Source organism: Drosophila miranda (assembly GCF_003369915.1).
Source record: "Drosophila miranda strain MSH22 chromosome Y unlocalized genomic scaffold, D.miranda_PacBio2.1 Contig_Y2_pilon, whole genome shotgun sequence".
Classification (NCBI taxonomy): domain Eukaryota; kingdom Metazoa; phylum Arthropoda; class Insecta; order Diptera; family Drosophilidae; genus Drosophila; species Drosophila miranda.
The window spans coordinates 10335845-10595459 of NW_022881614.1; the positions used below are offsets into that span (position 1 = coordinate 10335845).

General features: G+C 45.9%; 17 protein-coding genes, 5 long non-coding RNA genes, 1 other non-coding gene and 5 pseudogenes across 33 annotated transcripts; 17 read left to right on the top strand and 11 right to left on the bottom strand.

The window, feature by feature from the left end:
• The first annotated feature begins 23900 nt into the window (after positions 1-23900).
• LOC117192637 (protein singed wings 2-like) lies at positions 23901-24598 on the top strand. Its single transcript, XM_033397363.1, has 2 exons — positions 23901-24048; positions 24117-24598. The coding sequence occupies exons 1-2, from the start codon at positions 23923-23925 to the stop codon at positions 24225-24227; spliced, it is 237 nt and encodes a 78-aa protein (XP_033253254.1). The 5' UTR covers positions 23901-23922; the 3' UTR covers positions 24228-24598.
• LOC117193014 (protein singed wings 2-like) lies at positions 24317-43366 on the top strand. Its single transcript, XM_033397733.1, has 4 exons — positions 24317-24564; positions 42340-42555; positions 42626-42641; positions 42749-43366. The coding sequence occupies exons 1-4, from the start codon at positions 24317-24319 to the stop codon at positions 43277-43279; spliced, it is 1011 nt and encodes a 336-aa protein (XP_033253624.1). The 3' UTR covers positions 43280-43366.
• Positions 43367-45026: 1660 nt separating this feature from the next.
• LOC108159820 lies at positions 45027-58023 on the bottom strand. 2 transcript variants are annotated; one of them, XM_017293391.2, is made up of 7 exons: positions 57904-58023; positions 48071-48305; positions 47764-48006; positions 47614-47708; positions 45992-47543; positions 45675-45913; positions 45027-45609 (listed from the first exon to the last, which is right to left on the bottom strand). In XM_017293391.2, exons 1-7 carry the CDS (start codon positions 57912-57914, stop codon positions 45441-45443), a joined length of 2544 nt encoding a protein of 847 aa, XP_017148880.2. In that variant the 5' UTR covers positions 57915-58023; the 3' UTR covers positions 45027-45440. The 2 variants fall into 2 exon arrangements, with proteins under 2 accessions (XP_017148880.2, XP_017148879.2); XM_017293390.2 differs by lacking the exon at positions 57904-58023 and adding an exon at positions 48380-48454 and having other exon boundaries at positions 45441-45609.
• Positions 54283-56148, bottom strand: LOC108159825. 2 transcript variants are annotated; one of them, XM_033397982.1, is made up of 4 exons: positions 55976-56148; positions 55240-55918; positions 55059-55183; positions 54283-55001 (listed from the first exon to the last, which is right to left on the bottom strand). In XM_033397982.1, the coding sequence occupies exons 2-4, from the start codon at positions 55261-55263 to the stop codon at positions 54773-54775; spliced, it is 378 nt and encodes a 125-aa protein (XP_033253873.1). In that variant the 5' UTR covers positions 55264-55918; positions 55976-56148; the 3' UTR covers positions 54283-54772. The 2 variants fall into 2 exon arrangements, with proteins under 2 accessions (XP_033253873.1, XP_017148887.2); XM_017293398.2 differs by having other exon boundaries at positions 55980-56147.
• Positions 58024-59273: 1250 nt separating the features above from the next.
• Positions 59274-70599, top strand: LOC117192756 (semaphorin-1A-like). Of its 2 annotated transcripts, none has more exons than XM_033397499.1 (7): positions 59274-59371; positions 63699-64462; positions 64922-65015; positions 67030-67712; positions 67778-68788; positions 68853-69042; positions 69099-70599. In XM_033397499.1, the coding sequence occupies exons 2-7, from the start codon at positions 64321-64323 to the stop codon at positions 69295-69297; spliced, it is 2319 nt and encodes a 772-aa protein (XP_033253390.1). In that variant the 5' UTR covers positions 59274-59371; positions 63699-64320; the 3' UTR covers positions 69298-70599. The 2 variants fall into 2 exon arrangements, with proteins under 2 accessions (XP_033253390.1, XP_033253389.1); XM_033397498.1 differs by lacking the exon at positions 59274-59371 and adding an exon at positions 63126-63232 and having other exon boundaries at positions 69099-69297.
• A 5580-nt stretch (positions 70600-76179) lies between these two features.
• On the top strand, positions 76180-82236 carry LOC117193015 (annotated as a pseudogene).
• A 3492-nt stretch (positions 82237-85728) lies between these two features.
• Positions 85729-86554, top strand: LOC117192730 (methylosome subunit pICln-like). Its single transcript, XM_033397473.1, has 2 exons — positions 85729-85871; positions 85935-86554. The coding sequence occupies exons 1-2, from the start codon at positions 85753-85755 to the stop codon at positions 86473-86475; spliced, it is 660 nt and encodes a 219-aa protein (XP_033253364.1). The 5' UTR covers positions 85729-85752; the 3' UTR covers positions 86476-86554.
• LOC117192731 lies at positions 86484-104257 on the bottom strand. The gene is made up of 3 exons (XM_033397474.1): positions 104011-104257; positions 86748-87263; positions 86484-86692 (listed from the first exon to the last, which is right to left on the bottom strand). The coding sequence occupies exons 2-3, from the start codon at positions 86979-86981 to the stop codon at positions 86552-86554; spliced, it is 375 nt and encodes a 124-aa protein (XP_033253365.1). The 5' UTR covers positions 86982-87263; positions 104011-104257; the 3' UTR covers positions 86484-86551.
• On the top strand, positions 97411-98039 carry LOC117192732. The gene is made up of 3 exons (XR_004474429.1): positions 97411-97448; positions 97529-97705; positions 97772-98039. It is a non-coding gene; the product is annotated as an uncharacterized LOC117192732 (long non-coding RNA).
• On the top strand, positions 98439-98868 carry LOC117192733. The gene is made up of 2 exons (XR_004474430.1): positions 98439-98473; positions 98602-98868. It is a non-coding gene; the product is annotated as an uncharacterized LOC117192733 (long non-coding RNA).
• LOC117192729 (methylosome subunit pICln-like) lies at positions 102430-103315 on the top strand. The gene is made up of 2 exons (XM_033397472.1): positions 102430-102632; positions 102696-103315. The coding sequence occupies exons 1-2, from the start codon at positions 102514-102516 to the stop codon at positions 103234-103236; spliced, it is 660 nt and encodes a 219-aa protein (XP_033253363.1). The 5' UTR covers positions 102430-102513; the 3' UTR covers positions 103237-103315.
• On the bottom strand, positions 103245-103772 carry LOC117193016 (annotated as a pseudogene).
• Positions 104258-106326: 2069 nt separating the features above from the next.
• LOC117193809 (SH3 domain-binding protein 1-like) lies at positions 106327-107704 on the top strand. Its single transcript, XM_033398523.1, has 3 exons — positions 106327-106871; positions 106938-107158; positions 107221-107704. Exons 1-3 carry the CDS (start codon positions 106735-106737, stop codon positions 107535-107537), a joined length of 675 nt encoding a protein of 224 aa, XP_033254414.1. The 5' UTR covers positions 106327-106734; the 3' UTR covers positions 107538-107704.
• A 17667-nt stretch (positions 107705-125371) lies between these two features.
• Positions 125372-126697, top strand: LOC117193413 (cyclic AMP-dependent transcription factor ATF-2-like). 2 transcript variants are annotated; one of them, XM_033398163.1, is made up of 2 exons: positions 125372-126181; positions 126239-126697. In XM_033398163.1, the coding sequence occupies exons 1-2, from the start codon at positions 125440-125442 to the stop codon at positions 126346-126348; spliced, it is 852 nt and encodes a 283-aa protein (XP_033254054.1). In that variant the 5' UTR covers positions 125372-125439; the 3' UTR covers positions 126349-126697. The 2 variants fall into 2 exon arrangements, with proteins under 2 accessions (XP_033254054.1, XP_033254055.1); XM_033398164.1 differs by having other exon boundaries at positions 125372-126174.
• A 39-nt stretch (positions 126698-126736) lies between these two features.
• On the bottom strand, positions 126737-133428 carry LOC117193414 (rho GTPase-activating protein 19-like). Its single transcript, XM_033398165.1, has 4 exons — positions 132876-133428; positions 132589-132809; positions 132184-132526; positions 126737-126956 (listed from the first exon to the last, which is right to left on the bottom strand). The coding sequence occupies exons 2-3, from the start codon at positions 132629-132631 to the stop codon at positions 132210-132212; spliced, it is 360 nt and encodes a 119-aa protein (XP_033254056.1). The 5' UTR covers positions 132632-132809; positions 132876-133428; the 3' UTR covers positions 126737-126956; positions 132184-132209.
• Positions 133429-135414: 1986 nt separating this feature from the next.
• LOC117192258 lies at positions 135415-137048 on the top strand (annotated as a pseudogene).
• On the bottom strand, positions 136920-137687 carry LOC117192259 (annotated as a pseudogene).
• Positions 137688-137932: 245 nt separating this feature from the next.
• Positions 137933-147949, top strand: LOC108159624 (E3 ubiquitin-protein ligase Smurf1). Its single transcript, XM_017293080.2, has 8 exons — positions 137933-138623; positions 138793-139249; positions 139319-139357; positions 143568-143804; positions 143866-146173; positions 146241-146440; positions 146508-146671; positions 146737-147949. The coding sequence occupies exons 2-8, from the start codon at positions 139201-139203 to the stop codon at positions 147019-147021; spliced, it is 3282 nt and encodes a 1093-aa protein (XP_017148569.2). The 5' UTR covers positions 137933-138623; positions 138793-139200; the 3' UTR covers positions 147022-147949.
• On the top strand, positions 140523-142823 carry LOC108159625 (NADH dehydrogenase [ubiquinone] flavoprotein 1, mitochondrial). Its single transcript, XM_017293082.2, has one exon. The coding sequence runs from the start codon at positions 140812-140814 to the stop codon at positions 142738-142740; it is 1929 nt and encodes a 642-aa protein (XP_017148571.2). The 5' UTR covers positions 140523-140811; the 3' UTR covers positions 142741-142823.
• A 651-nt stretch (positions 147950-148600) lies between the features above and the next one.
• Positions 148601-148673, top strand: Trnaf-gaa. Its single transcript has one exon. It is a non-coding gene; the product is annotated as a tRNA-Phe (tRNA).
• Positions 148674-148882: 209 nt separating this feature from the next.
• LOC117192260 (mucin-5AC-like) lies at positions 148883-211713 on the bottom strand. Its single transcript, XM_033396920.1, has 9 exons — positions 209893-211713; positions 160152-160393; positions 155391-155663; positions 151486-153676; positions 150565-151445; positions 150182-150497; positions 149991-150121; positions 149770-149937; positions 148883-149708 (listed from the first exon to the last, which is right to left on the bottom strand). Exons 1-9 carry the CDS (start codon positions 210029-210031, stop codon positions 149379-149381), a joined length of 4671 nt encoding a protein of 1556 aa, XP_033252811.1. The 5' UTR covers positions 210032-211713; the 3' UTR covers positions 148883-149378.
• LOC117192256 lies at positions 189224-190835 on the top strand. The gene is made up of 2 exons (XM_033396918.1): positions 189224-189875; positions 189942-190835. The coding sequence occupies exons 1-2, from the start codon at positions 189248-189250 to the stop codon at positions 190415-190417; spliced, it is 1104 nt and encodes a 367-aa protein (XP_033252809.1). The 5' UTR covers positions 189224-189247; the 3' UTR covers positions 190418-190835.
• Positions 204803-206074, bottom strand: LOC117192257 (putative uncharacterized protein DDB_G0277255). Its single transcript, XM_033396919.1, has 2 exons — positions 205230-206074; positions 204803-205081 (listed from the first exon to the last, which is right to left on the bottom strand). The coding sequence occupies exons 1-2, from the start codon at positions 205908-205910 to the stop codon at positions 204818-204820; spliced, it is 945 nt and encodes a 314-aa protein (XP_033252810.1). The 5' UTR covers positions 205911-206074; the 3' UTR covers positions 204803-204817.
• On the top strand, positions 206513-208471 carry LOC117192261. Of its 4 annotated transcripts, XR_004474264.1 has the most exons (4): positions 206536-207243; positions 207966-208063; positions 208125-208244; positions 208332-208471. It is a non-coding gene; the product is annotated as an uncharacterized LOC117192261 (long non-coding RNA). The 4 variants fall into 4 exon arrangements; XR_004474265.1 differs by having other exon boundaries at positions 206513-206586; positions 208125-208363; XR_004474263.1 differs by having other exon boundaries at positions 208125-208363.
• A 14894-nt stretch (positions 211714-226607) lies between the features above and the next one.
• Positions 226608-228636, bottom strand: LOC117193075. Of its 4 annotated transcripts, XR_004474501.1 has the most exons (4): positions 228563-228636; positions 227090-227187; positions 226908-227027; positions 226608-226820 (listed from the first exon to the last, which is right to left on the bottom strand). It is a non-coding gene; the product is annotated as an uncharacterized LOC117193075 (long non-coding RNA). The 4 variants fall into 4 exon arrangements; XR_004474499.1 differs by having other exon boundaries at positions 226789-227027; XR_004474500.1 differs by having other exon boundaries at positions 226789-227027; positions 228120-228613.
• Positions 228637-229176: 540 nt separating this feature from the next.
• Positions 229177-234386, top strand: LOC117185977 (annotated as a pseudogene).
• LOC117193072 lies at positions 231642-233043 on the bottom strand. Its single transcript, XR_004474495.1, has 2 exons — positions 232369-233043; positions 231642-232295 (listed from the first exon to the last, which is right to left on the bottom strand). It is a non-coding gene; the product is annotated as an uncharacterized LOC117193072 (long non-coding RNA).
• A 13235-nt stretch (positions 234387-247621) lies between the features above and the next one.
• Positions 247622-250873, bottom strand: LOC117193017 (neuropeptide CCHamide-1 receptor-like; the record flags this gene model as incomplete). Its single annotated transcript, XM_033397734.1, has 8 exons — positions 247622-247814; positions 247897-248046; positions 248827-248964; positions 249273-249376; positions 249931-250143; positions 250210-250313; positions 250387-250613; positions 250815-250873. Coding segments are annotated over 8 exons (1188 nt in total), but the record flags the coding sequence as incomplete, so codon positions are not given.
• Between the last annotated feature and the right edge of the window lie 8742 nt (positions 250874-259615).

The following is a 259615-nucleotide window of genomic DNA, read 5'->3' on the forward strand; positions in this document are numbered from 1 at the left end:
CACACAACGAAGTCTTACCTTACCTTATTTCACGGAAGGGAAATGTGATATTTTTATACCCGATACTCAAAATGAGTATTGGGGTATATTAGATTTGTGGTAAAAGTGGATGTGTGTAACATCCAGAAGGAATCGTTTCCGACCCCATAAAGTATATATATTCTTGATCAGCATCAATAGCCGAGTCGATTGAGCCCTGTCTGTCTGTCCGTCTGTCCGTCCGTCCGTCCGTCCGTCCGTCTGTCCGTCTGTCCGTCTGTCCGTCCCTATTAGCGCCTAGTGCTCAAAGACTATAAGAGCTAGAGCAACGATGTTTTGGATCCAGACTTCTGTGATATGTCACTGCTACAAAAATATTTCAAAACTTCGCCCCGCCCATTTCCGCCCCACAAAGGACGAAAATCTGTGGCATCCACAATTTTAAAGATACGAGAAAACCAAAAACGCAGAATCGTAGAAAATGACCATATCTTTTAGACTGCAGAATTTGAATAAGATCGTATTATTATTATAGCCAGCATCAAGAAAACAATTTCATTTTTTTTCGCCCTGTCTCTCTCTAACACCCACGTAGCATAGCCGGCTTTGCTTAGAGTAAAACATTAGCGCTTAGTGAAATTTTAGAATGGTTTTTCTAAATAACGATACCGAAACAACTTGGGTGACTGCAATTTTGTATTTTGATACGACGAAAAAAAAGGAGTGCGTGCGTTCGATTTCATGGATTTTTCTCGACTTTTTTCATGTATTAAAACAATTTCTTCTGTGCCTACCTTACCTACGGTGGCAAAGCGGGGCGAATTCGCCAAGAGCGAGAGAGCGAGCTTTTATTGCGCTCCCGCTTTGCCCTAGCCTAACTTACACTAGACTTCATGAAATACTATCCTAATAACAATTATTATTAGCCAAATGGCGCTACACCGGCCCCGTTGAAGGCCTGGAAGGCTTCAAACCAGAGGCAGAAGCGCCAACTTGTGGATTGGCCTCCTGAACGTGGCTCCGCTGCTCGTCCTTAGGTCGACCACTCTGACCCTTCCGTCCTGCCCGGCGGTTGTTCCGACCACCCTTCCGAGGAGCCACTGTTGAGGGGGCAGGTTGTCCTCGGCGACGATTACGAGGTCGCCTTCCTTTATGTTTGGCTCCTCCTGGTGCCACTTGCATCTTATTTGCAATCCCAGCACATACTCCCGGGACCATCGCTGCCAGAACATTTGCCTGGATGACGAGACAAGCCGCCATCGCTTTAAGCAGCTCAGACCCTCCTGGTCCGGGGTCCTGGGTGCTGGGGGTGCGATGAGCGGCCCGCCTGTCAGCAGGTGCCCGGGAGTCAGCGCGTGTCCGTCGCTTGGGTCTGGGCTTAGGGGTCCTAGCGGACGCGAGTTGAGTACCGCCTCGATCCCGACCAGCACGGTCTCCAGCTCCTCTGCGGTGAGGAGAGCGCTTCCGACTGCCCGTAGGAGTAGGCCCTTGGCAGACTTCACACCGGCCTCCCAAAGTCCGCACATGTGCGGTGCTCGAGGCGGTATGAAGGCAAACTCGCACCCGCTTCTTGACGCAAATTCGCGTATCGCGTCCGCTTCCGCCTCTATCTTCCTCCGCAGTTCGCTGAAGTGTCGACTTGCTCCGACGAAATTTGTCGCGTTGTCGCAGTTCACGCGTTGCGGACATCCTCGACGACCGACGAACCTTTGGAATGCCAACAAGAAGGAATTAGTCGTCAAATCGGAGACAATTTCTAAATGAACCGCCTTGGACGCAAAACAGACAAATAACGCTATGTAGGACTAATAAGGGGGCCTTCCACGAATTTTCAGAGTCGTATAGACTGGGCCACAAAAATCAACGCCACATACTGAAAATGGGCGGAGAGCACGGAGCCGGTCTGCGGGTAAGTTGCCCATCATTTGGGTCTGGAGTAGCGGCTTGCATTTAAAGCAGCGAATACACGACCTAACTGTCGCCCTGCAGACCGCCTGAGCATTCACTATCCAAATGCGCTGTCTAAGGATACTCACGAGTGCTCGTGGGCCGGCATGAAAATTCGTTTGATGCAGATAGCGAACGTATGTCTGCACAAACTGCGAGCGTTTTGTCAATAACAAGGGAAACTTGGCATTATATGACATAGGAGCGTTAACTAGTCGCCCCCCAACTCGCAACAACGAAAAAGAGCACCATGTCCCAGCCTCTTCATGGATGAAGGGATTCAAGCGCTGAAGACTGGGGCATAACTTGGTGCCTTTACGAACCCTTTCAATATCTTCTTGAGACTGGGATGGGTGGGATCTGATCCAATGAAGAGTAACTTCTGAATCTGACCAGAATATCATTTTATCAATTGGAACCTTGAGCAGTGATTTGATTCGGTGACAAAGGTCTGCTAGAAGGTGAGCGGCACATAACTCAAGCCTTGGAAGCGTTGAGTGGCGCTACTTTCGACTTTGCAGTCAACAAGGAGACCTTGAAATCTTCTGCAGTCTTTCTACGGATATAGACGCAGGCTCCATAAGCTCTCATGGATGCGTCGGCAAAGGCATGTACTTGAATCGGTGACATGGGATCAGTATGCACAAATCGAGGTATGGTAATCTTCTCCAACTGACCCAAGGATTCTTTTAATAAGTTCCATGCTGTTTCCAAGTTCATTGGAATTGACTCATCCCAATCTAGCTTGTTGAGCCAAAGCTCCTGCAGTAGGATCTTTCCCTTAATTACTAAAGGACTTAACAAGCCAAGGGGGTCAAACAGCTTTGATGTCACCGATAATATGTTCCGTTTTGTCGCTCGGAGACCCATAACTGACGTGTCAATTTGGAACTTAAAGACGTCTTCGTGTGGCAGCCACGATATTCCTAACGCCTTAGTTGACTCTGAGTCCGAGATCGTTATCGGTTTAACTGTGCTCTCGGATGCGGAGACCTGAGGTGAGTTCGAAAACCATTTAGTCAATTCAAACCCAGCGGTTTGAAGAACCTGAGCCACATCAGACTTAATTGTCTTTAACTCCTCTACGCAACCAGCACCAGTCAACATGTCATCGACATAGAAGTCGGAGTCAATAACTTCAGCAGCTTTAGGGAATGAGAGTTTTTCAGACTCACTCAACCTCTTCAAACACCGAATAGCCAAAAATGGGGCTGGTCCAGTCCCATATGTTACGGTGTTGAGCTGGTATATTCTCAAGGACTCAGACGGGTCTCTTCTCCACACTATGAGCTGGAATTGTCTATCCGCATCAGCGACCCAGACTTGGCGATACATCTTCTTGACATCGGCTGTGAAGGCGTACCTGTGTAGTCTGAATCGGAGCAATGTCGAATACAGCTCATCCTGTATCGTAGGACCGACCATCAATATGTCGTTCAAGGCCACCTGAGAGGACGTTTTACAAGACGCATCGAAAACGACGCGGAGCTTGGTCGACGTGCTTTGGGGCCTCAACACACACTGATGTGGAATGAAATAATGTGGAGTTTTGGGGATTGTGTTGTCTGTGGTAGACATGTGACCCAAGGAGAGGTACTCTTCCATGAACTCCAAGTACATTTTCTGTAACTCGGGGTCACGAGACAATCTTTTTTCAAGCGATAAAAACCGCCGTTTAGCCACTTCAAAGGAGTTGCCTAAGATACTGGGATTTGATTTGAACGGCAGTCTTACTTCAAACCGACCTGAAGGCACGACCTGAGTAGTCCTATAATGCTTTTCACATAACTTGTGTTCAGGAGATAAAGACTTTTTAGAAGACAGTGACCAAAACTTTTGTAATGTATTGTCGATGTGGATCACTGACTCTTCTCAACAACTCAAACAATTCCTAGCTTCTTGGGTGGCAGTCACCTTTGGAGTGTATCTGCCCGACACAATCCAGCCGAGAAGCGTTTTCTGCAGAGTTGGATAGTCAGGACCATGTCGAATCTGACCAACAGATAAAAGTTCGAAAAATGTTTCTGCACCTATCAACATATCTATCTTCTGTGGCTTGAAGAAATATGGGTCTGCAAGTGGTAAGTTCTTCGGGATTTTCCAGTCACTCACGTTAAGTGTCTGATCAGGGTGATACCCCGAAATGGACCTTAGAATCCAGAAATCAACCGAAAACTCACTACCAGTAATTCGCGACTTCACCACCGTGTGTATCTTTTTCTTGACTTGTGAATTGGATCCACCAATACCAAGCAAGTTGATACACGACTCCTCCCTAAGGATCTGTAAGCGCTGTGCTAAGTCCTCAGTTATAAAATTGGTTTGAGACCCCGAGTCAAGCAGAGCTCGGGCCAAAACATGTTCACCATTATTTGTTCGGACGCTTACGATCGACGTAGCCAGAATAACTCTATCCATAGCTGTCGCATGGAGAGCATGCGCAGTGGAAGGTTGATTCTGATTGGGAGGAGGAGAAGAATTCTCTGGGGGTGATGGTAAAGCTAGACTTTTATTCGCCACTGTGTACCTATGCAATAAGGTATGGTGTGAGCAGCCACACACTCGACACTTCTTAGCTTTGCATCGTACTACAGAGTGGCCTGGCTGCAGACAATTGATGCAAAGGATGCAGTTTTTGCGAATTCGAACCTTGCATTACTGCCAGCCGACCAAATGGACTGCAATCTGTCAACAAATGGCCTTTCGCATTGCAGTAGATGCATTGTTGGTTTTTGGTATTCGCGGTGGAACACGCGAATGAAATCCGATTATGCGGCTTGCTTGGCACAGCTTTCTGCTCCTGCTTTGGTTTGTCCGAATTTTCGGCCGAAAGATGTTGATGTCTGCGATTAAGCAACTTTTCACAGTCCGTCCAAAGTGGCAGTTTGTCATAATCGATCTGTTCTTCCCATTTCTCTTTGGTCACCGGACCTGCTCAAGACGAGATGAATAATCATCGCATTCGAGATCTTTTTATCATCGCCTATCGATAAGGTTTCTTAAGGACGATGCTGATTGCTGGGTCATTTTGGGAAGACTAAATAGGGCATCAATGTGATTTTTAAAGATCATACAATCATTATCGTAGACCCGTTTTAAGCTAGCCATTGCTTTCTCGTAGTTGGTCTCGGTTACTTGAAACGCTTCACCGGAGAGACACGAAAGCAAATGGTTGAACTTTTCGATAATTGGAATGCTTTGGTCATTGTGAACTAGAGTCTCAAATAAACCTATGAAGTTTTTAAAGTCCGAAAAGTTGCCGCTGAACTGCGGCAGAGCTAACCTCGGAAGGCGAACACGAGTTGGGCCACCATAAGCTGTTACTGCCGGTATTGTCTCATCAGCTGTCTTTAATGCGCAAATGAGAGACATTAATTTTGCCTTTGTGACAATTGAGAGTTCTTCCCACTCGACTCCAAATTCATCGTCAATGTCTATATCTTCAATCTTCTCTTGAAGTTCGCGTGCCGTGTCAATGCTACGCATCAGCGTTTCGAGTCTGCACTCGAGATCCGTCAATACCAGCGGAATATCCCCCGCTTCTAAACGGTCCGCTAATAAACGAATGCCTTTGACACGGCAACTGCGCTTTTTCTTCAGCTCTTCAAGGGCAATAATGTTGGCTTTTGAGGTCATATTGATTCTCAATACAAGCAACTGAAGGCGAAAGATCGTTTCTAATAATCGTATTTAATAATCGTCGCTTGGCTGGCGCGTACACGAAAACCACACAAGAATAGCAACGAACTGCACTGGTGACAAGCGAAAACGAAAAATTTCACCGCTGCAGTTCTGAAGAATGGATGTTGTGTATACGTATGCACCGACAACGATCGACGCTAAATTGATTTGCGAGGCACGACTTTGTCTTAATTGATAGTTGGATCCTACTGACACCAAACGAATATACCCGACGAAAACAGGGTAGCGCGTCACTTGGTGTTTGGTTTGGATCAAGCGCGCCAAACAAAAGAACAACGATAAGCAACGGTGAAGAGCGAAAGCGAGACGAAAAAATTCACCGCTGCAGCTGCGTATTGGTATGCGTGCTTGGCCAACGACCCAACTATACATATGTACATATGTATATTTGACACAGACACAACGAAAACGAGAAAGGGGTGACAGCGATTGCAGTTAAAATGAGTTATATGTGTACATAGTTATTGCGTCCAAGAGGGTTAGATGTACATATGTATGTATGTATGTACATATATACATATGTATGTATTAATATATACATACATATGTATATGCTGAACTCTAACTACAGCATGCAATCTAGCTCTACTATGTCATACCAAAGACTATACAATACCAAGATGTCGCATGAGCGACCAAAAAGCTGTTCTATGGCGGGTCCTAACATTAGGAGCCAAAAGGCACGATGGAGCGCGCGGGGTTTCGCCTGTACTTCGTCTCTACCGCGACCCCGCTGCCCATCGGTTTCGAAGCGGTGGTCGCGGATCGCCGATGTCTTTGGAGCGGCACAGTGGGACCTTTGGCCGTCTCAGCTTGCTAAATTAGTTAGTTAGTCAATAAATATTTGCACACTGAAAAAATTTTAAGCTTTGAGTGCTTATATCTCCTAAACTAAAACTATCTTGAAAATTCGATTGGAAAATTCTCTATTAGATGCGTACATTAAATTTATCTAAAGCACTCATACAATTTTTTGACTATTTCGGCTGAGTCCCCACTGTGCCGCGCCAAAGACATCAGCGACCACGCTGCCCTACGGTTTCGGCACGCAGCACTGACATGCTTTCAGTGCGCTTGTGTGTGAAGCTAAAAGCCGTATATGCTGCGGGCGAAACCGGTTTATGGCCGTGCCGACCTAGGACATACACACATATACACAACTACAAGCATATTTCTGGGTTGGCTCGAGCTCGTGCTGACCGAGGCATTGACGAAGCCGAGTAGCACTTCGGAGGCGAAGGTAGCGTAAAAGAGAATTGAAGTACTAGCCGACATGAAGCGTCAAACGAAAATTGAAAAATCATTTGTTCCTCATGCGACATCTTGGTATTGTATAGTCTTTGGTCATACGTATGTGCCAAGAATTGAAAGCGAGGTGCAATTGTTTCAGCACAAGACAATAATTGCGAGTTTTTTAATCTTTTCGTCTTCACTCGAGCTTTCAATTTTTTGCACAAATACCTCTTGAGAAGATTGGAAATTCCAGGTGCTGTACTCTCCTCTTCTTATACTGGATGCTCCACTTGGATCTTCTTGGGTAGATGGTATACATATGTGTATCTCCTTTTGTATATAGCTGCAGACAGGGTATTGCACGACGCGGTGATTTTTATAACCGATACTCAAAATGAGTATTGGGGTATATTAGATTTGTGGTAAAAGTGGATGTGAGTAAAGTCCATAAGGAATCGTTTCCGACCCCATAAAGTATATATATTCTTGATCAGCATCAATAGCCGAGTCGATTGAGCCCTGTCTGTCTGTCCGTCTGTCCGTCCGTCCGTCCCCTTCAGCGCCTAGTGCTCAAAGACTATAAGAGCTAGAGCAACGATATTTTGGATCCAGACTTCGGTGATATGTCACTGCTACAAAAATATTTCAAAACTTCGCCCCGCCCACTTCCGCCCCCACAAAGGGCGAAAATCTGTGGCATCTACAATTTTAAAGATAGTATTAAACTAAAAACTCAGAATCGTAGAAGATGACTATATCTTCTAGAGTGCAAAATCTGAACCAGATCGTATAATTATTATAGCCAGAATCAAGAAAACAATTTCATTCTTTCTCGCTCTGTCTCTCTCTAACACACAGGTTTCATGGTCGGTTTTGCCAATTGCAAAATATGAGTTCAAGGATCTCAGAACCTATAAGAGCCAGAGCAACCAAATTTGGTATCCACACTCCTGTGATATCGGAGGAGTGCGGATACCAAATTTGGTTACTCTAGCCTTAATAGTCTCTGAGATTTGTGAATATCCCCAGATTTTCATCCTTTGCGGGGGCGGAAGGGGTTGTGGCGAAATTTTGAAACAAACTCGTCTCGGTCCGATATATAAGGAGTGTGGATACCAAATTTGGTTGCTCTAGCTTTTATAGTCTCTGAGATCTAGGTGTAGCGCCATTTGGCTAATAATAATTGTTATTAGGATAGTATTTCATGAAGTCTAGTGTAAGTTAGGCTAGGGCAAAGCGGGAGCGCAATAAAAGCTCGCTCTCTCGCTCTTGGCGAATTCGCCCCGCTTTGCCACCGTAGGTAAGGTAGGCACAGAAGAAATTGTTTTAATATATAAAAAAAGTCGAGAAAAATCCACGAAAACGAACGCACGCACTCCTTTTTATACCCGATACTCAAAATGAGTATTGGGGTATATTAGATTTGTGGTAAAAGTGGATGTGTGTAACGTCCAGAAGGAATCGTTTCCGACCCCATAAAGTATATATATTCTTGATCAGCATCAATAGCCGAGTCGATTGAGCCATGTCTGTCTGTCCGTCTGTCCGTCTGTCCGTCCGTCCGTCTGTCCGTCTGTCCGTCCGTCCGTCTGTCCGTCCCCTTCAGCGCCTAGTGCTCAAAGACTATAAGAGCTAGAGCAACGATGTTTTGGATCCAGGCTTCTGTGATATGTCACTGCTACAAAAATATCTCAAAACTTCGCCCCGCCCACTTCCGCCCCCACAAAGGACGAAAATCTGTGGCATCCACATTTTTAAAGATACGATAAAACCAAAAACGCAGAGTCGTAGAGGATGACTATATGTTCTAGAGTGTAAAATCTCAACCAGATCGTATAATTATTATAGCCAGAATCAAGAAAACAATTTCATTCTTTCTCCACTGTCTCTCTCTAACACACAGGTTTCATGGTCGGCTTTGCCAATTGCAAAATATGGGTTCAAGGATCTCAGAACCTATAAGAGCCAGAGCATACAAATTTGGTATCCACACTCCTGTGATATCGGACCTTGACCGTTTTCTGTCCAAATTTCGCCACACCCCCTTCCGCCCCCGCAAAGGACGAAAATCTGGGGCATCCACAAATCTCAGAGACTATTAAGGCTAGAGTAACCAAATTTGGTATCCGCACTTCTGTTAGATCTCACTATAAAACGTATGAATCAGAATTTCGCCCCACCCCCTTCCGCCCCCACAAAGGACGAAAATCTGTTGCATCCACAATATTGGAGATTCGAGAAAACTAAAAACGCAGAATCATAGATAATGACCATATCTATCAGACTGCTGAATCTGGATCAGATCGGATTATTTTTATACCCAAAAGGAACAAATCAATTTGCACTGGCTACGCAGCGCCCGACGTCACGCTCAGACTGATTTTCTGTCTCTCTCGCACGCACTCTTTGTCGTGTCGTTTAATATTAGCGGCTTCTGCCGGAGGAGAGCCATACTGACTAAGTATCGGGTATAACTGTTGAAATGGGCTCGTAGCTTTCTGTTTGAATACTGTGATGAGGTACTAGTATTTTATCATCGGTTCGCACAGTACAACCATGTTTTATTGTTAAAATTCCTTGTTGCGGAAGATCAATTAGTTCTTGATTTGAGTTACTACATTGAATTCTAGCATTAGTGTTTACTGGAACTTTGAAGATCCAACTACCCTGTCTTTCTAATTCGACCCAAAATGACCTTGTCTCTGCTATCTTCCTATAAACGCAATTTGAATTACCCTTTGGTTTGAAAGGAGCTATCTCACAAGCATTATCATTGGCATTGCTCCAAGGCCAATTACCTTCGCATACTCTTCTATTCGTTTGCCATTTTTGGCATTTGTTCAAGGTAGCTTCAGTCATCGAATGATAGGAATCAATTTCGAAATTATATACTACATACCTGGAGCTCAAATCTACCTTGACTAATTCTTGTTCATGCTCAACCGTCATTGGAATTATCCTAAACAAATGGGATGCGTGTCTACCAAACAGGGGAATCTTCACGTTCAGAACTAATTTGTTATCAACAAAAATTCCTTTCGCTGTTAATAGGCTGTAAATTTCATTCAATTCTGTTCCTGTTTTTTTTTCAGGAAGCACCAATGTTTTTAATAAGTTATCTTTTATTTTTGCTAATTCTCCCTTTAATTGTATAGGTTTTAAAATATTTGGATTTAGTCTACCATGATTAATATCTAACAGTAGATTAATAACTGCTGATTGAATTTTATCGCACTCTTCAATCAAGGAGCTTAGTTGCTTTGTTACCACAAAGAAATTTATAGATTCTTTGTACACATAGAAACTTTCCTTTAATGCTTCCGTTATGTTTTCTACTCTAGCGCTCATACTTCTAAAGTTCAAATTTATTTCCTCGGTAGTTCTTTTGAGAATATTTACCGTTGACTCCACCACCGATGTTTGTTTTTTAATTAAATCATCTAGGTTATTGTTTGAGATGCCAAGCTTTTTTGGCACCTATGTGTTTCAAAAATGAAAAGAGATTTCGGGTTAAACTTTATAATTCGTATTTAATCTTGGTGGCTTAGCGGAAGCCGATTGCTTGCTATTGCCAGATAAACCTTATGCGAGATCGATATGCAACCAATGCGCAGAGGGGTTAGCATAGAACTAAACTATAGACGACGGCGTTAGATCAAAGTGATTGCCGAAGTGGCGGCAGCAGATCAAAGTAGTTGCCGAAGTGGCGGCGGCAGAGAGCCCCTTTAGCGGGAGAGCGCAGCAGCTCTGCAGAACGTCAACGTTTTACAACATAGGCGGCTCTCTCTGCTCATACAATAATAATGTTAAAGTTACGGTTATTCTTCAGCGGCTGGCCCGAACATACTCCCCCCGTTGGGAGCTAGTCTCTCAACAGATTCCTTAAGGGGCAGCAAACATAGCCGAGTGACGGCCCTCCTGATGTTTCCTGAGGATGTCTTCAGGTCAGCGACGCGACACACTCCGTCCTTGCCCAAAACGACATCGACCACTCTAGCCAGTGGCCAACGCATTGGAGGAAGATTTTCGTCCTTCACCAAAACGAGGTCGTTCCTGCAGATGTTTTGCGCGGGGGTACGCCACTTCGCGCGCTCTTGCAAAAGAGTGAGATACTCTTCGCGCCAACGGCTCCAAAATATTTGCTGTAGTTGGGTGACCCGCTGCCAGCCATCAAGACGATTGTAGTTCAGCTTCGTTAGGTCAGGCTCGAGGATTTGCTCATGGGGGCCGACTCGATCGAGTCAGCCAAGCAGGGTTCGTGGACCTCCTTCATATGCGGTTCGCTCAGACAAAGCTTCTTTAGCTCCAGAAGCTCGTTCTTGGCCCCAACGAAGTTTGTCGCATTGTCCGACCAAATTTGACTTGGCCTTCCTCGAGTGGAAGTAAAACGCTTTAGTGCGCCTAGAAACGATGCGGTGGTCAAATCCTTTACGAGCTCCATGTGTATAGCCTTAGAAGTGAAACAGATGAATACGCTAATGTAGCACTTGATCGGAGGCCTCCACAGTAATCTACTCCAGTGACTTCAAAAGCTCGAGATCCTTCCAAACGTTCCTTAGGTAGGTCTCCCATGATGTGTTCGACCATGCGCGGCCTAGTTCTGAAGCATCTCACACATCTGCTGACGACCCTTGACACTGCCTTATCACCTCCAATGGGCCAATATTCCAGCCGAATATTGGATAGCAAGGCATGGAGGTTTCTTTCATGATAATATCTTATCAGCGCAAAGTTAATGGAATGTCCCTTTGGCAGAATGAGCGGGTGCTGAGCGTCAAATCCTAGCGATGAGTAGCCAAGACGACCTCCAACTCTAAGTAGTCCAGAATGATCGATGAACGGGTTGAGCGAACTAATAGAACTGGATTTCATGACTTGACCATTGCGCCGAATCTCTTTTATGTCCATCCACAAATTTGCCAGCTGAATGTGTCGAATTAGAAGATGCGTTCCTTGCCGAATATCAGAAACGGTGAGTCCTGGATGCCTAAGACGATGTATAAATTTATGCATGTAGGCGAATGTGCGCTGCATGCGAAAGAATGAATTCGCAAATTTGCATCCGGACGTGAGATCGGCATGTGGAGACGTGATTAGCAATCCTCTCTTGCGAAGCTCCAAAGTTGCTATGTTGTTAGATGGAGATACAGGCCACTTATCCTTGGAGCCTAGCAAAAAGGATGGGCCGTGAAACCATAGCTCTGACTGGATAAGATGGTTGGGAAGCGAGCCTCTCGAGAGAATATCAGCAGGATTTAACGATGTGGGAACATAGCGCCATTCCATGGCTGCCGTCAACTCCTGAATTGATGCCACTCGATTTGCCACGAAAACTTGAAATTTAGCTGGCTCGTCCCTAATCCAAGATAATGCTGTTGACGAATCCGACCAGCAATAGAACCGACCTGTAAAGATTCCCATGTCCTTTACATTCTGCATGATTTTCGCAAGCAAATGGGCTCCACTTAATTCCAGCTTAGGAATCGATATAGTCTTTAGCGGCGCCACTCGCGACTTTGAGCACAAAACGTGGCTCAAAGACTGGGCTTCCCTGGACACGACATACACGCAAGCGCCATATGCTTCTAAGCTGGCATCACAGAATCCGTGAACTTCTGTAGCCACACTAGAACGAAGAACCAAGCGAGGAAATGAGATCCGAGAAATGCTTGCCAAACTATTTCTCAAGTCCATCCAAGTTGAATGCAACGCTGAGGGTAGGCTTTCATCCCAATCCAAATTTTCTTTCCAAAGCTGCTGAAGGAAGATTTTGCACCTGACAATGACTGGATTTATCAATCCAAGAGGGTCGTAGAACCGCGCAATCGTAGATAAAACCGACCGCTTTGATGGCTTTGAGTTTGCGTCCAGTGCGGACAAGGCAAAAGCAGCTGATCCGAAGCAGGGTCCCACGCTAAGCCGAGAGTTTTGGCAATGTCGCTTCCATCATTAAACTTTAGGAACTTCTCTATGTCATCTTCAGGGGTTCCCTCAAGTACTTCCTGGTGACTGGAGCACCATTTCCTAAGTCTAAAAGCCGCAGAGCAGCTGAGCCAAGAGGGTAGGACTCACCCTCGTCGATGGCCAGCTGGTGCATTGCGCGGACCGCTAAAAATGATGCAGCCCTCGTCCCGTATGTGACGGTGTCTAATGTGTAGACTTGAACCTCGGACTCGATGGAATCTCGCCATAGGATGCACTGATACAAATTGTCGGGTGGAGACACTCGTACGCAGCGGTACATTTTACAAATGTCCCCAGTGAGAGCGACTCGATATGTTCGAAAGCGAATCAATATGTTAAACAATGCAGGCTGAATAACAGGGCCTGTCATCATCACATCATTTAGAGAATATCCAGTTGATGTAGCTGCGGATCCGTCGAAAACGACACGGAGTTTTGTCGTCGTACTGTCCTCCTTTAGGACACAGTGATGAGGCAAGAAATATTTGCAGAGACTACGGGAATCAGGGTTGACTTGGTGCATATGATGCAAATCAATGTACTCCCTCATAAAGGCGGAATACCGCTCCTTGAGTGTAGGATTACCCTCCAGTTTTCGCTCCAGACTGATGAACCGTCGATAAGCCTGAGCATAAGATTCTCCTAAACGATCAGTATTGTTATTTAGCGGCAGACGAACTGCATACTCCCCGGATGGCAACCGTGAAAGGTGGCTTACGAAATGTGCTTCACAATCGTCTTCTTCTTTGGTATTCAACCCAGCCTCCACACAATTCTCGACTTCCCAAAACATACGAAGAGTTTTATCCAACCTTGCTTCCATCTCAGCTATCGAATCTGGACAATTGTGCGTAGCCAAAAGCGCCGAGCTTGATACCTTCTGTCCACCGCCAGATACGATCCACCCAAGCCGGGTCTTCTGCAGAAGAGGCAGTCCATCGGTGAGTTTGATTTGCCCTACGCAGAGGAGATCATAAAAAACGCTCGCACCAATGAGAAGATCAACCCGTTGAGGATTGAAAAATGCAGGATCAGCGAGCTGAATGTTAGATGGAATACGCCAATCGGATACATTTACTGTCATACTTGGTTGAGAATCGGTAATCGTGGGGGCGATGAGAGCAGTAAGTGTAGTTGTGTAAGCAGAGGTGCGAGAATGCATACAAATGCTTATGGTGGATCCCTCAGTAGAAACGCTGGTATCGCCCAGCCCAGACAAAAGTGCAGACGATTGAGTTCTCCTAAGCTGAAGCTGCTGGGCGAACCTGGATGTGACGAGATGCAGCTGCGAACCTGAATCTAAGATGGCACGACAAGGAACTAAAACGCCAGACCGAGAACCACGGCTGTAGCCAGAAGCACGACATCAGAGCGAAGACCTTGGGCAGCAAGAGAGGTAGACGAAGGTAGAGACGAGCTGCTAGCAGAATTTTGAGCAACGGAAAGAGTGTCCGGTTGAACGGCCAGATCGGGAGGAGTAATACCTGGGCAGCCTTGTGTTGTGGGCTGTATACTATGATGCCTACCGCCGCATACTCGACATTTTCCACTATTGCATGCGCGGGTCCGGTGCCCCGGCTTTAGGCAATTGAAGCATAGGGAAAGCTTCTTCACTTCTTTGTGGCGCAGCAACGGTGAGAGATTTCCGAATATCTTGCACGAGTATATTCCATGGCCCGCTGAGTGGCAAAAGACGCATACAGACGGGTCGGCGGAAGAGTTGGAAGCTACAAACGTTTTCTTAACCTGCGTATAGGAATGGTTTTTTCCCACCTGATCGCTACTAGCGTGTGTCGCTGTAGCATATTCCAACCGCTCCATTTTCTGGCAGCGTTGCTGCAAGAATTCCTCTGCGGTAGGTATAGCATCCGACGATGTGTGCTCCTCCCATTTGGTTTGCGTCTTCGAATCCAACTTCTGCAGCAGCATGTTGATGACCATGAATCCTGAAATCTCCTCAGCAGTTCCCAATGTCTGCAACGCTCGCATGTGTAAATTGACTGCATCCGAAAACTCCCGAAGCCTTTTAGCAGAAGGCGAGTCTACCCTCTTTAGCCCAAGAATCTTCTTGATGTGTGCCTGGAAAACAAGTCTTTTGTTATTAAAGCGTTTATTAAGTATATCCAGAGCCGCACGATAATTGGCACTGGCGAGCTCTAACGATCGAACCGAATCCAAAGCCGCATCAGCGAGGCAAGAGCGAAGGTGCTGGAATTTCTCGATGTCACTGAGATCCGCATCCGCTTCAATCACCGATTTGAACATTGCCCTAAAATCCGAGAACTCGACGTATCCACCAGAAAATTTAGGCACCTTCAGCTCAGGAAGTCGCTGCTGGTGAGCCATGATGATGGTACTATGTCCGGAATGGCTTGGCAGAGTCGTAGAATGGGCAGCGGCGTGTGACTGGCTTACTTCAACAGCAGTCAGCAACTCAGCTTTCAACGATATGAAAAGAGTATCGAAGATTTCGCGCAGCTCACTCCCAATCTCGTTTTGATCGAGAGCCTCCAACTCATTATGGGCCTTATTAAATTCCTCTCGAATTTCTGCCAACATATCAAGGCGCACCTCGACTTCCGCGGCGGTCAGCTTATCGATTTTATTCCCCGCGAAGGATTCGCCAAGCCTGTGCAATCGATCATATAATGACTGACTTTTACGCTTATACAGACTCAGTCTGGAATCAGCCACCACAATATTTCCGCCCGCGCCTGTATTCGGATCGTTGTCCATGTTAACCGTTGTGCAATTCGACACAACAACGGAAAATGAAATACCGCTTAAGCGACGATGTATAGACGCGAGAGCGAGAATGCAAGACACGAAAAGTCAAGAGCCGCGGCTGCAGCTGCGTAGAGAATGAGAGATTCGACGCTTAAAGTACCGGAATTTGTCTATAAATATTCCAGCCGCACTCTCACTGAATTTGCACTTTAAACTGTTTTTCAACGTGCACCCAAATGTATTTGTTGGTAGTTAAACTACCCAACAACAAAATATTGTATAAATAATAAGTGTTTTAACGGAACGCGATTAAGCAATGGTTTTATATCACGTCGGGGTCACCAATGTTTGAGATGCCAAGCTTTTTTGGCACCTATGTGTTTCAAAAATGAAAAGAGATTTCGGGTTAAACTTTATAATTCGTATTTAATCTTGGTGGCTTAGCGGAAGCCGATTGCTTGCTATTGCCAGATAAACTTTATGCGAGATCGATATGCAACCAATGCGCAGAGGGGTTAGCATAGAACTAAACTATAGACGACGGCGTTAGATCAAAGTGATTGCCGAAGTGGCGGCAGCAGATCAAAGTAGTTGCCGAAGTGGCGGCGGCAGAGAGCCCCTTTAGCGGGAGAGCGCAGCAGCTCTGCAGAACGTCAACGTTTTACAACATAGGCGGCTCTCTCTGCTCATACAATAATAATGTTAAAGTTACGGTTATTCTTCAGCGGCTGGCCCGAACATTGTGGATGAAACAGATTTTCGTCCTTTGTGGGGGCGGAAGGGGGTGGGGCGAAATTTTGAGATATACGTTTTATAGTGCGGAATACCAAATTTGGTTACTCTAGCCTTTATAGTCTCTGAGATTTGTGGATGCCCCAGATTTTCGTCCTTTGCGGGGGCGGAAGGGGGTGTGGCGAAATTTGGACACGAAACGGTCAGGGTCCGATATCACAGGAGTGTGGATACCAGTGTGGATTTGGTTGCTCTGGCTCTTATAGGTTCTGAGATCCTTGAACTCATATTTTGCAATTGGCAAAGCCGACCATGAAACCTGTGTGTTAGAGAGAGACAGAGCGAGAAAGAATGAAATTGTTTTCTTGATTCTGGCTATAATAATTATACGATCTGGTTGAGATCTTACATTCTAAAACATATAGTCATCCTCTACGATTCTGCGTTTTTGGTTTTATCGTATCTTAAAAAATGTGGATGCCACAGATTTTCGTCCTTTGTGGGGCGGAAGTGGGCGGGGCGAAGTTTTGAAATATTTTTGTAGCAGTGACATATCACAGAAGTCTGGATACAAAACATCGTTGCTCTAGCTCTTATAGTCTTTGAGCACTAGGCGCTGAAGGGGACGGACAGACGGACAGACGGACGGACGGACAGACGGACAGACAGACTTGGCTCAATCGACTCGGCTATTGATGCTGATTAAGATTATATATACTTTATGGGGTCGGAAACGATTCCTTCTGGACGTTACACACATCCACTTTTACCACAAATCTAATATACCCCAATACTTATTTTGAGTATCGGGTATAACAAAATGAGTCTGGCACTCCCCAAATGCCAACAGGGAGCAATCCAAAACAGGGGAAGGCAGCGGCCCAAAGGCCTGGCCCGACCCGCAAATCAGCAGGGAAAACCTGCGCGGCGGAAGATGCTAGGGAGAGCCCAAAGCGGTCCCATCCCGGTGTCGGGGTGGGTGGTGAATTGGCTCCCAAAACTAATACCTTGGCAGAGTTTCTATGCAATCCTGCGGCTGCTCTGCCTGCTGGTAAAGTGGCGGGTGATGAGTCACCATCTACTAGTGTCCAAGCCAAATCTTTTACATATGCCCATAGAAAGAGTGCTGGCAATATACTCCGTCGGCAGAACGCAAGCCAGATGTCCAGCCCGACGGACAAATGGATAAAGAAGGTTGAGTGGGCCTCGAAGGTGCTGCCGAGCTTTGGCAAGGAAGCACCGAAGAAGGAAGCCCCTCAGCCAAAAAGGCAGCGCTCGTAAGAGACTACGGGGCCGACACCGAAGCGCTCCAGAGTGCTGCCTAACACATCATTCGCGCAGATTGCCAGAGAAAGGACGCTGATTGGCGGACAAAGGCAGCGCGGACTCCCGGATACCTAGAAACCAGTGGAAGTGGGTGGAAGCGGCACTGGCCGACCGCTGCTTCGAGCTGCTGGAAAAGCAGCCTGGACCCCCCCCCCCCCCCCGCCCCCCCGTCTGCAAAGACATGGGCTGGTACCAGGGCTGCATAAAAATCGTAGCCTGTGAAGACGAGCGCTCCGTACAGCTGTACAAAGCAGCGGTAGCGCAAGTCGGGGAAGTCTACCCAGGGGCGAAGCTCGTCGCTGTAGACTGGAGCGAAGTGCCCAGTAGACCAAGGGCGAGAGTCTGGGTGCCCGCCTCCATGAAGGAGCCGGAGCGCATCCTAAAAATGTTGCAAAGATGCAACCCCCACCTCCCACAGCGGATTGGAAGGTGGTCAAAGTTGAGACGACACAGGGCCCCACAAACCAGGCGGTGGTCGTCCTCAACAAAGAGTCGCTGGCCCCGATTGAGGCTGCCAAAGGCGAGCTCAATTTTGGGTTCAGCTCTGTGACCGTAAAGGTCTACAAGTCGGATGCGGCGGCCGAGGCACGTCCTGTCGAAAAGCCAGTCGAGCAGGACGCTGCCTCGGAGATCGAAGCACCCGACGATCACACAGAGATAGACCCAGAGGGCTACTCCACCGATGGCACGCTGAGATGCGACTTCGAGGCGATGTGTTGCCACGAGGAAGTCGAGGACGATCCGGATGCCGACATTACAGTGGTGGAGAACACTAAGGATGTCCTTGAGGCTCCTTCAGATCAATCTCCACCACTGTAAAGCAGCATCGGCTGCTCTTATACTCCGCCTCGAAGAGAGCGGAGCAGACGTAGCCCTGATCCAGGAACCTTGGATAGTGGGAGACAAGGTTTGTGGACTAGGGTCGAAGGAGTACAAGATAATTGTAGCTCAACATGAAGGTAAAACCCGCACCTGCATTCTCGCCAGAAAGCACCTTAATATCTTTCTGCTCCATAATTATAGCGATAGCGACAACACGGCGGCAAGCCTAGAGCTGAAAGGGACACATCTAAGGCTGATGTCGTCCTACATGGCCCATGAGGGAAACGATCCTCCCAACGACCTTGTTCGCAAACTAGCCAACGACAGCGAGAGGTCGGACATAGACCTATTAATAAATTGCGATGCCAACGCTCACCACACTCAATGGGGGAGCTCGAACACAAATGTAAGGGGTGAGTCACTTTTCAGCTTCATCCTTAACTCAAATCTATTTATTTGTAATCGGGGCAACGACCCCACTTTTATACTTTTATATTAAAAATCGACAGGAGGTTATTGACATCACCCTAGTGTCTTCCAACCTGTTAGACATAGTCAAGAGTTGGCAAGTCCTTGATGACCACTCTTTCTCTGACCACAGATACATCGAGACCACACTGTCCCTCGATTGTCCGAAACCTAAGGACTATATTAATCCCAGGAAAGCCAACTGGGAAAAATATAGCTCAGCCCTGGAGGACTTACTCCCCTCCAAAGCACCATCATGCCCTAACACAAAAGACGACCTAGATCGCCTAGTGAACAGGTTCACAGAGGCATGCAACAAAGCCTAACAAACCTAGGGGGAAAAAGAAACCCCCCTGGTGGTCAAAACAAATAGACATCCTACGTAAAAGCTGCAGGACCCTCTTAAACAGGGCCAAAAGCGCGAACGAGGAGAGCCACTGGGCAGACTACAAAATCAGTCTGTCACTATATAAAAAGGAAACAAGGAAAGCAAAAAGGGCCTCTTGGCAAAAATTTTGCTCGGAAATTGAGGAAACGTCAGAGGCCGCAAGGCTTCGCAAGATTCTCTCAAAAACTAACCCCTCGGTAGGGTATCTTAAAAGTAATGATGGCACGTGGAATAACTCCAGTGAGGAGTCCCTGCACATTCTACAAGACACACATTTTCCAGGGTGCACAACCATCGAGACGGCACATCTTCCAGGAGAGGGACCGGTAACCTCGATGGATCACATCCTCACAAAACGTAACATAAGCTGGGCAATAAACAGCTTCAACCCGTTCAAATCGCCAGGCCCAGACCAGGTAATCCCGGCCCCACTTCAGAAGGCCGGGGATACGGCCATCAACTGGCTACAAGGTATCTTCAGGAAGATACTGGCTGTGGGTACAATCCCGCGAACATGGCTTAAGGCAAAGATAGTCTTCATTCCCAAAGCTGGGAAAGCCTCGCACTCAGCTGCAAAAGACTTTAGACCAATCAGCCTATCGTCCTTCCTCCTCAAAACCTTTGAGAGACTCGTCGGGCTGCAACTGAGGACAACTATACACCCTCAGTTGCTGTCAGGCGCACAGCATGCCTACCGGAAAGGAAAATCCACGGAAACGGCTCTTCATGAAGTGATCTCAGCGGTAGAGAAATCTCTGCATCACAAAGAGTACTCACTCATAGCCTTTCTCGATATTGAGGGAGCTTTCAACAACGTTGTACCGGGCGCCATTACAGAAGCCCTGACTGACCTGGGGGTGGACCGTCACTTGGTGATGCTCATTGATCAATTGCTCACATGCAGGACGGTGACATCATCGATGGGATCGTCCGCCCAGTCAAGGTATGTCAACAGAGGCACCCCGCAAGGTGGTGTCCTGTCTCCTCTTCTGTGGAACTTAGCAGTCAACAAGATTCTATGTGACCTAGAAGGGGGGGGGGGGGGGGCTGCAAAGTCGTGGCCTATGCGGACGACGTTGCGATTATCTTCTCGGGGAAATACCCCAAACACTGTGCGACTTAATGTCCACAAAGCTAGCGCAACTGTCGGATTGGACAGAATCGCGCGGTCTGGGAGTAAATCCCTCAAAAACGGAACTCGTACTATTCACAAATAAATACAAGGTCCCGCCCCTCAACCCTCAAATACTACAAGGATGCAGGCTCTCCTTTAGCGACAGTGCCAGTAACTTAGGGTTGTTAACTGACAAGAAGCTTAGCTGGAACCTGAATGTCAAAGACAGAGTGAAGAAGGCAATGACTGCACTCTACACATGGCTAAGATGGGGTATGATCCCAAGCATAGTCCAATGGATATATTAAGCTATAGTTAGACCAATACTACTCTACGGAGTTACGGTGTGGTGGCCGGCCCTATCAAAAAGGGCGATCACCAAGCAACTGGGCAAAATCCAGCGGACTGCCGCCCTATGCATCAGCGGAGCTCTTCGCACCACCCCAAATGATGCGCTAAGTGCCATCCTATGCCTACAGAGCCTTGACCTCGCAGGAAAGGAACGGGCAGAAGCAGCAGCAATACGTCTAAGAGACTCAGATCAATGGGTGACACAGTGCATAGGTCACTCAGCCATATTAAATAATAGCAGTACCGTCCCCTCAAAAACAGACTACCAAGTTCCAAGAGAGTACACAGACACTCCCTTCGACACAATCATCCCTCACAGAGACGAATGGCTCGAGGGACTCCCAGGCCCAGATGGGGCCATAAACATCTTCACAGATGGATCAAAGCTGGACGACAGAGTCGGAGGGGGAATCTACTCTGAACAGCTAAACATAAGGCATTCCTTCAGACTCCCAGATCATTGCAGTGTCTTTCAAGCGGAAGTCATAGCAATCAGGGAGGCTCTAGACTGCCTACAAGCGGCTGCCGTCACGGCAACCAAGCTAAACATTTATAGCGACAGCCAGGCTGCGATCAAATCGCTAAGCGCGATTTCCTCGAACTCGGCCACCGTGGCAGACTGCCGCAAATCTCTGCACGAGATGGCTCAGCAATTTGCTATTAGCCTGATTTGGGCCCCGGGCCACCGGGACATCGAGGGCAACTGTATAGCGGACGAGCTGGCCAGATCTGGCACTACAATCCCCCTTCTCCAAGACAAGGAGGATATCTGTATGCCAATGGGCACCTGTAAGCTCATTATAAGGGAGCAATACAAGCGACTAAAAAATGATATGTGGCAAACAGTGCCACGATGTCGCACAACTCGGCAAACATGGCCGACCATGGTCATGAAGGGCACCTCCGAGCTCCTCAAGTTAAGCAGGAAAAGGTGCAGCGTAGTCACACGTACCCTCACGGGACACTGGCTAATAGGCACCCACGCTAACAGGCTGGGGGCCCCACATAACGATTTTTGTCGCAGCTGTAGAGACGAGGAAGAGGAGGAGACAGTGGAACATCTGTTCTGCTCCTGCCCAGCTCTCAGCAGAAGAAGACTACAGCACCTGGGCTCAGCCTTTCTACACGACATCTCAGAGATGTCCAAACTATGTCCCAGGAGGATAGCAACTTTGTGAGAGCATCTGGATGGGATAATTGCTGACAGGAAGTCTCACAACGCAGGAAGGAAATGATCTTATGCGGTATCACAACGGGCCGAAACCGGCCTAAGTGTGACGGGTTCCGAGCGAGCCCGGCAGCCGCCTCAACCTTACCTAACCTAACCTAGCTGTCAGTGAACTAGACACTTGTTCAGTCTCAAGGAAGCTGGTTTAACTCCGTGCTCTTACCACAGGGGTGAAACAACGGAGAGTCTCGAAGGACCAAAATGTTAAGACCTTAAAAGAAAAGTCTAGACATTTGCGAGTTGAGTTGTAAATTCAAACTAAATTTTTATTCTTAAAATCAAAGCCTTATATGTGATTTGACAATGAGGTAAGAGGTACAATTTGGTAGTCTATAATTATCGTTAGACCTACGCAGAGGATACACTTTACTGAGTGTGTCTATTTGAGTACATGCTTACATTAGTTTTATTTTAGGACCGCATTTGTTAAGTGTTTTCTCCACTTGTGTTTTGTTGTCGTATTAATGGGTTACGAATCTCTGTTTACACCCGTGCAGTCATAACTTGTCTACTTTATGTGATTTCTTTAGAGATCGGTGTTGTTACATGAGTGAATGTGTACAATAATCTATTTATGTTTAAACACTAATAGAACCGCCATATAGACAGAGTAAATAATTCTATACTACGCAGAAATACTCGTACTTGAGAGTAGTGCCACGGTCTAACGTCAACTCTAGATATAGATATATTTGCCTACATATTTACCAAAGTCAGTCGGTTTAGAGCAGTTTGAAGTACCTCAAACACGATCAGAAATTCTAGTTCGGGATACCCGAAACCTTAAGAAATTCTACTTTTAAAGTCATCTTCTGCCTGGTATTTAGATATATTTTCACCAGTACGATATACCCTATTACGACTAGTTTTGGGTCTAATTACATAGCCTCTATCTGAGGCTGTGCTTCCCCGAGGCAATCAAGACCTACCTGGCGTCTGCTTATCAAGCCCTAAACGAAGGCGCGCCGGATCCGCAGTGCGACGGAACTAGAGGGTTGACGGATCCAAAAATAGACCAAATATATATGTAGCTATCGGGCAGAGATGTGGAATGGGAGTTGATGTACCAAATTATTTATTTACCTACCAATTAACGGTTTTTCAGACTCGTCCACGTCACCGCTGCTGACAGCAATGAGACGGGAACGACGACAGCGATTGAGGCCACCCCGAGCACGACCATGCGGATGACCACTGGCTACAGTCAGAGCTGCTTCAACTGGACCTCAGTGCCAGAGGCAGCGGGGGCAACTGTTCCAGACTGACCCGGAGCGGACTCCTCAAATGCTACGGCGGCATGAACAACCTGGGGGCTTTGGCGTAAGTATAAGATGGTTAGCATCTCGATGTTCATGAAATGACTCTCCCATCGACTCATTTTTGACTAAAGGAAGCTGGGAAAGCCGGTGCCGGCCCAGCAAATGCTGCTGTGCGGCTGGCCCCAGGACACCTCCAGGTTCCTGGGCGAGTTGCAAAAGCTGCCCAGGCTGCGAGTCCTGACCATCGAGTACAGTGGGTTCACGGAGTTCGCCTTCGAATTTCCCGAAATGTCCTATCTGCAGAGCATCAACATCTCGTGGACGAATCTCTCCTACATTTCGACACTCACCTTCAAGCGAGTGCACACTCTGAAGGTCCTGGATCTGCGCTGGAACCAGCTTATCCAGCTGGACGGCCCCCTGCTGCTCCCCCGCTCCTTTTAGCAGCTCTACCTGGCCGGGAATCCCTGGAACTGCACGCGAAATTTCAAGTGGATGCTACTGCAGCCGGAGAAGGGGCGTCTCGTGGTGGACCGAGATGAGCTCCTCTGCACCGAGCATTAGCGCCTCTGGACAATTCTTCTTAAGATCTAAGCTAATTTCTACTGATTCCATTAATGACACATAGGAGCTGAAGAAGGAGTGCCAATCGCATCCGGACCTGAGGAACTGCACCTGCCTGATGCACCACATCCTGCCCAGGACCCATATTCCGCTCTACACGGTCAATTGCTCCCATATGCAATTCCACAGCCTGCCCGCCTATCAGCAGGAGAACACAACAACGCTGACCATCAACGATAATCTGGTAAGGGATAAATGGTTGCGTCTGAATGACCACAGTCTAATCTCCTCCCCTTTCTGCCCCTATTCCAGATCAGCGACATAAATCCGCTACGGGATAATCCCCATTACCGTCATGTGGTGGATGTGCATCTGGAGAACAACCGCATCTCCAATGTGGACGACCTGGAGAACACGTTTTGACTGCAGAACTTCCGCCTCTTCAACCTGCGGTGCAACAACCTGAGGAAGCTGACAGCAAGAATCCGTGGCACTGCACCTGCAAGTTTGGGATGCGGCTGCGCGAGCTACTGAACCAGTACCGGGAAATTGTGAGGGATGCCTGGAATGTGACGTGCACCTACATGCAGGACGACGAGCTGCGGCTGGCCAAGGTGCTGACCCTCACCCGCCAGGACATGTGCAACGTGCGTGCGGAGAGTGGTACGCAGATCCATCCCATCGACTGGCTGAACGGCGTGCTGGCCAGCCTCATCATCCTCATTCTGGGAAAGCTTGCCTACGACTATTATCACTACAAGTATTACAACCGTGTTCCTTGGATAGTCATGAAGTTTAATCTACAAATAATTGAATCTAAATTAATCTATACCCCCTTTATATTTACATTCGAAATACAATCTACATTCTACATTCTTTGGCTTCAGAACCAGTGCCATCGACACACTTTCCTCCCTTCAAACCAAATGCACAACTAAAAACTATTTAAATAATGGAAATAATCATATCGTTTGCGAGGCGCTTATAAATTAAACAACAGTGCTGGACATTGTAAGCAAAGCTTAAAATATTTCTTGTAACTTACATCTCAATTAAGTCAAAAGATGAAACAAATGCAAATGAATTCGCTGGCTGAAAGCTGCACTCCTCGCACGAGAGGAGTCTGTTTTTATACCCGATACTCAAAATGAGTATTGGGGTATATTAGATTTGTGGTAAAAGTGGATGTGTGTAACGTCCAGAAGGAATCGTTTCCGACCCCATAAAGTATATATATTCTGGATCAGCATCAATAGCCGAGTCGATTGAGCCCTGTCTGTCTGTCCGTCTGTCTGTCCGTCCGTCCGTCCGTCCGTTTGTCCGTCCCCTTCAGCGCCTAGTGCTCAAAGACTATAAGATCTAGAGCAACGATGTTTTGGATCCAGACTTCTGTGATATGTCACTGCTACAAAAATATTTAAAAAACTTCGCCCCTCCCACTTCCGCCCCCCCAAAGGACGAAAATCTGTGGCATCTACATTTTTAAAGAAACGATAAAACCAAAAACGCAGAATCATAGATAATGATCATATATATCAGATTGCTGAATCTGGATCAGATCAGATCATTTTTATAGCCAAAAGGAACAAATCAATTTGCACTGGCTACGCAGCCCCCGACGTCACGTTCAGACTGATTTTCTGTCTCTCTCGCACGCACTCTTTGTCGTGTCGTTTAATATTAGCGGCGTCTGCCGGAGGAGAGCCATACTGACTTAGTATCGGGTATAACTGTAGAGTTGCGGTCTCCGCAGCAACTCACAACGTTCCCCCTCGTTCGCTATTACCATTGTTGTGCCAACAACTAATTTTTCTTCAATTTCCTCTTTTGGCCAATGTTCCTTAGATTTCGCCAACCATTGAGGCCCTTTCCACCAAATCTTAAAATCTTTTAGCTTATCTGCACTAATGCCCCTTGATGCTACATCTGCTGGATTGTCTTTAGTTCTAACGTGTCCCCATTTAATTTCCTTAATCTTTCTTACTTTGTCAGTTCGACGCCTGATAAACTTGTCTTTATTGTCTCCATTCTTTATCCAGGCTAGAGTAATAGTAGAATCACTCCAGGCATAACACTCTACATTACTTCCAACCGCTACTTTCACCCGTTGAATTAATTTTGCCAGAAGATGTGGTGCACAAAGTTCTAATTATATCCGATACTCAAAATGAGTATTGGGGTATATTAGATTTGTGGTAAAAGTGGATGTGTGTAACGTCCAGAAGGAATCGTTTCCGACCCCATAAAGTATATTTATTCTGGATCAGCATCAATAGCCGAGTCGATTGAGCCATGTCTGTCAGTCCGTCTGTCCGTCCGTCCGTCTGTCTGTCTGTCCGTCCGTCCGTCTCTCCGTCTGTCCGTCCCCTTCAGCGCCTAGTGCTCAAAGACTATAAGAGCGAGAGCAACGATGTTTTGGATCCAGACTTCTGTGATATGTCACTGCAACAAAAATATTTCAAAACTTCGCCCCGCCCACTTCCGCCCCCACAAAGGACGAAAATCTGCGGCATCCACAATTTTAAACATATGAGAAAACCAAAAACGTAGAATTGTAGAAAATGACCATATCTTTAAGACTGCGGAATCTGAATTGGATCGTATTATTATTATAGCCAGCATCAAGAAAACAATTTCATTTTTTCTCGCCCTGTCTCTCTCTAACACACACGTAGCATAGGCGGCTTTGCTTAGAGTAAAACATTAGCGCCTAGATCTCAGAGACTACAAAAGCTAGAGCAACAAAATTTGGTATCCACACTCCTAATATATCGGACCGTGTTGTGAAATCCTCGATACGAGATTTCAATGTTGAGCAGAAATGCTCTGGGTAATCTTTGCGTTTAATAATGTACTACACGATATAGACAATTCGAGATTTATTCATTTGGACTTCAATCAACTTAAACTTTAATCTTAATCGCGTATAGAGTACAATGTAATGGGTAATACGGGTTTAAGCGCGGCCGGCTGCAACTGCTAATTGTCGTTGTGATTTCGTCGACATGCAAACGAAGACTCTTCATGGTGATCGGAGACGAGGTTACGCCGCCCTAGCATGAAACGACGCCGTTCTCCGAGTGGGCAATCGCAGTTAGAGCGCTCTCACTCTCTTTGTAGTTTAACCCTTAGAAAACCGTCCATGCCGCCCCCAATACTGGGACCAGTATTAGAAACCAAAGGATGTCACATGTGAATGCTCTGTGAATAAATAAAGTGTTCGTTATGGTACATGTATGGTCGAATGGACCTAGCAACGGTGGTAGGATTATTCTGAGGTCTGTGGCAACGGTAGCCGACATAGTTTAGAGACCGAACGTTTGTATACGCCTGATGCTGTTTTAACAGTTGCGACTCTGACTAAACTGTCAGCTCCAGGGTGAACTTCTATTATCCTTCCCAGTTTCCACTCGTTGGGTGGCAGTCGGTCATCCTTGACAATTACTAGATCGCTGACTTGTAGATTGTCGTTTTCATGTCGCCACTTTGGACGGGCTTGAAGATGTGATAGCCAATCCGAACTCCAACGCTTCCAAAATTGCCGGATCATTTTCTGTCCTTCCAGAAATTGGACTGTGAGTGGAACATCCCTTGTCGTTACATCCGGCGGAGCTAATAATGAATCTCCAATAAGAAAATGTGCCGGGGTGAGGACAGCTAGGTCCCCCGGCTCCGCGCTTAGTGGACATAATGGCCTGGAATTTAAACAGGCTTCAATTTGTGTTAGCACGGTAGCAAGTTGTTCGTAGGTCATTTTATATCCTGAAAAGGCTCGATAGAGATGTGTTTTGGCAGACTTTACATTTGCCTCCCAAATGCCTCCGAAATTAGGACTATGCGGTGGATTAAAATGCCATTGGACGTTTCGGGCCGCTAAAGCAGGTATTACAGTTGTGGGTAGCTCTCGTTTTAAATGTATTTGCCAGGTTTGAAGAGCCCGGTCGGCACCAATGAAGTTCGTGCCGCAGTCGCTATACATGTGTTGACAGTAGCCCCCACGCGCGATGAAACGTTGTAGGGCCATGAGAAAGTGTTCGGTGGTTAAGCCCGTGACCGCTTCAAGATGAATTGCCTTTGTAGCCAAACAGATGAAAACTGCGATATACGCCTTGTAGTTTGTGTGTCCACGGAATCTGGATGCTTGAATTTCGAACGCGCCTGTAAAGTCCACTCCGGTGGCAATGAATGCACGAGTTGGCGGATTGACTCTATGTAGGGGAAGATCGGCCATCAATTGTGCTGCTGGTTTCGGTCGGTGACGAAAACATCGGACGCATTGTCAAAGAATGCGTTTGACAGTTTGTTTTCCGTTGACTATCCAGAATCTGTGTCGAATAGTGGCCAGCGTTAATTCGGTGCCGCCGTGGAGTGCGAGACGGTGGGCATTACGCACGACGAGATCGGTAAAATGATGATGATTGGGAATGATCATTGGTTGTCGCTGGCTTATTGGAAGGTTAATTGCATTTCGCAGTCGACCTCTGACTCGTAGAATTTGTTGGTCATCTAGAAATGGGGATAATTGACACAGCTTGTGTGTGCCCGATAGTGCCTTGTTTCCCTTCAACCTCAATATTTCTGTCGCGTAGACCTCCTGTTGAATGCTGCGAACGAGATGAATTAAAGCGTTGTCGAGCTCCTGCACACTCAGTGGTCCAGACAGTTTGTCCCCTTTGGCTTGAATGTTATGTATAAACCGTAGAACATATGCCATGACTGATATTAACCTGTCGTATGAGGACGAGTTTTGGATGAAGGTTACTGGAGCCTCCGAGACTTGCACAGCATTTTGGAACAAAACTGATGGTTTCTCCTCGATCCTCGTTTGCCGGCCATTGGCTTTCCGGCTGCTGTAGCCATGATGGTCCAGACCACCATAATGGATGTACTGCTAACTCTTGTGGTGTTAAGCCACGAGTTGCGCAGTCCGCTGGGTTTACCGCAGTAGGTACATGTCTCCACTGAGTTGATGTACTATGCTCCAAAATCTGTCCAACGCGATTTGACACAAAGGTTTGCCATCGGTGGGGATCTCCATTTATCCAAAACAAAACGATAGTAGCATCTGACCAATAGAAGGTTGCCATAGGTGGTCCTGCAGTGCGAAGTTGGTCCCGGATCCATTTTGCCAGTTTAACTGCCAGCAGCGCACCCGAAACTTCGACTCGTGGAATTGTGATCGGTTTCGTGGGTGTGACTCGACTGCGTCGGCTAGCAAATGAGTTTGAATCATTCCGTTTGGTAGCTCTGCACGAATATATGCACATGCTGCATACGCCAGTGTTGATCCATCGCAGAAAACATGTAGCTGTAATGACGCAAGCTCGTGGATGTTGAAGCGCAGCCATCGTGGTACTTGAATTTGCTCGACATATGGCAAGTTCTGTATGAATCCCTGCCATCTATCAAGCAGTTCGGTTGTCAGCGGTTCATCCCAGTCCAGTTGTGCTAGGCTGCCATCGTTGCGTTTGATGCGGGCCATCCATGAGTCCTTGAGTATCGCCTTCGCGGTCATGACACAGGGCGTGATGAAACCTAATGGGTCGTACAGTCGGGCGACTGTGGAAAGTAAAGAACGTTTAGTATGTGCGTGACTGATTTCAAAATTTATCTTGAACCCAAAATAGTCTTGATGTGGATGCCAATAGAGGCCTAAGGTTTTAACGGGATCTTGGTACTCAAACTCTAATAATGTCTTATGAGATAAATGGTCTGGAGGTATGTCTTGTAGCAGAGAAGCGTCATTCGCAGACCACTTTCGAAGGTACATTCCTGCTGATCGTAAGGCTCCGATCAATTGATTTTGACTTTCTAATGCTCCTTCGCGAGTGGAAGCTCCGCTTTGTACGTCGTCAACGTATATTTCGTGTCGAAGGACCCTTTCCGCGAGTGGGTATCGGTCGCGTTCATCCTGCGCCAGTTGATGTATGACGCGAATGGCTGTGTAAGGAGCTGAAGCGGTTCCAAACGTAACTGTGTTGAGATAATACTCAGCTACTTGGTTGTGTTCGTCATACCACAAGATGCGTTGATATTGCGAATACTATGCATTCATGTCAATGCATCTATACATCTTCTGAATGTCGGCAGCAAAAACAAAACGATGGAAACGCCAATTCAGGACCACGCCGGCTAGATAGTTTGGGAGCGCTGGTCCGGTGCATAGGACGTCATTGAGCGATTTTCCGTTTGACGTTTTACAGGAGGCGTAATATACTACTCTAACCTTAGTAGTGACACTTTCCTCTTTAAATACTGCGTGATGAGGCAAGGTGCAACATGTGGACTCGATTCCATTCTCCTTGCTAATGATGCAATGCTGCTGCTCCTTGGTTGTTACTTTGGTCACCTGGCCTAGTTGAAAGTCCTCCTTCATGCCTTCCGAATATTTGGCTTGCAGCTCCGGCTGCCTCTGGAATCTTCGTTGAAGCATTTGGAATCGATTAATCGCGATTTGACGTGATTTGCCTAGCATCTGCGAAGGGTCAAACAAACGCTTAAGTGGTAACCGTACCAAATACTTGCCGTTTCGTTGACGGATGTGAGTTCGTTTAAAATGCTCCTCGCACCATCGCTCTTCTAATGTGTGCTGTTTTGCAGAACCGAGATGCACCATTTCGAAGAATTTCTGGACGAGATTCTCTAGCCTGTTGTGGTGACATATAATGGTGACAGCGTGTGAGCGTGTGGAAGTGGCTCGACCAAAGACTATCCAGCCAAGCTGGGTGTGCTGTGCAATTGGTTGTTTCTCCTTTCCTCTGCGGATATCTGAAAGCAGGATCTGTGGGATTACGTCCGCTCCCAGCAGAAGATCAATCCGTTGTGATTTGTAGAACCTGGGATCGGCGAGTTCTATTCCGTTCAAATGAGGACTGTTTGAGATGCCAAGCTTTTTTGGCACCTATGTGTTTCAAAAATGAAAAGAGATTTCGGGTTAAGCTTTATAATTCGTATTTAATCTTGGTGGCTTAGCGGAAGCCGATTGCTTGCTATTGCCAGATAAACCTTATGCGAGATCGATATGCAACCAATGCGCAGAGGGGTTAGCATAGAACTAAACTATAGACGACGGCGTTAGATCAAAGTGATTGCCGAAGTGGCGGCAGCAGATCAAAGTAGTTGCCGAAGTGGCGGCGGCAGAGAGCCCCTTTAGCGGGAGAGCACAGCAGCTCTGCAGAACATCAACGTTTTACAACATAGGCGGCTCTCTCTGCTCATACAATAACAATGTTAAAGTTACGGTTATTCTTCAGCGGCTGGCCCGAACATACTCCCCCCGTTGGGAGCTAGTCTCTCAACAGATTCCTTAAATGGCAGCAAACATAGCCGAGTGACGGCCCTCCTGATGTTTCCTGAGGATGTCTTCAGGTCAGCGACGCGATGCACTCCGTCCTTGCCCAAAACGACATCGACCACTCTAGCCAGTGGCCAACGCATTGGAGGAAGATTTTCGTCCTTCACCAGAACGAGGTCGTTCTTGCAGATGTTTTGCACACTACGCCACTTCGCGCGCTCTTGCAAAAGAGTGAGATACTCTTCGCGCCAACGGCTCCAAAATATTTGCTGTAGTTGGGTGACCCGCTGCCAGCCATCCAGACGATTGTAGTTCAGCTTCGTTAGGTCAGGCTCGAGGATTTGCTCATGGGGGCCGCCTAAAAGCAGATGAGCAGGAGTCAAAACGTCTAAATCATCAGGATTTTCTGAAAGCGAGAGCAAAGGGCGAGAGTTAACAATTGCAGTGATCTGACAGATCAGAGTGCGCAGCTCGTCGAAGCTAAGCACAGATGGTCCAACTGAGCGGTACAGGTGATATTTTGCGGTCTTCACGGCCGCTTCCCACAACCCGCCAAAATGCGGAGAGCGAGGTGGGATGAAACGCCAGTCGATCGAGTCAGCCAAGCAGGATTCGTGGACCTCCTTCATATGCGGTTCGCTCAGACAAAGCTTCTTTAGCTCCAGAAGCTCGTTCTTGGCCCCAACGAAGTTTGTCGCATTGTCCGACCAAATTTGACTTGGCCTTCCTCGAGTGGAAGTAAAACGCTTTAGTGCGCCTAGAAACGATGCGGTGGTCAAATCCTTTACGAGCTCCATGTGTATAGCCTTAGAAGTGAAACAGATGAATACGCTAATGTAGCACTTGATCGGAGGCCTCGTGCGGATTTCTGATCGGTAGAAAAAAGGTCCACAGTAATCTACTCCAGTGACTTCAAAAGCTCGAGATCCTTCCAAACGTTCCTTAGGTAGGTCTCCCATGATGTGTTCGACCATGCGCGGCCTAGTTCTGAAGCATCTCACACATCTGCTGACGACCCTTGACACTGCCTTAACACCTCCAATGGGCCAATATTCCAGCCGAATTTTGGATAGCAAGGCGCGAGGTCCGGCATGGAGGTTTCTTTCATGATAATATCTTATCAGCGCAAAGGTAATGGAATGTCCCTTTGGCAGAATGAGCGGGTGCTGAGCGTCAAATCCTAGCGATGAGTTGCCAAGACGACCTCCAACTCTAAGTAGTCCAGAATGATCGATGAACGGGTTGAGCGAACTAATAGAACTGGATTTCATGACTTGACCATTGCGCCGAATCTCCTTTATGTCCATCCACAAATTTGCCAGCTGAATGTGTCGAATTAGAAGATGCGTTCCTTGCCGAATATCAGAAACGGTGAGTCCTGGATGCCTAAGACGATGTATAAATTTATGCATGTAGGCGAATGTGCGCTGCATGCGAAAGAATGAATTCGCAAATTTGCATCCGGACGTGAGATCGGCATGTGGAGACGTGATTAGCAATCCTCTCTTGCGAAGCTCCAAAGTTGCTATGTTGTTAGATGGAGATACAGGCCACTTATCCTTGGAGCCTAGCAAAAAGGATGGGCCGTGAAACCATAGCTCTGACTGGATAAGATGGTTGGGAAGCGAGCCTCTCGAGAGAATATCAGCAGGATTTAACGATGTGGGAACATAGCGTCATTCCATGGCTGCCGTCAACTCCTGAATTGATGCCACTCGATTTGCCACGAAAACTTGAAATTTAGCTGGCTCGTCCCTAATCCAAGATAATGCTGTTGACGAATCCGACCAGCAATAGAACCGACCTGTAAAGATTCCCATGTCCTTTACATTCTGCATGATTTTCGCAAGCAAATGGGCTCCACTTAATTCCAGCTTAGGAATCGATATAGTCTTTAGCGGCGCCACTCGCGACTTTGAGCACAAAACGTGGCTCAAAGACTGGGCTTCCCTGGACACGACATACACGCAAGCGCCATATGCTTCTAAGCTGGCATCACAGAATCCGTGAACTTCTGTAGCCACACTAGAACGAAGAACCAAGCGAGGAAATGAGATCCGAGAAATGCTTGCCAAACTATTTCTCAAGTCCATCCAAGTTGAATGCAACGCTGAGGGTAGGCTTTCATCCCAATCCAAATTTTCTCTCCAAAGCTGCTGAAGGAAGATTTTGCACCTGACAATGACTGGATTTATCAATCCAAGAGGGTCGTAGAACCGCGCAATCGTAGATAAAACCGACCGCTTTGATGGCTTTGAGTTTGCGTCCAGTGCGGACAAGGCAAAAGCAGCTGATCCGAAGCAGGGTCCCACGCTAAGCCGAGAGTTTTGGCAATGTCGCTTCCATCATTAAACTTTAGGAACTTCTCTATGTCATCTTCAGGGGTTCCCTCAAGTACTTCCTGGTGACTGGAGCACCATTTCCTAAGTCTAAAATTACCACGGGACAGTAAAGCTGATGTTTGGTGCATCTTGTCCATGACCTGTGCGACCGAATTACCGCCCGAAATAAGGTCATCCACGTAAAACTCCTGCCGCAGAGCAGCTGAGCCAAGAGGGTAGGACTCACCCTCGTCGATGGCCAGCTGGTGCATTGCGCGGACCGCTAAAAATGATGCAGCCCTCGTCCCGTATGTGACGGTGTCTAATGTGTAGACTTGAACCTCGGACTCGATGGAATCTCGCCATAGGATGCACTGATACAAATTGTCGGGTGGAGACACTCGTACGCAGCGGTACATTTTACAAATGTCCCCAGTGAGAGCGACTGGATATGTTCGAAAGCGAATCAATATGTTAATCAATGCAGGCTGAATAACAGGGCCTGTCATCATCACATCATTTAGAGAATATCCAGTTGATGTAGCTGCGGATCCGTCGAAAACGACACGGAGTTTTGTCGTCGTACTGTCCTCCTTTAGGACACAGTGATGAGGCAAGAAATATTTGCAGAGACTACGGGAATCAGGGTTGACTTGGTGCATATGATGCAAATCAATGTACTCCCTCATAAAGGCGGAATACCGCTCCTTGAGTGTAGGATTACGCTCCAGTTTTCGCTCCAGACTGATGAACCGTCGATAAGCCTGAGTATAAGATTCTCCTAAACGATCAGTATTGTTATTTAGCGGCAGGGGAACCGCATACTCCCCCGGTGGCAACCGTAAAAGGTGGCTTACGAAATGTGCTTCACAATCGTCTTCTTCTTTGGTATTCAACCCAGCCTCCACACAATTCTCGACTTCCCAAAACATACGAAGAGTTTTATCCAACCTTGCTTCCATCTCAGCTATCGAATCTGGACAATTGTGCGTAGCCAAAAGCGCCGAGCTTGATACCTTCTGTCCACCGCCAGATACGATCCACCCAAGCCGGGTCTTCTGCAGAAGAGGCAGTCCATCGGTGAGTTTGATTTGCCCTACGCAGAGGAGATCATAAAAAACGCTCGCACCAATGAGAAGATCAACCCGTTGAGGATTGAAAAATGCAGGATCAGCGAGCTGAATGTTAGATGGAATACGCCAATCGGATACATTTACTGTCATACTTGGTTGAGAATCGGTAATCGTGGGGCGATGAGAGCAGTAAGTGTAGTTGTGTAAGCAGAGGTGCGAGAATGCATACAAATGCTTATGGTGGATCCCTCAGTAGAAACGCTGGTATCGCCCAGCCCAGACAAAAGTGCAGACGATTGAGTTCTCCTAAGCTGAAGCTGCTGGGCGAACCTGGATGTGACGAGATGCAGCTGCGATCCTGAATCTAAGATGGCACGACAAGGAACTAAAACGCCAGACCGAGAACCACGGCTGTAGCCAGAAGCACGACATCAGAGTGAACACCTTGGGCAGCAAGAGAGGTAGAAGAAGGTAGAGACGAGCTGCTAGCAGAATTTTGAGCAACGGAAAGAGTGTCCGGTTGAACGGCCAGATCGGGAGGAGTAATACCTGGGCAGCCTTGTGTTGTGGGCTGTATACTATGATGCCTACCGCCGCATACTCGACATTTTCCACTATTGCATGCGCGGGTCCGGTGCCCCGGCTTTAGGCAATTGAAGCATAGGGAAAGCTTCTTCACTTCTTTGTGGCGCAGCAACGGTGAGAGATTTCCGAATATCTTGCACGAGTATATTCCATGGCCCGCTGAGTGGCAAAAGACGCATACAGACGGGTCGGCGGAAGAGTTGGAAGCTACAAACGTTTTCTTAACCTGCGTATAGGAATGGTTTTTTCCCACCTGATCGCTACTAGCGTGTGTCGCTGTAGCATATTCCAACCGCTCCATTTTCTGGCAGCGTTGCTGCAAGAATTCGAAGAATTCCTCTGCGGTAGGTATAGCATCCGACGATGTGTTCTCCTCCCATTTGGTTTGCGTCTTCGAATCCAACTTCTGCAGCAGCATGTTGATGACCATGAATCCTGAAATCTCCTCAGCAGTTCCCAATGTCTGCAACGCTCGCATGTGTAAATTGACTGCATCCGAAAACTCCCGAAGCCTTTTAGCAGAAGGCGAGTCTACCCTCTTTAGCCCAAGAATCTTCTTGATGTGTGCCTGGAAAACAAGTCTTTTGTTATTAAAGCGTTTATTAAGTATATCCAGAGCCGCACGATAATTGGCACTGGAGAGCTCTAACGATCGAACCGAATCCAAAGCCGCATCATCGAGGCAAGATCGAAGGTGCTGGAATTTCTCGATGTCACTGAGATCCGCATCCGCTTCAATCACCGATTTGAACATTGCCCTAAAATCCGAGAACTCGACGTATCCACCAGAAAATTTAGGCACCTTCAGCTCAGGAAGTCGCTGCTGGTGAGCCATGATGATGGTACTATGTCCGGAATGGCTTGGCAGAGTCGTAGAATGGGCAGCGGCGTGTGACTGGCTTACTTCAACAGCAGTCAGCAACTCAGCTTTCAACGATATGAAAAGAGTATCGAAGATTTCGCGCAGCTCACTCCCAATCTCGTTTTGATCGAGAGCCTCCAACTCATTATGGGCCTTATTAAATTCCTCTCGAATTTCTGCCAACATATCAAGGCGCACCTCGACTTCCGCGGCGGTCAGCTTATCGATTTTATTCCCCGCGAAGGATTCGCCAAGCCTGTGCAATCGATCATATAATGACTGACTTTTACGCTTATACAGACTCAGTCTGGAATCAGCCACCACAATATTTCCGCCCGCGCCTGTATTCGGATCGTTGTCCATGTTAACCGTTGTGCAATTCGACACAACAACGGAAAATGAAATACCGCTTAAGCGACGATGTATAGACGCGAGAGCGAGAATGCAAGACACGAAAAGTCAAGAGCCGCGGCTGCAGCTGCGTAGAGAATGAGAGATTCGACGCTTAAAGTACCGGAATTTGTCTATAAATATTCCAGCCGCACTCTCACTGAATTTGCACTTTAAACTGTTTTTCAACGTGCACCCAAATGTATTTGTTGGTAGTTAAACTACCCAACAACAAAATATTGTATAAATAATAAGTGTTTTAACGGAACGCGATTAAGCAATGGTTTTATATCACGTCGGGGTCACCAATGTTTGAGATGCCAAGCTTTTTTGGCACCTATGTGTTTCAAAAATGAAAAGAGATTTCGGGTTAAACTTTATAATTCGTATTTAATCTTGGTGGCTTAGCGGAAGCCGATTGCTTGCTATTGCCAGATAAACTTTATGCGAGATCGATATGCAACCAATGCGCAGAGGGGTTAGCATAGAACTAAACTATAGACGACGGCGTTAGATCAAAGTGATTGCCGAAGTGGCGGCAGCAGATCAAAGTAGTTGCCGAAGTGGCGGCGCCAGAGAGCCCCTTTAGAGGGAGAGCGCAGCAGCTCTGCAGAACGTCAACGTTTTACAACATAGGCGGCTCTCTCTGCTCATACAATAATAATGTTAAAGTTACGGTTATTCTTCAGCGGCTGGCCCGAACAAGGACATTGCTGCAATTTGATGGATTTTAAAGGTAATTGCGATGTAAGCGTTTTAAGTATAAGCGCAGTATCAATGGTAGTACAAAACTGCGAAGTACAAGAACTTAATGACAATTCTGTAGTGTAGGTACACCTGTTCTTGGAGGTAGTCCCAACTCCAGCAATTTCTGCCGAAATTGGATGCCGCTTGAGGTTGAGAGCCTGCACTGTGTGCTCTGTAATGAGGGTTCCTTCCGAGCCTGAATCCACTAACGCACGTACCACAGCTGATTGGCCAGTGTGGGGGTTGTGGATTGTGACCAGGGCAGTGGCCAGAAGGACAGTGCTGGGTCCGTGATGCGTTGCCGTAGCGGAGACTAGTTGCGCAGAGTGTGTACTCACAGACGAGTCGGTCGCTGCAGACTGTGGATGACCACCGGAACTAGTGTTGGGAACAACTGGGAGAGGCTGTGCAGTGCTCTGAGTAGGAAGTGGGGTCCTAGCGTAGAGTTTCGTAGGTGTAGCCCTGCCAGATGAGTCGCTCGTTGTATACTGCCAGGAGATACCGGAACGAGCGCTATGGAAGGCTGCGTGAGGCTGTGTTGCCACCTGAGCAGGAGTTGGGAAGTGCAGCAGTGTATGGTGACTTTGACCACACTGCGTGCAGTTCCTTTTACTGGTACATTTTGAAAGTGCATGGGAACGGCTCAGTTGAGGCATGCCTTTGCATGATCGACGATGGCTTTCCTTGCAAAGCAGTCCTTGGACAAAAGGTCCGGGCAATGCCGAAGATTGTGACTGTCGCTACAGTGAGGGCAGCGAGTGTGTTCGGCAACCGCAGTCTTGGCGTGGAAACTGTTGCCCTTGTATGTTACGTTGCCAACTGACTTCTTCGGGTGCCTTTGATTGACAGGCTGCGGCACAGGTGTCCGCGTCGTGGAGTGGCCTCGATTTTCGAACACATCGATGCTGACGAGACGGTCGTTGAGAAATGATTGTAGCTGAGAAAATGTGGCAAGTTCGGCAGAGCTACCGAGATGGAGCTCCCAAGCTTGCAGTGTCGTGCTTGGCAGTCTGGAAGTGAGATGATGAGCCATCCAATGCTGAACATCTAGATTCTTGAAAGCATTGAGACAAACCGTCGCAACATTAAGCATATGTTTTATATCAGCAGACTGCTCCTTTGTCAACTGTGGCAAGTCATACAAACCGTTCATATGGTACATAAACTGCAGCCATTTGTTGTCGTATCGCATGAGGACGAGACTCCAAGCTGTTGCATAGTTATTTCCCGCAAGCGCCATCTGCTGAATATCCTCGCCGCGATCCGAGGGAAGAGCTTGCTTCAGGAAATGAAACCTTTGGACGTCGGACAGTTTCTGGTTGTTATGGATGAGTTGAACAAATGCATCGTGAAATGCCGGCCAATCCACAAACTTGCCTGTAAATGTCGGTACAGGTAGCTTGGGCAATTGCACTGATGATACAGATGGATTTGCTGGCTCCGGATTCTGCTGTACCGGTGGTGCTCTTGGACATACATTTTCGTAGGCCTCTGATATGATGCTGAATGCCGTTGTATAGTCTTCATCAAAGCGAAAGGCCACTTCGCTGGACACATAACTATGCGTACTTGGACATCGAAGTATTAGTAAACGTTGATGATTTTGCTCAAATTCACCTAAGAACCGTTGCAAAGTTTGTAAATGCGTTTGAAAATAAGCTTTTGTTTTCCGATCTGCGCCATCCTTTCTGAAATTACGCACCGTTTGATTAACCCTCGCAATGAGATTTGTCTGAATGACACTGAGATTGTCGATCTCCACCTGAGGATCGGCTTCGAGGTCGTGGGACTCGGCTGTTGACATGTTGCTGTTATATGTGTATGTACCTTTCTCACCCTTAGTTGCACTCTCTTTGACCTTGTACAAAATACCCACAACGAAACACTTACTCTGGTACTCGGGAGTGCTTCTCTTTGCTTAAAGCGTAGCTTAAGAGAACTTGCGAGTCGTTGTTGTTGGTGTTGTCCGGAGAGCAGAAACTGTGCTACTGTGAGCGTTGAGTTGAGGCCTTGTGTCTAGAGATGATGTGCAGCAACAGAACGCTCGTTGGGCTCTTGGTCTCTGCTTTGCACGAGAGAGAGGCTGCTGTCTAACCGTCGGCTTGTGTTGTTGTGTGCTACTGTCCAGGCGCAGAGCTATCGTCTGGTCTTCTTTGTCCCTGCTTCGTGCGAGAGATAGCGGCTGTTGGATAAACCGTTGGTTTGCGTTGTGTTTGCCGTTTACAGTTGCAGCCGGTAAAATATGATTTTATTTGTACATTTAACTGAACGCGGAACGAGGTAGAATCATATGCGTATAGTACGAATTAAACGCGGTTCCCCCATGGGCCACCAAAAATGTTGTGAAATCCTCGATACGAGCTTCATTACAGAAGCCCTGACTGACCTGGGGGTGGACCGTCACTTGGTGATGCTCATTGATCAATTGCTCACATGCAGGACGGTGACATCATCGATGGGATCGTCCGCCCAGTCAAGGTATGTCAACAGAGGCACCCCGCAAGGTGGTGTCCTGTCTCCTCTTCTGTGGAACATAGCAGTCAACAAGATTCTATGTGACCTAGAAGGGGGGGGCTGCAAAGTCGTGGCCTATGCGGACGACGTTGCGATTATCTTCTCGGGGAAATACCCCCAAACACTGTGCGACTTAATGTCCACAAAGCTAGAGCAACTGTCGGATTGGACAGAATCGCGCGGTCTGGGAGTAAATCCCTCAAAAACGGAACTCGTACTATTCACAAATTAATACAAGGTCCCGCCCCTCAACCCTCCAATACTACAAGGATGCAGGCTCTCCTTTAGCGACAGTGCCAGTTACTTAGGGTTGTTAATTGACAAGAAGCTTAGCTGGAACCTGAATGTCAAAGACAGAGTGAAGAAGGCAATGACTGCACTCTACACATGGCTAAGATGGGGTATGATCCCAAGCATAGTCCAATGGATATATCAAGCTATAGTTAGACCAATACTACTCTACGGAGTTACGGTGTGGTGGCCGGCCCTATCAAAAAGGGCGATCACCAAGCAACTGGGCAAAGTCCAGCGGACTGCCGCCCTATGCATCAGCGGAGCTCTTCGCACCACCCCAAATGATGCGCTAAATGCCATCCTATGCCTACAGAGCCTTGACCTCGCAGGAAAGGAACAGGCAGAAGCAGCAGCAATACGTCTAAGAGACTCAGATCAATGGGTGACACAGTGCATAGGTCACTCAGCCATATTAAATAATAGCAGTACCGTCCCCTCAAAAACAGACTACCAAGTTCCAAGAGAGTACACAGACACTCCCTTCGACACAATCATCCCTCACAGAGACGAATGGCTCGAGGGACTCCCAGGCCCAGATGGGGCCATAAACATCTTCACAGATGGATCAAAGCTGGACGACAGAGTCGGAGGGGGAATCTACTCTGAACAGCTAAACATAAGGCATTCCTTCAGACTCCCAGATCATTGCAGTGTCTTTCAAGCGGAAGTCATAGCAATCAGGGAGGCTCTAGACTGCCTACAAGCGGCTGCCGTCACGGCAACCAAGCTAAACATTTATAGCGACAGCCAGGCTGCGATCAAATCGCTAAGCGCGATTTCCTCGAACTCGGACACCGTGGCAGACTGCCGCAAATCTCTGCACGAGATGGCTCAGCAATTTGCTATTAGCCTGATTTGGGCCCCGGGCCACCGGGACATCGAGGGCAACTGTATAGCGGACGAGCTGGCCAGATCTGGCACTACAATCCCCCTTCTCCAAGACAAGCGACAAAAAAACGATATGTGGCAAACAGTGCCACGATGTCGCACAACTCGGCAAACATGGCCGACCATGGTCATGAAGGGCACCTCCGAGCTCCTCAAGTTAAGCAGGAAAAGGTGCAGCGTAGTTACACGTTCCCTCACGGGACACTGGCTAATAGGCACCCACGCTAACAGGCTGGGGGCCCCACATAACGATTTTTGTCGCAGCTGTAGAGACGAGGAAGAGGAGGAGACAGTGGAACATCTGTTCTGCTCCTGCCCAGCTCTCAGCAGAATAAGACTACAGCACCTGGGCTCAGCCTTTCTACACGACATCTCAGAGATGTCCAAACTATGTCCCAGGAGGATAGCGAACTTTGTGAGAGCATCTGGATGGGATAATTGCTGACAGGAAGTCTCACAACGCAGGAAGGAAATGATCCTATGCGGTATCACAACGGGCCGAAACCGGCCTAAGTGTGACTGGTTCCGAGCGAGCCCGGCAGCCGCCTCAACCTAACCTAACCTAACCTAGCTGTCAGTGAACTAGACACTTGTTCAGTCTCAAGGAAGCTGGTTTAACTCCGTGCTCTTACCACAGGGGTGAAACAACGGAGAGTCTCGAAGGACCAAAATGTTAAGACCTTAAAAGAAAAGTCTAGACATTTGCGAGTTGAGTTGTAAATTCAAACTAAATTTTTATTCTTAAAATCAAAGCCTTATATGTGATTTGACAATGAGGTAAGAGGTACAATTTGGTAGTCTATAATTATCGTTAGACCTACGCAGAGGATACACTTTACTGAGGGTGTCTATTTGAGTACATGCTTTCATTAGTTTTATTTTAGGACCGCATTTGTTAAGTGTTTTCTCCACTTGTGTTTTGTTGTAGTATTAATGGGTTACGAATCTCTGTTTACACCCGTGCAGTCATAACTTGTCTACTTTATGTGATTTCTTTAGAGATCGGTGTTGTTACATGAGTGAATGTGTACAATAATCTATTTATGTTTAAACACTAATAGAACCGCCATATAGACAGAGTACATAATTCTATACTACGCAGAAATACTCGTACTTGAGAGTAGTGCCACGGTCAACTCTAGATATAGATATATTTGCCTACATATTTACCAAAGTCAGTCGGTTTAGAGCAGTTTGAAGTACCTCAAACACGATCAGAAATTCTAGTTCGGGATACCCGAAACCTTAAGTAATTCTACTTTTAAAGTCATCTTCTGCCAGGTATTTAGATATATTTTCACCAGTACGATATACCCTATTACGACTAGTTTTGGGTCTAATTACATAGCCTCTATCTGAGGCTGTGCTTCCCCGAGGCAATCAAGACCTACCTGGCGTCTGCTTATCAAGCCCTAAACGAAGGCGCGCCAGATCCGCAGTGCGACGGAACTAGAGGGTTGACGGAGCCAAAAATAGACCAAATATATATGTAGCTATCGGGCAGAGATGTGGAGTGGGAGTGGATGTACCAAATTATTTATTTACCTACCAATTAACGGTTTTTCAGACTCGTCCACGTCACCGCTGCTGACAGCAATGAGACGAGAACGACGACAGCGATTGAGGCCACCCCGAGCACGACCATGCGGATGACCACCGGCTACAGTCAGAGCTGCTTCAACTGGACCTCAGTGCCAGAGGCAGCGGGGGGCAACTGTTCCAGACTGACCCGGAGCGGACTCCTCAAATGCTACGGCGGCATGAACAACCTGGGGTCTTTGGCGTAAGTATAAGATGGTTAGCATCTCGATGTTCATGAAATGACTCTCCCATCGACTCTTTTTTGACTAAAGGAAGCTGGGAAAGCCGGTGCCGGCCCAGCAAATGCTGCTGTGCGGCTGGCCCCAGGACACCTCCAGGTTCCTGGGCGAGTTGCAAAAGCTGCCCAGGCTGCGACTCCTGACCATCGAGTACAGTGGGTTCACGGAGTTCGCCTTCGAATTTCCCGAAATGTGCATCTGGAGAACAACCGCATCTCCAATGTGGACGACCTGGAGAACACGCTTTGGCTGCAGAACTTCCGCCTCTTCAACCTGCGTGGCAACAACCTGAGGAAGCTGCATGTCTACGCACTGGACAACGCGCTGAACGACAATGAGAACGCCAATCTGTTGCTGCTCAGCAAGAATCCGTGGCATTGCACCTGCAAGTTTGGGATGCGGCTGCGCGAGCTACTGAACCAGTACCGGGAAATTGTGAGGGATGCCTGGAATGTGACGTGCACCTACATGCAGGACGACGAGCTGCGGCTGGCCAAGGTGCTGACCCTCACCCGCCAGGACATGTGCAACGTGCGTGCGGAGAGTGGTACGCAGATCCATCCCATCGACTGGCTGAACGGCGTGCTGGCCAGCCTCATCATCCTCATTCTGGGAAAGCTTGCCTACGACTATTATCACTACAAGTATTACAACCGTGTTCCTTGGATAGTCATGAAGATGCCGTGATAGCCTTAAATAGACATAGACATGTGTAGAGATAGAAGTAGGTGCTTGAGTCATAGTTATAGTTACAGATACTTAGAAAATGGCACCTCAAAGTATTTTCTCAAACAACGGTTTGAGCGGGTTTATTTTGAAAATCTACAAGTAGATTCGGATATCAATATGGGAGTATATAGTATATGTATTGTATATTGTGTATACATATATAAATAATCTTCTTTTTGGTAATAATACACGTAAGAGAAACGGCTAAGATTAGTTATTAGAACGCTACTAATTGGACAGAACCGAATCTGGTTAGGGTTTAAGCTACAAATAATTGAATCTAAATTAATCTATACCCCCTTTATATTTACATTCGAAATACAATCTACATTCTACATTCTTTGGCTTCAGAACCAGTGCAATCGACACACTTTCCTCCCTTCAAACCAAATGCACAACTAAAAACTATTTAAATAATGGAAATAATCATATCGTTTGCGAGGCGCTTATAAATTAAACAACAGTGCTGGACATTGTAAGCAAAGCTTAAAATATTTCTTGTAACTTACATCTCAATTAAGTCAAAAGATGAAACAAATGCAAATGAATTCGCTGGCTGAAAGCTGCACTCCTCGCACGAGAGGAGTCTGTTTTTATACCCGATACTCAAAATGAGTATTGGGGTATATTAGATTTGTGGTAAAAGTGGATGTGTGTAACGTCCAGAAGGAATCGTTTCCGACCCCATAAAGTATATATATTCTTGATCAGCATCAATAGCCGAGTCGATTGAGCCATGTCTGTCTGTCCGTCCGTCCGTCTGTCCGTCCGTCCGTCTGTACGTCTGTCCGTCTGTCCGTCCCTTTCAGCGCCTAGTGCTCAAAGACTATAAGAGCTAGAGCAACGTTGTTTTGGATCCAGACTTCTGTGATATGTCACTGCTACAAAAATATTTCAAAACTTCACCCCGCCCACTTCCGCCCCCACAAAGGACGAAAATCTGTGGCATCCACATTTTTAAAGATACGATAAAACCAAAAACGCAGAATCGTAGAGGATGACTATATGTTTTAGAATGTAAGATCTCAACCAGATCGTATAATTATTATAGCCAGAATCAAGAAAACAATTTCATTCTTTCTCGCTCTGTCTCTCTCTAACACACAGGTTTCATGGTCGGCTTTGCCAATTGCAAAATATGAGTTCAAGGATCTCAGAACCTATAAGAGCCAGAGCAACCAAATTTGGTATCCACACTCCTGTGATATCGGACCTTGACCGTTTCGTGTCCAAATTTCGCCACACCCCCTTCGGCCCCCCCAAAGGACGAAAATCTGGGGCATCCACAAATCTCAGAGACTATTAAGGCTAGAGTAACCAAATTTGGTATCCGCACTTCTGTTAGATCTGACTATAAAACGTATATCTCAAAATTTCGCCCCACCCCCTTCCGCCCCCACAAAGGACGAAAATCTGTTTCATCCACAATATTGCAGTTTCGAGAAAACTAAAAACGCAGAATCATAAATAACGACCATATCAGATTGCTGAATCTGATCCAAAAATCCAAAAGCAAGAAATCAATTTGCAGTGGCTACGCAGCGCCCGACGTCACGCTCAAACTGATTTTCTGTCACTCTCGCACGCACTCTTTGTCGTGTCGTTTAAGATTAGCGGCGTCTGCCGGAGGAGAGCCATACTGACTTAGTATCGGGTATAACTGTAGAGTTGCGGTGTCCGCAGCAACTCACAACGTTCCACCTCGTTTAAATTATTTTTGGTCCGCCGCCAGGCACAAGCCGCTTGAATTGTGCATAGAAAAAGGTAGTCAAAAGGAGATCAAGAGGACCCGTTTTTAAAATCGTTCAAAGAAGTTTTCTTTTGTCTTGTAAAATTCATATAAAAAGTAAAACTTTTGCTTAAAATTGTTCACTTTATGATATGGACAGGATGGTAGATAATTCTTGGTTCTCCAAGCACAATTCAAGAGGCTTCCAAAGGACGGTCAGGGACACTTAGGGATGGCAAAGTAAGTAACAGCGGATGGCATAAAGTTGGCATATTGTGTGGGCATCAGCCCCAATTAACAATTTTTGTTTTTGGTGAAGCATGCGATTATTCAATATGTATTCATATTGTACGGTTAGTTATTTTATGAGCATTCATGTCAAGCCACGTCCTAGAATAGCATGTAGGAGTGGTCACGCTCCAGTTGCGCCTTGGCGCGGTTCTGTATGTTGCTTACTGGATCCGAGGGCGGTGGTATGCCGTTGATTTGGTGGGTCGGCTCCTTGTAGTAGAACTCTGTCCGTCCGCACTTGTGGCCATAGTAAACGGAATCCTGGGATCTACAAAATTCAAGGAATGCAAATAAGGAAATGAGATCTTTGGATAGCATTCGTGAAACACTCACCGTAAAATCAAGTCCGTCAGCCCACCGTGCTTCCCATCGGCATCAGCGGTATGCATGCTCTCGACAACTTTCAGCTCCAACGAATTCCACGGTCCACTACGCTCCAGCACATCCCACTTGGCATCCACGCACATGAAGCTGTAGTTGCTGTAATCAGGCATATCGCCCTCCAGATTGACACTCAGTGTTTGACTCAATTGAGATTCCATGTGGGGAAATTTCGCCACGCAAATGTCAAACTAAACAAAAGGAAAGAGGAGATGCGTTAGGACTCGCTCCAATCAGAATTTGTAGGAGGCGTATGCAGCTCCACTCACCATCTTCTGGACAACGTCCTGCTTCTGCGAGGTCCCCTCCTCCATGAGCAGGAGCAACGTCATGTTCTTCTGTCCACAGGAATACAGTTCCGTACGCTGCATGCCATTCGCCAGGCTAGGAGCTGGATTCACCGAAACAATGGACAGTGCAGCAAAGGCGACCATTGCGTCCTCACACTTCATAGAACTGCGGTATGGAAAGGCCATGCTGCTAGTCAGAGGCGTCAGGATCTCGATGGAAGGTGTCTCGCTGAGGGCCAACACCGAGAGTTTGGCCATGAGGGGAGTCAAGGGCACGGCACCAGCTCCGCTCCGTCCGGCGCCTCGTTGAAGGGGAGCAGCTGCAGATGGCTCTCCGAAGCACAAATCACCCGCTGGCTTGAGAGGGAGACTCATGGCGCTCTTTTCCATCGGCGACTTGACCAGTTGTCGGGATTCAAGATTGAGATTCGGATCGTCCGAACCTTCAGCCAGTGCCTGCTGACGCATGTGCTCGTCCAGCTTTTTGACTTCCTTGTTGAATTCTTGGAACTCGGCCACAAGAGCGGCCAGCTCGGCATCGTGGTGGGCTTGCGCACTGGCGACGCCCCACAGCTTGTAATACTGATCGAGAAACTGATGGAACAGGTTGCGCGAGATCTGCTTGCCGTTGGCGATAAAGACCGGGTATTTGGGGTCGTTGATGGTCCGGGCACTGCTATTCTCATCGTACTCCGAGTAGTCGGGCGAGGGCGAAGACAGCTCATCACTGCTGCTGCCACTGCCGTTGCCGCTCCCATTCCGGTTGACATCCGGTCTAAAGTTTGGTGTAAAGCTACATATCTTTTTTGAGATGGCTCGCAGGGCGTCTTGCAGGTCAGCGGAGGACTTGCGGCGGGTAAACTGCTTGCTCGGATTGATAATAAAGTTCGAGAAGAACTTCTCGACATCCGCCTTCAGGGATTGACGGCGCGACTCTGCCTTCCCACTAAAGTTGGAGCAATCATTGACGACTGGCTCCTCCTCGGGATTGGCGCAGATAGACATCACAGTGGCCACAGGCAGGACCTTGTTCTCCGTCATGGGTGTGTTGCACACACTAGTGCGTCCAATATACTCGGGATACGAGTCGGTCTCGTCAAAGTTGATCCCAGTGCTGGTCTCGGGCAGCTCCCTACTGTGCATGTTCTTGTGCCGCAGGGGCAGGAACGTGGGCCTCATCGACTTGGGTCGGGCTGTTGGCATTGTCGCCAAAGGCTCCACCGGGGCCGCCTCGTCCTCGGGAATGTGTGTGAATATCAGGGACTTGTCCCTCTTCAGCTTCCGCTTGGCACTCTGATAGGGCATCCCGCTCTGTGTCTGCGACGTAATCATCAGCAGGTTCTGGGCCCGCTGTGCATCCGCAACCATTTGTCGATACTGCTTCTGATCCAAGTAGACCACCATCATCTGAACGCCATAGGGAACGTGAAACTGTTGCGTTGTCAGCTGCTCTGCGGCGTTGCGGATGTGACGAGGATCGGTCAGGACCAGTTTCTTGGTCACCACGTCGCTCAGCTGCGAGGCCACCACCCTGCAGAGGCGAGAAAACACAGATGGCATTAGCAACCAGACAAGAGTCGGTGTCCGACAGGGCGTCTTACTTGTTGTGATAGAGAATGACTCCGCCCAGAATGCCCTTTGTCTCCTGGCAACTTTGCAGCACCTGTATGGCCTCCAGGAAGATGTGACTGGCGGTCTGGAAATAGCCAGGGGATGAATAAATAGATACAACGTGCAAGTTTCGCACTCACCTTGGGCATGCGAAGTCTAGGAACGTTCTGGAATGTGTCTCCGTTGCGGTGCATCATGGGCAAATATGTCGCGAAGATCTGGTACAGTTTGTCGCACAGATTCCTGGTGTTCAGGGCTGGAGGCTGCGCGTACTGGTCGTACAGCGTCTGCAGGTCACGATGAAAGAACTTAAGCAAAGAGCTCAGCAGTTCCGCGCGATGTTCCAGGTTCTCATCACTAATATTCCGATCCGTTCCGACGGCCTGGAAGGGATAAAAACGAAATTAGGATCTTGCTATCTTTTGTTTTTTGTTCTTCTCCACTCACCAGGGTGAAGCGTCCAAATTCCTTGAGCACAAACTTTCCATTCTGCAGGGCCAAAACACGGGGCTTGAAGAAGCAGTCCCTGAGGAAGTACGTTGTTCCCATCAGCTGTCCGCAGAGGGCCACCTTCTGGTAGTCGGATACCCAGCTGGGATGGAAGTAGAGCACCGCCTTAATCGGATCATCCGCCTCATCCTTCAGGCACTCGGTGTCGTAGACAAACAAAATCATTGTTTCCCTGTGGAAGAGATAGCAAAACAGAACGAAACGAATCGTCAGATGAAATTCACAGTTTATGAGTCGCTGTGGCATCTATCGGTTAAGCGCTTCTGTGGCTGCTGGTAGTGCCGCCAGCGCCTGTGGCCGTGGCTCAGCCCGTGCCTTCGTCAATCTTTAAACATTGTTGCTGCGTTGACAGCAATCTATTTCGGCAATTCCGAGAAGAGACTAACGCTGCATCGTGGCAGCTTATCTACGCCCGCGTCGTCGCTGCTGCTGCTGTTGCCTGCTGCCTGCTGCCTGCTGCCGATTGATAAGTCAACAAGCCAATACCGCGGCAGAATGCCAACTGTCTGGCCTGGTCGGGTCCGTCGGTGCTGCTCCCTGATACTCGACTCGCAATTGTGATATGTGATAGGGGAGAGCTGAATAATGCTCACCATTCTGCTCACGTCTGTAGATGAGCGTAGCTGCTGCTGGAAGTATACCTAAAGGTGGAATTGCACCAAACGCACTGAGAACTGAGGTGAAAGCGTCAGTTTGTTTGTAAGTTTACTATCGCTGCAGTTGCGTTGGGGTGTACGGTTTTTGGGGTCCGCCGAAAATTAGGCACCATCTAACGAGAGGCAAGAGAAATTCTCTTTAACAGTCGGCAAAGAGGGCCTGGGATCAGAGAGTGAGTCAGAGCCAGGTCAGACTTCCTCGTCGAAAGGAGAGCGGGTTCGAAGTCGAAGTTCGACAAGAAGAGAGGCTACAAATAGATGTCATTGGACGCCATTGCAGCATTCCAAGCCTGGTCGACAGCATTGGATGGTGTTCATTCTCTAAAGTGGCAGCCGGATTTTAAATATTCAAAAAAAGAAGAGAGTCGTTAAATTAAATAACGACAAGGAAATATATCTCAGGCAGTGAGGCGTTGGATAGTGATACCCTTGCAATACACCCTTTCGACGGCGCACCCGTTTGGGTAAGTTGAAAAGAAAACGAGGGGGAACGTTGTGTTATACCCGATACTAAGTCAGTATGGCTCTCCTCCGGCAGACACCGCTAATATTAAACGACACGACAAAGAGTGCGTGCGAGAGAGACAGAAAATCAGTCTGAGCGTGACGTCGGGCGCTGCGTAGCCACTGCAAATTGATTTGTTCCAATTGGCTATAAAAATGATCTGATCTGATCCAGATTCAGCAATCTGATAGATATGGTCATTATCTATGATTCTGCGTTTTTAGTTTTCTCGAATGTGCAATATTGTGGATGCAACAGATTTTCGTCCTTTGTGTGGGCGGAAGGGGGTGGGGCGAAACTTTGAGATACACGTTTTATAGTAAGATCTAACAGGAGTGCGGATACCAAATTTGGTTACTCTAGCCTTAATAGTCTCTGAGATTTTTGAATATCCCCAGATTTTCGTCCTTTGCGGGGGCGGAAGGGGGTGTGGCGAAATTTTGAAACAAACTCGTCTCGGTCCGATATATTAGGAGTGTGGATACCAAATTTGGTTGCTCTAGCTTTTGTAGTCTCTGAGATCTAGGCGCTAATGTTTTACTCTAAGCAAAGCCGCCTATGCTACGTGTGTGTTAGAGAGAGACAGGGCGAGAAAAAATGAAATTGTTTTCTTGATGCTGGCTATAATAATAATACGATCCAATTCAGATTCCGCAGTCTTAAAGATATAGTCATTCTCTACAATTCTACGTTTTTGGTTTTCTCATATCTTTAAAATTGTGGATGCCACAGATTTTCGTCCTTTGTGGGGGCGGAAGTGGGCGGGGCGAAGTTTTGAAATATTTTTGTAGCAGTGACATATCACAGAAGTCTGGATTCAAAACATCGTTGCTCTAGCTCTTATAGTCTTTGAGCACTAGGCGCTGAAGGGGACGGACAGACGGACAGACGGACGGACGGACGGAGGGACAGACAGGGCTCAATCGACTCGGCTATTGATGCTGATCAATAATATATATACTTTATGGGGTCGGAAACGATTCCTTCTGGACGTTACACACATCCACTTTTACCACACATCTAATATACCCCAATACTCATTTTGAGTATCGGGTATAAACAGCCGGGGGAAGTGTATAAAGGTGTTCTGTGTGTGCAAATTTCCCTAGGTTGGAAATTGGAGGAGGCTCGTCGTCCACGACAACCAGCTGCAGGTCATAGAAATTCGCCGGAGCGAATTCGGCGAGCCAGAGAGGAGAGGCCAACTAGTGCCCGGCAGACGGCAGCCGCGTCGGCTTGTTTCATCGCTCCGCGTAGGCGTCCATACCCCGTGCGTAGGGGAGGAGGCAGAGAGGAAAAAGTGTTCGGCAGTTAGTGGCTGATCGAAGTTGAAATTGTCCCAGAGATCTAGCCTGGTCCAAAAGAAACAAAAAAATAGCAAGAATAAGAAAAAAACGAGGGGGAACGTTGTGAGTTGCTGCGGACACCGCAACTCTACGGTTATACCCGATACTAAGACAGTATGGCTCTCCTCCGGCAGACACCGCTAATATTAAACGACACGACAAAGAGTGCGTGCGAGAGAGACAGAAAATCAGTCTGAGCGTGACGTCGGGCGCTGCGTAGCCACTGCAAATTGATTTGTTCCAATTGGCTATAAAAATGATCTGATCTGATCCAGATTCAGCAATCTGATAGATATGGTCATTATCTATGATTCTGCGTTTTTAGTTTTCTCGAATGTGCAATATTGTGGATGCAACAGATTTTCGTCCTTTGTGTGGGCGGAAGGGGGTGGGGCGAAACTTTGAGATACACGTTTTATAGTAAGATCTAACAGGAGTGCGGATACCAAATTTGGTTACTCTAGCCTTAATAGTCTCTGAGATTTTTGAATATCCCCAGATTTTCGTCCTTTGCGGGGGCGGAAGGGGGTGTGGCGAAATTTTGAAACAAACTCGTCTCGGTCCGATATATTAGGAGTGTGGATACCAAATTTGGTTGCTCTAGCTTTTGTAGTCTCTGAGATCTAGGCGCTTATGTTTTACTCTAAGCAAAGCCGCCTATGCTACGTGTGTGTTAGAGAGAGACAGGGCGAGAAAAAATGAAATTGTTTTCTTGATGCTGGCTATAATAATAATACGATTCAATTCAGATTCCGCAGTCTTAAAGATATGGTCATTCTCTACAATGCTACGTTTTTGGTTTTCTCATATCTTTAAAATTGTGGATGCCACAGATTTTCGTCCTTTGTGGGGGCGGAAGTGGGCGGGGCGAAGTTTTGAAATATTTTTGTAGCAGTGACATATCACAGAAGTCTGGATTCAAAACATCGTTGCTCTAGCTCTTATAGTCTTTGAGCACTAGGCGCTGATGGGGACGGACAGACGGACAGACGGACGGACGGACGGACGGACAGACAGGGCTCAATCGACTCGGCTATTGATGCTGATCAATAATATATATACTTTATGGGGTCGGAAACGATTCCTTCTGGACGTTACACACATCCACTTTTACCACACATCTAATATACCCCAATACTCATTTTGAGTATCGGGTATAAACAGCCGGGGGAAGTGTATAAAGGTGTTCTGTGTGTGCAAATTTCCCTAGGTTGGAAATTGGAGGAGGCTCGTCGTCCACGACAACCAGCTGCAGGTCATAGAAATTCGCCGGAGCGAATTCGGCGAGCTAGAGAGGAGAGGCCAACTAGTGCCCGGCAGACGGCAGCCGCGTCGGCTTGTTTCATCGCTCCGCGTAGGCGTCCATACCCCGTGCGTAGGGGAGGAGGCAGAGAGGAAAAAGTGTTCGGCAGTTAGTGGCTGATCGAAGTTGAAATTGTCCCAGAGATCTAGCCTGGTCCAAAAGAAACAAAAAAATAGCAAGAATAAGAAAAAAACGAGGGGGAACGTTGTGAGTTGCTGCGGACACCGCAACTCTACGGTTATACCCGATACTAAGTCAGTATGGCTCTCCTCCGGCAGACGCCGCGAATATTAAACGACACGACAAAGAGTGCGTGCGAGAGAGACAGAAAATCAGTCTGAGCGTGACGTCGGGCGCTGCGTAGCCACTGCAAATTGATTTGTTCTTATTGGCTATACAAATGATCTGATCCGATCCAGATTCAACAATCTGATAGATATGGTCATTATCTATGATTCTGCGTTTTTAGTTTTCTCGAATGTGCAATATTGTGGATGCAACAGATTTTCGTCCTTTGTGTGGGCGGAAGGGGGTGGGGCGAAACTTTGAGATACACGTTTTATAGTAAGATCTCACAGGAGTGCGGATACCAAATTTGGTTACTCTAGCCTTAATAGTCTCTGAGATTTTTGAATATCCCCAGATTTTCGTCCTTTGCGGGGGCGGAAGGGGGTGTGTCGAAATTTTGAAACAAACTCGTCTCGGTCCGATATATTAGGAGTGTGGATACCAAATTTGGTTGCTCTAGCTTTTGTAGTCTCTGAGATCTAGGCGCTAATGTTTTACTCTAAGCAAAGCCGCCTATGCTACGTGTGTGTTAGAGAGAGACAGGGCGAGAAAAAATGAAATTGTTTTCTTGATGCTGGCTATAATAATAATACGATCCAATTCAGATTCCGCAGTCTTAAAGATATAGTCATTCTCTACAATTCTACGTTTTTGGTTTTCTCATATCTTTAAAATTGTGGATGCCACAGATTTTCGTCCTTTGTGGGGGCGGAAGTGGGCGGGGCGAAGTTTTGAAATATTTTTGTAGCAATGACATATCACAGAAGTCTGGGTCCAAAACATCGTTGCTCTAGCTCTTATAGTCTTTGAGCACTAGGCGCTGAAGGGGACGGACAGACGGACGGACGGACAGACGGACAGACAGACAGGGCTCAATCGACTCGGCTATTGATGCTGATCAAGAATATATGTATATACTTTATGGGGTCGGAAACGATTCCTTCTGGACGTTACACACATCCACTTTTACCACAAATCTAATATACCCCAATACTCATTTTGAGTATCGGGTATAAAAATAACGTAACACAGTCATATGCTCTAAGCATTTTTACCCGGGTTATTTCATTGTCCCTCTTCATTTAGGCTTCTTGATCTCTCTATCCCTTTCCTTCTTTCTCCAACTAACTTTGCCGCTGAGGGCGAGCCCCCACATACCGGTGCTCGATAAGCGCCGGTGATCCGCAAAGAGGAATGCGGAAGGGTCGTGAGGGGGAAGAAGAGAGATATAAAATCACAGTAAAATTAGCTCGACCTGCCTGAGCCACTCGGTCGTCGTTTCCCTTTTTTTGTGTGTGCGAATTGTGTGTGTTCTTTTTTTTTTACTTTTCAGAAGCCCAAATCGGAAGCGCTTCGTCGATGGAGGTTTCTGTAAGTCGTTTTAATTAAACAAATAAATTATCTTCCACTTTTTTTGTGTGGCGAACGCTCTGAAGTTCGTCACGGGAGCACACCCAATTGGTGGGATAAAAAGAGAGGGCATCAAAAAGTCGTAAATAATTGCTCTCCTCTTGATTCTTTTCCCTACGTCTCTCGCGCATTACAGCGAATGCTCAGATTAAAATTTCTTACATTTCTTTTGCTTTCATTCCTATTCAAATTATCTGTTCTCAAAAATATCTAATCTAAGCTTCTTATTTATTTACATTACTTCACTCTATTTATTTAAAATTAAGTCGTAGCCAACACTCGGGGAAGGGAGAAACTGATGAATAAACTTAATTACAAGGGATCAAGAATTTTAGTCATAAGCAATGAATAAATGTTTATAATGTGTGAAGCTATAGTGTTTGATCTCCTGCAGCAAGCCCCTGTAGGTCCCCCATAATATAAGGGGTCTTGTAGCAAATCATGTGTTATCGGGCTCAACAAGACCAAGGTAGGGTGGGCGAACATCACTCCTGAGGAATCATCACTCACAGCTGAGGAATTCTTTTCGTTGTCCGTTCACCAGTGCAGTTATTGTCTTTCGTTTTAGGTGTTGTGCTTTCCGTCCGGTTTCAAATGGCTTAGTGACACGCATTAAATGTAAAATAATATAAATAAAAATAATAATAGGGTAGGCCTCAGCTTAGGAGCAAAATACATAAGAACACCACACTCGTGGCCGACGAGCCAGTAGCCGGAAAATTGACAGCGTACCGCTCCAAGCTGAGAGGACCATCTCGCCTACATCGTGGTTGCACGTTACAGGGGGTGGTGTGTAAAAGGTATGTACATGCTTATGAATCGATCACGCGACAATTTCAATGCCAAATGTATCGTTTACAGTTTGAGGGGGGAGCAGAAATAGTAGGTAGGGGAAATAGAGCGAGAGAAGAGCTTTTAGAGAGCCTAACAGAATGAGAGACCGTTCAGCAGCTGTTACAGCAGTTTGAGAACCATTAACAAGCAGTTTTAGAAGCTTCTACTATGACTAAAGTTTTAGAGCCATTGTCAATTCTCAGTGAAAAATGCAAGAGTAACGCAGAACAATCTAAAGTTATTTTCAGTTGGCTTTTGCTTAGCACTTTTATTTCAAATTATTCTTGAGTTTGGTTTTTATCCGGCAGTTGATTTCAGAACACTGGGAGGAAGCCCCAATGTAGGAGTCGTGGTCGTCCCGTATTTGTACTTGGCCACATAGCCATTGGGTCCAGCCTCATAGAAGACCTCTAAGACGAGGCCCTGATCTGGAAACGTCTGACTCAAAGAGCCCTTGACCTGAAACACTCCCGGAGCAATCTCCTCCACGGTCTCCTCACGAGTCGTCCCATCCGGATAATATATCCTGTGAGAATATAAGTCTCTTGAGTGTATTCTCTGGTGTTTATTTTTCATTATCTACCTCAAAGTGTACTTGTTATCCTCCGGCTCGAGTTGGAAATCTTCGGAGTCGATGCGCGGCACAAGCAGGGGAGCAGGCCGAGGCGCCGCGATTGCCCCATTCAGAAAAACTAGAATTACTAGCAGCTGAGTGAGTGATTAGCAAGATCTTTGAGAGGGAAGCGACTGTGTGAATGGCTCACCGAACTAAACAGCGTAGCAGACATGTCGGTGATGATGCTTCGCCCGTGGCTGGTGGCTTGAAACTGTTAAGCCCACGCTTAGGATTTCATATTTTTTAACAAAAACTGGCTTGAACGTGCTAACTAAACCTGAACAAAGGCCAGACACTAATACTATAAAACGGCCAGAGATCAGAATTGGAGGCCTATTATAAATGTTTTGTTTTGAAAAGAGAACACTTGTTAATTCTTTTAACAAACCTATAGACAAATTGGTTTCTGGAGGGTTTTATTTTTAAGTAGGCGCTAGCCAGCTGTTGATTTCAAGGCATTGGGACTGAGGAATTGTGGCAGCTGGGTCGGCGGTGTGGGCGGGCCCTTGCCATAAGTATATTTGGCCACGTAACCATTGGCACCTGCCTGGTAGGTGACCACCAGCGAAGTGCCCTGCTCTTGGAATGGCTGATTAATCACACCCTGGACTTGCAGTCCTGGCGGATAGTGCCTTCCGGGTGCTGGATGCTGGAAGCCAGGAAAAATGGATGAGATGGATCAGTCAACATCAATTATCGACCAATTAGTGGTATCTGAGGTAGTATGTGCTATCGAGGGGCTCGAGCTGGAAGCCGGGAATGCGAATTTGCGGCACTTGTGTTGGGGGCGCCGATGCCGCCAGGTGCAATAGGAGCATCACAAAGAGCTACGGAAAATATGTTAGTCAGCGCAAAGCGGATCTTGGCGACTTATTTGGTCTTACTCACTGCGCTTAATCTACGAGACATGATGGCCTATCTATGGTTGACTATAAACTGTCTAGCCGTCGACCCTCAACCCATCTTTAAGCCCAAAATCACAGCCGGTATAATTAAGAGGGGAAACAAGTTTTGATTTTGAATGCAGATAGAAAAAAATCACACCGCACACTTATCCACCTACAACGAGGGGGAACGTTGTGAGTTGCTGCGGAGACCGCAACTCTACATTTATACCCGATACCTAGTCAGTATGGCTCTCCTCCGGCAGACACCGCTAATATTAAACGACACGACAAAGAGTGCGTGCGAGAGAGACAGAAATCAGTCTGAGCGTGACGTAGGGCGCTGCGTAGCCACTGCAAATTGATTTCTTGCTTTTGGCTACAAAAGTGATCCGATCTGATCCAGATTCAGCAATCTGATAGATATGGTCGTTATTTATGATTCTGCGTTTTTAGTTTTTTCGAATCTGCAATATTGTGGATGAAACAGATTTTCGTCCTTTGTGGGGGCGGAAGAGGGTGGGGCGAAATTTTTATAGTGAGATCTAACAGAAGTGCGGATACCAAATTTGGTTACTCTAGCCTTAATAGTCTCTGAGATTTGTGGATGCCCCAGATTTTCGTCCTTTGGGGGGGCGGAAGGGGGTGTGGCGAAATTTGGACACGAAACGGTCAAGGTCCGATATCACAGGAGTGTGGATACCAAATTTGGTTGCTCTGGATCTTATAGGTTCTGAGATCCTTAAACTCATATTTTGCAATTGGCAAAACCGACCATGAAACCTGTGTGTTAGAGAGAGACAGAGCGAGAAAGAATGAAATTGTTTTCTTGATTCTGGCTATAATAATTATACGATCTGGTTGAGATCTTAAATTCTAAAACATATAGTCATCCTCTACGATTCTGCGTTTTTGGTTTTATCGTATCTTTAAAAATGTGGAAGCCACAGATTTTCGTCCTTTGTGGGGGCGGAAGTGGGCGGGGCGAAGTTTTGAAATATTTTTGTAGCAGTGACATATCACAGAAGTCTGGATCCAAAACATCGTTGCTCTAGCTCTTATAGTCTTTGAGCACTAGGCGCTGAAGGGGACGGACAGACGGACAGACGGACGGACGGACGGACGGACGGACGGACAGACGGACAGACAGACATGGCTCAATCGACTCGGCTATTGATGCTGATCAAGAATATATATACTTTATGGGGTCGGAAACGATTCCTTCTGGACGTTACACACATCCACTTTTACCACAAATCTAATATACCCCAATACTCATTTTGAGTATCGGGTATAAAAAGGTAGAGTCGTGAATGGATGGATTCCCATGCTATTAGGGGTTACAATTTGTTAAATAATATAACAATCAATCGAGTAAATCGAATAAAACCAGCTACGACCATTTGCTAGCCTTCGATATGACAATTCACTTTATTCAAACCAATTTGCAACATCATCTAAGTACGAGTACTCCGCCAAAAAGGTTGAGTCAAGGTAGATTCCACCGTTTATCGAAGGGAATTCCCAGCATATTCCATATACTATATGTTTCTACGTGTGACAGCCAAAAGGGGGAATTTCGAGAATCTTTTACGTTTCCAGGGCTTCGACCAGAGATAGATTATCCCTCAAATTATAAACAAATAAACAGTGCATTCATTTCAATGGGAAAATATGCCGTCTGAGTCCTTGACATTCAACAATACACATTTTACCTGTATCTTATCAATATCGATTAGTTTTCTCGGCTTGTTGTGGCCTTCCTACGGCATTTGTGTATGCGCATGCTGGGGCGTGGGTGTGTGTAGGCGGTAGCTCAAAACAAACACTAAAATGCCACCACATACACAAAAAAGCCGACCACACACAGATACACCCAATCAGGTCAAGTTTTTCATTTGGCTTGCAAACTTTACTAATTTACTCACTTAGAGCCCATTTCGAATTGCCGTCCTCGGTGTTTGGTTGAATTTTAATATATTTTTACTTGATTTTATCCATGTTCACTTTTATCTTATTTTGGGCCTTGACTTGCAGGTGCATTCTAGTCAGTGTGACCGCGGATTTATCGTTAAAATATACCGTGCGACCCTCAGAAATATACCAAAATATACCGTCTCATTTTAAAAATATACCGTAAATATGCTGACGAATTCAAGTTCCATTATGCATTTTCCTCGAATTTGATGTTCCGTGGAATATTAATAGCTAGATACACTTCTCAGCCCTGCCCACATAATTTTATCCAATTAATGAATCAATTTTCTACCTGACTGGCTTATTTTAGCCACTTGCTTTTATTGGATCTTGTCTAAAAGAAGGTTTTAGGGAAATAGGTCACACAACAAAACGAAAGAGAGAGTTGTTCATATTATTCAATTTTTATTTCCGTTGAATAATTCTGGCTAACTAAAACCCTTAGTTCTGCCCACACAATTTTAGGCCATTGATGAATAAATTTTCTACAAGATTGGCTAGTTTTTAGTCCTTGCTTTTATTGTATTTTGACTAAAACAAGGCTTAAGTTCACATAAGTAACAGTCGCAATGTTGTCACGTAAAGGCTTGCTGGTATTTGCAGAATTGTTGCTAGTCAACCGGAGTATGGCCATTTGTATATCCTATTTTGTTTATATTTCTAAACTGTTTTGAAAATTATTTAGTCATATCTTGTTCACAGATTGAAATATTTTTACATATTCATGCATTTGATTTGTATATATATCGCGATCTCAATCTCCCTGTATAACTTATTCCACTGGATTTCATTCATATACATGTCACTTATTCACTTTCCAACAATTCCACTTTGGCGCGCAGCTCTAGCTATCAGCAATAGTCTGTTAGATATGGACTTTCATCGCTACAGTTTGAAAATGATACGGTATATTTCTGAGTGTCTGACCGTACAGCAGTGCTGCCATTTTAGCTTATTTTAAGATAGATTTGGCTTTTTTTAAACAAAATAGCTTGAAAAGTAATGCATCTAGCTTGAAATCTATCTTATTTAAAGGTTAATAAAAAAGCTATTTTGGCTTAAAATAATTTAGTACAACAAAATTTCTGTTTTTTGATTTTATTGTAATATTTGTTCATTTTTAAAGAGAAATCGAACAAAAATAAAATTAAATTATTCATTATTTTGATGTGTTTTTTTATGGTTAGCTTATTTTTAAAATTTTTTTTTATTATTATTTAGTTTATTCTAGCTTATTTTTTTCTTCAATCTAGCTTATCGTGACTCTCAAAATCTGGCAACACTGCCGTGCACTAGGTCGTTAAATCCACGGTCACACCATTTTAAGAATGGCCGTCAGAGTGTGAAGTGTATACATTTTTTCGTGTTCCGTGTTTTCGCTTTATTTGGTCATTTATTTAAATGTTTTTGTGAATTTTGGTGAGTTCAATGGCTTCACAAATGCCTTTCAAATGCGTGTAGTGAAAAGAAGGTATAAATTTAGCGAGAGGATGGCTAGGAAAAGTGTTTAAAGCAGGCGATATACAAATCAAACCTAATCCCAACCCCCGCACAGCGTCCCGTACTGTTCGTGCACACCCAGAGAGACGCAAAGGCATATAAAAGCAACAAACAGGTTTTTATTGTGTACATACGTGTGTTTTTACCTCCTCTCTATAATTTATGCGCATGCAACAACAACGCATACACATATAAACAAAACCCAACAAGAAGCTGAAGCTGAAGCAAGCATAAAAAACAAGTAATACAAGAAAATAAATCGTAGTGGTGTGCATGTGCATGTGTGTGTGTGCGTGTGTATGCTGTTTCGTGTGTGAGTAAACGCTGTAAACAGCAGCAACAGCAACCAAAGTGGTAAAGTCGGTGGCTTGCTCGACTCGCTCCACTCGCTCCACTCGCTTGGCCAAGAAGTGACGCCACGACTCTATGCTACGCTCTTATAGCTACAGGTGAATTGGACTTGTTTTCCGAGGCGCTGTTCTGTGCCTCGCTTCGAGGCGGTGGCCAGCAATTATGGCAAAGTGTGTGTTTGTGCCTGTGTTTGTGTGTCTAAGCTAAGAACTGTAAAACGAGTTTGATGTCGAAAAAAATCTAATAAATTAACAGCATAATCAATTTATAGTGCGCCGCAGCGACACATTGACAACTGTAAAACTGTAAAAAGGTGGCCAAGCCAAGCCAACGGTAAAGCAGCAGCACCCAGTCTCCATCTCTCTACCCCTATTTCTATCTCCCTCTCTCTCTCTCCAAGTGCGGTGCAAGTCAAATGTCAAAACCCAAAGTGGAAGTGGAACGCGTCCCACTTAACCCCACAGTGCAAGCTGTCCAAATTGTTTGCTGTTTGATTAGGAGAGGAGAGAGAAGCGAATGCAAAGAAGAATTGTGACACCACTGGAAACTTGGGCTCCGCTCCCACGTTCCATGTTCCATCGATATTGATTGTTCGTTTGTTCGAACGATGTTTTGTGAATGAAAAACTTGTCGCGCCATATTCGTTCCGCTCGTTTAACGCCCGTGTTTTTGTACTCCAAATGCTATAATGTGTAAAGTTTTAGCTGAATCATCTACATCTAGCTGCCATCGCATTGGATCGCATTTGTCCAACAAACTGGTTCTCCACCTCATGATTCATCTCAAATTTTTGGAAAACATCGGAAGTAAGGTGATAATGCGCCTCGACTCGACTCGCCTCGCTAGTTCTTTATGTACTCGTATTTTGATAAGTGGAAATCGAGGAAAAGTCAGTGCAACGAACGAACAATAGCCGCGATAAGAAAACAACAGCAGTACAAATATTATATTCAAGTAAAGTATGTTCATAATTCCACAATTGATTGCTAACCAGTGTATGCATTATGCATTACATCAGAGACAAGAGTCCAAAAGCTAAAGCCAGACAGCTAGCCAGCTTGACTCCATAAGGCAACATCCACTTGAGTCTACTCGAGTCCACCTGTTGCCACTTGTTTCGTCTTAATGAAAACGCCCACGGACCTGCGACTTGCTACTAGACCGAAACTGGTTGCTTGTTTCTCGAGTGCCAGTGTGGAGCTCACGTTTGTCGTTCGTCGTTTGTCTGCTGTGGGCGATGGCTGTACGCTATACGCCATATTTAATAATTACACGCTAAAATCAAATTCCCATTGATCACGTACGAGTACGAGTATTCTGTAAAAAGACAGTTTCAAAGTTTGTTTTTTACTGTATATAGTTTCCTGCTCTCGTAATTTCCACACGTACTTTCCCACACACGCAGACTCAGACGACACCCCGGGAAGAGATAGTTGCTGCCCAGGCAGAGGAATACAGAGAATCATCACAAACAAATGTCAAACGTGACACACTTTTCACCATTATCTTGATGGAAGTTGCTGTTATCTCTTCCCTAACCATCGTCTATTCAAAACTGCTGCTTATCAGTCGAGAGAGACCTGGCTTAGGTACACAAATACTACTCGTATATTTGTATGTACATACTCATATACGAAACCCGATCTCATATTCCAGTAATTAATGCCAGACTGCCAGACGACCAGTTGGGCCATAACTGTATTTTTATGGGCCGCCAGAAGCGGAACGGACTTCCTGGCATTGAACCGAATGCGGCTTTTGAAATATGACAACCCCCAACTAAAAAACAAAAAATAAAATGATAAACTACGAAAATATGACCATTTTTGAAAAAACCGCAGCTTGGATACCCTTGTAATTAAGCTCATGTATCAAAAGATATACCCTTATAAAGACCATTTCAGACTCCGTAAAGTAGGCTTCTTAATGATTAGCCGTATATAACACGGAACTTCCATAGTACCATCATAGTTGTATAGCAGGTTTCGGTGATAAATCCTCCTTGAAGATAATCATATGTAGAGCCGTAAAGTTCTTCCAAATATGAAACCAAGTGAAGCTACCAGATCGTATAGGTGACATCCAAAGCGATCCAAGCAACTGGCTCTGCCAGAAAACGGACAAAACTGGTGTGGAAGCCATACGACTGATCGAACCGAGTGCTCGCTGAATTTTGAGCATTATACGTTTTATTTCTGTCAAATGTTTACCGGAGAGAGTACACTCCCGGGGCCGGGCAGTCCCATTCGCTTTTGACCACCAACAGAACGTGGATGTCTCTCTCACCTCTCACTAAGCCACAGAGCTGAATCATAAATTGACCAGCTCAAGAGGGTATTCAAATGTAATTTATAATGTTTATCATGCACTTTTATGGTGTGTTTTGTACGTGTTCTAAAGGCCAACGATGCGAGGCAAAGGCAACAGCCCACCCCCATAATTCGAAGACATTAAGCGACGTTGGCCCAGAGATGGGCCAAGAGTCGCGGCGGGTCACTTGACCTGTGACTGACTTGAGTGGCTGAGCCGTGAAAAGCCTTCGCTTGGGAAAGACGATACCAAGACGAAGACCCTACCGTCCATTTACCAAAACACGAAACAACAAGTAGTTGTTGCTGCCGGTGCTGCTGCTGGTGGTGGTGGTGGTGGTGGTGGTGGTGGTGGTGGTGGTGGTGGCGACTTTCAATTGGCCAATAAAGCAATTTATCGAAGATCTGTCAGGTAAAAGTTGTCCAACTGTAACCGACCTGGACTGCCGATGGGTGCGTGAGAAACTATAACATTCGTTCGTGCTCATCTAAATGGTGAAAAGTTAACCTGAGGACACACATGTGAAAATGGAAATGGAAATTACGTGCGTGTGTGAATGAGAAAAACACACCTCTCCTATCGTATCCTATACTATCCCGTGGATGTTCGGTGTTCGTCACAGAGGAGGGAAGAGCCAGGGGGGAATGTACGTGGCACGTCCTGTAGATGCCATCATTGTAACGCCGGTGAGCGCTGATTAGAAGGAAAATTGGCGGAAAATACCGAACGTGATTCCCCAGTGATTCCCCCCACAAAACCCAGTGGTTTTCCTTGCTGTGAGTCATAGGGAAAGACGGCACAGCACAGCCAGGAGCAGGAGAGACCAGACACGATATATTTCGATTCGTACGTAGTTTTGTACCTACAAGCAGAGCAGTGCTGCTCAAACTGCTACGCGGCAGTGGCTCTCAGAGCGGCTATGTGTTTGCATTTTCGTGTTCAGTGTTTGCCCAGGCCATCCCACGCGCGGTTCGTTGTTTCTTAACAAAAATAAGGGAAAAGCAGTGAAAAGAAAGTGTGCAGAATTCACAAGAAGCCGACAATAAAATACGAAACAAGTTTTTGCGTATATAATCGTTATATAAGCTCACACATATACCCGTATAATTATCTGATTCGGTAATGAAATGAGATTAATAAAAATAATAGTGAAATCAAATTTGGAATTAACCAATTTATACGTAAAGCGTAAATTTGATCAAAGTATCTTGATTTTATGCTTTTAAAACAGAATAAGGCTTTAGTATATTAGTTTCGGATGAAGTTCAAGTTCACTTCAAGAGTTAAAAAAATAAATATTTAATGTAAATTTGTTTCCAGAGATAAAATCAAAATTCAATTATTACTCGAAGATAGGCTGTCTACTGAACCCTAAAAATGAATATTTAATTTAATGCTAATATTTGGTGTAATTTGATTGAATATTTCCAACAAACACACAACTGAGTTTACCATCTGCGGAGATATCTGCGGCCAATCTCTGTCACTGCCTTCCGTTCCGTTCCGTTCCGGTTGATGAAGTCTTGCGGCGAAGTATTCCAATTATTTCTAACACACTTTCCTTCCATCTCCATCGCTATTGCAGATTTTCCATTGCGTTTTCCTTTTGCGTCGCCAGCTAATTGCATTAAAATAAAACCAACAACCACGTTGTTGTTTGGTGTAAATTATTGTGTTGTCGTTGTCATCGGACAGCAGCGGACAACACCACCACAGCACAGCGCAGCACACCACACCGCACGAGAGAGTACTTGTTGCAAATTACAAGCCATGCCAGCAGCTGCAACAACTACAACAACAGCAATCACAGCAGCAACTATCAGCGACAATGGCAGACATCAGAATGAGAAACGTCAGTGATTAAAACCAGTCAGCGAGGCCAGGCCCCAGCCAGGCGGCCAGTTTTTCCGTGCCAGCCACATTGGCACCACTCCAGCAGCAGCAGCAGCAGCAGCGGCAGCAGCAGCAGCGGCAGCAGCAGCAGCGGCAGCAGCAGCACCACCCCAGACCAAGCTTCGAGCGAGTGGCCGGCACAAGACGCTGCTGAATCATCAGAATAGCAACAAAAACCACCAGCGATCGAGCCAAACCCCTAGGTTCTCTGTAGTACGAGTAGTTGCTTGCTCAAGTGCGATCAGAGCAGACAGCTTCAGCATCAGCTTCAGCTTCAAGAGCTTCAGCGTTCGTCGTCGTCATCGTCAACAACAATGCTAATTACTGGACACAGCCGTGGCAGCAGACGCCCTGGCACTGGGACTGCGACTGGGAGTGGGCTGCTCATCATCTGCTGCCTCGGCCTGACGACTGTCAACGCCTGGATGCCCGATGTGCGACCCGATTTGCAAACAAGTATGTGTATGCCCCATGCCCTAATCCTCAATCTAATAATTATTTGTTTATTTGTGTCATTTGTTGGCGGCTTTTCGTTGTATTTGTTTTGCACTTCTGCTCTTGTTGCTGGTGCTGGCTGTTTATCAATGACAAGCAGCTGCCTTGCCTCGCGCTATGTCTCTGCTCTGTTTTGTGATTTTCCAAGCTGCTTATCGTGCTCAATTTTTCGCAATGCTTGCAACAAATGAACGTTTCCTCTGAACAAAAGCCCAACATGCCGAACAGCGATGCAACAAAAAACGATTCTAAAGAAATTATGTGGTGTCTGGCAGGAAGCCGAGTTTCCAATACACACATTTAATTTAACCATACATACGAGCATGTATAATTAAGGCCTTTATCGTTAACCTTTCATCTCTGCTGAAATGGCATTTAACAACCAATCTGGTCGTGTTTCTTTCTTTCTATCTCTTGCAGAACAAGATAAAGTCTTGGCCCATTTTATTGGCAACTCGACGGACTATTTCAAGATCTTGGACCACAACGATGAAAGCGTTTTGGTTGGTGCCAAGTAAGTACATTGCTATTCCCTTAACCTATCTACCAGACTTTCGTGCGCTGGCAGGCAATAAAGAATTTAGAGCTCCTCCCTCCCCCTCTCCTACCTGGCACGAGGCAGCCTTAAATATTTATGAAACGAAATAAAATCAAAGTTCGATTCGCGGAATAATTAATGTGCCATTTGATAAAGATAGGGGAAAAACCAACGCCCCTGCCCATCCCTTTTTATAATCGATACTCAAAATGAGTATTGGGGTATATTAGATTTGTGGTAAAAGTGGATGTGTGTAACGTCCAGAAGGAATCGTTTCCGACCCCATAAAGTATATATATGCTTGATCAGCATCAATAGCCGAGTCGATTGAGCCATGTCTGTCTGTCCGTCTGTCCTTCCGGCCGTCTGTCCGTCCGTCCGTCTGTCCGTCCCCTTCAGCGCCTAGTGCTCAAATACTATAAGAGCTAGAGCAACGATGTTTTGGATCCAGACTTCTGTGATATGTCACTGCTACAAAAATATTTCAAAACTTCGCCCCGCCCACTTCCGCCCTCACAAAGGACGAAAATCTGTGGCATCCACAATTTTAAAGATACGAGAAAACCAAAAACGCAGAATCGCAGAGAATGACCATATCTTTTAGACTGCAGAATTTGAATTGGATCTTATTATTATTATAGCCAGCACCAAGAAAACAATTTCATTTTTTCTCGCCCTGTCTCTCTCTAACACACACGTAGCATAGCCGGCTTTGCTTAGAGTAAAACATTAGCGCCTAGATCTCAGAGACTATAAAAGCTAGAGCAACCAAATTTGGTATCCACACTCCTAATATATCGGACCGAGACGAGTTTGTTTCAAAATTTCGCCACACCCCCTTCCGCCCCCGCAAAGGATGAAAATCTGGGGATATTCACAAATCTCAGAGACTATTAAGGCTAGAGTAACCAAATTTGGTATCCGCACTCCTGTTAGATCTCACTATAAAACATATATCTCAAAATTTCGCCCCACCCTCTTCCGCCCCCCCAAAGGACGAAAATCTGTTGCATCCACAATATTGAGGATACGAGAAAACTAAAAACGCAGAATCATAGATAATGATTATATCTATCAGATTGCTGAATCTGGATCAGATCGGATCATTTTTGTAGCCAAAAGCAAGAAATCAATTTGCAGTGGCTACGCAGTGCCCGACGTCACGCTCAGACTGATTTTCTGTCTCTCTCGCACGCACTCTTTGTCGTGTCGTTTAATATTCGCGGCGTCTGCCGGAGGAGAGCCATACTGACTAAGTATCGGGTATAACTGTAGAGTTGCGGTGCCCGCAGCAACTCACAACGTTCCCCCTCGTTTGTTAGCTGTTTTTCTGCTGTTTAGGTGTGTGGTTTTCGTTAAGCGTCAAGTGCAAATGTAGCATTTATCAGCCTCATTTTCCTGGAACCCCTAGATATATGGCCTGGACCAGACGCCAGACACTAGACCCCAGCCGCGTTACGGCCATGCAACTTTATTTGGTTTTACTCATGAAATCACACATAAAAGTATTCATCATGTACCCCGAACCAGACGAACCGCATTTTATCACGCTGCCGGGCCATACATAGCGCGCCTGCCAGATATTTATGGCAAGAAATGTATAATTATAATAATACAATACAATACAATAATCCATAAATAATTTGCATATGCAACGTTTTCCGCGGATCTGAGTAGCAAATGCTAAATAGACCGATAAATTGAAACTATCTTTCACCAGAGCAATATCTCGAGCATTTTCCGGCACTCTGGCATACTCTGTGGGGCCATAAAGCAACAAACAGATGCCTCGTCAGCGGCAGAGGCAGCAATAATTAGCCAAACAAGCGAACAGAATTATATAATTGTAAACATCATTTTGGTCTCTCCTCGTAGCTGCGGCTTCCAATTAGCAGTCCAGGCAGGCACACGCATACGCACACGGCCACGCCATAAGCGAATTAATTCCAGACATTTTTGCACTAATTCAATTGTTGTTTCGCTTGTGCAGGGACGTCATCTATAATGTCAGCCTGCATGGACTGAGGGAGATCAGCCGTTTGGAATGGCACAGCACGGATGCGGACAGGGAGATGTGCGCCCTGAAGGGCAAGCACGAATGGGACTGCCATAATTACTTGCGTGTCTTTGCAAAGCGGACCGATGGCCAGGTCCTGCTCTGTGGCACCAATTCGTATAAGCCGCGCTGTCGTCACTACGCCCAGGTTGAGACTGCGGCCGAGGATGCTCCCGCCTCCGGCCACAGCATTGGCATGCACTATGAGATCACCAGAGATGTCGAGGCCCAAGGCTTATGCCCCTACAGTCCTGCCCACAATAGCACCTATGCCTTTGCCGATGGCCAGCTGTACAGTGCCACGGTGGCGGACTTCTCCGGCGGAGATCCCCTGATCTACCGCGAGAACCTTCGCACCGAGCAATACGATCTCAAGCAACTCAATCAGCCGGACTTTGTGGGCACCATCGAGCGGAAGGGCTTCGTGCTGTTCTTCTTCCGCGAACTCTCGATGGAGTTTATGAACTTTGGCAAGGCCGTCTACTCGCGGGTGGCACGCGTCTGCAAGAACGATCGGGGAGGACCCTACAACCATGGCAAGAGCTGGACCTCGTTCCTGAAGGCCCGCCTCAACTGCTCGGTGCCCGGGGACTTTCCCTTCTACTTTGATGAAATCCGTAAGTCCAACAATCGCTTTTAGTGGCAAAATTCCATTCTCATTCGTTTTATTTCTCATCTGCAGAGGCTATTAGTCCGATTGTGGAGCGTGGAGCGGATTCCCTGGTGTATGCAGTCTTCACCACCTCGGTGAACGCCATTCCCGGTTCAGCAGTGTGTGCCTTTAACGTGGACGATATACTGGCGGCCTTTGATGGGGATTTCAAGTTGCAGAAGGATTCACAGTCCCATTGGCTGCCGGTGGAGAGGGAGGCGGTGCCCAAGCCGCGTCCCGGCCAGTGCGTGGATGACTCCCGCACCCTGACCAGCATCGCGGTGAACTTTGTCAAGAATCATCCGCTGATGGAAAAGGCCGTGCCGGCAGTGCACAGGCGTCCCCTGCTGACCAAAGTGAATCTGCACCACCGTCTGACGGCCATTGCAGTGGATCCTCAGATCAAGGCCCTCAACGGTGCTACCTACGACGTGATCTACAGTGGCACGGACGATGGCAAGGTGACCAAGTTCATCAACATTCTGAGCACGCACCCGAACTCTACTGTGGACCGCCTGAAGACAGTCGTCATATCGGAAATGCAAGTGCTGCCATTGGGAACGCCCATACGGGAGCTTGTGATCTCCTCCAAGAAGAACGCCCTGTTTGTGGTGAGCGACGGAAGCCTGGTCAGTGTCCCTCTGCATCATTGTACGCTCATTGTCGACTGCGCCGGCTGTCTGAGCCTCCAGGATCCCATTTGTGCCTGGGATCTGCAGACGCACGAGTGCAAGAATCTCGCCACCAGTCAGCACAAGTTTGGCACAAAGACGTACCTGCAGAGCCTGAACACAACCAGGAAGGCGGCGGCCTCCCTCTGCCCTAATATGCGACGTGATGGCGCAGGCGCTGAAACTGTCAGCTTTGTTACCATGGCTCCGGCACCAACGGAGGAGCAGAAGCTGCTGTATTCCAATGTTGGCGCCTCGCCGGGCAGCCAGCTCAGCTTAGAACAGCAGCCAACTGGTGGCGACGACTTTGGGATGAATAAGATTACCCTGACCTCAATGGACCCCGAGGAGGTTATGATTAATCTGAACGGTAGGTTGCCCTCTTTTTTTATTGATGATGCTAGCTCTAACAAATATTTGATACTGCCCAATAGATCCACAGAAATCGATAGCCAGCGTGGACGAAATTAAGCAAGCGTCCAGTCCAGGCACCATGCTTCTCTTGTTTGTCGTTTTCATCACCTTCTTTGTGGGCGGATGCGTGGGCATTGTGTGTGTGAAAGCGAAGAACCGCCTGGATGGTCAAATGGACGACAGCCACCACAATCAATTTGGCAAGCCTATGTAAGTGGCACATTTCTCTTTAGCTGAGAGCTATTTTCACGTTAATTTATTTTCAGACAATTTAAAACCCAGAATACCGGCAAGGACATCAATCTGCTGATGGGCTCCAATCCCTATGTCACCACACAGAAAACGCCGAATTTGGATATTGAAAAGGATCGCAGTCATGAGTGCAAAAACTCCACAGAACATTTGGAAAAGGAGCTGCCCTGCAAGACGTCCACGCTGACGAAAGTGAAACGCACTTACATTTAATGTGGAAGCAGCAGCAGTAGCAGATCCCTCTGCAAAATTAGTCGAATTTCTCTATATATTCTATAACATATTTTCGTTGTTTATGTTGCTCTGTTAGTTGTACGAGTAGTAACCCCCCCCACCACATCCCTCGAACGGAACAGACAGCAGCTTCGGGGATGCGTTTGAAACGCGTCTCAAGAGTACGTCGCAGAAGCTGTTGCACCATTTTTTATATGTTAGCGTCACTAATATAATTTAATTGTATGTATTAATTGTTTAAGTTAAGGTTATTTGGCAAAATTTAGTTAAATTTATTGACAACAAATTTCGCGGGCTGCCCAAGCGCGGGCCCAAGCAATCCGCATTCCCTTCACGCCGACTTTTTCTGTCCAAGCTGGAATGCTTGCGCCTCGGGCTTAACGAGTAGCAGCCCCGACATGTCGGGCCCCTTATGTGTATTCTATATGTATATTCTGTAAGTGCAAATATTAGAGCTGTAAAAATCTACACACATACATATCATAGTACCCAATCAGCATGTGGCCGAGAGAGACCCCCAGAGAATCCCAACCCCGCAGCTCGAATAATTTCTCGAAATTCAAACGAATATTCTGCAAGTATTTTGTTAGACTGAATGTTTATTTTTTTCTGTATAATTGTGTGTTTTTGTGGAGAGTGCGAGTGCGATTGCGAATGCGAACGATATAGACCGGACAGGTCTATGCTTTGTGGCTAACAAAAGCGTAAAAATTGTATCTAACGTAAGCTCAATAAGGAATTGAAAATTTAAATGTATTTTTTATAGTAAGAACTAGTCTAAGCTACGAACAAAACTTCTATGAGGCTGTTTGATATGAACTGAGTGCACAGAACCCCCCCCATCATCATAATTATGTTCATCATGAAAAAAAACCAATAAAATGTAATCTGATGAAACAGCAAGCCTTATAAGTAACATACAATCGTGTCGATTATAGGCCTTAAATATAAAGAAGAGTCTGGCCAAAGAAAAGTTTGCCAGAATAAATCAGCATTTTAATATTTTTAGTATGTCTACGTTTTAAGCTGTTGTCCGTCCAACTGAAGATTTTACATAAAACATGTACAATGTCAATTATATTTTATAAAGTGTAAAATCCAATTTTCGTATAACTAATATATATATTTTTATATGCATGTGTACGCCTAGTGTCTAAAGAATCTAAGCATAAGCATAAGCATAATCCATAAACGGAAAACATGAAAAAAGCTTCACATAAAATATTTTTAAAACCTGAAAAAAAGGAACATAATCGTAAAGGAAAAATTCTCATATTGTGATAGATTTTATTGAAATTTTATAATGATGAAATGCGATGCCTTTTTGGTCGACAAACGATGATAGAGTCTGATTGCATGCATGATAATATACATACCTGTAGGCCAGGATCTTCCGATTGTAGGATCGAATCAGATCACGGAGCGTTTTCCGCATTAATGTTAATTCACGGATGGGGGTGTGTTAGTTTTTTCTGCAAACGAATCAAAGTCTATACAAGAAAGAGAAAAGTGGATCGATCCAGTTGAGTATTAGGGAATAACTATTTGTTACAAATCTTAGTGCTTGAGTACTGGGCATAAGAGAGATAATACAGTGGTGAATTTAGTACAATTATGGTGAGTAAATACAAAAAGTGAGCGTACGCTCTCTATTTTACGAGGGTCATTTGAATACTTGTTCCTTAAAGGAGTTTGACCGAACATCCCGGCCCCGTTGAAAGGACTGCTTTGAAACCACCGGAAGAATTGCCAACTTGTGTATTGGCCTGCAACATGTTCCATTTGCAGTGCGGAGGTGCACCACTCGTACAAGTCCATCCTTCCCAAGCACAGTAGACTGCACTCGGCCTAGTTTCCAGCGTAGCGGTGGCAGGTTGTCCTCATGGATGATGACCAACGTGCCCTCGGTGAGGTTCGTTGAGGGTGCTGTCCACTTCGTGCGCGATCGCAATTCGTTGACATAGTCAGCAGACCATTGCTTCCAAAACCGTTGCTTGACGGCCGTAATCGCATCGTAGCGGTCCATACTTGACAGCTTGATATTCTCGAGGGACCTTTCAGGTAGTGATCGCAATGATTCGCCAACCAAGAGATGACCAGCCGTGAGAGTGCTATAGTCATTTGGGTCTGACGAAAGCGGCGATAGCGGGCGCGAGTTGAGGATCGATTCTATCTCGACGACGACAGTGCTCAACTCTTCGAAGGTGAACCTGGTGTTGGCCAGCGTACGATTTAACAGCCCCTTTGCACTCTTGACTGCCGCTTCCCAAAGGCCTCCGAAATGAGGTGCCCTGGGGGAATAAAATGGAAATTAATAAAGTCAGATGCGCAAAATTTTTAGATTTCTTCTTGGATCTGCTTTGCAGCTTGCGACGACCTCCCATCCGTTTCAATGCGTTTAAGAACGCCTTTGTTGACAAATCAGAGACTACTTCGATGTGAACGGCCTTGGTGAGAAGGCAAACGAACACGGCTATGTATGCTTTTGTAGGTCCCTTTCCTCGAATGCGTAGATATGTGTTGATGGGTCCACAAAAGTCAACTCCACAGCGTTCAAAGGGTCGAGCCGGAGCGAGTCGCGTGGGCGGTAATGAGCCCATGAGTTGTTGTAGCAGCTTCGGTCTGTAGCGAACGCAGTGTACACAGGAGCGAACAATTCTACGTGCCAAGTCTCTGGCGTTAACGATCCAATACTCCAAACGAATGAGAGCGACTAGGGCTTTAGGTCCAGCGTGATAGTTCCGAAGATGCAAATGGCGAATATAGTTCCATACAAATTTGGACTGACTAGGCAGCAGCAACGGATGTTTTTGACCGTCTTGTAGGTCTGAGTATTCCAAACGTCCACCAACCTTGATAAGTTCGAATCCGTTCACGACTTCTAAAAAGGGAGTAAGAAACTTTAAGCTGCTTTTTAATGGTTTTTGCTTCTGAAGTAAACGGATGTCCTCTACAAAATGAGTTTGTTGAATGTTCCAAATAAGGCAATGTGAAGCAAAACGAAAATGATCTGGCGTCGGTGAGATTGTGGTAAACGTCGATTGCTTCCGACATCTCCTTATGAACCTAATCATCCAAGCAATGAGACGCAGACTGTGAGTGTACGAGCTGATATTATCGACGATGTTGAGGATATTATTTGTCTCGTGTACGGCAGCAAACAAACTTTTCCGATTCTCCGAGTTAACCACGTCCATGTCAATATCAAGTTTTCCACCAGTGGCGGGCCAGCTTAGTGAATCTTCGACTAGAAACGTAGGACCCGAAAACCATGGAGACTTAATCAACTCGCTCACGTTACAGCCTCGCGACAGAATATCAGCAGGGTTTTGATGTGTTGGCACATAGCGCCATTTTCCATCAGACGTTAAATCCTGAATATCGGACACTCGATTTCCAACAAAGGTCGATAAGGTGACTGAGTGTTGTTGCAACCAATGCAATACGAGCTGTGAGTCGCTCCAAAAATAAGATGTGATAGTGTGTTTACTGAATATGGCCTTGACTTTGTTATACAACTGAGAAAGTACAGTGACGAACTAAATTTTTGCCACAGTAAGCTTTTTAAACTTTCTGGCCACCGTGTGACCTTTTCGATAACGATATATGGTAAAAATAAATTTAGCCAACCAGATCATAGTATTTAGTATATATATATATTAAATTTGTTTACAAAAATTCAAACTAAGCATTAGTATTAAATAAAAAACTTTAAAGAGTGTATATTTCGTTGAACAAAATTATTGGCACACTAGGCTTTATACATTAATTTTTCAGTATTATGTCCGATTGGGCAGCTCTTTTTTTGGAAATATGGCAGCCTGGTTATCCCGTTATTTAAAATTTTGCGGAAATAGGCAAAATTATGGAAAGAAGCCGCTTCACAATAAGGAGCATCGTTCAACGCTTTAAGGGAGCCTCAAACTTGGAGAGCTCTAAACACACAGGTCGCCCAAAAGTTTTAAGCAACCGCGAATGCAGCCAAATCATTCGCAAAGTGAAATTGAACCCCACCATATCCTCCACACAGATCGCTGCTGATCTAAAAAAAGACATTGGGACGGATGTTCACCCGATTACGGTACGCCGAGTACTACACGAGGCCAACTACCATGCGCGTGTGGCTCGACGAAAACCTTTGATCTCGGAGACTAATAAAAAAAAACGTCTGAACTACGCCAAGGAGTTTATAACTAAGCCCAAAGATTTCTGGCAACAGGTGCTATTTTCCGATGAAAGTAAATTCAATATTTTCCGATCGGATGGATTCCAAACAGTGTGGAGAAAGCCAAATACCGAGTTCGACAATCAAAACATAACTCCAACTGTTAAGCATGGTGGTGGAAGTGTCATGGTGTGGGGTTGCATGTCTGCTGCTGGTGTGGGTGAATTGGTATTTATAGACGGCATAATGGACAAAAATATCTATCTGAATATTTTGAAGGATAACCTAAAAAAAAGTGTCGAAAACCTAAATTTACCAAATTCCTTCACATTTCAGCAAGACAACGACCCCAAGCATTCGGCCCATATAGTCAAAATGTGGCTTACTTACAATACCGCCCATGTTCTGCCACACCCACCACAGTCCCACAGGCGCATTAGAAAGCGGGCTATAAGGACAAAAGCCGACCTAAAACAAGCCTTAATGGAAGAATGGCAAAATATAGGGGAGGAAACTACTAAAAAATTAGTAGACTCGATGCCAGCACGCTTATCGGCCGTCATTAAGGCTAAGGGATTAAACACCAAATATTAAAAATTTTTTATATACGTACAATATCTTATTTTTAAGTTTTTCTTGGGGTGTGCCAATAATTTTGTTCATCGATATATACCTTATTTTTTAGTTTTTTAATTTTTACTATTACTATGTTTAAGTTTTTGAAATAAGTTTTTTGTTTATGTATAATAAATACTTTAATCTCTTTGTTCAATATACTTTTTACGATTTATTTTCATTCCAAGGGTCACACGGTGGCCAGAAAGTTTAAAAAGCTTACTGTGCCAAAAATTTAGTTCGTCACTGTAGATGTGCGCCGCATAGTTCAAGCTTCGGAAGAGACTGTTTCTTCACTGGTGCTACTCTAGACTTAGAAGTGAACAATTTCACTGTGACCTGTCCAAGCGAATTCTCCGTGCGCACATAAACACAGCAGCCGTATGCCCGAATCGATGCGTCGCAAAATCCATGTATTTGAATGCTCCTAGTATCAGGCTGCAAACAAAAACGAGGTACCGCTAGTGACGACAGTGAATTCAGCGATTCCAAACACTTGCTCCATGCGTGGCTTAAATTCTGGGGACAGACTCGTCCCAGTCGAGTTTCAAAAGCCACAACACCTGAAGAATGATCTCAGAGACAATGACTAACGGTGATAGCAGACCGATTGGATCAAATAGCGACGACGCAGTAGACAAAATTGTTCGTTTTGTGGTAGTGGGATAGACTTCCTTTGGATTAAATGTGAAACTAAATGCATCTCTTCGTTGATGCCAAGTTAAGCCGAGTGTGCTGCTGACTGAGTTTTCTGAAATGTTTAATTCCTTGGTAGATTCGTATTCCATCACGCCTGGATGATTTGAATGCCACTTGCATAATGGAAACTGACCACGAGCGAGAGTTGATGTGATTTCAGTTTTTAGTTTGAAGAGTGTATCTATATCATCAGCCCCACACAAAAGGTCATCAACATAAAATGCAGTTTTAACAGCAGCAGCCCCTAATGGCCATGCATCCTTACAATCCTCAGCCAAGTAATGCAAACTACGAGTTGCGAGAAATGGGGCAGACGCAGTCCCATATGTCACTGTATTGAGTTGGTAGGTTTGAAGATCCGTATTTGGAGATGCTCGCCACAAAATGTACTGGAATTTTCTATCCTTCTCACTCACAAGTACCTGCCTGTACATTTTTGTGACGTCGGCTGTGATGCCGAACCTATGCATGCGGAACCGCAGCAATTGCAAGTACAACTCATCCTGAATGGTAGGGCCGACTAAAAGTAGATCGTTAAGTGACCTTTGAGATGTTGTACGGCAAGAGGCGTCAAAGACAACTCTGAGCTTCGTCGAGGTACTGCTTGGTTTCAGAACGAAATGGTGGGGTATATAATAATGCGGTTCTTCCAAGTTAGGATTCAGTACGAGGGACATATGGCCGAGCGAATTTCCGGTAGACGAGCGAGACGTCTCTCAATGGCAAAAAATCGAGTTCGAGCTGTATCGAAGGAACTTCCAAGACAACTTGGATCTTCTTGAAATGGCAAGCGAACGCCAATCCGCCCACTGGCATCCTGATGTGTTGTGTCCCTGAAATGGCCCTCACAGCGACGATGATTTGGGAGCATTCTAGCGCTTGGATCGACAAATGAGTCCACTTTCCATAATTGCTGCAAATTCTTGTCGATCGACTCTTCTACAGTCGCCAAGCACAATGGTGGCTGTCTGTTATATTGCCGCTGGTACCTCCCAGCAACAACCCAACCAAAAAGAGTCTTCTGCAAAGTGGGAAGATTTGGACCAATGCGAATCTAGCCAACAGCTAGAGCTCCATAGAAGGCTTCGGTCCCCAGTAACAAATCAATACGTTTAGTCCTATAGAACGATTTGCAGCCAATGGAGTGTTAGCTGGTAGGTTCCAATTCGATATGTCGATCTCACTATCTGGCTGGTAGGCAATATGGGATGTGATTCCAAACTGGAGAGATAGCTGATAGCCGGAAGTACGTGACTTAATAGAGGTAGTCGTACGAGCCTTCAAACTAGTAAGGGAGTCTCCTATACTGCGAATTCCAATGTGGTGTTTTTCACGACGAAGGCGAAATCTCCCCAAAACACACACGACGGCAGCACACAACTATGACACTGAATGGTCATAGTTTTCAAGCAAATCTCATCAGCCTGGGGAGCCTGGGAGGAGCCTGGGAGCCTGCACATTCCAATTGACACATTCCCGCACCCTTTCCCGATTCGCATTGTCATGCTCGTGGTTATTTTTATAATGTTAGTGGGAGTCTGGGGGTCTGGGGGTCTGCCAATGCAAACATTCGATTTCCAACCGGGCTTATTGGCTGCCGTCTGATTTTTGATTGCCCAACGACTGACTTATCGGGAATTGGTTGAGAACCTTTTGTGCAAAAGGTTACAAAATTAACCTGAGAGCATGAATCAAGCAACGCTCTACCGAGTTTGTATTCACCTGTGGCATCCTTTACCAAAACCATAGCTGTTGCCAACAAAATTTGATCATCTGCTGGGATCTCCATATGAGAATGTGAAGCAGCTTGATGAGCCGTTTGCCAGGAGGGTTGCGCTGGTTGGAGTACCGGTTCAGTAGTTGAAGATTGTCCTGCTGATGATTGGGGTGGCTGTTGCGGCTGAGAGTGATGCAAAGATGAATGATGATTCCGATTACAGGATCGGCAACGATGAGTCGATGAACACTATATGACCATTTCCAAGACAATTGATGCAGAGACCGAGGCGTTTTGCATTGTCGTACCGTTGGTTGCTGTTCATAGCCTTGAACTGAGCGCAATTTGAGATCTTATGGCCAGAACTAGAACAAAGTGTACAAGACGGATTAGTGATAGCAAACGACGAGTTTATTTGGTGATTAGAATGACGATTTGACTTATTGGATTCAGCCTTTCGTTGTGACGAAGTAGCAGCCGAGTTTCCAGACAAATGGAGAAACTGACAGTGGCGTTCCAAAAGCTGTGTGCATGCTAGCCAGGTTGGCAGAGTTTTGTAGTCCTGCGATTCCTTCCACTTGTTCCGAGTTTGCTGATCACACTTTTCCATTATAATATATATAACCATAGCGTGAACAATGTTCTCAGGTTTGCCGATGGACTCCAGCGAGCTTAATATAGCGGATGCCTTATCCACTAGGCTGTGAAGCTGCTGACTGTTTGACCTTTCAACAGGTTGTAGTGTAAACAATGCCTCAATGCATTCTAAAAATATAAGAGTAGGATTATCAAAACGGCTTTTGAGTTTTGCTAGTGCCTTCGGATAGTTTTCGCTTGTAACCTGGAATGCCTGAATTGTATCTAATGCCGGCCCCGTGAGGCAGGTCAGCAAATAATTAAACTTTTCTATATTAGACAATCCAGACTCACGCACAACAATTTGCTCGAACGAGTGAATGAAATTCTTATAGTTTGCATATGTTCCGTCGAAAGTGGGTAGCGACAACCTTGGTAACGATGACTTCACTGGCGGTGGGTGGTAGTCCGGCGCAACAATGCTGGCGTTCAGATCTCCTCCCATTTTTTCCTTTATGGCTAGCTTGATTGCTATGTATGTATCCTCCAAATCTGCCCGTCCTTCATCATTCGGACTAAGGTCTTCAATATTAGCTTGGACATTTAAAACATTCTTGAAATACGTTTCTAAGATGTTCAACCGATAGCGAAGCTCATCATTGCATATCGGGGTTTCCGATTTAGCATCTACCACAGATTTGATCCGAGTTATATTTCGTTTTATATTGCTCCGTTGGCGTTTTAAGTCTTCGAGCGTCGTCATTTTGTTGTGTAGTGTAATTACGCTGACACAGAACTAGAGCTTCCAAAAATAACAACAACAAAAAAAACGCAGCAAGCAGCAGCAGCTAGAGCACAAATCCAACGGTGAAAGCAAAAGCAAAAGTTCCAGCAGCGGCAACGAAAGCAAAACGAAAGTGAAGCGGTGGAATTCCAATAGAAAGAATGCGTTGATCGATGGACCAAAGCAGGTAGCTGCAAAGCGAACGAACCGAGAATGCAAGCGCCGTTGAATGCGTTGTGGGTGACAAGCGAATGATAAAATTAAGCGAGAACGGCGAGAGCAAGGCGAGGACAACGATCCCGCGATCTAGACGAACAATTCTGATACGGTTTTCGGAACTTTCGATTGCAGCTGCGAGACGAGCGAATGTTGTAATTGTTGCCTTTGTAGATTGCGATTAGTTTAATTGTTCACAGAATAATTAACATAACACACATGCCCCACGTTGGGCGCCAAAATGTTTGTACACGGAGCGTTTTCCGCATTAATGTTAATTCACGGATGGGGGTGTGTTAGTTTTTTCTGCAAACGAATCAAAGTCTATACAAGAAAGAGAAAAGTCGATCGATCCAGTTGAGTATTAGGGAATAACTTTTTTTTTTTTTTTTTATTTTTTATTTTTTTTTTAAGCGTTGAATCCGTACATTGCATATAACGTATCTTAACATCACTGGTAAATAATATTGGGGTAGCCAAACCTAATGCTAAATGCGAGAGTTCGTATATTACAAAAAATATAATATTATAATATTGGGAGGGAAACTTAGAGTTGGCCAATAGTTTTGGCAAAACCCAATCTCTTCAACCGCCTCAAAGGCCTGGCAGGTAGTAATCGTCTGGCGAGCATACTATGGTGTCTAATTAGCCTGTCACTGTATCTGCTGGTGTGCCTTCCAATCTGCTCCTCTACTGTATGCAGATTCAAATCCCGATGTAGGGTGGAGCCGCGCACGTACCAAGGGCAGTTCGTTATTTGCCTCATGGCGCGATTCTGCAAGACCTGTATCCGTTTATAGTTTGATTTGGAAGCTATACCCCAAATCTGCACACCGTAGAGCCAGATCGGGGCTACACAGTGTACATAAACTGCTCTTTTGGCTCTCAGTGACAAGGTGCTTCTTCTGTTAATCAGCCACCGCAATTGCTGCATTCTTTGCCCACATTTACGAGCCGTAGCTTTCAAGTGTGGACCAAAAGTAAGACGCTTATCAAGGGTGATACCGAGATACTTTGCTTGCTCTGGTTGGTCCAAAGTTACGCCTTCAAACTTTATGGGTGGGGTGTGGTCTATGAGCGCTTTCAGGGTGAAGCATGGATTGGTGGTCTTCAGTGGGTTGACTTTTAAATTCCATCTTTTGCACCAAGCTGCCAAAGAGTAGAGGTACTCTTGGAGACCATCTGCTGCCTCAAGGCGGCACTTGGAGCTGTAGAGCAGTGCTATATCGTCCGCGTAGGTAGCAAGCAGAGCCTTACCGGGGGCCTCCATATGTTGCTCGCTTGGGGAGGGTAGATCTGCAGTATAGATAGAGTAAAGCAGCGGGCGAATGGGACTGCCATAATTACTTGCGTGTCTTTTCAAAGCGGACCGATGGCCAGGTCCTGCTCTGTGGCACCAATTCGTATAAGCCGCGCTGTCGTCACTACGCCCAGGTTGAGACTGCGGCCGAGGATGCTCCCACCTCCCGCCACAGCATTGGCATGCACTATGAGATCACCAGAGATGTCGAGGCCCAAGGCTTATGCCCCTACAGTCCTGCCCACAATAGCACCTATGCCTTTGCCGATGGCCTGCTGTACAGTGCCACGGTGGCGGACTTCTCCGGCGGAGATCCCCTGATCTACCGCGAGAACCTTCGCACCGAGCAATACGATCTCAAGCAACTCAATCAGCCGGACTTTGTGGGCACCATCGAGCGGAAGGGCTTCGTGCTGTTCTTCTTCCGCGAACTCTCGATGGAGTTTATGATCTTTGGCAAGGCCGTCTACTCGCGGGTGGCACGCGTCTGCAAGAACGATCGGGGAGGACCCTACAACCATGGCAAGAGCTGGCCCTCGTTCCTGAAGGCCCGCCTCAACTGCTCGGTGCCCGGGGACTTTCCCTTCTACTTTGATGAAATCCGTAAGTCCAACAATCGCTTTTAGTGGCAAAATTCCATTCTCATTCGTTTTATTTCTCATCTGCAGAGGCTATTAGTCCGATTGTGGAGCGTGGAGCGGATTCCCTGGTGTATGCAGTCTTCACCACCTCGGTGAACGCCATTCCCGGTTCAGCAGTGTGTGCCTTTAACGTGGACGATATACTGGCGGCCTTTGATGGGGATTTCAAGTTGCAGAAGGATTCACAGTCCCATTGGCTGCCGGTGGAGAGGGAGGCGGTGCCCAAGCCGCGTCCCGGCCAGTGCGTGGATGACTCCCGCACCCTGACCAGCATCGCGGTGAACTTTGTCAAGAATCATCCGCTGATGGAAAAGGCCGTGCCGGCAGTGCACAGGCGTCCCCTGCTGACCAAAGTGAATCTGCACCACCGTCTGACGGCCATTGCAGTGGATCCTCAGATCAAGGCCCTCAACGGTGCTACCTACGACGTGATCTACAGTGGCACGGACGATGGCAAGGTGACCAAGTTCATCAACATTCTGAGCACGCACCCGAACTCTACTGTGGACCGCCTGAAGACAGTCGTCATATCGGAAATGCAAGTGCTGCCATTGGGAACGCCCATACGGGAGCTTGTGATCTCCTCCAAGAAGAACGCCCTGTTTGTGGTGAGCGACGGAAGCCTGGTCAGTGTCCCTCTGCATCATTGTACGCTCATTGTCGACTGCGCCGGCTGTCTGAGCCTCCAGGATCCCTTTGTGCCTGGGATCTGCAGACGCACGAGTGCAAGAATCTCGCCACCAGTCAGCACAAGTTTGGCACAAAGACGTACCTGCAGAGCCTGAACACAACCAGGAAGGCGGCGGCCTCCCTCTGCCCTAATATGCGACGTGATGGCGCAGGCGCTGAAACTGTCAGCTTTGTTACCATGGCTCCGGCACCAACGGAGGAGCAGAAGCTGCTGTATTCCAATGTTGGCGCCTCGCCGGGCAGCCAGCTCAGCTTAGAACAGCAGCCAACTGGTGGCGACGACTTTGGGATGAATAAGATTACCCTGACCTCAATGGACCCCGAGGAGGTTATGATTAATCTGAACGGTAGGTTGCCCTCTTTTTTTATTGATGATGCTAGCTCTAACAAATATTTGATCCTGCCCAATAGATCCACAGAAATCGATAGCCAGCGTGGACGAAATTAAGCAAGCGTCCAGTCCAGGCACCATGCTTCTCTTGTTTGTCGTTTTCATCACCTTCTTTGTGGGCGGATGCGTGGGCATTGTGTGTGTGAAAGCGAAGAACCGCCTGGATGGTCAAATGGACGACAGCCACCACAATCAATTTGGCAAGCCTATGTAAGTGGCACATTTCTCTTTAGCTGAGAGCTATTTTCACGTTAATTTATTTTCAGACAATTTAAAACCCAGAATACCGGCAAGGACATCAATCTGCTGATGGACCAAACCCTACGTCACCACACAGAAAACGCCGAATTTGGATATTGAAAAGGATCGCAGTCATGAGTGCAAAAACTCCACAGAACATTTGGAAAAGGAGCTGCCCTGCAAGACGTCCACGCTGACGAAAGTGAAACGCACTTACATTTAATGTGGAAGCAGCAGCAGTAGCAGATCCCTCTGCAAAATTAGTCGAATTTCTCTATATATTCTATAACATATTTTCGTTGTTTATGTTGCTCTGTTAGTTGTACGAGTGGTAACCCCCCCCACAACATCCCTCGAACGGAACAGACAGCAGCTTCGGGGATGCGTTTGAAACGCGTCTCAAGAGTACGTCGCAGAAGCTGTTGCACCATTTTTTATATGTTAGCGTCACTAATATAATTTAATTGTATGTATTAATTGTTTAAGTTAAGGTTATTTGGCAAAATTTAGTTAAATTTATTGACAACAAATTTCGCGGGCTGCCCAAGCGCGGGCCCAAGCAATCCGCATTCCCTTCACGCCGACTTTTTCTGTCCAAGCTGGAATGCTTGCGCCTCGGGCTTAGCGAGTGGCAGCCCCGACATGTCGGGCCCCTTATGTGTATTCTATATGTATATTCTGTAAGTGCAAATATTAGAGCTGTAAAAATCTACACACATACATATCATAGTACCCAATCAGCATGTGGCCGAGAGAGACCCCCAGAGAATCCCAACCCGCAGCTCGAATAATTTCTCGAAATTCAAACGAATATTCTGCAAGTATTTTGTTAGACTGAATGTTTATTTTTTTCTGTATAATTGTGTGTTTTTGTGGAGAACTAACATGCGAGTGCGATTGCGAATGCGAACGATATAGACCGGAAAGGTCTATGCTTTGTGGCTAACAAAAGCGTAAAAATTGTATCTAACATAAGCTCAATAAGGAATTGAAAATTTAAATGTATTTTTTATAGTAAGAACTAGTCTAAGCTACGAACAAAACTTCTATGAGGCTGTTTGATATGAACTGAGTGCACAGAACCCCCCCCCCATCATCATAGTTATGTTCATCATGAAAAAAAACCAATAAAATGTAATCTGATGAAACAGCAAGCCTTATAAGTAACATACAATCGTGTCGATTATAGGCCTTAAATATAAAGAAGAGTCTGGCAAAGAAAAGTTTGCCAGAATAAATCAGCATTTTAATATTTTTAGTATGTCTACGTTTTAAGCTGTTGTCCGTCCAACTGAAGATTTTACATAAAACATGTACAATGTCAATTATATTTTATAAAGTGTAAAATCCAATTTTCGTATAACTAATATATATATTTTTATATGCATGTGTACGCCTAGTGTCTAAAGAATCTAAGCATAAGCATAAGCATAATCCATAAACGGAAAACATGAAAAAAGCTTCACATAAAATATTTTTAAAACCTGAAAAAAAGGAACATAATCGTAAAGGAAAAATTCTCATATTGTGATAGATTTTATTGAAATTTTATAATGATGAAATGCGATGCCTTTTTGGTCGACAAACGATGATAGAGTCTGATTGCATGCATGATAATATACATACCTGTAGGCCAGGATCTTCCGATTGGAGGATCGAATCAGATCACAAGATGGAAGCAATTACACGATGGGAATTCTAAAGATTTTTATACCCGATACTCAAAATGAGTCTTGGGGTATATTAGATTTGTGGTAAAAGTGGATGTGTGTAACGTCCAGAAGGAATCGTTTCCGACCCCATAAAGTATATATATTCTTGATCAGCATCAATAGCCGAGTCGATTGAGCCCTGTCTGTCTGTCCGTCTGTCCGTCCGTCCGTCCGTCCGTCCCCTTCAGCGCCTAGTGCTCAAAGACTATAAGATCTAGAGCAACGATGTTTTGGATCCAGACTTCTGTAATATGTCACTGCTACAAAAATATTTCAAAACTTCGCCCCGCCCACTTCCGCCCCCACAAAGGACGAAAATCTGTGGCATCCACATTTTTAAAGATACGATAAAACCAAAAACGCAGAATCGTAGAGGATGATTATATGTTCTAGAGTGTAAAATCTGAACTATATCGTATAATTATTATAGCCAGAATCAAGAAAACAATTTCATTTTTTCTCGCTCTGTCTCTCTCTAACACACAGGTTTCATGGTCGGCTTTGCCAATTGCAAAATATGAGTTCAAGGATCTCAGAACCTATAAGAGCCAGAGAAACCAAATTTGGTATCCACAATCCTGTGATATCGGACCTTGACCGTTTCGTGTCTAAATTTCGCCACACCCCCTTCCGCCCCCGCAAAGGACGAAAATCTGGGGCATCCACAAATCTCAGAGACTATTAAGGCTAGAGTAACCAAATTTGGTATCCGCACTTCTGTTAGATCTCACTATAAAACGTATATCTCAGAATTTCGCCCCACCTTTTTCCGCCCCCACAAAGGACGAAAATCTGTTGCATCCACAATATTGCACATTCGAGAAAACTAAAAACGCAGAATCATAGATAATGACCATGTCTATCAGATTGCTGAATCTGGATGAGATCGGATCATTTTTGTAGCCAAAAGCAAGAAATCAATTTTCAGTGGCTACGCAGCGCCCGACGTCACGCTCAGACTGATTTTCTGTCTCTCTCGCACGCACTCTTTGTCGTGTGGTTCAATATTAGCGGCGTCTGCCGGAGGAGAGCCATACTGACTTAGTATCGGGTATAACTGTAGAGTTGCGGTCTCCGCAGCAACTCAAAAACGTTCCCCCTCGTTATTATTGTGTGTGTCCTGTATTTTGTATATTGTTGTATACACCCGGTAAGCAATTCAAAAATTTAATAAAGTCGTCATTTTTTCAAACACTGCTAATCATTTTTAGGGATACTGTTTGTACACGGAGCGTTTTCCACATTAATGTTAATTCACGGATGGGGGTGTGTTAGTTTTTTCTGCAAACGAATCAAAGTCTATACAAGAAAGAGAAAAGTCGATCGATCCAGTTGAGTATTAGGGAATAACTATTTATTACAAGTCTTAGTGCTTGAGTACTGGGCATAAGAGAGAGAATACAGTGGTGAATTTAGTACAATTGTTCGGAGCAGAACCCAGCCGATTAGCTGCTTGCCAAATAGCACCTAATTCTTGGCCCTCAGCCGCTTATTTTGTTTGTTACTTATGTCTATGTCACTCATTTGTTTGTTAAAGCTTTGCGCTTGCTTGCCCTGCTAAACGCTCTCTGCCAGCTCGCTCTTCGCTATCTCCGCTTTGCGTCTGCCTACCGACGTCGGCCGAGCGAAGCTGCGCTTAGCGATCGGAGCGGCAATGTAAAGGGCAGGCAAGCCACACTTGCAATTTGGATGTCACGCATTAAAGAACATATCGGAATTTTATTTCTGCGCCGAGTTTTATTTAATTCGAAATAATTAGTCGGCCGATTGGGGATAAAAAACATTATCTCCACAAAGTTCAAACGACGCGGGCGATCGCTGGCCGTGGCCGGTCAGCCCTAAATTTATATAGGTCCGTGTATACGTGTGTGTGTGTGAATAGGGTTTCGGGTTTTTACGTGGTGAATGAGACCAAACGTGTGGCACGCACTGGAAGGCGATGCAACGATCGTGCGGTGTGGCTAGAATCGCCCTGGCAGCTAAATCGTCCTCTTTCACCCTCCCCCTTCACACGTACCGCGCTACTTGGCTCACACACGCGCAACTGGAACGAACTCACTCAGGTTCCGTTGGACAGTCTTCTTCTCTGCAGTCGACTTTCTCGAACTCCAGTGTTCCTCTCCAGGAAACCTTCTGGCCCGGTTCTGGTGGCTATATTCCTTGCCGGCTGTGAGTAAAATTTCTGCATTACAACCTATTTTCTCGCCCGCTTTTTCTGTACTCACTTCAAACTTTCTGTTTTAAGCACAAAATTTCAAACTTCGACGTTCCTCTTCCGTCCACGCTCCACGATTTCCATAATCCAATCCACGTTTTCTAATATTTTCACTCCTATTTATCCCCTTTTTCCCCTTACTAATACATATAACTAATCCTATTCTATTACTTATATCCCAGTACGCCTCCAGCTCCCCCCGATGTCCTAATACACCATCGAGCCTCCCTGGACTTCCGCTAGATGGCGCGTCGCCTTCAGCCCTGGCCACCTATCGTTCAGGTGGGACTGGAACAAACGAGGAAGATCTATAATAGAGCTTGAACTCGTCAGTATATTTATGGTATATTTTTTAAATGAGACAGTATATTTTGGTATATTTCCGAAGGTCAGACCGTATATTTCAAATCACACTATTTTGCTGCCAGACGCTTTTTTTAACAATATTTTTTAATTGCAATTTTCGTATCAAAATGGTATTAATAACGCCAGTTTCCCCGCCGGAACAAGGACTGCTGTACACAGCCAACAATATCAAGCTCAAGCTGGGCGACAATATTGTGGGCGAGGGTACGATTTACATCGCTCAAAAGTGAGTCGAAAATGGTGTGCAAAATGCCGGCGTCGTCAATTGTTATTGTCTCGACTCTCTTAGTTCTCTCTCTTGGCAACCAATTGACCTACCCGAGGGAATATCCATCGAGTGGAAACAAGTGAGCCTTCATGGGATTTCTTCGAACCCAAGGAAGTGCATTTATTTCATGCTGGACCACAAAGTGGAGTGGAATGGCGTGTATGGAAATCCGCAGCCGGCAATCGTCAATGGGCAGAACGGTGGCGGGGCAGAGGCAGACGTTGACGAGGGCAATGGCAGCGATGAGCACGATGAGAACTTTGAGGATGCTGTGGACGAACAGTTTGAGGAAGTTACAGAGTGCTGGCTGTTGTCCGAGGATATACACACAGTCGATACGATGTACAGCGCAATGACTACTTGCCAGGCCCTGCATCCAGACTCGTCTGACAGCAATTCGGAGGACAGCGACGCCATGGAAGATGCTGGCGGAATGGTCCTCGAAGACCAGGATATGGCCGACGATGCTCTAACACTTGGACGGAACGGGGGAGAAGTAGGAGGCATGCAGAACTTGAGCCTGGACGACGACGATGAGCGCTTCGAGGACGCCGATGAATAAACCATCACTGATACTAAACGTATTTATATTTGAAATCTTATATAAATTTAAGACTAAAAAGTATGAAATGTTAAGATTATATTTGATTAGCTTTTAGAATATTATATAATAAACGCTGTAAGCACGCTAAAGAGCTAGGAATCGTTTTCCTTTTAGCTTTCCAGGTTTCGTCTAATTTCTGCCTCCAAATCTCCAAATCGCTTATGGGTTCGGACAGCTGGAAGGGAAGACATTACTCTTATATTTGTCGCACTGGAGCTTCCTGTACTTACCGCCTTGGCCATATCTGCCATAAGCATGGCTTGTCTGAAGGGATCGCCGTTTGAGGGGACTTTATCGTAGTTCCAGTAGGTGAACTCGTCAAAAACACCGGTGAGGCGCAATTGACGGTCAGCAGACTCGCTCAAAGCCTTCTCCGTCTCCTGCAGGACTAGGCCCTTGTAACCTTCCGGTACTTTCATCCGCTCGCCCACCAAAGGATAGCCGCGCAAGGCATTGGTCAGCATCCCTGATCCGTACTCGGGGGCTTCACGTTGTTACGAACCTTTGTTTTCTTCGGGGCAAGGCCGGCTAGCCAGTCATCCCAGGGCTGGGTACTTCCCAAGCCCTCAGGTCGCACAATATACCAACTAATTGGACATCTCGAACAAATTGAAACAACAAAAGTAACTGACAAAAAAAACTGCAAACGGACTCTACTCGACAAACAACATTACAGTAACTTCCTTCAACACAGACGTGGACCAGGTCGAGGTGTCGATGTTTTACCCCTGACGTACCCTCCCTACCTGAGATCTGAATAACAACGTTTTGGATCTCCCTGCCATGTGCAGCAGCCTTACCCTCTCGTTGCTGTGGTTCCTCTTCCCCCTTATTATTGTTTTGCCGTATTAAGTGTTTTTGTGCTGAAGATCAGTGAGCTAGCGTTATAGGTAGTGTTTAGGCGATTGTTCTGAAAGAAGAATAGATAAGTGTAGTGAATAACGAGGGGGAACGTTGTGAGTTGCTGCGGACACCGCACCTCTCCGGTTATACCCGATACTAAGTCAGTATGGCTCCCCTCCGGCAGACGCCGCTAATATTAAACGACACGACAAAGAGTGCGTGCGAGAGAGACAGAAAATCAGTCTGAGCGTGATGTCGGGCGCTGCGTAGCCAGTGCAAATTGATTTGTTCCTTTTGGGTATAAAAATGATCCGATCTGATCCAGATTCAGCAATCTGATAGATATGGTCATTATCTATGATTCTGCGTTTTTAGTTTTCTCGAATGTGCAATATTGTGGATGCAACAGATTTTCGTCCTCTGTGTGGGCGGAAGGGGGTGGGGCGAAATTTTGAGATATACGTTTTATAGTAAGATCTAACAGGAGTGCGGATAACAAATTTGGTTACTCTAGCCTTAATTGTCTCTGAGATTTTTGAATATCCCCAGACATATCACAGAAGTCTGGATCCAAAACATCGTTGCTCTAGCTCTTATAGTCTTTGAGCACTAGGCGCTGAAGGGGACGGACAGACGGACGGACGGACAGACGGACAGACTGACAGACAGACAGACAGACAGGGCTCAATCGACTCGGCTATTGATGCTGATCCAGAATATATATACTTTATGGGGTCGGAAACGATTCCTTCTGGACGTTACACACATCCACTTTTACCACAAATCTAATATACCCCAATACTCATTTTGAGTATCGGGTATAAAAAGATAAATAGGATAGTTCGAGGTAGGGAAATATAGGGCCAAGTTGATAAGCGCGTACAACTTGCGGTCTAAACAGAAAATGACCCGCAGGACTCCTCCACCAGGTAACCTCCAAGGACAGATGCAAGGCGGTGACACACAGGGCGCTGAGGGGCGTGGAGACGACAGCTGGAATTTGCCAGGCCAATCCAACGCACTGCCCTCCGAGATTCTCTCAGGAGTAAATGTCGCCATAGCGCAAGCACAGGAGACGTGGAGAGGCAGCATGGCAGATACCCTGAGTAAGACGCTGCAGGAGGAGATCCGTCGCGGCTTTATGGAGCTCATGGGGGCCATAACAGAGGTGATGGCTCCTCTGCGCCAGAACGTGGAATTGATCCAAGACCTGAGATTGGAAAGAGACCAGAAGGATATCAAGGATAATAACGGCGATCTAGCCGCTAGCTCACCTCAGGCAGAAGCCGAACACAGGGACCATTCCCAAAAGGTCCAAGGACGATGACGCATGGAATTCCCAGTCGCCTCCAAGGAAGCCAGCGAGGTTGAGCCAGAACTGGCGCCGAGGAATAGTCGAAGCGGACCTGGATCCAGGTGCTGGAAGGCAGAGACGGGAGACATCAGGAGACGGCGGAGGTCCAACAGATCTGCCACCATTTGAAAGGAGAGATGATTGGAGAGGAGCGAGATGGGGACGCGTCGACAAATGGGAAATCCACTTCGACGGAGACCCAAATAAGATGACGGTGCAGGACTTCGTGTTCAGGGTCGAGTTCCTCCGTAGGCAGAACCGACGGTCGTGGGACGAGGTCCTTGACGACTTTCACCATCTCGTCAAAGGACAAGCGGCGGAGTGGTATTGGCAATTTGTCCGAGAACGGCCTCCGGAAGTATGGGAGGATTTGAAGGACGAGTTGGTGTCCCGGTTCCGAGCAGTGGGTGGCGAGTTCGAGCGGCTACGCACCTTGCATGAGCGACGACAACAATCTGGCGAATCTGTGGAAGAGTACTTTAGAGCGATGCGCAGGCTGGCAGCTAGACTCACCACACCTTTGGTTGAGTCCGAAATGGTGCGAGTGCGCTACGTTTACGCGATCCGAGTCCGAAACGTGGAGCAGCTGAGGGAAGAGTGCCTGGAAGTGGAGTACCACTTTCGCGGACGCGAGCAGAAGTCTACGTTCCGTCCTGCGCCGAAATTCCATTCAGCCGGGAAGCGAGTGGAGGAGCTAGAGCCGGAAACGGAGTTTCTGGATGAAGACGAAGCAAGGATAGTAGAAGAACCTCACCTGGCGAACAAACTCAGGCTGTGTTGCTGGAATTGCGGCCAGTTCGACCACGGGTTCCGAGACTGCGTGGCGAAGGAACGCAAAATATTTTGTTACCGCTGCGGAAAGCCAGAAATGTTTACTCCAACGTGTCCAAATTGCTCGGGAAACGCACGATCGGGCATGATGAAAGCGGGAGATCAGCGCTCGGGACAGAAGCCCGCGAAGAAATGAACGATGGTCCACTAATCAATATAGAAATTAAGAATAATAGCCCGAATAAATTTAATAAAAATAGTTTGAAGTTCATACCGGCCGAAGAGAGGATGAGGAGATACATACAAATTCGAAACCAGATCTTTGATGACAGGCAGCTGGAGGGGATGCGCGGTGTCAGTCGTAGACTCCAAAAGGCCCGTTCCAGATTTAAGGAAAGGCGACAGACTCGCAAAGAGGTGGCCGAGGCAGTCAGACGAGGAGCAGGACGCGATCCCAGAGTATTTGTCGAAGTGCAGATAAGAGGACATCGGATTGCTGGACTCCTAGATACTGGGGCATCCGTTAGTGTCTTAGGAAAGGGCAGCCGTGAACTCCTTGCCGACCTCGAGGTGGAAATGGACAATTATGTCTCGATCATCAAGACAGCCTCTGGAGAAGACAGGTCCATAGTCGGCAAAACCAAACTCTGCGTAGGATATAACGGAATGAATAAAGAGATCTTGTTTTAAGTATGCCCGTACCTAGAGCAAGCCATGTACCTGGGTATTGATTTCTGGAGATCCTTCGCGCTGGCTCCCACAGTCCTCGGAGAAAAGCCCAGGCGATCCAGCGAGGCCCAAGTAGGCGAGATCCAAATGTCACAAATCAGCCAGTACGTCGAACATCGCCAGGAGGACGTGGATGTGGAAGCTTGGACCCTGGAAGACACGGAACCCGAAGAGCTGGAGAAGGTAAAGAAGGAGTTTCTGACCTATGAGGATGCCGCATTAGGAACAACGACGGTAGAACAGCATCGGATCCAGTTGATCGAGGGCGCAGAACCATTTAAAGATCGGCATTACCCTCAATCCCCAGCGATGCAGGAGGTGATCTGGACCGAGGTGGATAAAATGCTGGAACTAGGAGTGATCGAGGTCAGCGATAGTCCATGGAGCAATCGGACGACGGTGGTGCGAAAGCCAAACAAAAATAGATTCTGTTTGGACGCGCGGAAACTGAATCAGCTCACCGTAAAAGATGCTTACCCTCTTCCTAGCATCGAGGGTATACTATCCAGGATTGACCAGACATATTACATTTCCAGCATCGACCTCAAATTCGCATTCTGGCAAATTAAATTGGACCCAGAAAGCCGGAAGTGCACCGCATTTACCGTTGCAGGCCGTCCGCTGTATCAATTCGTGATGATGCCCTTCGGTCTGTGTAACGCTGCCCAGAGGTTATGCAGAGTGATGGATAAGGTAATCCCGACTCAGCTCAGATCAAACGTTTTCGTTTATTTGGACGATCTTTTGGTGAGAGCCCCGGATTTCCAGACGCATCTGCGATATCTGCGATTGGTGGCCCAGTGCCACCACGATAGGTCTACAAAAATCCAAATTCTGCTTTAAGTCGCTGAAATACCTGGGGTTTATCATCGGAGGCGGCACGCTGCAAATGGATCCCGATAGGGTTGTGGCTATACAAAAGATCCCGAGCCCGAGTTCAGTGAAGGAGCTACGGAGCTTCATAGGAACCGCAGGATGGTATAGGCGCTTCATCAAGGACTTCGCCACCATCGCGGTACCGTTAACAGATGCTCTGAAGAAGCATCCGCGCGGGAAGTTTTTCTTGCCAACGGAAGCGAGGGCGGCCATAGAATCCCTGAAGAAGGCTCTCACCACGGCTCCTGTATTAGTCCATGCCGACTTTAAACGCCATTTCTACATCCAGTGCGACGACTCAAATTTTGGAGTGGGAGCAGTGCTTTTTCAGCTGGATGATGACAAAGCAGAGCGCCTAGTGGCATTCTTTTCTTCCAAGCTGAACAAACATCAAATAAATTATTCGGTAACGGAGAAAGAATGCTTAGCTGCGGTATTGGCGATTGAAAGATTCAGGCCATATGTGGAATTGATGCCGTTCACGGTAATCACTGACCACGCCAGCCTTAAATGGCTAATGTCACTCAAGGACCTGAATGGGCGTCTAGCGAGATGGTCATTGCGGCTGCAGAGGTTCGACTTTGAGATCGAACACCGCAAGGGAGTCGAAAATATAGTGGCGGATACACTATCGCGCTGCATCGAGGAGGTGGTTCTAGACCCAACGGAAATCCTCGGATTCCAGACGACGGAATTCAAATCAACGGAATACCAGGAGTTGAAAGGAGAAGTCTGCAGGAACAAAGAATTATTGCCTGACCTGCGAATAGACTTCGAATGGGCTTCGCGCAAATCGACGACCAAGTGGAAGGTTCCATGTGGAAATTATGGATTCCCGCGTCACTGGCGAAAACCCTCATCGCGAAGGCCCACGAAGACCACACAGCTGGACACGGTGGAATGAAGAAGACCTTGCATAGGTTAAAAAGGCACCACTACTGGCCGGCGATGACGGCACAAGTGCGGGAATACGTCCGAAGCTGCACCGAATGCAAGGAATCCAAAGCTCCCAATTACCGTAGCCAAGTCGGGATCGGTCAGGAAGTGGTCACGGAGAGGCCATTCCAAAGGATCTACATAGACTTCCTGGGAAAGTATCCCAGGTCAAAAAGGGGACAGGCCTGGATTTTCGTCGTCGTAGACCACTTTTCAAAATTTACCTTCTTGAAGGCGATGAGAGAGGCGACCGCTGCGAACGTCGTTCAATTCCTGGTGCAAGAGGTATTCTACAAATTCGGGGTGCCAGAGGTGATCCACTCCGACAACGGAAAGCAGTTCCTATCGAAGGCGTTCATGGACATGGTCAGCGGCTTCGGGATCCGACACATGCGCACAGCAGTCTACTCGCCGCAAAGCAATGCAGCCGAGAGAGTAAATCGGACGATACTCGCTGCAATAAGGACGTATTTGGAAAAGGATCACAGAGACTGGGACATCTACCTACCGGAGATCGAAGTTTCAATCCGTGACTCGGTGCACGAAGCCCGAGGCGTAACGCCGTTTTTCGCTGTATTTGGACAACAGATGTTTCTGAATGGGAACTGCTATAAGCTGGCGAGGAAGCTGCAGTCTTTGACGGAACATGAAGTGCACGCGTTAGATCCCGCGGATAAGCGACACCTCATTCGCGAGCAAATTAAACGCAGCCTACACCAAGCGTATGAGCGGAGCAGCCAGCGATACAACAAACGGGCCCGAGTCTTTTTCGCCAGACCTGGCCAAGAAGTCTACAGGCGCAACTTCACCCTCAGCGACTTTGGCAAAAGCTACAACGCCAAGTTCGCCCGGAAATTCCTAAAATGCAGAGTCGTACGTCCAGTAGGGAATAACGCCTACGAGCTGGAGGATCTGTCGGGGTGGCCGGTGGGGATTTTTCACGCCAAAGACCTAAAATTGTAGCTAAAACTTCAGACTGAGTCAGAAACAAGGGAAACGCACTCACGTAGGGAATATCCGATCAGTGGGTGTAAGCCTACGTTGGGCGCTGCAAGATCCTAGGCATCGTAATGTCCGGGAAGGCCAGCAGTTTTGGGGAAACGTGTAACTCTTCGATGTTTGCGAATAATTCTCCGGCCATGGTCGCTCGAATTTTCGCTAGGTGTTGCATGCGAAGATATCGATAGGTGATACCCCATAGAAGCGGTGAGGAGGAAAGAAGTTTGAACAGAGTGGCAAGGCCAAAATTGAAGGGGAAAAGGTTAGCGAAGAGTGGCGCCACCTGGTCCTGGAGAGTGAGAGTTCCGCGCGCTCTCCGGAGCCGTTATGAGAGAAGATATCCGATCTCATCCCATAACGGAGTCCCGAAGCCAACTCACCCATACCTCAAAGAAAAGAGAGCCGCCAGCAGCACGAATCAGGCCATGCCCTTGAACCTAGTTCAAGGGCGATAGAAGAGAGAGCGATGGGGATCAGCGGCCCGGGAGCATTAAACAGAGCAGCTAAGCCAAGAGGGGGTTCAGAGAAAGAAATTCCCGCAACGGAGGAGCATGCGCACCGTACATAGTGATCTAGTGATTTTTTTTGTTCTGAAAGAAAAAGTGAGTGGGATGAGGATGGAGTAGTGGCCATCACCCTGAAAAAAAAAGATAAATAAATTTGTGATTCCAGGGGATCCAGATCAGTGAGAGACCAGGAACCAGGACTAGCGGGACGGGAAAGAGACCCAAGAAGCATAAGAGTGAGTCCGCTCCAGAGGGGGGAGTAAAGAAACCCCAAATTAATTTTTTTTTGTTGGCCAATCCGTAGGGAATAGGTCACAGCTCCGCCATCCTGGCTTGCTTTTTGCCGGGCTCGAATACACAATCCTGGCCACATAGTGCGGGTCCCTCGCCCATTTAGGGAGAGAAAAAAAAATCATCAATCAACATATTTACTCCCATCATTTATTTTTGTTAGACGTCTCCATTTGTTACACTTGGCTTGTTTCCCAGAGGGCAATGCCGGCTAGCTGTCGACCGCAGGGCTGGGTAGTTCCCCTTGCCCGCCAAATGTAGACAAAAAAGGAGACATACTACTTCTCGGGACATCAAAACTAACAACAATCTAAAGACAAAGAAAATCGTAAACAGACGGCTATCAAGTGGGTGAAGCTTGGGTGTTATCACTTCGCGCGCCCGCCCTACCTGTGACCAAACACAACGTTCATTTTGGCCACCCTCTGCTGGAACGGTGACGGCTGGCCTAATCCATGGCTTACGCCACGCGTCCTCCCTCTATTTTAAATTTAAGGCATCATGCTTCAATATATATCCAAGCTTTAATAATCGTAAATTGACAATTTCATCTTTCTCATTAATAAATAGCTATACTCAAAATTATCACTAACCACTAAGAAACACCAAAACGTTCGACACAAAGGCAAACAAGGAAATAACTGCTGAAATTTCGTTCAACCAACAGGGATACCCTCACCCATACGTAGTGGAATATGTGTAGATGAGTGGATCCAGTTTTACGGGAGTTAATTTAATTCGGGCCCCTACGGAGACTTAACCTACCAAGAGCTCTTGTTAAGGGTCCCCGGGACATAAACAATAAACAATATTTTTCCACAAATCGCTCGACCAAATACGGTGGACTGATGGGACCCCCGCGTCACCCACTAAGGGTTAATCTTCTGGCACTGAACAGCTGATCGCAGATTTAGGTTCGTGAAAGGTGTTGGTGTTTTTACATATTTTTTTTTCAATGGCCAAGATTTTACGTTAAACGGTTTAAGCTAATACTAATTACTAAATAAAGGACAACACACGAAACAAAATAACATTTAATGTGGAACGGTGTTTGGAGTGCGGATTATGTTTTTTTTCTTTAAGTTCAAACGACGTGGGCGATCGCTGGCCGTGGCCGGTCAGCCCTAAATTTATATAGGTCCGTGTACACGTGTGCGCGTGTGTGTGTGTGTGTGAATAGGGTTTCGGGGCTTTTACTTGGTGAATGAGACCAAACGTGTGGCACGCACTGGAAGGCGATGCAACGATCGTGCGGTGTGGCTAGAATCGCCCTGGCAGCTAAATCGTCCTCTTTCACCCTCCCCCTTCACACGTCCCGCGCTACTTGGCTCACACACGCGCAACTGGAACGAACTCACTCAGGTTCCGTTGGGCAGTCTTCTTCTCTGCAGTCGACTTTCTCGAACTCCAGTGTCCCTCTCCAGGAAACCTTCTGGCCCGGTTCTGGTGGCTATATTCCTTGCCGGCTGTTAGTAAAATTTTCTGCATTACAACCTATTTTATCGCCCGCCTTTTCTGTACTCACTTCAAACTTTCTGTTTTAAGCACAAAATTTCAAATTTCGACGTTACTCCGTCCACGCTCCACGATTTCCATAATCCAATCCACGTTTTCTAATATTTTCACTCCTATTTATCCCCTTTTCCCTTACTAATACATATAACTAATCCTATTCTCTTCCTTATATCCCCAGTAACGGCTCCAGCTCCCCCCGATGTCCTAATACACCATCGAGCCTCCCTGGACTTCCGCTAGATGGCGCGTCGCCCTCAGCCCTGGCCACCTATCGTTCAGGTGGGACTGGAACACCACCACGAGTATGTCGTCAGTCCCAGGAGGGACAACATACGCGTGGGCATGCCCACCGGATTCCGGAACACTATTGAGCACACGCCGGCGTGCCCTGCATTCTTCTGCCGCGCCCAACGTAGGCCACACCCACACCTCACTACATTCTCAGGTCTTTGGCGTGGTACACTCCTATGGGACGGCCGTTAAGGTCCTCCAGAGCATACGCGTTCTCTCCTACTGGCTTCACTACCCGGCATCGGATGAATTTGCGCGCGAACTTGGCATTAAAGCCTTTTCCGAAGTCACTAAGGACAAAATTTCGGCGGAATACCTCTTGTCCCGGCCTCGCGTAAAACACCCGAGCTCGCTGGTTGTATCTTACCCTACTACGCTCGTATGCCTGATGTAAACTAGCGCGAATCCTCTCTTGGATGAGTTGTCGCTTGTCCTGACCCTCCAGCAGCGATATGTCATGCTCACCGATTGACCGCAGTCGCTTTGCCAGCTTGTAGCATGACCCATGCAAATCCATTTGCTGCCCGAAGACTGCAAAGAATGGTGTTACGCCTGTTGCCTCGTGAACCGAGTTCCTAATAGCCAGTTCTATCTCCGGCAGATGCACATCCCAGTCCCGGTGATCGTCTTCCAGATACGCCCGAATCGCGCTGAGTACTGTGCGATTCACGCGTTCGGCTGCGTTACTCTGCGGTGAATACACTGGCGTCCTCATATGAGTGACTCCGAATGCATCGGTCATCTCCTTAAAAGTTTTCGAGACGAACTGAGCCCCATTGTCCGAGTGAATCATCTCCGGCACTCCAAACTTGTAAAACACCTCGTGAACGAGGAATCTTACAACTTCCTTTGCTGTGGCCTTGGTCATGGTCTTTAGGAATGTGAACTTAGAGAACTGGTCAACTACAATAAATATCCAGGCCTGACCGTTCTTTGACTGCGGATATTTGCCCAAAAAATCAATATAAAGTTTTTGGAACGGGCGCTCAGTGACCACTTCTTGCCCCATCCCGACCTGCATCCGATAATTCGGCGCTTTCGACTCCTTGCACACGGTGCACCGTCGGATATAATCCCGCACCTCTATCGCCATGTTCGGCCAGTAAAACTGCCTACGCAATAAGTGCAAGGTTTTCGCGATTCCTCCGTGCGCTGTCTTCTCTTCCGAATGTGCTTTGTCTATCAACGCGGCCGTCAGCGAACTCGGAACCCACAATTTCCAGACGGCGCCCTACAGTTGATCATCCAATCGTTCAAAGCGCATGCGCTTGAATATCATGCCGTCAACAATCTGGAGATCAGGTAAGCGGTCTTGGTTCTCTGTTATTTCCTTCCTTAACTCCTGATATTCTCCAGATTTAAACTCCACCGTTTCAAAACCCAGGATACTACTCGGATCCACTTCCAGCTCTTCAATACTGCGTGACAATGTATCTGCCACTACATTGTCCGCTCCTTTCCGGTGTTCTATGCCGAAATCGAAGGCCTGCAGTTGAAGGGACCAACGAGCTAAGCGACCATCCAGGTTCTTCATGGTCATGAGCCATTTGAGACTGGCGTGGTCAGTTATGACTGTAAACGGCATAAGCTCTACGTACGGACGGAACTTAAGGATCGCCATGAGGGCTGCCAGACACTCCTTCTCTGTCACCGAGTAGTTTTTTTGGTGGCAATTCAGTTTGGCAGAGAAAAACGCTATGGGCCTCTCGTTCTGCTCGTCATCCCTTTGGAAGAGTACGGCTCCTACTCCATAATGTGAGGCGTCGCACTGTATGTAGAAGTGCCGCTTGAAATCCGCGTGTACCAGGACTGGTGCCGAGGTGAGTGCAGCTTTTAGCTCCCCCATGGCTCGTTTTGCCTCCTCCGTCAATTTAAACTTTCCATTTCCCGACTTTTTCAGGGCGTCTGTGAGCGGACCGGCCATCTCAGCATAGTTTTTCATAAAGCGCCAGTACCAGCCCGCAGTTCCCAGGAAACTACGCAATTCTCGAACAGATCGCGGCTCGGGAATGCGCAAAATGGCCGACACACGATCCGGATCCATCTTCAGCGCTCCTCCTCCCACTATAAATCCCCGGTATTTAATGTTTTTATAGCAAAAATGAGATTTGCTCAGCCCTATCGTTAAATTTGCTTCTCGTAGAAGCTCGGCAACCTGTCGCAGAATCTTCACGTGCGTTTGGAAGTCCTCAGCTATAATCAGCAAGTCGTCGAGATACGCATAGACGTTTGAACGCATCTCAACCGGAATCACCTTATCGACCAGTCTACATAGGCGTTGTGCGGCGTTGCAAAGGCCAAAGGGCATCATACGGAACTGGTACAGAGGCCGTCCCGGCACCGTGAACGCCGTATATGGTCGACTCTGCTCGTCCAGCTCGATTTGCCAAAAAGCGAATTTTAAGTCGACGCTGGAGATATATATCGTCTGATCGAGACGCGACAAAATCCCCTCGATGCTAGGAAGTGGGTAAGCGTCCTTGATGGTTACTTTGTTGAGCTTTCGGGCATCGAGACAGAAACGATTTTTGCTCGGCCTTCGCACCACGGTGGTACGGTTGCTCCACGGACTATCACTGTACTGAATTTTGTGAGTCTCTCTCGACGTCCTCCCCAGGCCTACGGCTTCGAAAGTCAGAAACTCTGCCTTCACCTGATCCAAGGCTGCCCTTTGCTCTTCTGACAACTCCCATTCTTCCTGCACTATCTCCTTCTCCGGGCCTTCCACATAGTGAGCGACTTGATCAGCCAGCACTTCTTCCACTAATCTGTGAGATGACCCTACTGGACCTTCTCCCATCACCTCAGGAGCCAATGAGAATACCCGCCAAAAGTCTACCCCCAAGTAAATTTCCTGTTCCAAGAAAGGGCATACGAAAAACGTTAATCTTTTTACCTCTCCCTTGTATTTCACCGGTAATTCCACTCGGCCAACGATTGCGCGATCTTCCCCATTCGCTACCTTCACTATAGAAGAATATCGACGAGCCTCCACGCCCAGCTTCTCCAGGAATTCCTGACCATTACACCCTAGCATGCTGTGTGTAGCGCCTGAATCCAACAGGCCTCGCACGGACTCGCCCATTATAGAGATTTCTGCGAAAACTCTCGGGTCTTTCTTGCACCAACGCTTTACTGAAGCATTCACCTGCCTCCTCATAGCTCGCCTTTGCTTAAAACGGGATCTCGCCTTTCTCACCCGCACCGACAGTGCTCGCATACCATCCACTCGTAGTTCAGTCACGGATGTACTGCCAGTACCATTCCCGCGCGTTTCCTGTAACCAGGCGATGAAATCCCTTTAGAACTTCATCCCACGGACAGCGGCATTGGGCTTGTAGGAATTCAATTCGGAACACAAAATCCTCGACTGTCATTTTGTTGCTGTCTCCGTCGAACGTCACGTCCCATTTTTCGACTCGGCCCCACCGTGGCCAAGGTCTATAACCCGGGGGATTTGGATGCGGATCTTCTCGAGGAATCCCACCAGCTCTCCTACCCTCGCCACGACCCTGACCCGAGTGTCTGAGTGCTATCGGGTTTCGCCAATTTCGCGCTTGATGCCCACCCCGTTGATGCTGCTCACTGGATGCGGTCGGTCCTACTCCTGAAGACGGTTCCGGACCAATACCACCTCGCCCCGAGCGAGCCAAAAATGGTTTTGGTGGCGGAATCGGCGCATCAGTCGTGCTAGACGGCTTCCTTTTCGGGATTGCTCCTCGATACTCCTGCTCGTGGTGAACCTCCTCCCGCTGCGGTTCCTTCTGCTGCTGCAGCTGTCTAACCGGCTGGAGTACCTCGTTGAGTTGGTGCATCATCTCGATAAACCCCTTACGCAACTCCTCCTGCAACACCCGACTAATCGAGTCAGTGTTCGCTGCCCTGTGTGTCGCATGAGCCTGAGCCAACGATACGTTGACTGCTGATGCCAGTTCGGAAGCAAGCGTGGGTGTAGGATCGGACATTGGCCATTCTTCTGACCTGGCCTGGACCGGTGTTCTTGGCAACCCACCCACAGCTCCAAGTTCCTCCCGATCTTGATCAAACATCGCCCCATTGTTTACGCGTGATCGCGTATGATACTGTCGACTTCCCCCTTCTTGTGGCATCTGCACCGAGCAACACCAATATTACAAAAAAAAAGGGAAACTCCTAAACTAAGATAATATATATAAATAAAGAAATAAATACCCAAAGAAACAACTAGTAAGAATAAATAACACCACGCTTCGGACCAATAAATACTCCGAAAAATAAATAAATAAATACCGATATAAATATTGCGCCAACCAGCGCCGTTAACGAGATATATGCAATTAAATATTTGAATAAATAAATAATAACATACATGTATATTCGATCGACACCTAAGACACTCAAACTTCAAACACATTCAACACAACACAAAACCTAACAACAAAAATTCCTAACAGTTCTTCTTCTTCTTACAAGATTCATTAAGAGGGGGACACGTGACTAGCCGGGACCAGCAACCGCTCCAGTTTCTGCGCTCCACTTGACAGTCGCCCTACGGATATCCTACAATTACGAACACCACCTTTGTGTGGCCTGTCATCTACTCTAGTCATCGCTCTAAGCGATGTCCGATAAACGAGAAGCCTCACTTTGCTTGTGATTTGTTCCTGTCATCCATCATACCGATCTGCCATGACAACAGATGCATCGCGGGTTGTCTTTACGGCTCCCGGGCCACCTACTCCTCACCACCTCTCGGCAGACAGACAACAGGTTCAAAAGCACGAAAGCGGCTTTGTTTTAAACAAACAGGTGCGAAACTACAATGAACATTTACCTACATGACTTACTCTAACTTATTCCAATATCACATTCCATCACAGATTTATTCGATATCACAGTCCACCAGGCAATGTGTCCGTCGCAAACTCCCTGTCCATTTTTTTGTTGAACGGCAGTGACTTACGTTCACTTGCGACATCGAATAGCGACAAAATGTTCAACTGTAATTCGTAAGTCCCTATCACATATTTTATATATCCGTTAACTGCCTCCGTCTATCCATCCCTAGCATCAATCACCCCGCGCCATTAAATTGGGCGCCATTTGTTACACTTGGCTTGTTTCCCAGAGGGCAATGCCGGCTAGCTGTCGACCCCAGGGCTGGGTAGTTCCCCTTGCCCGCCAAATGTAGACAAAAAATGAGACATACTACTTCTCGGGACATCAAAACTAACAACAACCTAACAACAACAAAGAAAATCATAAACAGACGGCTATCAAGTGGGTGAAGCTTGGGTGTTATCCCTCCGCGCGCCCGCCCTACCTGTGACCAAACACAACGTTCATTTTGGCCACCCTCTGCTGGAACGGTAACGGCTGGCCTAATCCATGGCTTACGCCACGCGTCCTCCCTCTATTTTAAATTTAATGCATCATGCTTCAATATATATCCAAGCTTTAATAATCGTAAATTGACAATTTCATCTTTCTCATTAATATATAGCTATATTCAAAATTATCACTAACCACTAAGAAACACCAAAACGTTCGACACAAAGGCAAACAAGGAAATAACTGCTGAAATTTCGTTCAATCAACAGGGATACCCTCACCCATACGTAGTGGAATATGTGTAGATGAGTGGATCCCGTTTTACGGGAGTTAATTTAACTCGGGCCCCTACGGAGACTTTACCTACCAAGAGCTCTTGTTAAGGGTCCCCGGGACATAAACAATAAACAATATTTTTCCACAAATCGCTCGACCAAATACGGTGGACTGATGGGACCCCCGCGTCACCCACTAAGGGTTAATCTTCTGGACACGAACAATTGATCGCAGATTTAGGTTCGTGAAAGGTGTTGGTGTTTTTACATATTTTTTCCAATGGCCAAGATTTTACGTTAAACGGTTTAAGCTAATACTAATTACTAAATAAAGGACAACACACGGAACAAAATAACATTTAATGTGGAACGGTGTTTGGAGTGCGGATTATGTTTTTTTTCTTTAAGTTCAAACGACGTGGGCGATCGCTGGCCGTGGCCGGTCAGCCCTAAATTTATATAGGTCCGTGTATACGTGTGTGTGTGTGAATAGTGTTTCGGGTTTTTACGTGGTGAATGAGACAAAACGTGTGGCACGCACTGGAAGGCGATGCAACGATCGTGCGGTGTGGCTAGAATCGCCCTGGCAGCTAAATCGTCCTCTTTCACCCTCCCCCTTCACACGTACCGCGCTACTTGGCTCACACACGCGCAACTGGAACGAACTCACTCAGGTTCCGTTGGACAGTCTTCTTCTCTGCAGTCGACTTTCTCGAACTCCAGTGTTCCTCTCCAGGAAACCTTCTGGCCCGGTTCTGGTGGCTATATTCCTTGCCGGCTGTTAGTAAAATTTTCTGCATTACAACCTATTTTATCGCCCGCCTTTTCTGTACTCACTTCAAACTTTCTGTTTTAAGCACAAAATTTCAAACTTCGACGTTACTCTTCCGTCCACGCTCCACGATTTCCATAATCCAATCCACGTTTTCTAATATTTTCACTCCTATTTATCCCCTTTTTCCCCTTACTAATACATATAACTAATCCTATTCTATTACTTATATCCCAGTACGCCTCCAGCTCCCCCCGATGTCCTAATACACCATCGAGCCTCCCTGGACTTCCGCTAGATGGCGCGTCGCCCTCAGCCCTGGCCACCTATCGTTCAGGTGGGACTGGAACAAACGAGGAATATGTATAATAGAGCTTGAACTCGTCAGTATATTTATGGTATATTTTTTAAATGAGACAGTATATTTTGGTATATTTCCGAAGGTCAGACCGTATATCTCAAATCACACTATTTTGCTGCCAGACGCTTTTTTTAACAATATTTTTTAATTGCAATTTTCGTATCAAAATGGTATTAATAACGCCAGTTTCCCCGCCGGAACATGGACTGCTGTACACAGCCAACAATATCAAGCTCAAGCTGGGCGACAATATTGTGGGCGAGGGTACGATTTACATCGCTCAAAAGTGAGTCGAAAATGGTGTGCAAAATGCCGGCGTCGTCAATTGTTATTGTCTCGACTCTCTTAGTTCTCTCTCTTGGCAACCAATTGACCTACCCGAGGGAATATCCATCGAGTGGAAACAAGTGAGCCTTCATGGGATTTCTTCGAACCCAAGGAAGTGCATTTATTTCATGCTGGACCACAAAGTGGAGTGGAATGGCGTGTATGGAAATCCGCAGCCGGCAATCGTCAATGGGCAGAACGGTGGCGGGGCAGAGGCAGACGTTGACGAGGGCAATGGCAGCGATGAGCACGATGAGAACTTTGAGGATGCTGTGGACGAACAGCTTGAGGAAGTTACAGAGTGCTGGCTGTTGTCCGAGGATATACACACAGTCGATACGATGTACAGCGCAATGACTACTTGCCAGGCCCTGCATCCAGACTCGTCTGACAGCAATTCGGAGGACAGCGACGCCATGGAAGATGCTGGCGGAATGGTCCTCGAAGACCAGGATATGGCCGACGATGCTCTAACACTTGGACGGAACGGGGGAGAAGTAGGAGGCATGCAGAACTTGAGCCTGGACGACGACGATGAGCGCTTCGAGGACGCCGATGAATAAACCATCACTGATACTAAACGTATTTATATTTGAAATCTTATATAAATTTAAGACTAAAAAGTATGAAATGTTAAGATTATATTTGATTAGCTTTTAGAATATTATATAATAAACGCTGTAAGCACGCTAAAGAGCTAGGAATCGTTTTCCTTTTTGCTTTCCAGGTTTCGTCTAATTTCTGCCTCCAAATCTCCAAATCGCTTATGGGTTCGGACAGCTGGAAGGGAAGACATTACTCTTATATTTGTCGCACTGGAGCTTCCTGTACTTACCGCCTTGGCCATATCTGCCATAAGCATGGCTTGTCTGAAGGGATCGCCGTTTGAGGGGACTTTATCGTAGTTCCAGTAGGTGAACTCGTCAAAAACACCGGTGAGGCGCAATTGACGGTCAGCAGACTCGCTCAAAGGCTTCTCCGTCTCCTGCAGGACTAGGCCCTTGTAACCTTCCGGTACTTTCATCCGCTCGCCCACCAAAGGATAGCCGCGCAAGGCATTGGTCAGCATCCCTGATCCGTACTCGGGGGCTTCACGTTGTTACGAACCTTTGTTTTCTTCGGGGCAAGGCCGGCTAGCCAGTCATCCCAAGGCTGGGTACTTCCCAAGCCCTCAGGTCGCACAATATACCAACTAATTGGACATCTCGAACAAATTGAAACAACAAAAGTAACCGACAAAAAAACTGCAAACGGACTCTACTCGACAAACAACATTACAGTAACTTCCTTCAACACAGACGTGGACCAGGTCGAGGTGTCGATGTTTTACCCCCTACCTGAGATCTGAATAACAACGTTTTGGATCTCCCTGCCATGTGCAGCAGCCTTACCCTCTCGTTGCTGTGGCTCCTCTTCCCACCATATGAAACGCTTAGCAATTCATTTTCTTCGTTATAATTTTCACTTCAATTTCCTACTTTTACACGGTATCATCGCTACACTAAGCCTGCCTATTCATACCCCCCTCATCTTATCACTACGGGCGGTTAATAAATAAATAGATAAATAGAAATAATTAATATAACAAATATAAATAAGTTACATATAGATATAATATGGACGGACTTAAATTAGGGGATTAACATATACATATAAATGTGTTCCAGTCCCACCTGAACGATAGGTGGCCAGGGCTGAGGGCGACGCGCCATCGAGCGGAAGTCCAGGGAGGCTCGATGGTGTATTAGGACATCGGGGGGAGCTGGAGCCGTTACTGGGGATATAAGGAAGAGAATAGGATTAGTTATATGTATTAGTAAGGGAAAAAGGGATAAATAGGAGTGAAAATATTAGAAAACGTGGATTGGATTATGGAAATCGTGGAGCGTGGACGGAGTAACGTCGAAATTTGAAATTTTGTGCTTAAAACAGAAATTTTGAAGTGAGTACAGAAAAGGCGGGCGATAAAATAGGTTGTAATGCAGAAAATTTTACTAACAGCCGGCAAGGAATATAGCCACCAGAACCGGGCCAGAAGGTTTCCTGGAGAGGGACACTGGAGTTCGAGAAAGTCGACTGCAGAGAAGAAGACTGCCCAGTTGCGCGTGTGTGAGCCAAGTAGCGCGGTACGTGTGAAGGGGGAGGGTGAAAGAGGACGATTTAGCTGCCAGGGCGATTCTAGCCAAAACATAGGATCGTTGCATCGCCTTCCAGTGCGTGCCACACGTTTGGTCTCATTCACCAAGTAAAAACCCCGAAACCCTATTCACACACACACACACGCGCACACGCGCACACGTGTACACGGACCTATATAAATTTAGGGCTGACCGGCCACGGCCAGCAATCGCCCACGTCGTTTAAACTTAAAGAAAAAAAACATAATCCGCACTCCAAATACCGTTCCTCATTAAATGTTATTTTGTTCCGTGTGTTGTCCTTTATTTAGTAATTAGTATTAGCTTAAACCGTTTAACGTAAAATCTTGGCCATTGAAAAAAAATATGTAAAAACACCAACACCTTTCACGAACCTAAATCTGCGATCAGCTGTTCAGTGCCAGAAGATTAACCCTTAGTGGGTGACGCGGGGGTCCCATCAGTCCACCGTATTTGGTCGAGCGATTTGTGGAAAAATATTGTTTATTGTTTATGTCCCGGGGACCCTAAACAAGAGCTCTTGGTAGGTTAAGTCTCCGTAGGGGCCCGAGTTAAATTAACTCCCGTAAAACTGGATCCACTCATCTACACATATTCCATTACGTATGGGTGAGGGTATCCCTGTTGGTTGAACGAAATTTCAGCAGTTATTTCCTTGTTTGCCTTTGTGTCGAACGTTTTGGTGTTTCTTAGTGGTTAGTGATAATTTTGAGTATAGCTATTTATTAATGAGAAAGATGAAATTGTCATAAAATATATTGTCAATATACGATTATTAAAGCTTGGATATATGTATATTGAAGCATGATGCATTAAATTTAAAATAGAGGGAGGACGCGTGGCGTAAGCCATGGATTAGGCCAGCCGTTACCGTTCCAGCAGAGGGTGGCCAAAATGAACGTTGTGTTTGGTCACAGGTAGGGCGGGCGCGCGAAGTGATAACACCCAAGCTTCACCCACTTGATAGCCGTCTGTTTACGATTTTCTTTGTCTTTAGATTGTTGTTAGTTTTGATGTCCCGAGAAGTAGTATGTCTCCTTTTTTGTCTACATTTGGCGGGCAAGGGGAACTACCCAGCCCTGGGGTCGACAGCTAGCCGGCATTGCCCTCTGCGAAACAAGCCAAGTGTAACACGTTTTTGATCTTCCGTGGAATATTCTCAGCTACATAATTTTATCCGATTAGTGAATCAATTTTCTACTTAACTGGATTACGTTAAATACTTGCTTTTATTGGATTTTGCGTAAAAAAATAATTCTGGCTAACTAAAACTGTTAGTTTTGCCCACATAATTTTGGGCCGTTGATAAATAAATTTTCTACTTGAATGGCTAGTTTTTAGACCTTGCTTTTATTGTATTTTGGCTAAAACAAGGTTTCAACAAAGAAGTCTTATTTTCTTACATGGTAACTACACATTTGGTACATATAATCTACATGTGTATGTAAAAACGTATATGTGTTCCGAAGATTAATCACAATCGTTGCACATAATAAAATTTTGTAATTTCGAGTTCTTTAAGAGATTTACTAACTAATTTCAGCTGTAAATAAAGAAGCATTAGTGTACAGCTTATAATTCTTCAACATGGAGCTGGCGTTTTCGCACAAAATGTTCTTTGGACGCCAGTGACAACTCTGCCAGTTCAATATTTCAATTTTTGCAGCGCGTCTCGCCCAATTTTCTGCAATTAAATTCCACCTGCAAAGCTATCAACAAATATGCTGTCAAGCCACAAACCTTCTACATATATTGTACTTTTAGAAAAGTAATATTTGTTAAAGTGAGCGTGTGAGTGCTGGGATTCGAATCTACGGAAGTCCTTTTCGTTGGTGCTGAGCTGTTGTTGTTTTTGTTGCTTTCGCTGCTGCTGTTGCCCTGTATACGCCCTTGCGTATAACAATGGACATGGAATACGCCAACATCAATGAATTTAATGACCGCGACCTAGCGACACGCATGCGCAACAGCAATTATGAAAAATACAAGTCTCTGGTGCGCATGCACCTCTCCTTCGAGCTAGAACTAAACACCGACGAGTAAGTTGCCACGAGCGACGCTGCCATCCCATCGAAATATAGTGCTTACCGATTTATGGGTTGCAGGTTCGACTTGCCGTGCCATAAAATCGTCTACGAAGATAAGGGCAAGATAAAGAAGTGGAATCGCCTCTCCAAGAAGAATCGCGGACCTGCCACAGGCTGCACGGCTGGGGCAGGCAGTAAGTCGGGGGGCAACAGTCTCACTGAAACGCTGCAGCAACAAATTGATGCTGGCTTTCTGATGCACCTGGAGGAGCTCAAAGAGTTTCTTATGCTGGAGAAGAGTAAGTGACAGGGAGAGTCCGGAAAAATGGATTATTCTAAATGCGGAAATGCTATTCTGCAGATCTCACCCAGGAGGGACTCTTTCGCAAGACAGGAGCCGTTTCCAGGCAGAACGAGCTACGAATGCACATACAGCACGACCAGCCCTTGGATTTGGAACTGACAGGATTCTCGGCTCACGACTGTGCCACTGTTTTTAAGAGCTTTCTGGCCGAGCTGCCAGAGCCTTTGCTTACAGACGCCCACTATCCGGCACATCTTCAGATAGCGCCGCTTAGCCAGGCATTAATGGGGGGTCAGGTGGCGGCTACTGCAGAGCGCCAACGACATCTCAACTCGATGCAGCTGCTCCTTCTCCTGCTCCAAATCACGCTCTGAGCATTTCCCAACAACTGCCTAAAAAAGTATACCCATAGCATATATTAGTGCTATATATTGTATGATCCCAAAGAACGGATTCCAATGTGGAATCTATCCATAGAAAAGTCCGGTGTCTCTCGGTGGCTCTTGGTCTACATTCGGGGCGGGAATTCTTTTTCCCATCCTGCCTTTTGTTTCTTTTTATACACGATACTCAAAATGAGTATTGGGGTATATTAGATTTGTGGTAAAAGTGGATGTGTGTAACGTCCAGTAGGAATCGTTTCCGACCCCATAAAGTATATATATTCTTGATCAGCATCAATAGCCGAGTCGATTGAGCCCTGTCTGTCTGTCCGTCTGTCCGTCCGTCCGTCTGTCCGTCTGTTCGTCCCCTTCAGCACCTAGTGCTCAAAGACTATAAGAGCTAGAGCAACGATGTTTTGGATCCAGACTTCTGTGATATGTCACTGCTACAAAAATATTTCAAAACTTCGCCCCGTCCACTTCCGCCCCCACAAAGGACGAAAATCTGTGGCATCCACATTTTTAAAGATACGATAAAACCAAAAACGCAGAGTCGTAGAGGATGACTATATGTTCTAGAGTGTAAAATCTCAACCAGATCGTATAATTATTATAGCCAGAATCAAGAAAACAATTTCATTCTTTCTCGCTCTGTCTCTCTCTAACACACAGGTTTCATGGTCGGTTTTGCCAATTGCAAAATATGAGTTCAAGGATCTCAGAACCTATAAGAGCCAGAGCAACCAAATTTGGTATCCACACTCCTGTGATATCGGACCTTGACCGTTTCGTGTCCAAATTTCGCCACACACCCTTCCGCCCCCGCAAAGGACGAAAATCTGGGGCATCCACAAATCTCAGAGACTATTAAGGCTAGAGTAACCAAATTTGGTATCCGCACTTTTGTTAGATCTCACTATAAAACGTATATCTCAGAATTTCGCCCCACCCCCTTCCGCCCCCACAAAGGACAAAAATCTGTTGCATCCACAATATTGCACATTCGAGAAAACTAAAAACGCAGAATCATAAATAATGACCATATCTATCAGCTTGCTGAATCTGGATCAGATCGGATCATTTTTGTAGCCAAAAGCAAGAAATCAATTTGCAGCGCCCGACGTCACGCTCAGACTGATTTTCTGTCTCTCTCGCACGCATTCTTTGTCGTGTCGTTCAATATTAGCGGCGGCTGCCGGAGGAGAGCCATACTGACTAAGTATCGGGTATAACTGTAGAGTTGCGGTGTCCGCAGCAACTCACAACGTTCCCCCTCGTTTATTATTTACGAATGCCACTTGCCATATAACCCATAATTATGAAATTATTATTGGAGCGCCAAGCATTGGCTTGGCCCGGCAGCCGCATCCGAAATGTATATACAAATGTATCTGTATCTTTTGCGCCAAATTCTGTGTGCCGTCGGAAAAGCAGAAATCATTCGGTTGCTGCACAGGAAGTTTTGTTCACCCTCAGGCCATGGAAGTGGCATACAACAAACACAACTCCAAAAAATTTTCCATGTTCACCTTTCGATTTTCATTTTCGATGATGAACTTGAGATACCAAGTGAAAATAAATAAAATTTAGTTGGTCGTTTACCTCTCTTGTTAAAGTCCTCCCTCGAGAGGGCCCGAAATGAGGCAGTAGCCATAATTTATGTAAAGGACAGTGTATCAAGCAGTTAACACTATCCCATCTAAATTAACATTTGAACTTAAGATACCATCGATAAGACCTAACCGATATAACCAGACTTAACCGATGTTTAAAAGACCTAACCGATAAGGGGTTATAGATATGGGAGTGGGTTGTTGGAAGTAGAAGCAGAAAGTTGAACAAAAAGTCGGAAGAACAGACTCATTAATTGCACATCTTAAATCATACACTTTGTACTCTTTTTCGAATAACACTATTAATAAACGATACATTATTATTAATCTTACATTTGGGGGCTCGTCCGCGTCGAATACAGAGCTCGGAGTGTGTGAAAAAGAAAAACAGAAGAAAGCAGAAGCTGATGTAAGAAAAGGAATGTTGAAAAGTTGTTAAAGTTGTTGTTTGTAGCTACATAAAGTTGTTGGTGGCTATAAACATTAAGTTGAACAATCCGAATTCTGTGAGCATAACAATAGACACCGAGTTTAATAAAAGATCGGTCGTTTAATTCGGTTGGAAAATTGTGAAATTCATTGTCGCGCCGCAGCGTTGCCTTGTCCGTGCGCAGTACGTACGCAAGCAGAAAAAATACGCACAGACACGTTGTGTGTGATACACACTTATAAACAGAAAAGACAAGCACTCGTCGGGTACACAGACACAAGTCGAAAAGAGTCGCAAAATGATGCAAACACCGCCGCCGTTGCACTGGAAAGAGAGAGAGAAGGAAGAAGCTGTACCAGGAACGTCGCGCCCGAGTGCAAACGAGATGAAAGATTTTAAAATGCGGAAAACAATACTGATGACAAGATTGATCAAATGATAAAGTTGCTAAGTTTGAAAGTGCTTTGCGATGAGCAACGAGAAATGAAGATCGCTCCAGATAATTTTACAAAAGTTGTGAGCGATTGTGATGGAAAATCGGTTCCCATAGAAAAATGGTTTGAGATATTCGAAAAAAATGCCGACGCATATGAGCTTACTGAAAAGCAAAAGTATGTGCAGGCCAGAGGAAAAATGACCGGTGCAGCTAAGCTTTTCCTTGAAGCTGAATGCGTGTGCACCTATGAGGAACTCAAGAACGTATTATTGGATGAATTCACATGTAGCTATAACAGTGCAGACATTCATAAGCTGCTGCAAGAAAGAAAGAGGAATGCACGAGTACTTGCTGCAGATGAGAAAAATAGCAGCAGTCGGACATGTTGAACACGCGGCTGTTATAAGCCATATTGCGAACGGTCTGGACATAAGAAACGAGTATAAGTATGCCATGTATCGCTGTAAGACCTTCAGGGCCTTGAAAGAAGAGTTCGATATCTATGATCGTTTGAACATATCGGAGAAGAAGGGCAATAACGAACAGCATAAAACGAGTTTCAAGCAGCAAAGTGGGCAAAGCGGTAAAAAAGAATATTGCTATAACTGGGGATCAGGAGAACACAAACGCAAAGACTGCAAAGCCGAAACAAAGTGTTTTAAGTGCAATCAGAATGGTCACATTTCGCGTAACTGTCCTTATGAAGCAGATAAAGTTGATAAAGTTCGCGTCATTTTGAATCGCAGTCGCATGAAAAAATTCAAATAAACGGCATTGTAGTTGACTGTCTTGTGGATACAGGGTCAGATGTAACCATAATCAAAGAGAGTATGTTGAAGACCATGAAAAACGTTAAACTTTTGAAGTGCACAACTATGTTGTGCATCCAACAAAGCCTGTTGGATACTTTAATGCAGAAGTTACCGTGGATAAGTTGCATACCACACAGAAGTTTTTAGTAGTCCCCAGTAGCCAGATTGATTTCGACGCACTTTTGCGGCATGATTTCATTAAAAAGTTCCGTTTCGTCGCTGATATGCAAGGATACACGTTTTTGAAGCATGACGCAGATCCTGTGCCAACAGATGAGCATGCTCTTATATATAATGTAACTGAAGAGTCATCCTTTGTAGCTCCGCCGCAATATCGAAAAGACGTTGAACAGATGATAAGAAACAGTTACCAAATGCCCACAGAAGTTGCAAAGCAGTCTCCAATCCAACTGAAGATAGTACCCGACGGAGTAATCAAGCCGTTTCATCACTCACCGAGTCGTTTGTCAACAGACGAAGCCAGTGCCGTAAAGAAGCAAGTCGAAGAATGGATCGAGCAAGGAATCGTGCGCAAGTCGTCTTCAAATGTAGCGAGCAGAGTTGTCGTCGTGAAGAAAAAAGATGGTACAGAAGACTACAGGAAGTTAAACAGCATGGTATTGCTGGACTGTTTCCCAGTCCCGATCATGGAGGAAGTCTTGGAAATGCTGCAGTCGGCTAAGTGGTTTACCATAATGGACCTTGAAAACGGCTTTTTTCATGTGCCTATGGAAGAGCAAAGCAAGTCGTATACGGCCTTCGTCACAAAGGAGGGATTATTCGAGTTTAATAAAGCGCCTTTCGGATTCAAGAACTCGCCAGCTGCGTTCATTCGGTTCGTAAGCTATATTTTTCAAGAATTAATCAACTCTGACATTATGCAGCTTTATATGGACGACATAATTGTTTACGCCGCGTCGCCCGAGGAGACAGCTGCGTGGAAGAAATGTAGCTTCATGCAGCCACGCATTAGCTTTCTGGGCCATATCATTGAGGACGGGAGAATCTGGCCCGGCAAAGAGAAGACAGCAGCTGTCAGTCGGTTTGCTACGCCCAAAGACATTAAAGCAGTTCAAGCATTTCTGGGACTCACAGGCTGTTTCAGAACATTCATCCCTGGCTATGCACAAGTTGCCCGGCCGCTCACGAATCTACTCAGGAAGGAAGCAGTTTTCAACATTGGCGAAGCAGAGCAACAATCGCTACAAACCTTAAAGAATCTGCTTGTAATCGCACCTGTATTACATTTATACTCACGAGAAGCGCCAACGGAACTCCACACGGATGCATCCAAAGAAGGTTTCGGAGCAGTTTTGTTGCAGCAGTTTGATGGCAATTTCCACCCGATTTACTATTGGAGTAAAAAGACTACACAAGCCGAGTCCAAACGTCACAGTTACTATTTGGAGGTCAAAGCTGCATACCTCGCACTCAAGAAGTTTCGTCACTATCTGTTGGGGATCAAATTTGATCTTGCCACTGACTGTGCGGCGTTTAAGCAGACAACAACGAAAGCAGATATACCCAGAGAAGTTTCCCAGTGGATTCTGTATATGGAGGACTTTACATTCAAAGCAGTACACCGCCCAGGGGACAGAATGAGACACGTGGACTGTCTCAGTCGTTTTCCGCAGACATGCATGTTCCTGACGACGGACCTAACAGCTCGGATAAAGAAAGCACAGCAGGATGACGATTTCATCAAAGCCACAGTTGAGATCCTGAAGCAGCACCCATATCATGGCAGTGACGTATTGGTGGTTCCAAGGCTGATGGAAAGGGAAATCATTCAAAGATCGCATGAAGTTGGTCATTTCTCCACAGCGAAGACAATGCACTCAGTTCAGCAGCATTACTGGATTCCGCACCTTGAACGGAATGTAAATAAGTTGATTACTAATTGTATCAGTTGTATAATTTTCAGCAAAAAGTTGGGCAAACAAGAAGGCTATCTTCATTGCGTTGACAAGGGTGACACACCACTATACAAGCTGCACGTTGATCATTTGGGACCAATGGATGCGACAGCCAAGCAATACAAGTACATTTTTGCTGTGGTAGATGCATTCTCCAAGTTTGTGTGGCTGTTCAAGTCTGTTCAAGCTGTGCTAAGTCAACAGGTCACGAAGAAGTTGTGAAGAGGCTGAGAGATTGGTCATTTGTGTTTGGTTTTCCCAAGCGCATAGTCGGCGACAGAGGAGCAGCGTTTACATCCAACGCATTCAGCGAGTTTCTCAACGAGAACAAAGTCGAACATGTGTGTACAACGACAGGTGTGGCGAGAGGCAACGGTCAGATTGAGCGGGTGAACCGTTCAATTTTGGGTATCATCGCAAAGCTCTCAGCTCAGGAGTCAACGAAGTGGTACAAGCATGTGCCACAGGTCCAGATGGCGATTAATTCGCATGTGCATTCTACGTTGAAGTCGTCGCCATTCGAGGTCATGTTTGGGACAAAGATGCACAGACAAGCTGAAAGTCGACTATTGGAGGTGCTCAACGAGGAGTTGGTTACGCAGATTAACAACGAGCGCCAAGAACTGCGTGACCAAGCGAAACAAAACATTGAGAAGGCGCAAGAGGTGTACAAGCGCAATTATGATAAAAAACGACGACCTGAGCACGGCTACAGACTAGGAGACATGGTCGCGATCAAGAGGACGCAGTTCGTCGCAGGACGCAAGTTGGCCAGCGAGTATCTAGGCCCATATGAAGTCACCAAGGTAAAGCGGAACGGTCGCTACGACGTCAGAAAGGTTGCTCAAGTCGAGGGGCCAAATATCACAGCAACGAGCAGTGACAATATGAAGCTATGGCGTTTTGTCTCAGAGAACGATGATATATTATCATCTGGGACAGATGAAGATGAGCAGGAGGGCCGAATGTAAAGGACAGTGTATCAAGCAGTTAACACTATGCCATCTAAATTAACATTTGAACTTAAGATACCATCGATAAGACCTAACCGATATAACCAGACTTAACCGATGTTTAAAAGACCTAACCGATAAGGGGCTATCGATATGGGAGTGGGTTGTTGGAAGTAGAAGCAGAAAGTTGAACAAAAAGTCGGAAGAACAGACTCATTAATTGCACATCTTAAATCATACACTTTGTACTCTTTTTCGAATAACACTATTAATAAACGATACATTATTATTAATCTTACATTTATATGCAAAACTGCCGCTGGGTCAGTGGCAGGGGCAGTGGCAAATGGCAAACAAACAAAATGTTCTGTCCAAAATGCAACAGAGAAAAGTTAAGCAAATGTGGGGCGCTCTTGAAACCAACTGGACTGGGGGAAGTTTTGAATATTTATGAAACGCTAAGGGGGATCCACCGTCATCAGTCCCGGCGATCAGCACTATCCTGTGTCTTGTACACTCCTAGCATGTGCCGTTATGCGAGGAAGACTGAGGGTCTCTTCTGAAGCCTCGTACGAAGGCGGTCAACCTATTGGCCAGTTGGTCATTTGTACAGCCTGTTCATTAACAAAGATTGATCTACGAGACGGCCTCTTCTTCTGCCATATCTTCCGTATCTATGGTAGATGATGCTGCAAATGTTGCAGAGCAAATGACTAACTGAACCGATCTAGAATCGTTTCGGCAGAGGTTTGCTTTTGACAGACCGATCCAATCCGCTTTAGCCTAACCACAAAAAAAGGGGCAACAGACAATAAGAAAACTGGCGATTCAGCAGCAGGACGTAGGGGTGCAGCAGGAGGGGCAGGATACTTTGAATGCGAGCAAGAGAGAGATGTTCATCGGAACGCATGTTCTTTGAAAATTGCCCATAATTATGCGAACGAACTTCAAACTGATTGTTTCTACCGGCAGCAGCGCCCAGACCCAGACCCAGACTAAGACCCAAGTCCAAACCCAGTCCCAGTCACAGCCATGGACCATTGAAGAGCAGCCTCCGCTCAGTCCGAAAAACGCGCGTCTGTTGCATGCAACTTGGATGGGACCGACGACCATGGCTATGTGGAATAGCCCGTTTGGCTGCAGTGAAAGAGAAAGACTGTAATTACGCATCACTTTTTCTTAATTTTCATGCTGTGCATCTTCTTGCTCTTCCTTCTCCTCTCGACTGCTGGATGAGGATGGGAGTCGGAGACGGAATCGGAGTCGGGTTCCACCATCTTGTCGCCTGGGAAGTGAAGTTGTGAACGATTTGAACACTGAACTTGACCCACAAGACGAGTTTGCGGCTTTTTGTGGGGCCGAGTTTTAGAAAATTGCCCGTTGCGTGCATGTTTCCCAAAATGCGACCGGCTCGAAAACATTTTGCGTGTTTTCTGCTGTCTGCTATCTGTTTTCTGTTGTGTGTCTGCTGATTCCCGCAATGAGAAATCTAATTTAAAAGATACCAAATTTTAAATTATTTGGTTTTCTTGACTGCCAAAAATGTTTTCGTTGTTTTCTCCCCTCCACACATATGATGATGGCTTCTACGTGCGGGAAAGACTCCGAGGCACTAGCGACGGGGGTGCCATGCAGCAGCGTCCGATACGCAATTTTGTGGCGGAAATACTGAATGTCAAAAGCTGTTGGGATAGAGAGACGTTACACAACACGCAATTCTGGGGTCCAAAACTTCGGCTAAGATCGGAGACCGATTTCGGATAATTCTCAATTTATTTTCTGAGCCGAGATCGAAACTTAAACGTGAAGCCTTGGTGGGCAAATTCAGATGATACTCCCGTAGCAGGCACACGATGTTTCTTTGAATATTTGTTCGCTCAAAAACTCGCACAGAGATATCTTAAATATTCAGATTTGGCTCCCAGTTTCATAGTAGCCAGCCTTTAACAGACACACACTTTGGATTTTAAATGCTTTAACTATCGATACTTCTATCGAAGAAGTGCCATCACATCCTATTTGTTTGACCTTTTTCGCTAAAACCTCTTTTTACGCAAAATCCACTTAAAATAAGTAATTAAAAAACGCCAGTCAAGTAGAAAATTGTTTCATTCAACGGATTAAATTATGTGGGCATGGCTAAATGTTTTCTATAACTGGTAATATTCGACGGAAGATCAAAAACGAGGAATATTTCGTGTAATTTTTTTTTTTTTTGTTTTTTTTTTTTTTTTTTGGTATATTTTAAATTAATCAATAACAGCATCGATATCAAATTTATAATTAATAACAGCATCGATTTCAATTTTATAATCAATAGCAGCATCGATATCAATTTTATAATCGATAACCACCACTAGCGATCAGCTTTGGCGATATATCGAAGCACTGCCATCTCAATTGGATTTGTGGGGCAGATTTTCAAACATATTCATAAGTGTAAATGGCCTAAAAGATTCTTCCATTGTAAATCTAATGATATCTAAAAACATCGATGTTTGAGAAAATACATCGATGATTCACATTCGAACAATTTCTATTTGGCGCTCAAGTTTGGTGGGACTTTTTTGGGATTTTCTCTGGGATTTTTCCTCGCCACAATGTCCTTTTTCCCCTCAACAATGTCCCTTACGGCGCATTCCATACTCACTTACTTTTTATGTTGCTGGCAACATTTAATTTGTATGGGCCAGACTCATATGCCGTGAAATCGAGCAGCATTGTTCCACAACATTGCGCGGAATGAGCAACATTTTGCATACCCTGGGAAATGGATGTTATAGAACTGAGAAAATGTTTGTCATCTAATGCACAAATAAAGGCCAAAACTAGTCAGTTTCTGTTTTAAAGGTATTTCAACGATATTTTAAAGGTTTTGGTCTTCTTACAGAAACCAAGAATGGGTATCGGGATCGAGATATATTTACAAGACCCTAATCATATGCATTAATATGTCCAAAACATAACAATCTGAGATCATTTCTATTTTAATTACGTTTTAAATCAGCTCGGAAAAACAGTTTCTTCATATATATCAACGAAATAGGGTATACCTGTGCCCAAACTCCGGTTGACGTGACATTTCATACTCACTTACGTTGCCACTGTTTTTTTGTTGACCTTTTTTGCTTAAACCTTGCTTTCTACACTATACAATAAAAGAGAGTACTTAAAAGTTGTTATGGGCGGTTTTGGAGAGAGCCGATAGGTATCAGGGCTGGAGAAGAAAGAGACAGCGGCATCTACAGTGGATCCTGGGAAGCAGTGGCAGAGTTGCGTGGGAGAAAAGGAAACGGGGCGAGAAAGAAAAAAGAGAGAGTTTCCGGTGGAGAATAGTGGAGGCCGCACGTGCCCTAAAAGAAAATAAGGAAACAAAATTGGTGATCGTGGAGACGACGATCCCACCAAGACATCAGCGGCAGGCATCAACATCAGCAGAAGCGGCGGACATCGGCAGCAGCATCCCGGTACTGGCCAGGCCGGAAAACTGATGCGAGAACCGTCAGCGGAGCACCGGCACCAAGGGACCGTCAGCGGAGCACCGACTGGAGACACGTTTCTGTCCGGGAACGATAGGCCAGGGTGGCAAAGAGGCGGATCATAACAAATGGCGCCCAATGGTAATAGAAGGGATCGATTTTAAGCGCGAGTCTTAAAGACCCGGTGTAAAATGTAACCCTGGTAGAACGAAACTCAGCCGGTCCGCGAGCCGGGAATAAATCCTAGCCGTCGTAGCCGCTGAGAGGAGTAGAAGAGAGGAAAAGGGACATGGTAGTTATGTATCGGAGGTAGAAGGGAAAGAAGTGTGTGTCTCGAGTTGTGGTCCAGGTATTACCAGGTGGTAGTAGCCTCGTTGTCCGACTCGTGGAGCTCGCTGTCTGGATCTGAAAAGAGGAAGAGGTGCCGGAGGATCTGTCGAGTCGTGGTCCGGGTTATGTCCAGAGGCAATAACGTCGTTGTCCGATTCTGGGGGATCCACGGTGATCTGAGGGAGGAAACAGCAAAGGGAGTTGGCACTCAGAAAAAGTAAGCGAAGGCAAATAGCAAGGGGAAAAGAAGGGGGTCCGCTCACCTGCAAAACAATTAATGCAGTTGTCTCTCGTCCCACCAAACAAATTAAAGGTGAATTTTTGTCTGAAGCAGTTTGGGAATTATATGTTTTTTTGTTAGTGATTTACTATTGGAAAGCCGAAGCAAGAAAACCCAAAGGGAAATCATTTTTTTTTTTGAGGACTGACGATCCTCGCTAGCATTGTTTGGAAGCAATTTTAGAAGTAGGCATTAGGCAAGTCATCGGAAAAAGAGTTTTTGTTTGGGAGAGGAAGTATTTAGTTATTTAGTGTGGCATTTAATTAGGCGATTAATTGTAGATGTAGGTGTTTATTTATTTGATTGAATCAGTTTGGATATTTAGATTTATCAATTTATTGATTTAAATTAACCGATGTATGTATTTAGATTTATTTATTTGGTTATCTAAACATGGAATTAATTATTCGCTTATTTATTTATTGCACTATTTATTTATTTGTTTTCTCGTTTCGATTGAAGGTATTGAGGATTAATTAGCCAGGAACTAGGTGTTTAGTGGAGTAGGGTAGTCAGATAATAAACAATCCAATTTATTTATCATAGGGAATAGACGAAGGAAAGGAGTACGTTAGGAAAATTGGTTGATGAGTGACCCGGAGATTTTTAAAGGGTCGGGAAAGACAAGGCGTAGCCCAGAGGCACAGCGCAGGTACCAGCCGTACAACATGCCGACGACTCGGTCCCAGGACGGTAAAGCCGGCAGTAGGCCGGAAGAGCCGTCGCAAGTGGCGGAAAACGTACATGCGGGGTTGTACCAGGAGGACCCAGAGGCCGGAGCGGTAGGAGGTCAACAGCGAACCCGTAAGGACCTGGTGTTACCGTCCGAGTTAAGCTCAGCCGTGAACGCAGCCTTAGCCCAAGCACAGGAGACCTACCGAGCGTCGCTCGGGCAGCAAATGGAAGCGCTGAGATCGTCAATTCAAGCAGACATGCTAGAATTCATGCGAGAGATCAACGCTGTGGTGGGTTCGTTAAAAGCGGAGCGAACGGCGAGTGATGCGAATGGAAGGAATCGGGGACCAAATGCAACCAGTCTGGGAGGAGGTCAACAGGAAGCACCCGCGAACCAGCAAGCACATCCAACGCACTTGTTCGTGGACAACCGAACATTGGAGGCCGATCAGAGGACCCAAGCCGATCAGAGACCCGTGGAGGAGTGGCTGTTCAACGGGATGGGCGCAGGAGCAAACCCTAACAGGAATCGACCGAGTTTCGGAGAGGCTAGGCAGGAGCAAGTGCAGATACGAAGATGGGGACTTAGCTTCGACGGCGATCCAAAGGGGATGCCCGTGGCGGAATTCATATTCCGGGTGGAGCATCTACAGGCGTCGTATCAGGTACCGTGGGCGGAGGTGTTGAAAGGCTTTCACACATTGGTCAGTGGCCACGCAAGGGATTGGTACTGGATGCATGTGCGGACGGTAGGAATGCCGGACTGGCCGAATCTGAGATATGGTCTCCAGCAGCAGTTTCAAGTTCGTCGGACAGAGTTCGAGCGAGAGCAAGAGCTCAGGGAACGCCGACAACGCCACGGGGAGTCGGCGGATCAGTACATCCAGGAGATGTTGGTGTTGAGGTCGAGATCGCTGAATCCGTTCTCGGATTATGATCTAATAAAGATCATAAAGATCAATATTAGGGATGCAATTTCGAGGGTGATTTATCCAATGCAGATACCAAATCTCCAGAAGCTGCGAGAAGAGTGTGCGGACGCCGAGAAACTGCTGGCGACGCGGTGGACAAGGAGCGGTCCAGACCATGGGGGTAGTAGGCGCAGGGAAGATCACAAAGTACATGAATTGGATGCGAACACTCACGACCCGGAGGAACAGACCGAGGCATTGGATGCTGTCCATAGGACGAGGGAATCCGGAGGCGACCGCACCCAGCTGAAGTGCTGGAATTGCGCTCAGCCGGGTCACACCTATTTTGAGTGTGAGTCGGCCGTACGTAACCTGTTCTGCTACAAGTGCGGGCTGGCCGGGGTCATCCACCCTAAATGTCCTAAATGTCGACCGGGAAACGCGAAAAGGAGCACGACGCAATTGGAGGAGTCGAGTTCCACGTCGCCGCGAAGCAGCCAATAGATAGGCCCTCCAACGTTAAATTAGATACCCCTAAGGAAAGAAGTAGCAATAAGAATATTTACACTACCATATATAAGGTTAACCAAGCGGTATTACCCGAAGCTAGATGGTCCGAGCGCAAGCCGATAAAGGAAAGACAGCGGCAGTACGAACAGGCCAGGAATCGGATAATGGGGGACGAACTCGATGAGAGTATCCGAACGGGAGCAGTCAGAGCACAGCGGGCTCGGGACAGGTTTCAGGGGCGAAAGAGAAGGCGGCTCCAGGTGTGTGCTGCAGACCACTCGGCAATTCGTCAGGATGACAGGCCATTCGCACGAGTGAAGTTGGGCCCGAGGACGCTGATGGGACTACTGGATACAGGGGCATCGGTGAGCCTTCTGGGGAAAGGTGGCCTGGAACTGATAGGAGAATTGGAGCTGAAACTTCAAGACATAAAGAAATTCTCTCCCTCGCTGAAACAACCGCTGTACCTAGGGGTCGATTTCTGGCGGAAGTTTGGTCTGGCTCCGCATATAGTAGGCCTAGAACGACACAAGGAATTAGCCGAAATTGATGCTGAGGTGCTGACTAGGAGTAGACCAACGGAACCGCACGAATTGACGCACACGCAGCAGACACGTCTGGACCAGGTGAAGAAAAACTTCAGGGCATTCGACACACATGGTTTGGGAAGAACGACGCTCGAAAGGCACGAAATTCAATTAATCGAGGGAGCCGTACCCGTAAAGGAGCGATTCTACCCGGTGTCTCCCGCGGTGCAAGAGCTGTTGTTTGCCGAGGTGGACGAAATGTTGCGCCTCGGAGTCATCGAAACCAGCGAGAGCCCGTGGAGCAACCGCGTGACGCTGGTACGTAAGCCGGGAAAAAACCGATTGTGTCTGGATGCGCGGAAACTAAACAAATTAACCGTGAAGGATGCTTACCCGCTGCAGAGCATCGAGTCAATTCTGAGCCGCGTAGAGGATACGGTGTACATCAGCAGCATCGATTTAAAGCACGCATTTTGGCAGATAGAGCTGGAGCCTGAAAGTCGGACGTACACAGCATTCACAGTGCCGGGCAGACCACTCTATCAATTTAAATCGATGCCCTTCGGGTTGTGCAATGCAGCCCAACGGCTGTGTCGGTTGATGGATCGAGTAATTCCACAACGACTCCGAAGCCATGTCTTTGTATACTTAGACGATCTACTAGTTATTTCCCGGACGTTTGAGGAGCATATACACCTGTTAGAGGAAGTGGCCAAGTGTCTCAAGGAGGCAAACCTGACAATTGGAAGAAAAAAATCGAAATTCGGCTATAAATATTTAAAGTATTTAGGGTACATCGTAGGCGACGGCGCACTTAGGACAGATCCGGAGAAAGTACAGGCGATCACCCAAATACCAATGCCAAGGAACGTGAGACAAATCCGGAGATTTTTGGGGACAGCTGGCTGGTATCGGCGGTTTATCCGAAATTTCTCGGCACTCTCGGCTCCTCTGACAGACTGTCTGAAAGGAAAAGGGCAATTTAAGCTGACGGAGGAGGCAGGAAAATCGTTCGAGGAGCTCAAAAAAGCACTTACCAGTGCCCCCGTGCTACATCACCCAGACTTTAAGAAGCACTTCTTCATCCAGTGTGATGCGAGCCACGTGGGGATTGGAGCGGTTCTCTTCCAGAGGGATGATGAAGGAGCAGAGCACCCGATCGCATTCTTTTCGGCGAAGCTAAGAGGGGCACAGCTCAACTATAGCGTGCCAGAGAAGGAGTGTCTGGCGGCGGTAAGAGCCATAGAGAAGTTCCGTGCATACGTAGAACTGATGCCATTCACGGTGATAACAGATCACGCGAGTTTGCAGTGGCTCATGCGATTCAAAGCACTGGATGGGAGGCTAGCCAGGTGGTCGTTGGCTCTCCAGGCTTATGACTTCGAAATCGAGCACCGCAAAGGAAAGGAAAATATCGTCGCCGATATGCTGTCACGTCCCTTTGACGTGGACGCTATCGACTTCCTGGAGTTCGACACCACAGCCTTCGAGGATGAAGAATACCGAAGAAAAATTGAGTCGGTCCAGAGCGATGAGGATGAATTCCCAGACCTGAAGGTGGAGGAAGGACTGCTGTTTAAGCGCACACAATTTGGCCGGCCGGAATTAGAGGAGTTTTCGTGGAAGCTATGGATCCCGGAAGCCCTGACGAGCACACTGATCCAACAGGCTCACGACAGCGATGTGGCAATGCATGGAGGAATCGCGAGGACACTGGGACGGCTGCGACAGTTATATTATTGGCCCCGGATGACCGTGCAGGTGAAGGCATATGTGGCTGATTGTAACACCTGCAAAGAAACAAAACATTCAACACAGGTTCACCGTCCACTCATGGGGCCGAAACCAGAACCGAGAGGCCGATTCAAAAACTGTACCTGGATTTCCTGGGTCCATATCCGAGGACTCGAAGTGGCAATGTGGTCATACTAATAGTCCTCGATCACATGTCCCGATATGTCTGGTTGAAGACTTTGCCTAAGGCGACGTCTTCGGCCGTGATCCGATTCTTGCACGCCGAGGTCTTCGCGCAGTTTGGCGTGCCTGAAATAGTGCATACCGATAATGGAAAGCAATTTGTGTCAGCTGAATTCTCTCAATTCCTGGATAGGAGAAGCATAACGCACCTGAAGTCGGGGAACTATGCACCGCAGGCGAACGCGGCCGAACGAGTGAACCAGACTGTACTGGCAGCAATAAGGACATACGCTAGTGAGGATCACACGCGCTGGGACGAGAAGCTGACGGAGATCCAGTGTGTGGCTAGGAGCGCTATACACACGGGTATCGGGACGACGCCATACTTTGTGTTGTTTGGGCAGCACATGTTTACTAGCGGCCGAGATTATAAATTGGCACGCAGACTGGGCGCCCTAAATGATGCACAAATTTCACCCTTGGCGAGGAGTGACAAGATGGAGATAGTCCGAGATGAGGTCCGAGGAAACTCTCATGAAGCCTACAACAGAGCGAAGAACAGGTATAATCGAAAAGCTCGAGAAATTAGGGACTCACCGGGTCAGGAGATATATAAGCGGAATTTCGTGTTGAGCAAATTTAAAAACAACATCAACGCGAAGTTCAGCCCAAAATACGTCAAGTGCCGAGTGATCCGGAGTATGGGCAACAGTCTGTACGAGCTGGAGACGTTGCAAGGCTCACGTATTGGGGTGTTTCACGCAAAGGATCTGAAGCAGTAGCCCAGGTATCTCAGTCGATGGAGCCAGAGACTCTCAATCTCAGGGTGTGGGCGATGGCCTACGTTTGGGGCCCCTTACTTGAAAAAGCCCGCCAGCTTGGCACTCCCGTTTCGGCGGTGTAATCCTGGAAACGGTAGTGTGGTGTTATGGGCGGTTTTGGAGAGAGCCGATAGGTATCAGGGCTGGAGAAGAAAGAGACAGCGGCATCTACAGTGGATCCTGGGAAGCAGTGGCAGAGTTGCGTGGGAGAAAAGGAAACGGGGCGAGAAAGAAAAAAGAGAGAGTTTCCGGTGGAGAATAGTGGAGGCCGCACGTGCCCTAAAAGAAAAAAAGGAAACAAAATTGGTGATCGTGGAGACGACGATCCCACCAAGACATCAGCGGCAGGCATCAACATCAGCAGAAGCGGCGGACATCGGCAGCAGCATCCCGGTACTGGCCAGGCCGGGAAACTGATGCGAGAACCGTCAGCGGAGCACCGGCACCAAGGGACCGTCAGCGGAGCACCGACTGGAGACAGAATTCTGTCCCCACACACTTGTCGAGGACAAGTATCGATATATCGAGTACATTGGTATTTCTTATAATACTATCGATGAGTAAATCTTAAACTAATATTCAAATCTTATAAACTAATATTCATATCTTACATTCGGGCAACCTGACTACAGATCGCCCACGATCTACACACTAAGGCATACAGTTGGTTAAACATTTCTTATTCGGTATTGTCTTACTTAACATACTATTTCATTGATTAACAACATGAGACCATGGTTTTATCCTTACACTCTACCCAGGGTTTAAGCCTTGCTGGTTCTAATATACTTCGGAATGGCATTTGCGTCAACTGACAGTCCTCAATGTCGACAACCTCATAACGATCATTATCCAATACTCTATTGATCCTGTTCGGTCCTCGATACTTTGGTGCGAACTTCTTATTGATCCCCGGTGTTGTGTCCACATGCCGGACTGCTACATAGTCACCAGGTTCATACTTTAATGGGGCTCTATGTTTATGGGCATACATCTTCTCATTTCTTTTCTGCGACAACCGTATGTTCTCACTTGCTACTTCTCTTATAGTTTCCAACTCTCTAAGTTCTGACGCTAACTTCTCCTCTAGGTATTCGGTTAATTCATCTACAACGGGTCCTTTCTGGGGTATTCCAAATAACAATGTGCTAGGTGTCTTTTTCGTACTGCTGTTAACGGAGTTATTAATGGCGGGCTCTACCTTGCTCATCAACCTATACCAATCAGCTTGCTCAAGGGGCTCTGACAGTTTTCCTAACATAGGAGTAAGAACACGATTCACCCGCTCCACTTGGCCATTCGCCTGCGGTGCACCTGTAGCTACCTTAATGTGCTCTATCCCTCTCTCCTGCAGAAAACTAGAGAACTCTAACGAGGTGAAACAGGTCCCACGATCTGATATTATCCTAGTAGGGCGACTATAGAAATCAAAATATTTACTTAAGGCATCCTTCGCTTCCCGCGTGCTGGTACTATTAACCGGGAACAATTTGACAAACTTAGTGAATGCATCTATTACCACAAGAAGGTGTTTTCGCTTAGATCTAATACTCGGCAACGGACCCAAATGATCAACATGTAGGGTATGAAAAGGAACACACGACTTTGGGATACTATGGAGCGTTCTGTTATGGATTGTTTTAGGCATCGAGTGTAGTATACACGGTAGACAGTTTCTGATGAACCTTGCCACTTTACTTCTCATTGACGGAAACCAGTAGGTCCTCAAAAGGTTTTGTTTTGTTTTGTTCTGGGAACGATAGGCCAGAGTGGCAAAGAGGCGGATCATAACAAAGTAGTCAATCAGGTAGAAAATGTATTCATTAATGGCATAAAATTATGTGGGCAGAGCTAATGGTTTTAGTTAGCAGCATTATTCAACGGAATAAAGAAATTGAACAATTGGAACGTTTTTTCTTTTACGTTTTATTACGTTTCATTTGTTTGACCTTTTCCGGTGAAACCATTTTTTAGACAAGATCCAATAAAAGCATGTATTAAGAATAAACCAGTTAAGTAGAAAATAGGTTCATTAACCGTATAAAATTATGTGGGCTTAGCTAAATGTTCTCTATAACTGGTAATATTCGACGGAAGATCAAAAACGATTAATATGTATAATGGAACTTTAATTCGTCAGTATATTTACGGTATATTTTTAAAATGAGACGGTATTTTTTGGTATATTTCTGAGGGTCGGACCGTATATCCGCAATCCCTATTTATTATTATTTTTTTTTTTAACAACAAATTGATGTGAGTTCTGGCCATTTTCTATTCGTCATGGAGAACTCCGCTGGCATCGGGGACCTGGCCAGCGTCTCGTTTGCCGACTTTGGGACAAAGACCTCGGGAGAGGATGGGCCCTGCTACGAGAGCTACGTGCAACAGCCCAAGCATGACATGACGTTGAATCTGTCCTTGGGGCAAAAGGAGAACCTGTTTGCTGCCGATCAAACGCCCACACCCACGCGCCTCATCAAGAACTGCGACGAAGTGGGCCTCTTTGAGGACCTGCAGCATGTCAATCCCTTCGACATTGGATTCCAGCGTGCGGCAGAACAGAACGTGAGTGGCACGCCAAATCGTCCAGAAGCTCCACAGAATGATGGCGAGCCCCTGCACACGCCACAAGTCTACCCCCTGGAGACGGTTTCGGTCCACACTACTGCCCCGCCTCCCGTCCCGGTTGGAACGGTAATGCGAAGCGAGAGCTGCAGTTCGATAAATGTGGAGCAGCTGCTGGCCAGTGACACCACCACAGCTACGACAACAGTCTGCGCTGAAGATCCGCTCCCCATACAGTTGATACAACCCCAAGTTATTGCTTGGGTACTGCCTGCACAGACGGATTGCATGGAGCGGCGTCGAGCGGCTGCCAGCCGCTACAGGAACAAGATGCGCAACGAGCAGAAGGACCTTTGGATGCAAAACTCTCAATTGCAGCAGCAGAATCAGGATCTGCGCGAGAGGATAGCCAGGCTTGAGAAGGAACTGAATCAGCACAACAGCAGCATGGTTGGTGGTATTATTTGATATACTTTCCACTTAAATCCCTTGTAATTCTCGACTTTTCTTGCAGTTGTGGCAAATCAACTAAAAATTCCTCCATCGAGCATTCACCTGCTCATCAATGTCCCCAGTATGCTAGTGCCTTCGTCTGCACAAATTACGAGTGTGGATATAAAGTAACATGCACAGAATGCCTTTGCCCCTAAGATGCAACGTATCCCAGTGGGTTTGATTTTATGTAAATATTTATTTGTATGCTATGGTGCCATGATAATAATTCTAGCTTAGACATTATTTATTTGTACAATAAGTCCTTCTTGCGCTTTCCTCTGAGAAGTATTGCTTTCACGCTCCTGACCTATCAGTGCTTATTATGTCTGAGAACTCCCGCAGGATTTCCGTAATGGAGTTTTCGATAGCCAAAAGCGGTGATATCATTTGCGATGATGAATCCGCAGGCTGAACTATTTCCATGGTCATCTGGAAGAAAGAGATCAATTAAACAGACAGAAGGAATAAGAAGAACAAACCTTGCGCAAGTTTTTCTGCAGATGGTCCCGCTCCTGGGGAATATTATCGTAGAACTTCTGGGACAAAGGAGCACCCTCGCACTCATTGATGTAGCGCTGTGCCAAGAGGTCCATTTCCTGGTTGTGAATCTCGTCCTCGGCCAGCTGCATCTCTTGGTTGCATCCCGCTCGATGGTATGCATAAGAAGGTCTATGTCCTTCTCCATTTCGATGACCTTGCGTCGCTGCTCGGACTCTTGCAGCTTTGTGATGACCTCACTGAAAAATTAGAAGAGTTTTTCTAATCAATTACCGAAAACTTTGGGTGGCTGTAATTATACCCGATACTCAAAATGAGTATTGGGGTATATTAGATTTGTGGTAAAAGTGGATGTGTGTAACGTCCAGAAGGAATCGTTTCCGACCCCATAAAGTATATATATTCTTGATCAGCATCAATAGCCGAGTCGATTGAGCCATGTCTGTCTGTCCGTCTGTCCGTCCGTCCGTCTGTCCGTCCCCTTCAGCGCCTAGTGCTCAAAGACTATAAGAGCTAGAGCAACGATGTTTTGGATCCAGACTTCTGTGATATGTCACTGCTACAAAAATATTTCAAGACTTCGCCCCGCCCACTTCCGCCCCCACAAAGGACGAAAATCTGTGGCATCCACATTTTTAAAGATACGATAAAACCAAAAACGCAGAATCGTAGAGGATGACTATATGTTTTAGAATGTAAAATCTCAACCAGATCGTATAATTATTATAGCCAGAATCAAGAAAACAATTTCATTCTTTCTCGCTCTGTCTCTCTCTAACACACAGGCTTCATAGTCGGTTTTGCCAATTGCAAAATATGAGTTCAAGGATCTCAGAACCTATAAGAGCCAGAGCAACCAAATTTGGTATCCACACTCCTGTGATATCGGACCTTGACCGTTTCGTGTCCAAATTTCGCCACACCCCCTTTCGCCCCCGCAAAGGACGAAAATCTGGGGCATCCACAAATCTCAGCGACTATTAAGGCTAGAGTAACCAAATTTGGTATCCGCACTTCTGTTAGATCTCACTATAAAACGTATATCTCAGAATTTCGCCCCACCCCCTTCCGCCCCCACAAAGGACGAAAATCTGTTGCATCCACAATATTGCACATTTGAGAAAACTAAAAACGCAGAATCATAGATAACGACCATATCTATCAGATTGCTGAATCTGGAGCAGATCAGATAATTTTTATAGCCAAAAGGAACAAATCAATTTGCACTGGCTACGCAGCGCCCGACGTCACGCTCAGACTGTCTTTTCTGTCTCTCTCGCACGCACTCTTTGTCGTGTCGTTTAATATTAGCAGCGTCTGCCGGAGGAGAGCCATACTGACTTAGTATCGGGTATAACTGTAGAGTTGCGGTGTCCGCAGCAACTCACAACGTTCCCCCTCGTTTAAATTATTTATTTGGCGGGACGAAAAACTTGATACGCTCGATCTAATTCAAGGTTGGCGAACAACTATATTTTCTTCACAATTCAAATCTCTTACTCTAGGCGTCTGTGAGCGGACCGGCCATCTCAGCATAGTTTTTCATAAAGCGCCGGTACCAGCCCGCAGTTCCCAGGAAACTACGCAATTCTCGAACAGATCGCGGCTCGGGAATGCGCAAAATGGCCGACACACGATCCGGATCCATCTTCAGCGCTCCTCCTCCCACTATAAATCCCAGGTATTTAATGTTTTTATAGCAAAAAAAAATGAGATTTGCTCAGCCCTATCGTTAAATTAGCTTCTCGTAGACGCACCGCAACCTGTCGCAGAATCTTCACGTGCGTTTGGAAGTCCTCAGCTATAATCAGCAAGTCGTCGAGATACGCATAGACGTTTGAACGCATCTCAACCGTAATCACCTTATCGACCAGTCTACATAGGCGTTGTGCGGCGTTGCAGAGGCCAAAGGGCATCATACGGAACTGGTACAGAGGCCGTCCCGGCACCGTGAACGCCGTATATGGTCGACTCTGCTCGTCCAGCTCGATTTGCCAAAAAGCGAATTTTAAGTCGACGCTGGAGATATATATCGTCTGATCGAGACGCGACAAAATCCCCTCGATGCTAGGAAGTGGGTAAGCGTCCTTGATGGTTACTTTGTTGAGCTTTCGGGCATCGAGACAGAAACGATTTTTGCCCGGCCTTCGCACCACGGTGGTACGGTTGCTCCACGGACTATCACTGTACTCGATGATTCCCAAAGCCAACATTTTGTCCACCTCACCACACACCACTTCCTGCATCGCTGGCGACAGCGGGTAATGTCGATCCTTCACAGGCTCGGCCTTCTCCACCAACTGAATTTTGTGAGTCTCTCTCGACGTCCTCCCCAGGCCTACGGCTTCGAAAGTCAGAAACTCTGCCTTCACCTGATCCAAGGCTGCCTTTTGCTCTTCTGACAACTCCCATTCTTCCTGCACTATCTCCTTCTCCGGGCCTTCCACATAGTGAGCGACTTGATCAGCCAGCACTTCTTCCACTAATCTGTGAGATGCCCCTACTGGACCTTCTCCCATCACCTCAGGAGCCAATGAGAATACCCGCCAAAAGTCTACCCCCAAGTAAATTTCCTGTTCCAAGAAAGGGCATACGAAAAACGTTAATCTTTTTACCTCTCCCTTGTATTTCACCGGTTATTCTACTCGGCCAACGATTGCGCGATCTTCCCCATTCGCTACCTTCACTATAGAAGAATATCGACGAGCCTCCACACCCAGCTTCTCCAGGAATTCCTGACCATTACACCCTAGCATGCTGTGTGTAGCGCCTGAATCCAACAGGCCTCGCACGGACTCGCCCATTTCTGCGAAAACTCTCGGGTCCTTCTTGCAACAACGCTTTACTGAAGCAATCACCTGCCTCCTCATAGCTCGCCTTTGCTTAAACCGGGATCTCGCCTTTCTCACCCGCACCGACAGTGCTCGCATACCATCCACTCGTAGTTCAGAAAATATTCTATTTCTGGTTTCTAAATAATTTCTTTAGCGCTCTTCATATGATAAGTTCCTTAGCTTAGCATGCAATTTACGTCTATCTAATTCATTTTTATTTTCTTCTACTTTCTCTGCGCAGTCCCCTTCTGTGAGCGTGATTCGCCTGCTTGGATCGCACCCCTCTTCACGTTTCCCGCGCAATTCGGACAGGTTGGACAATATGCATCGGGCTTTCCACACCAGTAGCAGAAAATTCGCCTCTCCGATGCCATACAGTCCCTAAAGCCATGATTCTATGGAACACGCTGTGTCACTTGCGCTTCCTCAATGACCTCTGCCTCTTCATCGCTACTCGACCGATCCTGCGCGACCTCGCTGACGTTCGCATTCGCGACCATAGTTTGTGGCTTTGGGTGCTCCTCGCCACGAAGGTCGAGCCTTCCTCTTCAGATGTGCCTCTCGACGCGAGCTTTCTCATGACATGGAAAAAGTCTTCCACACTCTCGTTTGACCGCTGCATTCTTTCTCGCAGTTCTCTCATGCGGTCGAACTCGGACGCCGTGCCTCGGAAACGAGCAATTAAGTCGCCCTTAGTTCCTGCCAAACACCACCGCCATGATCACGGATGTACTGCCAGTACCATTCCCGCGCCTTTCCTGTAACCAGGCGATGAAATACCTTTAGAACTTCATCCCACGGACAGCGGCATTGGACTTGTAGGAATTCAATTCGGAACACAAAATCCTCGACTGTCATTTTGTTGCTGTCTCCGTCGAACGTCACGTCCCATTTTTCGACTCGGCCCCACCGTGGCCAAGGTCTATAACCCGGGGGATTTGGATGCGGATCTTCTCGAGGAATCCCACCAGCTCTCCTACCCTCGCCACGACCCTGACCCGAGTGTTTGAGTGCTATCGGGTTTCGCCAATTTCGCGATTGATGCCCACCCCGTTGATGCTGCTCACTGGATGCGGTCGGTCCTACTCCTGAAGACGGTTCCGGACCAATACCACCTCGCCCCGAGCGAGCCAAAAATGGTTTTGGAGGCGGAATCGGCGCATCAGTCGTGCTAGACGGCTTCCTTTTCGGGATTGCTCCTCGATACTCCTGCTCGTGGTGAACCTCCTCCCGCTGCGGTTCCTTCTGCTGCTGCAGCTGTCTTACCAGCTGGAGTACCTCGTTGAGTTGGTGCATCATCTCGATAAACCCCTTACGCAACTCCTCCTGCAGCACCCGACTAACACCAATATTACAAAAAACGAGGGGGAACGTTGTGAGTTGCTGCGGACACCGCAACTCTACAGTTATACCCGATACTAAGTCAGTATGGCTCTCCTCCGGCAGACGCTGCTAATATTAAACGACACGACAAAGAGTGCGTGCGAGAGAGACAGAAAATCAGTCTGAGCGTGACGTCGGGCGCTGCGTAGCCAGTGCAAATTGATTTGTTCCTTTTGGCTATAAAAATTATCTGATCTGCTCCAGATTCAGCAATCTGATAGATATGGTCGTTATCTATGATTCTGCGTTTTTAGTTTTCTCGAATGTGCAATATTGTGGATGCAACAGATTTTCGTCCTTTGTGGGGGCGGAAGGGGGTGGGGCGAAATTCTGAGATATACGTTTTATAGTGAGATCTAACAGAAGTGCGGATACCAAATTTGGTTACTCTAGCCTTAATAGTCGCTGAGATTTGTGGATGCCCCAGATTTTCGTCCTTTGCGGGGGCGGAAGGGTGTGTGGCGAAATTTGGACACGAAACGGTCAAGGTCCGATATCACAGGAGTGTGGATACCAAATTTGGTTGCTCTGGCTCTTATAGGTTCTGAGATCCTTGAACTCATATTTTGCAATTGGCAAAACCGACCATGAAACCTGTGTGTTAGAGAGAGACAGAGCGAGAAAGAATGAAATTGTTTTCTTGATTCTGGCTATAATAATTATACGATCTGGTTGAGATTTTACACTCTAGAACATATAGTCATCCTCTACGACTCTGCGTTTTTGGTTTTATCGTATCTTTAAAAATGTGGATGCCACAGATTTTCGTCCTTTGTGGGGGCGGAAGTGGACGGGGCGAAGTTTTGAAATATTTTTGTAGCAGTGACATATCACAGAAGTCTGGATCCAAAACATCGTTGCTCTAGCTCTTATAGTCTTTGAGTACTAGGCGCTGAAGGGGACGAACAGACGGACAGACGGACGGACGGACAGACGGACAGACAGACAGGGCTCAATCGACTCGGCTATTGATGCTGATCAAGAATATATATACTTTATGGGGTCGGAAACGATTCCTTCTGGACGTTACACACATCCACTTTTACCACAAATCTAATATACCCCAATACTCATTTTGAGTATCGGGTATAAAAAGAAACAAAAGGCAGGATGGGAAAAATAATTCCCGCCCCGAAAGTAGACCAAGAGCCACCGAGAGACACCGGACTTTTCTATGGATAGATTCCACATTGGAATCCCTTCTTTGGGATCATACAATATATAGCACTAATATATGCTATGGGTATACTTTTTTAGGCAGTTGTTGGGAAATGCTCAGAGCGTGATTTGGAGCAGGAGAAGGAGCAGCTGCATCGAGTTGAGATGTCGTTGGCGCTCTGCAGTAGCCGCCACCTGACCCCCCATTAATGCCTGGCTAAGCGGCGCTATCTGAAGATGTGCCGGATAGTGGGCGTCTGTAAGCAAAGGCTCTGGCAGCTCGGCCAGAAAGCTCTTAAAAACAGTGGCACAGTCGTTAGCCGAGAATCCTGTCAGTTCCAAATCCAAGGGCTGGTCGTGCTGTATGTGCATTCGTAGCTCGTTCTGCCTGGAAACGGCTCCTGCCTTGCGAAAGAGTCCCTCCTGGGTGAGATCTGCAGAATAGCATTTCCGCATTTAGAATAATCCATTTTTCCGGACTCTCCCTGTCACTTACTCTTCTCCAGCATAAGAAACTCTTTGAGCTCCTCCAGGTGCATCAGAAAGCCAGCATCAATTTGTTGCTGCAGCGTTTCAGTGGGACTGTTGCCCCCCGACTTACTGCCTGCCCCAGCCGTGCAGCCTGTGGCAGGTCCGCGATTCTTCTTGGAGAGGCGATTCCACTTCTTTATCTTGCCCTTATCTTCCTAGACGATTTCATGGCACGGCAAGTCGAACCTGCAACCCATAAATCGGTAAGCACTATATTTCGATGGGATGGCAGCGTCGCTCGTGGCAACTTACTCGTCGGTGTTTAGTTCTAGCTCGAAGGAGAGGTGCATGCGCACCAGAGACTTGTATTTTTCATAATTTGTGTTGCGCATGCGTGTCGCTAGGTCGCGGTCATTAAATTCATTGATGTTGGCGTATTCCATGTCCATTGTTATACGCAAGGGCGTATACAGGGCAACAGCAGCAGCGAAAGCAACAAAAACAACAACAGCTCAGCACCAACCAAAAGGACTTCCGTAGATTCGAATCCCAGCACTCACACGCTCACTTTAACAAATATTACTTTTCTAAAAGTACAATATATGTAGAAGGTTTGTGGCTTGACAGCATATTTGTTGATAGCGTTGCTGGTGGAATTTAATTGCAGAAAATTGGGCGAGACGCGCTGCAAAAATTGAAATATTGAACTGGCAGAGTTGTCACTGGCGTCCAAAGAACGATTTGTGCGAAAACGCCAGCTCCATGTTGAAGAATTATAAGCTGTACACTAATGCTTCTTTATTTACAGCTGAAATTAGTTAGTAAATCTCTTAAAGAACTCGAAATTACAAAATTTTATTATGTTCAACGATTGTGATTAATCTTCGGAACACATATACGTTTTTACATACAAATGTAGATTATATGTACCAAATGTGTAGTTACCATGTAAAAAAATAAGACTTCTTTGTTGAAACCTTGTTTTAGCCAAAATACAATAAAAGCAAGGTCTAAAAACTAGCCATTCAAGTAGAAAATTTATTTATCAACGGCCCAAAATTATGTGGGCAAAACTAACAGTTTTAGTTAGCCAGAATTATTTTTTTACGCAAAATCCAATAAAAGCAAGTATTTAACGTAATCCAGTTAAGTAGAAAATTGATTCACTAATCGGATAAAATTATGTAGCTGAGAATATTCCACGGAAGATCAAAAACGTGTTACACTTGGCTTGTTTCGCAGAGGGCAATGCCGGCTAGCTGTCGACCCCAGGGCTGGGTAGTTCCCCTTGCCCGCCAAATGTAGACAAAATAGGAGATATACTACTTCTCGGGACATCAAAACTAACAACAAAATCAAAAACAGACGGCTATCAAGTGGGTGAAGCTTGGGTGTTATCACTTCGCGCGCCCGCCCTACCTGTGACCAAACACAACGTTCATTTTGGCCACCCTCTGCTGGAACGGTAACGGCTGGCCTAATCCATGGCTTACGCCTCGCGCCCTCCCTCTATTTTAAATTTACTGCATCATGCTTCAGTATATATCCAATCTTTAATAATTATAAATTGACAATTTCATCTTTCTCATTAATAAATAGATATACTCAAAATTATCACTAACCAAAAAGAAACACCAAAACGTTCGACACAAACATGGAAATACTGCTGAAATTTCGTTCAATCAACAGGGATACCCTCACCCATACGTAATGGAATATGTGTAGATGAGTGGATCCCGTTTTACGGGAGTTAATTTAACTCGGGCCCCTACGGAGACTTTACCTACTAAGAGCTCTTGTTAAGGGTCCCCGGGACATAAACAATAAACAATATTTTTCCACAAATCGCTCGACCAAATACGGTGGACTGATGGGACCCCCGCGTCACCCACTAAGGGTTAATCTTCTGGACCCGAACAATTGATCGGGTGGCCAAGATTTTACGTTAAACGGTTTAAGCTAATACTAAATACTAAATAAAGGACAACACACGGAAAAAAAAAATTAAAGTGGAACGGTGTTTGGAGTGCGGATTATGTTTTTTTCCCTTTAAGTTCAAACGACGCGGGCGATCGCTGGCCGTGGCCGGTCAGCCCTAAATTTATATAGGTCCGTGTATACGTGTGTGTGTGTGAATAGGGTTTCGGGTTTTTACGTGGTGAATGAGACCAAACGTGTGGCACGCACTGGAAGGCGATGCAACGATCGTGCGGTGTGGCTAGAATCGCCCTGGCAGCTAAATCGTCCTCTTTCACCCTCCCCCTTCACACGTCCCGCGCTACTTGGCTCACACACGCGCAACTGGAACGAACTCACTCAGGTTCCGTTGGACAGTCTTCTTCTCTGCAGTCGACTTTCTCGAACTCCAGTGTTCCTCTCCAGGAAACCTTCTGGCCCGGTTCTGGTGGCTATATTCCTTGCCGGCTGTGAGTAAAATTTCTGCATTACAACCTATTTTCTCGCCCGCTTTTTCTGTACTCACTTCAAACTTTCTGTTTTAAGCACAAAATTTCAAATTTCGACGTTACTCTTCCGTCCACGATTTCCATAATCCAATCCACGTTTTCTAATATTTTCACTCCTATTTATCCCCTTTTTCCCCTTACTAATACATATAACTAATCCTATTCTATTACTTATATCCCCAGTACGCCTCCAGCTCCCCCCGATGTCCTAATACACCATCGAGCCTCCCTGGACTTCCGCTAGATGGCGCGTCGCCCTCAGCCCTGGCCACCTATCGTTCAGGTGGGACTGGAACAAACGAGGAATATGTATAATAGAGCTTGAACTCGTCAGTATATTTATGGTATATTTTTTAAATGAGACAGTATATTTTGGTATATTTCCGAAGGTCAGACCGTATATCTCAAATTACACTATTTTGCTGCCAGACGCTTTTTTTAACAATATTTTTTAATTGCAATTTTCGTATCAAAATGGTATTAATAACGCCAGTTTCCCCGCCGGAACATGGACTGATGTACACAGCCAACAATATCAAGCTCAAGCTGGGCGACAATATTGTGGGCGAGGGTACGATTTACATCGCTCAAAAGCATAGCTCGCAAACGACGGTCAACACTTTTTCCCTTTGCTGTCTCGTCACTGACAAAACCGAAAAAGACCACGAAGACACGGTCTCTCACTGAGCAGAACACTTTTTGTCTCTTCGCTTGTGTTATGTGTTTCGGGTTTTCGGGTGAGCCCGACACACGATCGTGTCTCACAATAACAACTTAGAAAGACACTTTGGTCAAGCGCTCACAGCAAAAGTGTCTTTAGATGAGCAGAACCAAAAAAGTGTCTGAGTAAAGTGTTTTTAGTTTTTTTTTCGTGTATATGTTTATTTATTCATGTTTTCCGCATCTTTTGGGCTATTGTATTGTAATATGTATATTTATTTGCAAAATTGGCAAACGAACATTTTCGTTTTGCTTTTCACGATTCATTTTAAGCTCCAATAGTCAAACCGTATAGAATTCACAAAAATTGATAGTTGCCATAAGCATCACACGTACAAGCACGCATACATACGCAAAAGACACTTTGTTCGTTCACTCGCGACAAGATGCTCAGTGAAAAACAGGAACAAAAGAGAAGTGAAAAAATCGGTCTTTGCTTGAGCGAAGAGCGAGTTGAGCAAAAACAGATTTGATCGGGTCTTTTCAGTCCATTTTCTCAATGTGTCCGTCAATGAGAGGTTTTTATCAGACACGCCGAAAGTGTTAAGTGTTTAACAGTTATTTGCGAGCTATGCTCAAAAGTGAGTCGAAAATGGTGTGCAAAATGCCGGCGTCGTCAATTGTTATTGTCTCGACTCTCTTAGTTCTCTCTCTTGGCAACCAATTGACCTACCCGAGGGAATATCCATCGAGTGGAAACAAGTGAGCCTTCATGGGATTTCTTCGAACCCAAGGAAGTGAATTTATTTCATGCTGGACCACAAAGTGGAGTTGAATGGCGTGTATGGAAATCCGCAGCCGGCAATCGTCAATGGGCAGAACGGTGGCGGGGCAGAGGCAGACGTTGACGAGGGCAATGGCAGCGATGAGCACGATGAGAACTTTGAGGATGCTGTGGACGAACAGTTTGAGGAAGTTACAGAGTGCTGGCTGTTGCCCGAGCGATACGATGTACAGCGCAATGACTACTTGCCAGGCCCTGCATCCAGACTCGTCTGACAGCAATTCGGAGGACAGCGACGCCATGGAAGATGCTGGCGGAATGGTCCTCGAAGACCAGGATATGGCCGACGATGCTCTAACACTTGGACGGAACGGGGGAGAAGAGGGGGGAGAAGAGAACGAGGAACGACGATGAGCGCTTCGAGGACGCCGATGAATAAACCATCACTGATACTAAACGTATTTATATTTGAAATCTTATATAAATTTAAGACTAAAAAGTATGAAATGTTAAGATTATATTTGATTAGCTTTTAGAATATTATATAATAAACGCTGTAAGCGCGCTAAAGAGCTAGGAATCGTTTTCCTTTTTGCTTTCCAGGTTTCGTCTAATTTCTGCCTCCAAATCTCCAAATCGCTTATGGGTTCGGACAGCTGGAAGGAAAGACATTACTCTTATATTTGTCGCACTGGAGCTTCCTGTACTTACCGCCTTGGCCACATCTGCCATAAGCATGGCTTGTCTGAAGGGATCGCCGTTTGAGGGGACTTTATCGTAGTTCCAGTAGGTGAACTCGTCAAAAACACCGGTGAGGCGCAATTGACGGTCAGCAGACTCGCTCAAAGGCTTCTCCGTCTACTGCAGGACTAGGCCCTTGTAACCTTCCGGTACTTTCATCCGCTCGCCCACCAAAGGATAGCCGCGCAAGGCATTGGTCAGCATCCCTGGTCCGTACTCGGGGGCTTCACGTGTATAATTGTTGAAGTAGGTCTCCACATTTGCTTCCCCATCTCCACTTATCTTAGCTGGCAAATAGTGCAGATGCAGGGACTTGCCTTTAGCCAATTTTTTTCCATTAAAGTCCAAGGTAATCGACATTATGGAAACGAGATTAAATAAAAAATATAAAAATACAATCGCCGCCAAAAACTATTTACTCCAAGTGTTGTAAGTCGGCACGGAAATTTTGAACGTGATCAGGGCTACCAATCTTTTCGGAAGAAAAATAGCTGTTTTTGCAGAAAGATGCTAAAATATAGTTCAACTATACAACAAAATGTTGTGTATTTCATAAAGTTTGTTATTAGATCGGGCTTGTAGGCATCGATTTTTTCAATTTAAAGTAGTCAAAACTCCGTATAGCAGATATGTTCGAATATAGACAAATTCCAAGAACTAGCTATAAAACAGCCGATTTGGTAACTGTGGTGATAAGTGTTGAATAAGGCCTATGAAATACGTTTACCACCACTGAAACACACCAACAATAAAAATGGCGTTCGTAGAACTAATTTCTGCGATACATTAGTTTATAAACGTGCGCAAAACTGAGCTGGCAGTTAATAATGTAGTTTAACTAATCAAAAAGTGAAAACCCATTACGAATGGCAGCAGAAGCATAGCACGCGCTTTTCAAACACATTCTCGTGGTTTTGCTCCCTTCCGTACCTCCCTCGGTCGTCGGCTCCCTTCCGTTGCTCGCTCGCACTCACCGTGCGTAAAACGAAAAAATATTTATTGCAATCGCGCTGAAATAGAGCGCACTACATATAGACGAGTGTACATATAGGCACAGCACATGTGTGTAGTTTATAATAAATTTAAAGTGAATCGAGCCACCAAATTTGCCTCAATTGCTTATTATTGAAAATTTTTGCAACACACACACACGCCCGTATAAATACGAATGAAAATGCGAGGCGCACCCATACAAGAGCAGCAGCTAAATTAAAGTTAATTAAACGCCTAGTGGAATTTAATTTAATACAATTTATGAAACACATAATAAAGTTAAGCCTCGATTCCCTTGCCTAGCAAGAGAGGGGCGTCAGTGGGTATGGATGTGTGCGTGTGAGCGAGACATGTGCGTGTGAATTGTTTTCAAAGCAGCAGCAACAACGGTAACAGCAAACAGCAAAACAATTTCGGGTGAGTTCTCGTGCATATGTATATTTTTTTTGCTACCTGCAAACTCTGCCCCTACCTGTCTCACCTTACTGGAGCAGAAGAAGTGAGACGGAAGGGCCCTATCAAAGTGTTTTGTAACCGCGAATTTATTGATAAAATAACCTTTTTTGTCGATATCTTTCTATTGCAGTTTGTAATAAGTAACAAATCGCTGTTAGCATGCATATGTGTGTGTGCATACAATGACACAAAACCGCAATTGCAGCTGCAACAATAACAACAACAAAAACCAGCGTCAAGGCTATCGAAAAAAACAGCAACAAGAACGGCAGCAGCAGAGGGAGAGCCAGCAGCAGCAGCAGTTACCTTCGGCAATGAAATTATTTCTTGCTACTTTCACCTCCGCCACCACCTCCTCCTTCTCCCTATCCCTTTACCAACACCAACAGAAACAGCAACACCGCCGTTACCAGCAACCAGAGAAACAAACATGCTGCTTGGGCGCCGTCTAATTGTCGTATAAATAATTAATCGGCATACAAAATAAATGAACCTATATTTACAAAAGCAAAACAATACCAATTAAAAGTCGGAAATTATGAATAACTATCCACGTCGCAATGGTACACACAAAGTTCGAATAACGAGTAAGTTTTTTGCACAGCACGAACATGAACGATCGTTGGCTCTAAACAATCCCCTCTTCCGTTTTACAGTATTGTGTGCTCGAAACTTGGCTCGCAAGGATTTATTTCGTGAGTACTTATTTTGTGTGTGTTTTTATACCCGATACTCAAAATGAGTATTGGGGTATATTAGATTTGTGGTAAATGTGGATGTGTGTAACGTCCAGAAGGAATCGTTTCCAACCCCATAAAGTATATATATTCTTGATCAGCATCAATAGCCGAGTAGATTGAGCCCTGTCTGTCTGTCCGTCCGTCCGTCTGTCCGTCTGTCCGTCCCCTTCAGCGCCTAGTGCTCAAAGACTATAAGAGCTAGAGCAACGATGTTTTGGATCCAGACTTCTGTGATATGTCACTGCTACAAAAATATTTCAAAACTTCGCCCCGCCCACTTCCGCCCCCACAAAGGACGAAAATCTGTGGCATCCACAATTTTAAAGATATGAGAAAACCAAAAACGTAGAATTGTAGAGAATGACCATATCTTTAAGACTGTGGAATCTGAATTGGATCGTATTATTATTATAGCCAGCATCAAGAAAACAATTTCATTTTTTTTCGCACTGTCTCTCTCTAACACACACGTAGCATAGGCGGCTTTGCTTAGAGTAAAACATTAGCGCCTAGATCTCAGAGACTACAAAAGCTAGAGCAACCAAATTTGGTATCCACACTCCTAATATATCGGACCGAGACGAGTTTGTTTCAAAATTTCGCCACACCCCCTTCCGCCCCCGAAAAGGACGAAAATCTGGGGCATCCACAAATCTCAGAGACTATTAAGGCTAGAGTAACCAAATTTGGTATCCGCACTTTTGTTAGATCTCACTATAAAACGTATATCTCAGAATTTCGCCCCACCCCCTTCCGCCCCCACAAAGGACGAAAATCTGTTGCATCCACAATATTGCACATTCGAGAAAACTAAAAACGCAGAATCATAGATAATGACCATATCTATCAGATTGCTGAATCTGGATCAGATCGGATCATTTTTGTAGCCAAAAGCAAGAAATCAATTTGCAGTAGCTACGCAGCGCCCGACGTCACGCTCAGACTGATTTTCTGTCTCTCTCGCACACATTCTTTGTCGTGTCGTTCAATATTAGCGGCGGCTGCCGGAGGAGAGCCATACTGACTAAGTATCGGGTATAACTGTAGAGTTGCGGTGTCCGCAGCAACTCACAACGTTCCCCCTCGTTGTTTTATCGACAGTGTCTGATTAGATGTGAGACAAATACTCGAACATTTTATGGCCTAGGCGCACTGCCTGCACTGTCATCGGTGGGAGAAACCTTGGAAAACGGTGCCTTTCGGGGTTTTACTTTAAGTTTTTGCTACTTTAAGTTTTTTACGATATAAGTAGATCACCATACGACTATGACACTATGGCTGTGAGCAATCGATTCGTAGTGGGTTTTTCCTCTCGTTGACCCTAGGCATAGTTGCCCTTAGCTTTTGCTTGTCAAAATATAAACTCAATCTGTTAATCGGCACAAATCGGAACAGATAGCATCTCGAAAATGATACCCTTAGGGCTGCTGCGGCAGCAGCTGTCCAAAAACTACAAGATTTCTCTCATCAGAACCCTGGCGGATGGAAAGGGGTCCAAAGGTGGCAGGAATCGCAGCGGAAAGCTGAACGAAAAACCAAAAGAAAGTGCCGATAAGCAGCAGCGACTAAAGGCATCGAAATTTCCATTCGTGATAACCGCTCCAGCGACATCGAAATTCCCCGTGGAGGAGGAGAAGGAGGAGCCACCGAGCCAGGGAAAACGGAAGAAAGACCTAATCGTCAATGACACGAAGAAGAAGTTCGATTTCAGCAGATTGAAGCCCCTCGCCAATTTCCCGGCGGAGTCGCGCAACAATTCCAAAAGCAAATTTCCCGTCAACGAGAGGATTCTTGAGACCGAAGACGACCGACTGGAGGAGGTGCTTCAGAAGGCGGCCAAGAAGGTTCAGAGGGAGACGCGCGGACGCTTGGCTCAGAATTGGCCTGCTGTGGCACAAAAAGCAAAGGGTCCAGCAGGCCCTCCTACTCCTCCTCCAGCCAAAGATGGACCTTCCAAAAGAGCACCTCCTCGCAACGCAGGAGCTCTTCCACCCAGCAAACTCCCACCGGGCACACCGCCGCCACAGACAAAGAAAACATTTGGCCCCCTGGCCGATGCCGATCGCATCTTTACCAATCTGTACGGCCGGCACGACTGGCGCCTGAAGGCCGCCATGAAGCGCGGCGACTGGTACAAGACCAAGGAGATCCTAGAGAAGGGTCATCTGTGGATCATCAACGAGATGAAGACCTCGGGACTGCGCGGCCGCGGCGGTGCCGGCTTCCCGAGCGGCCTCAAGTGGTCGTTCATGAATAAGCCACCGGATGGAAGGCCCAAGTTTCTGCTGGTCAACGCCGATGAAGGGGAGCCGGGCACGTGCAAGGACCGCGAGATCCTGCGCCACGATCCGCAAAAAATGGTGGAGGGCTGCCTAATAGCGGGCCGTGCGATGGGGGCCAACACCGGATACATCTACATCCGCGGGGAGTTCTACAACGAGGCCTGCAACCTGCAGTACGCCATCCTGGAGGCTTACAAGGCGGGCTTCCTGGGGCCGAACGCCTGCGGTTCCGGTTTCGAGTTCGATCTCTATGTCCAGCGGGGAGCGGGCGCCTACGTGTGCGGCGAGGAGACATCGCTCATCGAATCGCTTGAGGGGAAGGCGGGCAAGCCGCGCAATAAGCCCCCCTTCCCGGCGGACATCGGGGTCTTTGGCTGCCCCTCGACTGTGACCAATGTGGAGACGGTGTCGGTGGCCCCTACGATCTGTCGCCGTGGCGGCAACTGGTTCGCCAGCTTCGGACGCACCCGCAACTCGGGCACAAAGCTCTTCAACATCTCCGGCCACGTGGAGCGGCCTTGCACCTTCGAGGAGGAGTTGTCGATGCCCACGCGTGAGCTAATCGAACGCCATGCGGGCGGGGTCATCGGTGGATGGGACAATCTGCTGGCCATCATCCCAGGCGGCTCCTCCACGCCCTGCATTCCCAAGGAGGACGCCAGCAAGGCCATCCACGACTACGACGGCCTCATGGCCGTGCGCTCCTCCCTGGGCACCGGCGCCATTATAGTGATGAACAAGCAGACGGACATCATCAAGGCCATCGCCCGTTTGGCCGCCTTCTACAAACACGAGAGCTGCGGCCAGTGCACCCCCTGCCGCGAGGGTCTCCACTGGGTGAATCTGATCATGCAGCGCTTCGTGATCGGGCAGGCCAGCGTCGGGGAGATCGACATGCTGTGGGAGATCACCAAGCAGATCGAGGGCCACACCATTTGCGCCCTGGGCGACGGGGCATCATGGCCGCCGCAGGGCCTAATCCGTCACTTCCGTCCGCTCATCGAGGAGCGCATCAAGGAGCGCGCGGCCTGCGATGCAGCAGCAGCCGCTTCCTAAATGTCACGGTTTCCGTTGTTTGTTTGTTTTGTTTCATAATAATCCAATAAAGAAGAGATGACGCACGGCACACGGCACAATCTATATGCAAGGCTGCCTTCCCGCCTGCCTGCCTCGTCTGCCCCCTCAGCAGCGAGTGAAAGTGCAGCCAGTCGTGCAACTTCCTCTTCGATGGGGCTCTGAGGGAACGGGCACTGTGCCACGTAGCGTAAAGCCAAATAGGGTTGAAAATTGGACGAGACATGTGGCTGACGCCAGTCGAAAGCTTCGCCACTTCTTACTTTTCGCGCTCTTCAACCATGAAGTGAGTGTCGCTTCGGGTTCCTTAACTTTGGCAGGCATTCCAGATACCACATGCATCTCTTGTATTCTAAATGAATGCTGAATGAGTAGAATGTCCCTGCAGAAGCCTGGCCAACAGTGGAATTGCTGAGACTTTGGATCATAATCGAGGCCTGAAAGGGTATCCAAAAGTCACACGATCTTCGATTGTGTCTGCCTTGGCTCGTTTTGTGTGTCTGTGTGAAGCCAGGATGCCTGTGAGAATACGTGTATCCCTGCAGCAGTAGCAGCAACCCCACCAACTGGAAGCGATACATGCTGAAAACGAACTAAGAAGATCAGATATATTGCCCAGATATGTATTCAAATATAAGCCATTTATGGGGTGATATGTGGTTAATAGTGCTAAATGGATTCCCATTCCCATTCAGACCTAAGGCACGCAATCGTATCGCACGCATTTATCATCATTGTTGACAATGCAGAATGGGAGAATCGTTGGCTAATCGTTTCCATTTCCCCTTTCAATTGTTTGGTTTTTGCAGGCCTCCCCGATCCCTTCGCCAAAGTCCAGGTGGATGGCACTGGTCAGGTGTACTCGACGGAGATAAGCAAATCCTCGCTGGACCCCAAATGGAATGCGCACTACGATCTGTTCCTGGGCCTGGCCGATGCAATCACCATAACCGTGTGGAATCAGCGAAAGATACACAAAGGCAGCGGCTTCCTGGGCTGCGTGAGGATACCCGCCTTCACCATTCAAAGCCTCAAAGGGGCAGGATGTAAGTATCCCCCTCCGCCACTCTCTTCGTTCTTGCTGATGATAATTCTTTGCACTTTCAGTTCAACGCTTGGATTTGGGCAAACTATCGCCGGATGACGATGAGCTGGTGCGTGGACAGATCATTATATCGCTGCTGTCGAAGGATGGCCCTAGCAGCGGCAATCCCTTGGCCATTGTCGGCCCCAGCGGCGATGTGCGGGGACCCTCCGAGGATGATTCTTCGGAGGACAGTCTGCCCGAGGGATGGGAGGAGCGGCGCACGGACAACGGACGCATCTACTATGTGAACCACGCCACCAAATCCACCCAATGGGACCGACCCGGGCTACCGGGCGGCGCCGGCGGCACATCACCGCAACAGCGCCACCACAATGGCAACAACAGCCACGGCCACGGGGATAGGCAGGCGCCGGCGGGTCCCACGCGCTCCACGACCTGCACCAATCTGCTGAATGGCGGCAATCGCAATCGAGAGGCGGCTGGGACGGGGTCGGACGAGCGACGCCACTCCACGGAGATCCTGTCCAGCGTGGGAAAGGAAAACACCAGCCCCACGACGCCAATGGCCTCAATGGCCGTGACCACACCTGGCAAAAAGTCCTCCTCCACGACCCCGTCCGGCGGTCGCACCTTGGAGACGCGCTGCGGCAACGAACCGGCCACGCCCACCAGCAGCACGACAACGACGGCGACGGGTCGCCTCCACCGCAACAACGACAATCACGTGAATCATGTGAAAACGCCAAAGCATCAAACGAATGGCCACGGCCATGGATCCCATGCTCCCGGCGAGGGCACGTCCACATCGCCTACGGGTCAGCAGAACTATGTGAATGGGAATGCTCAAAGTGGGACAGGGAGTGGGAATGGCAGCTTCCAAGCGGCCCAGCCACTAAGTGCCAGCAATGGCTGGACCCAGGAGGAGACATCAGTAACGACAGCGACAGCGAACTCAACGACAAGGACAACGACGCCACCCAGGCACAATCAGAGCCAGAGTCAGAGTCCGCCCGCAACGAATGCTGCCACATCCCCAGCAACAGCTACGCCCGCTGCCAATGGAAACACTGTACACAGTCCGAATGCAAACAGCCAGCAAGGAGGCGGCAGATCCTACACTGCGGCGACTCCGGGCCAGCGTTCACAGCGTCGCAGCTCTCGGCAGCAGGGGGGCGATGAGCCCTCCACGCGGCGTCGCTCCTCGCGCGGTACCCGCCACGGAGGCAGTGCAGGAGGGGGAGGGGGAGGATCTGGACAGAGATTAGCATCGGCCGCCATTGCAGCGGCCAATCAGGCGGCGCGTCCCTTTCTGGACCTGCCCTCCGGCTACGAGACGCGGACCACGCAACAGGGCCAGGTGTACTTCTATCACATACCCACGGGTGTGTCCACGTGGCACGATCCGCGGATACCGCGGGACTTTGACACCCAACATCTGCCGCTGGACTCTATCGGTCCTTTGCCCAGTGGCTGGGAGCAGAGGAAAACGGCCTCCGGACGCGTCTATTTTGTGGACCACAACAACCGCACCACACAGTTCACGGATCCGCGTCTCAGTGGGAGTCTGCTGCAGCTGATTCGTCGGGGACCTGTGCCGCCGACTGGAGCAGCAGCTCCTGGCGCTGCCACACCACCCACGACAGCAGCAGCGGCGTCGGCGGCTTCCACGTCCGCGCCCAATCCCACTTCTACATCCAATCAGCCAGCTGCACCTGGCTCTGCACCTGCCCCACCACCAACAGCAGCAGGTTCCACGGCAGCAAACACGACAGCGACAACTATAACGAACACCCCGCATCGCATTTGTCCGGAAGGGCTGCCGCAGGGCCTGCTCGAGGGGGCCGACTTGCTGCCAAAGTACCGCCGGGATCTGGTCGGAAAACTACGCGCCCTGCGCACCGAGCTGCAAACGATGCAGCCGCAGTCCGGCCACTGCCGGCTAGAGGTGTCGCGCAACGAGATTTTCGAGGAGAGCTATAGACTGATAATGAAGATGCGGGCCAAGGACATGCGCAAGCGTTTGATGGTCAAGTTCAAGGGTGAGGAGGGTCTGGACTATGGCGGTGTGGCCCGCGAGTGGCTGCATCTGCTCTCCCGCGAGATGCTCAATCCGCAGTACGGCCTGTTTCAGTACAGTCGCGACGACCATTACACGCTGCAGATCAATCCCGATTCGGGCGTGAATCCGGACCATCTCTCCTACTTTCACTTTGTGGGCCGCACCCTGGGCATAGCTGTGTTCCACGGCCACTGCCTCGACGGGGGCTTCACCTCGCCCTTCTACAAGCAGCTGCTGAACAAACCCATCACGCTTGGCGACATCGAGGGCGTCGATCCCGAGCTGCACCGCAGCCTCACCTGGATGCTGTAAGTGGATCAGTCCTCATTCTACCTCGACACATTTTAAGCCTGTGTATCTTTATTTGTTTTGCAGGGAGAGCAATATTAGCGGCATCATCGAGTCGACATTCAGCGTGGAGAACAATAGCTTTGGGGCTCTGGTGGTGCACGAACTGAAGCCTGGCGGCGCCGCCATACCCGTCACGGAGGAGAACAAGCGCGAGTACGTTAAGCTCTATGTGAACTATCGCTTCATGCGCGGTATCGAACAGCAGTTTCTGGCTCTGCAGAAAGGTCTGTACATCATCTGATTGTAAATCTCAGATTGATATCAATACCCGAATGAATCCTCTTCTTGCAGGTTTCTGTGAGCTGATACCCAACCATCTGCTGCGACCGTTTGATGAGCGGGAACTGGAATTGGTAATTGGCGGCATCTCGAGCATCGATGTCAACGATTGGCGCAACAATACGAGACTGAAGCACTGTACGAACGAGACGACGCAAGTTCTGTGGTTCTGGCAGGTGCGAAAGGACACCGTCCTTACCTTATATTTATAGATTGGTAAATAAAAATTTATTTTATGCAGGTGGTCGAGTCGTACAGCTCTGAGATGCGAGCACGTCTGCTGCAGTTTGTGACGGGGTCGTCGCGGGTGCCGTTGCAGGGATTCCGTGCACTGCAAGGATCCACGGGTGCGGTGGGGCCACGCCTGTTCACCATCCACCTCACCGTCGATGTTCCCACACAGAACCTGCCCAAGGCGCACACCTGCTTCAATCGGATCGATCTGCCGCCTTACGAGAACTATCAGCTGCTCTGCGATAAGCTGACCCAAGCGGTGGAGGAGACCTGTGGCTTTGCCGTGGAGTAGGAACCAAGCGATCGATAGAATTCAGAGATAAAATCCCCCACACACCCACATCCACGCATATGCCAATACATATGCCAATAAATAAATATACACCAACATATACATATAAAAAAAAGCGCATGCGAGGAGAACGCGACGCTTATATCAAAAATCTAGGGACCCTGATCCCTGCTGGTTCCACATACCTTTTGTTTCTCTATAGTTTGTTTGTTGCTGTTCAATCGTGTGTGCGCTGCGCTTTTTGCAGTTGAAAATCAATTATTTAGCGAGTATGTACGGACTCTCATCTTATACATAGTTACCAAGTGCATATACACATATACATTTATATATATAAATATATACATAATATATATACACCCACACACACACCTCCCTCCCATAAAGCGTTTATATATTATATATACATCTGTATTTCTATCGTCTGTCCATTATTGGCATCCCTCTTCCCCCAACCCAGGGCCTTTGATCGTTTACGTCGTGGCGCATGTTATAAATTGTAGTTTAAAATATTACGAAACCAATTATACATACAAATATACATTGATTATACATATATCATAGTTTATAATTAGGCATTAAAAACAAATTTTAATTAATTGTAGGCATTGGACCGGCAATTCTCTGTGCTTTTGTTTAGTTTAAAATATATAGTTTTTGATGTTTATTAATTACTTTTTGTACATTTATAAAAACCAATCGAGAATTCACTGCTAAGTTTTTAATTATTGTTTAAATTGTCCTTAAGTATACACACCACACCCCACCCCACACCTCACCCCACACCACACATACACTCATCGACTCACACGCATTATTATTTAATAAGAATTCACAACACAATACGATGGCAAATCAAAAAACTTGAAAAATTACTCAACTCGTAAATTAATTATTTTTTAAATAAATGCAAATTATTTAAATTAAATTATATTTTGTATTGCTTTTGATTTCCATTACCATTTCGTTGACCTTTTGTTTCGCCCGGTTCGGTTCGGCATTCATGCCAAAATCAAAACAATTACGGATCAAATCGCATACATAATATGTATTACATATACACACATATTTACATCAATTTTTAATCGCAACGAATTGGACAAATTTCTAGAAGGTGATATTAGTGAACATTTTTAACTGTCTTTAATCTTTAATTGAAGCGAAACCACAATTGGTAGTTATTTAAGAGCCCCGCCCCATAGCGTCCCCACCCCCATTCCCGAGCCCACCATACAGCCCGAAATGTGTATTGCATATGTGAAAACTCTATTGATTTATATAGAACTTAGCCCTAAACAAGATACAACACAAATCGATCGTTAACTTTTAGCTTTAGCGAGCTCTAGGATGTGAACCACGAAGAATTCTGAAGCAGAAACCGAAACCCTGCAAACATTGACAAGGACTTTGATCCGATAACCAAAAGGGATTAAGTTAATAAATAAATGAGCCTTGTAAACCATGTGTTTTCATTCAAACGAAGCGTGACTGAATATTCTAGCACTCGACGGGAAAAGATCTGTAAGGCGCTCGATGCGTGGGTTTACAAAAGCCAACTTTAGTCGCACATTGAGCAGATGCCGAAATAGCTCAGTTGGGAGAGCGTTAGACTGAAGATCTAAAGGTCCCCGGTTCAATCCCGGGTTTCGGCAATTGCATTTTTTATTTTTTCTGCTGCCAATTGTATTTTCCGCCACTGTTCAGGGCTTATTTTCTCTTTAAGATTTATTTAATTGTCTAAATTTAGACATTATTAGTAGCAAGCCGCCGTAGTATATTAAATAATACAATCTATAGAAAATATATTTAGTTTATGTACTAGATACATACATCTACTTTTCAGTTACATGCTAGGATTAACTAAGAGTGCATGACTATTTATTTTCCGGGGATACGACCCCAAGTTCTGTTCTGTATCATCTAAAATAGCTTTATCGCATTACATCGCATCCAGATATAGCAGCTCCATTTAGAATACCGTACCTCTGGCTGTGGGTACAGAAAACCGGGACGACTTTTGAGCCAAGCCAGCAGCCTGTACTGCAGTACTGTACGATAAATACGAGTATGTAGTAGCAGCATTATATGTAAGTACTATGATACTTTAGGCTATTAAGTTACAACCCAACACAACACAAAATCGTTCGCAAGTTACTAAAGCTAGTGCGTGGATGGGCAGTGTAGTGTAGTGTAGTGTAGTCGGTGGCTTAACTAGAAATCGGGGTCGTAGTCGCGCGAATAGCGCGTCCGACTCGCATGATTGTTATAGCTGTACATCTGGTGGGCATCGGCAAAGGCATCCGGATATTGGTGGCCATATGCCTGCTGATGCTGCTGCGGATGCAGCAGTGGCTTAACTAGAAATCGGGGTCGTAGTCGCGCGAATAGCGCGTCCGACTCGCATGATTGTTATAGCTGTACATCTGGTGGGCATCGGCAAAGGCATCCGGATATTGGTGGCCATATGCCTGCTGATGCTGCTGCGGATGCTGCTGGTGCTGTTGCTGCTGATGGGTATGGGTGGGATACTGGTGGCCATGATGCGGCCACTTCAGGGAGTCACCCTTCTGCGAGTACGTCGGCTGCTGGGCATAGAAATAGTCGGCATTGCTGTGCGGATGACGGGTGGAGCGCCAGCTGTCGTAGATGTTGGAGCTATTACTGCCGTGCATCGAATTGGTAAAGCGCTGCAAAGGAACAATTGAAAGTATAAGAAAGGGTGGTAGAAGAGCACGGCACTCGAGTTACTTTCGGCTTTATCGGCTGCTTGCTATCGTTCCAGGGATCATCAATGTTGTAGAAGTCATCCACACCGTAGTTGTCCGCACCACCCATGTGGTTGACCTTCAGTTCGTTCAGAATGTCATTGGTCAAGGGAATCGGCGTCTTCTTGGCCCTCTTCTGACGATTGAGCAGCTGAATATGGGCATGGGTTTAGTGGAGCCCAGAACAATCAACGTGCGACTTACCACTGTGACGCCAAAGATGATGACAAAGACCAGGGAACCAACTCCAATCACAATCACGACTGTGGCCCATTGGGGAATGAGCAGATCCTCCTCTGCAAACTCCACATTTGTGTTCAGGTTCATGGCTATGACTGCAGGGAAACGGAAAGGATTGGCTTGCGATCAGAGAGCTGCGATGTCCAACTACTCACCACTAAAATCGGTGGCCACCGGATCAATGATGTATTTGCCCATCTGATAGCTGGCCGTGACTAGTTGCTCCTCCCGCGGCCCGGACACGCTGTCCGTCTCATTCTCCTCGGCATCTTTGTCGGGCAGCGCAGGTGCCACAGGTTTGGTTAGCGCATCGTGGAACAGCTTCCGGATCTCCTGCGTGTCCACGTCCTCCGTTATGTTGGCCAGCTCCACGTAGTAGTCGACCAGCACACTGCCCTTGCTGAAGCTATCGATGCGCACCTTCTTGTACCACTTGTTCAGCTGATCGGCGCTGGAGTACACTTCATTTAGCTGAAAGGAGAGGAACGAGCAGTGAGCATTCAACAGATGAAGGCAAAGAACGGAGGGCGACGCCTACTTGAGCCTCCAGCTCGTGGGCCAGATTCTTCCACTCGAGCGTGTTGTGATCCAGGAGCTCGGGTTTCCAGGCCACGCCGTCGATGATCTTGATGGTGGCCGCCAGATCACAGTCGGCCGTGCAGTGTCCCGGCTTTTTCGGCCGCGGTGTTGTCGTTGTCGTGGTGCTCGTTGTCGATGTGCTGGTGTTGGTGGTGCTGCTGCTCGCGCTGGGCGTTAGCAGATCCTCAAAGTTGATTGTCTGGGCATTCAGCTTCTCGATGGACAGCGGGGTGGTGGGCGGTGTGGGCCAGCCGGTGAACTCCGTGGTGGCTCGCGTGGGTGGACCCTTTTTGATGACCACCGGCGGGGTTCCGTCGGATGAGGGCGTGACTGCATCAGCCTGGCCATCATTTCCGGGGTGCGGCATGGTCAGGCGATGGGATCCGAGACGCTTATGAAAGCCTTTTGGGAAGACTACCTTTAGGCCGCTTCCTTCGCTTGCTGGCGCTTCAGTGGTGCTTGACGCCACCGCCTTGGGCTTATTTGTTGTAGTGGAGGTGGAGGTTGAAGTGGAGGCTGGATGTACCTTCGGTGACTTGAATCCCGGGGGCAGCAGAGAGGGCAGCAGATCCTCGTCGCTCGAAGTGTCCGCCTTGGCGGTCTCGTTCAGCTTGAAGCCAGGCGGTAGGAGAGCGCTCAGATCCTCTATTTTGATGGGTTTCACACCTTCGGGCAGCTTGGGGATGGCGTCGGCCTTCTCCTTGGCGGGCGCTTTGTAGCCAGGAGGCAAGAACTTGCTCAGATCATCGAAAGGCACGGCCACGGGATGGGATCGGGGCGTGGTCGTCGCAACGGTGGTGCTGTTCAGCTTGAAGCCGGGTGGCAGGAACTTGGAGATGTCGTCCACAGTCGTGAAGGCGGGTCGCGGGGTGCCTTGAACTGTCCTCGAACTTGACGCCACTGAAGAGACTCTCCAGACTGGAGCTGCTGCTGCCCTCGTCCGGACTGGTCGTCGTCGTTGTCGTGCTGGTGGTTTTAGCTGTTGTCCTGGGTGGCTTGTAGCCCTTGGGCAGCAGACCCGCCAACGCCACATCCTGTACTGTGACCTGACCGTTCTTGAAGGACCGACTGATGGTGCTGTTGCGTCCTGGCTTCCTAGGCGGCTCCACGGCGGGCGCTTCTGTCTTAGAGGTGGTGGTTGTGATCTTTCGGTTCTTGTAGCTCGACTTCGGCTTGAATCCGACAGGCAGGAGTCCGGCCAGCTCATCCATTTCGCTCTCGTCAAAGTGCTGCACCTTGACCCGACTGCTGCCACTGCTCGTGTTGCTCGGAGCCGGCGTGGTCTTTCGTTGGAACTTCCTGATGTGCGGCGCAAATGGACCTAACCCGGATCCGGATCCCAGTGTGGTGCTCGTGGCTGGTGTGGAGGAATCCATTTGGCTAATGATCGGATACTTCCCGGACAGCAGGCCGCTGGACAGCTCCGACTGCACACGGTCCAGTTTATCGATGATGCTTTCTGTGGAGGCGGCCAGTGGCGGGGCTGTGGATGTGGACGAGGTGGAAGTGCTCGGCTCCTCGCTGCTCTCCGGCTGCTTCTGTGGGGGCTGCTGCTGCTGCTGCTTGGAGTGCACCTTGCGCTCCAGCTCGGAGAGCATCTGCTTGGTCTCCTCCTGCTCGATGGCCGGGAAGGGCAGAAAGCGGGCTCCGTTGATGCTCCGGCTTGGCAGTATCGATGCCACTACGACATAGTTCTCGGTGGCATTGGCAGTGTCCCCGTTCGCGGGCAGGTTTTTTTTTTGAAGATCTGGATCTGTGAACTCCTCCTCTGTCTGGACCTCTTCTGGCTTGCCCTCATCCGGGGGTATACTCGGCGTTACCGGAGCCGGAAGCACTGTTGAGCCATTGACCACGCTCTTGGTGGTCACCACGGAGATGACCTCGCGCTCTTCCTCGTGCTCGCTGCTGGTCGTTGGCCTAGAGCTGGAGCTAGAGTGCTGCGTTTCTGTCTCACTGGTGGAATCCTCGGGTTCTGCCTCGCCCGTTTCCTCATCCTCGTACTCGTACTCCTCGCCCTCGCCGAGACCCTCTTCGTCATCGTAATCGGATGACTCGGATTCTTCCTCCTGCTTGGCCTTATCATTGGGGGTGGGAGAATGAGGATCCTCCTGCTTAGGAGTGGCTGCTTCCACCTGCCTGGGAATAACAGGATCCTGCTCCTGCTTGGGAATGCTCTCTGGCACTGGCATTTCCGTGGTGCCCTCCACCAGAATCTCTTCGGTGGATTCACTCTCCAGAGGCATAGGTGTGGTAGCCTTCTCCTTTTCCTTTTCCTCATCCTCTGCGTACTCATAGTCATTACTGGCGGGCAGGGTGGTGGTGCCTTCACTGGAGCTTGTGGTCTCCGACGAATCGGTCTGGGACTCTTCGGTGCTGCTGGTGCTGGACGGGTCCGCATCCTCCTCATTTTGGGTAACCGTCTCGGGGATGGCAGCTTCGTTCTGGGTGACTATCACTGGGGTTACCTCTCCCTCCTCCTGGAGCGGCAGCTTCTCCAAACTGGACGACTCAGAGTGATCTTCTGGCCGTTCCCCAGACTCCTGCTCGTACTGCTCTCCGCTGTCTACCTCTTCTTCCAGCTCCTGCTCCTGCTGGGCCTCATCCTCTTCCTCCTGCTCTGCGCTCTCAGTGGTGCTGGTGGTGCGGGCCGTGGGGCGTGTCAGCTTCAGCCTGCTGTCGCTGTTGTAGTTGAGAGGGCGCTTGCTGGTCGCGGCCAGCGGCTCGTTGACCTCTCGACTGATGAACACAGGCCGCCGGGGATTGGGCGACTTGCGTCCGAAGCTGGGCCGATCCGCGGGTGTGTTCTGCGTGGTCGTGGTCGTAGACGTCGCCTTGGAGCGGTTGCTGCCAAAGCGATTGTACCGCTTGCTGCTCACGGTCGTGGATGTGGTTGGGGCTGTGGAGCTGCCGGGCTGGTAGCGATTGCGTGGCCTGTACGGACTTGGCGCTGGGGTGGCCGGAGACTCGGAAAGGGACGAGACTGTTGCCTGAGACTGTGTGCGCGTGCGTGTGGGCGAGAACCCACCGCTGTTGCCAAAGGGACGTTTGCTGGACGTCGGACGCTTGGCGCTCTGCAAAGAGAGAGATGGAGATGCAGAGATGAGCGGATGTTAGCTACGGATTGCAGATTCGCGGAGGTAACTCCAGTGCATTGTTACGGATTACGGAGCAGCCCAGACCAGGCCAGACCGTTCACAGCCTCGAATCTTGCGGTTGTCGTCATGGGAAACTGTTACAGTTTCGACATGGACACGAAACATCACAATCTCTGCGCAGCGCTGCGGTTCGTCTGTCAATTGTTTTGCGTGCGAACTCTTCTCAGTTGCAGCCCCCTGCCGCTTGCCGCCTGCCACGGCCCCTAGCCCTCATCCGAGCCATTCAACTGATTCTCCAAAATTTGTCTAAAGTGTTTTGTGCAAATTTGCCCCGCACCATCCCCCCTTTTCATCCCCTGGAGCTGTCCATAATTTATGCGCTCGTATTTATTTAATTTTTATGTGAAGGCAACCTCCAACTGTCTACAGCTCTGGGCTTCCGACTGGAGACTTTTCCGACGGTTTCCTCTCCGCAGCTTGCCCAAGGATGAACAGTATCTTCACATTCACAGACTAATCATGATTAGTCTTCAGCCAATCCATTTCCACTAATGACAGATCGGGCGCCCACTGGCAGTGCCATTATTGTCGCTTAATCGTGAGCTGATTTGATATTTGAGTCAGCATTAATCTCGGCAACAATTTCGCTCAAATGGCCCCAAACAAATTGCGGCAATTAAACTGAGAAATTTATGTGGGGGCACCTAAAACACGAAGAGAAAGAGAGCGGCGGAACAATGATGAGGGCAGGCAGAGATCTTTTCCCCCCGCTTTGACATTTCAATTACAAAATGTTTGAAGATTTTTGAAGTAAATGAAAAAATTACGACATGAGATGGGATGGGAAGACAGCTCTATAGATTAGCCTTAAAGACTGAAATGTATGAATGCTATTAAAGTAGAAAGGTAGGGGTTTATCTGAAGAATAAATGGACTTGTTCCGTTCTATATCTTAGAGATCCTTAGAGAGGGCTCAGGCTCTGTTTTTAGAGATCACATGCACTCTTGAAAGCTACGAAACTGGTTACCAAAGAAACAACAGGTGGACGAATGTGGTATAAGTAGTCGTATACTGCAATAGTACGGGTATACCCTCTCAAAAGTGTAAATATTTATTGAGTAAACAGAAACATCTTGAAAACATATAAACAAACAAAACAAAACTGCCGAAGAGCCCCCTTGATAAACATTTCTGTGGTTTGCTTTTGCCAAAAACATTAGTGGGGGATCGTGGAATGTAATGTTGTTCGGGTGAAAGGTAAAATATATTTTTGCCATAATTCGATTGAACTTTTTTGTGGTTCTTAGCTATATACAATATTGTTGAAATCTAGGCAAAAAGAGACCCGACCCGTGCCGAAACGAACTGGTTCTGAAGTCTCTTTTTTCGGCCTGCCTCAAAACATTTAGCGGTTGGAAGTCACGTAAGAGCAGAAATGGCTTCCAGCCATTCCAACTACAACTCCGACACCGAACCGAGCCGATGCCTGATATTGGCCAAAATCAGAGCAGAGCCAATTGTTTTGTTAGCTCTTATGCAATGCCAAAAACGAAATTGTTTCTGTTTTCTGTTTTTGTTTGGGTTTCTGTGTTTCTTGTTATTCCAATTGAAATTGCTTTTACTTTCCCGATCCGATCCGAACAGCGATGCGATCCACTTCTCTATTCGCTTTCCCTTCGCTCTCCTTACCTCCCTGAAGTGGGCCAGAAACTGCGTCTTCTGGTGAGGCACATTGATGCGCTGCGTCTGGGGCTGAAAGCCGCCGCTCAGCCTGTTCCCTGAGCCGACGCTGCCGTTGCGTATCGCCCTGGAGCGTGTGAAGCCGTTGGTCAGTCCCGTGGACGACGACGCGGACGTTGCACCAACTCCGCCTGCCGCTGCTGCTGCTGCTGCCCCGGCGGGCACTCCGAAGGGGCGTGGCGAGATATCGTAATAGTCCGACTGGCGATTCGGTGGCGATTTCTGTGGAAAAACATTGTGTTGGGTTAATGCTGAGGCAAAGCTAGTCAGGGGTGTAGGGTTTGTCGAATGATACAAATAGTTGATTAGAACTGCAAGCAGAATGAGTTCTTTTGAAAGAGCATCCTCTCTCTCTTTCTTGCTCGAGAGAGCTTTCATTTCATTATTTAGAGGAAACCCCCCCGCAATCTTTAAATTCATTTGAATAACTGGATACTGGGGACTTCTTTTTTGTAGGTATTCTTCCCTCTTTTATCTGATTACAATGATCCATTCATTTATGAATCAGCATCGTTTCTAGAAAGATTCAAATGTGTGTCTAACATTTAAAGCGATCTATAATCTATGTACTCTTACAAAATTGATCCGAAGAGTAACGTAAGCTGACACAGGTTGGACTTTGATAGAGGTGAGGTCTTAGATTGATACTCTCGGGGACCCCCCCCTGTCCGGTAAAGTGACAGAACTACCATAAGCTCGACCTAAGCTGCGACTCTGTAGCACCTCAAGTTGACAAAGTTGGTAATCTTGGCTTGACCATGTCTGGCACTTGAATGATCGACTGTGGAGGTCTCGCTCCCCTGCCCAACGTGCTGCAGACAATGCCGAAGCGCTTTGGAAAGATTTTGGAAATGAAATCGACGTCGAAAGCTGCAGCAAACAATGAAAATGAAGTGTATCAAGGTCGTTCCGATATTCAACGACTCCCTAATTATCCAGTCCCCGTCCCCGTCCCAGTCGCATACAATGCCAGTTTCGCCCCAAAGTACTTGCTGCTCTCGTTGTTATCCATTATTATACCCGATACTCAAAATGAGTATTGGGGTATATTAGATTTGTGGTAAAAGTGGATGTGTGTAACGTCCAGAAGGAATCGTTTCCGACCCCATAAAGTATATATACTCTTGATCAGCATCAACAGCCGAGTCGATTGAGCCATGTCTGTCTGTCCGTCTGTCCGTCTGTCCGTCTGTCCGTCCGTCCGTCTGTCCGTCTGTCCGTCTGTCCGTCCGTCCGTCCGTCTGTCCGTCCCCTTCAGCGCCTAGTGCTCAAAGACTATAAGAGCTAGAGCAACGATGTTTTGGATCCAGACTTCTGTGAAATGTCACTGCTACAAAAATATTTCAAAACTTCGCCCCGCCCACTTCCGCCCCCACAAAGGACGAAAATCTGTGGCATCCACATTTTTAAAGATACGATAAAACCAAAAACGCAGAATCGTAGAGGATGACTATATGTTCTAGAGTGTAAAATCTCAACCAGATCGTATAATTATTATAGCCAGAATCAAGAAAACAATTTCATTCTTTCTCGCTCTGTCTCTCTCTAACACACAGGTTTCATGGTCGGCTTTGCCAATTGCAAAATATGAGTTCAAGGATCTCAGAACCTATAAGAGCCAGAGCAACCAAATTTGGTATCCACACTCCTGTGATATCGGACCTTGACCGTTTCGTGTCCAAATTTCGCCACACCCCCTTCCGCCCCCGCAAAGGACGAAGATCTGGGGCATCCACAAATCTCAGAGACTATTAAGGCTAGAGTAACCAAATTTGGTATCCGCACTTCCGTTAGATCTCACTATAAAACGTCTATCTCAGAATTTCGCCCCACCCCCTTCCGCCCCCACAAAAGACGAAAATCTGTTGCATCCACAATATTGCAGATTCGAGAAAACTAAAAACGCAGAATCATAGATAATGACCATATCTATCAGACTGCTGAATCTGGATCAGATCGGATCATTTTTATACCCAAAAGGAACAAATCAATTTGCACTGGCTACGCAGCGCCCGACGTCACGCTCAGACTGATTTTCTGTCTCTGTCGCACGCACTCTTTGTCGTGTCGTTTAATATTAGCGGCGTCTGCCGGAGGAGAGCCATACTGACTAAGTATCGGGTATAACTGTAGAGTTGCGGTGTCCGCAGCAACTCACAACGTTCCCCCTCGTTACTTATTAGTATTGTTTGGATGTGGATTTGGTTTTTTTGAAAGTCTGAGCCCCAGCTCCGAGCTGAAGATGGGGCTGCATTGGCTGGGAGAGGTTTCTGAAGTTGAAGTTGTGCTCTGTTAAGCAAATTGCATACAAAACGCGAGTTTTGTTGCTAAAAGGCTCCGCTTCTTGGCGGAGCCGTTTACGCATCAGAGCTCTCCTCCTCCACCGATAGCTGGCAGCCATTTGTGGGCCAAAGATTTTGTCCCCAGCCCACAGGCAGAGATAGAGATAGCGACTGGGGAAATGCGGCATCGTTGGACCTACTCTGATTAACAGACAGTCCCAGCGCCATCCGACACCTTCTCGCCTGTGAGGAGGGAAGTGTGGGATCCGTTCGCTACTCTGCAAATGATCTCGGATCAAAAATTGCACTCTTCCATTGTCAACAATTGGTCTGCTGGAGCTGCATTAGCCGTGTGGTAGATGGTTAATGGTTAATGGTAAAGAAGAAAGCGTCCAGTCGTCAGTCGTTGGACGATAGGTGAAATTAAAAGAACACAAATTTCTAAGACATTTGTCAATATGGATAGCATAATGAAACTATGAAAGCTCCGCTCACGTACGAGTGGTAAGATGGGTATGTGGAAAGCATATGGCCGACGAAGAAGACGAGGGGTTTGGGTTTATTGCACTGGACTTTCCCCTTGGACCAGTGGGGCGGGGGCCAATCAGCCATTCAGTCATTCGAATGAATCACACTTTTCCATTATGCGCTGATGATAATCGAAACAAATGAAGTGCCATCTAACCAAGGATCTATCCAGGAGCACTCTGCTGCATCTTCTTCGGCCTGTCTTCATTCATCAACTATCATCTATCTCGGTGCCAGAGGCCTACAATCAAGAGGCTGCATCTGACCGAGGGCCAAGTTAATTGAGTTTTTGTCTGAGCCACGCCAAGCAGCAAGCCGTAAAGAAGTCAGTTCCATTAGGCAAATCAGTGGAGCTCCAGTTTGTCCGCAGCACAGACCTCTTGCTGTGTGCTCCGTCTTATCCACAGCCTGCCGCCCTCCATCCTGCATTCTGCCACTCTGGGCCCTCACGGAGAGCATTTCAATTTAGGGCCAAGACTGGAAGCAGACGGCAATGTGCGTGCTCATCGGCATTTGAAGAAGCTGGTAATAAACAATATGAATTTACACTTTTTATACCCGATACTCAAAATGAGTATTGGGGTATATTAGATTTGTGGTAAAAGTGGATGTGTGTAACGTCAAGAAGGAATCGTTTCCGACCCCATAAAGTATATATATTCTTGATCAGCATCAATAGCCGAGTCGATTGAGTCCTGTCTGTCTGTCCGTCTGTCCGTCTGTCCGTCCGTCCGTCCGTCTGTCCGTCTGTCCGTCCCCTTCAGCGCATAGTGCTCAAAGACTATAAGAGCTAGAGCAACGAGATTTTGGATCCAGATTTCTGTGATATGTCACTGCTACAAAAATATTTCAAGACTTTGCCCCGCCCACTTCCGCCCCCACAAAGGACGAAAATCTGTGGCATCCACATTTTTAAAGATATGATAAAACCAAAAACGCAGAGTCGTAGAGGATGACTATATGTTCTAGAGTGTAAAATATCAACCAGATCGTATAATTATTATAGCCAGAATCAAGAAAACAATTCCATTCTTTCTCGCTCTGTCTCTCTCTAACGCACAGGTTTCATGGTCGGTTTTGCCAATTGCAAAATATGAGTTCAAGGATCTCAGAACCTATAAGAGCCAGAGCAACCAAATTTGGTATCCACACTCCAGTGATATCTGACCTTGACCGTTTCGTGTCCAAATTTCGCCACACCCCCTTCCGCCCCCGCAAAGGACGAAAGTCTGGGTCATCCACAAATCTCAGAGACTATTAAGGCTAGAGTAACCAAATTTGGTATCCGCACTTTTGTTAGATCTCACTATAAAACGTATATCTCAGAATTTCGCCCCACCCCCTTCCGCCCACACAAAGGACGAAAATCTGTTGCATCCACAATATTGCAGATTCGAGAAAACTAAAAACGCAGAATCATAGATAATGACCATATCTATCAGATTGCTGAATCTGGATCAGATCAGATAATTTTTATAGCCAAAAGGAACAAATCAAGAGCCATACTGATTTAGTATCGGGTATAACTGTAGAGTTGCGGTGTCCGCAGCAACTCACAACGTTCCCCCTCGTTTCAATTAAGAAACACGCTGCACGGTCCCCCCCTACCTTCCTCCACCTCCACTCCACCTCCACTCCACCACTCTGCAGTGCATTCGAAGCTTTGAATATTCAACAATAGTCGGGAATTACTTGCTGATTCGTTGATATGCAGAAGCCGATTCGCTTTGTTTGTCTTTGGTCAAGTGAAAGTACGCGTACGTACGCCTGGGGGTGCGATGGCTACCGCCATTTCTCTCACGCAACTATTTTATGTCCGTAGTTTGATTTGAGTGTTTATTTGGATGCCCCTGGGCTGCGTTTTGACTACGGAAATTGGAATTTTGTAGCAAAAACTTACCGCAAACTGTGAGGTGCCGCCAAATGGCGATCCGAAAGGCGAACTGCCAGCAGCGGCCGGCACCTGTTTGGCGCCATTCTCATTGGCTATGAATAGGAGCTGCTCCTGGTAGGAGCCCGGAGCTGGGGAGAATCCTCCGGAGCTGCCGCGGAAGTTACCCAGCGACTGCTGCTGCTGTCGGGGAAAGGCACCAGAAGATGGCACAAATCGCTTTTGTGATGGGAAATAATAGCTGGAAGTATCTGCAAAGACGAAGGTCATATTGGAGTTAATTGTTTTTAGGGCCAGGCCAATGTGTCAGCAATCAATTAATTAATTAAGTGTTCACGCACAAGTACTCTCCTCTTGACACCTTTCAGCGCCTTTTGCATCGTTTAGCCATAAAACAGTGCTCTCAAAAACCAAAAAATCATTGCAGTTAATTTTGCGAAAAGTGTAATAAATAAATAAATAAATAAAATAACATAAAGCCTCTGGCTGGCAAACAAATAAATAAATTATTTCCCACTTTTTGGGTCACACATTTGTCACAGCATGGCAAAAAAAAAAGTTGCCTCTCTTTTGGCACGCATTTGTCGAGCAAAAGTGAACGGAAAAAAAGGGGGATCCCATTGGATGATGAATGGTGGGACGGATTCTGCCCATAGATGAGATTTCTTGCTTCTGCTTAAAAGATCAAGCAGCTATTGGTGGTATCTTCACCACAGTTCGTCGACTATTGCGGCAACAGCTCCAACAAATATTCATCATACTATGAATAGTAATAACAGTTTATTTTACTCATATTATATTTTAAAAATAGATTAATTATCTAAAAGTGCCCAATTTCGAGAGTGCACAACTTTGTCCCATTTTTCACGTCTTCTTTTTGCAACATCTCCTCTCTTCTTTTATGCCAATCTGAGCTATTTTTACAGGATTATAAATGATTGAAAAACGAAAGTGTAACAGACTGAAAGCGGACATTAACTTCATTTCGCCTTGTGAAAGCTGCAGCCGACGCGACGTTGCATGCGTCACAATCCTGACTCTTTGACCCACAATGTTGGGCCTTATAACAACAGCAACAAAGTAACAAGCAAATTCATTTGAAATCACGCAAAGTTTTTTTCCGCCCCCCTATCTTCGGTGCTCGTCGGCCCGCGTGTCGACAGATTTTGGAGTCACTAATTGAAAATTGAAATATCATATGGCCGCAATATTTCAAACGAAATTGCAGCCGCTCCAGCGTCAGCGGCTCATTGAAAATTTTATCAGACAAATTTATGCAAGAGATGGGGAGTGGGGCAACGACAACGCCTACACCGAAATGATCGGGTTGCTGCTGGGGCGCACTCTTGGGCTTCACACCTTGTTTTTTTCTAAAATGTTTTTAACTACAAATAATACTCGTTTATTATCGCATATAAGAACGCTACGAGGCGTCGCATGTCTGCCACATTCGCTGCAAGCTGTCGAAATTGTTGAGCTGGGATCAGTTTAGGGATTGATTAATTGGTTTGGGATGTGTCGAAAAGTATTACCAAGATATTTATGCCAAGGCAACCATAGATGTTGCTCGCTAGATGTTTAATTAGAAGCTATCAGGTCGCGGCCCACTTATTTTTCTCTTTTTTTAGAGGATAGAACATGTAGTTCGTGTGTATTTTACATGTATTCTACAGTAAAAAACTGCTTGCGCGGTCATTCTAAAACTGCTTGCCCATAAGATCAAGTGGCCATTGAGAACACTTCCAACGCCTTCATTTGGCGGCGCTGCCCTCTAAGTTTCGCGTACACTTCGTATTTCTGTGTTCGGTTTGATTTTGAAAGAAAAGAACATCGAGTTCGAATCCCACCCAAAGCCACCCACTAGCTTTTATCTGTGGTTGATGAAATATTTATATAGTTTTTCCTTCTGCGATTGGGCAAGAGTTGTTGTGTATTACCCAAGCCTACTTACAAAGGTAGATCAAAAGGTAGATCAAATCGTTCGCTCTCCTCTGCCGTTGACTCCTGCACTATTGTTCCATGTGTCTAAGTGGGCATTGCAGATCTGATGTGAGTGAATACAATTAATTTTCTTTTATTTAAATATTTTCCCATTCCAGATCCATCTCATTAGTATTCTAGGCGCTTTTGACCCAAAATCGAAAAACCATCAAAACAATTGAATTTTTCTATATGTCGTGACACATTTGCCTATTTCTAGAAAGAAGTTTACATTAGGTACGATCACCTTCGGGCTTTTGACGCATAAATAAGCCTATCGTTCGTAATTTGAATTTATTATAATTGCCTGAGTGGAATCACTGATCTGATGGCCTCAGAAGGCCGTTACACTTTGGATAGCCCGTAAGTTTGATGTCGAGCACCCAATACTCTCACTCTATCCCCTATATCCTTTATTTCCTGCTATTTCTAGAACAAATGCGAAAGTAGGACGGTATAGAATCATTCGAGTACGACTTCGTTTCCGATTGTTGGGCTTTACTATGATTATTCTCCGGCGTTTGGCATTGGTTTGATAACTTTTTGATACCACTATTCAAGCCAACAATATGCAGCCAAAACTCTCAACTTCATCCATTTCCGCCCAAAGCTTTTGCTAAGGATCCACTTTCCTGCAGGACTTAGCGTGTTTTAAACTTCTTGTAGAAAACTTCCAAGGGAGTGCACCACTTTCTGAAGTGTCAAATGGTGCCCACCAAAGGAATGGAAATTTCCGAGCTGTACTGCAATGTGGAGGACTATCCGCAAACTATAAATTTTAATACAATAATCTATAACATTGTTGCTGTAGCTTTGGAAGTCTTTGTTCAAGTCTCAATATGACAAACAGTGGCAAAGGCTGAGCCCATTGAAAGTAAATGCCTCGCCGGCCTCAACGACAATGGCTTTCAAAATTTGTTTCAACTTTGCCGCCCGCCTGGACCGCTCTAAGCTAGTTCCTCTCAAACTATCGGCTGCATTTGGCATTTGCCAGCCCGAAACATCTGAAATAGCCACGACAATGGGGCGTTTTGTGTTCGGTTCAATACCATTTGCAGTTTCTGATCGGCGATTGGTACTGGTAACTGGTCCCTAGTCCCATCAAGTAAGTGTTCTGCTGTTCAGGTCGCACAGTGGGATTGGTTTTGGTTCTAGCTGAAGAATATTGACTGTTTAAAACGTAGATCTAAATGTGATTAAAAATGAATAAATTAAACACAAAACTAGATTTAGTGCTCGTTTCTGCTCCAATCTTACTACAACATTGAGATAATCCAATAATGTATGGCATATTTTAATATTCTTTTGTTTTCATCCTCTGGGATTTAACGTAGTTTTATTTGCACCCACTGTGCCTAATTACGTTCCACTGCTTACCTGACAGTTTGACATTTACAGGTTTTTTCAGCTAAGAATTTCAAACTTGCTGTCGGTGGCAGAGGCGCAGACCACTGCTGATTTCGCATCGCGCGCGTGTTTCGGCGTCTTTCGGCGTCTTTCGGCGTGTAATTGGTGGCCGATTGGGGGCTGGCTTGAGAGCATCCACGCTAATTATGCCAGTGACAATAGCATGAGCATTTTAAGATTCATTATATCCCATTGGGATGGGGATGTATGTACATATTGTTGCTGCAACCAACTGCGAAAATAAAAGCATGAAATGCTGCAGTGCCAGCCAGCGCTCGTTTTTTTTTTTTGTTTGTGCGAAATGTCAAGCCGTGGCGCAAAAGCATCAACAGAAGTGCAGCAGCAACAAAAGCACTGGGAAAGATCAACAAATGACGGCAGAAACAAGTTGAACTTTACGTTTTTTTTTTGTTTTCTTAACTTTAATCAAGTTTCTCGGCTGGCCGCTCTCCGCCGCCATGCATTCGCGGATGCTTTTGTATTTTTTTTTGCCGCTTCTTCATTTCTGACTGAAGGTCGTCCGCTGCATTTACAGTTTTGTGAAGATTCGATTGAAACAGTTTCAAGAATCTGATCACTGCTTGCAGTGCAGTTCTTAAAGAACTGCTTGCATTGCAGTTTTGAAAGCACTGCTTGAACAAGTGGCTTGTAGAGAATTTCTTTATAATTCATTCTAAAATTAGCAATCCAACCCAAAGATGTACAATCCCGTGAGAAGCAATCTACAATGGCTCAATCAATTTCGGATTTTTGAGTTATCTTCCATCAAGGGTAATAAACGCCCGAAATGAAGACACTCCCACAGCCATTACCTGGCGGATGGTTAGAAGTATAGTAACGAGGCCTGAGAGTAACCCCATAAATTCCCAGATGTTCGGCCAGGCATAACTCATTTCCTACCTCTGACATCATATTCCACCACGCCCAGTTCAGTAAACCCGATACTATTATTACTCTTGTGATTCTTTTGGTCTTGACAAAATAGATAATTTCATTTAATTTACTCACTTTTAATGGACTTGGCCGATGTTATCAGAACCAACGCAAAAGATAATGATAAAAGATACATAACAATACCCGTAAAAGCTTCAAAGGAGACAAAATCGACAAAAAAAAGAAGAAGAAAAACAGAGAACAATAAGCTTCCGACTCAGATCGCGAGCGATAATATCAAAGACAAACTTGAGAACTCTGTCAAGTGGTGGCGGCACAGACAAGACAAGACTCCTCCGGCTATTTGCTAATTAGAAAATAATGCTCTCAGCCCACTCCAAGGACAAGTCAGGCCCGGCCCAGCCCAGCCCAGAACTTTTGCAGGCCCCAAAGCTGAAAGTTTGTCGCCCAAGTCGTTTGTCTGTCGGGCTCTCTGTATGATAGAATATTTGGTTGGATGTTGCCATGGTGTCTGCTTGCATCAGAGGTGGTGGAGGTGGGTGTTTGCTCAACACAAATTAAAAGAAAAGAACATCAAGTTCGAATCCCACCCAAAGCCACCCACTAGCTTTTATCTGTGGTTTATGAAATATTTATATAGTTTTTCCTTCTGCGATTGGGCAAGAGTTGTTGTGTATTTCCCAAGCCTACTTACAAACTCTAATCCGCAAAAGGTAGATCAAATCGTTCGCTCTCCTCTGCCGTTGACTCCTGCACTATTGTTCCATGTGTCTAAGTGGGCATTGCAGATCTGATGTGAGTGAATACAATTAATTTTCTTTTATTTAAATATTTTCCCATTCCAGATCCATCTCATTAGTATTCTATGCGCTTTTGACCCAAAATCGAAAAACCATCAAAACAATTGAATTTTTTTATATGTCGTGACACATTTGCCTATTTCTAGAAAGAAGTTTACATTAGGTACGATCACCTTCGCGCTGTTGTCGCATAAATAAGCCTATCGTTCGTAATTTGAATTTATTATAATTGCCTGAGTGGAATCACTGATCTGATGGCCTCAGAAGGCCGTTACACTTTGGATAGCCCGTAAGTTTGATGTCGAGCACCCAATACTCTCACTCTATACCCCTATATCCTTTATTTCCTGCTATTTCTAGAACAAATGCGAAAGTAGGACGGTATAGAATCATTCGAGTACGACTTCGTTTCCGATTGTTGGGCTTTACTATGATTATTCTCCGGCGTTTGGCATTGGTTTGATAACTTTTTGATACCACTATTCAAGCCAACAATATGCAGCCAAAACTCTCCACTTCATCCATTTCCGCCCAAAGCTTTTGCTAAGGATCCACTTTCCTGCAGGACTTAGCGTGTTTTAAACTTCTTGTAGAAAACTTCCAAGGGAGTGCACCACTTTCTGAAGTGTCAAATGGTGCCCACCAAAGGAATGGAAATTTCCGAGCTGTACTGCAATGTGAAGGACTATCCGCAAACTATAAATTTTAATACAATAATCTATAACATTGTTGCTGTAGCTTTGGTAGTCTTTGTTCAAGTCTCAATATGACAAACAGTGGCAAAGGCTCAGCCCATTGAAAGTAAATGCCTCGCCGGCCTCAACGACAATGGCTTTCAAAATTTGTTTCAACTTTGCCGCCCGCCTGGACCGCTCTAAGCTAGTTCCTCTCAAACTGTCGGCTGCATTTGGCATTTGCCAGCCCGAAACATCTGAAATAGCCACGAAAATGGGGCGTTTTGTGTTCGGTTCAATACCATTTGCAGTTTCTGATCGGCGATTGGTACTGGTAACTGGTCCCTAGTCCCATCAAGTAAGTGTTCTGCTGTTCAGGTCGCACAGTGGGATTGGTTTTGGTTCTAGCTGAAGAATATTGACTGTTTAAAACGTAGATCTAAATGTGATTAAAAATGAATAAATTAAACACAAAACTAGATTTAGTGCTCGTTTCTGCTCCAATCTTACTACAACATTGAGATAATCCAATAATGTATGGCATATTTTAATATTCTTTTGTTTTCATCCTCTGGGATTTAACGTAGTTTTATTTGCACCCACTGTGCCTAATTACGTTCCACTGCTTACCTGACAGTTTGACATTTACAGGTTTTTTCAGCTAAGAATTTCAAACTTGCTGTCGGTGGCAGAGGCGCAGACCACTGCTGATTTCGCATCGCGCGCGTGTTTCGGCGTCTTTCGGCGTGTAATTGGTGGCCGATTGGGGGCTGGCTTGAGAGCATCCACGCTAATTATGCCAGTGACAATAGCATGAGCATTTTAAGATTCATTATATCCCATTGGGATGGGGATGTATGTACATATTGTTGCTGCAACCAATTGCGAAAATAAAAGCATGAAATGCTGCAGTGCCAGCCAGCGCTCGTTTTTTTTTTTTGTTTGTGCGAAATGTCAAGCCGTGGCGCAAAAGCATCAACAGAAGTGCAGCAGCAACAAAAGCACTGGAAAAGAGCAACAAATGACGGCAGAAACAAGTTGAACTTTACGTTTTTTTTTTGTTTTCTTAACTTTAATCAAGTTTCTCGGCTGGCCGCTCACCGCCGCCATGCATTCGCGGGTGCTTTTGTATTTTTTTTTGCCGCTTCTTCATTTCTGACTGAAGGTCGTCCGCTGCATTTACAGTTTTGTGAAGATTCGATTGAAACAGTTTCAAGAATCTGATCACTGCTTGCAGTGCAGTTCTTAAAGAACTGCTTGCATTGCAGTTCTGAAAGCACTGCTTGAACAAGTGGCTTGTAGAGAATTTCTTTATAATTCATTCTAAAATTAGCAATCCAACCCAAAGATGTACAATCCCGTGAGAAGCAATCTACAATGGCTCAATCAATTTCGGATTTTTGAGTTATCTTCCATCAAGGGTAATAAACGCCCGAAATGAAGACACTCCCACAGCCATTACCTGGCGGATGGTTAGAAGTATAGTAACGAGGCCTGAGAGTAACCCCATAAATTCCCAGATGTTCGGCCAGGCATAACACATTTCCTACCTCTGACATCATATTCCACCACGCCCAGTTCAGTAAACCCGATACTATTATTACTCTTGTGATTCTTTTGGTCTTGACAAAATAGATAATTTCATTTAATTTACTCACTTTTAATGGACTTGGCCGATGTTATCAGAACCAACGCAAAAGATAATGATAAAAGAAACATAACAATACCCGTAAAAGCTTCAAAGGAGACAAAATCGAAAGAAGAAGAAAAACAGAGAACAATAAGCTTCCGACTCAGATCGCGAGCGATAATATCAAAGACAAACTTGAGAACTCTGTCAAGTGGTGGCGGCACAGACAAGACAAGACTCCTCCGGCTATTTGCTAATTAGAAAATAATGATCTCAACCCACTCCAAGGTAAAGCCCCAAAGCTGAAAGTTTGTCGCCCAAGTCGTTTGTCTGTCGGGCTCTCTGTATGATAGAATATTTGGTTGGATGTTGCCATGGTGTCTGCTTGCATCAGAGGTGGTGGAGGTTGGTGTTTGCTCAACACAAATTCCAATTTAGTTTTTAATTATATTTACTAATACTCGCACTCCACTGACTACTGACTGCTGGTTAATTACATATGCAAACTTGTTACACAAAAAGTAAACCAAACCAAACGCAAGCAGCGAAAACAAAGAAAACTGTTGCAAGGCGGGTCGTCCGACAACTCTCCAGCTGGTTGCCTTCTCCACTACACTCGCCGAAAACTGGGGTCCGAAATTCGTATGCGTTTTAGAATCAATGTTCAACAAATAAACAGTTTTTCCGAGTGTATCTGTGGTCCGCTCTGTGGTGGCGGTTATTGTTAGACAAACATTGTTGCAGGGTGCGGCGAGGGGCAGCATGCGCTCCCCAAGTGTGGCAAGTAGCAAATGGCAAATAGCAAAATGCTAAGCCCCAAACGTTTGTCAGCAAATAAACGAATTTCACGTCTACTCGCGGAAAAAACACTACCAGGGGTAGCCACCAGATGTTTGGCAGTTTGCCAAGTGGCTAGCCAACAAGTTTTAGCAAATAAAAGATATATATAGTACATAGTTCTTGGAAAACAGCGATCGTGATCGTAAGAATATGTTTGGAAATAGATGCATATATTTTTAGTACATTCCAGCAGTCGAACACCAATCGTTAATCAATGCAGCTAACAGGGAAATTAATCTGGAAACCTTTAATTAAACACCCTAGGCTGTGAGGTCTAGGCATGTCACCCGGGGAATGTGGTCGCTAACTCGAAGAACCACTACACACCCTCAAAGTAAGAGTCAAGTGTCGGGTTTCTAATTGCCTCACAGCCAGAGACAGGAGCCATACAGCCATACAGCCACACAGCACTCCCACTGGCTCTTCAAAGTACAGACACAAATTAAATACAATTACGAGTAAGGCAGAAATAATTGCGAAGCGTGAGCGACACGACTCATAAACAGGTTCTTGCTGGGATTAGAATGTTGTTCGGTCCGATCAGAAGTCTTGGGTTCTTGCGTTCTTTGTGCGGGTGTGTGCTGGGTGTTCCATTTCAAGGGACAGGAGCATTCTAATTGCCACAAAAGCCGCCATGTCCTTGGCTGAGCTGGGGTTTTGTACGCCGATGATTGATTGGAACTTTGCCGTATTTCTCTCACTGGCCGAAAGGCGGATATTGTGTGAGTCGAGTCGGAAATTGGGGCTCGGGCAAAATATGCATAAATCAAGCTCGTGCTGGGTTCAAAGTTGGTCCGTGGAGTCCCTCCAAATCGTTTGGGTGAAGGGCCGCAGCTGATTTGCATTTTTTTGTTGTTTTTGGTTTATTTGGTCTGAGGCACATCGTCAATATTCTATCAATTATTATACCCGATACTCAAAATGAGTATTGGGGTATATTAGATTTGTGGTAAAAGTGGATGTGTGTAACGTCCAGAAGGAATCGTTTCCGACCCCATAAAGATTATATATATTCTTGATCAGCATCAATAGCCGAGTCGATTGAGCCATGTCTGTCTGTCCGTCCGTCCGTCTGTCCGTCTGTCCGTCCCCTTCAGCGCCTAGTGCTCAAAGACTATAAGAGCGAGAGCAACGATGTTTTGGATCCAGACTTCTGTGATATGTCACTGCTACAAGAATATTTCAAAACTTTGCCCCGCCCACTTCCGCCACCACAAAGAGCGAAAATCTGTGGCATCCACAATTTTGACGATACGAGAAAACTAAAAACGCAGAATCGTAGAAGATGACTATATCTTCTAGAGTGCAATATCTGAACCACATCGTATAATTATTATAGCCAGAATCAAGAAAACAATTTCATTCTTTCTAGCTCTGTCTCTCTCTAACACACAGGTTTCATGGTCGGTTTTGCCAATTGCAAAATATGAGTTCAAGGATCTCAGAACCCATAAGAGCTAGAGCAACCAAATTTGGTATCCCGACTCCTGTGATATCGGACCTTGACCATTTTGTGTCAAAATTTCGCCACACCACCTTCCGCCCCCGCAAAGGACGATAATCTGAGGCATCCACAAATCTCAGAGACTATTAAGGCTAGAGTAACCAAATTTGGTATCCGCACTTCTGTTAGATCTCACTATAAAACGTATATCTCAGAATTTCTCCCCACCCCCTTCCGCCTACACAAAGGACGAAAATCTGTTGCATCCACAATATTGCAGATTCGAGAAAACTAAAAACGCAGAATCATAGATAATGACCATATCTATCAGATTGCTGAATCTGGATCAGATCAAATCATTTTTATAGCCAAAAGGAACAAATCAATTTGCACTGGCTACGCAGCGCCCGACGTCACGCTCAGACTGATTTTCTGTCTCTCTCGCACGCACTCTTTGTCGTGTCGTTCAATATTCGCGGCGTCTGCCGGAGGACAGCCATACTGACTAAGTATCGGGTATAACTGTAGAGTTGCGGTCTCCGCAGAAACTCACAACGTTCCCCCTCGTTTGATGTTTGATTTGTGCTTCACACTTGAATGTTGGCTCTTCTGCGCGTCGTCTGTGGTGTTTTCCGGTTTCCTCTCCCTGTGCCTCTGCCCCTCCGTTCCCAACCGCCTTTTGGCTGCTTTATCAGCTCCCAGTAGAGCTGCTCGTGCCATGATTTTCATTTTAGCTTGTTATACCCGATACTCAAAATGAGTATTGGGGTATATTAGATTTGTGGTGAAAATGGATGTGTGTAACGTCCAGAAGGAATCGTTTCCGACCCCATAAAGTATATATATTCTTGATCAGCATCAATAGCCGAGTCGATTGAGCCATGTCTGTCTGTCCGTCTGTCCGTCCGTCCGTCTGTCCGTCTGTCCGTCCCCTTCAGCGCCTAGTGCTCAAAGACTATAAGAGCTAGAGCAACGATGTTTTGGATCCAGACTTCTGTGATATGTCACTGCTACAAAAATATTTTAAAACTTCGCCCCGCCCACTTCCGCCCCCACAAAGGACGAAAATCTGTGGCATCCACAATTTTAAAGATATGAGAAAACCAAAAACGCAGAATCGTAGAGAATGACCATATATTTTAGACTGCAGAATCTGAATTGGATCGTATTATTATAGCCAGCATCAAGAAAAGAATTTCATTTTTCCTCGCCCTGTCTCTCTCTAACTCACACGTAGCATAGGCGGCTTTGCTTAGAGTAAAACATTAGCGCCTAGATCTCAGAGACTATAAAAGCTAGAGCATTCTAATTTGGTATCCAGACTCCTTATATATCGTACCGAGACGAGTTTGTTTCAAAATTTCGCCACACCCCCTTCCGCCCCCGCAAAGGACGAAAATCTGGGGATATTCACAAATCTCAAAGACTATTAACGCTAGAGTAACCAAATCTAGTATCCGCACTCCTGTTAGATCTCACTATAAAACGTATTTCTCAAAATTTCGCCCCACCCCCTTTCGCCTACACAAAGGACGAAAATCTGTTGCATGCACAATATTGCAGATTCGAGAAAACTAAAAACGCAGAATCATAGATAACGACCATATCTATCTCATTGCTGAATCTGGATCAGATCAGATCATTTTTATAGCCAAAGGAAACAAATCAATTTGCAGTGGCTACGCATCGCGTGACGTCACGCTCAGACTGATTTTCTGTCTCTCTCGCACGCACTCTTTGTCGTGTCGTTTAATATTAGCGGCGTCTGCCGGAGGAGAGCCATACTGACTTAGTATCGGGTATAACTGTAGAGTTGCGGTGTCCGTAGCAACTCACAACGTTCCCCCTCGTTTTTATACCCGATACTCAAAATGAGTATTGGGGTATATTAGATTTGTGGTAAAAGTGGATGTGTGTAACGTCCAGAAGGAATCGTTTCCGACCCCATAAAGTGTATATATTCTTGATAAGCATCAATAGCCGAGTCGATAGAGCCCTGTCTGTCTGTCCGTCCGTCCGTCCGTCCGTCCGTCTGTCCGTCCCCTTCAGCGCCTAGTGCTCAAAGACTATAAGAGCTAGAGCAACGATGTTTTGGATCCAGAGTTCTGTGATATGTCACTGCTACAAAAATATTTCAAAACTTTGCCCCGCCCACTTCCGCCCCCACAAAGGGCGAAAATCTGTGGCATCCACAATTTTAAAGATATGAGAAAACCAAAAACGCAGAATCGTAGAGAATGACCATATATTTAAGACTGCAGAATTTGAATTGGATCGTATTATTATTATAGCCAGCATCAAGAAAACAATTTCATTTTTTCTCGCCCTGTCTCTCTCTAACACACACATAGCATAGGCGGCTTTGCTTAGAGTAAAACATTAGCGCCTAGATCTCAGAGACTATAAAAGCTAGAGAAACCAAATTTGGTATCCACACCTCTAATATATCGGACCGAGACGAGTTTGTTTCAAAATTTCGCCACACCCCCTTCCGCCCCCGCAAAGGATGAAAATCTGGGGATATTCATAAATCTCAGAGACTATTAAGGCTAGAGTAACCAAATTTAGTATCCGCACTCCTGTTAGATCTCACTATAAAACGTATATCTCAGAATTTCGCCCCACCCCTTTCCGCCCCCACAAAAGACGAAAACCTGTTGCATCCACAATTTGCAGATACGAGAAAACTAAAAACGCAGAATCATAGATAACGACCATATCTATCTGATTGCTGAATCTGGATCAGATCAGATCATTTTTATAGCCAAAGGAAACAAATCAATTTGCAGTGGCTACGCATCGCGTGACGTCACGCTCAGACTGATTTTCTGTCTCTCTCGCACGCACTCTTTGTCGTGTCGTTTAATATTAGCGGCGTCTGCCGGAGGAGAGCCATACTGACTTAGTATCGGGTATAACTGGGGAGTTGCGGTGTCCGTAGCAACTCACAACGTTCCCACTCGTTTTTATACCCGATACTCAAAATGAGTATTGGGGTATATTAGATTTGTGGTAAAAGTGGATGTGTGTAACGTCCAGAAGGAATCGTTTCCGACCCCATAAAGTATATACATTCTTGATCAGCATCAATAGCCGAGTCGATTGAGCCCTGTCTGTCTGTCCGTCTGTCCGTCTGTCCGTCCGTCCGTCTGTCCGTCCCCTTCAGCGCCTAGTGCTCAAAGACTATAAGAGCTAGAGTAACGATGTTTTGGACCCAGACTTCTGTGATATGTCACTGCTTCAAAAATATTTCAAAACTTCGCCCCGCTCACTTCCGCCCCCGCAAAGGACAAAAATCTGTGGCATCCACAATTTTAAAGATATGAGAAAACCAAAAACGTAGAATTGTAGAGAATGACCATATCTTTAAGACTGCGGAATCTGAATTGGATCGTATTATTAATATAGCCAGCATCAAGAAAACAATTTCATTTTTTCTCGCCCTGTCTCTCTCTAACACACACGTAGCATAGGCGGCTTTGCTTAGAGTAAAACATTAGCGCCTAGATCTCAGAGACTACAAAAGCTAGAGCAACCAAATTTGGTATCCACACTCCTAATATATCGGACCGAGACGAGTTTGTTTCAAAATTTCGCCCCACCCCCTTCCGCCCACACAAAGGACGAAAATCTGTTGCATCCACAATATTCCAGATTCGAGAAAACTAAAAACGCAGAATCATAGGTAACGACCATATCTATCAGATTGCGGAATGTGGATCAGATCAGATAATTTTTAAAGCCAAAAGGAACAAATCAATTTGCACTGGCTACGCAGCGCCCGACGTCACGCTCAGACTGATTTTCTGTCTCTCTCGCACGCACTCTTTTTCGTGTCGTTTAATATTAGCGGCGTCTGCCGCAGGAGAGCCATACTGACTAAGTATCGGGTATAAATGTGGAGTTGCGGTGTACGCAGCAACTCACAACGTTCCCCCTCGTTATACCCGATACTCAAAATGAGTATTGGGGTATATTAGATTTGTGGTAAAAGTGGATGTGTGTAACGTCCAGAAGGAATCGTTTCCGACCCCATAAAGTATATATATTCTTGATAAGCATCAATAGCCGAGTCGATTGAGCTCTGTCTGTCTGTCCGTCTGTCCGTCTGTCCGTCCGTCCGTCCGTCCGTCCGTCCGTCCGTCCGTCCGTCCGTCCGTCCGTCCCCTTCAGCTCCTAGTGCTCAAAGACTATAAGAGCTAGAGCAACGATGTTTCGGATCCAGACTTCTGTGATATGTCACTGCTACAAAAATATTTCAAAACTTCGCCCCGCCCACTTCCGCCCCCACAAAGGACGAAAATCTGTGGCATCCACAATTTTAAAGATATGAGAAAACCAAAAACGTAGAATTGTAGAGAATGACCATATCTTTAAGACTGCGGAATCTGAATTGGATCGTATTATTATTATAGCCAGCATCAAGAAAACAATTTCATTTTTTCTCGCCCTGTCTCTCTCTAACACACACGTAGCATAGGCGGCTTTGCTTAGAGTAAAACATTAGCGCCTAGATCTCAGAGACTACAAAAGCTAGAGCAACCAAATTTGGTATCCACACTCCTAATATATCGGACCGAGACGAGTTTGTTTGGAGTGGAGTGGCTTTAAGGAGCTGACCGTTGGTTTTAAAAACCAATACCATCGGCTCCTAGCCATGGAGGCTCAGTTTAGCGGTTTAAAACTGCTGAATGAGTCTCCGAGGCGCAAAAAGGTCACTCCGCGGGATCTGCAATTGCCAACCGTCACTCAGCCGTGCGCCGCCGAAAAACTGACTCCGACCACTCCAAGTGTGCAGCAGTTGATGTCGTTTGCCACTCCAAGGGCAACGACAGCTGCTGGCGATACAGATTCGGTAGCCGAATTCATCGCCTCGGAGAATGTGCAGCCAAGTACGTCTGCAGCGTCCGTGTCCGTGGTGTCCGCAAGTTCGCTAGTTGTCCCGTCTATCCCGATCCCACCAGTAAATAGACGTTCCGGACCTCCGGATATTGCCACCACAGGTACTAGGCCTGTGGTGACTAAACCACTGGTGGGAGTCCCACCAAAACGACAAGTTTTTGTTTCACGGCTGGCCCCTGACCTCACATCTAATGATGTAATTGCTTTTATTCAAAGCAAAATAAAAGCCGTGGGTTTAAAGGTGGAGAAATTTAACTTCTCTTATGCCAGGGAGATAGCCTCGTTTAAGATAAGCATCTCCCCAACTCAATTTGACACCATTTGCTCCGCCAAATTTTGGCCGGAGCATTTGGTGGTGAAGGAGTTTAAGGCTAAGAAGAAGAATAGGCCCCCCATATCCCTTCCAAATCTTTCCAGTGTGCCACCCTCAACCTCAACTTCATCTTCCTCAACTTCCCGTCTTGCTTCCACCTTTCCAAAAAACTAACTTCTCTTTTAGTAACCTATCAGAATGTAAGAGGCTTGCGTAGTAAGCTCAGCATTCTTTTCCGGGATAGTGTTGCATTTGCTTCCCACGTTATTGTGTTTACTGAAACCTGGTTAAAGCCGGACATTCTTAGTTCCGAGGTTTTGGCAGGTCGGTACACAACTTTTAGAAAGGACCGTTCGTCTCGACGTGCAGGGGGGGTTCTAATTGCAGTGGACTCTTACTTCACGTCGGAACACTTCACAGTCCAAGTTCAACAGGAACTGGAATTCCTGTGTGTAAAACTGATTCTTCCCGCTTTCGCTATATTCATTACTTGCTCGTATATCCCACCTTCTTCGGATATTTCAATTTATGAGCAGCACTTGTCCGCTTTAACCGCTGTTTCTTCCTCGCTATCTGATAAAGATCGTATGATAGTTCTTGGTGACTTCAACTTGCCAGGAACTGTTTGGTCTTCGGTAAACGAGTCTAGTATCCTAGTGCCCATGTCACGACATGACTTTGTTGACGGCTTGCTTGACCTATCCCTGTCTCAAGTCAACCATGTGAAAAATTCCTTGGGTCGATTGCTTGATCTGTGCTTTGTATCGGATCCGACCATAGTGTTGTTAACCCGAGCCCTTCCGCTCACTATACCTGAAGACGCCTACCACCCTACTTTCGAGGTGTCGCTAGATATAGGACCAACTGTATTGGATCGGTCGAGTAGGCTGCCCGAACGTGTCCGCTGCTTTCGTAAAGCCGAGTTTGCGAAGCTTAATAACCTCATTAGGGATTTTGATTGGTCCGCTTTGTACTTGTGCACTGATATCATAAAAGGCACAAACATTTTTTACAATGCTCTTGGCACATTTTTCGATTCTTGTGTCCCGCTTTCTTGTCCGACTAGATCTGGAAAACCCCCTTGGTTTACCAAAGAGTTATCCAGTCTAAAAAACTTAAAATCAAGACTTTATAAAAAATTTCAAGAAGTGGGTTCTCCTACTTCTCACTCTCGCTATGTATTAGCTCGGTCAAACTTTTCAATTCTTAATGCTCAATGCTATAAGAACTACCTATCTCGATGCAGGATACGTTTTTCTCAGGACCCTAAACAGTTTTACAGCTTCGTAAACAGTAAGCGTAGAACGTCCGCACACCCATCCTCGCTATCATTTTGTAATACGTCGGCAAATAATGATCAGGCAATTGCCGATCTTTTTGCCCAATTCTTCCAAACCACCTATTCTGAGGAAAGCTACTCTGGTCATCCGTACCCATACGGTTTACCGAGGTCGAACGGCATTTTCAGTCTCTTGTTAAATGAATGTTCCCTACTTCATGATCTTCGACTAGTTAAGCCGGTGTTTTCACCGGGTCCAGACGGGGTTCCAGGTTGTGTACTCAGGTACTGCGCCGACACTCTGTGTGGACCTTTGCTTAAACTATTCAACCTGTCCATTGATTCTTCTTGCTTCCCCCCGATCTGGAAGGAATCGTTTATAATTCCTCTCCATAAAAAAGGTAGCAAGTCTGATGCAAAAAATTATAGAGGTATAGCAAAGTTATCCGCTATTCCTAAAATGTTTGAGAAGGTTTTAACTCCGCACTTGCAACATCTCTGCAAGTCACTTATATCTCAAACTCAGCATGGATTTATAAGGCGGCGATCAACCACCACGAACTTGTTAGAGTTTACCTCTTTCATTATTAAAGGCTTTCAATGTAACTTACAGACGGATGTTATTTACACCGACTTTAGTAAAGCATTCGACTCTGTAAACCATTCCCTTTTAGCACATAAACTTGACCTTTTAGGGTTTCCGCCCAACCTCCTGAGATGGATTTCTAGCTATCTTTGTTCTAGGTCTCAAAGAGTCCTCTTCAAAAACTCCCTCTCTTTACCAGTAAAGGTTTCTTCGGGAGTACCACAAGGCAGCCATCTAGGCCCCTTACTCTTCACACTCTTTATTAATGACTTACCTTCAGTATTAACATACTCTCGAGTACTTATGTATGCGGATGATGTTAAACTCTGTGTCCAGTACAAGGACATTTCATTTCATTCTCGCTTGCAATCCGATCTCAATAACTTTCAGTCATGGTGTTGTGCAAACTTGTTACACCTTAATGCCTCGAAATGCAAAGTTATGACATGTCATCGTTCTAGCCCTTTGTTGGCTCCCTACACCCTATTTGGTGGTTCTCTTGAGAGAATTACCCTGGTGGATGATCTGGGTGTTATGTTAGACCCCAAGTTAAAGTTTTCCGAACACATTTCTACCATGGTAAATAAGGCCATGGGCGTGCTTGGGTTTATAAAGAGGTGGTCAAAGGAATTTGACGACCCCTATATAACAAAGACTCTCTATACCTCGCTTGTTCGTCCGATCTTAGAATACGGCTCCTGTGTATGGTGCCCTCAGTACAAAGTACACCAGGACCGTATAGAATCAGTACAGAAAAACTTTTTACTCTTTGCTCTGCGGGGCCTTAACTGGGATGCGGGTGTAAGACTCCCATCTTACTCTAGTAGACTACTATTAGTAAACCTCCCATCCTTAGTTAACCGTAGAAAAATGCTTGGTGTGATATTTATGCACAACTTGATCAGGGGTGACATAGACAGCCCTGATCTGTTGAGCCGCATAAACTTCACGATTCCTATTAGACTGACTAGAAATTTTATACCGTTGTTCCTTCCACTTTGTAGATCGAATTATTCCTTGCATGAACCGTTTAGGGTCTTATGCTCGGATTATAATTCCCTCTACCATATTATATCCACCACTAATTCTCTTCCTCTTATTAAATTATTAATCCTTACACACCTTTCTATTAATTAGTAACTGTAGTGGTATTTGTATTTTGATTGCATGCTTAGTTTCTAGTAAGTTTAGTACTAATTTTCCTCGAATGTTAGTCTAATAGCTATCTTTCTTGCATGTTCGCGTTTGGTTTGGCTACGCACCGCGCGTCATGCGGCAGCGCCCCTCGGTCGGTTGGGCGGGAGGAGGGCTGCGTTTTGCCTGGGATCCGCGCGTAACAGCCTTCTGCTGGTGTCACACGGGCCACTTGACGGTGCAGTAACTGCATCGCCTCTTGAAAGATGCAGTCATTGCATGTCAACGTCCAAAAAAAAACGAGGGGGAACGTTGTGAGTTGCTGCGGAGACCGCAACTCTACAGTTATACCCGATACTAAGTCAGTATGGCTCTCCTCCGGCAGACGCCGCTATATTAAAGAGAGACAGAAAATCAGTCTGAGCGTGACGTCGGGGGCTGCGGATCTGATCTGATCCAGATTCAGCAATCTGATAGATATGGTCATTATCTATGATTCTGCGTTTTTAGTTTTCTCGAATCTGCAATATTGTGGATGCAACAGATTTTCGTCCTTTGTGTGGGCGGAAGGGGGTGGGGCGAAACTTTGAGATACACGTTTTATAGTAAGATCTAAGTGCGGATACCAAATTTGGTTACTCTAGCCTTAATAGTCTCTGAGATTTGTGGATGCCCCAGATTTTCGTCCTTTGCGGGGGCGGAAGGGGGTGTGGCGAAATTTTGAAACAAACTCGTCTCGGTCCGATATATTAGGAGACTGGATACCAAATTTGGTTGCTCTAGCTTTTATAGTCTCTGAGATCTAGGCGCTAATGTTTTACTCTAAGCAAAGCCGGCTATGCTACGTGTGTGTTAGAGAGAGTCAGGGCGAGAAAAAATGAAATTGTTTTCTTGATTCTGGCTATAATAATTATACGATCTGGTTCAGATTTTGCACTCTAGAACATATAGTCATCTTCTACAATTCTGCGTTTTTGGTTTTATCGTATCTTTAAAAATGTGGATGCCACAGATTTTCGTCCTTTCTGGGGGCGGAAGTGGGCGGGGCGAAGTTTTGAAATATTTTTGTAGCAGTGACATATCACAGAAGTCTGGATCCAAAACATCGTTGCTCTAGATCTTATAGTCTTTGAGCACTAGGCGCTGAAGGGGACGGACGGACGGACGGACGGACGGACGGACGGACAGACGGACAGACAGACAGGGCTCAATCGACTCGGCTATTGATGCTGATCAAGAATATATATTCTTTATGGGGTCGGAAACGATTCCTTCTGGACGTTACACACATCCACTTTTACCACAACTTTAATATACCCCAATACTCATTTTGAGTATCGGGTATAAAAAAAAAAAAAATCGCCACAACCCCTTCCGCCCCCGCAAAGGACGAAAATCTGGGGATATTCACAAATCTCAGAGACTATTAAAGCTATAGTAACCAAATTTGGTATCCGCACTCCTGTTAGATCTTACTATAAAACGTGTATCTCAAAATTTCGCCCCAACCCCTTCCGCCCACACAAAGGACGAAAATCTGTTGCATCCACACGTAGCATAGGTGGCTTTGCTTAGAGTAAAACATTAGCGCCTAGATCTCAGAGACTATAAAAGCTAGATTAACCAAATTTGGTATCCACACCCCTAACATATCGGACCGAGACGAGTTTGTTTCAAAATTTCGCCACAACCCCTTCCGCCCCCGCAAAGGACGAAAATCTGGGGATATTAACAAATCTCAGAGACTATTAAGGCTAGAGTAACCAAATTTGGTATCCGCACTTAGATCTTACTATAAAACGTGTATCTCAAAGTTTCGCCCCACCCCCTTCCGCCCACACAAAGGACGAAAATCTGTTGCATCCACAATATTGCAGATTCGAGAAAACTAAAAACGCAGAATCATATATAATGACCATATCTATGAGACTGCTGAATCTGGATCAGATCGGATCATTTTTATACCCAAAAGGAACAAATCAATTTGCACTGGCTACGCAGCGCCCGACGTCACGCTCAGACTGATTTTCTGTCTCTCTCGCACGCACTCTTTGTCGTGTCGTTTAATATTAGCGGCGTCTGCCGGAAGAGAGCCATACTGACTTAGTATCGGGTATAACCGTAGAGTTGCGGTCCGCAGCAACTCACAACGTTGCAGTGACATATCACAGAAGTCTGGATCCAAAACATCGTTGCTCTCGCTCTTATAGTCTTTGAGCACTAGGCGCTGAAGGGGACGGACAGACGGACAGACGGACCGACGGACAGACGGACAGACAGACATGGCTCAATCGACTCGGCTATTGATGCTAATCAAGAAGATATATACTTTATGGGGTCGGAAACGATTCCTTCTGGACGTTACACACATCCACTTTTACCACAAATCTAATATACCCCAATACTCATTTTGAGTATTGGGTATAATAAGCGCAACATATCATCCTTTAAAATTCTTCTCCCTGATTCTTTACTATCCAGTTCTCTAGAACCGTCAATATGGCCTGAGCATACAATTGTGCATGAGTTCCTTCTCAAAGATCCTCGCTATCATTTTGTAATACGTCGGCAAATAATGATCAGGCAATTGCCGATCTTTTTGCCCAATTCTTCCAAACCACCTATTCTGAGGAAAGCTAGTCTGGTCATCCGTACCCATACGGTTTACTGAGGTCGAACGGCATTTTCAGTCCCTTGTTAAATGAATGTTCCCTACTTCATGACCTTCGACTAGTTAAGCCGGTGTTTTCACCGGGTCCAGACGGGTTTCCAGGTTGTGTACTCAGGTACTGCGCCGAGGCTCTGTGTGGACCTTTGCTTAAACTATTCAACCTGTCCATTGATTCTTCTTGCTTCCCCCCGATCTGGAAGGAATCGTTTATAATTCCTCTCCTTAAAAAAGGTAGCAACTCTAATGCAAACGAGGGGGAACGTTGTGAGTTGCTGCGGACACCGCAACTCTACAGTTATACCCGATACTAAGTCAGTATGGCTCTCCTCCGGCAGACGCAGCTAATATTAAACGACACGACAAAGAGTGCGCGCGAGAGAGACAGAAAATCAGTCTGAGCGTGACGTCGGGCGCTGCGAAGCCAGTGCAAATTGATTTGTTCCTTTTGGCTATAAAAATTATCTGATCTGGTCGAGATTCAGCAATCTGATAGATATGGTCATTATCTATGATTCTGCGTTTTTAGTTTTCTCAAATGTGCAATATTGTGGATGCAACAGATTTTCGTCCTTTGTGGGGGCGGAAGGGGGTGGGGCGAAATTCTGAGATATATGTTTTATAGTGAGTCTAACAGAAGTGCGGATACCAAATTTTGTTACTCTAGCCTTAATAGTCTCTGAGATTTGTGGATGCCCCAGTTTTTCGTCCTTTGCGGGGGCGGAAGGGGGTGTGGCGAAATTTGGACACGAAACGGTCAAGGTCCGATATCACAGGAGTGTGGATACCAAATTTGGTTGCTCTGGCTCTTATAGGTTCTGAGATCCTTGAACTCATATTTTGCAATTGGCAAAACCGACCATGAAACCTGTGTATTAGAGAGAGACAGAGCGAGAAAGAATGAAATTGTTTTCTTGAATCTGGCTATAATAATTATACGATCTGGTTGAGATCTTACATTCTAAAACATATAGTCATTCTCTACAATTCTACGTTTTTGGTTTTCTCATATCTTTAAAATTGTGGATGCCACAGATTTTCGTCTTTTGTGGGGGCGGAAGTGGGCGGGTCGAAGTTTTGAAATATTTTTGTAGCAGTGACATATCACAGAAGTCTGGGTCCAAAACATCGTTGCTCTAGCTCTTATAGTCTTTGAGCACTAGGCGCTGAAGGGGACGGACAGACGGACGGACGGACAGACGGACAGACAGACAGGGCTCAATCGACTCGGCTATTGATGCTGATCAAGAATATATATACTTTATGGGGTCGGAAACGATTTCTTCTGGACGTTACACACATCCACTTTTACCACAAATCTAATATACCCCAATACTCATTTTGAGTAAATCTGAGAAAATCTGTGGCATCCACAATTTTAAAGATATGAGAAAACCAAAAACGTAGAGTTGTAGAGAATGACCATATCTTTAAGACTACGTAATCTGAATTGGATCGTATTATTATTATAGCCAGCATCAAGAAAACAATTTCATTTTTTCTCGCCCTGTCTCTCTCTAACACACACGTAGCATAGGCGGCTTTGCTTAGAGTAAAACATTAGCGCCTAGATCTCAGAGACTACAAAAGCTAGAGCAACCAAATTTGGTATCCACACTCCTAATATATCGGACCGAGACAAGTTTGTTTCAAAATTTTGCCACACCCCCTTCCGCCCCCGCAAAGGACGAAAATCTGGGGATATTCAAAAATCTCAGAGACTATTAAGGCTAGAGTAACCAAATTTGGTATCCGCACTCCTGTTAGATCTTACTATAAAACGTGTATCTCAAAGTTTCGCCCCACCCCCTTCCGCCCACACAAAGGACGAAAATCTGTTGCATCCACAATATTGCACATTCGAGAAAACTAAAAACGCAGAATCATAGATTGTGAGGACCCATACTGGGACCCTCACATAGTAACAAGAATAATAATAATAATATTAATAATTGGATTACTCACAACCATATGCTATAGTAGTAAATAAGCTAGTTATGTTTTGCATAGCCGAAATCCCGCCAAACGGCCAGCTCACACGGAACAACCGAAAAGAAGACGGCGAGGAGAGGGAGCCATGCTCAGCCGGCAGCAGAGCGGAGCTCTTTCGGAAAAGTCCCGTTGGCCCGAAAACGAGCGCGAGGCGTGGCGAGAACGTCGAGCGACCGTAGCGAGAGAAGGAGTCGATTCTGGGAAGTGAGCGAAGACGGAACGTCGCGGACATCGAAGTGAAGAGAAAAAAAAAAGTGTTGAACGGCCGCGCGCCAGAGAGGAGAGAAAAGCATGGAGGAGCTGCGGGAACACAGGCGCCGGATCCGCGGGTGAGCTGGCCGCTGGCCAAGGTAGTAGTAGGAGTAGGAGGGAGTGCGAGGGGAACCAATCCAATAAAACTTCGATCATAGAATTAAGAACGCGTTGGCTTCCATTTATTTTCTCTGGTCGGACCACCGACTGCGGACATCTCTCCACCCCCTCCCCACCCGTTTTCCTGACTGTTCTCGGTCACTACGCTCCCGCTCTGACTCTGGCAACAGGGTTTTACCCTGCTGGAGTGAGAAGTGGTACGCGTTTCGACAGAGGCGCCCCCCCTCATCCTTTTCCTTCACCTCCCCGGACCCGCGGCCCACTTCGACCTTGGCAACAGGGGTTTTACCCTGCTGAAGTCGGGGAGTGCAGCGTCTCGGGTGAGTTTCGCGCCGCCCGGTCCAACGCCGCTTTCCCCCCCCCCCCCTCCCTAATTTCTCCCGAAGGCCCCGTCGTTGACGGCGGCTCGGCGATCCCTGCGCCAACGACCCGCCTCCCCCCCCAGTCTCAACGTCTCAGCAACTTACAAATAAACTGTAGGTGACCCTGGGCAGACTGAGACTGACCCCAGCCTAGGATCACTACTTTACAGATGGCGCCCGAGCAGGGACTGTTGAGACAATTCAAACGATAGTTTTCTGGGGGGATTTCACCCTTCGTGGCCTAAAGATCCACAAGTAGATCGCGTAGGTAGCGCCGCATCAAACCGAGGAGAAATTTATAGGGTATCAATAAGAAAATACGATACGAAGGTACAGGCCAGCAGCGAGCAAAGCGTGGCTGAAAAGCTGTACAATCCCCGTTAGCCGTCGGCAAATGAAGAGGAGAGAACGGGAAAGAGGAAATGAGAGAGGAAAACGACAGAATGAAAGTACAGCCCGCAGCCAAGCAAAGCATAGTGATGCCCTTCCCATGTCCAGCAGAAAGAGAAAAAAAAAAATCCAAGCGAAACACCAGCGACGAAGCAGCACGCAAAGCAGAACGAAAATTCTGTGGTCCCCGTTATCCTCAGGCAAAACCATGCGGGATCATAGCGCCCGGTACAGTGGGGAAAGAGCCAAGGGCAGCCAGACCTCTGTTACATCTCAGTGGGGAGAGAGGGGGTGAAGACCGGAGAACAGTTCTGGGCGTCGGCGGCGGGCATGAGCCGAACGACCCACGAGTATAATACATGAAATTATCCCTTTCTCATACTACCCGCACCCCCCGATCTTCGACTATTTACCTAACCATTCGCCCGCGGCTCTCTCGCGTGGTGTTCTCGGCCGACTCCGAGACGTCGACGTCGGCAGAGGCTCGGCCGTTCAGCCAGACCCAATATAAGCCGGGTTGTATACAACGCAAGAGTCAGTCATCCTCAGCATTCGGTCAAACATACAACGTGTGAAACAGAGTGATCCCCTGCCTTCGATCAGTACACAACGCGCAAAATACAGTGGTCCTTATCCCGCAGCATACAGTGGTCCCTATCCCGCAGCATACAACGTGCGAAAGACAGCGATCCCCGCGTCTTCTGTCCACCTCGCGCTCCCCCCGAAACTGAACACGAACCAACGGATTCTAACCGGAACAATCCTGCAGAAACCAACGACTGAAGTACCCCTGAACAAGCGCGTGTTAATTGCCAGCCCCCGTGTCCAGGCCCACGACCAAGACGGCCCACCGGTAATTCACTACCGAATAGCCTCGCACGCGTCCTCGCCGTTTAAGGATTCAGAGCCCCGTCTTTCGCCGCGTCCTTAGCTACGTTTTTCGACTCCTCGGGCGACGCTCCAGACATTTGATCGTAGACCACGTGCAGCAACAGTGACCCGGACCAACTCAACATGGGAGTCAAGTGGATTTCGGTCAGGCGCAAGAACGAGTTGGAGATGATTACCGCGGAGCTTGGGTTAGACAGCGCTGGAACTGTCGAAGAGTTGAGACGTCGACTCGCGACCTTCGCAAACTCGGCCGATTTACCAAGTACGGCGCGTTCTCGGTTGGAGGAATTGGAGGCCCAGTACGGAGTCGCCGTGACTCCAGAGGTTAAACCACTTTCTCCCCGCCCTTCTACACTCGCGCCTCTTAACCTACAACCCCATCCCCCGGCTGCGTATGATGTCGTACCCGCCAGTAGCCGTAGTATCGTGGCGTCGGGATCCGCTGTGCCGGCAGAGAGCCTACTCCATGGCATCGACGTCGGTGCCGCGCAGAGAAACCTGCACGGTAGCAAGGACCCACCAACGAAGGGGTCCACCTGGAACGAAGAGCATTTTAACGCTGCGATCACCGAGAAAATGGTCCGCTGGGGAATCGTGTTTGATGGGTCCGGCGATCCGTTAAGTTTCCTGGAGCACGTGCAAGAGAGGGCAGCCACTTATAAGATAGATCTACGCCACTTATCACAAGGAATCCTCGTGTTGTTGACCGGTCGGGCCGAGAGTTGGTTTCGAACGAGCCGCCTTAGTGGAGAACCATGGGAGACCTTTCGCAAAGAGTTTTCAGAGTTTTTTTTGCCTCCCCGGTACTTTCAACGGCTAGAAGACGAGATCCGAACCCATTTTCAACGACCAAAAGAAGCGTTTAAAACGTACCTCGTGGACATTCGACTAATGATGCAGCGCGCGGGATACACCGAGGCTCAGGAATTGGAAAGGATATACGATAACATGCTCCCGGAATACCAGTTGTTTACGAGACGAAAAGATTTTGATTCTCTCTCCGAATTAACGCAACTGGTTGTGAACTTCGAGGTGACGCGTAACAAGGGACCGTCGGAGCTCACGGGCTACGCGAACCAAGCACGAGACACCCATCCGCGGGAAACTTTAGGGCCAACGGCTGGTCAACGAGGACCAAGGAATCACGCGGCCGCGAGGACACAGGATCTCCGGCACGATAGAACCCAGGTGAGGGATTGGTCGACGGACTCGCAGCAGCCGGATGTCAGGAATGGAACCATCCTCCAAGACGCCGACCCCATAATCGACGTGCAGCATGCTTGTAGGAACTGCGGCGGGTCCGGACACTTTTCCAGGGAGTGTAAACAGCCCCAAGTCTTGTACTGCTGGGACTGCGGCCGTCGCGGGCTACGCACCATCGAATGCTGTCGCAGGAATTCGTCGGGAAACGGACAGGCGCTTCACTCGGCAGGGGACCGGGCGAAGACCGCCAATCCCACCCCGAGGCAGTAAAGGGAACCCTGCGGCTGGAGAGAGGACGAATTCGCGCGCAAGTAACCATGGAAGGAGAGGACCTACTCGCTACTCTGGACACAGGCGCCACACGGAGCTTCGTTAGTGAACGCAAAGCCCTGGAGCTGGACAACGGACAGAGTATAGCGATGGTGCGAACGACGATCAGATTGGCGGATGGGTCCCTCCGGGAATTGACTCAGGCGCTGATGGCAGACATACGACTAGGAGATCAACAAGTAAAGATGCCGGTGCTAGTAATGAAAGACGTGCTGGATGACGTCCTCCTCGGGATGGATTTCCTATGCGGAATAGACGCGACCCTGCAGTGTGGAGGAGTCCCCTTGCGCCTGCAATTTAAACACAGCCATGATACCAGGACTCAAGACATAGGATCCCCAGCCCGCCTGGATCAACCTACGAATCTCAGCCGAGACCGGGTCGCCCAGCATCAAGAACCGACGAGGAACGACGTGCCGAACGAGGAGCGCGTGGCCGATCCCCTGGGATCCATGATGGTGAGGTGGGGAAAATTTGCGAGGGACGACGTACCAAACGAGACGTGCGTGGCCGTTTCTTCAAGGAATTCTAGGAATTCGGGCGAGGTCTCGACCCCGGCAGGATACCAACCCGGATGGACATCGGCGCTCCCCGGCCTCGACCACAGAGCCATGCTGAAAAACCCCTTCCGGGTACACGAGGTACAGCAGCGATCCAAGAAACGAGTGCGATTCGAGCCCGGCATCGGCGACAACGGCCCCCGCCGTAGGCGCACCAGGGAACGGACACAGGGAGCAACAGTGGCCACCGTGAGTATATCCCAATTGCCCGACGTTTTGGCCCCTGGATTCGAGCCCGAAGACGACGAACCCCTGGAACCCCGGATCACCGAATGGTTGCAACAGGAACTGAAACAATTCGACGGCCTCAGCGGAGTGTCCCCCATTGCAGAACACACCATCGTGATGCGCGACAACAAGCCTATAAAACAACGTTATTATCCAAAAAACCCCGCTATGCAAGCCGTCATTAATAAACAGGTCGACGAACTGCTTAAGGAAGGGCAGATTGAACCTTCGAAGAGTCCACATAGCGCCCCAATTGTCCTCGTGGGCAAGAAAACAGGTGACATCAGGATGTGCATAGACTTCCGACAGTTGAACGCGCGATCAATCCCCGACGCGTATCCCCTCCCCAGGATTCACCACATATTGGAACAGCTGAGAGATGCCAGGTACATATCGACCCTGGACCTGAAGAGCGGCTACTGGCAAATTCCGCTTGCCCCAACCAGCCGCGAGTGCACGGCGTTCACCGTGCCGGGCCGCGGGTTGTTTCACTGGAAAGTGATGCCTTTTGGCCTTCACTCCGCCGGCGCGACCTTCCAGCGAGCACTGGATAGCGTGATTGGCCCCGACATGGAACCACACGCATTCGCCTATCTTGATGACATTATCGTCATCGGGCACACCGTGGAGGACCACATGCGGCATCTTGGGACAGTTCTACAGCGGCTGCGCAAGGCTAATCTTCGACTCAACAAGGACAAATGCAGCTTCTTCAAACGCAGACTGAAGTATTTAGGACACGTCATCAGCGGGAACGGCATACACACGGATCCTGACAAGATCGCCGCAGTGCGCAACCTGAAACCTCCGGCAGGTGTCAAGGAACTTCGCCGATGCATCGGTATGGCCTCCTGGTACCGGCGGTTTGTACCCAACTTTTCCGAAATAGTAGAACCCATGACGGCGTTGTTAAGGAAAGATCGGCAATGGAAATGGTCGGAAGAACAGGAGAAAGCCTTCGAGGAGTTGAAGATCAGGTTAACCGAAGCGCCGGTCCTCGCCTGCCCTGATTTTTCTGAAAAATTCTCATTGCAAACCGACGCTAGCGAACAAGGATTAGGAGCCGTCCTTACACAAAAGATAAGGGACGAGGAACGAGTAATAGCCTACGCGAGTCGACGCTTGTCCAAAGCCGAGGAGAACTACTCCGTTACTGAGAAGGAATGCTTGGCAATAGTGTGGTCAATCCGCAAGCTGCGCTGTTACTTGGAAGGATACCGATTTGACGTGATCACGGACCATCTCGCCCTCAAATGGATCAACTCGATCGACAACCCCACTGGACGGATAGCACGTTGGGCTTTGGAGCTGCAGCAATATCAATTCGATATTCGCTATCGCCGAGGGAAGCAGAACGTGGTAGCAGATGCACTTTCCCGCCAACCATTGGAGTTACTACATCAAGCTCTGGAGGAGGAGTCACAGTTCAAGTGGATAAGGAAAATGTTGGCGAGAATCAGGCAGCAGCCGGGCAAATATGAAGACTACCGAAGCGAGAGTGGACAACTGTATCGGCGCCTGCACACCGTGCCCGAAGAAGAAGACTCCACCCCATGGAAACTCTGCGTCGCTGCAGAACATAGACGACGCGTACTAAAAGAATGCCATGACCACCCGACGGCCGGACATCTAGGAATCCGAAAAACAAGCACACGAGTCGCCCAAAAGTACTACTGGCCAGGCCTGTTCCGAGAAGTCGCCAGATACGTTCGCCAATGCGTAGTGTGCCAAAAATACAAGATCTACTCAAACCGCCACGACGATGCTGACACCCCGGATACACAGAGACGAAACCAATCAGGAACCCGGATATCTTGCGCGGAACGACGCACCGAACGAGGCGTGCGTGGCTGCTCCTCCTGGACACATCCGCTTCAGGAACCCGGATGTCCTGCGAGGAACGACGCACCGAACGAGGCGTGCGTGGCTGCTTCTCCTGGACCCATCCGCTTCAGGAACCCGGATATCCTGCGAGGAACGACGCACCGAACGAGGCGTGCGTGGCCGCTTCTCCTGGACACATCCGCTTCCGGGACCCGGACATCCTTCGAAGAACGACGCACCAAACGAAGCGGGCGTGGCTGTTCCTTCAAGGGCAAACCGCAACCGTGATTGTACCGAAGGGACCAACCAAGGCCGACATTTTGGAGATTCTCATTAAGTCTATAACCGCTCCGCCGCACTCATAGAGTATCAAAGTATTTCTTGCCTGTAGTCAACAAGTCCATGCCTATTCACAGCTCATCGAATGCGAGAGACCCCCGCCGTCGGAGAACTACGACAAAAGCCAGGCCGGAGCCCCCAGTCGACTGGGAGATCATCGAGGAACTGATTCTTCGCCCCACTCCACGAGAATTCCAAGTCCCCCCAGAGGTCCTCAGCTGGGAAAATTTATGCGGCGACGTCGTAAGCTGGCCCCGCATCGACCAGATCATCGAGGGGCACGATTCAGACCCCGATCACGTCAATATTACAGGAGACGTGGCCCAGACGTACAGGGACCCAAGCCCTGGCAACGCCGCCAGAGCCACGTTCACCCATGCTCAGGGCCCCAGCCAGGTCAACCCCGACCAGGTCGCCGAAGACCACGCGCAGGGCCCTGGACACGCCACCGTAGGAGAAGCAGCCGACTACACCGCTCCGGGTCCGAGCCCCGACGAGGGGGCAGAGGCCATCACTATCCCTGACGGGCTGCCAGGTGCCACCGCACGCGGATACCGCCAGCAATTCGAGCCGACGGAGTTCGAAAAAGAGGTGCTCCGCTGGGAAGAGCCACCGCTTCCGGCACTCTTCGGGGCCCTTGATACGCTCAACCTTCTCGAACGGATAGACGGGTTGGACATCGCCCCCGAAGATGTAGGACTACCGGCCGTCAGCAACTTTGACGCCATCCTGCGTCCCGAAGACATCGCCACCGAAGATGCAGGACTACCGGCCGTCAGCAACTTTGACGCCATCCTGCGCCCCGAAGACATCGCCACCGAAGACGCAGAGCTACCGGACGCCTGCGATCTGGACGCCATCCTACATCCCGAAGGCGGCCGTCCGGAGATACCAGAAACGTCGACCCCCAACCCAGCCGTTCGTTGGGTGACTGGGGAGGCGGATTGGAGAGTACGTACGCCCGACGGCCGGCTGCCAGACACCCTGAAAGCCCGGCTCCTGGCACAACTCGTCAACCCGCGGCGTAAAGATGTCCGATTCTTGGCAGAGGCGGACAACACCTTCTTCCAGGTCCACATCAGCAAGACGAGCAAAGTGACTATTCGCTCACGGGCCCCCGAAGTAAGGAGAGGGTGTGAGGACCCATACTGGGACCCTCACATAGTAACAAGAATAATAATAATAATATTAATAATTGGATTACTCACAACCATATGCTATAGTAGTAAATAAGCTAGTTATGTTTTGCATAGCCGAAATCCCGCCAAACGGCCAGCTCACACGGAACAACCGCAAAGAAGACGGCGAGGAGAGGGAGCCATGCTCAGCCGGCAGCAGAGCGGAGCTCTTTCGGAAAAGTCCCGTTGGCCCGAAAACGAGCGCGAGGCGTGGCGAGAACGTCGAGCGACCGTAGCGAGAGAAGGAGTCGATTCTGGGAAGTGAGCGAAGACGGAACGTCGCGGACATCGAAGTGAAGAGAAAAAAAAAAGTGTTGAACGGCCGCGCGCCAGAGAGGAGAGAAAAGCATGGAGGAGCTGCGGGAACACAGGCGCCGGATCCGCGGGTGAGCTGGCCGCTGGCCAAGGTAGTAGTAGGAGTAGGAGGGAGTGCGAGGGGAACCAATCCAATAAAACTTCGATCATAGAATTAAGAACGCGTTGGCTTCCATTTATTTTCTCTGGTCGGACCACCGACTGCGGACATCTCTCCACCCCCTCCCCCCCCGTTTTCCTGACTGTTCTCGGTCACTACGCTCCCGCTCTGACTCTGGCAACAGGGTTTTACCCTGCTGGAGTGAGAAGTGGTACGCGTTTCGACAGAGGCGCCCCCCCCTCATCCTTTTCCTTCACCTCCCCGGACCCGCGGCCCACTTCGACCTTGGCAACAGGGGTTTTACCCTGCTGAAGTCGGGGAGTGCAGCGTCTCGGGTGAGTTTCGCGCCGCCCGGTCCAACGCCGCTTTCCCCCCCCCCTCCCTAATTTCTCCCGAAGGCCCCGTCGTTGACGGCGGCTCGGCGATCCCTGCGCCAACGACCCGCCTCCCCCCCCAGTCTCAACGTCTCAGCAACTTACAAATAAACTGTAGGTGACCCTGGGCAGACTGAGACTGACCCCAGCCTAGGATCACTACTTTACAAGATAATGACCATATCTATCAGATTGCTGAATCTGGATCAGATCAGATCAGATCATTTTTATAGCCAATAGGAACAAATCAATTTGCAGTGGATACACAGCGCCCGACGTCACGCTCAGACTGATTTTCTGTCTCTCTCGCACGCACTCTTTGTCGTGTCGTTTATTATTAGCGGCGTCTGCCGGAGGAGAGCCATACTGACTTAGTATCGGGTATAACCGTAGAGTTGCGATGTCCGCAGCAACTCACAACGTTCCACCTCGTTACTCTTTGCTCTGCGGGGCCTTAACTGGGATGCGGGTGTAAGACTCCCATCTTACTCTAGTAGACTACTATTAGTAAACCTCCCATCCTTAGTTAACCGTAGAAAAATGCTTGGTGTGATATTTATGCACAACTTGATCAGGGGTGACATAGACAGCCCTGATCTGTTGAGCCGCATAAACTTCACGATTCCTATTAGACTGACTAGAAATTTTATACCGTTGTTCCTTCCACTTTGTAGATCGAATTATTCCTTGCATGAACCGTTTAGGGTCTTATGCTCGGATTATAATTTCCTCTACCATATTATATCCACCACTAATTCTCTTCCTCTTATTAAATTATTAATCCTTACACACCTTTCTATTAATTAGTAACTGTAGTGGTATTTGTATTTTGATTGCATGCTTAGTTTCTTAGTAAGTTTAGTACTAATTTTCCTCGAATGTTAGTCTAATAGCTATCTTTCTTGCATGTTCGCGTTTGGTTCGGCTACGCACCGCGCGTCATGCGGCAGCGCCCCTCGGTCGGTTGGGCGGGAGGAGGGCTGCGTTTTGCCTGGGATTCGCGCGTAACAGCCTTCAGCTGGTGTCACACGGGCCACTTGACGGTGCAGTAACTGCATCGCCTCTTGAAAGATGCAGTCATTGCATGTCAACGTTCAAAGTAAAAAGATTCGAACTCGAATCCAAGAATTACCGAACATGCTCCAAAAAACTGATGTTCTATTTTTCCATGCACAATCAGAACGTTCGCAGTTTGCTGGGAAAATTGCGTCAAATTCATACTAATAGCGCGTCCTTTGATTTCGATGCCATCGCGTGAAATTTTCATTGATAGTTACACTATTTATACAACGGACCTTCTACAGGTCCAAGTGAGCTTGGGAGGGTTTCATCACTCCCCCAGGCTACCGCCTGAACCTAACCTAACCTACACTATTTATAGAAAGGACCGCCCATCTTTTGCAGGTGGGGTTCTAATTGCAGTTAAATCTGTTTTCTCATCTGAGTTATTCCCATTCAATAACATTCATGGAATTGAATTTGTTGCAGTCAAATTTCGTGTTGGCTCCGCATTTTTCTATTTAACCTGCTCTTACATTCCTCCCAGGTCTGATGCTGAGCTTTACTTACACCACCTATCAGCAATTAATACTGTTGTTTCAGCATTAGGGTGCAATGATCGAATTATTGTCATGGGGGACTTTAACCTCCCATTTCTTTCTTGGCTGCCTTGTGATGACGCTAACCTGTTGTTTCCCAATTGCCATCATGACTTTATCAATGGGCTAACGGATATTTCCCTTGTCCAAATTAATGCCGTTAAAAACATTAGGGACAGACTTCTTGACCTCGTTTTTGTTAACGATGGTTCTCTTGCTACGGTATCTAGAGCAAGCCCACTATCTATCACTGAAGATCCTTGCCATCCAACTTTGTTGATATCACTGGAAGGTACTCAATCTGGAGGTGCTGACAGTTCCATGGCTCCTTGTCACAAAAAGTGTTTTCGCAAAACAAACTTTATCGATTTAGATCTACATCTCTCGCGTGTTGATTGGTCGTTTCTTTATTCATTACCGAACATAGATGCAACTGTTAACTCGTTTTATAGTTCTATTTACTCCGCCCTTAATACGTTTGTTCCAGATATCACTGTACCTGTATCGTCCAAGCCTCCCTGGTTCTCCAAGTATTTGTCATACTTAAAAAATAATAAATCCCGGCTCTATAAAAAGTACCAGAAGTCGGGCTCCACGTTGGCCTTAGCTCTATACTCCTCCGCTCGCTCTCTGTTCCTTGCCGTCAATAGTCTGTGTTATAATCATTACCTTTCACAATTTAGTAGTAACTTTCGTAGTGATCCTAAAAAATTCTATTCGTTCGTTAACTCTAAGCGCAAGTCAAACGTTTTTCCTCCGTCCCTTCATTACCAGAACAAAACAGAAGCTTCTGCTGTTGGTATTGCAAATTTATTCGCTAACTTTTTCCAAACAACGTACTCGTCTCATATTTACAACGCATCCACTCCGTATCCGTACCAGCTACCTCAAGCTAACAGCATTTTTCTGCCCTTTTTCGAGGAAAGCGTTGTTCTGGAAGGTTTGTCATCTATGGACATATCGTTTTCTGCGGGTCCAGATAAGGTACCAAGTTGCATCTTAAAACACTGTGCCCAGTCCCTTTGCACCCCCTTGACCTTTCTCTTCAACCTCTCCTTGGAACAGTCTTGTCTCCCAGTAATTTGGAATGAGTCCTACATCATTCCGCTTCACAAAAAAGGTTCAAGATTAAACATTGAAAACTATCGTGGTATCGCAAAGTTTCCGCCATCCCGAAGCTTTTTGAGTTCCTGGTCACCCGGCAACTGCAACATCTTTGTTGCAGCTTGATATCTCCGTCGCAACACGGTTTTTTCAGACATCGTTCAACATCGACTAACCTTCTTGAGTTTTCTAACCTAATCCTCCGTGGTTTTCAAATTGGTTTGCAGACGGATGTAGTTTTTACGGACTTCAGCAAGGCATTCGATTCTGTGAACCATGCTCTGCGTATTCACAAGCTCTCTTTATTAGGTTCCCAACGAATCTTCTAGATTGGATTTTGTCCTATCTCTCTAACCGTACTCAACGTGTTTTGTTTTCTAACGTGTTGTCAAATACTGTTAATGTTACTTCAGGTGTGCCACAGGGAAGTCATCTGGGCCCGCTTCTGTTTATTTTATTTGTGAATGACCTTCCTCAAGTTATAACATACTCTACTACACTAATGTATGCTGATGATGTCAAAATCTGTATTTCTTACTCTGATTGGTATTTGCACACACGCCTTCAACTTGATCTAAGTGAACTACTATTGTGGTGTTCAACTAATCTTCTTTTTCTGAACCTTTCCAAATGCAAACTTATGACATTTTACCGTCGCGCTCCTCATTTCGTCCCATATGTTCTAGGAAATCATGTCCTTGAGCGAATTTCGAGTTCAAATGACCTCGGAGTCCTTTTTGATCATAAGATGTGTTTTAACACCCATATAGCTGCATATAGACAGACGGACAGACAGACAGGGCTCAATCGACTCGGCTATTGATGCTGATCAAGAATATATATTCTTTATGGGGTCGGAAACGATTCCTTCTGGACGTTACACACATCCACTTTTACCACAACTTTAATATACCCCAATACTCATTTTGAGTAACGGGTATAAAAAAAAAAAAAAAAAAAAAAAAAAAAATCGCCACAACCCCTTCCGCCCCCGCAAAGGACGAAAATCTGGGGATATTCACAAATCTCAGAGACTATTAAAGCTATAGTAACCAAATTTGGTATCCGCACTCCTGTTAGATCTTACTATAAAACGTGTATCTCAAAATTTCGCCCCAACCCCTTCCGCCCACACAAAGGACGAAAATCTGTTGCATCCACACGTAGCATAGGTGGCTTTGCTTAGAGTAAAACATTAGCGCCTAGATCTCAGAGACTATAAAAGCTAGATTAACCAAATTTGGTATCCACACTCCTAACATATCGGACCGAGACGAGTTTGTTTCAAAATTTCGCCACAACCCCTTCCGCCCCCGCAAAGGACGAAAATCTGGGGATATTAACAAATCTCAGAGACTATTAAGGCTAGAGTAACCAAATTTGGTATCCGCACTTCTGTTAGATCTTACTATAAAACGTGTATCTCAAAGTTTCGCCCCACCCCCTTCCGCCCACACAAAGGACGAAAATCTGTTGCATCCACAATATTGCAGATTCGAGAAAACTAAAAACGCAGAATCATATATAATGACCATATCTATGAGACTGCTGAATCTGGATCAGATCGGATCATTTTTATACCCAAAAGGAACAAATCAATTTGCACTGGCTACGCAGCGCCCGACGTCACGCTCAGACTGATTTTCTGTCTCTCTCGCACGCACTCTTTGTCGTGTCGTTTAATATTAGCGGCGTCTGCCGGAAGAGAGCCATACTGACTTAGTATCGGGTATAACCGTAGAGTTGCGGTCCGCAGCAACTCACAACGTTGCAGTGACATATCACAGAAGTCTGGATCCAAAACATCGTTGCTCTCGCTCTTATAGTCTTTGAGCACTAGGCGCTGAAGGGGACGGACAGACGGACAGACGGACCGACGGACAGACGGACAGACAGACATGGCTCAATCGACTCGGCTATTGATGCTAATCAAGAAGATATATACTTTATGGGGTCGGAAACGATTCCTTCTGGACGTTACACACATCCACTTTTACCACAAATCTAATATACCCCAATACTCATTTTGAGTATTTGGTATAATAAGCGCAACATATCATCCTTTAAAATTCTTCTCCCTGATTCTTTACTATCCAGTTCTCTAGAACCGTCAATATGGCCTGAGCATACAATTGTGCATGAGTTCCTTCTCAAAGATCCTCGCTATCATTTTGTAATACGTCGGCAAATAATGATCAGGCAATTGCCGATCTTTTTGCCCAATTCTTCCAAACCACCTATTCTGAGGAAAGCTAGTCTGGTCATCCGTACCCATACGGTTTACTGAGGTCGAACGGCATTTTCAGTCCCTTGTTAAATGAATGTTCCCTACTTCATGATCTTCGACTAGTTAAGCCGGTGTTTTCACCGGGTCCAGACGGGTTTCCAGGTTGTGTACTCAGGTACTGCGCCGAGGCTCTGGGTGGACCTTTGCTTAAACTATTCAACCTGTCCATTGATTCTTCTTGCTTCCCCCCGATCTGGAAGGAATCGTTTATAATTCCTCTCCATAAAAAAGGTAGCAAGTCTAATGCAAACGAGGGGGAACGTTGTGAGTTGCTGCGGACACCGCAACTCTACAGTTATACCCGATACTAAGTCAGTATGGCTCTCCTCCGGCAGACGCAGCTAATATTAAACGACACGACAAAGAGTGCGCGCGAGAGAGACAGAAAATCAGTCTGAGCGTGACGTCGGGCGCTGCGAAGCCAGTGCAAATTGATTTGTTCCTTTTGGCTATAAAAATTATCTCCAGATAAGGTACCAAGTTGCATCTTAAAACACTGTGCCCAGTCCCTTTGCCCCCCCTTGACCTTTCTCTTCAACCTCTCCTTGGAACAGTCTTGTCTCCCAGTAATTTGGAATGAGTCCTACATCATTCCGCTTCACAAAAAAGGTTCAAGATTAAACATTGAAAACTATCGTGGTATCGCAAAGTTTCCGCCATCCCGAAGCTTCTTGAGTTCCTGGTCACCCGGCAACTGCAACATCTTTGTTGCAGCTTGATATCTCCGTCGCAACACGGGTTTTTCAGACATCGTTCAACATCGACTAACCTTCTTGAGTTTTCTAACCTAATCCTCCGTGGTTTTCAAATTGGTTTGCAGACGGATGTAGTTTTTACGGACTTCAGCAAGGCATTCGATTCTGTGAACCATGCTCTGCGTATTCACAAGCTCTCTTTATTAGGTTCCCAACGAATCTTCTAGATTGGATTTTGTCCTATCTCTCTAACCGTACTCAACGTGTTTTGTTTTCTAACGTGTTGTCAAATACTGTTAATGTTACTTCAGGTGTGCCACAGGGAAGTCATCTGGGCCCGCTTCTGTTTATTTTATTTGTGAATGACCTTCCTCAAGTTATAACATACTCTACTACACTAATGTATGCTGATGATGTCAAAATCTGTATTTCTTACTCTGATTGGTATTTGCACACACGCCTTCAACTTGATCTAAGTGAACTACTATTGTGGTGTTCAACTAATCTTCTTTTTCTGAACCTTTCCAAATGCAAACTTATGACATTTTACCGTCGCGCTCCTCATTTCGTCCCATATGTTCTAGGAAATCATGTCCTTGAGCAAATTTCGAGTTCAAATGACCTCGGAGTCCTTTTTGATCATAAGATGTGTTTTAACACCCATATAGCTGCAACTGTAAATAAAGCTAAGGGTGTTTTAGCGTTCATCAAGCGTTGGTCCAAGGAGTTTGACGACCCGTACGTTACGAAACAACTGTACATCTCGTTAGTACGTCCTATATTGGAGTATTGTTCTTGTGTGTGGAGCCCGCAGTATAAAGAGCAGCAGGCTCTTATTGAATCCGTGCAAAAGCAATTTTTAATTTTTGCCCTTCGGAACTTTAACTGGGACTTGGGTAGAATCTTGCCACCCTACCGGTCTAGGCTAAATCTTATTGACCTGCCGTCGTTGCACCATCGCAGAATATGCAATGGCGTAATGTTCGTGCACAAGCTCCTTCTTGGGACTGTTGCCTCCCAAACTCTCTTGGTTCAGATTGACTTGGCCGGTCCATCTAGACCTACCCGTACTTTTAGGCCTATCCGTCTACCCATATGTAGGTCTAATTATGCTGATCATGAACCTTTTAGGGTTTTATGCCATAATTATAACTCCCTCTGTCAAACCCTATCCCCTAAACTATCTCTTAAACTAATTGCATGCAATATTTATAATCATTTAAATTTAGCTAACTTTTAACTTATCTTTTTCCGCCTTTAGTAACTAAGTACCATTATTAACAGATAATTTGTTAATTTAATAAATAAATAAATAAATAAAAATGTGGGTTGGTTTTTCCATAGATCATATTTCTTGATCACCTCTTATGCAATCTTTTATATATTTTTTAACATATTACCCCTCCCCCCCTCGCATTGTGTTAATCACTCAATTTGCTGCGACTTTCGCCCCTTTGGCGAATGGCAACTGCCTCAACTGCCCTTCCAGCAACGCTTCCGCTTAGTGTCAACACTTTCTTTTTTTGCCAAAAATGTTGCATTTCGGTTTATGATTTATGCGACCGCCTGCCACAAATTGTCAAAAGAAATCCGCGATTTGCAGCACGACTTCTGCTCGAGTGCCCGGCACCCAAATGACCACCGAGTGGACCCCGACAGTTCGATGCTAGGGGGCTGGTGGGCTGGTGGGGTGCTGTGGTCGGCGGTGCGGCCAAGTGGGAAGCCGTAAAAGCAACGACCAACTGGCAGCCGAGTGGCACAGTTGCAACAAGTTGGCGACGCGAAAGTGAAACGAAACAAATGCAGAAAGAAAACGTTGTGGAAAAGCAGTTGCCAAAGCGGAGAGGCAGTAAAACACAAGAAATCCCAATAAAAAAGAAAAGCGAAAAGGTGTATGGCAATTCGAGTGGGGTCCGAAGCGAGAAACGAGAAAGAGAAGTAATTGCGTTCAATGCCCTCCAATGGGGCGTGGCAACGACATCTACATTGGCAGTAACGGTGCCTGTGAGTCATGCCACAAGCGTTTCGCGTTGACAAAATGCCGCACATTTGTAGCTGGGCGAAAAGCGGAAATCGTAGGCGTAGAAAATACCAAAAGAAACCTACAAAATAACCCAAAGCGAGACAAAGCCTGTGTTACGCTTGAGAGGGAGCAAGATGGCAACAGGCATATCCATTTTAGGTATGTTTTTTAAAGCAATTAAATCATTCTATCTTCTTAAAATTTAAATTATTTAAAATGTTGCTTAAAATGAATTCAAGAATGCAGCCATTAAGTGACTCCCCAGATATTTTCAGCATGATCCCACCCACCTGAACAGCGCCCACTTGTCAGACCGGGGCTAACCTCAAATCGGATCGAAAGAATGCAGTGAAAATTGCCGAAATTTACATATAAAGCTAATTTTTATCAATGCAGTCTCCCTCCGCTCCGCCCCATTCCATTGGAGCGGAACACACCCCGAAAGAGCAACAAAAGAAATACCAATGCAAAATAATTTCCCTTCCCTTGCCCCACCGCAACGGTTTGCGGGGCAGTGCTGCTGGAAATAATTCAAAAAGTCAAGCAAAAATGTCAACCACTTCTGCCGGAAGAGTGCGAGGGGGTATGGTTTGTCTGAATTGCAATTTTGGTTAACAACCCATTGACATTTGGGCAAAGTATCTGCGCGAATTCAATGGAAGTTCAATTTTATTTTTATAGTCCGGCTAGAATAGGATATTCGATACAGCACTGAACATTGAGAGCCATGCCATGCGGCTGATGTGGGTTAGTGATTTTTCAAAACGATCGATGCCCCGTTTGACCATGAATATGCTCAAAAAGTATCAGATGTCACATGAAACAATGTCCATACTAATACACATATTTATTGGAAAATTGTTTAAGCAAATTCTTTTTTCATTGTGATAAGTAATAGATCTGACTGAGCTTTCAAACTTAAAACGGTATAACAAACTTATTGTTTCAAATAATAGCTAGTTTCATTGATTCCTTCGTCGTTATATTCGTCCAACGTAATGTACTAACTTTAAACTATAGTCTATAATTTCTTAATAATATTTAAACAAGTTCTTAATAGAAGCTCTTCGCGAGCGTACAAATTATGTGTGAAAGAAGGTACTTTCGGTACATTCGAGTAAATACACATTGCTGTAAATACTTTAAAAAGATATGACAATGATCAAAAACGAAGAAAAGGAAAGTAAATTTAAGAGCGTCGACCCTGAACTTGACGCATCTGCTTTTTGTTGTTGTTCCAATTGATAGAGCCAAATTTTACCTGCGAAGAAAAAGATCAACGAAAAATACATGAAAAAACACATTTTTGTTTTATTTTAGAGCTGTATAAACTAATTTGAATGCTGCAGTATAAATGAAAATCAGAGCGCCCGTAAAAGTGAATGAAAACAAAGGCAAATTTAATTATTTTAACGGGCGTGAAATTAATTAATTAAGAAGACAGCCCGCGGCGTCTGGCGTTCTGATGGCGTGGTGTGTACCCAAATAAAGCCCAAAAACCAGATATTAACAAAGCAAGGTCACCTGCGGCTGAGGATGCACTTGGCATGGACGAATGAGCTTGGGGGCCAGAGAAACCAAATAAACTTTTTACTAGATCAAGCCACAAGGCCAGTTACAACGTTAAATGTTGGTTTTATAAGGCCTTACTAGTGTTGTGTACTTTCCCTAGATTTTTCTGAGACGGAACAAATTTTTAATTGAGTAGGAACAGATTCATGGATGGATAAGTCCAAATGCCTCCATTAGGTCTTCACAGCTCTCATATATGTACGATTTCCAGCAACCACATGATAAATATACCATAAATCCAAACAATCAATCACTTGTAATGAAGCCAAACGATGTGTAAGCCGATATATCGCCATCAGGCTAATCATCGCACAGACAGGTTGGGCAATCCGACCCCCATCTCGAGCAGCTTTTGTTGTCTCCCTCTCACAGCGCACACACATAAATGCAAGGCAATTGCAACAACAACAGCAGCCGCACCAACCACATATAATTGCTGTTCCAATAACCCCAAACCCGAAGGCACAAAGCAGACAAACAACACATAACACACAAGAGATAACAACGAGAAATACAAATTGTGACTCGTGCCGGGCCACAACAAAACGAACACCGAACAAATAACCAAATATGTATGTATATTAAACTGTCAAGCAAAATAATAACCCAAGCCAGTCACACCCACACACACACTCACATAATGGCAGGGACATGGACATGGCGAGGCAGAGAGAAAGAGGCAGCTGCAAATTCGCACAAGTGAGCGCAAGGGAGACACACATAGCAGAAAAGGCAAAGGAGGAACACAAATATTTACAGTAAACCCAAGATATTATACCAAAAGAATAACAGAGAGAGAGGATCAGCTCTGCCTACGCGACCCGAAAGTTGTTGTTGCTGCTGCCACACATCTAACCTCAAATCGCTGCTGTTTTTGGTAATAAACGAAGCGTTAAACAAATTGCATTACAACAACAACCACAACATTGAAAACACATTTTTGGTTTCTTTCCGATTTGTTGTCTAGCATATGCAAAGCGTCATAAATGAGGCTGCCGCTGCTGCTGCCTTGGGCGTAATTACATCCACAGCCAAAAATGGTCAAACGAGCGAGAAAATTATCACATTGCAGCCCACTGTGTGTTGTTGTAATGCCAGCCACAAAAAGACTGAAATCAAATGCAAATTTTTGGCTAACACAAAACAAAATTTGTACACACACACACACACACGCACACAAAAGGTTTCATAATCAGAAAATTTACTATTTTTCGGTGTCTTGAGCGGAGGAAATTAAAATTGTTGCTGCCGATGTGCAATTTCAATAATTTTGGTTAGGCAATTAATAAAGCTACCTCAAAATGAAAATATTTTGCAGATCTAATTTCCCTTTTCCTATCTGCTAGCCACTCCACTCCACTCCTCGAAAATGCCATACACATACGAGAATGTATGGCAAAACTAGTTCCAACCTCAGCGACAACAGCAAATGCCACGGACAGCGGGCCTAATTCCAACACAGACATAAATCAATGAACGCCAGTCGAAGTCGAAGGCAGCCCAGAAACACAGAAATCAGGAAGGTAGAAGCGAATAAATTGCACAGCAACAATGGAAAACGAGGGGGAACGTTGTGAGTTGCTGCGGACACCGCAACTCTACAGTTATACCCGATACTAAGTCAGTATGGCTCTCCTCCGGCAGACGCCGCTAATATTAATCGACACGACAAGGAGTGCGTGCGAGAGAGACAGAAAATCAGTCTGAGCGTGACGTCGGGTGCTGCGTAGCCAGTGCAAATTGATTTGTTCCTTTTGGCTATAAAAATGATCTGATCTGATCCAGATTCAGCAATCTGATATATATGATCATTATCTATGATTCTGCGTTTTTAGTTTTCTCGTATCCTTAATATTGTGGATGCAACAGATTTTCGTCCTTTGTGGGGGCGGAAGGGGGTGGGGCGAAATTTTGAGATATACGTTTTATAGTGAGATCTAACAGGAGTGCGGATACCAAATTTGGTTACTCTAGCCTTAATAGTCTTTGAGATTTGTGAATATCCCCAGATTTTCATCCTTTGCGGGGGCGGAAGGGGGTGTGGCGAAATTTTGAAACAAACTCGTCTCGGTCCGATATATTAGGAGTGTGGATACCAAATTTGGTTGCTCTAGCTTTTGTAGTCTCTGAGATCTAGGCGCTAATGTTTTACTCTAAGCAAAGCCGCCTATGCTACGTGTGTGTTAGAGAGAGACAGGGCGAGAAAAAATGAAATTGTTTTCTTGATGCTGGCTATAATAATTATACGATCTGGTTCAGATTTTGCACTCTAGAAGATATAGTCATCTTCTACGATTCTGCGTTTTTAGTTTTCTCGTATCGTCGAAATTGTGGATGCCACAGATTTTCGCCCTTTGTGGGGGCGGAAGTGGGCGGGGCAAAGTTTTGAAATATTCTTGTAGCAGTGACATATCACAGAAGTCTGGATCCAAAACATCGTTGCTCTCGCTCTTATAGTCTTTGAGCACTAGGCGCTGAAGGGGACGGACAGACGGACAGACGGACGGACGGACAGACGGACAGACAGACATGGCTTAATCGACTCGGCTATTGATGCTGATCAAGAATATATATACTTTATGGGGTCGGAAACGATTCCTTTTGGACGTTACACACATCCACTTTTACCACAAATCTAATATACCCCAATACTCATTTTGAGTATCGGGTATAATAATAATAGATCGCTGGGCTGCGAGTGCCAGCACGCCTGGGACGTACAAATACAGAGATAATTGATTATATTATGCACTAATGTATGAATGAACGCATATGAACGTGATAATTCCCTGACCAAACTAAGGGTAAACCCAAATAACCCAACCAAAAAAACACTAAAATTTTGATGAACCCCAAGCACAAATCGAAATATTAGCTAGTTATAAATCATATCTCATATATGAACTGTGCTTCATGAAGAATAAAAGATTGAATTAAGACCGTACTGATCTGTAACTTTACACTGCCTTTTTGTGATTACCCTAGCTTTAGTTAACGGATTTAAATGTTTTTTAAAATTCAAACTAACGACTGACCTATGCTCTAAACACTTTAAGTTAATTTAATTAAAGTTGTAATTAGCTGTAAGCCATTCAAGCAGCTATTAAATGAGTTACAGGGTCTAGCCAAAGTCATTTAATTAGCCATAAAAACAGATATATTTATATGTACGGACAATCTGAGTGCGAATCTAAGCAAACATTCATTCGAGCAATACAACAAAAAGCGTTCGCTTATGATCTGTGCGATGCAATCCAAGAAAATTGTGTAAACTGCTGAAATATGCAATCAGCAAGCAGCAGGCAGCTTACAAATGACATTGAAATGGCGCAAGCGTCAGCCAAATGGACACATTAGCCTGACCACGCCACAGGCGTGCTAGTGCTAGTCCAGTCAACATGCGCTACTCCGTCTAGGTGTCTCTCCCTCGATCCATGTGTACATGTCACTTGGGTGCTTTGAGTTTGGATCGAATGGGTCTAGTCGGGGCCTGATTGAAGGTTACAGCAGTGTGATACAGCCATTAAACCACACATCCCAGAGAGTAGCATGAGCATGTCTCTCTTCTGTCTTCAGCACATCAATACAAGATCACAATTGTGGGTTTTCGGACTTCTTTCTGGGACTCTGGCCCCAGGTTGAACGAACCATTGAGCGTCTTAAACGCCTACATAGTGCGAGGGAGTTATTGGCTTGTTCTAGCCGAACGAACATGCCATGGATAGGAGCCAAAGCAGAAATAAGAGCTGTGATTCGCCAGTTGCTAAGCCGAAAGGTTCAAAGCAAAGGCGTCGTCGCCATCGCCGTTGGAAGCAGCTGTCAACAGATGCCACAGATAAGCCAAATGGAAACCAAAAACCCCAAGCCGAAGTCTCATAATTTTCGCAACTTGATCTTGAGCACGAAATCTACAATTGTAGGAACAGCAGAGTGAGTGTAGACACGTGTAGGGTATGAGAATTCATTACATTACACTGAATTCTGTATCCCTTGAAGAAGCTGGCGTAAATCTTCTATGGCACAGTCATAAATCTGTTAAGTAACATGTTCTATGCGTACAACAATTTGTCATGTGGCCACAGCCCTAACATTATCAATGATTTATGAAGAATTGCAGAAAATGCAGATACAGTATGGTAAGTGGCATATAGGAAAACGTTTCCAGCAAGTTGTTTCGGTGGTAGACCGGATGGAGATGCTTCGTTTTCGCTTGTGTTTTTGTTTTTGTATTCCGATGGCATTTATCTTGACCCGAATGCAAAGTGAAGTTTTCATGGCTCATGGCTCAAATTCTGCGAGCGTCGAACTGTAAAGCTATGAAAAGAAGCTGGCGATGAGCGGAAGTGAGCGTTTAAGGTTATGGGCACAGGGCCAGGTTAAACTAAATCTACACACGCAAACAGACAGACACAGAACTCACCAGGTCATCATTGATCCGTTGAATAGTCTGGAAATATTGATTTATTTCATGTGAATATAAATCTTTTATTTCATCGATATGGACCATATCAAGCTCATCGCGGCCAATCCACCTTACGACTAGATACAAATCATCTCTCACTTGAAATTTGTGGATCACGCTTTCCAGCTTGAGCCCAAGCTCTAAGCCAGAAATTTCATCCTGTTCATCCTCCTCATCCTCTGAAGTACTCTGTTATGGGGAAAGTGTAATCAGTATCAAATGAATTTTACTGCTTGAAAGCAAGGAAACCAAACAGTCACACGAAACCACAGTAGTGGAGTTCTAGGATTCAGTTTGATGTCCTGTCCTTTTAAATAATAAATAATTCCTTTCTTACACAGTCCTCGTCACCCTCAAGGGAGCTATTGAGGTGAGTATTTTCGGTGGTCGTAGATAGCTTCCTCTCTGCGTCTTTCTTATGCTTCTTTGCAGCATCCAGTCTGTCGCCGAACTTTACTTTTTTTTTATTGGTAGGGAGATATGGTTGTGGTGGGGGTTTGGTTTGCTTGGTAGGCAGAACTGGATCTGGTTGGGGTTGGGAAAGCGAAGAGGTTGACTGTGAAGAGGTGGCTGAGGTGGAAGAGGAGGAGGAAGAGGAGGAGGAAGAGGAGGAGGAAGAGGAGGAGAAGGAGGAGGATGTGGCTGACAACACCCTTTGACTTTTTGGTGGGGTTACTGGTTCAAAAGCCGGCGATGTTTCGTCGGCACTGGATTCGCTCAGCTGGACACATTTTTTATTCCAATCGTAGATTTGAATAGGCTTTTGGTCTTCCGGTTTGCTGCAACTATTATAGTAGACATCGTTTTCATATTGGGCCAACAGATGGATGCAGTTCCCAAGGTTCTGCATTGGCTCCCACGTGCTGCTCTCTGGCCCAAAGCCCTTCCATTTAACAAAATACTGCGTTTCTCCTTGGAAGAAGCGCTTTCCTTGGATTTTTTCAGCGAAGTATTCTTTTTCAATATTCATGGCATTGGGAGTTTTTGAATTGGGCGTTTTCTTTTTTGTATTTTTCATTTTTTATGAATATTGCGGAATTTCACGAATTATATCTTGCACTGATGGTCCTGCCAACTTACTCAAAATATATTTACATATACACATATCGTTGCAAACAATCAGCTGGTCCGATGACGATCAGTGCTGTCAACTCGTCCTATTTTATTATTATCAAATTATTAATTGATTGATATTTATTAAATAATGCATACGGACTTTGGGAAATATTTCAGTCAACTGAACATTATATAAAGCAACCAGCCCAGCCGCAACTCTTCTGTTGCACCTGTTTGTGTCTCTAAACTCGTTTCTCGCTCCTTTTTAGAGTGCCCACAGCTAATGTGCAGCAAAGTTGAGCGGAAATATGTAACTGTGCTCTGTGGAAATGCGAATGTATGTATTTTAATTGGCCATCGTAAAAATGTGCAACTTTTCTCTTTCGGCGCATGTACATACATTTCATGTTACAGAAATTGAAATAGTGCGGAGCGGTGTATTTTCACTGGAATAATGCTCGTGGAGTTGGACAACAATGTCACTGGCAAGTTTCTCATCATTATGGCATGCAGCAAATGCCAATTTACATAGATATGTAAAGTAACAATTATTTATTTCCATAGGGTCTGCGGCCGGGCAAGAGATCCAGCCGCCGAAATGCTTCGTCTGGCCGGTGGGACGGTCGAGAAAACTTCAGGTACTGTGACAAAAAGTTTGGAGTTTGTTAAGTCGTCGTCAGCGAGTCGGCCAACCTGTTACCGCTACAGTTATGATTTTGAGCGCAAAAGTTGTGCCACAACTTTACCCATGTGCACATTTCTTTCTCATTTCACTTTCTTCAAGCATGCTACATACACAAACACACACATGCTCGCTTGAGTACATGTGGCGTTGGCAGTGGCAAACGAATTTATTTTAATTCGATAAAGTTAACAACTCGGTTACTGGAAAGAAAAGAAGGGACAGATGCAGAGGCAGAAATAAAAGTGAAATTGACGACAACAAGGGCAACATGGAAGGAAGGGCTGTGTGCGTTCGGCGCGAGATCATTCAAAGTCAGGTCGCGGCTTCACTTTCGTTTTCATCTCAACCTATTACAAAATAACCAATACGAATACACATGTCCAGTCGTGCATTTGGGTGTGTGTGTATTTGTGTGTGCTTGTATTTAGTATTTACTGTTTGATTTGCATAGTGGAACGTTGGATCGCTGGAAGAAACTTGTTTCCCATTCTGCTTTTGTTGTCTTTAGTGTTTTTTTGGCTTTAACACGCGCGACAAAAATGTTTCTGCATTTAAAAATGTGACTAGTAGATTTCCATAAGTTGTATTTCTTGATTTCTGCTCAATATATGTACATATGTATGTATACTACATACGTATGTATGTATGTATGTGTGTTCGAGGTGTGCGGTGTGATCATCGCATCATTAGCAAGTTAATTTTATTAGTGCTGCTTTTGTTGTTTTGAGACCACAACAAAATTTGGTCTCAGCTTTTGAATTTTGAATTCGTTGTGCAGAAGAAAGGTTGTACATACATGGCATATTATGCATGTATATCGATGTCTGATGTAACAGATTCGAGTCGAATGTGTTGGTTTACTTTTTTTTGGTGATTAATTAAAATAAAGCCGCCTTGCGGTATGTTTATTTTGTACACATACCACCGTGTATTACATATGTGCGCACAGTATGTACGAGACACTGCAACGCTTAATTCTTTCGTCAGAACAGCACTCAAAGCAAATATTTACTGTCCTGTTTTTCGCCGAAACAACCTCAAGTCTGGGTTAAGAACTCTTTTTCTCTTTACTCTTTACTCCTTACCAAATGTTTATTGACATTCACTGAGATCACTGTAAAAAATCGACGGAGTCATCCTAAAGCTTCAGAGCCATAAAAAGGTTGCCGAAAAAGGCCAAGCCATCAAAATTGCACACCCCCTTGGGGGCAAGAAGTCGAAATCAACTGCAGGTGAAACCAAATTTTCTGTTGACGGTATTTGTTGTTGACGTATTTGTTTTTAGCTCTAGTCAGACTGCAAATTTATTCACAGTTCCTTTACTTTTTGCAGATCTCTGCCCAACACAAAACAAATACATCTGGAAAAAGAAGGAGTGAAAAAGTCACCTGCCTTGAGGGTGCGGGAAGCCACCAGCAATCAGATGAAAGGTAGACTCCTCTTCTATAGTTGGAACTTTTGGCTTAACATTTTCTGTTTTTTTTTTTGCAGATCTCTAACTACAAGCCCAACGGACACGGATACATCTAAAAACGGGAGCTTCCCGGCAGAGATAATTTTGACAATCTGTACATAGATCGCCGCGTGTTTTGTTAGCTGCACGGAAGTCTGGTACGTGTTTTTATTTTTCTTTGGGTTTATTACTAAGCGCATCCGTTTCGTTTCTTTTCGTCTTTTTTTCGTGACAATTCACAACAGTTTAAGTTTAATTTCGAGTTTTTAATTTTAACACGCATTTATTGTGGCTGTTCTTTTAATCAGAAGAGACCTTCGGGAAGTTCCGGCTTGTAAAAGACGGCACGAAAGAAATCTCACGGCTCGAAAATGCCGTCGCCGACATCGAGATAAATTAGCACGGGGTGAATCAGACGGAGTTTGGGTATCTTTTTCGGTTTTTATACCCGATACTCAAAATGAGTATTGGGGTATATTAGATTTGTGGTAAAAGTGGATGTGTGTAACGTCCAGAAGGAATCAGTTCCGACCCCATAAAGTATATATATTCTTGTTCAGCATCAATAGCCGAGTCGATTGAGCCCTGTCTGTCTGTCCGTCTGTCCGTCCGTCCGTCCGTCCGTCCGTCCGTCCGTCCCCTTCAGCGCCCAGTGCTCAAAGACTATAAGATCTAGAGCAACGATGTTTTGGATCCAGACTTCTGTGATATGTCACTGCTACAAAAATATTTCAAAACTTCGCCCCGCCCACTTCCGCCCCCACAAAGGACGAAAATCTGTGGCATCCACATTTTTAAAGATACGATAAAACCAAAAACGCAGAATCGTAGAGGATGACTATATGTTCTAGAGTGTAAAATCTCAACCAGATCGTATAATTATTATAGCCAGAATCAAGAAAACAATTTCATTATTTCTCGCTCTGTCTCTCTCTAACACACAGGTTTCATGGTCGGCTTTGCCAATTGCAAAATATGAGTTCAAGGATCTCAGAACCTATAAGAGCCAGAGCAACCAAATTTGGTATCCACACTCCTGTGATATCGGACCTTGACCGTTTCGTGTCCAAATTTCGCCACACCCCCTTCCGCCTCCGCAAAGGACGAAAATCTGGGGCATCCACAAATCTCAGAGACTATTAAGGCTAGAGTAACCAAATTTGGTATCCGCACTTCTGTTAGATCTCACTATAAAACGTATATCTCAAAATTTCGCCCCACCCCCTTCCGCCCCCACAAAGGACGAAAATCTGTTGCATCCACAATATTGCACATTCGAGAAAACTAAAAACGCAGAATCATAGATAATGACCATATCTATCAGATTGCTGAATCTGGATCAGATCAGATCATTTTTATAGCCAAAAGGAACAAATCAATTTGCACTGGCTACGCAGCCCCCGACGTCACGCTCAGACTGATTTTGTGTCTCTCTCGCAGGCACTCCTTGTCGTGTCGTTTAATATTAGCGGCGTCTGCCGGAGGAGAGCCATACTGACTTAGTATCGGGTATAACTTTAGAGTTGCGGTCTCCGCAGCAACTCACAACGTTCCCCCTCGTTTTTTCTGCTGCTCTTAATGAAAACACACACAAAATATGAGCAGAGATAACATGACAACGACGGCAGCCACAGTAACAATAACAAAATATTTCAGAGAATATGACTTAAATATATAATAAAGGAAGGCTCGAATAGAAAGATACCCTTGCGGATTAGATTGTTTCCTGCGCTGTAGGTGTCAGCCGATAGCCAGAATACCCTGTGCAAGGGTATTTATAAAAAAACATATGTAAAACCCACTCACCTTGTGCGCTGACGCTGCAGAAGACGAGGCAGAGGCAGAGACATAGCCAGATGATGGTGCCGCCGGGGAAGAAGTAGAAGAAGCTATGGCAGAGGGGCACCGACGCTGACAGCGTCGGTCGCTTCACTTTGCCAGACATTGTTTCTCGCTTTCAACTCAAAAATGTATCCAAAATGTTGTTGTTGTATTTGTAATTTGCAATATTTTTGTAACTTTTTGTTGAAGCTTTTTATAAGCGCTTTTGTAAATTATCGTTAAGTTATCTGTTGTTCGGTATTTGCATTTTGTTATTGTATGTTTTTTTTAATTGATGGCTCCAAAGCCGAATTTAGTCAAGAGCGAGAAATTGTTTTTGGGCAGGCTGGGGCTCTCGGACGGGTTTTTGGAATCATTTCGCGGAGCGAGCGTTGTGTTTTGGGAATACCGTTAAGATATATTTAATAATAATGCGATTTGTTTGTGGATCTTAATGTAAGGAAGGGTTCAAGGCTGCTTTGCCTCTTCTCTGTATATGTATGTATAACTAGAATTGTGTGTGAGTAGGCTAAGTTCTGTATATGGTATATGGAGAGGCCTAATGATGCTCCAATGTCAATGGACTCGTTCTAATAGATATTTGAATGGAATGGAATGGAATATTTAATTGGTCGCAAATATGGAATACAGAGATTTTTAGATTAAACTGAGAGACGAGACCCTACACATTCTTCTTTGATTAATTTCTACTTATCCAAATTATCCTTTCATTTATTAATTTATTCTCTATCTTAAAATTGATTTCAAATTGATGTACTTTTTAATGGAATTTTTTATTTATTTTTCGATGCTTTTGGCACCGTTTCTTTAATCTATTTTTTGTATTATTCACTCTTTTGGCAGCACGCGAACTTGCAAAAAATCCCAATAAATTTTCACTTGTTGCTCTCGAGCACTCTGTCAAAAAATAATGGCAGCATTCACCTTGAATCTGTCTTTGCTATATAAACACGAGCCACATAATATATGTATGTATCTTTGCGGAGGTTCGTTTTGTTTCTTCTTTTTGTTGTTGTTGTTGTTTGTGGGTTGGTTTGCAATTGTTTATGTGATTTTTCGTTTCGTTTATTTGATTTGTCTGTGCGGCTGTCACTGATTTTTCTCTTTTCTGTTGCTTGGTCTTTTACCTCTAGAAACTTTCGCGTTTTATCAGCCAATGACCTTGGCTTGGCTAATTATACAAAAATTAATAACTTTTAATTAACTTGAGGGGCTTCTCTCCATGCCATGCACAATTCCTATGCATTTTATGGTAGTTTCTACTTATTGCCGGAGGTCAGCAGAATCTCAATGCTATACTCGGTTAGTAACTATTTAGATGGATGGGTGCTCCTATGGCTGTCGGTTGGCGAAACGAGTGCACTGCAGTGCAGTGCAGCACCCCCGGCACAGTGGGGCCACACAAGCAATAATCCATGCAAACTTGCTTTCGAAGCAAAGTGAAATTTTCCACTCCAGAAGAGGCGTGGGGTCGTCAGGGGTTGGTGGGGAGACGGAGACGCGGACACTTTTTATGACGACCGAAACAACAACGGTAATGCAAAATTACGCTCTTTGCATACGAAAAAACAAACGAAATTCCCGTAACAAACGAACAAACCGAACCCGACGCACTTGCTCCGATCAACGGCAGAGAGAGATAGAGAGAGAGAGAAGAGGGAGAGGCACTTACAAATCAACGACTTGACGATATCGTCTTGGTGGCAATCGAACGACATTCACTTGGCCAAAACCAAAAAGCGACCGGCGGCAACAACCAAACTGTTTCGAATCAAACTGAAGAATGGCTTGGTTAAAGTGGAAGCCCCACCAAAAGCCAACCAAAGCCAAAACCAAAGCCAGAGACAGCCAGAGCCACCAGAGCAAGAGCATTGGCTAAAACACGTTTAAGCCAAGACAAGTGCGGAGAGCGCGAGCGAGTACCAAGTACCAAGAGAGAGAGAGAGAGAGAGAGCGCGTGGCAGCTGCGGCTGTCGTTTGCATTTAGCCACCAGGCAGGCTCCTGCTCCAAAGTTGATTAAAGAACTTAATGCAAATTTAATTTTAAACCAAGAAAGTAAAATTTAAGTTTGAAAATGAACTAGTTCCTGTTTTTCGTTTTGGCACCACCTGTCTGCGGTTCATGTCTTGGCTTTGTCAAATTTAATGTAAAATGCATGTACAATGTAGTTGCCATGGAGCAGAGGTACTTCAAATATGTTTTTCGAATTTTTAGACTTTTCTTTTCCTTAAATTACAAGTTTTAAAGAATAGACTCGATCTTATCGAACATTCATTTAGGAAAATGAATAATGCGTGATACCTTGTCTAGTCCTCAAGGTCCGTATTCGGTGGAGCATATTGCGGGGTTTGTTAAATTAGTTTAATTTCCCCTGATCCTGCCCCCCAAATTTCGTGGTTCGCCCACTTTGGGCACAGCAGATAAATTTAAAAGCCAACGAGCCGAGAAATGACGAGTGATTGACGATAGATGGTCTGCCAGGAAGGGGCAATAGGAGTGGGGCAATAGGAGTGGGGCTGCGAATGGAGTTTCAGAAAAGTTGCCTGCAGGGCGATTGCTGGGACCCTCGCTGCGTATGTGTGATATAAGCGCAACGTGTTAGCAGAAAATATGCAAATGATGCTTCGATGCGCCACTATGTAAGAGCCTCCGGCAGAAATATGCAGAAGTAGCCGCACCGTTCACCTGTAGCCCAAAGGAATGCAGTGAGTGTTATGTCCAATGGCTTGTCAGGAAAGGGCTGCTGCCTATCTCGTCCCGACTGTTATTTCTGTCCGCTACAGCTCTCGCGTTTTGCTATTTTTATACCCGATACTCAAAATGAGTATTGGGGTATATTAGATTTGTGGTAAAGTGGATGTGTGTAACGTCCAGAAGGAATCGTTTCCGACCCCATAAAGTATATATATTCTTGATAAGCATCAATAGCCGAGTCGATTGAGCCATGTCTGTCTGTCCGTCTGTCCGTCCGTCCGTCTGTCCGTCTGTCCGTCCGTCCGTCCGTCCGTCTGTCCGTCCCCTTCAGCGCCTAGTGCTCAAAGACTATAAGAGCGAGAGTAACGATGTTTTGGATCCAGACTTCTGTGATATGTCACTGCTACAAGAATATTTCAAAACTTTGCCCCGCCCACTTCCGGCCCCACAAAGGGCGAAAATCTGTGGCATCCACAATTTCGACGATACGAGAAAACTAAAAACGCAGAATCGTAGAAGATGACTATATCTTCTAGAGTGCAATATCTGAACCAGATCGTATAATTATTATAGCCAGAATCAAGAAAACAATTTCATTCTTTCTCGCTCTGTCTCTCTCTAACACACAGGTTTCATGTTCGGTTTTGCCAATTACAAAATATGAGTTCAAGGATCTCAGAACCCATAAGAGCTAGAGCAACCAAATTTGGTATCCCGACTCCTGTGATATCGGACCTTGACCATTTTGTGTCAAAATTTCGCCACACCCCCTTCCGCCCCCGCAAAGGACGAAAATCTGAGGCATCCACAAATCTCAGAGACTATTAAGGATAGAGTAACCAAATTTGGTACACACACTCCTTTAAGATGTCACTATAAAACGTATATCTCAAAATTTCGCCCCCACAAAGGACGAAAATCTGTTGCATCCACAATATTGCAGATTCGAGAAAACTAAAAACGCAGAATCATAGATAATGACCATATCTATCAGATTGCTGAATCTGTATCAGATCAGATCATTTTTATAGCCAAAAGGAACAAATCAATTTGCAGTGGCTACGAGCGCCCGACGTCACGCTCAGACTGATTTTCTGTCTCTCTCGCACGCACTCTTTGTCGTGTCGTTTAATATTAGCGGCGTCTGCCGGAGGAGAGCCATACTGACTAAGTATCGGGTATAACTGTAGAGTTGCGGTGTCCGCAGCAACTCACAACGTTCCCCCTCGTTAATCTCTGTGCGTGCGCTCATGTTTGTGTGTGGTTTATACCATCACAAAGAGAATGATGATTTTGACCATATGTTTGCAACGCCAAGAGAAAATCCTTTGCGAGCCAAGAGATCAGCATCAAGACTCAAGTCGATATCGTCATGTCCTTCTGAAGAGATTACTGTACAGATTTCCCTGTAGCTGTCATTGGAAATGGATGTGTCTACTAGGGTGTCAAATGGCTCGGCCCCCAACGGTAACCGTCGCTTGTTCCCTTCTTGTGTCCTCATGTAGGCGTTTTGTCGCCTGACTGTGTGGGTGACGGCATCGTCTGGGACACGGGAGCCGCGTCCTGGTTTGATGCCACTGACAGCTGGCTACGCATTTTAAATGCCTAAATTGGATCAGAGTACGTAATGGAAAATCGTACCTAAAGGCCAGGCGATGTGGCAATATGCTAAACATTGCGTGTCGACACAGCCACTATTGTGGCTACCAAGGATAATGCTCGATCGCTGCAGGGACAGCATTTATTCCTTAGATTCCTTATAATACCTAGCACTTAAGAAAACTTTGACCTTTGAAATTGTATAACACCAAAAATTGAGCTCCCCCCAAGGATATCCTCCAGCTTGGATATTTCCTGAACGTATGCCACACAATTTTACGATGCTCAGTTTATCACTCTGGCAAGCGAAGCAGTAGCCAAAAATCACCACCTGCTGATTTATATTTAGCTAAAATATACAACCGCATTCTCAGGTTCTCCTTCTCCTTCGCAGGAACATCGTCACTCGTATATTATCCCCACTCGACCCCGTCGACTCATCTGACTTAACCTTCTCCGCTTGGCCTGATTCTGGTTCTGGCCTCTACTCGAACACGAGTATATTTTAAGCATTTACAACTTGATGGCCAATGGTCTAGTGGCAGGCCATGCAGTGGTCCTCCATCTCTATCTCCATTCCCCCTCCATCGACTTGCTCTGAGTCTAAGCCCCTTTTGGGAGCAATCACAGCTGGCGGTTGGCCGCAAAGGCCACAAGCCACAAGAGTCAGCCCCATCCAGCGGCAGAGTGTAACATCAGAGCTTAGAGATGGTGGGATGGAGAGCTTGAGGAGGAGGGTTGGGAGCAACGAATTTCTTACCAACTAATTGCTGGGGAACCAGGGCAAACCTCTGATAACCGACACCATATGAGCTAGCTCCACCACCATTAGACAAGCGGGCAGGGGTGAGGGGCTGAAGGAGCAGCACCTGCCAGTGGAGTGATATCAAGCATACGCCTCGTGTGACATCTAATTAAGGCCCCAAATAATCCCAGCAAGAGGCAGACGACGGGTACTAGCCAATTAAACATGCAAAGTCTCCAGGTTCAGTTGATTATTAACACCATTATCATCCACACATCCGATCCCCCCCTCGCACCGAAGGCGCTGATTCCGCCCCAATAATAAATAAACTTTAGAGAGCATAAAGAGACGAGGAAATAAGTGGAGCGTGTTAGTTTGGATTCGGGTTTGGATTTGAATTTGGACCCGCATCACCAACTGAGAGGCACTCATTCTCATCGCGCATACAGGATACATGAGGGAACGGCCTTGCCCTCGGGCACTTGAGCAAATATGTAGTAAAAAGGACATTCGCTCGAATTGTCACATTCGTTCGGCGAACTGGTGCCCCGATTTATGCATTTGCCTACAGACAAAGGAATTTCTATAAAGATGCCACAGAACTTGTCAGCTTTCTTTGTTTTTTGCCAAAGGTCAAACATGCCTTAAATATCGGTTCACCATAAAAAACGAGTCTGTGCTTCTCTTTTTGGGAATGTTTTAAAGGCTGCCTAAACTTCAATTACACAACAAATTCATTTGATTTTCGTTTTGTTTTGTAAAGTACTTATCCGAGGGTATTATTATTTTTGATCTGTCCCTGCCCACAGGAAATAATCCCAAAAGTGGCAGACACTCGTTTAGTTAACTTCCCTTTCAATTCTAATTTTCGCTCTCATCCCCCGAATGGTCAGACTTCTTGGCGCAACTTTGTTGGCCCAAAAGGCAAAAGGCGACCAAATGGCGAAACTTTTGGAGCCTTGATAGAATAAATCTTTTTTCCGATTCGCTGATTTTATTTGTTTGCTTTTGCAGAGGCAGAAGAATGGGGCACAAACCCTTTTCGATCAAATTAGCTCCAGTCAGTGGAGCAATTCCATCACTGGGAGCTGATGAAAGTTCTCTATTGGCCTAGTAGGGGCTTCCAGGAGGGGGCTTCGAATGCTAAAGAGAAGAGTCACAATTTGGCTTAAATCAAAAATAAATCGAATTCAGAGTGATAAATATTGTATATCCATTCAATTGGCCCACAAAACTACGGTGTATATCGAAGACTACAGGAGGTAGAACTAACAATCGATGCCATTCCGTGTGTAGTGAGTACTTGCAGTCTTTATGGACACTTATTGAGTCATAGAGTTCGAAACTTTACAGATTGTGTGTCTCATAGAGTGAACAAACGGAGAGGATGAGGGGATTCTCTCTAAATGTTGCAGATGGCTTGACATTGTTGCCAAAATATGACGACAGACGCGGAAAACTTTGATGGGTCACCATCCCCTGCCAAATCATTGGTCGTTCATTTATCAGCGGGGCACTGGAGGCGGCATAGGGCTGGGTAGCCCCACAACAGCCCCCGAGAACAACGATGAAAAGCCAGAAATCCCACAAAGTTGTAAGCCAACATCCAAGTTTTCCTCGCAATCGATGTACTTGAATGCCGAGTGCGGCTAAGTTTTCGTTTCCGTTTCCGGTCTGTGAGACAAATAAACACGGCCTAAGAGGCAAAGCTAAAGCTAGAGCAACAGAAAGGAGAGTTAAATTCCATAAGGATTCGCTTTCCACTTGAGCGGAAGGGCCAGACTTCGGCTACGAATCTCCCTCCCCCAGTAACGGATAATAATCCGAGAAAACTTAGTACAAGGAGTGCGTAAGGACACCACTAACACAAACAGATATCTTTTTCTGGAAAAAACCTGACAGAAATATGCCATAAGCAGGTTCTTTTTTATTCCTGTATCACTTCTTTGGCTTTGGCAATTGTGAAATTGCGCGAAAGATGGCTTGTCAGTGCCAGCTGGCGGCAGCAGCGAAGACGAGTAGAGTAGATTAAACGAGGGGGAACGTTGTGAGTTGCTGCGAACACCGCAACTCTACAGTTATACCCGATACTAAGTCAGAATGGCTCTCCTCCGGCAGACGCCGCTAATATTAAACGACACGACAAAGAGTGCGTGCGAGAGAGACAGAAAATCAGTCTGAGCGTGACGTCGGGCGCTGCGTAGCCACTGCAAATTGATTTGTTCCTTTTGGCTATAAAAATGATCTGATCTGATCCAGATGCAGCAATCTGATAGATATGGTCATTATCTATGATTCTGCGTTTTTAGTTTTCTCGAATCTGCAATATTGTGGATGCAACAGATTTTCGTCCTTTGTGGGGGCGCAAGAGGGTGGGGCGAAATTTTGAGATATACGTTTTATAGTGACATCTAAAAGGAGTGTATACCAAATTTGGTTACTCTAGCCTTAATAGTCTCTTAGATTTGTGGATGCCTCAGATTTTCGTCCTTTGCGGGGGCGGAAGGGGGTGTGGCGAAATTTTGACACAAAATGGTCAAGGTCCGATATCACAGGAGTCGGGATACCAAATTTGGTTGCTCTAGCTCTTATGGGTTCTGAGATCCTTGAACTCATATTTTGCAATTGGCAAAACCGACCATGAAACCTGTGTGTTAGAGAGAGACAGAGCGAGAAAGAATGAAATTGTTTTCTTGATTCTGGCTATAATAATTATACGATCTGGTTCAGATATTGCACTCTAGAAGATATAGTCATCTTCTACGATTCTGCGTTTTTAGTTTTCTCGTATCGTCGAAATTGTGGATGCCACAGATTTTCGCCCTTTGTGGGGCCGGAAGTGGGCGGGGCAAAGTTTTGAAATATTCTTGTAGCAGTGACATATCACAGAAGTCTGGATCCAAAACATCGTTACTCTCGCTCTTATAGTCTTTGAGCACTAGGCGCTGAAGGGGACGGACAGACGGACGGACGGACGGACGGACAGACGGACAGACGGACGGACGGACAGACGGACAGACAGACATGGCTCAATCGACTCGGCTATTGATGCTGATCAAGAATATATATACTTTATGGGGTCGGAAACGATTCCTTCTGGACGTTACACACATCCACTTTACCACAAATCTAATATACCCCAATACTCATTTTGAGTATCGGGTATAAAAATAGCAAAACGCGAGAGCTGTAGCGGACAGAAATAACAGTCGGGACGAGATAGGCAGCAGCCCTTTCCTGACAAGCCATTGGACATAACACTCACTGCATTCCTTTGGGCTACAGGTGAACGGTGCGGCTACTTCTGCATATTTCTGCCGGAGGCTCTTACATAGTCGCGCATCGAAGCATCATTTGCATATTTTCTGCTAACACGTTGCGCTTATATCAGCGCAGCGAGGGTCCCAGCAATCGCCCTGCAGGCAACTTTTCTGAAACTCCATTCGCAGCCCCACTCCTATTGCCCCACTCCTATTGCCCCTTCCTGGCAGACCATCTATCGTCAATCACTCGTCATTTCTCGGCTCGTTGGCTTTTAAATTTATCTGCTGTGCCCAAAGTGGGCGAACCACGAAATTTGGGGGGCAGGATCAGGGGAAATTAAACTAATTTAACAAACCCCGCAATATGCTCCACCGAATACGGACTTTGAGGACTAGACAAGGTATCACGCATTATTCATTTTCCTAAATGAATGTTCGATAAGATCGAGTCTATTCTTTAAAACTTGTAATTTAAGGAAAAGAAAAGTCTAAAAATTCGAAAAACATATTTGAGGTAACTCTGCTACATGGCAACTACATTGTACATGCATTTTACATTAAATTTGACAAAGCCAAGACATGAACCGCAGACAGGTGGTGCCAAAACGAAAAACAGGAACTAGTTCATTTTCAAACTTAAATTTTACTTTCTTGGTTTAAAATTAAATTTGCATTAAGTTCTTTAATCAACTTTGGAGCAGGAGCCTGCCTGTTGGCTAAATGCAAACGACAGCCGCAGCTGCCACGCGCTCTCTCTCTCTCTCTCTCTCTCTTGGTACTTGGTACTCGCTCGCGCTCTCCGCACTTGTCTTGGCTTAAACGTGTTTTAGCCAATTCTCTTGCTCTGGTGGCTCTGGCTGTCTCTGGCTTTGGTTTTGGCTTTGGTTGGCTTTTGGTGGGGCTTCCACTTTAACCAAGCCATTCTTCAGTTTGATTTGAAACAGTTTGGTTGTTGCCGCCGGTCGCTTTTTGGTTTTGGCCAAGTGAATGTCGTTCGATTGCCACCAAGACGATATCGTCAAGTCGTTGATTTGTAAGTGCCTCTCCCTCTTCTCCCTCTCTCTATCTCTCTCTGCCGTTGATCGGAGCAAGTGCGTCGGGTTCGGTTCGTTCGTTTGTTACGGGAATTTCGTTTGTTTTTTCGTATGCAAAGAGCGTAATTTTGCATTACCGTTGTTGTTTCGGTCGTCATAAAAAGTGTCCGCGTCTCCGTCTCCCCACCAACCCCTGACGACCCCACGCCTCTTCTGGAGTGGAAAATTTCACTTTGCTTCGAAAGCAAGTTTGCATGGATTATTGCTTGTGTGGCCCCACTGTGCCGGGGGTGCTGCACTGCACTGCAGTGCACTCGTTTCGCCAACCGACAGCCATAGGAGCCCCCATCCATCTAAATAGTTACTAACCGAGTATAGCATTGAGATTCTGCTGACCTCCGGCAATAAGTAGAAACTGCCATAAAATGCATAGGAATTGTGCATGGCATGGAGAGAAGCCCCTCAAGTTAATTAAAAGTTATTAATTTTTGTATAATTAGCCAAGCCAAGGTCATTGGCTGATAAAACGCGAAAGTTTCTATAGGTAAAAGACCAAGCAACAGAAAAGAGAAATATCAGTGACAGCCGCACAGACAAATCAAATAAACGAAACGAAAAATCACATAAACAATTGCAAACCAACCCACAAACAACAACAACAACAAAAAGAAGAAACAAAACGAACCTCCGCAAAGATACATACATATATTATGTGGCTCGTGTTTATATAGCAAAGACAGATTCAAGGTGAATGCTGCCATTATTTTTTGACAGAGTGCTCGAGAGCAACAAGTGAAAATTTATTGGGATTTTTTGCAAGTTCGCGTGCTGCCAAAAGAGTGAATAATACAAAAAATAGATTAAAGAAACGGTGCCAAAAGCATCGAAAAATAAATAAAAAATTCCATTAAAAAGTACATCAATTTGAAATCAATTTTAAGATAGAGAATAAATTAATAAATGAAAGGATAATTTGGATAAGTAGAAATTAATCAAAGAAGAATGTGTAGGGTCTCGTCTCTCAGTTTAATCTAAAAATCTCTGTATTCCATATTTGCGACCAATTAAATATTCCATTCCATTCCATTCAAATATCTATTAGAACGAGTCCATTGACATTGGAGCATCATTAGGCCTCTCCATATACCATATACAGAACTTAGCCTACTCACACACAATTCTAGTTATACATATGTACATATACAGAGAAGAGGCAAAGCAGCCTTGAACCCTTCCTTACATTAAGATCCACAAACAAATCGCATTATTATTAAATATATCTTAACGGTATTCCCAAAACACAACGCTCGCTCCGCGAAATGATTCCAAAAACCCGTCCGAGAGCCCCAGCCTGCCCAAAAACAATTTCTCGCTCTTGACTAAATTCGGCTTTGGAGCCATCAATTAAAAAAAACATACAATAACAAAATGCAAATACCGAACAACAGATAACTTAACGATAATTTACAAAAGCGCTTATAAAAAGCTTCAACAAAAAGTTACAAAAATATTGCAAATTACAAATACAACAACAACATTTTGGATACATTTTTGAGTTGAAAGCGAGAAACAATGTCTGGCAAAGTGAAGCGAACCGCCGCTGTCAGCGTCGGTGCCCCTCTGCCATAGCTTCTTCTACTTCTTCCCCGGCGGCACCATCATCTGGCTATGTCTCTGCCTCTGCCTCGTCTTCTGCAGCGTCAGCGCACAAGGTGAGTGGGTTTTACATATGTTTTTTTATAAATACCCTTGCACAGGGTATTCTGGCTATCGGCTGACACCTACAGCGCAGGAAGGGAAGCCTTTTGAATAGCAATCTAAATAAACAATCTAATCCGCAAGGGTATCTTTCTATTCGAGCCTTCCTTTATTATATATTTAAGTCATATTCTCTGAAATCTGTTGTTATTGTTACTGTGGCTGCCGTCGTTGTCATGTTATCTCTGCTCATATTTTGTGGGTGTTTTCATTAAGAGCAGCAGAAAAAACGAGGGGGAACGTTGTGAGTTGCTGCGGAGACCGCAACTCTACAGTTATACCCGATACTAAGACAGTATGGCTCTCCTCCGGCAGACGCCGCTAATATTAAACGACACGACAAGGAGTGCGTGCGAGAGATACACAAAATCAGTCTGAGCGTGACGTCGGGGGCTGCGTAGCCAGTGCAAATTGATTTGTTCCTTTTGGCTATAAAAATGATCTGATCTGATCCAGATTTAGCAATCTGATAGATATGGTCATTATCTATGATTCTGCGTTTTTAGTTTTCTCGAATGTGCAATATTGTGGATGCAACAGATTTTCGTCTTTTGTGTGGGCGGAAGGGGGTGGGGCGAAATTTTGAGATATACGTTTTATAGTGAGATCTAACAGAAGTGCGGATACCAAATTTGTTTACTCTAGCCTTAATAGTCTCTGAGATTTGTGGATGCCCCAGATTTTCGTCCTTTGCGGAGGCGGAAGGGGGTGTGGCGAAATTTGGACACGAAACGGTCAAGGTCCGATATCACAGGAGTGTGGATACCAAATTTGGTTGCTCTGGCTCTTATAGGTTCTGAGATCCTTGAACTCATATTTTGCAATTGGCAAAGCCGACCATGAAACCTGTGTGTTAGAGAGAGACAGAGCGAGAAATAATGAAATTGTTTTCTTGATTCTGGCTATAATAATTATACGATCTGGTTGAGATTTTACACTCTAGAACATATAGTCATCCTCTACGATTCTGCGTTTTTGGTTTTATCGTATCTTTAAAAATGTGGATGCCACAGATTTTCGTCCTTTGTGGGGGCGGAAGTGGGCGGGGCGAAGTTTTGAAATATTTTTGTAGCAGTGACATATCACAGAAGGCTGGATCCAAAACATCGTTGCTCTAGATCTTATAGTCTTTGAGCACTAGGCGCTGAAGGGGACGGACAGACGGACGGAAGGACGGACGGACAGACGGACAGACGGACGGACGGACAGACGGACAGACAGACATGGCTCAATCGACTCGGCTATTGATGCTGATCAAGAATATATATACTTTATGGGGTCGGAAACGATTCCTTCTGGACGTTACACACATCCACTTTACTACAAATCTAATATACCCCAATACTCATTTTGAGTATCGGGTATAAAAATAGCAAAACGCGAGAGCTGTAGCGGACAGAAATAACAGTCGGGACGAGATAGGCAGCAGCCCTTTCCTGACAAGCCATTGGACATAACACTCACTGCATTCCTTTGGGCTACAGGTGAACGGTGCGGCTACTTCTGCATATTTCTGCCGGAGGCTCTTACATAGTCGCGCATCGAAGCATCATTTGCATATTTTCTGCTAACACGTTGCGCTTATATCACACATACGCAGCGAGGGTCCCAGCAATCGCCCTGCAGGCAACTTTTCTGAAACTCCATTCGCAGCCCCACTCCTATTGCCCCACTCCTATTGCCCCACTCCTATTGCCCCACTCCTATTGCCCCTTCCTGGCAGACCATCTATCGTCAATCACTCGTCATTTCTCGGCTCGTTGGCTTTTAAATTTATCTGCTGTGCCCAAAGTGGGCGAACCACGAAATTTGGGGGGCAGGATCAGGGGAAATTAAACTAATTTAACAAACCCCGCAATATGCTCCACCGAATACGGACTTTGAGGACTAGACAAGGTATCACGCATTATTCATTTTCCTAAATGAATGTTCGATAAGATCGAGTCTATTCTTTAAAACTTGTAATTTAAGGAAAAGAAAAGTCTAAAAATTCGAAAAACATATTTGAGGTAACTCTGCTACATGGCAACTACATTGTACATGCATTTTACATTAAATTTGACAAAGCCAAGACATGAACCGCAGACAGGTGGTGCCAAAACGAAAAACAGGAACTAGTTCATTTTCAAACTTAAATTTTACTTTCTTGGTTTAAAATTAAATTTGCATTAAGTTCTTTAATCAACTTTGGAGCAGGAGCCTGCCTGTTGGCTAAATGCAAACGACAGCCGCAGCTGCCACGCGCTCTCTCTCTCCCTCTCTCTCTCTCTTGGTACTTGGTACTCGCTCGCGCTCTCCGCACTTGTCTTGGCTTAAACGTGTTTTAGCCAATTCTCTTGCTCTGGTGGCTCTGGCTGTCTCTGGCTTTGGTTTTGGCTTTGGTTGGCTTTTGGTGGGGCTTCCACTTTAACCAAGCCATTCTTCAGTTTGATTTGAAACAGTTTGGTTGTTGCCGCCGGTCGCTTTTTGGTTTTGGCCAAGTGAATGTCGTTCGATTGCCACCAAGACGATATCGTCAAGTCGTTGATTTGTAAGTGCCTCTCCCTCTTCTCTCTCTCTCTATCTCTCTCTGCCGTTGATCGGAGCAAGTGCGTCGGGTTCGGGTTGTTCTTGTGGTACGGGAATTTCGTTTGTTTTTTCGTATGCAAAGAGCGTAATTTTGCATTACCGTTGTTGTTTCGGTCGTCATAAAAAGTGTCCGCGTCTCCGTCTCCCCACCAACCCCTGACGACCCCACGCCTCTTCTGGAGTGGAAAATTTCACTTTGCTTCGAAAGCAAGTTTGCATGGATTATTGCTTGTATGGCCCCACTGTGCCGGGGGTGCTGCACTGCAGTGCACTCGTTTCGCCAACCGACAGCCATAGGAGCACCCATCCATCTAAATAGTTACTAACCGAGTATAGCATTGAGATTCTGCTGACCTCCGGCAATAAGTAGAAACTACCATAAAATGCATAGGAATTGTGCATGGCATGGAGAGAAGCCCCTCAAGTTAATTAAAAGTTATTAATTTTTGTATAATTAGCCAAGCCAAGGTCATTGGCTGATAAAACGCGAAAGTTTCTAGAGGTAAAAGACCAAGCAACAGAAAAGAGAAATATCAGTGACAGCCGCACAGACAAATCAAATAAACGAAACGAAAAATCACATAAACAATTGCAAACCAACCCACAAACAACAACAACAACAAAAAGAAGAAACAAAACGAACCTTATGTGGCTCGTGTTTATATAGCAAAGACAGATTCAAGGTGAATGCTGCCATTATTTTTTGACAGAGTGCTCGAGAGCAACAAGTGAAAATTTATTGGGATTTTTTGCAAGTTCGCGTGCTGCCAAAAGAGTGAATAATACAAAAAATAGATTAAAGAAACGGTGCCAAAAGCATCGAAAAATAAATAAAAAATTCCATTAAAAAGTACATCAATTTGAAATCAATTTTAAGATAGAGAATAAATTAATAAATGAAAGGATAATTTGGATAAGTAGAAATTAATCAAAGAAGAATGTGTAGGGTCTCGTCTCTCAGTTTAATCTAAAAATCTCTGTATTCCATATTTGCGACCAATTAAATATTCCATTCCATTCCATTCAAATATCTATTAGAACGAGTCCATTGACATTGGAGCATCATTAGGCCTCTCCATATACCATATACAGAACTTAGCCTACTCACACACAATTCTAGTTATACATACATATACAGAGAAGAGTCAAAGCAGCCTTGAACCCTTCCTTACATTAAGATCCACAAACAAATCGCATTATTATTAAATATATCTTAACGGTATTCCCAAAACACAACGCTCGCTCCGCGAAATGATTCCAAAAACCCGTCCGAGAGCCCCAGCCTGCCCAAAAACAATTTCTCGCTCTTGACTAAATTCGGCTTTGGAGCCATCAATTAAAAAAAACATACAATAACAAAATGCAAATACCGAACAACAGATAACTTAACGATAATTTACAAAAGCGCTTATAAAAAGCTTCAACAAAAAGTTACAAAAATATTGCAAATTACAAATACAACAACAACATTTTGGATACATTTTTGAGTTGAAAGCGAGAAACAATGTCTGGCAAAGTGAAGCGACCGACGCTGTCAGCGTCGGAGCCCCTCTGCCATAGCTTCTTCTACTTCTTCCCCGGCGGCACCATCATCTGGCTATGTCTCTGCCTCTGCCTCGTCTTCTGCAGCGTCAGCGCACAAGGTGAGTGGGTTTTACATATGTTTTTTTATAAATACCCTTGCACAGGGTATTCTGGCTATCGGCTGACACCTACAGCGCAGGAAGGGAAGCCTTTTGAATAGCAATCTAAATAAACAATCTAATCCGCAAGGGTATCTTTCTATTCGAGCCTTCCTTTATTATATATTTAAGTCATATTCTCTGAAATCTGTTGTTATTGTTACTGTGGCTGCCGTCGTTGTCATGTTATCTCTGCTCATATTTTGTGTGTGTTTTCATTAAGAGCAGCAGAAAAAACGAGGGGGAACGTTGTGAGTTGCTGCGGAGACCGCAACTCTACAGTTATACCCGATACTAAGTCAGTATGGCTCTCCTCCGGCAGACGCCGCTAATATTAAACGACACGACAAGGAGTGCGTGCGAGAGAGACACAAAATCAGTCTGAGCGTGACGTCGGGGGCTGCGTAGCCAGTGCAAATTGATTTGTTCCTTTTGGCTATAAAAATGATGTGATCCGATCCAGATTCAGCAATCTGATAGATATGGTCATTATCTATGATTCTGCGTTTTTAGTTTTCTCGAATGTGCAATATTGTGGATGCAACAGATTTTCGTCCTTTGTGGGGGCGGAAGGGGGTGGGGCGAAATTTTGAGATATATGTTTTATAGTGAGATCTAACAGAAGTGCGGATACCAAATTTGTTTACTCTAGCCTTAATAGTCTCTGAGATTTGTGGATGCCCCAGATTTTCGTCCTTTGCGGAGGCGGAAGGGGGTGTGGCGAAATTTGGACACGAAACGGTCAAGGTCCGATATCACAGGAGTGTGGATACCAAATTTGGTTGCTCTGGCTCTTATAGGTTCTGAGATCCTTGAACTCATATTTTGCAATTGGCAAAGCCGACCATGAAACCTGTGTGTTAGAGAGAGACAGAGCGAGAAATAATGAAATTGTTTTCTTGATTCTGGCTATAATAATTATACGATCTGGTTGAGATTTTACACTCTAGAACATATAGTCATCCTCTACGATTCTGCGTTTTTGGTTTTATCGTATCTTTAAAAATGTGGATGCCACAGATTTTCGTCCTTTGTGGGGGCGGAAGTGGGCGGGGCGAAGTTTTGAAATATTTTTGTAGCATTGACATATCACAGAAGTCTGGATCCAAAACATCGTTGCTCTAGATCTTATAGTCTTTGAGCACTGGGCGCTGAAGGGGACGGACGGACGGACGGACGGACGGACGGACAGACGGACAGACAGACAGGGCTCAATCGACTCGGCTATTGATGCTGAACAAGAATATATATACTTTATGGGGTCGGAACTGATTCCTTATGGACGTTACACACATCCACTTTTACCACAAATCTAATATACCCCAATACTCATTTTGAGTATCGGGGATAAAAACCGAAAAAGATACCCAAACTCCGTCTGATTCACCCCATGCTAATTTATCTCGATGTCGGCGACGGCATTTTCGAGCCGTGAGATTTCTTTCGTGCCGTCTTTTACAAGCCGGAACTTCCCGAAGGTCTCTTCTGATTAAAAGAACAGCCACAATAAATGCGTGTTAAAATTAAAAACTCGAAATTAAACTTAAACTGTTGTGAATTGTCACGAAAAAAAGACGAAAAGAAACGAAACGGATGCGCTTAGTAATAAACCCAAAGAAAAATAAAAACACGTACCAGACTTCCGTGCAGCTAACAAAACACGCGGCGATCTATGTACAGATTGTCAAAATTATCTCTGCCGGGAAGCTCCCGTTTTTAGATGTATCCGTGTCCGTTGGGCTTGTAGTTAGAGATCTGCAAAAAAAAAAAACAGAAAATGTTAAGCCAAAAGTTCCAACTATAGAAGAGGAGTCTACCTTTCATCTGATTGCTGGTGGCTTCCCGCACCCTCAAGGCAGGTGACTTTTTCACTCCTTCTTTTTCCAGATGTATTTGTTTTGTGTTGGGCAGAGATCTGCAAAAAGTAAAGGAACTGTGAATAAATTTGCAGTCTGACTAGAGCTAAAAACAAATACGTCAACAACAAATACCGTCAACAGAAAATTTGGTTTCACCTGCAGTTGATTTCGACTTCTTGCCCCCAAGGGGGTGTGCAATTTTGATGGCTTGGCCTTTTTCGGCAACCTTTTTATGGCTCTGAAGCTTTAGGATGACTCCGTCGATTTTTTACAGTGATCTCAGTGAATGTCAATAAACATTTGGTAAGGAGTAAAGAGTAAAGAGAAAAAGAGTTCTTAACCCAGACTTGAGGTTGTTTCGGCGAAAAACAGGACAGTAAATATTTGCTTTGAGTGCTGTTCTGACGAAAGAATTAAGCGTTGCAGTGTCTCGTACATACTGTGCGCACATATGTAATACACGGTGGTATGTGTACAAAATAAACATACCGCAAGGCGGCTTTATTTTAATTAATCACCAAAAAAAAGTAAACCAACACATTCGACTCGAATCTGTTACATCAGACATCGATATACATGCATAATATGCCATGTATGTACAACCTTTCTTCTGCACAACGAATTCAAAATTCAAAAGCTGAGACCAAATTTTGTTGTGGTCTCAAAACAACAAAAGCAGCACTAATAAAATTAACTTGCAAATGATGCGATGATCACACCGCACACCTCGAACACACATACATACATACGTATGTAGTATTCATACATATGTACATATATTGAGCAGAAATCAAGAAATACAACTTATGGAAATCTACTAGTCACATTTTTAAATGCAGAAACATTTTTGTCGCGCGTGTTACAGCCAAAAAAACACTAAAGACAACAAAAGCAGAATGGGAAACAAGTTTCTTCCAGCGATCCAACGTTCCACTATGCAAATCAAACAGTAAATACTAAATACAAGCACACACAAATACACACACACCCAAATGCACGACTGGACATGTGTATTCGTATTGGTTATTTTGTAATAGGTTGAGATGAAAACGAAAGTGAAGCCGCGACCTGACTTTGAATGATCTCGCGCCGAACGCACACAGCCCTTCCTTCCATGTTGCCCTTGTTGTCGTCAATTTCACTTTTATTTCTGCCTCTGCATCTGTCCCTTCTTTTCTTTCCAGTAACCGAGTTGTTAACTTTATCGAATTAAAATAAATTCGTTTGCCACTGCCAACGCCACATGTACTCAAGCGAGCATGTGTGTGTTTGTGTATGTAGCATGCTTGAAGAAAGTGAAATGAGAAAGAAATGTGCACATGGGTAAAGTTGTGGCACAACTTTTGCGCTCAAAATCATAACTGTAGCGGTAACAGGTTGGCCGACTCGCTGACGACGACTTAACAAACTCCAAACTTTTTGTCACAGTACCTGAAGTTTTCTCGACCGTCCCACCGGCCAGACGAAGCATTTCGGCGGCTGGATCTCTTGCCCGGCCGCAGACCCTATGGAAATAAATAATTGTTACTTTACATATCTATGTAAATTGGCATTTGCTGCATGCCATAATGATGAGAAACTTGCCAGTGACATTGTTGTCCAACTCCACGAGCATTATTCCAGTGAAAATACACCGCTCCGCACTATTTCAATTTCTGTAACATGAAATGTATGTACATGCGCCGAAAGAGAAAAGTTGCACATTTTCCCGATGGCCAATTAAAATACATACATTCGCATTTCCACAGAGCACAGTTACATATTTCCGCTCAACTTTGCTGCACATTAGCTGTGGGCACTCTAAAAAGGAGCGAGAAACGAGTTTAGAGACACAAACAGGTGCAACAGAAGAGTTGCGGCTGGGCTGGTTGCTTTATATAATGTTCAGTTGACTGAAGTATTTCCCAAAGTCCGTATGCATTATTTAATAAATATCAATCAATTAATAATTTGATAATAATAAAATAGGACGAGTTGACAGCACTGATCGTCATCGGACCAGCTGATTGTTTGCAACGATATGTGTATATGTAAATATGTTTTGAGTAAGTTGGCAGGACCATCAGTGCAAGATATAATTCGTGAAATTCCGCAATATTCATAAAAAATGAAAAATACAAAAAAGAAAACGCCCAATTCAAAAACTCCCAATGCCATGAATATTGAAAAAGAATACGTCGCTGAAAAAATCCAAGGAAAGCGCTTCTTCCAAGGAGAAACGCAGTATTTTGTTAAATGGAAGGGCTTTGGGCCAGAGAGCAGCACGTGGGAGCCAATGCAGAACCTTGGGAACTGCATTCATCTGTTGGCCCAATATGAAAACGATGTCTACTATAATAGTTGCAGCAAACCGGAAGACCAAAAGCCTATTCAAATCTACGATTGGAATAAAAAAAGTGTCCAGCTGAGCGAATCCAGTGCCGACGAAACATCGCCGGCTTTTGAACCAGTAACCCCACCAAAAAGTCAAAGGGTGTTGTCAGCCACATCCTCCTCCTTCTCCTCTTCTTCCTCCTCCTCTTCCTCCTCCTCTTCCTCCTCCTCTTCCTCCTCCTATTCCTCCTCCTCTTCCTCCTCCTCTTCCTCATCCTCTTCCACCTCAGCCACCTCTTCACAGTCAACCTCTTCGCTTTCCCAACCCCAACCTGATCCAGTTCTGCCTACCAAGCAAACCAAACCCCCACCACAACCAGATCTCCCTACCAATAAAAAAAAGTAAAGTTCGGCGACATACTGGATGCTGCAAAGAAGCATAAGAAAGACGCAGAGAGGAAGCTATCTACGACCACCGAAAATACTCACCTCAATAGCTCCCTTGAGGGTGACGAGGACTGTGTAAGAAAGGAATTATTTATTATTTAAAAGGACAGGACATCAAACTGAATCCTAGAACTCCACTACTGTGGTTTCGTGTGACTGTTTGGTTTCCTTGCTTTCAAGCAGTAAAATTCATTTGATACTGATTACACTTTCCCCATAACAGAGTACTTCAGAGGATGAGGAGGATGAACAGGATGAAATTTCTGGCTTAGAGCTTGGGCTCAAGCTGGAAAGCGTGATCCACAAATTTCAAGTGAGAGATGATTTGTATCTAGTCGTAAGGTGGATTGGCCGCGATGAGCTTGATATGGTCCATATCGATGAAATAAAAGATTTATATTCACATGAAATAAATCAATATTTCCAGACTATTCAACGGATCAATGATGACCTGGTGAGTTCTGTGTCTGTCTGTTTGCGTGTGTAGATTTAGTTTAACCTGGCCCTGTGCCCATAACCTTAAACGCGCACTTCCGCTCATCGCCAGCTTCTTTTCATAGCTTTACAGTTCGACGCTCGCAGAATTTGAGCCATGAGCCATGAAAACTTCACTTTGCATTCGGGTCAAGATAAATGCCATCGGAATACAAAAACAAAAACACAAGCGAAAACGAAGCATCTCCATCCGGTCTACCACCGAAACAACTTGCTGGAAACGTTTTCCTATATGCCACTTACCATACTGTATCTGCATTTTCTGCAATTCTTCATAAATCATTGATAATGTTAGGGCTGTGGCCACATGACAAATTGTTGTACGCATAGAACATGTTACTTAACAGATTTATGACTGTGCCATAGAAGATTTACGCCAGCTTCTTCAAGGGATACAGAATTCAGTGTAATGGAATGAATTCTCATACCCTACACGTGTCTACACTCACTCTGCTGTTCCTACAATTGTAGATTTCGTGCTCAAGATCAAGTTGCGAAAATTATGAGACTTCGGCTTGGGGTTTTTGGTTTCCATTTGGCTTATCTGTGGCATCTGTTGACAGCTGCTTCCAACGGCGATGGCGACGACGCCTTTGCTTTGAACCTTTCGGCTTAGCAACTGGCGAATCACAGCTCTTATTTCTGCTTTGGCTCCTATCCATGGCATGTTCGTTCGGCTTGAACAAGCCAATAACTCCCTCGCACTATGTAGGCGTTTAAGACGCTCCATGGTTCGTTCAACCTGGGGCCAGAGTCCCAGAAAGAAGTCCGAAAACCCACAATTGTGATCTTGTATTGATGTGCTGAAGACAGAAGAGAGACATGCTCATGCTGCTCTCTGGGATGTGTGGTTTAATGGCGGTATCACACTGCTGTAACCTTCAATCAGGCCCCGACTAGACCCATTCGATCCAAACTCAAAGCACCCAAGTGACATGTACACATGGATCGAGGGAGACACACCTAGACGGAGTAACGCATGTTGACTGGACTAGCACTAGCACGCCTGTGGCGTGGTCAGGCTAATGTGTCCATTTGGCTGACGCTTGCGCCATTTCAATGTCATTTGTAAGCTGCCTGCTGCTTGCTGATTGCATATTTCAGCAGTTTACACAATTATCTTGGATTGCATCGCACAGATCATAAGCGAACGCTTTTTGTTGTATTGCTCGAATGAATGTTTGCTTAGATTCGCACTCAGATTGTCCGTACATATAAATATATCTGTTTTTATGGCTAATTAAATGACTTTGGCTAGACCCTGTAACTCATTTAATAGCTGCTTGAATGGCTTACAGCTAATTACAACTTTTATTAAATTAACTTAAAGCATAGGTCAGTCGTTAGTTTGAATTTGAAAGAACATTTAAATCCGGTAACTAAAGCTAGGGTAATCACAAAAAGGCAGTGTAAAGTTACAGATCAGTACGGTCTTAATTCAATCTTTTATTCTTCATGAAGCACAGTTCATATATGAGATATGATTTATAACTAGCTAATATTTCGATTTGTGCTTGGGGTTCATCAAAATTTTAGTGTTTTTTTGGTTGGGTTATTTGGGTTTACCCTTAGTTTGGTCAGGGAATTATCACGTTCATATGCGTTCATTCATACATTAGTGCATAATATAATCAATTATCTCTGTATTTGTACGTCCAAGGCGTGCTGGCACTCGCAGCCCAGCGATCTATTATTATTTTCCATTGTTGCTGTGCAATTTATTCGCTTCTACCTTCCTGATTTCTGTGTTTCTGGGCTGCCTTCGACTTCGACTGGCGTTCATTGTTTTATGTCTGTGTTGGAATTAGGCCCGCTGTCCGTGGCATTTGCTGTTGTCGCTGAGGTTGGAACTAGTTTTGCCATACATTCTCGTATGTGTATGGCATTTTCGAGGAGTGGAGTGGAGTTGCTAGCAGATAGGAAAAAGGAAATTAGATCTGCAATATATTTACATTTTGAGGTAGCTTTATTAATTGCCTAACCAAAATTATTCAAATTGCACATCGGCAGCAACAATTTTAATTTCCTCCGCTCAAGACACCGAAAAATAGTAAATTTTCTGATTATGAAACCTTTTGTGTGCGTGTGTGTGTGTGTGTACAAATTTTGTTTTGTGTTAGCCAAAAGTTTGCATTTAATTTCAGTCTTTTTGTGGCTGGCATTACAACAACACACAGTGGGCTGCAATGTGATAATTTTCTCGCTGGTTTGACCATTTTTGGCTGTGGATGTAATTACGCCCAAGGCAGCAGCAGCGGCAGCCTCATTTATGACGCTTTGCATATGCTAGACAACAAATCGGAAAGAAACCAAAAATGTGTTTTCAATGTTGTGGTTGTTGTTGTAATGCAATTTGTTTAACGCTTCGTTTATTACCAAAAACAGCAGCGATTTGAGGTTAGATGTGTGGCAGCAGCAACAACAACTTTCGGGTCGCGTAGGCAGAGCTGATCCTCTCTCTCTGTTATTCTTTTGGTATAATATCTTGGGTTTACTGTAAATATTTGTGTTCCTCCTTTGCCTTTTCTGCTATGTGTGTCTCCCTTGCGCTCACTTGTGCGAATTTGCAGCTGCCTCTTTCTCTCTGCCTCGCCATGTCCATGTCCCTGCCATTATGTGAGTGTGTGTGTGGGTGTGACTGGCTTGGGTTATTATTTTGTTTGACAGTTTAATATACATACATATTTGGTTATTTGTTCGGTGTTCGTTTTGTTGTGGCCCGGCACGAGTCACAATTTGTATTTCTCGTTGTTATCTCTTGTGTGTTATGTGTTGTTTGTCTGCTTTGTGCCTTCGGGTTTGAGGTTATTGGAACAGCAATTATATGTGGTTGGTGCGGCTGCTGTTGTTGTTGCAATTGCCTTGCATTTATGTGTGTGCGCTGTGAGAGGGAGACAACAAAAGCTGCTCAAGATGGGGGTCGGATTGCCCAACCTGTCTGTGCGATGATTAGCCTGATGGCGATATATCGGTTTACACATCGTTTGGCTTCATTAGGTTAGGTTAAGGCGGTAGCCGGGAGGGGGCGATAAGAGCCTCCCGCCCCCAAGCTCACTTGGATTTATGGTATATTTATCATGTGGTTGCTGGAAATCGTACATATATGAGAGCTGTGAATCTGTTCCTACTCAATTAAAAATTTGTTCCGTCTCAGAAAAATCTAGGGAAAGTACACAACACTAGTAATGCCTTATAAAACCAACATTTAACGTTGTAACTGGCCTTGTGGCTTGATCTAGTAAAAAGTTTATTTGGTTTCTCTGGCCCCCAAGCTCATTCGTCCATGCCAAGTGCATCCTCAGCCGCAGGTGACCTTGCTTTGTTAATATCTGGTTTTTGGGCTTTATTTGGGTACACACCACGCCCTCAGAACGCCAGACGCCGCGGGCTGTCTTCTTAATTAATTAATTTCACGCCCGTTAAAATAATTAAATTTGCCTTTGTTTTCATTCACTTTTACGGGCGCTCTGATTTTCATTTATACTGCAGCATTCAAATTAGTTTATACAGCTCTAAAATAAAACAAAAATGTGTTTTTTCATGTATTTTTCGTTGATCTTTTTCTTCGCAGGTAAAATTTGGCTCTATCAATGGGAACAACAACAAAAAGCAGATGCGTCAAGTTCAGGGTCGACGCTCTTAAATTTACTTTCCTTTTCTTCGTTTTTGATCATTGTCATATCTTTTTAAAGTATTTACAGCAATGTGTATTTACTCGAATGTACCGAAAGTACCTTCTTTCACACATAATTTGTATGCTCGCGAAGAGCTTCTATTAAGAACTTGTTTAAATATTATTAAGAAATTATAGACTATAGTTTAAAGTTAGTACATTACGTTGGACGAATATAACGACGAAGGAATCAATGAAACTAGCTATTATTTGAAACAATAAGTTTGTTATACCGTTTTAAGTTTGAAAGCTCAGTCAGATCTATTACTTATCACAATGAAAAAAGAATTTGCTTAAACAATTTTCCAATAAATATGTGTATTAGTATGGACATTGTTTCATGTGACATCTGATACTTTTTGAGCATATTCATGGTCAAACGGGGCATCGATCGTTTTGAAAAATTACTAACCCACATCAGCCGCATGGCATGGCTCTCAATGTTCAGTGCTGTATCGAATATCCTATTCTAGCCGGACTATAAAAATAAAATTGAACTTCCATTGAATTCGCGCAGATACTTTGCCCAAATGTCAATGGGTTGTTAACCAAAATTGCAATTCAGACAAACCATACCCCCTCGCACTCTTCCGGCAGAAGTGGTTGACATTTTTGCTTGACTTTTTGAATTATTTCCAGCAGCACTGCCCCGCAAACCGTTGCGGTGGGGCAAGGGAAAGGAAATTATTTTGCATTGGTATTTCATTTGTTGCTCTTTCGGGGTGTGTTCCGCTCCAATGGAATGGGGCGGAGCGGAGGGAGAATGCATTGATAAAAATTAGCTTTATATGTAAATTTCGGCAATTTTCACTGCATTCTTTCGATCCGATTTGAGGTTAGCCCCGGTCTGACAAGTGGGCGCTGTTCAGGTGGGTGGGATCATGCTGAAAATATCTGGGGAGTCACTTAATGGCTGCATTCTTGAATTCATTTTAAGCAACATTTTAAATAATTTAAATTTTAAGAAGATAGAATGATTTAATTGCTTTAAAAACATACCTAAAATGGATATGCCTGTTGCCATCTTGCTCCCTCTCAAGCGTAACACAGGCTTTGTCTCGCTTTGGGTTATTTTGTAGGTTTCTTTTGGTATTTTCTACGCCTACGATTTCCGCTTTTCGCCCAGCTACAAATGTGCGGCATTTTGTCTACGCGAAACGCTTGTGGCATGACTCACAGGCACCGTTACTGCCAATGTAGATGTCTTTGCCACGCCCCATTGGAGTGCATTGAACGCAATTACTTCTCTTTCTCGTTTCTCGCTTCGGACCCCACTCGAATCATACATACATCATACACCTTTTCGCTTTTCTTTTTAATTGGGATTTCTTGTGTTTTACTGCCTCTCCGCTTTGGCAACTGCTTTTCCACAACGTTTTCTTTCTGCATTTGTTGCGTTTCACTTTCGCGTCGCCAACTTGTTGCAACTGTGCCACTCGGCTGCCAGTTGGTCGTTGCTTTTACGGCTTCCCACTTGGCCGCACCGCCGACCACAGCCATACACCTTTTCGCTTTTCTTTTTAATTGGGATTTCTTGTGTTTTACTGCCTCTCCGCTTTGGCAACTGCTTTTCCACAACGTTTTCTTTCTGCATTTGTTGCGTTTCACTTTCGCGTCGCCAACTTGTTGCAACTGTGCCACTCGGCTGCCAGTTGGTCGTTGCTTTTACGGCTTCCCACTTGGCCGCACCGCCGACCACAGCACCCCACCAGCCCACCAGCCCCCTAGCATCGAACTGTCGGGGTCCACTCGGTGGTCATTTGGGTGCCGGGCACTCGAGCAGAACTCGTTCTGCAAATCGCGGATTTCTTTTGACAATTTGTGGCAGGCGGTCGCATAAATCATAAACCGAAATGCAACATTTTTGGCAAAAAAAGAAAGTGTTGACACTAAGCGGAAGCGTTGCTGGAAGGGCAGTTGAGGCAGTTGCCATTCGCCAAAGGGGCGAAAGTCGCAGCAAATTGAGTGATTAACACAATGCGAGGGGGGGAGGGGTAATATGTTAAAAAATATATAAAAGATTGCATAAGAGGTGATCAAGAAATATGATCTATGGAAAAACCAACCCACATTTTTATTTATTTATTTATTTATTAAATTAACAAATTATCTGTTAATAATGGTACTTAGTTACTAAAGGCGGAAAAAGATAAGTTAAAAGTTAGCTAAATTTAAATGTTTATAAATATTGCATGCAATTAGTTTAAGAGATAGTTTAGGGGATAGGGTTTGACAGAGGGAGTTATAATTATGGCATAAAACCCTAAAAGGTTCATGATCAGCATAATTAGACCTACATATGGGTAGACGGATAGGCCTAAAAGTACGGGTAGGTCTAGATGGAACGGCCAAGTCAATCTGACCCAAGAGAGTTTGGGAGTCAACAGTCCCAAGAAGGAGCTTGTGCACGAACATTACGCCACTGCATATTCTGCGATGGTGCAACGACGGCAGGTCAATAAGATTTAGCCTAGACCGGTAGGGTGGCAAGATTCTACCCAAGTCCCAGTTAAAGTTCCGAAGGGCAAAAATTAAAAATTGCTTTTGCACGGATTCAATAAGAGCCTGCTGCTCTTTATACTGCGGGCTCCACACACAAGAACAATACTCCAATATAGGACGTACTAACGAGATGTACAGTTGTTTCGTAACGTACGGGTCGTCAAACTCCTTGGACCAACGCTTGATGAACGCTAAAACACCCTTAGCTTTATTAACAGTTGCAGCTATATGGGTGTTAAAACACATCTTATGATCAAAAAGGACTCCGAGGTCATTTGAACTCGAAATTCGCTCAAGGACATGATATCCTAGAACATATGGGACGAAATGAGGTGCGCGACGGTAAAATGTCATAAGTTTGCATTTGGAAAGGTTCAGAAAAAGAAGATTAGTTAAACACCACAATAGTAGTTCACTTAGATCAAGTTGAAGACGTGTGTGCAAATACCAATCAGAGTAAGAAAGACAGATTTTGACATCATCAGCATACATTAGTGTAGTAGAGTATGTTATAACTTGAGGAAGGTCACTCACAAATAAAATAAACAGAAGCGGGCCCAGATGACTTCCCTGTGGCACACCTGAAGTAACATTAACAGTATTTGAGTACGGTTAGAAAGATAGGACAAAATCCAATCTTGAAGATTCGTTGGGAACCCTAATAAAGAGAGCTTGTGAATAAGCAGAGCATGGTTCACAGAATCGAATGCCTTGCTGAAGTCCGTAAAAACTACATCCGTCTGCAAACCAATTTGAAAACCACGGAGGATTAGGTTAGAAAACTCAAGAAGGTTAGTCGATGTTGAACGATGTCTGAAAAAACCGTGTTGCGACGGAGATATCAAGCTGCAACAAAGATGTTGCAGTTGCCGGGTGACTAGGAACTCAAGAAGCTTCGGGATGGCGGAAAGCTTTGCGATACCACGATAGTTTTCAATGTTTAATCTTGAACCTTTTTTGTGAAGCGGAATGATGTAGGACTCATTCCAAATTACTGGGAGACAAGACTGTTCCAAGGAGAGGTTGAAGAGAATGGTTAAGGGGGTGCAAAGGGACTGGGCACAGTGTTTTAAGATGCAACTTGGTACCTTATCTGGACCCGCAGAAAACGATATGTCCATAGATGACAAACCTTCCAGAACAACGCTTTCCTCGAAAAAGGGCAGAAAAATGCTGTTAGCTTGAGGTAGCTGGTACGGATACGGAGTGGATGCGTTGTAAATATGAGACGAGTACGTTGTTTGGAAAAAGTTAGCGAATAAATTTGCAATACCAACAGCAGAAGCTTCTGTTTTGTTCTGGTAATGAAGGGACGGAGGAAAAACGTTTGACTTGCGCTTAGAGTTAACGAACGAATAGAATTTTTTAGGATCACTACGAAAGTTACTACTAAATTGTGAAAGGTAATGATTATAACACAGACTATTGACGGCAAGGAACAGAGAGCGAGCGGAGGAGTATAGAGCTAAGGCCAACGTGGAGCCCGACTTCTGGTACTTTTTATAGAGCCGGGATTTATTATTTTTTAAGTATGACAAATACTTGGAGAACCAGGGAGGCTTGGACGATACAGGTACAGTGATATCTGGAATAAACGTATTAAGGGCGGAGTAAATAGAACTATAAAACGAGTTAACAGTTGCATCTATGTTCGGTAATGAATAAAGAAACGACCAATCAACACGCGAGAGATGTAGATCTAAATCGATAAAGTTTGTTTTGCGAAAACACTTTATGTGACAAGGAGCCATGGAACTGTCAGCACCTCCAGATTGTGTACCTTCCAGTGATATCAACAATGTTGGATGGTAAGGATCTTCAGGGAGAGATATTGGGCTTGCTCTAGATACCGTAGCAAGAGAACCATCGTTAACAAAAACGAGGTCAAGAAGTCTGTCCCTAATGTTTTTAACGGCATTAATTTGGACAAGGGAAATATCCGTTAGCCCATTGATAAAGTCATGATGGCAATTGGGAAACAACAGGTTAGCGTCATCACAAGGCAGCCAAGAAAGAAATGGGAGGTTAAAGTCCCCCATGACAATAATTCGATCATTGCACCCTAATGCTGAAACAACAGTATTAATTGCTGAGAGGTGGTGTAAGTAAAGCTCAGCATCAGACCTGGGAGGAATGTAAGAGCAGGTTAAATAGAAAAATGCGGAGCCAACACGAAATTTGACTGCAACAAATTCAATTCCATGAATGTTATTGAATGGGAATAACTCAGATGAAAAAACAGATTTAACTGCAATTAGAACCCCACCTGCAAAAGATGGGCGGTCCATTCTATAAATAGTGTAGGTTAGGTTAGGTTCAGGCGGTAGCCTGGGGGAGTGATGAAACCCTCCCAAGCTCACTTGGACCTGTAGAAGGTCCGTTGTATAAATAGTGTAACTATCAATGAAAATTTCAATGAAAAGGACGCGCTATTAGTATGAATTTGACGCAATTTTCCCAGCAAACTGCGAACGTTCTGATAGTGCATGGAAAAATAGAACATCAGTTTTTTGGAGCATGTTCGGTAATTCTTGGATTCGAGTTCGAATCTTTTTACTTTGGACGTTGACATGCAATGACTGCATCTTTCAAGAGGCGATGCAGTTACTGCACCGTCAAGTGGCCCGTGTGACACCAGCTGAAGGCTGTTACGCGCGAATCCCAGGCAAAACGCAGCCCTCCTCCCGCCCAACCGACCGAGGGGCGCTGCCGCATAACGCGCGGTGCGTAGCCGAACCAAACGCGAACATGCAAGAAAGATAGCTATTAGACTAACATTCGAGGAAAATTAGTACTAAACTTACTAAGAAACTAAGCATGCAATCAAAATACAAATACCACTACAGTTACTAATTAATAGAAAGGTGTGTAAGGATTAATAATTTAATAAGAGGAAGAGAAATAGTGGTGGATATAATATGGTAGAGGGAATTATAATCCGAGCATAAGACCCTAAACGGTCCATGCAAGGAATAATTCGATCTACAAAGTGGAAGGAACAACGGTATAAAATTTCTAGTCAGTCTAATAGGAATCGTGAAGTTTATGCGGCTCAACAGATCAGGGCTGTCTATGTCACCCCTGATCAAGTTGTGCATAAATATCACACCAAGCATTTTTCTACGGTTAACTAAGGATGGGAGGTTTACTAATAGTAGTCTACTAGAGTAAGATGGGAGTCTTACACCCGCATCCCAGTTAAGGCCCCGCAGAGCAAAGAGTAAAAAGTTTTTCTGTACTGATTCTATACGGTCCTGGTGTACTTTGTACTGAGGGCACCATACACAGGAGCCGTATTCTAAGATCGGACGAACAAGCGAGGTATAGAGAGTCTTTGTTATATAGGGGTCGTCAAATTCCTTTGACCACCTCTTTATAAACCCAAGCACGCCCATGGCCTTATTTACCATGGTAGAAATGTGTTCGGAAAACTTTAACTTGGGGTCTAACATAACACCCAGATCATCCACCACGGTAATTCTCTCAAGAGAACCACCAAATATGGTGTAGGGAGCCAACAAAGGGCTAGAACGATGAAATGTCATAACTTTGCATTTCGAGGCATTAAGGTGTAACAAGTTTGCACAACACCATGACTGAAAGCTATTGAGATCGGATTGCAAGCGAGAATGAAATGAAATGTCCTTGTACTGGACACAGAGTTTAACATCATCCGCATACATAAGTACTCGAGAGTATGTTAATACTGAAGGCAAGTCATTAATAAAGAGTGTGAAGAGTAAGGGGCCTAGATGGCTGCCCTGTGGTACTCCCGAAGAAACCTTTACTGGTAAAGAGAGGGAGTTTTTGAAGAGGACTCTTTGAGACCTAGAACAAAGATAGCTAGAAATCCATCTCAGGAGGTTGGGCGGAAACCCTAAAAGGTCAAGTTTATGTGCTAAAAGGGAATGGTTTACAGAGTCGAATGCTTTACTAAAGTCGGTGTAAACAACATCCGTCTGTAAGTTACCTTGAAAGCCTTTAATAATGAAAGAGGTAAACTCTAACAAGTTCGTGGTGGTTGATCGCCGCCTTATAAATCCATGCTGAGTTGGAGATATACGTGACTTGCAAGTGCGGAGTTAAAACCTTCTCAAACAATTTGGAAATAGCGGATAACTTTGCTATACCTCTATAATTTTTATACCCGATACTCAAAATGAGTATTGGGGTATATTAGATTTGTGGTAAAAGTGGATGTGTGTAACGTCCAGAAGGAATCGTTTCCGACCCCATAAAGTATATATATTCTTGATCAGCATCAATAGCCGAGTCGATTGAGCCCTGTCTGTCTGTCCGTCTGTCCGTCCGTCCGTCTGTCCGTCCCCTTCAGCGCCTAGTGCTCAAAGACTATAAGAGCTAGAGCAACGATGTTTTGGACCCAGACTTCTGTGATATGTCACTGCTACAAAAATATTTCAAAACTTTGCCCCGCCCACTTCCGGCCCCACAAAGGGCGAAAATCTGTGGCATCCACAATTTCGACGATACGAGAAAACTAAAAGCGCAGAATCGTAGAAGATGACTATATCTTCTAGAGTGCAATATCTGAACCAGATCGTATAATTATTATAGCCAGAATCAAGAAAACAATTTCATTCTTTCTCGCTCTGTCTCTATCTAACACACAGGTTTCATGGTCGGTTTTGCCAATTGCAAAATATGAGTTCAAGGATCTCAGAACCCATAAGAGCTAGAGCAACCAAATTTGGTATCCCGACTCCTGTGATATCGGACCTTGACCATTTTGTGTCAAAATTTCGCCACACCCCCTTCCGCCCCCGCAAAGGACGAAAATCTGAGGCATCCACAAATCTCAGAGACTATTAAGGCTAGAGTAACCAAATTTGGTACACACACTCCTTTAAGATGTCACTATAAAACGTTTATCTCAAAATTTCGCCCCACCCTCTTGCGCCCCCACAAAGGACGAAAATCTGTTGCATCCACAATATTGCAGATTCGAGAAAACTAAAAACGCAGAATCATAGATAATGACCATATCTATCAGATTGCTAAATCTGGATCAGATCAGATCATTTTTATAGCCAAAAGGAACAAATCAATTTGCAGTGGCTACGCAGCGCCCGACGTCACGCTCAGACTGATTTTCTGTCTCTCTCGCACGCACTCTTTGTCGTGTCGTTTAATATTAGCGGCGTCTGCCGGAGGAGAGCCATTCTGACTTAGTATCGGGTATAACTCACAACGTTCCCCCTCGTTTAATCTACTCTACTCGTCTTCGCTGCTGCCGCCAGCTGGCACTGACAAGCCATCTTTCGCGCAATTTCACAATTGCCAAAGCCAAAGAAGTGATACAGTAATAAAAAAGAACCTGCTTATGGCATATTTCTGTCAGGTTTTTTCCAGAAAAAAGATATCTGTTTGTGTTAGTGGTGTCCTTACGCACACTCCTAATTCCATCGAAATGTGGCACAGGATTTGTACTTACTTTTCTCGGATAAGTCAACTGATTTCCATTGTTCTTTAAACATTCCATTCCTTTAAACATGTGGTCCTTCCCATAAAACTTGATGCCGTCCGAAGCGCACATGTATGCCAATCAAATGAGAAACGGTTAGAGAGCCAGAAAGAATGGACAGAACCCAGAGGAGGGCACAAACACGTAAATAGCGCACAATTCAGATAGCGATTTGTGATTATTTTGCATGAAACCGACCGGAAACGGAAACGAAAACTTAGCCGCACTCGGCATTCAAGTACATCGATTGCGAGGAAAACTTGGATGTTGGCTTACAACTTTGTGGGATTTCTGGCTTTTCATCGTTGTTCTCGGAGGCTGTTGTGGGGCTACCCAGCCCTATGCCGCCTCCAGTGCCCCGCTGATAAATGAACGACCAATGATTTGGCAGGGGATGGTGACCCATCAAAGTTTTCCGCGTCTGTCGTCATATTTTGGCAACAATGTCAAGCCATCTGCAACATTTAGAGAGAATCCCCTCATCCTCTCCGTTTGTTCACTCTATGAGACACACAATCTGTAAAGTTTCGAACTCTATGACTCAATAAGTGTCCATAAAGACTGCAAGTACTCACTACCCACGGAATGGCATCGATTGTTAGTTCTACCTCCTGTAGTCTTCGATATACACCGTAGTTTTGTGGGCCAATTGAATGGATATACAATATTGATCACTCTGAATTCGATTTTTTTTTTATTTAAGCCAAATTGTGACTCTTCTCTTTAGCATTCGAAGCCCCCTCCTGGAAGCCCCTACTAGGCCAATAGAGAACTTTCATCAGCTCCCAGTGATGGAATTGCTCCACTGACTGGAGCTAATTTGATTGAAAAGGGTTTGTGTCCCATTCTTCTGCCTCTGCAAAAGCAAACAAATAAAATCAGCGAATCGGAAAAAAGATTTATTCTATCAGGGCTCCAAAAGTTTCGCCATTTGGTCGCCTTTTGCCTTTTGGGCCAACAAAGTTGCGCCGAGAAGTCTGACCTGTCGGGTGATGAGAGCGAAAATTAGAATTGAAAGGGAAGTTAATTAAACGAGTGTCTGCCACTTTTGGGATTATTTCCTGTGGGCAGGGACAGATCAAAAATAATAATACCCTCGGATAAGTACTTTACAAAACAAAACGAAAATCAAATGAATTTGTTGTGTAATTGAAGTTTAGGCAGCCTTTAAAACATTCCCAAAAAGAGAAGCACAGACTCGTTTTTTATGGTGAACCGATATTTAAGGCATGTTTGACCTTTGGTAAAAAACAAAGAAAGCTGACAAGTTCTGTGGCATCTTTATAGAAATTCCTTTGTCTGTAGGCAAATGCATAAATCGGGGCACCAGTTCGCCGAACGAATGTGACAATTCGAGCGAATGTCCTTTTTACTACATATTTGCTTAAATGCCCGAGGGCAAGGCCGTTCCCTCATGTATCCTGTATGCGCGATGAGGATGAGTGCCTCTCAGCTGGTGATGCGGGTCCAAATTCAAATCCAAACCCGAATCCAAACTAACACGCTCCACTTATTTCCTCGTCTCTTTATGCTCTCTAAAGTTTATTTATTATTGGGGCGGAATCAGCGCCTTCGGTGCGAGGGGGGGATCGGATGTGTGGATGATAATGGTGTTAATAATCAACTGAACCTGGAGACTTTGCATGTTTAATTGGCTAGTACCCGTCGTCTGCCTCTTGCTGGGATTATTTGGGGCCTTAATTAGATGTCACACGAGGCGTATGCTTGATATCACTCCACTGGCAGGTGCTGCTCCTTCAGCCCCTCACCCCTGCCCGCTTGTCTCATGGTGGTGGAGCTAGCTCATATGGTGTCGGTTATCAGAGGTTTGCCCTGGTTCCCCAGCAATTAGTTGGTAAGAAATTCGTTGCTCCCAACCCTCCTCCTCAAGCTCTCCATCCCACCATCTCTAAGCTCTGATGTTACACTCTGCCGCTGGATGGGGCTGACTCTTGTGGCTTGTGGCCTTTGCGGCCAACCGCCAGCTGTGATTGCTCCCAAAAGGGGCTTAGACTCAGAGCAAGTCGATGGAGGGGGAATGGAGATAGAGATGGATGACCACTGCATGGCCTGCCACTAGACCATTGGCCATCAAGTTGTAAATGCTTAAAATATACTCGTGTTCGAGTAGAGGCCAGAACCAGAATCAGGCCAAGCGGAGAAGGTTAAGTCAGATGAGTCGACGGGGTCGAGTGGTGATAATATACGAGTGACGATGTTCCTGCGAAGGAGAAGGAGAACCTGAGAATGCGGTTGTATATTTTAGCTAAATATAAATCAGCAGGTGGTGATTTTTGGCTACTGCTTCGCTTGCCAGAGTGATAAACTGAGCATCGTAAAATTGTGTGGCATACGTTCAAGAAATATCCAAGCTGGAGGATATCCTTGGGGGGAGCTCAATTTTTGGTGTTATACAATTTCAAAGGTCAAAATGTGCTTAAGTGCTAGGTATTATAAGGAATCTAAGGAATAAATGCTGTCCCTGCAGCGATCGAGCATTATCCTTGGTAGCCACAATAGTGGCTGTGTCGACACGCAATGTTTAGCATATTGCCACATCGCCTGGCCTTTAGGTACAATTTTCCATTACGTACTCTGATCCAATTTAGGCATTTAAAATGCGTAGCCAGCTGTCAGTGGCATCAAACCAGGAGGCGGCTCCCGTGTCCCAGACGATGCCGTCACCCACACAGTCAGGCGACAAAACGCCTACATGAGGACACAAGAAGGGAACAAGCGACGGTTACCGTTGGGGGCCGAGCCATTTGACACCCTAGTGGACACATCCATTTCCAATGACAGCTACAGGGAAATCTCTACAGTAATCTCTTCAGAAGGACATGACGATATCAACTTGAGTCTTGATGCTGATCTTTTGGCTCGCAAAGGATTTCCTCTTGGCGTTGCAAACATATGGTCAAAATCATCATTCTCTTTGTGATGGTATAAACCACACACAAACATGAACGCACGCACAGAGATTAACGAGGGGGAACGTTGTGAGTTGCTGCGGACACCGCAACTCTACAGTTATACCCGATACTTAGTCAGTATGGCTCTCCTCCGGAAGACGCCGCTAATATTAAACGACACGACAAAGAGTGCGTGAGTCTGAGCGTGACGTCGGGCGCTGCGTAGCCAGTGCAAATTGATTTGTTCCTTTTGGCTATAAAAATGATCTGATCTGATCCATATTCAGCAATCTGATAGATATGGTCATTATCTATGATTCTGCGTTTTTAGTTTTCTCGAATGTGCAATATTGTGGATGCAACAGATTTTCGTCTTTTGTGTGGGCGGAAGGGGGTGGGGCGAAATTTTGAGATACACGTTTTATAGTAAGATCTAACAGGAGTGCGGATACCAAATTTGGTTACTCTAGCCTTAATAGTCTCTGAGATTTTTGAATATCCCCAGATTTTCGTCCTTTGCGGGGGCGGAAGGGGGTGTGGCGAAATTTTGAAACAAACTCGTCTCGGTCCGATATATTAGGAGTGTGGATACCAAATTTGGTTGCTCTAGCTTTTGTAGTCTCTGAGATCTAGGCGCTAATGTTTTACTCTAAGCAAAGCCGCCTATGCTACGTGTGTGTTAGAGATAGACAGGGCGAGAAAAAATGAAATTGTTTTCTTGATACGATCCAATTCAGATTCCGCAGTCTTAAAGATATGGTCATTCTCTACAACTCTACGTTTTTGGTTTTCTCATATCTTTAAAATTGTGGATGCCACAGATTTTCGTCCTTTGTGGGGGCGGAAGTGGGCGGGGCGAAGTTTTGAAATATTTTTGTAGCAGTGACATATCACAGAAGTCTGGATCCAAAACATCGTTGCTCTAGCTCTTATAGTCTTTGAGCACTAGGCGCTGAAGGGGACGGACAGACGGACAGACGGACGGACAGACATACAGGGCTCAATCGACTCGGCTATTGATGCTGATCAAGAATATATATACTTTATGGGGTCGGAAACGATTCCTTCTGGACGTTACACACATCCACTTTTACCACAAATCTAATATACCCCAATACTCATTTTGAGTATCGGGTATAAAAATATCAAAATAACAATCTCAAGAAGACCAAAAATAAACTTGAAATTCGAGACCACAAAGAAAACGACACAAAGTAAAAGCTGAGCTGATTGTATATGGTTTCGGAAGGGCCTGTCCTAGGCCCCGCAGAAGGAGCGACAAACACTTTGGACGGTTAATAAAGCCGGGATAAGCACTCCTCGACTTGGCTTGGCTTGATGACAACTTGACGTGGTTGCTCCGTCGAGTGGCATACCCGCGCTGGTTTATTAAAAATGAGCAGCCAGAGAGGGACAAAATAAAATAACAAATATAAGGCATTTATTTATATATCTGTCGTTGGTTGCCAAGGCAAAGATAAGGCTCCCAACGAATGGGCAGCGAATGGTGGGATGATGGGCAACGAAAATCCTTAGCACGTAGCTGACGGATCAACGCACTCCCGACGCGCTCGACATTTTTATGGGTTAATTTAATTTCTGCATCTGTCTCGGTCGAATACATGGCCCATCGTGCCTCCGATTAAAGCTTATTGGGTTGATGGCCCATTACGCTTGGGACCTACGTGGCACGCCCCAAAGGAGTCCGCAGAATTACCGGAAATTGATTCAGGAAACGGGAGTGATTTTCTGAGGTGGACCTGAAGCTATTTATGGATGTTTATTATGCTGGACTTAACGAAATTTTAAGTGCGAAATGTCATAAATAAATCCATGAAGTTAAAGCCATTCCTTGGCTATTTCATACGAAAACGAACCATACTCATGCTCTCTCTCTCTCGCTCTTCTGGAGTGCAATCTCCTCTGAAACCCGATTTGCAGACGACTTTTTGACATATTCGAGAACTTTTCCCATCCCAGATCCAATCGGTTTTAAATAGAAAGGCAAACCGAGCAACAAACTTTGAAAAGAACCCAGAAATTTCTGGGGACTGTTGCGTTGCGAACACTAGATTATGGCGACTCCACCTTTTGTGCTGGCGGTCAAACCAATTAATCTGCGGGCCTGTCCCTTGCAGAACCGAAAAAAGAGCCCCCCACAAGGAGTTCCCTTTTTGACTTTTTCCAGGCATAAAATCTTGTATGCCTACGCATCTCCTTTCAAGTTACCGCAGAGAGCGTTGGCTGCCTGCCACTGACAGAGGCAAATAAAACGTAAATACACTCTCAACGCCCAATTTTATGTGTGTGTATATGTGTTTATGTACGTCGGTGTTTTTGTGCAGGAAGTATGTACAATTCGGGGAGGTCACCAACTTTGTTTAAGTTAAAGTTTTCCCTTAAAACGTTTTGGGATCAATAAAGTTTTTTGTGGCTTGGAAACCGTTTGGGAGCCTAGCGTACATATATTTTAATGAGAGTGCGCTATCAAAAATATAACAGAATTTAAAGCAAAATTAATCTCAGCTTAAATGTGTATTTTCTAATTTTTGGTTAGCTTATTTTGTTCCTCCGCAAGTCGGGTAACTCGGAGACTCCTGCCTGACTTGCCTTCCTGTAAACTCCCTTAAAGACTAGTTTTTTTGGGGCAGCTTTGGGCTGCCGTTTTAATTCAATAGAGACTGCTGCTGCCTTAGTAGCGGCCTGGTCCGCTGGCCGTACTCGTTCAGTGGCAAACAATCGTAGCCTCGCGTCGCCTCATTCTGGCAAGCGGCAAGGTCTACGGCCGAAATTGGGGCGCCATTCTGGCCCTGGGGCCCATTTGGCAGCATGGCTGTCGTTGTCTCCTGCAGTCGGGAGCTGTCAACGGGAAGGGCAATCAGAACTCGAGTGTTGGGGCGGGGGCGTGTGGGGGGCCAAAGGACCACATGTATGGACTCACCTGCGGATGGTGCTCTGATAGCAGGAATGACGCGACTGATAGCGCTTCGAAGCGGTGCTGGTCAGCGAGGTGTCCCGGCGCATGCAGAAGGTGTCGTTCGCTTGGTTCCGCTTCTTGCGGCGTCCGTTCGCGCCGCGACAAAACAGATATCTGCAGGAGATGCCCCAATGGGAATGCAATAGAATCGCCACCAAAAGGAAGGGAGTGTATTTTTTTCGTCTTCTTCTATAAAGTGTGAGTGTGTGTGTGTGTGCGTATAAGAAACTAAGGATTTCTGATGGCAATCTGGTCAATGGTTTTGCTTGACTGTTGACGTAGTGTTGATTACATTCAAGTGCCAGGACAGACAGTTACTTTTACTCTTCCCAATTATCGGTAGCCGATATTAAACGCTTCCATTGATAAACATCAACAGTCAAGGTTGTGCCTAGGTCTTGAAAAAAGAATAAGTAGATGGCTATAAAGAGCTCTTCAAAGGAAAAAGGACAGATAAATCAGTTCTCGGTCAAAATCTACTATTGAACATATCCCATTGAAGCGGAATAACAAATCAATGGGTAAACCAACTGAAAACGAACTCATGCAGATGCAACATAAAAAACGAATGGCTTAACAAAACAAATTCAAACTCAATTCAAGTGTCATCCCAGCTGCCATATGATTTGAAATGATATGATGTGTGATTCCCATTGTGGTTGTTTCAAGTTTCGTTTGGTTCTGTGGGTTTGGTTGGGGTTTGAGTATTGTTTCTGTTTGGTTTTAAGAGATACAAATTGCAGTTGGCTTACGCTTACAGTTGCGTTACTGGCTTACAGTTATCTATTGGTTTGTTATCGTGATCGTTACCAGGTTATTAATAATCGTTTGGGCATGCTGTCATGCTGCTGGAGTTGGAGGTGGTGGTGGAGAGTGATGTGAATGAACAAGTACCTATTGAAATGCTTGCGAAAGGCGCCGCTCACGAAGTAGAGGGCCACCGGGTTGGCACAGCTGTTGGCGAAGGACATGCAGTAAGCGGCGATGCGCAGGACATGCCAGAATGCATTGTAATCCTCCTGGGCAGTGGGCCTGCAAGTAAATACACACACACATACGTGAGCACCAAGCGTCGACATGTAATGGAGATATCAGTGGCGAAATTGATTTTCCACCCGCATCCACATTGTCGAAGCTAACAAGTGTCGAACAAACGGCAACAGCATTACTCATCCGCAGGTCCCAGCCACACACACGGTCGCATCTCCCCGTGTCCCGGGCTGGGGGCAGGCTCCTTTTTATCGGCATGACAAATTGACTTTTCCATCCATGCATGAATGAGCAGCTCCCCAGCCGCTCCGCATAAATCCCTTTCACAGTTCATAAAAGCACTCACTCACCAGTAGTAGAACCAGAGGAAGAAGACGTGGTACGGCAGAAAGCAAATGCCAAAGATGACAACGAATGCCAGCACAGTCACAGCGACTTTGCGACGCGCTCGAACCTGCAACAAGACCAAATGGATAAACGCTGTTATCTTCTGTTAAACGTAAAGCAGTCGAGATCCCTTAATGTGAATGTGGTCCACGAATCCGTAATCTATTTATCTATGGCACTCGTACCCGTGCATCGTCAAAGAGGGAGTCTTAAGGGAGTAATATTGGTAACCGGGGGGATGGGGATATCAAAACTCCTCAGAATAGTGCAAAATGTAGGTATCTTTCGCATTCATTGCTGTGGCCGGAATATGTGCTGAAAACGTATTATATTTGTACCTTCATTTCATGTAATTTATGAACTATGCTCTGCGTAAGTTCGTATAAATATTTAATTCCACTCAAGTGGAGTAAGTGGAAAAGTTTTTTGCCAATTTAGTTGTCGGTAAAAAATTAGTTGGAAAAGTTTTCTTCAGTTTATTCACTTTTATGAAGTTACGTATATCATTATTTATTTGAGATTAATTTTACGTCGATATATGTATATCACTTTATGGAATTCTTTCTAGAGAAATTTAAGGGTTTCAACTGTCTCAAGGATTGGAAGGGAACAAATACTCACCTGTCTGACAGCTCCTTGCATCTCGCCAGGAACACTCGCCGTGTACATCAAGTGCAGGGCAATCAGCACATAGAAAACCGCTATAATCACCAATGGTATGGCATAGTAGACCAGGAAGTGCAACAGGACCATTGTCTCGGCGTAGTTAGCGCCCCAAGCATCCGGATAGGGATAACAGATCACAATCGACTTTTCCTGGTTGATGCCAAGATACTGTAAGAGTGGCAAGAGTGAAATTAGTTTAACGACTAATTTTCGGATTATTAGGGCAAAACGTGCCTTGAGATTGCTTCCGATGAGGGCTGGGAGACCGCAGATTATGGCCAACAGCCAAATGGAAACCGCTATGGCCAAGGTCATGCGTGTGGCCCGGCGACCGCCTCCTGAAAGGAGACGTAGAAATGTTGTAGCTACTTTTACTATATTCGGAGTTTCTTTTTAATGTCTATATTTTACCATGAGCATGCAATTTTCGCAATGGATCGACAATGGCAAAGTACCGATCGCCCGAGAGGGCTGTCAGTGTGAACACCGACACCCCAATCGATACATCCTTCATGAACTCCGACAGACTGCACAAGAAGCTGCCATAAGGCCAGTACTCCACGGTGTAGATGGTGGATGCCAGTGGCACTGTGGTGATGATGACCAACTGATCCGCCAGGGCCAGCGAAAGTATATAGCTGGAAGAGACAATTTATGTGTGTTTGAAATTTCAAGTCAAGTCAAGGCGGCTCCCCAATAGATTTATGATTTACTTCTTGAGATAAGCAGGCTGACTTTGCAATGGGCTTTTGCTGAATTTTAGGGGTTAGGGATTCCAGCACGAGCACGTGCTCCTTCAAGTGTGATAAAAATTCTGCGCATCGTTGATTTATGGGGGCCAAGTATTAGGCAAATTTTTGCGAGACAGTTGTCGCTGACTTGGTGCAAGTACAATGACCGATTAAATTGATTTATAAGCCCAAAGCTTTATTAAGTCTAGAACAGAGCAGTACCAAAATGAGTTTCCCTCTCTCTCTCTCTCTCTTAGAATGGGAATGAACTGCTTGAGGAAGCAGTAGGAAATGGTGCCATATGCCTACACTCTCTTTTACAGCAGAGACAGGGATGGAAGGAGTAAGAGAGGCTTGAGAGTTAAGCTGCGTGGCTTTGAACTTCTGACAACTTACGCAGAACTTCTGCACGTACCGTCGCACGTCTCGTTGTAGTCCTGGCCAGTAGTATCGTTGTGTTGTCCTCAGGATGGTTTTCCTGACGCCAAAGTGTCCTGCCGTTGGTTCGTCATGGCATTCGCGGAGTACTCTCGTCCGGCCGTTTTTGGGCACGCATAGTTTCCACGGTATGTGGTCGTCGTCGTCGGCTCCGTGTCCTAGGTAGCGGTATAGCTGCCCATTTTCGTACGTGTAGTCTGGGTACTTCTGGGGTTCGTCTTGAACTTGTTGAATCCTTTGTTTAAGCCAGGTGCATGGTGTGTCGTCTTCCTCAATGCGGGAGATAGTGCACGTCGTATTGGTATTGCTGTTTTATGGGTCGGTTGTCCCTCATGACGATGGTGTGTTCCGTCAGGCCCGTCAACCCTCGGAGGCCCGCGAGTGTTGGCAGTTCCTCGTCTAGGAATTTCCGTATTTTCGGCGCGATGTCGGGAGGCCATGGGTCGGAGATTCGTTCCGAATCGTCCTCGGGTGGGTCGTCGATTCCTGGGTCGCCAGTGTGGTCGGGGCTCTCGGGGAGGATTGTTGTGTCGAATGCGCTTGGTGGTTCGACCTCGCGAGTGTATTCGCTTATGCTGGCGACGATGGCGGGTGCCTCGATCATGAGTAGGGGGTCGTGTGTGTCCTGGGGGGTGTTTGCGCGACGTTGTACTCAGCGTGACGTACGAACGTGCGGGTCCCGATGGCGGTCGTAGCGTTTGACCGACGGCTAGTTTGGGCGGTGAGGTTCACCGACATGGCTCCAGGCGTGGTGCTGGGCCGCATGCCGGCGCCATACGAGGTGTTGCCCGGGAGGCGTTCCATGATGTCGGGGACGATCGATGGTGCGTCGGCTCCAGGTGCGTCGGGGCTCCGATGGGTGCCTCGTGTGGCAGTGATCGCCTTTCCTGGTTCCTGCCTGAGAGGACGCGGGAGTAGCGGGTCGGTCGGTGTCGTAGGGGTCGTTTTCGCGTCGAGGGCGGTGTCGACGCGTTCGTGGGCCAGGGTGGCGGTCGGAGGTGGTACCTCGAGCGCCTGGCTGCTGCGTGGCGGCTGTCGTTGCTGGGGCCGGGTTGTCTTCTGGAGGGGCGTCCTGGGTTCCTTTCCCTTCGTTGGTGGAACCGCGTCGGTGCCCTCGGGAGACCGGCTCGCTTTCTTCGTGGCTTTGCTTAGTTTTTGGTTTCTCGGAGTGGGCCTGGGGCTAGTGTGCTTCGTCGTGGCCGTGGGTTCCGTGTTCTTTGTTCCTTGTTCCTTGTGCTCTTGTCTCGTGTCGTGGCGGGGAATTCATCGGCGGCGGAGGTTTCGAGTTCGTGGGTCCGGGAGCGTGTACTTGGCTGGCGGTGATAATCGGCGTGTTTGGTATGGGGCGTTGGGAGTCTTGGAGATGGAGGCGTGTGGCGCCACATTGTATTGTGGTTTCAATGGCGCACAAGAAATCCATCCCTATGATGGCTTGCTCTACCATATTGGGTAGTACCAAGAGTGGAATCTGTATCTCTTGTTCGTCTAGTTTGACGCGCGCTAGCAAGATCTGAGTTATCTCGCGAGCCGAGCCGTCTGCTAGGCGTATCGGGACGCATGCGGCTCGCAGGTCGTTGTCGCGGCCGAGTTTGCGGGCGAGGTCGGCGTTGATGAAGCTTCGGGACGCCCCGGTGTCGACCGTCACTCTCGCCATTATCCGGCCGTCGTGTACTTGTACTTAGTTGGTTTTCTGAGGAAGCGTCGTGCCCGGCTGGTTCCCGTGTCAGCTGGGGACGCTAGTCGTTTCCCGACGGGTCCCGGCGGCAACAGCCCACGGTGCGCGTTCCGCGCCTGCCGCATTCCCAACAGAAGAGGATCGATGGGTTGGTGCAGTCGCGAGAAACATGGGGATGAGGGTCGCTGGTACGTTTCGTTCCTGGATACTCTCGAACTCTGTGGCCAACATTGTTAATTGCATCAGACTTCTCAGTTCGTGCCTTCGCACGTACAGCTGGTACGCCGGGAGGGTGTTGTCATAGATCCGGCTAAGTTCCTTGGCTTCGTCGTACCCGGCGTGGTGCATGAGCAACCGAAGCTCGATGACGAAGTCCTTGAACGGTTCGCCTACCGCTTGCTTGCGGTCCCTGATGTGGTCTTCCAATTGCTCGAAGTACCGGGGAGGCAGGAAAAGGCTAGGAATTCCTGGCGGAAATCGACCCAAGAGGCGCTCTGGAGTCGGCTGGTGCGGAACCAACGGTTGGCTCGGTCGGTGAGCAGCTCTGCCATGGCTCGCGGCACGTAGTTTATGTCTACCCCGTACGAGAGGGCACGCTCTTCCAGTAGTTCGACGAACGACAGTGGGTCGTCCTGCCCGTCGAACTGGATTCCCCACTTTCGGATCCGTTCCTCCATCTGTGCGGCGTGACAATAGTAGTGACCGTCTGTGGGGCCATTTCCTGCTGCTGTCGGCAAGATCCTTCTCATGGGCGAAGGCCTTGGCTCCGGGGGCGGGGGCTTCGGTAGATCTTCGACGGTTATCGATGTCGGTGAGGTACTGGCTTTGCTCTCCATGACTCCTGGAACTTGTAGGCTGAGTTTGGGGTCCGTCTTCCGCTTCTCTGTTAGTGCTGAGATGTCGGGCTGGGGCGATCTGGCGTACTGGCGCTCGAGCTCTGCCAACCTGACCCAGGCATCGTGTTCGAGGGGCCCGGCGACTAGTTCGGCGAAATTTCTCCGCAAATCTGCCACGTTACCTTCGCGGCTGAATCCGAATTCCTCCGCGAAGGACTCCAGCTCCTCTCGGCGGCGTTTGTGAATCCAGCCGGTACTTACCTCTGGGTTGCCTACGAATTCTCCAGGGTAATACCCACTGGGCTGTTCTCTGTATGGGATTCCATCGCTTCGATTGTTACTCGAGTTGCCTGTTTCACTGGGCTTGCGCTTTTCCTTCACTAGGGCACTGTGTCGAGTTTCGCGGCTGACGCTTCGCATTTCTTCTCGGGGTGACGGCACTGTTCGCGTTTCTCTGTCGCTGTGTCGCGCTTTCGTCTGCTCGTTGCGCAACTCTTGCCGCTGGTATTGTGCGAGGTCGGGGTTTTCTCCGGGTCGTTTTCTTGTGTTCTTCTCTAGTGGCCGTGGGGTTTTATTCCACAAACCCTCGCTGACGTTGCCTTGGGTCCCAGCTCGGGCGCCACTTGTGATGGACCTATTTCAGGCTGAGGTAAGCTCAGTCCCGTCCAGGGGTCAATCCACAAGAAATTTGTAGAAATGGGATGGAACCTTAAGGGCGGCGTCAGGGGGGCGGCCTGTCGTAGCGAGGTGGATCGGGGCTAGAATGGGCGTCGCTCGTCGTGTATACGAAACGGCTGTGTAGACTCGGGATGGGGTGGCGTCGGTGCCTCGACTAATTGGAGTGAACTTACGCAATCGGGTGTTTTTACTTTGATAATTCGCCACTTTATTGTAATTCTTAGCGGTTTAAATGAACTTATTTTAATTGGTCGCCGATGTCTTCTTTTGAGTTCCGGGTACCGCGTCTGTGCTCCGGACCGGGTCTCTGCGTAAGTTTTTGGTACCACGTCCGTACTCTGAGACGGGTTTCTGCGTAAGTTGCTCTTTGGTTCTCGTCACTGTAACGTGCAACCACGACGTAGGCGAGATGGTCCTCTCAGCTTGGAGCGGCACGCTGTCAATTTTCCGGCTACTGGCTCGTCGGCCACGAGTGTGGTGTTCTTATGTATTTTGCTCCTAAGCTGAGGCCTACCCTATTATTATTTTACATTTAATGCGTGTCACTAAGCCATTTGAAACCGGACGGAAAGCACAACACCTAAAACGAAAGACAATGACTGCACTGAACGGACAACGACAAGAATTCCTCAGCTGTTCATGAGGAGTGATGTTCGCCCACCCTACCTTGGTCTCGTTGCGCCCGATAACACATGATTTGCTACAAGACCCCTTATATTATGGGGGACCTACAGGGGCTTGCTGCAGGAGATCAAACACTATAGCTTCTACTCACACATTATAAACATTTATTCATCGCTTATGACTAAAATTCTTGATCCCTTGTAATTAAGTTTATTCATTAGTTTCTCCCTTCCCCGAGTATTGGTTACGACTTAATTTTAAATAAAACGAGGGGGAACGTTGTGAGTTGCTGCGGACACCGCAACTCTACGGTTATACCCGATACTTAGTCAGTATGGCTCTCCTCCGGCAGACGCCGCTAATATTAAACGACACGACAAAGAGTGCGTGCGAGAGAGACAGAAAATCAGTCTAAGCGTGACGTCGGGCGCTGCGTAGCCACTGCAAATTGATTTGTTCCTTTTGGGTATAAAAATGATCCGATCTGATCCAGATTCAGCAATCTGATAGATATGGTCATTATCTATGATTCTGCGTTTTTAGTTTTCTCGAATCTGCAATATTGTGGATGCAACAGATTTTCGTCCTTTGTGGGGGCGAAAGGGGGTGGGGCGAAATTCTGAGATATACGTTTTATAGTGAGATCTAACAAAAGTGCGGATACCAAATTTGGTTACTCTAGCCTTAATAGTCTCTGAGATTTGTGGATGCCCCAGGTTTTCGTCCTTTGCGGGGGCGGAAGGGGGTGTGGCGAAATTTGGACACGAAACGGTCAAGGTCCGATATCACAGGAGTGTGGATACCAAATTTGGTTGCTCTGGCTCTTATAGGTTCTGAGATCCTTGAACTCATATTTTGCAATTGGCAAAGCCGACCATGAAACCTGTGTGTTAGAGAGAGACAGAGCGAGAAATAATGAAATTGTTTTCTTGAGTCTGGCTATAATAATTATACGATCTGGTTGAGATTTTACACTCTAGAACATATAGTCATCCTCTACGATTCTGCGTTTTTTGTTTTATCGTATCTTTAAAAATGTTGATGCCACAGATTTTCGTTCTTTGTGGGGGCGGAAGTGGGCGGGGCGAAGTTTTGAAATATTTTTGTAGCAGTGACATATCACAGAAGTCTGGATCCAAAACATCGTTGCTCTAGCTCTTATAGTCTTTGAGCACTAGGCGCTGAAGGGGACGGACAGACGGACGGACGGACAGACGGACAGACGGACAGACGGACGGACGGACAGACGGACAGACGGACAGACGGACGGACGGACAGACGGACAGACAGACGTGGCTCAATCGACTCGGCTGTTGATGCTGATCAAGAATATATATACTTTATGGGGTCGGAAACGATTCCTTCTGGACGTTACACACATCCACTTTTACCACAAATCTAATATACCCCAATACTCATTTTGAGTATCGGGTATAAAGAGGGGGAACGTTGTGAGTTGCTGCGGACACCGCAACTCTACGGTTATAACAGATACTAAGTCAGTATGGCTCTCCTCCGACAGACGCCGCTAATATTGAACGACACGACAAAGAGTGCGTGCGAGAGAGACAGAAAATCAGTCTGAGCGTGATGTCGGGCGCTGCGTAGCCAGTGCAAATTGATTTGTTCCTTTTGGGTATAAAAATGATACGATCTGATAGCAATCTGATAGATATGGTCATTATCTATGATTCTGCGTTTTTAGTTTTCTCGAATGTGCAATATTGTGGATGCAACAGATTTTCGTCCTTTGTGTGGGCGGAAAGGGGTGGGGCGAAATTTTGAGATACACGTTTTATAGTAAGATTTAACAGGAGTGCGGATAACAAATTTGGTTACTCTAGCCTTAATAGTCTCTGAGATTTGTGAATATCCCCAGATTTTCGTCCTTTGCGGGGGCGGAAGGGGGTGTGGCGAAATTTTGAAACAAACTCGTCTCGGTCCGATATATTAGGAGTGTGGATACCAAATTTGGTTGCTCTAGCTTTTGTAGTCTCTGAGATCTAGGCGCTAATGTTTTACTCTAAGCAAAGCCGCCTATGCTACGTGTGTGTTAGAGAGAGACAGGGCGAGAAAAAATTAAATTGTTTTCTTGATGCTGGCTATAATAATATTACGATCCAATTCAGATTCTGCAGTCTTAAAGATATGGTCATTCTCTACAATTCTACGTTTTTGGTTTTTTCATATCTTTAAAATTGTGGATGCCACAGATTTTCATCCTTTGTGGGGGCGGAAGTGGACGGGGCAAAGTTTTGAAATATTTTTGTAGCAGTGACATATCACAGAAGTCTGGATCCAAAACATCGTTGCTCTAGCTCTTATAGTCTTTGAGCACTAGGCGCTGAAGGGGACGGACAGACGGACGGACGGACAGACGGACAGACCGACAGGCAGACAGACAGACAGGGCTCAATCGACTCGGCTATTGATGCTGATCCAGAATATATATACTTTATGGGGTCGGAAACGATTCCTTCTGGACGTTACACACATCCACTTTTACCACAAATCTAATATACCCCAATACTCATTTTGAGTATCGGGTATAAAAATAGAGTGAAGTAATGTAAATAAGTAAGAAGCTTAGATTAGATATGTTTGAGAACAGATAAAACAGAACAAAAGAAATGTAAGAAATTTTAATCTGAGCATTCGCTGGCATATCGATCCATCAAAAGGGAAGGTTTAATACGCGAGAGACGTAGGGAAAAGAATCAATAGGAGAGCAATTATCTACGACTTTCCGATGCCCTCACTTTTCATCCCACTAAATGGGTGTGCTCCCGTGACGAACCTTCAGAGCATTCGCCACACAAAACAAATGGAAGATAATTTATTTGTTTAATCAAAACCACTTACAGGAACCTCCATCGACGAAGCGCTTCCGCCTTGGGTTTCTGAAAAGTTAAAAAAAAAAGAGAACACACACAATTCGCACACACCAAAAAAAAGTGAGACGACGACCGAGTGGCTCAGGCAGGTCGAGCTAATTTTACTGTGAATTTTTATCTCTCTTCTTCCCGTCCCTCACGACCCTTCCGCAATTCTCTGCGCTCAGTCTCGCATTCCTCTTTGCGGATCACCGGCGCTTAGCGAGCACCGGTATGTGGGGGCTCGCCCACAGCAGCAAAGTTAGGTGGAGAAAAAGGGAAAGGGATAGAGAGATCAAAAAGCCTAAATGAAGAGGGACAATGAAATAACCCGGGTAAAAATGCTTAGAGCATATGACTGTGTTACGTTATTATACCCGATACTCAAAATGAGTATTGGGGTATATTAGATTTGTGGTAAAAGTGGATGTGTGTAACGTCCAGAAGGAATCGTTTCCGACCCCATAAAGTATATATATTCTTGATCAGCATCAATAGCCGAGTCGATTGAGCCATGTCTGTCTGTCCGTCTGTCCGTCCGTCCGTTTGTCCGTCTGTCCGTCCCCTTCAGCGCCTAGTGCTCAAAGACTATAAGAGCGAGAGCAACGATGTTTTGGATCCAGACTTCTGTGATATGTCACTGCTACAAGAATATATTTCAAAACTTTTCCCCGCTCACTTCCGCCCCCACAAAGGGCGAAAATCTGTGGCATCCACAATATTGAGGATACGAGAAAACGCAGAATCGTAGAAGATGACTATATCTTCTAGAGGTCAAAATCTGAACCAGATCGTATAATTATTATAGCCAGCATCAAGAAAACAATTTCATTTTTTCTCGCCCTGTCTCTCTCTAACACACACGTAGCATAGGCGGCTTTGCTTAGAGTAAAACATTAGCGCCAAGATCTCAGAGACTATAAAAGCTAGAGCAACCAAATTTGGTATCCAGTCTCCTAATATATCGGACCGAGACGAGTTTGTTTCAAAATTTCGCCACACCCCCTTCCGCCCCCGCAAAGGATGAAAATCTGGGGATATTCACAAATCTCAGAGACTATTAAGGCTAGAGTAACCAAATTTGGTATCCGCACTCCTGTTAGATCTCACTATAAAACGTATATCTCAAAATTTCGCCCCACCCCCTTCCGCCCCCACAAAGGACGAAAATCTGTTGCATCCACAATATTGAGGATACGAGAAAACTAAAAACGCAGAATCATAGATAATGATCATATATATCAGATTGCTGAATCTGGAAGAGATCAGATCATTTTTATAGCCAAAAGGAACAAATCAATTTGCACTGGCTACGCAGCACCCGACGTCACGCTCAGACTGATTTTCTGTCTCTCTCGCACGCACTCCTTGTCGTGTCGTTTAATATTAGCGGCGTCTGCCGGAGGAGAGCCATACTGACTTAGTATCGGGTATAACTGTAGAGTTGCGGTCTCCGCAGCAACTCACAACGTTCACCCTCGTTTTTTTTTTATACCCGATACTCAAAACGAGTATTGGGGTATTTTAGATTTGTGGTAAAAGTGGATGTGTGTAACGTCCAGAAGGAATCGTTTCCGACCCCATAAAGTATATATATTCTTGATCAGCATCAATAGCCGAGTCGATTGAGCCCTGTCTGTCTGTCCGTCCGTCCGTCCGTCTGTCCGTCCCCTTCAGCGCCTAGTGCTCAAAGACTATAAGAGCTAGAGCAACGATGTTTTGGATCCAGACTTCTGTGATATGTCACTGCTACAAAAATATTTCAAAACTTCGCCCCGCCCACTT

Excerpts from the sequence above, each read along its gene's own strand:
- LOC117192637 (XM_033397363.1), top strand. The coding sequence starts at position 23,923 with ATGCACCACATCCTGCCCAGGACCCATATTCCGCTCTACACGGTCAAT. Across the intron at positions 24,049-24,116 it reads TGACCATCAACGATAATCTG|ATCAGCGACATAAATCCGCT; the intron begins GTAAGGGATAAA and ends CCCCTATTCCAG.
- LOC117193014 (XM_033397733.1), top strand. The coding sequence starts at position 24,317 with ATGCGGCTGCGCGAGCTACTGAACCAGTACCGGGAAATTGTGAGGGAT. Across the intron at positions 24,565-42,339 it reads TACGACTATTATCACTACAA|ACTCGTCCACGTCACCGCTG; the intron begins GTATTACAACCG and ends ACGGTTTTTCAG.
- LOC108159825 (XM_033397982.1), bottom strand. The coding sequence starts at position 55,263 with ATGTCTGCTACGCTGTTTAGTTCG. Across the intron at positions 55,184-55,239 it reads CTGCTACGCTGTTTAGTTCG|CTGCTAGTAATTCTAGTTTT; the intron begins GTGAGCCATTCA and ends TCACTCACTCAG. Across the intron at positions 55,002-55,058 it reads GATAACAAGTACACTTTGAG|GATATATTATCCGGATGGGA; the intron begins GTAGATAATGAA and ends ATATTCTCACAG.
- LOC108159820 (XM_017293391.2), bottom strand. Across the intron at positions 47,709-47,763 it reads CTAGACTTCGCATGCCCAAG|ACCGCCAGTCACATCTTCCT; the intron begins GTGAGTGCGAAA and ends GGCTATTTCCAG. Across the intron at positions 45,914-45,991 it reads AGGACGTTGTCCAGAAGATG|TTTGACATTTGCGTGGCGAA; the intron begins GTGAGTGGAGCT and ends CCTTTTGTTTAG.
- LOC117192756 (XM_033397499.1), top strand. The coding sequence starts at position 64,321 with ATGCTAATTACTGGACACAGCCGTGGCAGCAGACGCCCTGGCACTGGG. Across the intron at positions 64,463-64,921 it reads GCGACCCGATTTGCAAACAA|AACAAGATAAAGTCTTGGCC; the intron begins GTATGTGTATGC and ends TATCTCTTGCAG. Across the intron at positions 68,789-68,852 it reads GGTTATGATTAATCTGAACG|ATCCACAGAAATCGATAGCC; the intron begins GTAGGTTGCCCT and ends ACTGCCCAATAG.
- LOC117192730 (XM_033397473.1), top strand. The coding sequence starts at position 85,753 with ATGGTATTAATAACGCCAGTTTCCCCGCCGGAACAAGGACTGCTGTAC. Across the intron at positions 85,872-85,934 it reads ACGATTTACATCGCTCAAAA|TTCTCTCTCTTGGCAACCAA; the intron begins GTGAGTCGAAAA and ends CGACTCTCTTAG.
- LOC117192731 (XM_033397474.1), bottom strand. The coding sequence starts at position 86,981 with ATGCTGACCAATGCCTTGCGCGGCTATCCTTTGGTGGGCGAGCGGATG. Across the intron at positions 86,693-86,747 it reads TGGCAGATATGGCCAAGGCG|CTGTCCGAACCCATAAGCGA; the intron begins GTAAGTACAGGA and ends CTTCCCTTCCAG.
- LOC117192729 (XM_033397472.1), top strand. The coding sequence starts at position 102,514 with ATGGTATTAATAACGCCAGTTTCCCCGCCGGAACATGGACTGCTGTAC. Across the intron at positions 102,633-102,695 it reads ACGATTTACATCGCTCAAAA|TTCTCTCTCTTGGCAACCAA; the intron begins GTGAGTCGAAAA and ends CGACTCTCTTAG.
- LOC117193809 (XM_033398523.1), top strand. The coding sequence starts at position 106,735 with ATGGACATGGAATACGCCAACATCAATGAATTTAATGACCGCGACCTA. Across the intron at positions 106,872-106,937 it reads CTAGAACTAAACACCGACGA|GTTCGACTTGCCGTGCCATA; the intron begins GTAAGTTGCCAC and ends TATGGGTTGCAG. Across the intron at positions 107,159-107,220 it reads GTTTCTTATGCTGGAGAAGA|ATCTCACCCAGGAGGGACTC; the intron begins GTAAGTGACAGG and ends GCTATTCTGCAG.
- LOC117193413 (XM_033398163.1), top strand. The coding sequence starts at position 125,440 with ATGGAGAACTCCGCTGGCATCGGGGACCTGGCCAGCGTCTCGTTTGCC. Across the intron at positions 126,182-126,238 it reads CAACAGCAGCATGGTTGGTG|TTGTGGCAAATCAACTAAAA; the intron begins GTATTATTTGAT and ends CTTTTCTTGCAG.
- LOC117193414 (XM_033398165.1), bottom strand. The coding sequence starts at position 132,631 with ATGCACCTGGAGGAGCTCAAAGAGTTTCTTATGCTGGAGAAGA. Across the intron at positions 132,527-132,588 it reads GTTTCTTATGCTGGAGAAGA|ATCTCACCCAGGAGGGACTC; the intron begins GTAAGTGACAGG and ends GCTATTCTGCAG.
- LOC108159624 (XM_017293080.2), top strand. The coding sequence starts at position 139,201 with ATGAATAACTATCCACGTCGCAATGGTACACACAAAGTTCGAATAACG. Across the intron at positions 143,805-143,865 it reads AAGCCTCAAAGGGGCAGGAT|TTCAACGCTTGGATTTGGGC; the intron begins GTAAGTATCCCC and ends TTGCACTTTCAG. Across the intron at positions 146,441-146,507 it reads GTTTCTGGCTCTGCAGAAAG|GTTTCTGTGAGCTGATACCC; the intron begins GTCTGTACATCA and ends CTCTTCTTGCAG.
- LOC108159625 (XM_017293082.2), top strand. The coding sequence starts at position 140,812 with ATGATACCCTTAGGGCTGCTGCGGCAGCAGCTGTCCAAAAACTACAAG.
- LOC117192256 (XM_033396918.1), top strand. The coding sequence starts at position 189,248 with ATGCCTATTCACAGCTCATCGAATGCGAGAGACCCCCGCCGTCGGAGA. Across the intron at positions 189,876-189,941 it reads GTTGGACATCGCCCCCGAAG|ATGCAGGACTACCGGCCGTC; the intron begins ATGTAGGACTAC and ends TCGCCACCGAAG.
- LOC117192257 (XM_033396919.1), bottom strand. The coding sequence starts at position 205,910 with ATGAAAAATACAAAAAAGAAAACGCCCAATTCAAAAACTCCCAATGCC. Across the intron at positions 205,082-205,229 it reads TTGAGGGTGACGAGGACTGT|AGTACTTCAGAGGATGAGGA; the intron begins GTAAGAAAGGAA and ends TCCCCATAACAG.
- LOC117192260 (XM_033396920.1), bottom strand. The coding sequence starts at position 210,031 with ATGTCTGGCAAAGTGAAGCGACCGACGCTGTCAGCGTCGGTGCCCCTC. Across the intron at positions 160,394-209,892 it reads CTGCAGCGTCAGCGCACAAG|ATACTTCCAGCTATTATTTC; the intron begins GTGAGTGGGTTT and ends TCGTCTTTGCAG. Across the intron at positions 150,122-150,181 it reads GGTGGCCACCGATTTTAGTG|TCATAGCCATGAACCTGAAC; the intron begins GTGAGTAGTTGG and ends GTTTCCCTGCAG.